Below are 286,397 nucleotides of genomic sequence, written 5' to 3' on the forward strand. Positions count from 1 at the left end.
AAATGTCATCGGGTCCAGGAATCGAACCCGCGACGGCCGCGTCGAGGACTGAAGGCCTCCAAACGTGGGGCGCACTACCCTCTACACCACCGGAGCACGCCCCAAAAACCCACTTATTTAGGATTGTATTTGAAACGTAATCAATTGCAAATTTAATGACGGAACTTGACTTAATGTTGTGTTTTTATTGTTGATTCTATGTTGCATTGTATTTTCGTGTTTGATTTGATGTAAAGCACTTTGAAATGCCTTGCTGCTGAAATGTGCTATACAAATAAAATTTGATTGATTGATTAATTGAACATGTTGACTTTGAAAGTCAGACACCAAGTACTTGAATGTCTTTTGCTGTTTCTTTTTATGACGACGATGAATCCTCTGTTGGACTAATTACAGGGTAAAGGAAGTCATATGCAGTGAAATGTATCAAGTCAACTCAGTGATGGTTCAGTTCATGAACCTTTCACAGCACATTAAGCAGTTTGGTATTTTAACTAACTAAAATCACCAGAATGAGTGAAAACACCAGTCCTACACATTTTTGCAGTTTTTTTACATTCTGCTTTAAAAGAATTATTGAAACACTTAAAAACAATCATAAGAACCCTCAATAACAATGAAAACTATTTTTTTTTTTAAACCAGGGTTAGATGAGAGGAAAGTTCAGGAAGTAACATGTCGATTGTGACACTTTTGTTGCAATTTTAACCTGACTGAAGTCATAAAATCAAGATAACAATGCATGGCATCCATGCCGTCTTACATGGAGCTGTGAATCTTTGATCGGGCTCAAAGTGTTATCACAGCAGGAAAAAATACCGAATTGCTTTCATCCTTGGTCCTCCGCTGTTCTGCTCAGCGCACACACCCAAACACACACTGATGTCAGTCGATAGAGCAGGTCAGTCGCCTGTCATGTTGTAAATGTGTAAATAATTGTCCATTGAACCTTTTGTTGTTTCAAGTAGACCTTTCGTTTGTCTCAGCAAGAAGCAGATCCAGGCAGTAATTTGAGGTTTCCTCGAACTGAAGGCACACTAGGCATCAATTAGCAGACTTCAGAGGCTCCTGCACTTTCGCTATGAAAAGGATGAGCTAGCTGGCTGAGATCAGTAATTAACTGACTCAAACTGAGCATTGAGAAAATGCTACTAACAAAGACGAGACCATTGTACAATCTAAATGGCAAGTTTTGCAAATTGTCTGGCAACACAAGTGCCTCATTGTTTCAAGTAGATGATGAATAGAAGCGATATTCTCTATGACTCCCTCCAGATGTAGCATTTTAAGTTTCTGTCTTTTAACGAAGATTTAAAGTCTTAACAGCCTTTTTACACGGAGATGCGTGACTCATTGTCTCAAGCGTTATCAAGCCTGAGTGATATCTGAGTTCACCAACCGTTACCTTCAGGCAATGAGTAAGAATTGGACGACTTTTTAAATGGCAGACTTTAGAAGAGAAAATGCATGCCATACAGCAAACCAGGCAATTAGATGAAAATCTGACAAAAATGGAAAGGTCATTTTGGAGAAAAAAAAAATAAAGCTGGTGTAGACTGTTGGAAGAACAGATGAGGGGAAAAATGATCTGGGTCACTGCTGCAGGCATCCCAGATCATTTTTTGGTGACGGTCATCCTAAGGGTGACCATCATGGGAAGTCATAAAAATATATCTGCTTAGTGGCAAGAGTGGAGTGGAAGCCCCAGTTTTTGGAAGGAGGTTCTGAAAATGTAAGAACGTCGCAGGATAATCATGAATCAAAGAAGCACTCTGTTACCCTGAAGAGGTGGATAACTGTGATGCTTTTAGCAGGTTGTAAGGCATGTTTTCACAGATTTGCTATAAAGCACTCCGGAGTGCACTGAAAAGCATTGTCATTAAGGACTGCAGCCCGATTTCAGCAGCGTAGAGGCTTAAACACGTTCATATCGTTGGGCTTTAATGCAAAAAATAATAAACCCTTCTTGATGGAGAGGCTTCCGAGCATTTTTCATTGTGTTAAGTGGGCTAAATGTGAGTTAGCACATCAGGGATAATTTTCCTACTTTACTGAAAGCCAAAGAGACCATTAGGTAGCCAACCTGAGCTGCCATTTCCCCTCTGAGATTGCATCATGCGGCTAGTAGCTTCTGGTCAAAGCACTGAAATTTGAACCAGTACCTCAGTCTTACAGCTGCAGTCTATCATTTTTTTTTTTTTTTGTATTCTGGTGATGCTCTGTGTAGACAGGTCAGTGCTCTTTAAATGTATGACTCTTGGCAGATGCACAAAATGAAAAAAAAAAAAAAAGACATTTTGGTGAACCCTGTGGATGCACCTAGCAAGGTGAAGGAAGCAACTGAAGACAAGTCACATTTTAGAAAAACCTGTTGGAACAAGAAAAAAAGAAACAAATTCAAAACAACACTGCAGAAAAAATACGGAATGGGCTGCAGGCTATCAAGGTCGTCTTTGCACAAGTCGTAGAAACTGAACATTTCGATCAAATGCAATCTCTCAGCTCTAAGTGAACCAACAAGTTCATATCTACTTTTTGTGTTTTCTCTCAGCACAGTAGAACTGTAGACATGAGAACCTTTTTGAAATTCCTGTCTGGTCTTCAGTGAAAAGACTTGCACATTTATGTATAGCAGATATATCATGTTTACAATCTTAATTGTAAATTCACAGCATCAGACAGGACCGTGCAATAAATAATGTTTGATTTGGATCTATTAGAAAGCTGGTTATTATCCTGAGGGGGAATTTAGAGATTCTCACAAGCCAAATTCAAGCACATTAAACAAAGTAAATGAAGATTTGCTACTTAAATTTTCCATGTTGGTCCACGGAGTGGGAAACGTGAGTTTTCTGACAGTAATGTAAAGCTGTTTGCAGGCTGCAGAATGACACCATATTTTGAATCATTGTTTCTCCATCCTCTTTCCAGTCCCAAGTTTCCTTTTGCCAATTCTGGCATTTTTCCTCAGAGACTAGTGATCTATAAATGTGGAGCGCTTGAGTGGCACACAACATGCTGAGCCTTATTTAATGGTGCTGGGAGCTGTTATTGAGCTCAACCAGTCAAGTGTTTGTTGCTAAAAACAGAAACTTCAACTGAAATTGCATCATTTTGTAATTTTCTTGACAAAAAGAAATAAATAAAAAACTCCAGGGGGGTGGAATGTAGCTTCAGTTGTTTGAAAAACAAAAACACAAGCACTTTCTTGATAGTGTTATTCTTTTGGATGATAAATGTCTTAACAAATGGTGATCAGTACCTTTTATTAGTAAAAACATCTGCAACACAAAATAAATTCTGCAACTCCGAAGTTTTCCTTGAATATTTAAAGGAGATCTTAAGCAGTTCTTTTAATTTTCCATCATGCTGTTTATTCAATATTTAAAAAAAAATTAAAACATTTTGAAAAAAATATGGTTTCATTTCTCCTCCACCTCCTCCTTATTAATGTCTGAAGAAATGCATGAGCCCGACCAAAAACAACCAATCAGAACCAAGAGGAGGGTCCGAGCATCATTTAGTTAAATGAGCTAATGGCAGAAAAACAACTTACTGTCCAGGAAAACTGTTTATCAGCATCTATGCTAGCTAGCCTTAGCATTCAAAACTTGGTAAAAGCTGAAGTGGCAGCAGAGAGGAAGGAGGAAAAAGGAGGGGTTGGAGGGGTGCCACACATGATTGTGATCGACAAGCATTAAGACCTGCATCCAGGCTCTGATTGGTTGACTCTAGATAGCACTGGGAGCACTGGGAGAAGGCAGAAGAGCTTGATTTCCTGCACAGATTATCTCTCATAACATAATATCACGACATGGTGCCAGCTTCAACAAATATGTAAAAAATAAATAAATAAAAATTCTAGAAAAAGTTACATACAGCTTTAATTGCAGTATATTGACCTTTAAATATTGATCAATGACAATTTGACAAATTGGATTTATGTTTGCAAATGAAATTTTTGCTACATGCCACAGCCAACAAATGGATTTCTGCTAAATGCCAACACTGCAAACAGAAATAAATAAAGGAATATAACCTTCCATATGAAAAGCACTGGTTGTGGTGCTTCATCACACTTCCAGAACAACTGATTGCAGGTTTTTATCAAGTGGCCTTTCGTTCACAACAAAGGGTGGGAATTTTCCTGCAGACAGACTGGACATAAGCAGCCTTGCTTGTTCTCACCATCTCAAGTATCTGGCAATCAGGAGCTCCAGCAGTTAGGAGGTTTTGTACTTTTACCAGACGGCACCACTACTGATTACATCTGTCTTTATAGGTGCGTGCCTAAACCTTAGAAACAGTAGATAAAACTCCTGTTGTGAGCAGAGTCCCCTGAGGATCTGGACCATGTCTGGTCATAGCTTCACACAATGACGGGGGTTGAGGATCGGCCCATTCCTCTGACAGCATGGCTAGTGCAACCTTTTCCTCTGAGGCAAGCTGGCTTGCTTTAGAGCAAGAGAAAAAAAACAACAACAACAACAACAACTGAGATTTCATTTACATAAATCAGCCACTGCTCTGAATGTACAGCTCAAAAAATGCCATTTAATATTCACATTACATCACAGCCTGCCCCTTTGCCCTTTCTACAAATATCTGGAAGGATAAAATTCAGACCCTGCAGTGATTTGAACAATAAATAAAAGGAGACATTTTGCCCATGAAGAAAACTAATTTTTACAACAATCAACCAGTCGTGACTCATATTAGCAATCAGAAAGCAGCTACTTCATGTCTCCTTTCTGCCTTATCACAAACATTTATCACAAGCTGGTCACATTTATTTATTTTTTAACATTCCTCGGAGTGAGGGATTACTATAAGATCACAAATGGAGCTAGAAATCTCTCCAGCATTACATCCTGGTTGAGGACGTTTAGGTTTTTCTGTTGGATTTGAGGGCTTCACCGCCTCATAAACTCCTTCAGTCGGGCGAGCCGTCAATCAGTTTCGAGGTAACTACTAAAGCGATCCGTCTCCGAGAACCGAACTTGTTGAATTTCCTGCAGCACACAAACCCGCGCGCTTATCTGAGTCTGACACAGGAGCAATAAAGGCGCACATCTACTGCAGTCTTCATCTGTGAGAGGAGCGCGCAACGCAATAACTCCCAAGAAGAGGCGCACATAAGCTCGTCTGTGTGTCGAAGTACTAACCTGCCACTAAAATCTGGGAAATTGAGCATAAGGTAAGAGGATTTAATCGTCTTTAAAACAAAATGTGTCGGGTTTTTTTTTTGTTTGTTTGTTTGTTTTGTAACCCAAAGATAATTTAGCCTGAGCACAAGTGAGGACTTGATAAATAGGACAAAAAGAGAAATTACGCGTGTAAACGCTTGTAATTTAAGGGAATAAGTAAAGTTCTTCAAGTATGTTATAATTCCATCGGTCTTTAACCATTTATGTCCAGATGTTTTGCCTGACATTTTTTCTGCATCCAATTGGATCCAGTGGAGATAAACACCTTGAATTTCAGATAAAAGCAATATGAGAAATAATAAATAGCCTATCAAAATGTGCTACTGTCTGCATTTTTGTCTAGAATGTGTAAAATTTATTCCAAACACAAATCGACATTTTTAGGAGAAATGCGTTCCTTTAATCTGAAATCCCTCATGTTGAGCCGTTCATTTCAAGCATCCCATTGTCTAAGCTGAAAATCTTAAGAAACAAGTCATAATTTTTAAATGCTGCCTGCACAATCACTACATCCATACAGCGGTGTCTGCTGAGCGCACTATCTGCTGCAGCCCGCGCTGACTGGCAAGATGCAATTAAATACCGTTTAACAGCTGATTAGAAGAAACAACTACACACATTTATCGATAACTAATGATTTACCTTGTCTTATAATCAAATATTTATTTTCAGTTTGATTTTTTTTATATCCGTGTTTATATGCACTGATTAGAAAACATTTTTTTCACGATTTGAACAACTTTGTTCTCGTTTAACAGATGAGAATCTTGTAATTCATCACCATCCACTTAATTTAAACTCCCTGAATACACATTTTAAAAAATGCAAGTTTTTCCTCATCAATTTGTTTCCCACCTGAGTCAATCCAATATCCCAATCCTACCCTGTGCCCTTGCCAGGCACTGCTGCGCACTTCAGACCGCACGTATATCCTTCAAATATCCTTACATGAGCTAAATATAGTGCACCCAGAGCCACTACCTCTGGGGTTGTGCACATGAAGCTGTGCAGAGCATGGATAGCAGTTTGTCCACAGCAGGTGAGTCACGCAGCAGGATTTGCTTTATTATTCAGTGTTTGAGCTGAAGGTCTGCTGAAGCCATATACATAAGCTGAAGAGAGCTTTTCTACAGTATACTTGATGTCAGAATTACACTGCAGCTGCAACTTTCATTCTTATCTTTCTCTTTAAATATGGCAGTGAAATTATTCCATTTAAGTGTGTCACTTGAATCATTTAGTCAAGGATTTTCATTGCTCACACAAAGTTCTGAGATCCATTAAGAGAAAAACAAAAGTACAGACATCGCCCTGCCTTAACACCACCACTGTTGTTGACATACAACTAAGCCCATTTACAGCAACAAGTTTTCTACTACAACTCTTATAGAAAGATTAAAAGGGGGTATTATTTAAAGAGAACTTCATATCATGTTACATTGTTAGTCCCTCATCCAAAACATATTTGGGGTGTTGCTTTAATCTCCTTTTGCAGCCATTCAGGAGAATCTCTGCCACACAGAACAACCCTAACACAGCTCCCTCAGACTAGCACCAGCAACTATTAGCAAACACCTGGTGAAACTTTGCATCTGTTGAGCTCAACATACGTCCAACGCTCCTAAGAGTATTTATAGACTGCATATTGAAAAGCACGGTTGTGATGATGTGCTGACGCGGGCATGTCGCAAAGGGTAGGAGCTCGTTAAAGAGACAAAGGTCCAATTTCAAGGCGTTCAATTACAAAGTCAAATTTGTTTTAAATTATGTTTTTTATATATACTAATATATTGTATTTCTATAACAACATAATAGAACATTTTATTTGATCTTCTGAAATGTATGTTATTTTTGCAATGAGTGAGAAGCTAGGATCATCTACATAATTAAAAATAAATAATAAAAAAAACATAGTTACTTAATTGTGCCATATAAGCACCACATCTGTGTGGGAAAATACAGAATATCACCACTTTAAAAAGTAAAAAAAAAAAAAAAAAAAAAATTCTGTTTTATCACATACAGTGGAGATTTCACAACTCCCAAACTCTATTCTAATCTATTTTCAGTAATGCCTCAACATATGGTGTCTCAATTAACAAGAAGGTCTTGAAAATGTTTTGTGTGTGGGTGGGTGTGTGTTATCCACAACAAATAAAGGTACCATAAACATTCAATTAAAAGAACCAGTTATCTGTGCAGACTTATTCAGTCAAGATCTAACCACTATAAATACTGCATGGAAGATTTTGAACCGGGAGTGACGGGAGTGACGTCTGAAAAACTGTGAAATATGCTTTTAAGCACTTATTTCAGCCACTTTTGGAGTAAAGCTTTCTTCTTCACCACACCACAGGTTGGCATCCAATCCTGTTGAATAGAAAGACAAATAAGGAATATTTAAAAAACAAAAACAAAACTTGATCAAGCTCTGTGACGGATAACTTTTGTTTTTGCTTCTTTTGATCCTTTTTGGCCAGAGGGCCCTCTTCAATAACTCCACCGTGAATGTTGCCTGACTACACACTGCACATGATAATAAGTATTATTTCCCACCTTCAGGTTCACACCGTCCTCTCTGGATGGAGGGCACAGGCGGCAGCTGGACAGCCGAGCACCGCGCCGCGTACGTGGAGCGCGACGACGGCGGGAACGACACGGCTCCGGTGTTTGAGGTGGTGCTGCAGAACAGCTCCTCCACGCGCATCCCTCAGTTTGCTGGTGTGGAGCTACTTCAGTCATTCAAGCTGCTTATAATACCCTGCTACACCCTGGTGGCCATCGTAGGCATCTTTGGCAATTACCTCCTCCTCTATGTGATATGCCGCACCCGCAAGATGCACAACGTCACCAACTTCTTCATTGGTAATCTGGCTTTCTCTGACATGCTGATGTGCGCCACGTGCGTCCCCTTCACTCTGGCCTACGCTTTCAACCCTCATGGCTGGGTGTTCGGCCGATTCATGTGCTACCTGGTGTACCTCATCCAGCCGGTGACGGTTTACGTGTCGGTGTTCACGCTCACTGCCATCGGCGTGGACAGGTAAGTCTGTCAATTTGTGGAAAGCTCAAACACGGAAATTTTTAGCAGCGACATGTTTATTTCTGGTGAAAGCTGTTCGCTATTTGCTGCTTTGCGATAAGTGACAGTGCGTCAATGTGACAGATTATATGAAATAAGAGGAAAAACATGAAAGAATTTCCAAACTTATTACCAAATAAAAAAAACCCCTGAAAAATATGGTATGGATTTTTGTATTCACTTCTCTTTAGGCTCATATTCCTAAAAAACAAACAAAATAATCCAATTGTCTTCAGAAGTTCTCAAATGTAATTAGAGTCCATCTGTTTGTTCCCCTTTGCTTAAAGCATAATTTAGGAATAAAACAACATCCGACATGGCTTTCCTCCTAAACTGAGAGCAGGCAACTAATAGGGCAACTATTAGATTCTGGTACAGGAATTATGAAAGAGTCACAATATGCAAGCTAATATTTAAATTAAGTCAGAGCTTCACGCTTACCAAAAGTTATTTAGAGGACACAGCATGCCTGTTGAAAAAGATAAAACGTCCTGAGTCTGAAAAATTAGGGTTCCACCACGTAGCCTGGACACAGTACTCCAAAAGTGAAACATGGTGGAGGCAGCATCATGCTGCAGGGATCCTTTTTCTCAGAGTTTACTGAGAAAATTAACCATAGATAAAAGGAAAATCCTGGAAGAAAAATGGACACTTGAGACTGTGGAAAAGGTTCACCCAACAAACCTTCACCGAAAGAACTATGATGGAATGGTTTAGGTCAGAGGAAGTTTGTGTCAGAATGGCCCAGTCAAAGTCCAGACCTAAAGTCATCTGTTTCTACTCAACTTGACTGAACTTGAGCTATTTTTCTAAGGAGAATGGGCAAAACCTTTAGTTGGGTAATAGCTGAGAAAGGCAGCTCTAGGAGAGATCAACTCTGGGAACTGCATAAGAATGTAGTTCCCAGAATGTAGTTTCAGATTTTTGAATATGTAAAGACACATTCATACCTGCGTTTGTCCTGCGGTTATCACATTAAATCCAAATAGCCCACATTGAAGTTTGTGGTTGTTAATGCAACAAATTGTGAAAATGAAGAGTTGTGAGTACTTTAGTTTGCTACACTGATTTAATCAGGTTTAAGGTCCTTCCACATGTCCTGAACTGCAACCTTTTAATAATGGGACATGCATGAGAGGATTAGAAATCTTAAGGCCGTTGTCTATGTGCACAGCAGGGCTTTTGATGAAAATTTCCTGTCATCATAAAAGTGTTTTTTCCAATTCTTTCTCACAGTGTTCTTCGGCTCTGAACACATATTATCCATTAACCTCATCTGTTTGGTTTATTCAGATGTAAATCTGCCTGAATGAAGGACAAACAGGATGAAAGATGATTTGTCATATTGTAATACATTTTCACTGTTGCTGTGTTACATAAAGTCTACCCTATCTGACCCGAATATTTTTGAGACCAGGACAAAGTCGTTTTTTTCTGGTTTAAAAAGTATGCATTTTGCTTCCAGCAAGTCCGTTGGCAATTTCTGAGCAGGTTTAATTTGCAGCCCTTCAAAGCTTACAATAATATGTCATTTCCTAAAGGCAAGCATTGACTGAAGTTGCTCATCTTCCACCCCTGCATCGAGTCATGTCTGATGACATTTTCCCCATCGGTTCCCATCCGTCTTTTGTAACTTTCGTTTTGCTTCCTCTCAGATATTATGCCACCGTTCACCCGCTGAAGAAGCGAATCTCAGTGTTGGCGTGCACCTACCTTCTGTCTGGGATCTGGCTGCTGTCCTGCGGCCTGGTGGCTCCTGCTGTGGCTCACACCTACCACGTGGAGTTCAAAAACGAGGGCTTCACCATCTGCGAGGAATTCTGGATGGGTCAGGAGAGAGAGCGGCTGGCTTACGCCTACAGCACTCTCCTCATTACTTACGTCCTGCCTCTGTCGGCGCTCTGCATCTCCTACCTGTGCATCTCAGTCAAGCTGAGGAACTGCGTCGTGCCGGGCCACCACACCGAGAGCCAGGCGGAGGCTCAGCGCCTGCGCAAGCGCAAGACGTTTCGCCTTGTGAGTCTCGTGGTTGCAGCTTTTGGCATCTGCTGGATGCCCATTAGCGTGTTCAACGTCCTGCGTGACATTGACATTGATCTTATTGATAAGCACTACTTTCTGCTCATTCAGCTGCTCTGCCATCTGTGCGCAATGAGCTCGTCTTGTTGTAACCCTTTCCTGTACGCAAGGCTGCACGACCGCTTTCGCGCCGAGCTCCGCAAAATGTTCACATGCCGCCGCCGGATTGGCATCTCTGCCAACAACTGCGCCACAGCCAGCGTGGTTTTGTGAAGTTCCTCTGCTTTGTGCCACAGTCGAGTGGAGTCATCTCATTCTGATAGCTGTCTGATACCGTCAAGGTAGATCTGTTCAAGTGCAGAGGAGATCCTGTCAACCAGATCTCACTTTGTCTTTAAAAAAAATAAATAAACAGCCCCTTGTTCTACACTTTGCTTTGCACAACAAGGCGATTTTTTTTTTACTACCGAGAAACAAATGATTGCTTCCTGGAGGCGTGGACTGTGTTGAGATTTTAAATTTCACCCAGCCGCTAACATTTGGCCATGACGTATCTGAAGCTTATTGGAAACCGCCTGAAGTGCCGAGCAGGATGAAGCTGCTGTGACCAACATGGACTAAACGGCTGCGTTCAAGTCCTCCGTTGCTAAAACTGCAGGCAGACTACGATTCTAAAACAGGACAGAAAATCTACATCATATTCAACTACTTCTCCTTCCGTTTGCTGATTGGCCAGGATGAATTTCAACCAGAGAAATCAAGATCAATGGAAGAAAGCCCAGACAGAGCACTGAAGGGAGATTAGAATCTAACATAATTGCGTAGAAAGGCAATGGCCAGGCTAACTCCAAACTCAATGTAGCCATGTAGTATAAAAATGTAAAGTCTCCCATTTTGTCAAGTGTTGTTTACTTAACACTGAACTGAAAATAAAATCAATTAAATGTATATTGTTGGGATGTCAAATTTGATTTCTTTCTTTTTTTATTTCTTTATTTTAACATGTGAAACAAATAGGCGTGTATAGTTTAAGCCTCAGTTTCTGTTAACGTTCATAATTATGGCTCACAGCTTTAATCCAAACCTGAACTTCAGTCTCCCCAGACAATTCTTACTGGTATGCTTTGTCCTACATGATCATGGAGGGAAATTGATGACTTACAGATTATCTGGAAGACAGTCTCCACAAGGAGCGTAAGCCACAAAAGGTCATTTCTAAAAATAGTTGGCTGTTCAGCGACTGCTTAATCAAGCAAACTATTGGAAAGTTGATTGGAAGGAAAAAGTACAGTGAAAAACAATGCTTGAGCAAAAGAGTTAACAACAACCTTGAAAGGATTGCAAAGCTGAGTCCATTCAAGAGTTTGGTGGAAATTCACAAGACATGGAATGTGGGTGGAATCAGAGCTTCAATAGCCACCAAACACAGGCGTATCCATCTGTGACATTCCTTGTGTTAGGCCACCTGTAAAACCAGGCACAATGTAAGAAGAGCTGCTCCTGAGCAAAAAGTTTTTCTACATGGTTTAACTGATGTAGATATTTTTATTAAAACATTTTACTGGCCATTTAAAGGTTTGCCGTCTCTTTTTACACTATAACAACTCTAATGTTGCGTTGTGATTCTGTATGGTTGAATAAGCAGCTTGATATTTCATCAGTGGCGTGCATAACAGAGACATCCAATGGTTGATCACAGGCAGCAGCCACTTACTGGCAATAAAAGAAAGGAAGATTAAATGCTAGCACGCCGTGGTGTAATGGTGCGGCGCCGCATCACACCATCACTTCTGGGTCTAAAAGCATGAATGCTGGGTTGATTTTAGACCTGTAATTGTAGGCCTGAGTGTGTTTGCATATGGTTGTTTTCTGATGGATGAGCAATGTGTTCAGAGTTCGTCCCACCGTAAACACAACTATGAGCAAAGTGAGTACAGAAAACGATTGAGTTAAGAATTGTCGGTGCCACAAAACTTGCATTGATTATTACAGGTGATCGTCTTATTTAAAGTTATCATCCAGTGTTGTTTTTTTTATTTCCACTAGATGTATTCTGACTTTAAAAAAACAGTGTAGATTCCACACCCCAAAACACCCCAAATAAATCAATTCTAATTCGTCTGTGTGTATTTTATGACGGCACAAGAGGCATGTGAATTGAGCTGCACTATGGCAGATGAGCAATGTTAGAATATTATAAAAAATATATTTGTACAATGCAGTATTTCCCAGTGTTGCTGGATGTTTCAACATTTACCATGAATTGTGAATATTTTCAGCTTTTTTTTCACCTTCGATGAATTGTGAGTACATCAGCGCTGATGCCTGTCTGACACTTCAGCTGATTGTAACAGTTTCTTGGTTTCTGAGCACCAACGAGTGGGAGTTTTGTCTCCTGTCTTTCCTTTACTGTTGATTCGACTGCTGACATCAAAGGGCTTCTTCCTTTTTGCTTGTCTAAACCATGGCTGAAAGGTTCTTCTTATTTTACAATAATGACCTGCAAGTAAACATGAGAAAATAATGATTAAAGTACAGGCATTCCTTCCTTAAAAAAAAAAAGTGTTTTCAACATGAAAGTTTTGGAAAGTTGTGCGTTGTCTTATAGTTTGAGTATGAGACGGAGGCATGTGCTTTTCTGAAATAACTTGTTTGGTCCAAATAAGAATATTTATCAATCTTTGAAGGCACATTTTAGACTGGTAGCACTGGTGATTTTATTTTTTAAAGAAAAACCTTTATATACATTTCTGGAGTTCTTTTATCTATTTTTCACTATCATGCTCATACGCAGACGAGGAGAGGATTTACAAACAGAAAAAAAATAAAAATAAAATAACTTGGATTGTTTGACTTAGTACAAGCTGTTGCAATAGGCCATGTCATTGCATGTTTCCATGGAAACACCTTGGATCCGTATCTTGTTGGTTATGACAATAGGCAACATTCTTTTCTTCTTTGTGTAATTCAAAATTGCCACAAGTGGGAAAACCCAGCACCTTGCTTTGAAACCAATTAAAGATTGTAGCTGTAAATAGCAGAAATCTTTTGTTTTGGTACCAGATTCCATATTGTAGTTTCTTTAGACGAAATGTAAAATAGATCTTCTTGATACTGTCGAACAGAAAACATGTCAGACAAACAATCTGGTAATACTTAAGTGTCTTTATTCCAAATAAAGCAAAATTACAGATTTTTATGTACCAATATGTTGGATAAATATAATATAAATCAAGCTATGCATTCCAGTGATGAAAAGGAGATTTTGTCCATCAAATCTTTGGAGGAAAAAAAGGCTTGAAGACAGTTGTCTACATACTGTATGTATATATTTCAGCAAAGGCTTTAATTAGTTTGACATAGGTAAGGTTGCATTAGTGTTATCTCTGTTTAACATTAAACACATACAGGAAGACAATCACAGTGATCAATACATTTATCAATTATAAAAAGGCAGGTTTCGGTACTATTGCTTTTTCATATCCTAAACTGTGTATACTCTGCTTAAAAACAAAATCATATAACACACATTATGAAGCAGCTGCTTGCTTTGAGCCACCAGTTTTCTACATAACAGCTCCCTGTAGCAACAAAGGGCACAAAATGCCTGAAAAGATTGAATGGACAGTGTGATGTTGACAGGTTACAAAACAGACGCTTTCAAAAATAATAATAAAAAAAAAATATAGAATATAATAATCAGGACTTCAGTGTTGGGAGGACAGATGAAGTGAGTGAAAAGGGATGGGTATGGGATGAATCATCAGGAAGCAGTAAATTACACAGAGCACCAGAGAAAAGCGATCAAAGAGGTAAAAGATAGTCTCTGCTCTTCGAGTTTACTACATAATGTTCATTAGGTATGGTTTTAAAACAACCCAATCAAACGGCGGTACCTTAGAGTTAAATATCGTCTTTTATGTCAATTATAAAGCTTTGTTGCTTGTTAGTGATGCTAAAATTCTCTGAAAACTTTTCCCCTCTAAAACTAATAAAAGTGCATATATTTAAAAGACGTTGATAGTGCATCTACCTCTTTGAACAACAACAGTACAAACGCATTTCTGAAACATAAATAGTTCATAAGCCAGGCTCGCTCTGATCCCCTCACACTGGCTTGGCAATGTTGAGCGCCTGCAAGATGGTGGGCTTCTCCTCTATGACCCGAACCAGGAGGTTGTCGATGTACTCCTCCAGCTCTGTGATCTTGGCGGCTTTCTTGGACAGGTCAGTCTGCTGCTTGACCACCAGCTTGACCAGCTCCTCAGTTGTCAGCTCGCTGTAAGGGCCGCTCTCCCCCGACTCTTCCAACTGACAGAAACAAAGACAGGGAAGTTGTTTGATTCTATTGCTGGAGAAAAATTGCCTGAATTCATATTACAAGACACAGGTTTACATTTACAACATGTCACAGTGAGAAAAAAAAAAAAAAAGTTTGCTATATCAGTTCTCAACCTTTCAGTGACATACAGTACCTTGCAATAACAAACATTCATTTTTTTCACAATACAATAATTTGTGTAGCTGACTGGGATTTTAAGTGATACAGAAATACAGAGCATAATTGTAAAGCAGAATGATACGTTTTCAAAATGTTTTACAAATACAAATTTGAAAGTGAGGCAGTGGCAGTTTTTGTCTTTTTAGGCAGAAACCTAAAAAGAAGACTTTAATTTTCTGTTTTGTTTTTTTTGTAGAATGAATGACAAACAAGACTAAATGCACCTGTGGAGAGTAAAACTGGACAAACTGACCTCATAGACATGAGCAAATTTCCCTGGTAAGAAAAAAAAATCTGCAATAAACTACTTTAAGTGGATTAAACCAAAATTCTTAGGACAGGATTTTGAGGGGGATAACATTATATAAAGCTCAAAAAGTACATTTTACATGATACTGCCCCTTTTAATAAAATCTGTTGCAATAAATTTCTTTCAGAAATTACTGAATAATTTATTTGTATTTTAATATCAACTCCAAAGACCAACATCATAAGTTGTAGTTGTTAAAATAATGCTCCTCCAAAAAACATAAAAAGCAATAAATCCTGAGTTGTTAATAGACATTTGAAATTGTAAATTAACAGAAAAACCAAACTACATATTTGCACTCAAAGGTGTTTAAATTTTTTGTTTTACATTTCCCCCCCCCCCCCATCAATAACATGTGTAATTATGGTTTACCTTAGTTTTTCCAGGGGTGGTGAACAAAACTCTGTTCTCTTTTACAGCAGAAGAGCTGCTGGATTGGTTCTCGGCTGAATTCAAGGGCTTCACTGGATGTGGCCTGTTGAAGAAATAAATAAGTTTAGGTTACTATAAAGTCCACATAGGAGCTGAAGCGAGTAGTAAACTGGTGTTCAAAACGTTCATAGATTATAAACAGATGTTAAAACCAATTAATGTAAAATTAAAGATCACATGTTATGCTTTGGAGGTTTCTAAATCATTATTGTTGTTAGTCTGTTTTTCCATGCCTTGGACACATTTATACCAAAGCACTGCCTCAGTGCTGGAGCAAGAAGAAGAGATGTTAAAGAGCAGAAGCTAAAAGAGTGTTGTGCAAGTAGAAAACAAAAGTTTAAATGGATCCCTTAGCCATTCCCAAATGAAATTGTAATCTGTAAATAAGCATAATAAGGACTCCTGAAGAATCATCCACCGCAAAGTGATTCCAGACAATTAAGAAAGACAAAAAAATAAATAAATAATCAAAATGAGGGCAGTTTCCAAGAGCCAGGGTCAACATGACACCCAAGATCCATAAGAAAAACCTCGCCTCCTGCCTCTGAATGCACCATGTTGGAAACAGTTTGATCACAAGTGAATCAGAACAAAAAAATCCAGAAATACAAACTCAGAAATCAGCCCGTTCAATCTCACCTGCGTGGACTCAATCCTTGTCCACTACTGACAGACTGAGCTTCAGAGGGGGATACCCACGCTTTCAAGAGTGGTTTTCCCCCCGGCACATTTTCTGCATGTGTTGCTGGTTCCTCCAACAGAACAGAGAGGGGCAGCGAGGAGGGAAAAGCTGAAGTCGCAGTAAAAGGTTCAGCTGGTGATTGATCCTCCTTCCCAGGCATTTCAAACTGCGGTGGGACAGATGCATTGGAGAGACCTCTTGCAGAGACCACCTGATCATCTGTGGGTAAGGTCGTTGCCTCTTTAGGTCCCGGTTCTTGCTTTGACATAAAAATGTTCTCGGAGCGAATTGAGGACGGGAGAATCTTTCTTCTCGATGAATTCCTCCTTTGAAAGGTGGGACTGCCCGGGTTGGATTGCTCATCCTTTTTGCTGCTCTCACCTTGTTTGACTGATTCAAAGTGATTTACATCAGCAGATGGTTTGTCCTGATTTAAGGTGTTATCAGAATTACCTGGCATCCCTCCTGTTTTTTCAGGTTTCTGTTTTCTTTGCACGTTGCCTGAAACAACATCCGCTTCCTGATCATGCTTCAGCTGTGCCTTTGGGTCTTGAGGTAGGCGCTCAGAGCTGGAAAACTGATTAGACTGTGTAAAGTTCTCCTTTTCCATCTTGTTCATGCCACTCATGTTTAAACTGGACAATGATTGGATGTTTGCCTTCGCAGCAGGTTCCTCTTCGTTTGCTGGCTTCGTGCCACTAGCCCTTTGTCTTGGTTTAGCTGTTGGTGCCTCTTTGTTCAAGACGACTATTCTTTGATCATCTGCTGGGGTTGTATCAGCAGCAGCCAATCGACTGGGTGTAGGTGTAGCCACAGCTGAGGAATACGGCACTTTCCTTTCTCCATCTTTTGACTTTCCGGTGCTTGTGGAAGACGCTTTTGCAGATAATGGGACCGCAGGTGAGCTGGACCTTAGGAGAGATTGAGGAGTGATCTTCTGACCGTATCTCTGACCGGAGTCCGCCACTGCAGGAGGGACCTGAGAGGCCGTGTGCTTAGGCGGAGCAGGGGCTGCCACCTTTTTTGATGACACAGGTCTGGTCTCCTGATGTTTCTTAATAGCAGGAGTCTCCTGTGTTACTTGCAACTGAGGACTTGGTTCCTCTACTGGTCCATCCACACTTATCTCGGGACCCATAAGTTCCGGTTCAGGTGTACTGTCTCTATGCTTCAGACTGAACTCAGAGACCAGGTGGTCCCATTGAGTTTGACCTTTCACACCATGTCTCTTCTGGGGAAAGAGCATGTTGTAATCCGGAGGAGGCAGAGAAACCTTCTTTTGCTGTGATCCATCATCCTCTACATACGCAGGGTTCTTGAACTCTCTGACAGGAACCTGATTTTCTTCAGGCTGGGTTCTGTGTGCATAATACAAGGGTGGTTGGGTTGATCTTCTCCTGTGGTCCGCCATGGGGGGTGAAGATCCTTTATATCCGACAAAGGATAAATCTTCTGTGCTGCCGCGAGGAGAACCAGATGGGCTTATGTTAGGTGGAGCCAATGATAGGTGCAAGCTGGAGAAGGTATTGGAGGAATCTGGTGGAACGCTAGGAAGGGTAGACTCAAATTGGGCTGGGGAAGGACATGGCTGACTGGGGCTTTGGCAGTCAGTTGGTTCAGACTCCAAAATCTGAGGCAATCTGCCAGGGAGTGAAAACAAAGGCCTACAAGTCAGTGTGACCAAAGTCGCTTTGAGCAACGTACAACCCGCCACCAGTTAAACCAGGGCATCACATGTCAAATATTGAGAAAGGGCGTCATAACTCTGACAAAGAAAGTATAGAGATGCACCAATCAATTCTCAAGATTGACATGGAATAGTAATAATCAGGTCAAATACTGAAAAAAAAATCTGACATCTCCCCTGTTCACAAGAAAGACATCAACTCAAGATCTGTGGCAGTTTTTGGTCTTTACACCCATCTACAAACAAAATTTACTTTCAGGCGAGATTTTTTTTTTTTGAGGTTACAAAAATCCCATGAAAGTTGGGTATATACATACAAAATCCTAATTCTGGATATCCTCTAATATCCTTTTGAACTCAAACTACTACTTCTGTTAGAGAACCTGCAGCTTAGGCTTTTTTTTGTTTTATATCTTATGTTATATTTCTATTTGAAAAAACTATGATAAGTGTGTCATATTTCAAAGAAAAGTATTTAGTATTGGTTGGGAAATGAGTAATTGGTGCATCCCTAATCAAAACAATGCTTCCCTTCCTAAAATAAAATTTAAAAATAATAATAATTGGCACTCCACTGTAAACCATGAAGGCCAACCACTAGACATTCTTGAGTGTAGTGCATCACGTTTCTATTTTTAGCTGCCGCTCAGTCATGACCGTACAGAGATAATCGCATATAATAAGCAAAACAGCTTGACAAAATGTGAAGAAACCAAATGACATTTAATATGACCTTGAAAGGACACAACCTTGCCCTGTTTATACACTGTAACCACTTAAACCTTTTAGAAATCAAGTTCGAGTGTAAAACAAAAAGGGGAACAACAAAAACAATCTTACCATTTTGACCAAAAAGCCTCCAGATCAGTCCAAAAGACAAGCAAAGAGACAAAAAGAAAAGCTAAAAATCAGCCATAGTCTAGAGTTGCACAAAGAGAGAGATAGGCGCCGCGGCTTAGAGACTGCTTATGAGCTCTGGTCAGTCCACAACCTGTTCAGCAGCATCTTTCCTAGCAGCCACGCCTACATTGAGTGGCGAAACAAACTAGTTTAACAGGTTTGTCAACCACTGGCTGGCAAACCTGGAGATAACGCAATTCGGCTAAAAAGGCAGAGTCACAGTGAATATGAACAGGACTTGTGGAATGCCCCAGTTTCAGTGTTTTGCAGGGATGATGAAGAGAAAAGGTGCAAGAGTTTCTGACTATATGTTTCTGACGTATCTGTGAATATTGCGTCAGGATGTGTGTCCGCTTATGCAGTGCACTGCTTAGGTAAAAAAAATAAAAGTATATGGTAGGGTATTTACATTTCAGTCAAGCAAGACTACAAGGAAAAGGCTCAGGGTCACAACGTTGCAGTGAATGGAATAACATAAGTGGTGCAGTTTGGTGTAAACAGTGTAACACCTACCTGGGTTTGACTGCAGACACTTTGGCAGTACGGTTGAGGAAGAGCGTGGCAGTAGGCGTTTGCTGGTTGTGGCTGAATTTCTGGGGGTCAGACAGACTTTCGTTGGTGACAGATGGAGGATCTGAGTGAAGAGGGATGTTGTCAAATGCATTAGTGGAGTGGTGGGAGACGGGGTGGCCAGGGCTCTTGGTTGCTGCAGGAGGCTGCTCATCTTTGCTTTGCTGCTGGACCTCGTCCTTCTTGTCCTCCTTCTTTCTGATCATCCCGAACAGAGATGACAGCCTTTCACTCATGGAGGCCTCTTCCTGGCGTTTCTGCTCTTCTGCTTTCCGGCGCTCCTCTTCAAGCTTCTGGTTCTCAGCTGCTTCAAGTCTCCTGCGCTCTTCTTCATTCCTCTTTTCCTCCTCTTCCTGTTTTCTCCTCTTTGCTTCATCCTCTAGATAGCGCCTTCTCCTCTCCTGCTCTTCCTGCTGCCTGCGCTGCTCTTCCTCCTGCAGTCTCTTGGCCTCTGCCCTGTATTTCTCCTCTTCCTCCAACCTCTTGGCCTCTGCGATGCGCTTTTCCTCAGCCTGCCTTCTATTCGCCTCCTCTTGATGGCGCCGTTGCTCCAGTAGTTCTTTATCTGCAGAATCGTGACTGTATGAAGGCACATCTACACTTTTACTGACATCTGCAGAGACAGACGTGTGTTTGTGGACGTCCTCCACAGAACCCAGGCCCGAGCTGTTCAGACTGACAGTAGATCCGGTTTTAGCGTCGGCCTCCTCTGCGTAAACGTGGCTGCCGTTGATGCACAGGTTGTTCTGCTCGCTGTTGCTGTGCTTGGAGCGGCTCAGTAAGGAGAACGCACCCACAGAAACCTTGCTGTCAGAGCTTCCTGTTCGCTTGTGCCCCGGGAATTTGAATTTCTTTTTTCCTGCAGGAGGAAGGGAAGGATGATGTCATTGTAGAGATGCAAAACACCACATTTAAATAGCACTGCACAGCAGAAGGAAGCCAGAAATGTCAACACAAACAGAGCACGCAGCATGCAGGGAGGTCAAATTACCTTCAGAGGAATCCACATTGAGGCCAGAGGAGCGGCTGGCAGAGAGCGACGAGTTCTTTTCAGGGAGCGTCCCGAGTGTGGACAACGACTGGGAGATGTTGCGCTGCAAGTTTGATTTGGAGGCAAAGGGATTCCTGATTTTTGACTTCTTCTTTACACCGGGAGACTGATCCAGCGACTGCGCGTCGGCTTCCCCCTCACTGTCTGTGAGCACCTGGCTGACAGGGGGGACGATAGCCGAGACAGAATCTGAGGGACCCTCCTTCTTTTTGCTAGCTGACATGTTGTTTCTCATGAACTGGATATCTAGGAGCACCTCCCCTCGCACCTTGTCCTCCTTTCCAGTCTTGTCCACCAGTTTGTACCAGCTGTAATAAGAGCAGATTGTGACACATGAAATGACACCATTTTGTTTTAGGACAAACATCTTCAAACGAGCTTTAATATGCACAGATTTTCCCCTGCAGCAAACTGTCCCCTTAATGACACCGCAAAGCAAACTGTCTCCCTGAGACATTTATTCAATCAATCAATTAATCAAACTTTATTTGAATAGCACATTTCAGCAGCAAGGCATTTCAAAGTGCTCTACATCAAATCAAACACATTATTTATTAATAAAATCTGCTTTAGATGTTGACATTAAATCAATACATACAGCCTGATTTGTACAGAATACAGGAAGAGTAATACTAGCTGAACATTTTTGGGACTGACTTTTATATGCGACTAAGAAAAAAAACAAAAAACCAAAACATTTCAAGAAAAATGTTTTAAAATAAGTAAAGTGGTCATGAAATCTAAAATTTGACCATTTTTACCAACTTGAACTCTGCTTCTCCATTCAAAAAAAGGCCCTAGGCTGATTTCAGGTCTAATCAAAACAACTCCGTCCAACGCAGGGCGCTCCCACGGTCTGAAAACATAAGAAGCTTATGACCTCATCAGCTGAAACCCTGAGAAAAATGAATCGCTTGAATGCTTGTTGATTAAGAGATCCAGCAAGCTTTGAAATAAGTCGTAATTAGTATTTGCCGACTACCTTAGTTTGTCTTATAATTTATAGGTATAATCTTTGAAGCTTTTAATACAGAAGTTCCACACAAATCTTAATCCTGGTAAAAAAATATAGAAAAAAACTTTCAATTAAATACCAAATTTAAAAAAAAAGCCATTTTGTAAGAACATTTTGTTCTCTAGATGTCTTTTTTACCAAAATTACTCAAACCTAAAGTAACATTCATGGAGAGATAGAGAGTTGTTGTAAAGGTTAAAATTGAATTTATTTTTTTTGTGTGTGTTGTGACTAACAGCAGAAGAACTCAGTGATGGTGTGTTTGCGTAAGCCTGTCACTTTAGCTTTTCAGATTTCTCGAACTGTTTGCACCCTGAAATATTTTGACATATTAATTTGTTGCATTTCTTCAAGGTTCTTGTCGACGTGTCAGTTTGTGCACGACAAACACATTCTAACAAATGTGACAGCTGCACAGTTTTCTTTCTTCATTTTGCCTTGCTTTTACATCTTTTTTTTTTTGTTTTTTGTTTTTTTTTGCAAAACATTTGATACATTAACGCCCTCGTTATCAATATAAATTACTTTTGGAAAAATGAGACCAAATGAGTTCCGGAAACATCGACACGATGGCCATAGCTGGGGGTTGGGTAAGAATTTGGAGCAGCGCCTCGCAGGCATGCAGCTGATTAGAAACCCCAAACTCCAACCATCGGGTTGTGTAGTGAAATGTGGGGCACAAATAATAAAAAGTGATCCCCCACAGATAGAAGCTGAAATAAAAATCAAAGTATAAAAGGGACTATCGAAATTTGATCCTTAGGACACATGAAATGTTTTAGAAAGACACCCAGGAGAGCTTTGCTTGACAAAATACCAGTGAGCACAATCAGCTGCAGGTATGATGTAAAGACAAGAGAACCCAAATTCCTCACTGATGAGAGCAGAAAGGTCACCCCAACCTGAAATACTTAAAGATAACGCTCTTAAACTAGCTTTACAAGCGTTTCAACCCAAGCTTGTTTTTGTTTTTTTGGGGGGGGGGTTTCTCCACACACACACTGCCTCTGTATTTCGACCTATAGTCTGTAAATAATAACACTGTGGGACCAGATAATATGTATATAATCTCATGTCCTGAAATATGAATCTCAAATCAATTAAATGTTTAATTTTAACTGCAAAAAGTGTTTTCAAACAGACTTGAAATGTCAGCAAGAGAAGTTAGGTAATATATGAACAAAACAAAAATGTTTAGTTTTATTTGAGGACACGTTCAAATGGAAACAGTTGTTAATGGCATTAAGATACATTTTGAAGATAGAATCTAACAAGCTTGTTTTTAACCAGAGAAATTAGAACAGTGTGCATCTTATTCATTTGTGTCAAATTTAAACTATTTTTTTTTACTGTGAAGAAAACAGATACCGACAACCCTAGAGGTTGTCTGCTGTATGCAAGCAATGCAGTCAGGTTGTTTTACATACATTGTTGGACAACTGCGGAGTAAATCATTGTTAGTGGGGGGAAAAAAATGTTTAAGATAAGAATTGTGATTTATTATGATGATAAACCCAATCGAAACCTGAAACTGATTCAAATTCAAGTCATTCCCGTGCCCATAAGAGCATCAATAAATGTCAATATATTTGAAAATATGATTAAATGGAATTACTGCACAATGTTTATTTGCAAAACTTTACTCCTCGATGCATTCAATGTACCGATGTACAATGGACGTTTCACCAAAATAATACGTTATCTTATCAAACTTAAGGGAATGTCTCTCACTTTTAAAGTGACTACAGTTTAAATGACTCGTGTTAGTGACAAGGTCAGTATTTTATGCTTTCTGGCAACAATAATGCAAGTAGGGTTGTTGGAAATCTACCATGTTAAATTACAGTTATTGTGAACTAAGAATCACAGAGATGTAAAACGATGCAAGTAAACTCGCAGAGACCAGACATTAAAGGTGATGTGAGCACAATTTGAAAGCAAACTGAAGTTTGATCCAGCTTATCGATTTTTAGTAATGTTTGGCAAAACGACTTCTTCATTTAAAAAAACAAAAACCAAAAAAAAAACCAAACAAGAATGAACATAAATTATTGTTGTGGCTGTGATTCTGGATAAGAACTTTCTCGTGGGGATTTGTGCAGCTTCGTAGGTAATCTGTGTGAACCGACCTTTGAGCTAGCTCTCGTGAAGAGTGAACTTGGGACAATGCATTTGCTGTACAAAAATCTCACAAAGCTGGATTCGTTCTAATAACTTCCACTTCAAACTCTTCATGAGTGAAATTAAACAACTGTCTTAGCAGATTGGCATCATCAAGCTTTGCACGGTTTGTTCCAGGTGCTTTTGCGACGCTAGAATAGGTGCAAACAGAGCCGGACAACTGCAGCATTGTTCAGGCACCCCCAGTCCACACCCCAGTCTTTTTGTTGTGCAGCATCACCACTTATTGTCTGTAAGGGCAGGTAAGAGTGTTCTGGACAGCCCCTTTTTAAAATGCAAAACCAAAAACAAAGTAATGAGAGGCTGGTAATGTCTGCTTCAATCACTCAAATTTGACAGTCACAGATATACTAATACTGTGGCAGAATGGCCAATATTTTCACTTTAATAGCTTTTCACTTTGAAGGGAGAGTCCTACAGCTCTCTGACTTAAAGTACAAATTCACGAATCAATGTTTTCCTTAATCGAATTCCTGAAAGTGCTAATCTCATCCATATATTACTTGAGGAGATTAAGAGGTCTGCTTAAGACATGAATCGGTGCATGAAGGCTTGTCTAGAATCAACAAGTTAGTTATCTGCAGTCCGTGTGGGATTGCTTCTCTGAGTTTTCCTGTCGTAGCACACATCTAGACACCCTCTTGCGGGAAAAACAGCCAGGAAAGAAGTTTGGGAGTGAACCAACATTCCTCTCGCACTTTCAAGCCTGCACAGAGTATCTGCACAGCAATCAGCTGGAATTACAAAGAGTCTAATTCAAATATTTCACATCCTCCCTAAACTGAAAAGGCTGAGTCAAACAATCCCTAATGAACCACAAGGAGAGGCCAATAACACTCTCACAAGTCAGGCAAGAAACGGTTTGTTGCTGTTGTTCATAGCAATTACAGGAGGGCGGGCATCTAAAGTAAAGACGTTGATATGGTTATTAAAGGGATGTCAGGGTGTTTTCAAGTTCTGTTTGTTTGCATATAATAGAGCTTTAGCCCTGACGTTATTGGCTTACTGGTCCTGCTGGACAGGTTTCCTCTGTTAACTGCTAAAAGCACTTCTGTTTTAAATGTAAATGATTACCCTGAGACCGAGGTCAAACTGAGCAGGAACAAGCTAATCAAAGGAGCCTCACAAAAAAAAAAAAAAAAAGATAGAAAATCTCACTAATATTATGTCTTTACTGTCAAAATTCACTAATATTAAATTGTTAGGAGAAACTTCCATAATAAATGGTTAATCAATCAATAATAATAAGTGTTCAGCTTTGATTAAGTTCAGTGCCGGGTGAGTTTGTTAGCTTTTGGTCATACGTCAAGACAAGAAACTTTAAATGTAATTGCTGTGCTCTGTGTTTACAAGAAAACACAGAGGCTCAAGTGTCTGGACACCCGACACTAGGGATCCGCGTCTGCAAGACCTGTAACTTGCCCCATGATGACTTCAGTATACTGGTATCTAGGGAAAAACATCCCAAGGCACTTTGCAGTGAATTACTGGCACAGTAGAATTTGGGTCAATCAAATTCACCCAGTACCTCACTAATGTACCTGCATCTGTCCTATTTTCCATCTTTTGCCTTCTCACTGAGATGTTGAGCTGAACGTTTTAGAAACTACTGATGCTCCATTTTATCAGCCAGTCACTGAAATTACCCATAAGTAAGGCATTGCTCAACGGCACCGTCTTCTGAGTTTAGAAAAGAAATGTTACTCAATTTTTTTTAAATTTACCATTATTATCATCAATAGTCATAGAGGTGCGCAAATCAAGTTTAATCTGAGATTTTGGTTTTCTGCCAGTATTTCATCTGACAGCTCGAGATTTTTTTTTAAATGACTAAAAGGACAAAACAAAGGAAAGACAATTCGTGAGAGTTTCACAAACAAATCCCACAGAAAAAAAAAAAAATCATTTGCATGCATATTTGAGTTTTGGCTTTGAGCCAAATGCTTTGAGTATATGGCTGAAAGCATTTTAAACTCAAAAATACTGATGCATTTGTAAAGAGAAATAGTGGACATTCTTAATTTTTAACGTATGTATTGATAAAGAAAAAAAAAAAAAACTGATTGGTCAGTATTTAAATTATTGCCCTAGTCGATAGGCGCACCTCTACAACATTTAATTGTTTAATTACATTAAAGTTGACAAAAATGTATGTCTGAGTGTTACGAATCTAAAGAAGATTGTAAGAAGATCTGAAACACAACCTGAAATTAGCATCGACAAGTAAAACCCTAATCAGTGAAATCACAAGACAACCAAAGATGTCAACCTATGCTACATAAATATGTTTAGAAGAATGATTATACATTTTTTATATATATTATTTCTACGGAAGTGCATATGGCATCCTAACAGCAAAAAAAGAAAAGTAATTCCTACTTGCAGTAACAAATTGTAAAAAAAAAAAAAAAAAAAAAAAAAAAAGTCTACATCATATCTCAAACAACTTTTGTATAAGAAAGAATAGGAAAAAAAAAGGCTCCCTTTCATTTAGAAAACAAAGACTTCAATGTCACACACTGTCTCAGCACAACAGGGAGGAAGGACAGTAATCTAACACCACACACTTCAAGGAAAACGCAGAGCATCCAATTCCTGTCTGCACACTAAACCTTGTGGGAGTCTGAGTGAGCAATGTGGGTAGGGAGAATGAAGGAGAAGGAAACAGCAAGATCTGAACTTCAACACTAAGCTATAAAAACAACCTGAGCAAACATTAGATATCATAACCAATGAGGTCATTACAGAGCAATATCAAGGGATCTCCTGATTGTGTGGCTACAAAAACTTTCAGTCTCAACTCAGTTTTTCAAAAAGGTCGTTTTAAAAATAAAGGCAAATTATGAAAACACATCAAGAGTGACAAAAATTAGGCTTGCATTATTTGAACATTTTCTAACAAAAGAGGGTGTGAGTCTTCCTATTCAACAATCAGGAAGTGTTATTTTTACCGTTGCTACACTCACACTGTACGTCAAACCACGAATGTCATCCTGCGTTATGTAATGTACATCTGGGTGTGGACACATGCGGTGTACACATCTAAATGCGTATGAGTGAGATTAGCATGGCGTGAGGATGACTCGTAGGAAGGCCTGTGTCATCAAGCCGGATGACTTTGGCTTCAGACCAATTCGACAAGTAAAAGTTCCAGACAAATATTTGAAGCTGGTTTAATGATGACAGACAAAGTAGTGAAATGTTTTCAATTTTTTTGTAAACTAAAACTAATAACAGGGGGACCCGATATAAGACGTCCTATTAAACAACTCTGAGACATGCAAGAAAGAACAGTTAAAACATTTTCATCCCAAATAAACAAAACAAAAAAAAACCATTAATACATTCCTGCTTCTTTTAATTTTAATACACTTCACACTTTCAGACTGCTTAATTATTATACGCCTCCTATACGCAGGCCTAAAACCCATTACCGGCTCAACCATGATGGAGCCGAAAGGTCTCTAAAATATTTATTCAGAAGATAAACCCTTGAGGACTCGAAAAGGACACCGCTGGCCTCAATAAAACTCAGTACCTAAGGTATTATACTAAAGGTGTATGAAAGTTCAACCCAGATCAGGTTCCTCTTAAAAAAAAAAAAAAAAAAAAGAACTGGTTTCAGTGGAGCTGAAAAGGACATTTTAATAAAAAGTACTAAAGTCATCTTTAGAAGAGCTGTTTCACTAAATAAAATGACTTGGAATAAAAGTTTGTTTTAAATGATCATTTCTTTCGTAATTTATTTAAAATTTTAATATTCACATGTTAATTTCATTTGATATTTATTCTATATGTTGTTTACTCTATAGTGCAATTATTTCAGATCTAAAGTTATTTTAACAGGACATTTTCTGAGGTTTTTTTTACTATTTAAATATTAGGTTTAGAATGAAAGTTATTGTTGCTTTTCTGTTTTTGTGAAATTTTACTGTTTTGAAATAAATTTATTCTTATGGGTCTTTTTTGTAAAATGGACTTTTAGTGTACTAAAGTTACTTTGGTTGGCCATTTTTTTTCCCTTTGTAAAGCATATTTGTTAATGTAACAAAGTTTAGTTTTAAAAATGAGAAGGTAAAGCTACTAGCTGTGTATGTACGTGTTTCAGGATGAATCTTATTAATCATAATCAAAACTGGACTTAAGCCAATAATAAAATGTTTGACCCAATTTGAAGAAAACGTCTCTGAAGCCACTTACTCTGTCTTCTTGCGGGACTGATTTGCGTGATGATCCAGCAGGTTGACGACGGCCTGGCCCAGGAACTTGTCCAGTCCCACCTGGGCACGGTGCATGACTATAATGTACAGCGTACAGCGCTCGGCATTTCCCGGGTGGAAGAGCGGGAGGTCAAACGATGCCTCCTCTTTCCACACCGGAGAGACACATTTCTCCGCCACCGAAGTAGAGAACTTGTCTTTGGCCACCTGGATGATGGCGTAGGCGTCGTTGGTGCCATTCTTGCCCTTGGTTCGCAGGTTCTGAGCCTGATGCACCGTTACCACAACACTCGTTGGGAACAACTGCTGGCTCTGGTCGAGCAGAGACATCTCTAAAAGTCCGTCAAGTTTGACTAAAAGTTGACTCGAGTTGTGTGGTAACAATAACTCAAAACGTTTAAGTGCTGGTCAACCTTATAGTGTACTTTAATTCTTCCCCTTCGCCGTCCTCCGTTGTTGTAGGTGTCGATTACCTCAGCGTTTGTTCTGTTCAGGAAGCTCGGTGTCGTAATAGTCCACCTTCCTACTTCACCCTTACAGACCGTTTTATTAACTTCTGGTAAACATTGCGCTGAGTTGACAACATCCGTGCTGAGCTAGCCGAGACAATACATCTTTTCCTGAGTGGCTTTCTGTAGAGCGACTTATAAACATAACTCCCTCTTTTAAGCTACGCCAAGTTTCACGGCTCGCTTCCCTGATGCCATCAGTCCCCGCCCACAGATTTGTATATGGCCCTCTGATTGGCTGAAATAAGTGTCAGTTCTTCAAAGTCTGGCTGATTGGACAGAGAAAATTTACCGTTAATTTGTTTGTCCCACTGCTATGGACAAGATAGGAAATATGACAAACCACAATATATTTATGCAAATTTTCATTTTTCAAACACAAAACAAGTTAAACATATTTGTCTGTTTATACGTAAAAATTTAATGCCACATTTTTGGTAAGTCAGGGAGATATTTATCCCAGTTGTCAACATGGAAGCAAACAACCTTTTATGAAAAGAGTTTTAATGTGTTTTGGGATTATTGCGGTGTTGGAACATCCAAGATTCGGAAATCGGATCCTCACTGTCTGGAGGATTTCAAGGATATTATAATTAGGTGACACAGAAACACCAGGGACAATGTCCACAGTCAAGATAGTTCAAGGTTATCTTGGAGTGAGAGAGTGCTAACTAGAAACTCCACAATTATCATATCAACTTGAATAAAATTTGGAGCAGAACTCTCCTAAGCCAAGTTTCTCTAAATTAACTATAGTTAGATGGTTAAGACATGGACACAATTGTGAGCTCCAGCAGGACAGTAAAACAAACTGGTTAAAAGTCAGATCTGTACCACGAAAAACAGAAACTTAAAGGAGTTCTACCATTTCTGATTAAAAAGAGTAGTAGAATTTTGTCAGGAGCTTGTTGATGGTTACAAAAAGTGTACTCTACGCAACTTGCCAAAGGACATTTGTTCCAAGGCATGTGTGGTTATATGTCTAAAATTCACCCTGAATGTATAATTTTGTAACTCTATGGATTAGAGAAAATCTACAATATATTCAAATGTGCAAACTCAATTTTCGTTTTTAAAATCAATTGAAAAGTGTTCCAATACCAACCTTATCTTTAAATGCATTGTTAAAAGCACATAATGAATGTGATCATAGTGTTGAGCAATGTATTGTATGCAAACTTCTGACTGGAACCTAAACTTGTTTTGAAGACACCCAGCTGTCAATTAAATATTCATAAGGTAGCAGGACAACTTAATTCAAATAGACATGTGAGTAGTACAGATCTATTTAGGAGTTTAAAATAGTTTGCCACGAGAGGTATGACTCACAGTCACATCTTGGTTTGGACTGAAGTCATTTTACCCACAAATTATTCATCACCAGGAGCATGTTGAAACACCCAAGCTCAGCACATTGTAAAACCTTACCCACTGAACAATGGAAAACTATACAGTGTTTTGGGCAGACATGCTTTTTCCTGTTTAGGTTGTTTCCTAAACATACTAAAAATAGAAGTGTGCCTGTGTTTGTTGTGCATGTACTTATATGGACAAGTATTTTGTGAAAACTAATTGAAAAGGACTTCAACATCTGTATAGTAACAACAAATTTATGTATGTGAAATAAAGTTAGATTTTTGTGTTTGGAAAATTTTCGGTCTCAAATATTTTGCTGCTATCAGAACAGTGAATCCAACATAGTTGGGGAAAAAAGTCTTTGTCGAAAGTAAAAGTTCTCAGTACATTTGAGAATAACTCTTTTTCCCTCAGAGTGGCTTGTATATTCTTGAACTTTTCACATTTTCTCATGTCACAAGCACAAACATCAATTTAATTACTATTTTATCTGACAGAACAACACTAAATAAATGGAAGAAACATAGTCTCATTGGACATTAAATCTACAACACTGATCTTTTATCCTATGCTATATATTGCATATATATATATATATAATTTATTTATTCTTCAAATTTTTTTTCATAAATATTACCTGCCAATGTGAAGACTTGCTGAACCAAGCCAAAGTAATCAGCACTAGATGAAATCATGTAGCTTTTAGCTAATCAAATTACACTCCTTTGATCACGTGTCACACAGTAAGCTAGTTATCATGTCTATCACCTACAAAGATGAATAAAATACACCTTTGTATTTTATCCTGTTCATTCCAACAGGAACATCCCTTGTATTTTATTCATTGTGACAAAATCTGAAAATATTTATGACGTGGAATACCTTTGTAAGGCACTGTATGTTGCTTTCTTCTCAAATCATAAATAATTGAATGTTAGAAAACAGGTAACTTCTACTATTGTCAAATATCCCACATTTTTAATTCACTCTGAGATTGTACAACACCCATACACAGCTCTCTTTATATGTGTGGACAAACACACACATACACACGCACACACACCACACACTTACACACAACCACTGCAAACATACAAGTGCATACATGAGCACATACATTAACATAAGTGTCAAAGGTTTCCTTCAGATTAAATGCATATAAATGTGTTTTGGAAACAAGACGGCTTGCGCTCCATTTTATGCTATAGTTCAAATGCATAGAAAATTTACAACTAAAACAATAAAGCTTTCATGAGGCATCCAAATACAACATCAAATGCCAAATTAAAATATCTTCTACACTTTCTTTTGTAAAGTGATTAAAATAAATGTGTACGCTTGAACATGTCAATAACAGAAACTGCCTTAATATTTCACATCAAACTTACAAAGCTACAGAGGCAAACGTACCAGTTAGGGTCCTGGATGCCTTCATGATATTATATCTTAAATTATATAATTGTTAAGTGGACATTAAAACACAACCCAATCATTTCATTAAGGTCATGCAGAGAAGTTCACCCAAAATTTATACTGTGGTTTCACTTTTCCACAAACCAGTTTTCATTCCAACAGAACTCTGGGATTGGTCCGTGCCACTCATGTCCTGCTCGAGCTCGAGCACTGAGGTTTTCAGGGTGCCATTCGGAGCAGCAGCCCCGGACACGGTGTTGGCGACACAGTTCAAAGGATATGAGCAGCGCTTAGTTTCTCGCTCTGCAGACGCTGCCACTTTCAAGTTGTCTCTGCTGGAGCATCGTCTTTGATTGCTGTGCATGGCCACTCTGCTGGCAGCAGAGGGCGGCAGAGGGAAGGGTTTTCGGCTCCCGCTGCTGCCTCCGTCGCTCCCCTCAGAGGGGCTGGTGGCTGCCGACTCCCCCACTCGCTTCCCGTTGGTCAGCAGGGTGGCCTGGTTCTCTGAGAGACTATGATGGATGCTGCCATTCTCACTTGTGGCCTGCTTGTAAAAAGCATGCGAGGAATTGAGGTGCTCTGAACCTGTTGGCCCTAAAGCGCCAAGACTGCCCCCTCCAGCAGTCCTCAGAGCTTTCAGGCGGTAGTGGCCTCTGCCCTCACCTCGATGATAATGTTGACTACTCCCTTGTTTAGTTCTGCTACTCACTTTTTTTCTCTGGGGATGTACTGGGGCCGAAGAGTTTATGGAGGGAAGAACATTGTTTGTCGGCTTTGTGATATTGTCTGTACTGGTGCTCGTGTTGTTGCCAGTAGGGACCCTTGAAGCATTGCTGGGATTGTCCTGTGCCACCTGCAACAGGTTTGTGAGCTTGCACGGTCCAGGTCCGACACTGCTGATCCCACTTGGTGTGGACGATGACCTGGCTGAGGACGAGTTGTGAGAGTCAGCGGGTGGATGGCAGTTGATGAAGAGCTGGGATCCTTGCTCCGATGTCTGCACTCCACTTACAGTGGTGCAAGTGTTTGTGTAAGTGGACATAGGATGGGAGCGACGATAACCTGGGCAGCAGCCCAGCCACGACGTCTGCACGTCACGGCGTCGAAAGCAGTAGTGCACCACTAGAAACACCCCTAAAACTGTGGCGACTATCCCATAGAGACAGCTGAACAGCAAGCTTGTGCGCCCTGTTAGCCACACTGCCATGGCTCCACAACACCAAAGAGTTGCGAACAGGAAGTGGGTGGCTACCAGTATAGAAAACTGTGTCTTCAGCGAGTACTGATCCTCTGGAGGGGCGGCTGGGGTTATAGGTCTCCCCGCTGAGTCTGTGGAGAGCAGGCTGGTGCTTCCTGCCAGAGCAGGATGGCCCTCTGTCCCAGGAGAGGACAGGGTGGTTCCTGTGCATTCTTTGGACACACGGTGCCTCAGGCGAAGCACAGTGCACAGGAAATAAATCCAGGTCACCAACACCACTAAACCAGCAGGGACAAAGAAAGATCCTAGACTTGAGCGCCAGATCAGCCAGCAGCTGAAGAAAAGAGGAAAGGATGGTCAATGCAAAACAAGGATTTCTTTGTGTATTTAACATTTCATAAGTCAAAGCTGCACCAAGCAAAACAAAACAAAGTCAAAAGATCACATTTCTAGAGGATAAAACAGCAATTGACATACTAAGGGCTATTGTCTCCATAGTTGTTGACGTTGACTGCTGCAGTGATTCCACAAATGATGAGAGGAACTCCATCGGCTATTAAGTAGAATCTGAGAATACAAAGAGAAATGTGAGCACAGTTTCTGAACTTTAACAAACCGAGATAATCTATTCCAAAAGAAGCAGTGGAAACTTTGCATCAATGTTGACTCTGAAAGAGCTCTTCCCTTTTGACTCTTCATATAAATGAAGATACACATAAACAGAATCTTGTGAATCTGAAACTGTGATCTAATAAATCCTGTTCAGAAAATAATAAAACCAGTGTAAGTACTTTACATTTTTAATTAGATTACCACATGCAGTCCACAGTCTTTCAAAACATTGAAATAGCATTTCAACTCAGACTTTGTTAATAAAAAATCTTGTCCAGTGTCATTACCTAAATGATAATGCTTTCTTACAATCCTTACACTGTGAGGAAACAGGGGGAGCCTACTTGCCACAGAAAAATGGGAAGGTTGTTTGACACACAACTGCCATGTAATTTTTATTTTTTCTTCATCCACTGATGTAAGGGCGTCCTGAGTGGGCAAAACTAGCACCACTTATAGGGACTATGTGACCTAAAATATTGATAAGGTTCATTTTTGAGCTTTGCAATCCACTACACTATTACCAAACAGACAGTCAAAAGGGAAAAGGGTCAGAGTGCATGCCAGAAGTCATTGATTTATCTCCTCCTGACCCATTTGGTTCTGTGGACAACAAAGGCACTGACTGGAGATCCAATGGGGTCAGGGGCACAGTGCACAACTGCAGTTAAGATCACAGGCAAAGGAAAAAAGGGGTTGGGGAACAGAGGGAAATTGTGATGAAGACACTGCAGTCCTTGAATCACCCAACTTCAATTTATGACAACTCCCACAGTTTCTGTTCTGTTGGTGTCACAAATTCTTCCTGCCCACATCTCTAAAATTATCCGGTTGCATGTCTTTTTCTTGCCTCACAGCTGTACTTGGTCAGTCCCCCTCCTCCCTTTCTAAACCAGCAGGACTATGGTTATCGGGCACAATGACTGCCTTTATGGGATGGCAATTTGGGTGGCCAAGCATGAGAAGTTCTGCAACTGTTTAAAGTAAAAACCATATGGGCGGCTCACAATACTGTCACGGTGCAGAAGGTGAGTATGGGATCATAGTGGCTTGCTCACTGACCTGAGCATAGGTCGCTGAGCAGGTGGAGGGGAAGACTCTCCTTCCATCTGCCGGGGTGTTCTCCACACAGCCTCTTTGTAAATGACCCTGGCGCTGACCCCAATCCACAGCAGTGTTGACAGAGAGGAGTAGTGAAGAGCAATGCCCACCTGTCACATATAGCAGCAGTGTGACTGGATGTGAAGCATAACATATAAGTAGTTAAAAATAGCACCGTAAGGTAGAACGTACTGCCTGACAGACAAGGGGATAGCTGGTTAGGCTTATGCCTCCTGCATAGATAGCTGATGTCATGGCGATGTGGAAACAGGTGTTCAGCAGAGTGTGCCAACTTTTTCTTGATATCTGTATGGAACTGTAGAAAACATGCAGAAGAGAAAATTATTAGAAAGTAGGAGCAAATAGCCAACGCTAGCAGGAAATGTGACCAACACTACCTGTGGTGTAGTATGTGCGTAATGATGATGGTGAAGAGGCAGAGAAGCAGCACTGCAGTGCATGCGTAGACCACAGGGTGGAGCACCCTCACAGAGACTAAGCTGGAGTTTGGGAAGGTGGGAACTTCCTAGAGAGAAATTGAACATGAACTGGATTAAGTTTTCATCAACAATATGCTACTGTCACCCTGAATTAACGGAATACGCTTCTGTTACCTGCAGCACTGCATAGTTGCCGAGCACAGAGCAGCGCATCAATGAAGTGCTGCTGTCAGTGTGAACAAGCTGGCAGCCTTGCTGGCTCCAGCCTCCCTGCTTCCCTGGTTCTGTGTGGCTCCACTGGGCTGCCACTGCGTCTGTGCCCGGGGTCAAGTGCCGCAGGGATACCCAGATGTGTTCAGAATAGTTCCACATCGTGCAGCCATCTGTCACAGAGTGGGAGATATTTGTCAACATAAAACTACACAGATTTATCTTTGTGTTTAAGTATAAAAATTGCCTTTGCCCTTTTTTGTTTTATTACCAAGGCCTACAAAGACGACAGGAGTGTTGACACTTCGTCTGCGAGATTGTTCAACAGCGTTGCTTGAGTTTGGCAGTAGAGGAAAAAAGCTTCCCGTTCGGAAAGCCACAAACTGCAGCTTGCAGTCCGCAGCAGCATCCGGGGGAAACAAAGTGGCTGGAACAGTCACAGAAGCGAGGGCCACAGAATTCTGAAGAATAGAACAAAAAAGCAGGCAGATCATAGTAAATGAAGTCCATGATTATGGCTTCACACAAAGAGATATGTTTGGTTGCTAATGGAGCAGCAGAAGGAAAAGCCTCACCTTCAGGGGGAAGTTGGTGAGGGAGATGTTATGGGAGCCAGTGCTGCAGCGGAAATTAAGGAGTTGTTGAGGTGCAGACTCTGACGTCTCCACTCCTGGCCGTCCTGTTGGCAACTCGCGGCGGTAATATGCGGTGCAGGTTATACCGGTGAAGTGCGCAGGTCGGATCAGGTGAGCTTCCATCACTATGTTTTTAGACACCTTCAAAAATCAATTTGAATATTAGTGAAAAGAAACACTCCACATATGTTACGTACGTTGAAATGAGATGACTTTACAACAACCACTCCATAGCTTTGTTTTATCACACAGGCAAAATAGATTACCAAAAATAATTTCCTATCCTCACGAGCGCCCTACAATGTTGCGATCACAGAAGTACAAGAAATATGTGTGCCACGAAAGCAGATAAAACTTTAGATCAAAATTCTTACGTACCACAGAGAAGTCTTGTGCTCGACTGTGTAACTGAGGCCAGGCTAAAGTTTCCAGAGAGTAGACGATGGAGCTACATGCTCTTTTCTCTCTCTGAGCAAGAGCAAGGATCTGGTCGTCCACCTGCATCAGGTTGCTGCCCATATCAACGATCACCTCCGACAGCTACAACACACACAATTTGTTGTTCGTCATCAATAAGGATGAAGTCATTAACAAAATATTTTATCCATAAAAATCTCACTTTATGGCGCAGCACTTTAAAAGGCTGCCTAGTTTTAAAAGCTGTACATAGGTAATGTGTTTGCATAGATTTGTAATCACTGTTAGTATTGATTTCAATTGGATCTTGTTGAGAAAATTGTATAGCTTGTGATTAAAAAAAGGGAATTAGAGAATTATAACTTTGTTATACTACAATCAGAAATTGTATCTCAAAACAATATGAGTGCATCTCTACAGAGAGTGAACTTTGAAAATGTTCTCACCTCTCGCAGCTGCCTGACATATTCCATGAACTTCTCCATTATCTGGGCAATGTACAGCACATCTACAGAGTCAGTGAAGCCAGCCACTTCAAGCGTGTACGTCCGCACTTGATGGGCCACAGTGACGGCATTGGACGCGTTTATGGGTGTCTAAAATGGAGACGTAAAGCAGGGTGAGTTTTGTTGCCAGGCCTCCAATCAATATACGGTGGCATCAGCAGCGTTACCGACCAAAATGAAGGTATGCAAGACACGAGTGATGCCGTTGGTGTACTGGCAGTTGGAGTAGTCGCCCTCGTGCCACTTTCCGGATCGGTCACAGTATCGGGAGGCTTTTTTCTGCTCCGTTACCCCCTCCACAGACAAGGAGGGGTAACGAAGCTGCAGACAGTACTGGTGGGAGGTGATCCCTGCCAGAGTTCTTGGCCACCTGAGGAATAATAAAACATAAAGCTTCCAGGGAAATGCTGAAACTCAAATCTACTCAAAATAAATCGCTGTCATGACAACTAACCGGAACTCCCCACGGTTGTTTACAACTTTATCTTCTGGGCAGAAGGAGGCGCTGTTCTCCAGCACTACGATTTCAACAGTGCGCGAGGCATTGCCCCGCCCAGTAGTGACCACACACTCCCACTCTCCACTTGCCTCCACGTGAACGTTGGATAATATAAGCTCGCTGAAGGCAAACAGATTGTTTTAAAAGACTGGTGCTTTTTTTTTTTCTTCTACTTGGACATTACATCATCGACAGTTTCTCAAAGAGCAGCAGACACTCCTCCTTGTATCTGTACCTGGTGATGAAGGTGCAATCATGCACCACACTATCCTCCAGCTGGATGCCTCTGTCATGGTCAGATGTCACTACTTGACCATTGTGACGCCAGTGTATGCTGGTGATCTTGTCCATCAAGGCAGCAGTGCAGTGGAAGGGCAGCCGGTCGCCTCTGAAGACCACCTGACGCTGAGACGGCAACAGCGACAGGGTGTGGAGCTCCAGTGGACCGTCTGAGTAGCAAAGTGTTAAAGGACACATCTTTAGCTCTTATAGAGTAAAAAATACAAACAGATTTTTAGCCTTTGGATTTTTCCATATTTTGTGATAAAACAACCAAAGTTCATTGTATCTGTTTGAAATTTTAGGTGATAGAACAATACAATGCAGTGCATAGTTGTGAGGTGGAAAGAAAAGGATCTTAAAAACACTATATCATATGATACTCTGAACTTTGACTAGGCCATTCAAACACAAGAGAATGCCCTGATCTGAATCATTCCTAAACATTTCAATTGTCGCTCTGCCTGTATGTTTAGGATTCAAGTGACAAGTTTCCCATGTGACAAGCTATTCGGCAGATTGCAGAACAGGTGATTGTTGCATAGCAACTAAACTAAATTATAGGTTATTTTTGTGGGCAATAAAGGGGGTGAGGGGCAAAAAAAAAATCCCAGCCATACCTTTCAGATTGTTTTTTTTTAACCCTCCAGCAACTTTATTGTTCAAATTGACATGTATAATTTTTCTTTCATGTCTCAGTTCCAGACTACTTTGTGTAAGTCTATTACTTAAATTAGAATAAATTGCAATTAAGTTTGTGATTGCCATTTGCAAAAGTTCTAGCGGTATGAATACTATTGCAAAGAATTGTACTGTGAATTTGCTTTTCAGCAGGATGCAGACAGCAGCAGAAAGTCAAAGTAACCCACAGGGATGGATGCCAACATAACATTGCTGAAACTTGTGAAAAGATTACAGAGTGACAGTCATTTGCATGGTAATGCTCTCTGAAGTAAAGCGGTAACCCGCCTCATTCCTGCACCTCAGCGAAGCCAGGAACTCACCACAGCTTAGCTGGCTTTCTCTCAGGCCTCGCAGTGGCTTTCCCCTCATGGTTCTCGGGAAGGCGCACAGGGTATCTTCTCCCACACGCACCGAGCTGCTGCGGAGGAAGCTCGGCATCCAACGCAGCCCACAGTCACAGGACAAGTAGTCTGACTCGAAGTTTCTGCGGAGGGAATAACCATTCATTTAAAAAAAAAAAAAAAAAGAGTCACGGGAATTCTACTTCTGGTTCAGAAGTATTTATTTTTACAGATTTTTTCACTTTTTGAAACATTATAACCAAAAGTCTCTGCATTCTTTTTTCCAGGACTTGTTTTATTCTAATTCTAGAAAATGACAATTCTGTGCAACCAACCATGTTCATGTATTAGAATTGCCTAGTCAAAGTCCAGACCAAAGTCCAACCAAATATCTATTTCAAGACTTGAATGTTGCTATTCCTATTTGTTCTCCATTTATATAGTAGCGTATACATGCTACACTGTGAAAAATTTAAAACATGTAAAAAGTGTACACTTTTCCTTCCAATTCACAATTATACACTACTTTATGTGCTCTTTCACATCCACTCCTAAGAAAACATATAAAATTTTGTGGTTGTAACATGCAAAAAGTGGAAAAGTTTGACTGCCCTACTGAGGAATTGAGTTTAATTGAGCCATAGATTTGAGTCACATTTTTTTATTTATTTTTTGCTCACACTAGTTTGAGGGAAGGCAGCTCCTCAAATACTCCTGGATCCAGGGTTGAGATGATGTTGCCAGAGAGGTTTCTGTAAAAGCATAAATTAGGCATGAACAAGTTCTCTCAGTACTTCAACAACAAGCCAGAGTTTAACCCATTTCAATGTAACTGATGGGTCTGTGTCTTACAGCTTGGTGAGGTTGGTCAGTCCTAAGAACATGTCTGCGGTCAGGCAGCCGATGCGGTTGTTGGACAGGTCGCTAAGCGTGTGAAGGAACAAAGGAATGTGTTAGCTATTATCAAATGAATATCTCCTTGGCAACAGATTGTTGTGTCTTGACTCATTCATTGCCCCCAGATGCTATATTACGTGTCCATTTGACATGCAGCTGAACTGGGCAGGCCCTCTTCTGTGTCTGCTCAGACCACAGCAGTATGCAAACTTAATTTCAGAATCACAGACGGTTCACATCTAAACACTCTCCCTTATCAGGACCCTGAAGGACCCGACCAAAGCTTTATCATCAGCAGGGTAAAGCAGGGCCCCTGTTCTACAGTCAACCCCTGAGTGTGATGTATAGCTGAAGCCAGAGATCTGCTCTGCTGCACCTCTGACACTACCCAGCAGAGAGCTGTCCAGAGCATGTGTTTATCTCCCCCTGTTTGTTTTGAGAAGCCCCAGACCTTGCAGGGAAAATACAAGAAGAAGGAGGAGGGACGAGGACTCACGCAGCGTAGCGGAGAGAAACACTTTTGACTCACGCTACAACCAAACATCAGAGTACAGAGATACAAGACGTGAGCAGCAAGCTGCTGCACAAAGTTGGCTTGACACATTCACTGCCTTGTGAGGAGACTTGGAGTAACCCTGATGTTTTCCTCATCATGCCACAGGGATGACATCTGATGGTTTTTACTGATGTCAGATGAAAACTGAACATAGTAGTTGTTTTATAACATACGTAGCTGCCAAAACAATTAATATCTGTTTAACTCAGCTACTGACTTCTGGATAGAAAAGGAGTTTTCATTAATTTAGATTTGCAGGTTTGCTGCTCTGTATATAATCACACTTTGAGGGATGTTACGATGTCTACTCACAGCTTCCGAAGCTCAGACAGGCCTTGGAAGGCTCCAGGCATGATGGTGCTGATTAGGTTGTGCTTCAGATCTCTGGAAACGGAAAAAGAGAAATGTTGGTGTTTGCGAGCAGAGATAATAATCACAAAGATTCTCTGTTTCGCTTTTTATCTGCGTGCAAAATGTTCAGGTTTTTATTGTATGTCTGAGCACCATTTCTAGAGAGCAATCAGGATTTAAATGCTGAACATGCAGGTAAAGGATTACATGAAATCCATTTATGGTACAAATGTTTCCTGATTAAAAAGTTATAGGCTGTTTGTGATCAAAAATGTTCAAATTTGATTTGCATAGCACATTTCAGCAACAAGGCACTTCGTTGTGAGATAACATTCAAGCGTATCCCAAACAACCACAGATTCAACAACAATAAAATACTTAAGGAACAAATGTCATCACGTTTTACAACCAGAAAACTTGAAAGTCTCAAAAGTACAAAAATATTAATAAAATACAATAAGCATTTCTATTGTTTTTTTAAAGCAGATGAGTAATTTTTAAATGCACTCTCTGATATAAAAACACATTTTCAAGTATGAATCATTGCATAATGTACTTAACAGCAAGTCCCAATTCTAGTTGGTATATATACATTTCTATTTATTATGACAAAGGACATTTAAGAGGTTTACTATTAGTGTATTCTTGTCAATTTATTGAGAGAAGTAGAGAGGGAGCACTTGCATTAAATCCTATATGAAGGAAAAGTTAGTAGACTTTTTGGAAGTAAATATTTAATGATGGACACTTTCTGGGTTTACTAGACCTTTTTCCCCAGGATTATTAAACAATTGGAATCAGTTTCAAGGGAAGGAGTGTCAAAAAATGCTAAGGGACAAGAACAAAACCGAGTCCCTACTGCTGGGACAACAGATAGCTTGAGCAGTGAGTGCCAGTCTATCGAAGGAACCACAGATGTTGCGAACATAAAGTTCCTCAGAAAACAATTTGTCAATTTGACATGCTTTTACTTTAAGTGTCCACAGCGAGTACAGAATGTCTGAAGACATCCATGTTGCCAAGGAATGCCAGGTCAAACACATTAAATCAATAAACATCCCTCCAAATGTACTTCTGCATGTTTATCCCCATAGGTTAGTTGCAACATTGTCTTGTTATTTGTTCTGTCTGAGCCAAATGATGATCATCTGCATTTTGACTTCCCTGTCAACATCCTTTTAGGTTCAAAGGATATGAGAAAAACTATATCACATGTAGTGATATAGTAAAGTTTCTACAGATAGAAACTTTACTTCTATCTGTAGAAGTAAAGTTTCAGTGGCATGAAGGACAGCATGTCCAGAAAAGTGTTTTGACTGTTTCATTGCTGTATCGCAGTTCAGCCATAAAGAGCAAAGCACAGACTAATTAGGTGTAGAAAAATTATACTTTCTGCTGCTTCCATACACCGCTGCTTTGATTTACACGACCTCTGCACAGATCACAGAGCTGAGGTGTTTTGGTGCAACAGCTGCACAGAGAAACATGAGAGCCATGGAGAGCTTTTAAATCCCTTAATAGAGTGCTGGTTTGTTTGTCTTCAAGCTACTTCTCTCAGGCCATTTTTTTGTGTTTTTTTTTTTTTTCGTTACGGTCTTTATGCAGCTGTGTTCAAAGTAACAGCAGTCTAGCATCACCAACCAGATCAATCACTGTAGTTTGCATGTTCTCCCTGTGCATGGTGGGTTCTCTCCAGGTTCTCCGGCTTCCTCCCACAGTCCAAAAACATGACTGTCAGGTTAATTGGTCTCTCTAAATTCTCCCTTGGTGTGAGTGTGTGTGTGAATGGTTGTGTGTCCTGTATGTCTCTGAGTTGCCCTGCGACAGACTGGCCACCTGTCCAGGGTGAACCCCGCCTCTCGCCCCGAACGTAGCTGGAGATAAAAACCAGCAACCCTCCTGACACCATTAGGGACAAAGGGTGTAATAAAATGGATGGATGGATGGATAAAAACAGAAAACTAGGGATTGAAGAAGAGCCAAATTGGCAACGATTAGATGATCAACTGAAGAGTGATCAGGTCATTGTGGTGTAAAGTTATCTGTGAGCACTGAAACATTTAACTATGTCAATATGAAGCCAAGTTCTGGACAAAAGCCGACTAGAAAGTCCAAATGTTGAAAACACAAGTTGAACTGAAGAGGTCCCAGTTTACTGGTTTAAAGTGAAATGGAGCAAATGATTGAAGTGATGTTTGTGGACGGTGTGTACACACCGCCGTACACTGTGAAGCATGATGGCTCAGGCATCGTGATGTTGGACCTGATGCATATTAGGCATCAGTGATCAGTTTAATACAGGACATATTGTCTTTTGCTGAACAAAAAAAGGCCATAGAAAGCACTTTTCTGAAACAGTGTCTACACAGCTAAATATTAGTTAAGTAGGGTTACTAGAAAGCTAACTTGTCGAGTAATTTGACTAGTTAGCATTTGTAAATATAGCATTTGTAGCATACAATGTAGCTACAAATGTAGCATTTGTAAATGCTACATTTGTAAATAACTTACAAAATTTGTAAAGAAAAATGCTATATTTTGAACATCCTAATATTTATTTTTCCTCATTTACTATTATAAATAGATTGTTGGAAGAAATTGGGTTTTTTTTTTTGTTCTTTATGTTTCGGCTGAAGCAGCCAGTGCAATGTTCACAATCTTTCATGTGTTTGGGAGTAAATCTATCGTTAGGCTCTGGAGGTTTAGTCACCTTTTTGAACATGTTGCTGTTATTTTGAACACAACTGTAAATACATATAAATGTTTGCTGTATGAATTATTACTACCATCTCTGATTTCCACTGTGTTCTGCATTGAACACAATGGAAACAGCTGAGAAAGAAAGAGAAAATTACAATATCTGTCTTTCAGGGAAATATTATGTTAATATTAAACACCCAGCAGGGTTTTTAGACACATTTTCCCTTTTAAAACGGCTTTTATCACAGCAGCATTAATGATATGGATATATTTATCTATTTCTGGATGTTTCATTTTATGTTATCTACTGCTATTGTCTCCACCCTTCTCTCGTTTCACTTTCCAAACTATTTGTCAATCTACTCAGCTAGATGTTAACAACCAACCTTCATATGTTTGGAACCAAAGTCTTTAATAGCTCAGTTGAAGCAACAGAGCTGAATTATGGAGATGGATATGTATCCACAGGACATGAGAGTTCCTGCTGGAGCTGATATAGAAGTTATTTTTGACAAAAAATAAATAAATAAAAATCTGTAGTGGCGTTGCTGTTTTTTTTTATAACCACAATGGCTCAGTAGTATGGAAGTCCTCATGGGACTTTTAGGGCACTTTTTCACCAATGATTGTCTGTGATTGCTGTTCTTGACCACGCTGCCTCATGCAGTTCAAACCCTCAGGCATCTCTTAACCGCTGCTCGGTCCATTTTCCAGGAGATGAGCTTTTTTTGGGCCAACTAGGGTAGGGGAAATTGTTTTAGAAAATGGCTTCCAGCAAAAAACAAAAAAAAAAAAAAAAAACTACAACATTCAGTGTGGCGGGGCTCCGCTCAACAGATTATTGGTTTTGTCCTGGTCCAAGATCTTTCTAAGCCCTTGCTCATATGATTACAGACAGAGGAGAGGTTCTAATGATGGGGCAGAAGCTTTCTGGACTCAAACCAAGGCATTGTGTTGGAGAGCACAGCCAAGCTCTGTAAGTGTAGGGCACCGTCTCAGACAGGATGTCAGGAAATCATTATTTTCATAAAGGCTGACACATATTCACTTTTTACCCTCAAGTTAAAACATATGTATCCAATAATTTACAAAAAAATTGGTAAAGATAAATATAACTACTTTATATTTCTGCATTTGTCAAGTGTTTATGGGTTTGTGGATCTGTTACAGTTTATGTGCTAATTGTCTTACTCTGAATATACATTTTTTTTTCTTCTGTGTGTCAGTTGGATTTGTTGACCTGGACAGCAGGAGAACAAAGCTCCGGCTTCCTGTTTGAGTGTCGCTGGGCTCATTAGCGTGGCGTTGAAAGATGAGGCACTGCTCGCCTTTTTGCTCCCTGATGTCTCTCTCTCTCTCTCTCTCTCTTTCCCTGTCTGTCCCTTTCACAGACATACAAAAGTAAGCGTTTGCTGTGTTAATGCTGACCTCCGTGCATTTCAGTGCAAGATTCCCATTTGGTGATAACGATGCTACAACTACGCCTGTGTGTGTCGAAAACCCGCTCAGATTTAGTGAGGCAATTGATATTTTGCTTTCAACAAGATAAACAATAAAAATGTTCGTAGTCTTTTAATAAAACCTGTTTGCACTACTGCTGCTGCCACACTGAAACTTTAGTTAGCATGAATTAATTTGCTTTCATCTGGTTATAAGGGGGTTATTTTATTTTGTATTAGTGTAATGCCACTTGATTATTAATTTCATGTAGATTTTTGGTCATTGTTCTAACTAATGAGAAAACTTGGGACTCTGTGCAGAGCAAAAAGGAAAAGAGAATTAGTTTATTTTAAATAATAAGTTAGAATGAATATATTAAAATTTCATCCATCAAGTTTCTACACTTTCTCAGTCCTTCAGCTAACATGTCTGTTTTTGAACAGTGTTAAAATGCTTAGGTCCACAGTGCAAATCCAAAATGTTATTTTAAAAAATAGTTTTTGTTTTCAAACTGGTTTAAATTTAGAAGTTCTATCGTTGTAACACATTTATCATTCTACATTTTAGTGCATAAAAGTCAAAAGACAAAGATGAATGTTTTGCTAAAAATAGTGTGGCCTAACAAGAACACACGGCAAAGAGAGCATGTTTTGCTGTAAATTGGGGATTTACTGACGTAGACCGGTGTATCCATCTAAGCTGCTGGTTTTAGCCTGAGGGCTCTTCCTTCATTTGTCAAAAGATTTTTCTGCTTTCTGAGGAAAATTCAAATCTTTGGTTTACAAGATCACAGCACTGGTTTTCCTTTCATCCCCGCCCATCTGAAGGAACTTGGACAGCTTGTACAAGATGGAGTGAGGGAGCGATAGATTGTGCTGCACCACAATGAAACATCAGAATGTGGTGGAGGTTGAAAGGCAATGCTCAAATTATCCCATCATCACTTAAACATGTACGCACAATGTAGACGTAAACCTGTCCGGTTGTGTTATGTTGAGAGAAATCTTTTTTTAAAATCACAAATCATTTCGCAGGGTCATTGTTGTGCATAGAAGCTCAGCATCTAACAGGTTATCGTAGAGCTGTAGAAATCAGAAATGTACAAAGCAACACTATTTTACCAGCTGTCTGTCAGTCATACAGCAAGTTTTTGAAGGTGAACCGTTTAAGAGTTTAAATAATTAACTGAGTAGAATCAGTCAATTTTCTGCTTGACTGGGAGCTGACCTGTGACCAGTCAGAAACCACAGCAACAAAACTTTTTCTCAATCAATAAATGCATCACACCAAGTGCCGTCTGGTTGCAGTATCAACAACATGCTCGCTGTGAGAGTTCAACTTAAAGTTATTTACTTTTAGCATCAGTGAGCTGTTCAAAATGGCTTCCAACACAAAACGTGTTATGTCTGCATGGGTTTCTTCAGGCTGTGAGAAAGTGAGAGAGAGCAAGACTTTCAGTACATAACAGAAAGACTTAACTGCAGTAGTGCTCTGTTTGATTATTTACAAAGTGTTTATGGAAAGGTTGGTAGACTTTTAAAAAATCACAGAATTAAGGTACACTCTCATACAGGGACTGCCATTTTGGCAATGCTAGCTTTACTTGCTAACATAAGATTGAAAAGCCAGGTTAAAATGTCAGATATTGAATAACCAGCTTTGTCTTAAAATGTTAGTGAAACAACTTCATAGTTATTTCACTAACAACATCATAATGAGTCATGATGTTACCTCTGCTGCTAATGTAGCTCATTATTTACTGGCCAGGCTAGATAGAAAATATTTTAAGAGCTCTTAATTATAGGTCTGTAGGAGAAACCTGCTAAAATTTGTATTGGCAAGACAAGGTTTTACAAAAGTAAAGCTCAGGAAAGTTCTGGTTGGTGTATCTCTCCTTAGGATTCGGGCGAAGACATACAAACACATCCCAGATATGTATTTCCTGTCTGAATAAATGGGTGAAAATTTGTTTGCGCATGGATCTACTGGGTAACAATAGCTAACCAACTCTGATTCCCGCTCTTATCACCACGCTGGGGAATGTGGAGGAGATCCCACCAAGCCAGCAGGATGTGAGGCTCATATGTTGGCCCTTAACACCGTCTCAGTCCACCCAGAGCCTCAGGGACTGAGCCTTAGCACTTAACTGTTCACTTCTGATTTATTTCCAGCCTTATTTTTAACCTACAATAACTTTAGTTCCAGGTTTTACCGCAAACCGAGGCGATGACTTGTGTCAACTCCCTCTAGAGTTGGCTTTCGCTCTTCCTGACAACAACTTCAAAGATCAGCGGCCTTGACACTGATGACAACAGTTGTCACAAAGGGAGAGGACAAATGCAGAGAGAAGAGATACTTTAAAGCCTCATTACTGCTGAAAGTGAACATATCTTTGTCTAAGATCCTAGAAATAAATGCAACTTTATTCCTTTTCTTCTTCTCTGCTCCTCAGAAGCAGCATTTTTCAAAACACCGCATTGCTGTTGTTGAATCACGACTGTGAGCGGTTCGTCTTCTTGAGTTTCAGATTATGGACTCCAAAGTGCAGTGCGCTATCCAATTCTCTAAATGTGGCCTGTATCACTTGACTGCGACAGACTCAAGCTGCCTCCCCGCCAAAAAAGGAGCCATTGTCTGACATCTGAGGCTGCAATTAAGGATGTCCTTTTTTTCTCTCTTCATTCCTCATTAACTCCCCCTGATCAATGGAGCTGTTCCTCCGGCTGTTCTGAAGAGTCACCACTCTGTGGGTGTGCAGGGGATGAGCACCTGGGCCCCATGCAGCCCTACGCAGGAGCCGTGTGCTCGCACGGCAGCGGGAGGGTTTTAATGGAGACGTGGAGTGCTCTATTATCAGAAGACCAGCAGGGCCTGGAGAGCGGACATTGTTTGAGCCTTTTGGCCGGGAGGGAGCTGGGAAAAGCACAGGAACTAAGCAGTGCCCGCTCATTATCGCCAGACTCTCCGAGGTCCACATTGTGAGTGGACCAGTTTTCAGACGTCTCACCTGGTTAAATAAAGATTAAATATTAAACAAGGAGTGGAATCAAGAATCTTCTGCTGATGATTATTCAAGAAAAAGAAATACCAATTAGGAGATCAAATCTTTACTTTAAACGTGCCTTTCCCTTGATTTCAGACCAGTTTGTTGCTAATAAGTACCTGGTATTAACTTGCACCTTGGCTGCTGACAGAGATCACTGGAGACCATTCCTATGCCGCGTGTCATTTCCTGTCTGGTTGCCGTCTCTCGCTGAGGCCCTCGCTCGTTTATTTTTACAGTTTCCTTTTTCTGCTTTTTTTACTAGCTAGCTTTCCCTCAGCGGGAGGGGCAGGTGGGTTAGAGGATTCAGAACTGAGCAAAAATTGCCCCTGCGTTTGGCCCTGTGGAGCCCACCGCCCTACTCAACAACACACTTGCTCACAATGGGGTCTCTGTAACGCAGGGCCCAAACGAGCTCCTGCCTTCCCCCAAAACAGGAAACCAGGATTTGCAGAGCTCTTGTTTTTTATACTAATTTCCTGCTACGCTGCTCCTTCCACAGATTATTTTCTTTCTTTTTTTTTCTGGTTCCTCTCAGATTGGATAAACCTGATTGACTTTAGGGTTGGAAGTAACTGCTGTGCCAGGAAACATCAAGAAACAAAAGGTACAATTATTTTTCATAAATCTGGTGTTATGCCAGCTGGCATGTGCTCGAAATATTTCTCTACTTGCATATAAAATTTTTCATTGATCATTATGTGCAGATTGCATGCATGATAGACGTGGACACAAACTCTGCATGGCAATCAGCAGTCTGAACGGGCATGTTTTTAAAAGCATACTTTTATTTGAATTCTCATATTACCTTAGTTGATTATATGTTTCTATAATCTGTAGCACAAAGAGATGAAGAAGGTCCCTGCCAAGAAAAACACTGTAACCATTACTGACTCCAGCTGAGGCTTTTGTTGAGAGGCCAAACTCGGTGGATTTTAAGAGACCTACAACCAATCAAAGTATCCAAACACAGTCAATTCAGTTATGGGTTTGATGGTGCAGGCACAGTACCTTGCAAACGTTTTAAAACTCCTTGAAGCTATTTTATGACAGTAAAACTTCAATGTGCAGTTTATTTGAAATGTATGCGATCAATCAACGTAAGGTAGTGCGTAATAGTGGAGCATAAAAGGTTTTCAATATATTTTATAAAGAGAAATCTAGAAGGTATGGTGTGCATTTGTGTTCATTCTGCACTGAAGGGCCTTTAACACTTATTAGTCCCAGGTTTGCACATCTGTTAATCCACTCTTATGTGCAAAATAGCTCAAACTCAGACAGATTAGATGGATCATGTCAGGGAACAGAAATGTTCAAGTCTTGCTGTGAATCCTCAGTTTGGACTTTGACTGGACCATTCTACTACATAAATGTGTTTCGATCTGAACAGTTTTAGAGTAGATCAGGCCGTTTGCTTAGCTGCTTAATTTTAACCAGTTTCCCTAACAATGCTCAACATGGTGTTGGTTCATTGAAGTCGCGTTTGACATCAGTTTCTCAGTAAATTTATTCCTCCAACAAAAGCTTTAAAGACAGCTTTTCACTCTTTTTTTTTTCATCAAACTGAAGTCAATATTACTAATTGACTTCTCATTGAACAGGAATGTTTTTTTCCAGTAGGTGGACCACAGCCTGCAGAGAGCCTAAAATGGAAGAAATGACCAGAGAGCCAAAGAGCTGACATGTAGAAAAAGAAGAAAAGAAGCAGAAACGGAAGTGAAGGAAGCAAGTCCAGAGACTGCTTGAGTTCCTAAAGAGGAAAAATGCCAACATGTTTGCAGAAAGAGTATGTGACAAAGCAAGGGGGATATGAAGCATACAATTTAGTAATGGACTTATGAGATGACTTGCTCGCTGTTTGAATAAACCCCCAGAGCCTTGACTGAGCTAGGCTTGCAACACAAACACACCCCTTTCCTACAGTTTATCTGAAAGACACATCTGGAGTCTATCAACTCCAGCAGCACCCCCTTTTCTGTTTCCACTCTCGAGTACGCTTAACCCCTTCCTCACCCACTCCACCCCTTAATGTCATACAGTCTTATTAGGTAACTTCAGCCTAACAAGCAGCGACTCACTGTTGTGTGGGTGAAAACAGACTTACGCAAATGTGCATTTTGTTGTTAAGTGGAAACAAGATTCCTGTCTGTAACCTCCACAGCTGTCCTTTGTTTCCTTTGGAGTGGTGGGTTGCTGCAATCTGACCCTCGTCTTACTGAGCCTATTCAAGACTGAGAGGCTTCTCGCCATTTCTGAAAACGATCCACTGTTTTTAACCCACTACACTGCTTCCCACTTTTGATGTATCATGAATATAATTTCCTAAGCCTAGGCAGATATAAAGTTAATCTCTGTTAATATAAGACAAACTGCAGTCATACTTTTTTGTCTTTCTAGCCCTTCCTCTTCATGATGCTCTCTGTTCAACCACTAGCGTACCATGTTGGCTCCACTTCCCTTGTATCAGATGGTAAAGTTGTTTAGGTTGGACCTCTTCCTAACCCCAGCTGCACAGAATGGCAGAGGTAATTTTGCAGTTCGCTCAACAGAGACCCAGTCACTGTTGAGCGACTGGGTGACCAAAAGCAACCTTCTTGTAAAAGCAGGCAATATTGTTTCCAAAGGTTATGAGCTGGGTTAGACTAAGCATGAGGTAGTAAAGAATGTCAAGGTTTTAAAACGGTTTATGGTTCAAAACCACAAAAATTTTCCATCCAACGGTTGCTCCAGTCAAAGGTCCATTCTATGAGTCATCAGAGAAAGTGTTGGAGAGTGACCCGAGTTTTCTCCAGCTGCATGGGCACAGCACTGACCCTCCCACATCTGTTGCTGCACCCTGCCAGTCAGCTGGCTGAAGGAAATCACTTCCCCTTTTCCTGGTGTGGAATCTTAAGGATCATCATCCATCACATTTATCAAGCTGGCATGTGAGTGAAAGCAAATGTGTGGCAATAACTCTCACACTTCTGACTCTCCGTCTTATGCTGAAGAAGGAGGCTGCCTGTTATTGTAGTGTTATGGTAACAACACAGAAGCTGATGGGTTAATTAATCACCACATTGATTAAAGAAGTAATTCGTAGCATCATCCAGAAAATTGTAAATTAAATGACATACAGGTTGCAATAGCTATTTTGGCTTGAGGCAGTCTGAGATTGAGGCACATTACATGATTAAATAATGATTAATGATAACCTGGAGGGCAGAGAGTCGCTTGTTAAGATCAAATCTAGGAGGTGGGTTGAGAGAAGCAGACACTTCTGACACTGTGTTGGTCACTAATCTTCATTTACAAGGTCTTGTTTGTCATATTAAAAGTACATTTTGATAATAACTTTTAAACAGGTATTAAACTAAATCATCACTTGATCTCATGTAAACACTTACGTCGAATTGATGAAGATTCACTACATCAGCATGCTGAATGCTTGAAATCAAAAGCCAAACTGATAGTGTAACAATATATTCAATTAAATAGGCTAATATTTATCTGACCACTTGGAGGCCTTCATAAGCATTAAATGACATTACTTAATGCTCTATTGATTCTTAAATATTGAAAAAAATATTCATTTAAAATACAGTGTTAATTTCAATAAATATGTACAATTTAAATTGGGAGACATCAAAAGCGACACAGACTCTAAAAACCTGACACAGCTCCACATCATTTCTTCAGTTAGTGTTTTGACTGCAGTAGCAGTAATAGTTGCTTTTGTTTCAAATTAAAATAACTAGATACTGCTATTTTGTTTAAAACTATTGTGTACATAACATAATATCAGGAAACTGTTTTCTAAGCATATCACCTTATTCTCATTCCCTGACAGTCACTTCACAAACCTTCCTATAACTTGTTGCTGTACATGCGTAACTCAAAACTAACCCTAAATTTCCTGCTGTTGAAGAGAGCAAATGTGAAATCCGCCTAATATTTTGTGTGCATTCTTCTCTAAAATGCAGCAGGCACAGCAAAATATTTTTACTGTGTGTTGGTCACTTCAGACTCTTTTGGTGACATATCCCATCATGCAGCCAACACCTCAAACCTTCAAATACTCCCAACCACAAGCCTGATTCCTGCCTCTCAGACCTGTCCACTTCAAACACCCTGCTGATGCCTCATCCATCATCAGTGCTGGCCTCTGCACCCCTCCTCTCTGCACCCTCTCTCCATGTTGGGTGAACAGACCTGGTAATGAGGGCCCCTTGTGCCCTGTCTGCCTGTCCTGTGTCCCATGGTGCAGTGGGGCCTAGTTGGACAGTAGCCAAACTGCCTAGGCCCTCTTTGCTCATTATTCTCATTACCTTACCTCAAATCAGCACAGGACAGGCTGCTGGGATCTGTCCACAACTCATAAAGTTCTTGGCTCGTTAGCGCAGCTGCCAGTGAGAGCTTCTGTCATTAAGGGTTTGCACTGAGGTGGAGAAACTCAAATAAGTGCAGAAGAAGAGGATTCATGGTGGATCTTATAGGGAATTTTGAAGTGAGGTTCTGTTAAGGTTGCAAGCAGGTAATACCTTACCTGCAGATAAATTGTCTTGTATGAGTAATGTTAACTTTGAACACAAGTACCATGGCTTTACAATACCGACACAAATATTTAATATGCATGCATAACACATGAAGCACATATCACCACAGTTGGCTACTGAAAATAGATGAAGTTCATGGGTCCTGACCCATCCCAGAGTTACATTTTGATTTCTCTCTAGGTCAAACTAATGAACTTAAAACCACTTAACCGGACCTCACTTAAAAAATCCAGAACTATCTTGTAAACTTAAATTATTGTGCATGCAAAGAGCATGGACTGCCCCAGGATCCAGATATGATTAATGGTTGTGTTCAGCCTTATAGTGGTGGAACGACACAAGGTATTCCAAGATTCAAATGTAGCTGTTGGATGGAAAGTCAGCTTAAAAGAGTTACAAAAACACAGCAGTCCGGTAAAAGGGCAAAAACAAACAAGCCTAAATTGCTCCTCGGTACTTGGGTGGTTTGGCAGATTTTGAAGGCAACAGTGGCTTTGAGGCGTTTTGTCCCAATGAAAGAGCTAACTGTGTGGACTGCTGCGCTGTCTGGCCCCAGCCTGAAGGAGGGTGGCCTGCCCACAAGCTGGATTCTCCCAACACCAGCAGATCAGACTGCTTTCAGCACTGAATAGGATGGTGAGAGCGGAGTGTAGGCGTGAATGTGTGTGTGTGTGTCTACCAGAAGAATTACCAGACACTTTTAAAAATAACAGCCTATATGTTAAGCTTTCCATATTAGGAAGCAAAGAAGTCGATGTTGGAGTCACACCAGAAATAGGCCAAAAGGTTGTGTGTGTGCGGGCGTGTGTGTGTGTGTGTAGTTAAGGGAGCAGGCTTTGTTTATCCTTGTCACTTTGGGGCAGAAATGCAGTGTAATTCCCTGATGTGTGTTTACTCAGCCCCAGTGGGCTGGCCTTTGATTACAGCAGTGACCACATAATATGAGTAAGTGTTCACAACTACTGCAAATGACAAGCACATGTAGACGCCAAACTGGAAACAATGAGAGGACCTGAGGAGTCACTGTGGGGCGAGGAGACAAAACAAAAACTGTAATCTGGCAGTATGACGAAAACTAACAGTGAAACCTTCGCTGTGAGCTCACATCCCGATCGATCCCATCAAACCCTTCCAAGGCTACAACTGTAAATTTCAATGGGCCGTTTTTATTTTTTCTTTTTATTTTATTTATTTATTTTTTCACAACAGACGGTGATTTTCCTATGAGCTCAGATGTAATTACAAGCTATGTTGAGTACTCAATTAAAGGTTGGAGACGTCAGAGTGAGCGGGAAGACCTCCACTGCTTTGCCTCAGAGATGAGGCCGAGGCTGCGGCGGAGGAGTGAAATGCGGTCCGCATGATTTATGTTATCTCTTCACAGCAAAAGCTTGCATCTCCCACTGTGGACCATAAGCGACTGTTTGTGCCTGTGTTAGTTGAACTCCATGTTGCAGTGAATACAAACACACATATCTGACCTCTCCCCCTGTAGGTCACTTTCAAATCGTATTAATTTAAAGTGACCTACAGGAAGAGGGTCACCATCAAATCTCCTTGTTGGACATTGAGATTTGACGACATTTCTCCCGCAAATGTCGTCAGAAGTTCTGATGTGTGGAAAAAAGTATTACTTGAATTTTTATTAGCACTTTAATGCCTGAATTTATGTAAAAATTATGTATAATACTTTTAATTCAATCTGAATTTTGATATTTGGTATTTTTATCATTTTTATCAATTTTATCATTTTAGAAATATGTAGCCAAACTGAGCTCCATAGTTTCTCATAATGAAATGGAAATCTGAATTCATGCTTTTGCTTCATCTCGTCTGGATTACTGTAATGCGTTCTACGGAAGTCTAACCAGATCTTCCCTACAAGATTTGCAGTCTGTACAAAATGCTGCTGCTGTCAGGCTTCTGACTAAATCTTCTACATTTTCTCATGCAACTCCACTGCTAATGTAGCAAATGCTTTGTGCTTCCAGTGCATGCTGAGGTGCATTTCAACATCCTGGTTTTGACTTGGAGAGCTCTTCATGGGAAGTAACTAGTTTATATCAACGGACTTCTGCATCCCGACACCCCCACCAGGTCCTCGGGGTTCTGTGATCAGGGCCAGCTTACAAAACTAAAGGAGATCATAGAACGCTCTACCTCCGTCACTGAGATCAGCGGACCTTTAAACATAAAACAAACTTTTTAAAATCTGCTTTTATTTAATGTACCTTGTATTTTTACTCTTTGTTTGAAGCATTTTCAGATTTTTTTTTTGTCTTGAAAGATGCCATATTAACAAAGTTTTCATTACTTCCACTGCTATTAAGTTTCTGTGTTGCTTGTCCTTCATATCACTTGCTTCTGTACCCAACGAAAGGACTCACAAAGACAACCAATGAAGTGACCCTGTCTCTGAGCACAGCTGTTGTGTCAAGCAGAATGAAGCTGCTATGGGAGCCGCTCCCTTGGAGTGATCCAGTCAGCTAACACCTCTATTTCCAGGCACTCTTTTTCTGTCCTGTCAACTGGTGTTCTGGTTTGGGAAGCTGGCACATCAAAGGTTGTTTTGAAACTTTGAATTTGTCCTCCCCTTTTCATTTTTCCTCAAAATGAAAGTTTGACGTTTCAGAATTGTAAATTCCCTTTACTTCCATTTCTGAGACTCTGTAAGTTAGATAAACTTTCTGTAAAAGTTATTGTTTAAACAGCTTAGATAATATTTTGAGTATATTATCTCAAGTGTTTATTTTACAACCCAATTGCATGTCACTAGTTTTATCCCAGCATCAGGTATACAGCTCTGCTTGTGAGCAGGCTCAGGTTTCCTAACCTATTGACCCTTCAACACCATAAGGAGCTCTGTTAACAAAAACAAGCAACTTGGGTTCATTTCACATGACCTCCTTCCACCTACCATCCTCTTTTGTTTTTAGTTTGATATCCATGATCATGGAAATTGCATTATCACATTTTTGTCTTGTGATGTCGTTCTTCCCACAGATCGATTGAGCCCATGGTGCAGCACTGTTGAGGCAAAGAACCAACGACTCTGGTTTTCTCAGCGTTCTCTGCATATTTTACTCGCTGTTTGTTCTTGACTAGCACGTCTGATGTGAGCTCCAGTAGGTAGCTCCACTAACAAGTCAACAACTGCGGGCAAATTGCTGTATTTTTCTTTCTTTAACGTTTTTTTAGAAGCTTGTTAGCTTCATGGGTGGCAGCACCGACTGGCATGTGGTAGTAATATTCCGTCAACTTAACCACAAACCTCCCCGGCAAAATAAGCGTTTCTGCCAATCTGCAGGAACCAAACTGGAGCTGCACATGTTTATTGTTCCCATTAAGATTTACTGGGAAATAGACAAGACAAGACAGAGTACATAGAAGCACCAGTTTGCTATAAGCACCAACATACTGACCTTTAAAAACTTGATTACTATGAATTTCCTGTATATTTATTCCTATATATTATATATATACCAAAAGTTGTGTCCAAACATTTGGTACATATATATATATGTATACATGCACCACAACAATATCTGGATAAATGCCTAGCTGCAGAAAAACTGCAAACAGTTTGTGGCCAATAGCAATTTCCTAGTATAAGACTATGTCAGTATTAATGAATTTGTTCTGTGTTAATGTCCAACTGTGTGTAAGATTAAACCTTCTGATTTGAATTGTCATCTTCAGATGAAAGAAAACTTCTAAGGATGTTGAGCAACAACTGGAGGATTAGACATATCATTAAAAAATATCCATGGAAACCATTGTAAAACAAGTATCTGTGTCCTCAGAGGGGTCATTAGACTTAAAGGACCAAGAAAAAAAGAAGCATCAAATCTAAAATCAATTCCTTCCAGCTGCACAAGCAAAGGATTTTTAGAAGATAATTAGAAGACAAGATGAAGATTGAGCTATTTTCCACAAACATGAAGCAAGTTTGGGGGTACAGTGGCACTATATTATTAATATAATATTAATTATAATATTGAATAGCTGTCCACATTGCAATACTGAAATATTGCTGTTGCCATGCAAAAATACTCTGATATCCAAAAATATATTTACCCACTTTAGTGACCAAAATCAAAAGCTCAATAAGAGTTGGGATGGATTGTGAAGATGTAGCAGAAAGAGGTTAAACAGGACAGTGTTGTTTAATGTTTGTCTACCATCCCCAAAAGCCCAAAAAATGATTCAGGACAATCTTTTCTTTTAAACACTTTAACACGTTAAAATCCTTCAGACGTCTTTCCATCTTATCTGTTGTGTGTTTATGGTTGCTGCATTGTCAAAGAAAGCTCCATGACTGTCACCAGAAGCCCCGAGGATTGTGTCAGATTCGTCCCCAAAGTAATCGTGTCCATCCCTGGTCTCACACTCCATTAAGATTAAGAGAGATTATGAGTCTGTGGAGGAGGGCCAGACTGTTTGAAAGCTGCAGGTAGAACTGCCAACACAATCCTCTTGCCAGAGATCTCTCTTATCTTGTCTTCTTGAGTGGAGTTTATCAAATAATGAAGGGCTGAAGTGTAATTATGTGAGGTTTTCAACATAACTCTGCGATAGCCAGTCTGAGTGGATCATCCTCCCTGCTGGAATCAAGCCCGTCTTAGGGGAAATGCACACAAAGCTGCTCAGATTTTCTCTGATGCCAATTCATCCAGAGCCCAGTCCAGAGCCAAGCACAAAAGAGGCATCACATAAATCTATAAGATAGGTTACCACTGATGCAGAAGTAATGCCCACTAAAATCTGGGGGGGCTTTTCTAAAATGCCAAGTGTAGAACGAAGGCTGTCAGTCGTTCAGGGTTTTATCAAAAAATGTAAGCTTAATACTCACAGCTTTTCCAAGGAGTTAAGTCCAATGAAGGATCCATTTTTCAGAACTCGGATTTTGTTGTGGCTCAGTATTCTGCGAATTGGGAAAAAAAAAAAAAACGTTACAGATCATCTATTTTGGCCCATTAGGAATGCAAAACTACCAGTCTATAACATCTATTTCACAGCTCATAGAGATTTAATTACACGTAAAATGAAGAACAAAATCAAACAATGAAAGCAAGAAAAAAAAATGAAATTCACTTGCTGCAGTCACATGAGAGATTAGCCTGACCAAAGACATTAGCTAAAGATGGTTCCTATTAAAGTTAAGACAGCAAAGGACTGGAGAGACGTTGTGATCTTGACACACACAGAACTGTTGGTAGAATTGTCGCATTGCTTTCTGCATGGAGTCTGCATGTTCTCATCATGCTCTCTCAGGGTACTTCTGATTCCTCTTCCAGTCCAAAAACACGAATGTTGGATGAATTGGTCTCTCCAAACTGTACTACAAAACGTACGAGTCCCTGAAGCCCAAAACTCATTTTAACTCCATTCTAGTGCCAGCTGGGAAAACATCAGGATTTATCAGCAGCTTCCCTCATAATAACTATTAGCACATAATGTGATAACAAAGCATGTTTCTAAAATCAAACTTGAAATGGACACTTTGACAAACAGACTGTAGTTACTGCTTGCATGAGTGCATGTGGACATTATTATGACACACAAGATGGCAAAAGTCTAATAAACTGTTAAAATAAACTATTACTGGAGTTTTCAAAGTTTTAAACACACAGTGGACATATGGCATTTTGAGGTCAGGGTTTTATTTTTCCAATTTATAGGCTGGAAGTTTTCCATTCAAGACTGCAGTGCAAACGGAGATTTATTTATTTTTTATTTAGTTTCTTTTGTGTGATAAAATACAACAAACTAAAAAAAGTACAGTCGCATTACTCTTTTCAAAAAGTTCTTCAAAGTATTTGTGGTGGCGCATGTGTAGGATTTAGTGAGGTGGAACTTGCTCTGAAACCACACCATAAATAAGTATTTATAAAATAAATATTACAGCTTACTATGAAACCAGAAAAGTCAGTGCTGGTTTTTTCAATATTACAACTTAACCAACATCTGCAACCTCGCCAGTTTAATTTTAAGGAAGCAGACTTCTGCACGCTTGCCTCAACTCTGTCTGGATCCACAGACCTGCCACGGCCTCGCCCTGGCAACCGGGAGCGATCATTAACACACCCTTCAGTTTCACATCGTCTCTGCTCCTACCACATGGTGCTTAATGGGCTGTTTGTGACATTAAGTGCGTTCTTAATCGAGAGAGGGAAACTGTGTGTGTGTGTCCCTTTAAAAGTGGGAGCTGACTGTGAACAGTCTGTGAGATTTACAGATTCAGCAGCAGCCGTCAGCCCCCACTGCTCCCCCCCCCTCCCCCCCTGTTTCCTGCCACATCAATAAAAACGCTGCCTCTAGCTCCGCGCCTTCCAGCTCAAGTTAATGACCACATTTAATCGTCCAGTCTTGGTAATATGCGGATAAACTGGACTGACTCACCTCTTTACTTTAGTCTTTCACAACCACCCACGACATCAGAACAGTTTGAAAACAAAAGCTGGCGCATGAAGCACATACATTTCTGATCCAGTTACCGTGGAAATGTTGATCGATATTGTCAGGAAGTAACATTTTCCTTAATTACGTTGTTTAAAATCTAAAGTCTGACACCTCCCCACTGATAATCACTGTAAACTTGTTTTACTAAGCTTTTAAGACAAAAATGATTGGAATCTATTTTATACAGTTGCTTAATATGTTCCTTATTAGAGTTATGTTTCTAATAAATGTAAAATAAATAACTAAAAAAAGAGGTGATGTTTATAAACCCACATAGAGCCACTGGTTAGAGAAGAACAGCCTTTTCACAGTATACCCTGAATTTGAACCCAGGACTCCTGAGCCTTAAGGTCTTTCACTCAACTTTGGGCACAGAATCTATTCTATAAATGGATGCAGACTGAAGCTGAAAACTGACTAAGACCCGGAAGTGGCTGAATAATTCAATACAGAAAGGAGAAAGTCACATCTGGGAAAGACACAAAGCATCTAACTCAAAGCAGACAGTTCAGACATAGATAGTTCCTTTTTGGCTGAGCTTATTATGCTGAACAATGATTATTTAACGGGGGTAGGACACTTGTTGGCTTTGGTTGTGCTAGGATGCCCACATGTGTGTCTGTTCACAGGGACAACATATTTCTTTTCACACTGCAACCATTGACAGAGGTGCATATTGATGTGACTTGTAAGGTGTAAGTCACAATTTGTCATTATAATTCTCAAATTAACACCTTAGACCAATCTAAAATATACATTTCTCCAACAGACCATGAAAATCAGATGCCTGCAAGAGCCGAGAGGAGCTGTAAAACCTAGATCTTACTGCATGGACCCCAAAGCCTGAAGTTCGAAGTGTAGCTATAGCAAAACACATTGTTCTTTCATAAACAATGCAGGGAGCACAACTCTGAGAAAGAGGGCCAGGCACAACTCTGTAAACAGACAGAAATAGTCAAGCATTCCCATCAGGCTAAACAGGAAACCCAGCCAATTAGCTGTTTATTCGGAAACCGGTTTCAGAGGTCAGGGGTTGTGGAGAGAGCACTTCCTGGACAGCCATCAGACAGATGGAACAGTGTCCGGAAGCAGGTGACAGCCGAGGCAAAGCGGAGTGCATCTTTTCATCCCCGCAGCGCATAAAGAAAGTGAAGCAGCGACTCCATCCCGCAACTCCAGCACTGGATGGATCACTCCTGAGGTTTTGGTTTACATGGGTTGCTTGTTTCTGCACGCCATGAGACACTGATCAGAGGCCTGATTGGCCCAGTCTGCCTTCAAGACCTATCAGATGCACAACAGCACACGCTGCTAATTTAGTTCAGTCTACACCGTAGATGCTATCTTCAAACCGTTTTTACCATCTCTTATTCACTTAACCCCTTCAGAGCACAAAGGGGTTTTAAGAAACCAGATGAGCTAATTCAATTGATCCAATCATGAAAAAAAAAAAAAAAAAGGGAGGCCGCATGTCACGCTTCAGGATCTTCTTCAGCCATTTTATTTAATTTATTTATGCAGAGATTAAAAAGCTTAAAAGGTCATATGAAGAGGGAAAGGTCAAAAGGAAGAACAGCTGCAACATTGTCTTCTACTTTTCTCTCAATCTGCTCCGTGGTTAAGCTTGTTGCAAGAAGAAAACTAACTTGATCAATAAATCAATCTGCACAAAAAAAAAGAAACAAAGAGGGGATTTTTTTTTAGGTTTCTTGAAATAATAAAATATAAATTTCTCATATAAAAGACATATTTCACAAAGTACTATCCAGTGACTTTCTTAGGTGAAATAAGTTTAAACTGTTATGATGAACCTTAAATATGAAAGTGTGCCCTTAAGGCTTGGCATGACATTGTACCGTATGTTTGACTCTTATTTTGAAGTAAAACGGAAAAACGTCTTCTTCTTCATTTATCCTGTTGTGTCAGACTCAAATGGTTAAGACTTCAGTTAAATTAGCACAGAAGAAGAATCCCAAAAAACCCCCAAACAAAACAAATAATGACAGACAACCAATCACAATGAGAATACTGGGCCTGGCTAATCGTTAGCTGCTAATGATGCTAAAGTTAGCTGTCGCGTCAGAGGCTGATCATGAAAACTAAAAGCTTGTTTCACTGTTAATTATTGATCACTTCTTGTTCAGAATCAAATATAAGCTGAAGGAACAAAAGAGAATTTTCTGAACTTTTTCACCACTTTAGACTGTGATCATCAATTGTTTATATCAAAAATATCACTCTGTAGTGATGGCACAGTTGTTTATGTACAGGCAAGTATGGTTGCAATAATACGTCAGTCACAATTGTTAATCAACAAATTGATTTCAAATGCTGAAAAAAAATGAGGGGTGTTTTCAAATGAACATAAAATCCCTACAGTTTTCTTTCGTATTTGGAAAGAAATAAATCCACGTGAAAGGTGTTAGGCACATTTAAGGTAATTGAAGAAAGTGTCATTGGATGTTTGTTCTTGTAAAGTTATAGTGCAAGTATCCGCTGCTTTTATTTTATATATTATTTCAAGCTTGCTATATGTTTTCTCTTGTCATCTGTCTATTTGTTTCTCTTGTTTATTTTATCTTTTTTACAAAAGGTAAAATAGAAAGTCTGACACTTCAATAAAGAGCTGTGCATTTGGTGGATGTGGAAAAAACTTGGTGTTCAGTGACAACCTGGTGAAGAAAAGCTTAGAGGGAAACAATATTCTTCTGTCTTCTGTGCTGACTGCAGCACAGATGCCGTAAATCCAAACACAACAGGATGTCCTGTGAGTTGGTCCTTAACACTGAGAGTTTGGTGTCTGTAAGCTTTCACTCTTCCTCCTGCTTCTCTGCCAGACACACTTCAAACTTTTTTTTTTTGAAAGCATTTACAGGAAATACTCCAGCGTGGTTTGGCATTTATTGTGGGATATTGATGAGAAACACTTGAGTAAAAACACTGATTTCAAATGGTCTTTGTTGCCCAGTAAATATTTTTAGCTGGACTCTGACGGAAACCATCTACCCCGACGGTTCCACAGCAATCAAACAGGAGTGAGGGTCACAGAAAAGATGTATGTACTAAAGATTCATTAATGGAGTCCACTCTTTCTTCGTTCTCCTTCTAAAATGTGCTGAAACTCCTTCGCATTCCATCATGATCAATGCAAGTGTTAAAGCCACTACTATGTGCACTAGCTTCTCTCCAATATGATATCACTGTTTTTACCCTTATTGGCTAGTTAGTGAGTAGTGTTCTTAAAAATAAATGACATGGAAATAGCCAAACCCAAACCAAAGACAGCCAAAGTCTGAGACAAACAAAACTACTGGCTTCCTTGCAATCAAGGGAGTGAAGAATACAACTATAACACCAAATCTGAATACCAGGAGGATTTATACTCAGAACTGAGGTTATTAGTGCGCTGAAGATTTTGTATAAATACTCAAGAGGAGTCAAGGGTCAAGTGTTCAGAAAGTTTCACACATTTACAAAGATCTGGAGGTTTATTTTCACTACTGTGCACTACCACAGGTTGTTTTTTTGTTTGTTTAAATAGACAGAGTAAACCTTTATGGGCGTCGTCTTGTAATCAGGACGAAGCCTCCTGGTCACCTAATGAAGAGCCAGTCCTCTGACAGAACTACCATGAGGATGACTGAACAGTGAATAAAACAGATCTACCTTTACGGCCTTTCTATACTTACTTTTGTCCCTTGGATTGTGAACAGCTCCAAGTACTTTTGGGCACTTGAAGATTAGTCAAGGTTGTGCTTTTGTTTTTGACTGGCTGTACAGCCGGAGTGAAGAACTACATTTCATGGAAGTTACTATCCCTTCTCCAACTCATCTGAGTTACCTCATCAGCATAATTCAGATCAGCAGAGGCCTCGTAAAGATCAATTCATTCGATTCAGGTGTGTTAGAACGAGAAAACATCTAAAAGTTGTGGGATGATAGCAGTCGAGAACTGGAGTTGGCATCCCCTTTGGTCTCTGGCATTGTGTCTCTTTGTAGATATGGTAGCTGTGAGTGTTTTTGACATCATTGGCTGAGGGAAGCTTGCAAAGAGGCAAACATTGTTTTTATACAGTATCAACACATAGATAATTCTAAATGTTTATATGCTTTTTACGCTTCCATTTCATTTGCGTAGAAAATAAAATTATGAAGGACTGCACCAACAAGCAACCTCTTGGCCACTTAAACACTGATCTAACCCTGTGAGAATAAAAGACTCAAGCAGCACAGGTTTGGTGTGACAGTGGGGAAAAGAGAGCCCGTTGGGCTGGTGTGTAAACATCAATTTAACTCTGAAATGGTCCCTTACCCTCAGGGACCTCACGCAAAGGGAAAGACAAGAGATCTTTAAAAGAGTTGGTAACATGGCAAAAATCCAGTCCTGGTTTGGAGACCAATGGGAGCCACATAATGAGAGTGATTTCAAGTAAGGGTCTCAAAGAGTCATTACTGAGTTAAGCTGGGCTTAATTGGCATGCTGATTTGATAATACACATGCTGGCTTGTGCCATGGCAGTGCTTAAGTTAATGTAAAATATAATAGAGAAAAATTGAGCCCTGAGGGGACAAATTCTGCTGAAAGCAATTTGATTTGGTCCTTGAACACCAACAACTCTGCATTGTTTGTATTACAACAAAAAAAAAAATGTACAGTCAGTTTTTGTCCAATTTTCCTCTTTGGGATTTTCCATTTTAGCAGCGAGGCAGGACTAAGTGGATACGTCACTATTTAAGAATATAAACACATGACTCAAAGAGATGAGGAGAGGAGACAGAATCAGAATTTTCAATGAAACAAAAAGAATGTAATGTTTGTCATCTGTTCACTATCAGCTTAATGGATTTGCTGCTAAGACGTTTCATATCTCACTTTAATTAGGATCAACGAACTGAAACTGGGGAAACTACACAGCAACATATCATCCAATGCATTAGAAATAATTCATGTTGCAGCAAAAGGCAGTATCTCTGTTGGTGGCTTACAAATTTAGATCAGATGAGAATTTATAATTATGTATTTATGAAAAACACAATGATTTAGATTTAGATATCAAGTGATTTTAAAGCTCTAAACGTACAGAAGTTATATTAAAACGTTTGATGCTCATTTTTGTTAAAGCAAGCCTAGATATTTTATTCTCTCGTGTAATAAAGTAAATTAATAAAATAAAATGAATTAGTCTGCATTGTTGTATTGCCATTAATATGGTAGCGTATTGTCATTATGCCACTGGAATAAAATACTCTTTAGAAATAATATTAATACGCCAACTGGCAACTGGATATTATAATCATGGATAATTGATGTGCAAAAGTAACTTGCTCTTCATGCAAAGTGGAAAACACATTGAAAATAGGAAGGAAAATCAAACCTATACTAACAATGATTCTTTTTTTACTAAAAGTCCAATTCCCTGTTTCACCAGAGTCCCTGTTACTACAAACTTGGTTGTTAGAAGTTGTTTTGCTGCAAATTTCCTGTCAAGCTTTTATGTTGTCATCAAATGAAAACAAATGGGATGAAATTACTGGATTTGACTGCTTTCTTGGTCTGAAGCTGTCTGCGTCCTGATTTATGGGGGTTCATTTTTATTTCTGTAGTATTTTTGTCTTTGGCAGCTTCTGCATATCATCTGAAAGGGGAAAAAAAATAATGTCGCTTCATTTAGATGGAAGATAATATGTTATGAATAAAATGTTTCATTTTGTCTCTGATGACTGAGGTTTTGGCTCAACTTGGTGTGGCTTTTGTGTCCTCGTATAGTTTGAGGAAAGTAAATTGAGATTTTATAAAAGTGGCTGTCTGGAGACTTTGGAGGAAAGACTGAGAAAAAAAATGACAGTGGGTCACTTATAGCCAGCCCAGTATAAAAATAATCTGCTGCAGATGCAGAATATTATCTTATTTTGGTTGGGTGAACTATTGTGGAGAGGCTACTGCTTTGGTTACGTATAATGTTTTGTTTGTTTGGGGGGGGGGGGGTTCATTACATTATAAATTATAAAAAAACTGTTTTATGGGCTAAACATCCAGTTCACTCATGTGAAATGAACTTGTAAAATCTATGGCGCCTTGTGAAAAGTGGTTCTCATTTGTATTCAAACCTTCTGAGTGAATGCATTGTGGAACCCATCCATCCATTTTCTGAACACCCTTCGTCCCTAATGGGGTCAGGAGGGTTGCTGGTGCCTATCTCCAGCTGCGTCCCGGGCGAGAGGCGGGGTTCACCCTGGACAGGTCGCCAGTCTGTCGCAGGGCAACACAGAGACATACAAGACAAACAACCATGCACACTCACACTCACACCTAGGGAGAATTTAGAGAGACCAATTAACCTGACAGTCATGTTTTTGGACTGTGGGAGGAAGCCGGAGAACCCGGAGAGAACCCACGCATGCACAGGGAGAACATGCAAACTCCATGCAGAAAGACCCCGGGCTGGAAATCGAACCTATAGGCAACAGCTCTACCAAATGCGCCACTGTGGAACCAATTTTCTATTAACCTATGCCTCCACCAGCTTGGCGTTTCTCAACAATTATCCCCCGCCCGTCTCAAAAATTCATAACAAAGATTTTTCTCAGACACCTACAACAAAAAATGCTGATAATCAAGTACCATACCAAAACTTCACGGTTTTATCACAGTTTATCAAACCACATCCAAATAAAAATCCTTTGAAGTTTGTGATACTGGAGCCACTAGCGTTTGCAACCGTCCATAAAAAACATGCAGCCTTGTCTTTCATTGTTGCTAATGGACACATTTGAAGAGGGAGGCACACAGAAGAGAGATATGGAAGTGCATGAGCTGAGAAATCTCTCAGGCTGGGAGGTGGTTGTGTCATCTTTGCTACAATGAGTACTTTATAAGAGGCCTCCAGACTATGGAGGGCCATTCAGCGCATTGGTGCATCCAGAAAGCTTAACCCTTTTGTTGTTAAAGACAGAGCTCTACCTATAGCCTGTGGTCCTGGGAGCCCTTTGCACCCTGAGCCTTTCCTCTGAGAGTCACGACACCGAACGCAGCAGAGAGACTAAATGCCCTTGAGCACAACAGGCACTTTAGCAGCAAACACATGTCAAGATGTGAATGTGCCCATTGTGCCTGACCCACCAGAGGGCTTGTAGCAGCGATAAGGGAACACTGCCAAGCTGAGAGTCCCATTTACCGCCTGTCATGAAAAGGAGCATCCATGTAATTGCATGCCAAATATTTTTTATGAAATCATTCTGCGTGGCCAAAGTGATTCAGTTATTAAACCAGGTTTCAACATGCATGAAGGAGGAAAATATTAAATGTGCTTAAGACAAAATCTTGATATTCTTGGTTATGTGAACTCCTCATTTAGCAGGAATGCTAAAAGAGTAATGAACGTCTTTTAGCATTCAAGCCTCATAAACCCTTTCACATTCTGCCACCCAATAAAAAGTCAAATTGATTAGCATTTTTGCTAGACAAACCTATACAAAGCGCCATAAAAACCTTCAAAAAGAAAATTGAGACAGTTTTAATTTTTATTCATGAATAATTTGTTATTGTCTATATTCAGCCACCATTACTCTTAAGTTCTCAGGAAAACCTGCTGCTTTCAGAAGAGACGACCTCAGTATAACTCCAGGTGTTCTTGTGAAGGAGTCAAAGGTTTGTTTGAAACCTTAGAGAAGAAACTGCATCACAACACCAAACAAAACAGCAGACAGGACAGAGATAAAGTTGAGGAGACGTTAAAAGCAGGGATGGGTTACAACCAGCTAGAGAGAGTTTTGAACATCTCGCTAAGAATTGTTCAAGAAGCTGCAGAAAACAACAAGTGGAGTGTGATTTTAAAGAGTAATGCACAATTACCATAAGACATAGCTTTCCACCTAACCATTCAAGCTGGGTAAGGAGAGCTGCAGAGAGCCAAAGCTCAGGTGGAACAACCTGGATAACTATTGGTGTTGTGGGATACAACTAAAGCTTGTCCGAGTTTATTTGACTCACTTTCAGGACAAACATGCAGGAGGTAACAGATGACTGGACAACGGGCTGGAGGTTCATTTACCAGCAGGGCAATGACACTAAACAAATATCCAGAACAGAATAGTGTAGGTTAATGGCACAACTAAAGTCTAGACTTAAATCATTGTTGGAATCAGTGGCAAGACTTGAAATCAATCTGCAGCTGTATGTCTCTGCAAGGTCAGGGATGCTGAATCCAAAAGCCTGTCGAGTTTTTAAGAGTTTTATTTTTCAAACATTTGAATACTACGCAAAATATTCTTCCCGCTTTACAGTTGGGCGCTGCTTTGTGTTAGCCTATCCAAGACAATACAGAGAAGTGTATGGCTACAGAAACACAAAAACGTGAAAAAGGTTCAGTGGGTACAAATGGTTTTGCGAGGCGCTGTAGTTCCCTGTCCTGATGCTCAGCATACTGAGCGTGCCTCTGCATCTGATACGTCCAACCACTTATTACAGAGTGCGCTGCATTGTGCCTGGGTTAGCAGGCCGGGCCAGGGAGTTTGGCGTTGTGGTTTCAGGGTGTGTGTGCGGATTTAAGATACACAAGTGTGTGACCTATCAGTTATTTTTATGGAAAGTGTGCGTTTAACTCTGTGTGTATGCGCAAGTGGCCCAAAAGCTGCCAGTCTAAAATTAAAATCCGGGTTTTCAAAATGTCTCTAATTAGAGAGGGGAGGACTGGGGTCTATTTTGAGAGCTGTGGCGGTGTACGCCCTTCCCACATGTGTGTGCACACGCAAACTAACACATCCACATTTCCCCTGCTCGCAGTGAGTCTTATTAGACAATCCATCAAGTTCTGCAAACAGAATGTGTCCATGGAATGTGTTTCTATACACAATTTATTACAACAGTACAACCAGTGGCCTTTAAAGACATAAACAAGTAGCTGCCACACAACATTAACAAAAGTTGAATCACAGCTGCTTTACTGTAAAGCTTCAAAAAGTTACTGCAAAATGTAAAGTCTTAGATTCGTCAAAACAGCCCAAACTGGAAGGTTTATGGCTGCAGAGCAGGAACACAAAGGCCAGTTTAATCACTGTCTAAAGTGTTTTTACAATTTTAATGAGGCAATTTAGTAAATTTAGCTGTTTGAGAGAGAGAAAGAGATAGAGGAAGGAATGTGGCGTATGCCTGGCTAACATTGTCTCATTGTTCTGTCTCATAACAAGGCTCTGTTATGAGCAAAGATGGCTGGGAAATATGGCTGCTAATTTCCATAATTGTATTTTGAAAGGTTGTCTAAACACATTTCTGATCATCGTTCCTTTCCTAAAATGTATCTAATGTGGAACAAAAAGCTCTGTTTGTAGCCGTTTTTCCTAAATCACAATGATGCTACCCGGCAACGAGTTTCAACATCCAGCGCGTACCGCAAACTATTAAACAACCAAGATAGATGTTACAAGAATATGGTAGACCAGCATGCTTTCCAGTGCCTGATGTGATTACGTATCGAGGAATATGGGATTACATTATATCTACAAACAGTGGGTTATTGCATCCGCAGAGATTTTAATAAATGGTCAATGTTTCATTTCACAACTGGCTCTGCCCCTCTGATTGGTGCAATAAACCAAAACAGATAAAAGTGAATGTGGCAATGGACTTTAAAATTTTGCAATCTCTTGCCATCTTCATGAAATCACAACAAAGGACACACATTTACATGCAACACATTATTTATTGCATATCTTGCTGAATTCATCAGTGACATTACTTTAAAAATTCTAACAAGTTCTAAAGTACATTAAATAGTTATTCTTCAGCTATTAAATGGACAAAACTAGCTAATTTCTCACCTTCCTAAAATAATGGCCTAAGACTTTTTTTTAAATCTTTTTTGCCAAAAGTTTTTTTTTCTTTCACTTTTTTTCTCCACTACGGAGCCCCGTAGTACGGAGCCCCCTAGGGGACATGGGGAATTTTTTTTCTTTTGCGTTACCTCGCAAAACTTTTGCGTTCCCTCGCAAAACCTTTTGCGTTACCTCGCAAAACTGTACTGATCAGTTGTGCGGCATAATTGAATACTGTAAGACTTTCTTACGGTGGCCACCGTACTTTCTGATTTAATATAAGGTTATGTAAGGTTTTTCCATGAATGTTAATATCTCGTTGTGAAATATTTGAAGTTTTATATCTTTCTTTAGGATATAAATGCACCACAAACCTATGATATGCAGAAACCTTCCGTAAGTAGGAAAGAAATATAAATACTGTACATCCAAACTATATTTCTGAGTTATTATCGCGGCGTAATAAGTCATCTGACAGTTTTGATTGTGTCGCTGTTGTGTTGGTTAGCTAAATGGTGAGCTGCTTTTATGTTCAGTTTCATCTCAACCTTAACAGACATAAACATGCAGTAAATAAATCGATTTTCAATCAGTTTTTTGCACCTAAGACTTCATAATAATAAACAAGTTTTTTTTATTAAAAACACGACAAACTAATTATGGTAAAGAGCCGTATTGGGTTAACTCGGGGAATCTCATCTCTCTGTGTATCAATTAGCTCCAAACCACTTCTTTGTTCACATTTATCGATTTATTCCATTTTGATTATTATGCTCCAAACTTTGGAAGGACTGACCAACCCGCTCACCGTTTCCCCATACACACAAACCAGCAGGCCAACCTTCCCATTCATACTTGATGACGTCACTCCCACATCGGCACACCCACCACCTAAGTGTCAAAGTCGCGTGCTCCTATCATATCAATAACTTATTTCATTCATATGGCTCTTACAGAGCCATATGAATGAAATGAAAACGTGAAAACGTGTTTATTATTATTAAGTCTTTGGTGCAAAAAAACTGATTGAAAATCGATTCATTTACTGCATGTTTATGTCTGTTAAGGTTGAGATGGAACTGAACATAAAAGCAGCTCTTTAAACCATTTAGCTAACCAACACAACAGCGACACAATCAAAACTGTCAGATGACTTATTACGCCGCGATAATAACTCAGAAATATAGTTTGGATGTACAGTATTTATATTTCTTTCCTACTTACGGAAGGTTTCTGTTTATATCATAGGTTTGTGGTGCATTTATATCCTAAAGAAAGATATAAAACTTCAAATATTTCACAACGTGATATTAACATTCATGGAAAAACCTTACATAAATCAGAAAGTACGGCGGCAACCGTAAGAAAGTCTTACAGTATTCAATTATGCCGCACAACTGATCAGTACAGTTTTGCGAGGGAACGCAAAAGTTTTTGCGAGGGAACGCAAAAGTTTTGCGAGGGAACGCAAAAGTATTGCGAGGGAACGCAAACGTTTTGCGAGGTAACGCAAAAGAAAAAAAATTCCCCATGTCCCCTAGGGGGCTCCGTACTACCCCCCAAAAAATTGTAAACAACATTATTCTCAATGTAAATACTCATATAATGTCGGCAGTGATGACAACAATGTATGTTTGTTTGATTTGTTCCATGTTGGGGACAGTTTTATGTTCATGTTTTAACATGTTTCAGATTTGTATGTGTTTCTCACATACAAATCTTTAGGCACAAAATAACAATGATAATAACATTTATTTGTATTATAAATGTATTGGTATTATTTAGTCTAGATTTTCACCTGCAATCTTTCCAACGTTTTGACTCTTAGTTGTCATAGTGGTACTATTTATGCGTATAAATTGGTATATAATACAGGTTATTATAAGCTTGGATTTAAAACACTGTATTTAGATCATAACGACGCCTTCATAAAATGAAGTTACTGCACTGTAACAATTGCTAAAGAATGCTCATATCAGAAAGAAGCCCACACAATGCAGCCGCAGGCCTCCCCAGAACAGACATTATCTCAGCCTGTATTCCTGTGTTGTTGACCCCGAGCAGGAACTTTAAGGGCCGCTGTGGTCAGACACAGGGAGAGGGAAGTTAGCGCTGGCAAAGAAACGCCGAAGTCAGGCATTTTTGGAGTAAGATAAGAAGAGAGCGGCGAGAAAGGAAAAACTAAAATAACAAAAAGCCACTTGGGGGGATGAGATTACTATGACAACACGCAGCTGTTTTTGCCAAGTTTTGAAATATGTCAGCCGCCCAATCAACAAACACAACAAGGTGATAAGTGAAATATGCGTTCGTCATCCAAATATGCAGGAAGCTCCAGTGTCGGGGAACTGGGGGCGTGCGCTGGTGTCCCACTGTCTGTGGTCTTCCTCCAATGACCTGCATTGGCATAATAAAGTCCAGGGTTTGTGTGGCACTAGCAGGTGCTGCTCCAAGTATCCAGTGTCAGGCCTTTGTTTGCTTTTTGGATTTATTGCTCGCCACTGCTCCGCCTAACATGTGCAGAGGAGAGCCTGCTGCCCCTTCCTCTCAACACCTTTCCTCACAAAAATAAACCTGATCGCTGCAGGAGTTCCAGCTTTCTGCCCACTACTGGAATTCTCCCCGCTGATAAGAAGAAGGCCTGGGACATTTTGTCAACATCCTCCCATCTCAACACGGATGAATCAAGGATAAACCTTGAGAGCAGCTGCAGGCTCCTCAGTGGCACAGCTGAGAGAGAGGCAATGTGACTCAGAAGATGAAATGGTTTTGAAATGCACACAGAGATGTGCTGTAGCTTTTAAATCACACTGTGGCAATAAGGAGGGGGGCTTTGAAGTGACACAAATGCAGAGGAGTCATCAGACGCAGAACCAGAAAATGAAAACATTCGGTCAACCACAGGGAGGAAAAAAAAGAAAACAGACAAATGTGATTAGATTAGATTTATAGTGCTTTGTAAAATTATTCAGGTCCCTTAAACGTTGACGTGCCACAAGAACAAATTTCAAGCTATTTTATGAGGATTTTATGTGGCAGAAAGTACAGTGGAAATGTGTTTAGACAATGTTATTCACAAATTTATCTTTGGATAGTGACTCCATTTTATTGGATGAAAACCTACTTATTCACACATTTTTTTTATATGAGTATATCTAACATGTTACAAAGAAAATGCAGCTGGGAAGCTAAAGTACCTAGATACAATGATGCATGACGTGCTACTAGCAGGCATCTGCAAAGCAGCCAATCCAGAAGCGTCATGTGTTTTCCTTGGCTGACGGTGAGGGGAGATAAGGAAGATTGTAGGTGTCAGATTTTGCATTAATACTATGATAATTTCCACTGTGCACATTACTGCATGTTAAAATATGTTTGGTGTTTGAGCAATTAGTTCCAAGCATTTTTAGAGGGTTCTGGAGTAGGGCTTAATGAAGAAGTCGAAGAAATATAATAAATGGTTTTTAAAATCTTCCACAAATAAAATCTAAAAAGTGTGATTGCTGGGAGGTGAACATCCTCGCTATTCTACAGCGACCTCTAACAAACTTTCTTTCTAGATTGCCCTGTGTTTATCTCCATCCATCTTCCCATCAGGTCTGACCAGTTCTCCTATTCCTAAAACATTTGGGGTTGTAATGTAACAAAATACCGAAGCGTTAAGGTGGTATGAATAGTTTCACAAGGAACCACATAAACAAAGCTCCACACACTGTCATTCATTCTCTGTTGCTTAAACTTTTAGATACTTTCTGCTGTAATAATATGTCATAATAACGTGTTAGCCAAACAATGGCCACATTTTGTTTCAGTATTTCCTTGGGGAATCTGACCGAAAGTTAGTAGTCGTGAAAGCTGCGGCGTTTAGCCGCAACAGAGATAGTGGAGTGTAAAATGTCGACATTCTGGAGACTGAGCTGATGAGATTAATGTCTGTTTAAAAAAAAAAACCAGCATAACCCAAGATTTAAAAGTAACATCCATCCACAAACACCTTCAGGTTTTCACAACTTATAAGAGGTTAAAATCAGCCAGTGAAAACTGAAGAAAGGGCAAACATACTGAACATTTCTACAAGAAAAGAATCCCTTTACGCCCTTGGGTACAATCTGGACAGGTTATCATTAACAATACTGAGACAAATGAAATAAAACACATAAAATTCAAATAACACACACAAAAAAAACATGCAGTGCTGCTGAAGATCAATTTCAAATAATCACTTAACCTTACAGGAAGATCCTGGACTATAAGAGGAAAGCAAGATTAAAAACTAACAAGATGAAAAACAAAAAAGTGGTCATGAAAGTACTATTTAGTACAGGTCAAGTAGGTGGATCAATAATTAGGTCATAATTGAATAATAATTAAGTCATTTTATCTGTGTTCTCTACTGCAAATACAAAAAAGAAAGTATATGTCAAACATTTGGGTTGTCTCCAGCCATTTTTCAGTCAATTCGCAGTCTGGGGAAAACTGCAACTGTTTTTTTGTTTTTGCCACTCTTCCATAAAAGCCAGATTTGTGAAATGCACAACTAGCAGTTGTCCAGTCAACAGGTTCTCAAACCTGACCTCAGGGTCTCTGCAGCTCTTTTAGGGGTCAGAACAACAGAACAAAGGGTATTGAATAAAAACACATGAAACATAATTTTATATTTGTATTTGTAAAAATAAATAAATAAAAATCACAATTTCCCTTCCTCTTTACAGTTCCTGCATTTCATTTCCACCACACAAAATCCCAATATAATTCATTGATTTTGTGGATACGGCATCAGTAAAGGTGAAGAAAGTCAAAGTGCCATCGGTAGTTTTGCAGCGCAGTGTAACAGCCAGAGGTGTGACATGCAACTGTTCTTCTGCAGCCTCAGTGGTTGACAATAGATCTGCGCTGCCAGGATATTTTCATCTCAATCCCACAGAGGCAGACAACACTCATGTTCATTCAGGGCTTCACTGCAGCTGTCTTGAATGAACAGGGCACGGTGTCCCCCCACCCTGAGCATTTGTGCCCACTCATTTGGGTTGGCACCCACCAGGGCCAAAGCTATCAGTCACTGGCGACGATGACAACTGAAATATGCAAGGGGAGGAGTTCAGTTATGACTTTGGTAAAAGCCACAGGAAGAAGCACAAGCCCATTCACACATGAGCTGCCACTGTACATTCTCTCCATTTGTCTGTTATCCATTAAAACATTAAAACAGACACAGCTGCTACCATGGGGCACTGAGAGAGTCTTTTTCCGCTGTGATTTCTAAGTAATGGCTCTAATGCATAAAACCTCTATTTATCTCTAGATAAATATATTTTTATGATTAAATTAGCACAGTGCCTTTGCCTTATAAAGTATTCTTACACCTTGTGGTTTATGTAACATAGCAATACAAGATAGTCCAAAAGTTTCTACTAAAAAGAAAATTGCCCTTGGTTTAAATAGCAAAAGACATTGAGTCTTTGACGGTTTCTATAAACTGAAAGACGAGAGTCGGCTGAGAGACGTTTGGGAACTCTAGGGGAGCTGCAGAGATTTACAGCTCAGGTGAGAGAATCTGTTGAGAGGACAATAATTAGCTGGGCATTCCAGCAAAAAATTTGGCTTTGTGGCAATGAGAAAGGTACTGTTCAAAGCCTCGAGACGTTTGCCACAAGCCATGGTGGACACGCAACAAACGTGTCGCAGTCAGATCAGACCCAAATTTGAACTGTTTGGCCTAAATGTCAATTGCTAAGTATGTCAGAAAGCTAACAGTGCACATCAATCCTAAGAAACCGCAGCGGTGGTGAAACCCGGCGGTTGCTGCATCATCCCTGGGGGACGTTTTTCTCCTCTGGGGTCGGGGAGCTGGTCAGAGTTAATAGGACGATAGATGGAGATAAATACAGGGCAATCCAGGAAGAAAACCACTTCACATTCAGTCCAAAGTCCTACTTTGTGTCGGTTTATCGAGTAAAATTCCAACAAAATACAATGAAATTTGTGGCGGCAATTCGAGAAAATGTGTAGGAGTTCATGGGGTATGGTTACTTTTACAAGTCGCTGTGAATGCTTTTCCTTCACTTTCTTCAAAAGACAAATAATAATTTGGACATGAAGCGGCGCTTTGGAAGCAAAGTTATGTTGCTTCTAGAGGCGCCTTGCCTCCTCCTCTCCTCTTTCACCCCAGTGCTGCAGATCTGTTAGTCGGGGGCCGGGGAGTTTTCAGTCTCCAGGGGCACATCCCTCTGAACCGCCTGCCAAGCTTCTCCCCGCCATCCTTCCATCAAATTTTTTTTTTGTTTTGACTCCCCTCCTTTTTACTTCTTTCCCACTTCTCCAACCCCTCACGTTGAACTTTCTCCTCCTCCTCGACCTCTTATCAACCTCTAGCTTTTTTTCTTTTTTCCACTTTCACCCCAGAACATTTCTCTTCACTCTCACCCTTATATCTGCTTTTTTCCTTTCCTCCTCTCTTCCCTCCCGTTCCCCTTTTCCCGACGTAGCGATCCGGCTCCTTTGCAGCCGTGCATAATTAGGCCTAAAACACAACCCTGCGCAGGCTCACATCTGGAAGAAGTTTGGAGATGGCAGTTTCCTACCAAGTGGACTAAATATTTAGGTTGAGAGTTACTGCATGTGGATGAACTCATGATAGAAGGGGTGGGAAAAGTAGAGAAGCTGGGGAGCTGCAGATAAAGGAAAACTGGGGACAGTAGGAGCTCATGAGGGAAAGTAGAGGTGACGTTCTGTAAAGAGGAATAAGTATTACTTTGCAAAACAACAACAACAACAAGAAACAAGAAGCAGTTTTATTAAACGTGCAGTTCAGGCTCTGTAAAGTTGGAGGTGCTAAAACTGGGTTGCTCCTTTTTGGCTGGCAGGAACAACAAACAGCTAGCTAATAGTTTTAATAAACAAATCCCCTCTGGGATTTCCCATGATGCTGAGGGGCCTCAGCTGGAATGTTCACAGGGGCCAGCTGTTGTGCATTATACGAAGCAGCCGGCCCCGGAAGCCGAGGACCGGGTGTCCTTCGGTCCTCGCCTGCTCCACTTGGAAAGAGAGCGTATCTCCAGGAGAGAGAGGCATTCGTCGAACCGGGGCAGCGGAGAGCGCTCCCCTGCCGCACCTGGGATACTGTCTGCAGGCTCTGAGCAGTCTGAGGAATGTCAGGAAGAACACGAACATCAACAAGAGTTCCCAACATTCCACATCTGGAGCTAATGTCTGAAAGCATCGGGACAAACAAAACTTTCCAGACGCCGCAATTCTCGGGCAAGGTAACAAAAATGGCGCCCCGGATTGTTTGCGCCTGGTAAACGCGCCACAGAACGCCAAGTGGCTGCACACAAACAACCCGAGCAAAATTAGTAGGTGCGGGAACAGAGGATTATCTTCAATCACCTCTACCGCTGCCAACCGAGCCATTTCGGCCTCCACTTCTCAGCAATGTGTTGTACAGATGTTTGTCTTGCCTTTATTAAGCAAAAACACAAGGCCCTATAAATGGCCTGGTGGCTGGCTCATCGTCTTCATTCTTTACCTCATATGCTTGCTGCAGTGAAATGTAATTAACTCTCTCGCGATTTCTTCTGCGTTTTCTTTTTTCTATTTTGTCACAGATGAATGCTTCCGATCATCACAAGAAATGTTCATATCAAAGATGAAACGAATATCAAAACACGCAACATCTCAAACACTGAAATCATAAATTGTCTAACAGCATAAAGTAGGTTAAAAGATCCCAAATAAGTAAAAAAAAAAAACAAAACAAAAAAACAACTTTCTCAGAGAAAAAAAATATCAAATGAATGTGACACAGTTGTTCATATTTATTGGTTTAGAAAGAGTTAAGCAGTTATTTCTAAGGCTTTGGGATGCTAGCGAATCACAGCCAGAGCCATTACATACTGGAAAAAACATGGAACAGGTGGTGAACCTTCCCAGGAGCTAATGGCTCACCAAAATTACTCCAAGAACAACGTCTTAAGGAACAAAGGCATTACTTGCCTCAGTTAAGGAAACTTGTCTGATTCAACAATAAAAAATAAGCAGAAATTTCACACTGAAACTATTGGTGACCAAAAACAACACAAAGGTGCGTCTCACCTTTGCCAAAAAAAAAAAAAAAAGATTTCTGTGGATTGACTGAGCAAAAGATGGGCTTTTCGGGAGGAGTACCTACCGTTCCATCTGCCACAGCGCTGACACAGACTTTCAGAAAAAAACAAAACAAAAACATGTTACCAACATTGAGGTGTGGTGATGGTGAAGGTAGAAAGCGCAAATAATGTGGGAATGAGCCACTTTTGAAGAAACTCTGAGCAGCTGTGAAGAAAGTTCTGCATTGCAACAGACCAAAACACCCCCCCAAAAAAAGTGCCACGAACAGATCAGCAGTCTATCAAGAATGACTGTGTGTTTTGGCCCGTGTTCAGGCGCTTTTAAGTTTGCTCCAAAAAAGACCACACAATGAAGCGCCTCGTAATTAAAAATATCGAACTAGGACCAGCGCCGTTCCCGCTCTCAGAAGGAGACGGAGAGGCAGGGCGTGTTGCTGTCTTGGACGTGAGAGCCGGGTCACCGGGTCAAGCGCAGACTCTGATATAAAACACAGTGAATGTGTTTGTGTTTATTCATGTTTTTTGCAGCGAAGAGTCAACTGGACCGTGTTGTGGACGTGGAGGGCTGAAAGCGGAGGGCCTGGCTGAGGCAAATTTAAAGTGACAGAGTTGTGTCAAAGAGGCTGGACTTGATGACGATCACAGAGCTTCTTAATGCTTCACAGAGACGCATCCCTTCACTTCGGCGTGAGAGTGGATCAAGATGGAAACGTCTGACCTTACAAGTTCAACAACAGCTACAGGTTCTCAGTGCAGAGAAAACTAACAACATGGAGGTGATCCAAGTACAGTGCCTTGCAAAAGTATTCGTGCCTCATGAACGTTTTCTTTTCTTTTCTTTTTTTTTTTTAACGTTACAACCTCAAACGTCAGCATATTTTATTGGCACTGTATGTAGAGGGACACAAAGAAACACTTGATTGTGAAGTAAAATGGAAATATTCTCTAAGAATTTTTACAAAGTCACCATTGGATTTAGGGTTGAGCATTGGATAGATTGTGCTTTGATGTAAATATGTCCATCGTAGCTCTGATTGTATGTTTTCCTGACTTGTTGGAGGTGAATCTCTACACAAGTTTCAGGTTTTTTTTTTTGGATCCACCAAAAGATGTCCTTCCAGGAATGCCCTATATTTATTATTGTTTATATATATATATATATATATATATATATATATATATATATATATATATATATATATATATCTATATATATATATAAAGACAATATAATCTGCCCTGGTTAGCCCTAAAGGCTAGTTTTCATCTGTGGTCCCTAAAGTAGTGTGTAGCTCCATCTAGCTTCAGGTACCTTGCAAAACATTTACACGAGTGGCTTTCATCTCCCTGCTAGCAAAAGCATGATGCTGCCACTACCATGTTTCACAGGGCTGGAGGTTGTGTTCAGGTTGATAAACAGTGCCAGTTTTCTGCTACTCGTAGCGTTCTGCACGCAGGTCAAACAAATTTTATTTGACTCTCATCAGGACCCTCTGCTATGTTTACTGTGTGCCCTACATGGCTTATAGCAAACTGTCTTCCAACAATGGCTTCCTTCTGCTTTCAATGAGGTCCAATTTGTGGAGTGCATGACCTGCAGCCCTCCCAGAGCCACCTTCTCTGATTAATGCTCTCCTTGTCCCGCCTGCCAGTTTTGATGGGCAACCATGTTCTGGTAGTTTTACTGTTTTGACATTTTCTTCACATTAATGAGATGATGGATTGAGTCATATTGCTCTATGAGAGAAATGTACTAGCCTGGCTTCTGAATGTTGCACTGAGTTGCTTTTCGGGGTATCTGAGTAGAGGGGGATTCGTGTAAATGTATGTCCCACTTTTTTGTGGGTTTTCACAAAGTAAGAAATTGATCAATTTTGCAGAGAAATAATCATTTCGAAAGGGAAATGTAAGTCTGCGTATATGTGAACTTTTGAGTCAATAGTGGCAATCCTTGAAAACACAGTTTTCGCGGAGACGTGCTTGACACACTTTGCTCAAGTGAGAGGACGCAGTCTGGAAGGAAGGAACCTGGATGCACATGAGTGTGTTCAGAAGTTAATGTTTCTACTTACAGAGTGACGGTCCTGTTGGGGAACAAACTGAAGTCCGGAAGTTCAACCAGCTCCTCCTTGCTGCAGCTCACCCTCCTGCCCACAGATTGAGCCCCGTGCGCCTTGGGGCGATCCTCCGCGCAGCTGCAGCCGCTGGTGGAGGCGAGTGGCCCAGGGCAAACCTGGACGAGTCCCGCTCCGGAGGCGGACAGCAGGAGCAGCATCAGTACCAGACGCCCCGGCAGCAGAGGGATGCCAGCTGCGGGCGCAACCATTGTCCTTCGCCTGGATCTCACCTCAGCTGCACCCCCGCCTCCAGTCATCCCATGTCTCCACCATGAAGATCTCGGTTGGAGTTTATGAAAAGGAAGAATGAAGAAGCACGCTGAGCTCAGTTAAATAAATGAATGAAGGGTGAAAGTCTTTCTCTCAACAGTGAACTCCCATCTCATCCGGTCATTCTAGAAATATCAGAGGCGTTGATTTCCCAAATGTCCCGTTATGTCATGGCAGCCTGGGCGCACGGCTCCCCTTTGCTCCAAAAGGTTATTAAATCCAAAGGACGAGAGTCCATCCGGTGGTTTACAGCAGTTGCACCAGCGATGGCTTTCTGGGTCCCGGAAAACTTGGTTGTGATTAAGACAAAAAATAGATTTACACTTTTTTCAGGATTCACGGGAGTGTCCAAATTACCGTTATCTCGCCCTCTGAAAGTCAATCCACGCGCTGCTGGGATTTACCGCAGAACTCACGCACATTCATTCCGAGTAGCAACTATTTCTAAAGAAGAGATGAATAAATTAACTTTACTGTCTTGTTCCGATGATTCTTTTCAAAGTTTTCCTCGGCTTTTTCCTCGATTCCCGGGAGGTCCCCGCACTGTCGCACAGTTTAAACTGAATTTAATCGGGAGGGGAAGGAGGGAGTGGGGGGAATGAAGTCGGACAAGAAAGGAGTTTGTTCCTCATCTGCTCCCGTCTGATTCCTCAAAATAAAGCGGGGGTTTTGCCTGTATGCCTCTGTCAGTCTCAAAACTCACTCAGTTGAGGGTATACTACCCAAAGTGCGCCCATTCCTTCCCCGTCTGCGCTCTTTTCCCCGCGGTCCTAGCGCATCCGGATCAGGGCCATCCCACCAGAAATCACTTCACACAGTCCCAGCCACTGAATGAGGCCCTGATTGGATGATTGTTTTAGGGGATAACTTCCTATAAAACTTCAGACAATTATTCTTTTTTTTTTTTTTTTTTTTTTTGCCATTTTGTTCCAGTTTTTAATTATAAATTACAATCACAGTGATTACATAAAGGTGTTCTGTGCTCTGCCTCCCCACAGTTACAGTACAAGATATGGCTGCTTGAAAAACAAATAGTTCAATAATTTGAACTCATATTATAGAAATGCACTACCACAATCTATTACGGTTAATTTACAGAGTTACGGGTAGTAAAAATCCCAGAATGAATTTTCAGAAAATTACAATATTACATAAGAGCAATGAAAATCCTTTCTAACTCATAACTGTTGTGTTTTGATGTTGTAGGCTTCGAATGGTCCTTTCTAATCCCCAAAAAACTACCAGCTGAACAGTCCAGAAGACACTGTCACCCTCACAAAAGTTACTTCCCAAAGGAGCTGACTGTTCACAGAGAGCCACATCCGAGGAGAAAGTTGAGTGGATGGACAAAAATGTGGTAGGAAATGTTGCCAAGCAAACAGCTATAACCACGGCCTTGAAAGGACTTTTAAAGCAAAGATTGTGCAAGTGTTTGAGGAGACACAAAAGTTGGACTGCAGCTGGAGTCAGTTCTTCAAGAGCTGGAGGCACCAACACATCAATGACATGGGCTTCACTTTTTACATTTGTGGTCCTCTGTCATTCCTGAACCAAATGTCTTATCAAGGATGATTGATGAGATGAAAGTGAGTTTCACATTTTACTTCCAATTCAAAGTCGCAGTCTGGAGGAAGACTGGAGAGGAACGGAGTTTACGTTTATTGAGGTACACAAAGTTCCCACAGGCAGCGATGATTTGGGGCGACATGTCATTTACTGCTGCTGGTCCACTGGATCTGATCAAGTCCAAACTCAGTGCAGACAGAACATTTCAGACCATTTCCTCCTTCCTCATGCCAAGAATCTTTTTGGAGATGCTGATTTTGTTTTCCTTCAAGAGTTGGTACCTCTCCATACTGCCAGGAATGCCGAAACCGACTTTAAAACCACAGGCTGATCTCCTGGTGCACAAGCAACCATGGTAACGTCTTGAGCAAATGTGCAGTACAGTACAATCCCAATATGCAATATGCTCTCGGCCAGGTATTTTATTGGTCTTATGAATCTTCAAATCTTCTGAGAAGGTACTAGAAATAATACAATTACCAGAAATAAGAGTAAAATTATATCACCTAGTGTGTAATTAGTTTAAAGTATAGTTAGCATATTTAACTTTTATTGAATTATTGAAAGGTATTGTCTTAAAGATAAGCAAATATATCGAGCCTTTAATAGTTTAAATAACTATATTATAAATAAAATAAACTATCTAATAGGCAGGATGAAGAAAAGTGAGTGTCTCATCAGTTTTTCTTTACTTCAAGATAACTAAAGTACAAATAACTTTACAGTCGAACCTCAAGGAGCTAAACCATGATGTCATGCAGGGAAACTAATATAACAACAAGTAGCCTTTGGAAAAAGCTAAATTTCCTCAATAAAGAACAGGGAATACTATTGTTTTGAATTAGCTGCCTCCATCTACAACACAGGAAGGTCTTGCTTTCAATGTGTGTCTGGGCTGGCGGAGCAAAGTAAAGTTATGAATGAATGCTGAAAGCGTCTGGTGTATTGTGTGCCTGAGCAGATCAAAGACTGTCCGTTCAATCGGCGGGAACGAGAGGAAGCAAAGACTTTTATAGATAGGGTGCACTTCACTAAATCCTATATTGTTCCTGGAAAAGGACATATGATCAAATAGAGCACTGTAAGCGCGAAAATGAACAAAGACGGAGCTGTAATAATGCTGGTGATAAGTGTTTGTTGGCAAGGCTGTTCATTTTACAGTGTTGGAGGACACAAGACAGCAAACTATTTTATTTTCCACAGTGTCTCCAGATCGTCCACTTCTCAGGTCTCTCATGCTCACTTCTCTCCAGTTCACCCTACGAGTTTCTAATGGGATTTGATTTTGATTTGATTTTAAAAAGATTGATTTTAGGTCATTTTTCCTACCACTCATTTAGTAAACACAAAAACAAAAGCCTGACTTTGCATGTTCACCTTGTGCTTGCGTTGGTTCTCCAGCTTCCTCCCACAGTCCAAAAACTTGCATGTTGGGTTAATTGGTTGGAGCCTGTATATGTGCATGCTGTCTGTCCTGTGTATCTGTGATGGACTGATGGTCTGACCACGGTGTACCCCGCCTCTCGCCCAATGACCATTCGAGGTATACTGCAGCCCCTCGTTCAATTGAAGTATTTTGACGAAGTACACAATTTAGTTTAAAACCACCCTATTAAAGATGTCACGCAGCCTAAAAAGGTTCATATCACCTTGGGGGGGAAAAAATACAAAAAACTGTTTCATCGCAAGTCTACTTCAACTAAGTAGAGTTTTATGTTTGCCAAAACTAAGTACAGTGTTAATGTCTGAAAAGCTCAATCTTAATCTCTTCTGATAAAACCTCAATGGAGTTTAACAAACTCAATGTTACAGATTCCCAGTTGTAATGGTCGGACAGAACAGGATTTATTTTGCCATCACTCTAAGACAATCGGTCGGTATGAATATACCCAAACGGTTGCCGATGACACATAATGACCCCAAGATGTTGCACCTGTCCAACTTGCTTTGGAGATGTGTTTCTCCTCATCACTGCGTGCGTTGGCAAAATAAACCTGAGTATTTATTCAGCCTCGTTTGTCTCAGCTCTAGTTGTTTTAAACTTTGGTGTAGTTGATTCTCACCGAAGGCCAGTTTTGGTTCAGTAAATATTTTCTGATTTTTGAAGATCAGACATCTGCCTTACTTAAGTGATATGTTGTCTTCTCTTTCCCATTTTGAAGCGTGGGACCTACAGTGCATTATATTTATACCCAGGTGAAAGAGGAAGACACATATTTTATCTTTTCTTCCACCAAACCCACATAGAATGTTTTCTAGGAAACTTATCTTTATTCCCTTAATGCTTTGCTTCTTACTGGATGTCATAAACAACAGTAAGCTCATCATAATAACAATGCACTTTAATGCCTGCCTGTTTTGTAGCAATCTCCACAGCAACAAAAAGCTAATGCAGTGAAACCCTGCTGGCTCCGAGTACAAATGGGTTTTTGTCCACTTCAAACATGTCAAGCTGTAGCTAAACATAAATGTTTCAAAGTTGACTGAGATTGAGAGTGTTGCTCTTTGCATACCATATGTTGTTTATGTTGTAAGAGTAGTGAAATATATGGGCTTCCAGATCCTCCGAATGTGTTTGCACAAGTGAATACTTTGATTTAATCCCGGGTCTACTCTGAAAGAAAAAATAATATTTCCAAACCTCAATCTTTTTGTTGAAATACCTTTTTTTTTTTTCAAAATTGAGCTCCACTTACTTTATCTTTCACTTTGGTCTGCGGTTCAGTCTTATTTTTTTTATTTCATTTTTTTTAGCTGTGTGCACAAAAAGTTCCAAAAACACAGAAGGTTACTTCTGTTTTAAAAATGCTTTTTGATATACGAGAGGCCTGGGAGGACAGAGGCTGTGGTGATTCAAATCTGGAGAGCGTTTCAAAATACGAGGCGGTGCAGGAGGAAAGCTTTTGAAAAGGTTACTTCTTGCAATTGGGCTTGACATGTGTTCACTGACACATTCAAGCTACAGGTTCCCCAGTCATGCAAGCAGCCTGGCAGTATATAATAGTGCACTGTGCTCTGACCCCTGCAGCAGACCCCCGGTTTGTTATTCCTGTATGTGATACTGTACTCTGGAGCAGGCTCAGACAGCCAGCATGGTTACTAAAAGAAAGCACAAGGAGTAGATGGGCGCCTGTTCTGTAATGAAACAGAGGGGTGTTTATCCAAGCTGTTTAATAAGGCTTCAAGTGCAACACCCCCCCCCCCCAGCCCCACAAGGCCCAAATCTCTCTCATCTGGAGAACACAGTTTCCATTTTAAACATTGCGTCCCAAACTGCACATTACATCAAATTGTACTTAATGGTATCCAGACAAACTTTAATGTCGTTCCAACATTTTCTCTGCAGCCCCCACCCCCCTTTTGCCCTGTATAGCTAAGCAAGCAATCTCTCCTTTCTCTGTTCCACATCTGGACTCCATCCCAGGTGAAGAATGGGGAAAGCAGAGAACACTGGGAGAGAGAGAGAGAGAAAGAGAGAGAGAGAGAGAGAGAGAGAGAGAGAGAGAGAGAGAGAGAGAGAGGTTAAACGTAGCAAATCTTGGAAGTGCAAAAAGACAAACTATGCTAATGTTGGATTTGGATGACAAATATTAAGAGATAGCAGTTCATAAGAGGCATGATCTGTGATTCCTCCAGAGGGACAGGATTTCCCTATTGTCCCCCAGATCAGATGGTTGAGAGGAAATAATCAAAACATAGGAAACTTTCCTCTGCACAATCAGAGCAACAGACCAAGTGACTGTTGAGATGAGGTATAGTACAGTATTGTGTTTCTTCCAGCGAATAAACAAAAGACACTTCCAGCCAGGAAACTGTGTTTGGTAACACAGTGACATCTAGTGGCACTATATAGAAAAACGGCAACAGAGACTCCCAGTAGTTCAGTTCTCGCTACTTTTTAAAAGGGCCGTTCGGGGGCTTATGTAAAATGGACCTTTTGAATCAGTCATGTTTGTGTTTTCTTGCTCGTTAAATATCCACTTCTAGCTTGAATTCGTAAAGCTCAATATAATTTATAGTTTGTTACCATCTGATCCTTATATATATATATATAAATGTTTTACGAATATTTGACTGTTTGGTGTTGATGCATGACAAACGTTGGAATCTATTCTTTCCCATGAGACATTGTATGCAATGTGCTAGTGTTATGGTTTTCATGAACATAAAGTAAACTAGAAAATTCCTGAAGAAATTTAACTGGGACCTGTCAAAGTGTGCCCGTCGGTTTGGACCCAGGGTTCTGATGCTAAAAATTAGCATCAATGCTAACTTAGCTAAATAGTAGTCATTAGCTTCTGGAAAGTCACAAGTATGTTAAGTAAGCTGGACGTGCACCATTCAGTCTGTTAAAATGAGTCTATAAGCTGAAATTAGCCTAAATGCTAATGTAAGCCTAAATACTTTCAGCAGCATGTGGGGTATCATTAGAATGTTCTCTATAATTTACTTACTCCATTCAGTATACTAAACATGGCTATTAAGTCAGAAAAAATAGGTAATAGCTTATTTAAGCTAAAAGGCTAATGCTAATGAACTGCCTTGCTGTGCAAGGCAATTCCCTAACCTGAGAGAAACAGATAATGGAGAATCATATTATTGCACTGCCTGTGGCAGTGCACTAACCTGCAGTGCACTAAGAAAAATAAAATGTTGAACATGGGTCAATACTCATTAAAACCTCAAAGTAATCAAAAGTAATTAGTTACATTACTTTTTAAAAGTAATTACATTTTTTAGTAATGTATATATATATATATATATATATATATATATATATATATATATATATATATATATATATATATATATATATATATATATATATATATATATATATATATATATATATATAATCATTGGGATTAGGATCTGGGGAGTCTCCTGACCGCACGTCAAAAATGTTAATGTTAGGCTCTTGAATAATTTCTCTATCACTTGGCTTGTAAAGCAGTTGACCTGAAAGATGCACTAAAAATCACGCAAGGATTGGATCAAAAATGTTACATTGAAGGACAAACACTAGATATACGACAGCTCCATCCTCTTAAGAAAAAAAGATGGTGGAGAACCATCATTTAAAAACAAGTTGAATTTTCACCATAAAAGCTTGCTGAAAAGTTTGTAAAATGCAATATTTGTTACTGCTACACATTTTGACCAGGAATGTGTAGCATTATTGAGTTTCCCCAAATCCACATGCATAAAAGAATTATTTCAAAAATGTAGCAATACCACCCTCTTGTGGTAGATAGCAGAATTGTGTAACCGTTTATTGAAAGTGCAATATTTTACATAAAAATTCAGTGTTATGAGATTAACTAAGGCCAGTACTAATTGTAACCCATCCTAACCCTCTACTGTAAACTTTACATTAATCACACTAATAAAACCTTAATGCTGCCAGACTTCCTTGAGTTTGAATAAATATTTTGATTTCTCGATGTAAGGGGCCTTCAGTGGAGCTTAACCTATGTGGTTGGCGTAACAAATGGACATAAGGTCAAACGCAATTTTAAACATTTAACTGGTTAGCTGTAACAATAGAAAAAAATATATATATATTGAAATACTATGAGTTGCATTAACACAATTGTTGCAGTTGTCAACTGAAGCAGGCATAAGAAAGATTACCCAAAATAACGCCAATATAAATGACGAGGCAGGAAATTAGTCACACATTAAACAGACTTTCAAAGTCCTCCCAGGAGAGACTTCAGGTTGTGCAACTTTATTATATTCCACAAAAAAAATGTGAAGATTAAAGTCCATCTCTGAGTACTGCTGGAACTGCACATGTGCTGCATTATAACTTTGTATCACATCAACTGTCCCATGCTTACAATATGCATTTTAAATGATCTACATTATAATATCATCATCAAAAGAATATCAAAAATATTTATATATTGAAAAGATATTTTGTCCCTCTAAATTAACAAAAAAGCCAAACTACAAGCAGACCCCTGCGCCCCTTGCTTTACCGATTCTTATCTATTCAGTTTGCAAATAAGTACAGATAAATTCAAGAGGCATTTTGCCCTGAATCTGCCACTCTCCACCAGTCTACAATAAATTGGCAACCATCTTTTTTTTCTTGCCTTTGTCATGTGGAAACACACACAACCATTCACACACACACACACGATATGAAGCCATGCAGAACCCGTGTTTGCATGAGAAAGCATGCAATCACACACACTCACACACAGCACCATCTCAACAACTTTAAGGCAGCATGCAGAGTTGTTTAGTTATTGGTCCCATTTTTTTTTTTTATTCAATCAGAAAATTCTCATCCTCAGTTCTACTCAACTTATTTTTTTTATTTTATAGCATCTGCGTTCTTAAATCTGGCCTGAGTATTATGTGAGCAAAGAATAGCAGAGACCATGAAGAATGAACCATATTGGGGGGAAAAAAAGTTCTCAGAAAACAAAAAGTAAGGCAATAAAGTGTATATTATACATTGCATTATTTGATTAAAGATTAAAGATCAGAAATTAATGTCATGTCAAAATATTTCCAAGGCGAATCAGTGAGTCAGATGAGGTGGTGCTTCAGGGAGGCAAGCAGCACTCTGTGCAGAGTGGAGCAGGAGTGCAGGGGCCGACTCATTGGCGGGGGGACACGGTGGTCTGAATGGAGTTGCCTGGGCCCTGATATCTCTCTTTGGCATGCTTCTCACAATACATTACATCTCCAACCCAAAAGTGGCCTCTCATCTTCAGGTTAAGGCCGCAATCTGTGCAGGTGTAGCACTCCGGATGACGGAAGGAGCTGTCCGTGATGCGCACTGCCTGTGTGCTGTGGAGTTGAATAGAGACGTGAACATGTCAGATATTCGAAAAGCATCTTATTTTCTGTCTTCTCTCATTCACTCTGCTGGATAAATTCAGTCTGTTCCACTTTTTTTTATTCAAAGGTTTGTCCTTTTTCCAGTTCTTACTAAATATCTTTCTGTAAGTATAATATGTTTATCAATTTCAGATGGTGCTGCTGTAAGCACCCCCTTAATGTATATTTAATATTAAATTTACAAAAAAAAACATACAAAAGATAGATGCATAAAGCAAAACCTTTCGTCCATAAATACAAATGTTCCACTGCCTCAGCAATGTGGAAAATCTCTTAAAGCCTAATTGGAAGCACTTACTTATATTTTATTTGGCATAAATGTAATTAATTCTGAGCTTTCAATGATCCATATAAACATATCTTTCCAATTTGGAATGATGCAAATAATGACTGCAAAGAACTTGGAAAGACAAGAATTGGGTGCCCAAGTTTGAGTTTGTGGATTTTCTGTTTCCCACTCATTTATCCCCACACACACACAAACATTATGTTACGATACAAGTTCCTTAGCAAGTTGCTGTGGAATCACGTACTTCATGTAACAAACTTCTGACATAATTCTGAATGGGTATTTGACCATTTTTTGTTTTCTTTTTATACGGGTTTATTTGATCAACCTGTTTTTAAAGTATACTTTGGGGATGAAAGAAATTAACCTAAAACTTTGTCATATTTGTGGTGATTAAGTGTGGTTACTATGATGTTAAAAAATTCTAGCTTTTAGCTAAAAGCCTGCAGATAAAGCCTCACTAGACAAAACATGCACTCAAAATAACCATCATCACAAAAACTACCACTTCATTACCACAGTTCCATTCAGTAGTGACATTTTACTGCAAATTAGTAATGGTTCAATAAAACAATAAAAAGAGTGCTTTTACCATAATATGTTATAAAAAATAAAAACGATACCAGCCCATTTCTAGCATAGCACAAATATTTCTGCAGAGTTGAATAAAAGGCTGTGGAGAGGAAGATAAATGAAAGTTTTTCAAAAACAGCCGCGTGTGTGTGTGCGTGTGTGTGTGTGTCTACATGTGTGTGTGTCTACATGTGTGTGTTTGGGATCATTGACCTTTCCGAACATCCAACTGTATGTAAAGTCCATCAAAGCTCAAACCTGTGTCACTCACAACAGGAAAACAGTTTTCAGATTGTAGATGTAGAAAGAAATCTCTCCTTTAAAATCCGTACATTAAACCTCTTTAAAAACTACAGGTCAGAGATGACAGAAATTTTTAATTTACAGGAACCACCCAGGCTCAGACCTGGCATTGAGTGGAAGCTGCTGGGACATCAGCATCATGGTGACGTGTCTTATGGATCATAAAAATGACAGAGACGTACCTGCACAAAAACTGTGGTGAAAGATTGACTGAAAACTGCAGCTGCCCAGGCTAACATTATGTTCATTGAATCGTCTCGATTCCAATGACAGTTTTTGGAATATGCTAAAAAAGTTGAGCCTGTGCCAGGAAATCCACCAAAATAAATGACCTCTACAATTTATGGATTGATTTATGGTCAAACATGCAGCCAGAATTAAAAATAAAGAATGTCTATATCTCCAAACAGACTGGCCTAGCAACATTTATCCATCCATATCAATGGGGATGTGTGAGAGTTTCTTTAGTGTTGACCTTATCTGGATTAGAGAAAAAAATACAAAACAAACTTAAACTTATGCAACCACATCATGTTTATAAAGTTAGTTGATTTTTTATGTAGTGTACTCCTTTAACCCTTGATAAATAACTGTTCAAATGCATTATTAAAAGTTCAACGCGACATTAAGATTGGTGTGTGTACATTACCTCTGATGGAAACCCTACACTACCTCAGTGGCAATAAAACTACAGGAGGACTTACACAATGCTTGTGCCACACTTCTCACAGGTGTGGTGTTTGCTGACTCCTGCAACAGATGTGCTCTGTTTCGGTGGGTTGGGGGAAAGATTCCCCGGAAACCGCAGGGCTGCCTCTGAAGACAAACAAAGATATAAACAGACCTGCTGATAAAGACATTCTGACAACACGATTTTGCTACTTTTTTTTCTTCCCTTTCGCCACATTCAAATTTAGAAAATAAAACCTCAACAATTCCCTTGACTGATGTCAATCCCCCATAGAGTTGCAAATCCGGATGCTTCTAACCTTTCTCATCAGCCTCCAGCACTTCTTGCAGCATTTTAAAGGTGTTGGACTGACGAGGTGGCGTGCGAGACTCCTTGTTCTCCTGGATCATCTTGTACACCTCCGAGTTCCTGTCAAACCTTTGCATGGCAAAGTCAGAACTGGAACTACTGCAGAGGGAAAGCAGAAAGACATAGATCACAGTTTATTAAACACCAGAAACCAGAAGTCAAACTAGTTTCCACCCAAACATGACATAATCAACATTAACCCTTTGGGCTTATAATCCCGTATAGGATTTTCAAAATAGTGTTCACAGTGGTTTCATGCTTCTGCACAAGCAACTGAACTTTGAACTAAGATACTATTAAAATTAGGACAAAGAAATAAAATAATGTCCGTCCCTCGCACTGGTTCCACATATCAAAAGCTATAGGAACATGTGAGCGTTTGCCGTTGGCAGGAACTGGTTAGGCAGGTAAGGCCAGGTGTTTGGTGCCTTGCGCCTGTTGACAACTCGCCGCTCAGAATCACTCAGCGAAACCCGACAGGCTGTCCAACCTGTTGCCACTCAGCAAAATACTTGGAGAGTTAGCCATCAACGCACACGTGTTGCATAAAGAATCTTCCACAATTCAATGAGCTCACCCTCAAAACAGCAGGTTGCAGCTGGTCGATGTGATATCAGCAAAGGGATAATGAAGGACCTCGTTTTAAAGGCTGATTTTGGTGTTTGATTATTTTTTAGAAGCATATCAGTAACAAACTTAATTTAAAAAAAAAGGATTAGGAGTATATGTTAAAATATTTTTACATTTATTTCTTCACAAATATCCAAATTTCCTTCTCGCAAACAATTTCTATATATACATATATATATATATATATATATATATATATATATATATATATATATATATATATATATATATATATATATATATATATATATATATATATATATATATATATATAAAAAATATTTCATAGATCTGTTCTGAGAGAAAGAAAAATAAAAGTGTGGTTACAATCAGTAATTACAAAACCTGAATATTTCATAAAACTGTTATGGTTTCACCAATAAATGGACACACCACATAAAAAAAGCATAAAACAAGGTAATGCAAAATATTGACTAGATGTTTTATTAATTTTTTGTATGCTTGTTTGTCTGAATTGTATCAACTTTAGCCAGGATTCTGTACCAACATGATTTCAACAGAACACAAAAAAACCCAAACATGCTTTGGGCCTTTCCTCTGCATCAATGAGCAGAGGTCCAGATTGGAAACAGACCTCTGAAGCACGACCTCCAAGTTTTCCACATGCACAGCTCCACCCAAAGCTAAACCATTTCCCCCTTTTCCTCTCACATTATTCTAACACGCAGTCACAAAAAACAGGAACAGACAACAAACAACACACATTAACAAGCAGTCACATACACTGACAGGTGATTAAAAAGGCAGATTTAAAACATACAAATGCACCGATACTTCCTAAACACTGAGTGGAGTTGAATATTATCACATCTGCAACAAGCACTTGCATAGACTGTCTACATCTGACACAAAGCTGCAGCAGGGCAAGAGAAGTAATGATGACAATCTAGTACATAACCAAAACACAGAGTTCAAACTGCTAAATGTCTGGACCTAACTTCCTGCTGGCAGAAAGAAAACAAATCCAACTTTTGTGCTGAATTAAAATCTAAATGACAACTCAATGACTCACCTCAGAAAGAAGAAAAAGTAACAGGAAAAGCACAACTCCGCAAAAAAAAAAAAAAGCCCCCTGTAATTTCCGAGTCTGTGAAACAACTCAGAACATGGAAAAATAAAAACTAATATTATCAGAGGCTTCACTCTGAACCAGACGAGACAGAAAAACAAGATTGTGAGTGAAAGGTGTGCCCCGGGCTGAAATTCATTGGCCACGCGGCATGAAGGAGGCGTCACTGCTCCTCTGATTGGCTGCAGGGAAGCGGGGAGAGGCTTATTGTGCTGGCTGGGGGCTACAGACAGGGGGCCGATCAGGGGGAGAAGTAATTGCTCTTTTTTGGGGAATATCAAGTTCTTGGACAGAACTCACAGCTGCAGACATGACCTGTGGGTAGCCTGAGTTAACCAGCAGGGAACCAGGGCCAAAGCCAACCATCCTGCACTGTCAAAACACAGACACCAGCTTCTGCAGCAGAATGTGTGGATGAAAGGATTAGAAAAGAAACTACAAGAAACTTTTTTTTTTTTTTTACATTAACAAAATACATTCCAAACAGCAAATTGAACACTGGAAAATGAGTCAAATTACAGCGCCATCAACTCCAAGGGCGCGGCTCCGAAACTCTGCAGAGTGAAACTGTACAGAGCTTCCCAAAGGCTGAACATTTTATCAGTATTCATTACTGCAGTTCAGTCAGACGTTTCTACATGCTTGCATGCGAAAACATGGAAGCTGCTAGAATGCTCCAGGATGCTCATAATGAGAACAAAGACAGCTGCATAGCTGAAAAACAAAATCATTAAAAGAAATGATTCACATTGGAAATTAACTCCTGTTTTACACCATTTTTCACACAGGCCTTTCAGAGAAAGATTAGCTAAAAGTAGGAGAAAATCTCTCCAGGAAATATATTTTTAATCAAAGAAAGAAAGAAAAAAGTTAAACACAAAGACTTAAATTGCATTTTTAAAACCATATATATCTGAGCAAACAACATCATAATCATAAAGACTGTTATTCTAAATGGCTTTCATACCAGAATTTTCCATGCATTTTCTTGACAAACACCATGAGAGATAACAAATTATCACCATCAGTTGGCGTAAACTCTCAACCTTATGATAAAAATACAGAAGTAAGATCCTACGATTTCAGTTTTGGCCATTTATATTTTCTCATTGACTGACTATAAATACAAGGAATCAACAATTTCTCTGCTGTTCACATAAAAAGATAAAGAAATCAACAATAATTATATTTTTTATTATTTAGGTTCACTCACATGGGTATATGTGCTTGAAAAATGACACTGTTTTGTTTTTATCAAATATCAAAACATTTATTTGTCATCATTCATTTACTCTGGTGTAAAAAGTATTTTTTTCAATACATTTAAAAAATTGTGCACATTCTTTAGTTTTTTTTAACCTTCTCTAAAGTTACTATCTAGCTAAACTGAGAAACGGAGGTTTCTTCTTTATGCACATAAAATTGGTAATTAAAGTCAATTCTAATTGATTGCTTGACTTAAGATTTGTTGAAAAATTATTTTTGTTTTACCAACAATTTTCTTCAAACTGTTCAAATTTGTACTTCTAATTAAAAACAACTTTTTGAATTAAATATTTATTACACTTCAAACATTTATTCCATGCCAGGCATCTTTTTATTTAGAATCTGATTTATTTCATTTATATTTAAAATCCAATGCTTTTTCCAAAATCGTTATATCAAACTACATACGGCCTTGTTGATCCGAAAAATGACAAGGAGTTAGAGTAATTTTCAATTGTAATTATTTAAATTCTCTTAATATAAAATATAAGAACAAGCATTTGGTCACAAAATGGGGAGTAAATAAAAACTAAGTGACAATAAGAGGAGTGTTAACCTGCGCCTGGGGGACATAGGAACGTCGCGGTCAGTGGGGCTGTGAGGTGAGTAGCGTCCTGGTGGGGTTGGTGTCCTGCTGGACCCAGAAGGGTGTCTGAAGTCAGAAGGAAAAAACTCCTAGAAGAATAACAAAAAAATTAAAATAAAAAGGTGCAATGATACAAAACCAAGTAGCACAGATTAAAGACCGACACACCGACTGTGAAAACATGGAAATCTGTTTTCTCCAACATGGGTGTAAGGGCAAGATGACATCTTTCTTCTCGCAACTTATCAGCGCATTAACTCATTTCTTTTGCGATGGCTGACAAATTTGTGATTTGTCAGAAATTAGAATTGGGTGTAGATACTATACTAACAAATACTGAAGAAAGAGTGGCCTATGAGCACATAAGTGCTGTGCACTTGAGTTTCTTGTAAAGTATGAAACGTCCTGGGAAGAGCAAACTTTGTTCAAGCCAGCTGAAGAAAATTTTTTTTTTCCATCTGTTCTTGTGGAGTATGTAGAAGGGGGAACGGTTCTGTTACACTCATAAAGAAAGCAAAATCCCGATTCTATCAGCCTCTACACCTGAGATGACATCAGTTACAGCCTAAAAACACAATGATAGACAATGATAACCAAAGTACTGCATACAAAACAATAGCGGTCACACATCATCATATGTGAATGAAACACATATTACAGTTTCATCCAGCAAAAACAATACATTGTATGACTTTGTTTTTGATAGCCTGAGTTTCTATTAACAACCAACATCCATCTCTGCATCAACATTTTTAATCCAGATTTCCTTTTATAGCAAGAAACTTGCTTCATTCCATCCTCTAGTTTTAACCACTCCAAATGTCAATAACAGTGTTTGTTTTATAAATATGCTTTTAGGCACTTCAGTAGTTTTCAAATGGAGGTCAGAGATGCAGTGCTGCTGCTGGAAATATTACGAAGCTGCGTTTTACATCACCACCAATCAGGAGAGAATGTTTGATCATTATGTGAATTACGTTCTTCTACCACAAGAGGGCGCCACATACCAAGTGAATACCATCAGCTAATGAACAATGTATCTCAACAGATGCGAATACATGCGTCAGCTACTTGGATAAAAAGACACCTAACTATGAAGTTATACTTGCATTAAGAGCAATGGTGGATTTGTTCAACTTAAATTATATCAGTATAAGAAGGGTATGTTAAAATGACAAGCTACATGTGTGTACACTCTGAACCCCAGGACAAAGGCTCAGTACATCACTCAGGACACTTTTATTGTCAGGATTGTTACTACTATAAGGCCGTCTCCTTTCTAACTATGTCCACCTGTAAAGCTGACCAGCGTTAAAAGCATTTTGACTGTAACAGACCAGGTTAATCAATGCAAAACACATTCAAACTTCAGCTTTGAAATTGTTTGAGTAACAGTCCTCATAGTCCCTAAAAACTAATGAAAACATCTTGCACAATAAAGCTCAGCGAGTTTTCCTCCCTGTACAGTCACCAGCTGGCATCAGTGTTGCACAGGCTCCATCCAAGAGAGAAAATGACTCCACCCAACTTTTCAAGCAGTTCGAGACTAAAGTCAGAGCTGATTGTGGAACCCGACAGAAACACAGTGGCACGGATGAAATGGATGATTTTTGTGGTTGATGCTAGCACCCGCTTCCAATTCAGCATGTCTTTGAACAATAGCTCTGTTCTCAATTGAGTCCAATTTTCCTCCTCTTTTTTCTTTCCAGAGTGGGCAGATTAGTGGTGGATGCCAGGAAGCTTTTACCAGAAACGATCATTGGGACGGCTCCCTTCGAATTTTTCCCCCCTATATAAACCCAGTAATATGACTCAGAACTCAGACAATCCGTCAGACTACAAAACTACTCATCCGATTGCTCTCCTGCTGTGAAGCAATCTAAAGTTCATATACCTGATGGACACACATGCTTTAGAGACTTTTTTGAGATAGACCAACTAAAGTCCAACATCATGTGGATATAAATCCCTCCTAATGCAAACAAGGTGGAGCTTACATAACCGTGGATCTTCAAGATCTACAGTCTAAAAATGTAATCTACAAGAGTTAAGAGAAATGCAATGAACGCAACAATAGAAAAGCTGAAGAGTGAAAAAAAACAGCCACTTTAAAAGGCACATATCTGTTCAATTACTTAACACAAACACTGAAAATTGCTTCCAACTCAATGTATTTAGGCATCTAGATGCGGTACATGAAACTTAAGCCCAACAATGTGGATAAAGAAGGCGATTTAAGTGACTTTGAACACTGAATGGTTGATGATTCCAGACAGATTGGTCTCGGTACTTCAGAGATCGCTGATCTACTGGGATTTTCTCCTCACAACTATTGTTTAGGTTCACAGAAAACAGACTGCCAAATTTCCAGTGAGCAGCAGTTGTGAGGATGAAAATGCCATGCTTATATCATAGTAGAATGGGTAGGCTGGCTTGAGATGAAAAAAGGCAACAGTGCCTTAAATCGTCAATCATAACCAAAGAATGCAGAAAACCCATCTCTGAATGCACAACATGTTGAACCTTGAAGAAGAGATTCAGTGGCAGAAGACCAAAACAGGTGCCAGCTGAACAGGTAGGCTACAATTTGCACAGGCTCACCAACATTTGACGAAAGATTGAGAAAATATTGACTGATCTGAAGGCGATTTAAGTTGCAACTTCAGTTGCAACTGACTTTAGCATAATCGGCATAAAAAACATGGATCCATCTTTGCTTCATTCACACACTGGATAATATTAATTGTATAATTCTTTAGGGGATCTTTTTTTGCATCCTTTGTGTGAATTGACACAAATTAACTCTAGTTAAACAGGCAGTGGCCTATCGGAGTACTGTTGACCTTTTTCTTTGCTTTATCGTCACTTTGTTACCCATTATCTGATGACTTCTCCAAACAAGATAACGCACCATGTCACAAAGGTCAAACCAAACATGAAAATAACTTCACATGTTCACTGTGCTCGAGTGGTGTTCACAGTTAAAAGATCTTAAGTACTATTGAGATGTGTTGGAATGGGAGTTTTGCATCACCAACATGCAGCAGAAAAATCTGCTACCACTACCAGATATGTCAATTTGGACTGAATTCATTGAATGTTTCCAACACGCTGCTAGAAATCTTAAGACGCATCTGAGATCAAAATGGGTGTTTGGGAATACAACGATGGCGGATTCTTGGCTACAAATGTACTGGCCAGATTTTATTTCTCACTTTCTGTCAGAAAAGAACTTGTTGATTGAATAAAACATTTCAATTAAAACCTTCCCTGGGCAAGGATAATTTTGGGCAATATGATGGTACCCCCTTTACAACCAAACATCAGTCTGATGATCATCAAACCTTCTACATTTGAGCTACATTTTTGTAAGGAAAAATTTTCATTGGACTTGATGAAGAAGCTTCAGAATCCATGTCAGTTTCTGTCCGAAGTTGCTCGTCCAGTAAAGCGTTCAGTAAAAATCAATAAATCACACACAATTTTGTTTTTTGCTTTTTTGTGTCTCTCCTACAATCCCGTGTTCCCATTAAGGCCCCTAAATGTTCATGACAGGAAAACAATCAAGAATTTTTGGGCATAATTTTAAAAACAGTTTGTTTTCCCCTGAGGTTTCCTTTTAGCATAATTGTAGTTTCTGGAAAGAAAAATGTATGTTTTTCCACTTACTTTGAACAAAAACTAAATGTTGCACAACCAAAGCAGGAACCTCGTCATCATTAACCATTTTGCAGAAACCATCACTAGAATATGAGCCCAGTAACAGTGGCATAGCTGACATACCCTTAAACTGTAGAATCCTCCATTACAACTACAAACATTATTGCTCCATTCAAATGTATTACTCATGGTTGATTTAAAGCTTCAATGCCTTTTCAAACTCCAACCTTGGCACTGCCTACAATGTCCCTTTGTTTTATCTAACTGCAGACTTGTGAAGGGGTGCTGGCTAAAGTAGGGAAGCCTGTTTGTTTTTCATCTTGGATAGCAACATGGCCATAGATGGGAGAGAACGCAGAGGAATATCAGCCAGTTTTCAGCGGTTCATGTGGCTGCCAAGAGGAGGAAGCGTTGATTAAAGCTGTACAGAACTGTAATCAAAAGTTCATAGTCAACAAACCCAAGATCATTAGGGCAAGTCTCTGGTATGCTACACTGGCTTCAAGTTGCACATCCAATAACACATACCACTTTTCACTTTACAACCCATGAACATTTAGAGGAATGAGAGCACTTATATTAAAAAAACACAAGTATGCTTTTATAAAATGATAAGGTCTTTTACAAACAGCATTACTAAAATTAGAGGTCTCATCAGTCACAGCTTTATTTTGACAGTCAGTTTGTAATGAGAAAAGAAGATGGTGACTTTGGGGAAAGGTGGAATCACATTTTCCAGTTCGTTCTGAATAAACAGATCTCCAAATGAGACAACCATGAATTTCTTTATATTCATGGTTATAAAGAACAGTTTTTTTTGTTTTTTTTTTTTAAATAAATGGATAGTTTTTAATTTCTATGTGTGGAGTTTGGCCAAAAAAAAAAAAAAAACTTGAAGCAACTTTTTGTTTTTCAATCTCCAAAATGTTTCCATAATTGTGGTTGGTGCTACAAAGACAGCTGCAGAAAAGATGTTCCCCCTGTCCAATATTTATTTGAATAATCCCTTTATTTCATTTATACTCTACTCACCCATGAAAAGGGAACATGTTTGAAGAAACCAAACAGTTTCTTTCAGAAAACTATTTCAAGCTGGAATCTTGCAGTCCCCCAAATCCATAACGATGCCAGTTTGTGTGTTGCAGACTACTCAAAAGTTGTATATACAAAATACAAGCACCAAACACAGAGAAAATGATAAACTGTAGTAAAAGGGTGGCTGTCTGAGGCCGATGGGAGACACTGGGGACAGTGCCAGCAGATGAGACTTCAGTCTGGCTCCAAGCAAACCACTTTGCATCATCATTACCACCCTGCAGCTTCAATTACAGGGCATTGGGTGCAGCATAGGAGTGATGCCTAGAGCAGTTTGTATTTTGGGAAGTCTAGCGCTGCTGTGAGAAGGTGCGATAACTGATGATTTTGTATTCACCACAGACATGAGTCCAGCAGGACAGCAGGTTCTGTAGTAAATTGGAGCAGTGCATGCTGTTTCCCCATCAGCCTACTTTTGGTAAAGGTCTTGAAAGAAGATTAAGACCAAATAACCTTTACTTCATCCATTGTTACTGTGAGACTTCATGTGAAAACTGAACCCAGGCAATGGTTGCCATTTTCAAGCCTGGTTGTAAGAAAAACATGAAGGCTATAAAAGGCAAATCCTCACTTCAAACAACTTTAACTTTTGAAATGTTACATCCTACCGCTGTATCTTTACAGGAGCCATAAAGTGTAGTCTCTGTTGCAAATATAAAACTACTAGAGCAGTGAAGTCTTATGTACATAATAACACTATCAGATCCATCTACCCAGAACCTGATGGCAATACCAGATACTTCTGCTGATCTAATAACCAGCAGAATGATCTGGCTGCACCCATCATCATTTCTGTTGGAGTGGAAGAATGAAGCTTAATGTATGCAAACCTTTTTTTTTTAGAAAATATCCGAAGGGCCTCGTTATAACACTAAACAAACCATGACCATTGTTGTTTGTTGGGGACAAGGTGCTAATATTAAAGGGAACCCTGATATACACGGATAGCAGGAAGAAGATAATACTGCATAACATACAGTCGCAGTAGCTTAAACCGGCAATTACCTTCCACTGAGTTAGATTAGGTAGATGCCAAAGACAGCTCAGATAAAAGCTACTTGAAACGAGTCAGCTCAACATACAGGAAAAAATAAATGCTTAAAAATATGAGATTTTCTCATGAACTATTATTTTATTTCCTATCAAAGGTATCCATCATAACCTGACTGCAGTGTCCAACTATCACAGCAATACATTCAGTTTTAAAAGCACAACAAAGTCTTTTCAATCCTCTAAATCCATCTGACTGCTGCAGATATAAAACACGTGTGTAAACTCAGAGGGCATATGAACAGTGGAAGGAAAATAATAGGATCACTTTACACTATGCATAAGACACAATATAAAGTAATACGTGTCATTTCACACCTATCTACAATTAAAATTATACAGCAACAATAATCAACCAGATACCTCCAGGAATACTTAGGTCTGAGGACAAAAACCTGATCTTTTCTCTGCTGAATCCTGCATCATCTCCAACAATATTTTTCTGCAAATATGTTGTGGCACAATAAGAAAATTAGGACTGTGAAGAGGAGGGAACTAAGGACAGCAACTTAAGGTTTTCACCGTTAGTGAGCAAATAAAGATGACGACAACGTCTTTCTAAAAGCATCATTGAAGAATTGACTGTGCAATTTGCAAATCTGCTTTAAAGATGAAGTTTTGTTTAAATAGTTTTTAGCAGTGAGTCTAATACGTTGAATTTTGTTACTCATGTATGCATCATATATGATTCTTGAATCATTGAGCAATAAAGTAAGTAATGTAGGTGGTCTGAGTCAGCCTCTACCACACATTACCATTAAAAATCTGAGGGATAAATACAAGTCTGAACGTTTATTTACACATTTCTGGTGCCATGGGAAACCGTTTCTCCAGACTTCAATGAATTTTCCCCAAACGACTTCAGTGGATATGAAGCTCATTACACATCTGTAGCTCATTATGGACAATAAATGGTCACACAAATCTCATTACTTTTATCAAAGAGAATCAAAACATGTTCACTGTAAAAAATAAAAACAAATCACAATGAAAGAAGTAAAGATGGGGGAGGAACCCATGCCTCGTAATACCCTGCAAAATAAGTAAATAAATAAATAAATAAATAAATAAATAAATCTGAATTTGGGAGAGAAAAATGTGCAAAAATAAATGCTTACAACAGGTTTGATTCAAGCATGCAGCCAGCAGTGGGTTATAAATGGAAATCTTTGTGTGGAACTCGGGATAGGGGAAAGGAATGCATAACATTTTTAAGTAAACAAACATTAAAAAGACAGATTTCAAAGTCACTAAAAACAACTAAATCCCATCTTTGAAACTATAAATTTTAGATTTGCATAGTACCAAAAGAAAAACAAATTAAACCATACACAAAAAAAACATGAGCAATTAAAACTGCTGCAGATCAGTGATTAGTACGACTGACTGTGTATTACACCTTCATAAACATGGGCAGCCTGAAACCACAACCTTCACCCAGTCTCTAAATGAACCATCTATATTTTAACCAGATGCATACGTCCTACAGTTTTATCTGAAGCTAAAGACACACTAAAAGCTTTTCTGCCATAATTTATGCACGATTCCAAGCACGTCAAGTCTGAAGTAGCCGGGAAGAGATGGCAAGGCCAGTTGGCAGAAAAATCTGTGAGAAGAAATAAAAAATAAAAAAAACTCTAAAATGTACATTGAAAATCTCAGTCACAGTTAAACAGGTTTGTATATTTTAAACCAAAACTGGATGCAGACCCATAGAGTGAGCTGATTACAGATGTGAACGCATATTTGAATGATAAAAAGACTATGCGAGACACAGGAAATGGCTTCAAAAAACAACTTTCTAGCTTATTAGAAAGACTTTAAACATGACCAATACTTATTTATTTTTATATTAGCCAAAGAGAAAAAAATAAAGAAGTGATGGCAGATCAGTCATGTTAGTTTACTTCCTTCTCATAAACTCCAATAAAGTGAATTTATCTCAGGTTTCCTCAAGTAACAAACATTTTCTACCACAGCCAATAAGGTTTTGATTGGCCACAGATAAACAAATTGCCTCATTATAGCCATCAGCTGGTATGTTAAATCATATTCTTCATGACAGTTTGGTTTTAATTGGTTTGACCAATCAGATCTGGTGTCCCACATCAGGCGTAGATGTTGAGTATGATGAATAATTTTTAGGTTTCTTGACCAGAAATCTGCAGAAATCAGTCTGTCTGCATTTACTTTAAGTCTCATAAAATCTCTAAGTATGTAAAAGGTGTGTACTGTTCACCACTGTATTTATTTATCTGCATCGAAATGTACCAAGTTATTCTGTTCAAGCTCAAATGCTTCACTAACTTTAATTAAAGACAACTATGTGTAAGTTTCAAATCCAAATCCTTGAATTTTTATGAAAATTTTCATAAATAACTTGACTAAGATACGCATCAAATTTTGTCCAGTTTAAAGTGCAAGTGTCTTCTAACTATAGCAACGATTTATGACCAACAAATGAAAACCATTGTTCTAAAATATAGGTGTGCTCTCTACTATAAAACTACAGGACATAAAGTCTGTTTCTGTTGGAATGAATACATTGAGGATTCCTTATTAATGCTGTTGCCTCGAGAGCAGCTTGTGGAATGATGAATCGCCCCTCAGCCACCTTCGTAAAAGGCACCGACTCACAAAAAGAGCCCTCTCCTTCCCACCAACAGCTCCCAATAAAATGCAAAAGGCCAGCTATTCCTCATGTGCACACCCGGAGGGCTGGAAAGCTCAGGGAACCAAACAGGGATCCAGTTTGCTCTTCCACTCCAGGGGAAAGGAAAACAGACAGGCTCATCAGTCAGTGGGGATGAGGAGAGGCATGCTGCCCATGGAGTGGCCACAATAGACCCAGGCTTAACGGCTTGCAGTCCATGTGAAAAGGCCTCACACTGGCCAGTCACAGAGCTCACTGTGCAGAGGAGAAGAAAACATCCATCCACTAAAACCACAGCCAGTAGCATTCCCTGGACACTGGCTTGGCTTACCCCCTCAACAACATGCCAAACCAAACAGGAAGAGCAGGCATAGCAGACCTGAAATAGTAGATCATTCAAAGCCATCGTTGTCAAGTAAAACATGTGCATTTGTGTACTTTGAGGCAAACGAGAAACTCCAATAAAGTGAATTTATCTCAGGTTTCCTCAAGTAACAGCAAACATTTTCTACCACAGCCAGCAAGGTTTTGATTGGCCACAGATAAACTTTTTTCTATGTCTGAATCTTTTCAAAGATTTGTTTCAAAGCAAAGACCGCACAGCTTTGCACCACCATAACTTTGAAAATGGACCAACACAGAGCCTTATGCTGCTATGCCTGCTAATATCCTCTGGACATGTACGCGACATGATTTATGGAGAGGCTGACCCCTCCATCTTTGGACAAAGTGCTTCGCGGTGACACATTTCAATCCCGAGAAAAATAAGTTGAATTTAGCAGAGAGGAAATGTTGGGTCTACAATTATCTAAAAGCGTGTGTCACCCTGATATATTTGGCCGTGCTGTGCTTGAAGGAATATTTATACAGCAACTGTTGTGTCACAGTGCACCATCAGGCGAGCCACAAAGGCAAGCCTTCCTAACCTCAAAATGGATCCTTAAAAACACAGACTGGGAGCTCAGACATAATGACCGAGTTATGGTTCATGTCTCATGAGAAGTCGTTTTGTTTTGGCCCTGTTCAGTGCAATCAAGATCTCATTGTGGCCACTACTTGATGATATAAACAAATGCTCTGAATCATGACAGTCGCCAAACTGCCTCAGATATAATCTCAGTTTACAGGAATCTAGGAAACGTTTACCTTTTGACTCAGTGATGAGCTAGCAGATATTAAAGTCGGCAAACAAAACAAGTCAAGCACATCCTGGCATGACGAGACAAAACACCACGTATGTCAAAAACCGTTAATATTGGACTGAAATTGAAACTTTTTTTCCCCCCCGCATAGACACTTCCTTTAATATTATGCAACACATCCAAATCTATGAGGTTTGTAAGGGTTTTTGTATTAAGGGTGCAGAGTTTGGTTGATTCAGGACACTTTAGCAGGTTTGATACTTCCAATACAGAAGAACATACCGTGGCTTGCAAAGGTATTTATACACTTTGAACTTCCACATTTTGATTGCAATCTTCGTTTTATATAGGAAGATTGTGTGTGACAGACAAATGCAAACTACTGCATTGAAAACCGGTTGTAGTTCTCCTCAAATTCAAATTTTTTTCATCTAAAATTGGGGTGTGCATTGTAATAAGCCCGTCTGAGTCAATGTGTATACAACATTTTTCTCCAGTCAGAACTGCAAGGCTTTTAGTGTAGTCTGAAAAAGTCTGGCACATCTAGATGCTGTGCTGCCGAGTTGAATGAACAAAAAATGCTTCATGGTTTGTGACAACAGAAAGTCAGAAGTAGCATGGCTATCTTTTTGTGGTTGCACATTGGTAAAAAGAGGAAACGTTGGAACATGAATACATTTGCAAAGCACTAGATAAAATGCAGTACTAGTTTTATGCAAGAAATCTTAAGCTTTTCAGCTATTATGCACATATTCTGTGTAATGCTGCAGGCACAGTTAAATCCAAATTAGGAACATTTCACATTAAGGACATCTTGGGAATTTCAGGAGGCTCCTTGGTGTCCATTCTGCTCCACCTCGACCCCCTCCAGTCGCCTCCCCTTTCTCTGTTCATCACACAACAACAAGCCTTGTGACACGAGGGAAAAGCAGCACCAGGCTTCCACTGCCATCACAGCCACTATTGTCAAAGGGCTTTTTCTCAAGCTATCCAACACCATGGAAAACAGGGGATCTTGTTGCGCATCCTACTCTCTCCGCTCAGGAAGCCAAGTGAAGGGTGGAAAAACCTTTTAGGGGCTTTTTCAGTGAGCTTGATCACCTGATACAGCAGGGCTCTGCACCTTTCACGCAGGACAGAAGGCCTTGTCATGGACTCACCACATCTCCACACTCATTGGGCTGCAGTGTTTCCGCCAGCCTGAGCAGCATAATGCACAATGAAGCCATGGTAGGAATCTTCCCAGCCATTTTCCCCCAAACAAGCTGCAAGAAAGAAATCTACTTGTACGGAGCTGGAGTAGGAGGTTCACCGTCACAACACGGTAGTGATCAATTATACCGCCGAGTCAGGTAAAACAAAATGTAAATGTATATTAAATTGCAATAAATAAAATACTAGGCAGCACATTAATAGATGGAATAAAGTTGGTGGAAAAAATTTACTTTAGGACAAAGGACCATAAGGATTCCGATGTAGGAAAAGCTAAAGACATACAAACATATTAAACAAAAATTCCATTAATATCAAAAACATGTCACAAGATCTTGTGTCAAAAGCAGTTTTCCTCCCAAAAAGTTTCTGATGAGCCCTTCCACCAAAACATAGCTCTTAATGTGGCCTTTAGATGGCTGACTCCCAGTTCTATCCTCCAGGATTTGCAGAAAGCCACATCAAGCTGAACCCCACTGTGGGTTTTTGAATGTGGTTTTTAATGCTAAAAAGCCCTACTCTAATATTTCAGTGGGTTACTTAAGGCTTTAGTTAGAGAAGGCACCATTTCAAGCCTGATGGCAAGTCATGCCACAATTTGCACAATTGTGCTTAAAAGGAACATGTAGCAAACCAGCTGCTGGCAAATACTTTTTCAGCAACTAAACACACCAATGTCCCCTGGCCTAGAGTCAGAATGCTGCATGGAAAATTCCTACAGTTCCCACAATGCACCACAATGTTTTTGTTAGATCATTCCTAGTGAAACAGAGACAGTTCACTGAATTCAATAAATCACTTCTCAAAAAGATGAGTTGTGCTTTTAAGTCGCTAAACTTTCAAATGTAAAGTCTCAATTTAAAAAAAAAATGAGTATCAGAATATTTAATTTAAAAAATATTTAAATAACCACTTTGGTTTCAAAAAACTCTTTTTATAAGATATAAAAAGGGAAATGAGTTTATCAAAACAACTTAATTCAATTGGTGCAACATTCATATAGCAAATTTTATCTCAAACAACAGAGCCCTTTGTCACAGTCCAAGTTATACTGACCTCAAATCACCCAGCTGAGTAAATGGCTGGCTTTTGAATCATGAGCGATAAGGAAAGATTGTGTTTAAATACTCATTTTGAACTCATTTTGACTTCAGGGCTTAAGTATAAAAGTGGTGAAAGCTGGTCTATAGAAGCTCATAATTCCCCAATAACTATTGCTTTCACTGAGAAACATTGCAGCTACTATCAGATAACTGGAAAACACAACAGAGGAGATTAATAATACTCAACTACACTGCGTTTCTTCATGTAAAAAACCCTCCGAAACTAAACTTTCCTTATAAATTGAGCAGAAAAACCTGAAGGCACCAGGTCCATGAAGTGAAATTCCACACTATTAGGAACTATTCATGATATATATAACAAACTATAATGATCACCAGACTTTTCAAATTCTGCATCATTTTCCTTCCACTTTGATGGCCAGCACTGTTGTATGCTTTGCACAAAAAGCATCTGGAAAGAATGCCTGGTAACAGTTTACTCTAGTGCAGAACAATGGTCTCATCTCTTGCTGCAAATGACGTTTTCTGCACTCCTGGCAGGTCTCACATGAGCAGGGAGCCAGTTTTTACACATGCAAAACTTCAGTCCGAAATCATTAACTTCTGTTATTATCGGACACATTTTCAAGAAAACAGAAAACACCTGAATATCCTCAAGATCCACTTGCACCCACTGGACCCAAGTTCTAGCACAGTCTCAGAAAATCATTATAGGATATATCTTTTTTTATTCAACAAGCAAGTAATCCATGCTCTCTTCATGGTCTCATGAACTGGACCTTCTTAGCCAGCTGCCTTCTAAAAAGAACGCTTGATTGTTTTTAAGTTCAAACCTCTGAGTATTTATCTAACTTTATGCCTTATCTCAAGTTATAAAAAAAATGTCTGGAATTTTTTGAGCCACCACAAAAGGTCGTGAATGTTTTCTTTTCCCCCACTGTTGTCATTTCACATGTTTTGTCATCTACTGGGACCAAATGTATGAGATCAACTATGTAAGCATAGCTGAAATAGCTAGTGATGAACTTTCCCACAACATTTTTCTCTTTAATTCAATGAAGTCTTTCCAGATGCCCTGGTCTCCCCCTCTTTTTTTGTAGGAAGAATAAATAGACACAGCATAGATTACAAGAACTCTTAGAACCCCACGTCTGTATTTCACGTCTCGTTTGCCATGCTTGGAGTACAATTTGTCTCCTTTCAGACAGTCAAAGGTTAAAGCATTGTTCTGACACAATGCCATAATTTTTTTGTTGAAATGATCTCTGAATGGCTCCAAACTGCTGCAAAGCATAATGTCAAATATTTTTAAAGGCTGACCTTTGAAGCCCATACACTCCCTGCTATAAAAATGTCAAAGCTCGCCGTTCCCTGCCTTTCCTGTCGCATGCAAGACCGTCCACAAACTCCTTTTAGGGCACCTTCTGTGGCATCGGAGACCAACAACCCAGTAGGAAAGGCAAAGAATTTAATTTTTTTATTCTTGCAAACCGGGCCATTGCAGTTAAAATAAATATGGAAAGGAGGGTGAAAAAGAAAAAAAAAAAAAAAAAAAACATGTTTCTCAGTGAACACGAGTCCAAAACTCCAACTCCATATGCGTGATAGTTTTATTTTCAAGGAGCCAGTACAGGCTGCATGTACCCAGGCAATAATTCTGGTGCTTATATTCAATATAGAAAGAGTGAAAAAACAGAGATTCAACCAAAAACCACAGCAAACTGGAAACAGTTAAGACATAATATTTATATACAGTTTATTCCTCCTAATGCTAATTAAACGCATTTTACAGTGCGAGAACATCTACACTGTTGAAGAATAGACATAAATTAGCAACTGAAATGGTGGACAAGTCATAAACGTAAATCTCAGACAAGTAAAAAAACGTCTCTGATGGCAAAATTTACAAGAAAATCCAAGAAGAGTTTGGCTGAAACCAACCTGAGAGTGTGGCCTGGACAGACGGTTGTTTTTATCCTCTGGTGACCATGAGCGCAGCTGCACACTGTAAAATATGGACAAAAATAAGTCAATGATGCATAATAATTCCTAAATCAGCCAGCATACAGCATCTTGTGACTTTACAAACCCACATTAAACTTTTTCCTCATTTCGCCACATATATATACTTCAGCGTAACACAACCAACATAAAGTAGAGTAAGTGGAGAGAAGAGTACTGTAGACATGACTTTGGTGGCAGCATCATGCCGTGGGGATGCTTTCCTTCAGCAGAGACAAGGAAGCTGGTCAGAGTTCATGGTAAAAATATATAGAGGCCGTAAAAGACTTTGAAACTGGGACGGAGGGTAACTTTCCTGGACACTGAGTTACAGCACAACAGTTTATATCACAGCAAATTGATGTCTTTGAATGTTCTAGTCAAAGTCCATATCTCAATTTGGCAGAGTATTTTGCAAAAGTGATGTTTGCAAATCCAAAGTAAAAGAAATGGAAAAATAAAAACCTGCCTCCAGATGCACAAAGCTGTAAAGAGAGATAGCTTTGTCTTTCTTGCATCTTTTACTGCAGCAAAAGGTTGTTTTTCAGGATACTGACTGGTGCATGGTGAAAAAAAATGGATGTCAGATTTTTTTGTGCAAGATCTTGAAAACCCTTCTAATTTCACTTCATCTTGACAAAATGAGATGTGTTTTTCTATTTAAGAGATAAAAAAGGAACAGTGAACAAGACATTTTCATGTTTTTTTTTTGTTTTGTTTGTCCTGCAGTAGCTTTTGGGAATTTAAGACCATATTATGCCCCAGAAAATGTCCTAGCCATCATGCCTTTGTCTGATTTCACATCCTTACAAAGCAAGAACAATTTAAATCTACTCATGATCTACAGTAGTTCAGCAGCAGATTATTACTTATTATTTTAAAACTGATGACAAAACACTGTTGCGCTGAAGCATTTATGAGTCCAGACAAAAGCAACAAACTGTTTCCAATAAAAATTGTCCAGGGGAGCGAGCAACTGCACCACACAACCAGAAACTATGGTGAACATTCCCCATTCTGCCTTTTGTTGAACTCAATGCAAAAGAAGGAATGTGATATCCTGTGCATATCTTTTGTTACTACAGTACAACCCCATGGCTCCACCTTCTGTGTGTCACTCGCATACCTATTGACTTGCCTGTTGTGGAGTCAAGAGAGCACTTGGTGGTGTCTTTTGTCTAAATACAGCCCTGTTTCTGCTCTGAATACCTGGGCTTCTGAAAGACGCTCAACTCTGTTCATGGTCTTTTTAGGACAGGTTGACGTTCTTTTTATATCCGTTTGTTCACTTATTGCACATACTCTTTTCTGAGCAACATTAGCAGGAGTGTGGAGTTTCTGAAATGTTATACGCTGCTTTATCTGTAACAATAAAAGGATTCCTAAACTAGTTGTTTGTCCCCACCTTCTTGGTTCAGGGTTTCCTCCAGTGTATTAAAAGCATGGCAGTCCTCCAAAGTTTACTTTCCCCACTGCCAGGCTAGCTACACCAGCAACAGTGATGGCAACATACAGTAGGTTTATAGTTGACGCAGCGGAGAGGGTGCTAGGCTGAGGGGTGCTGGGCATCACTCGCACCGTTTGCGTCCTGTGTTCGCATACACAGCTCAGAACTAAAAACCTGGTAATTTTACTCTTCAAAATTTAGTTACTCGGCAGAGACGGCTCACACCACCTCTCACTCAAACTGGTCTATTTGGAAGAGGCTCTTGCAGAGCAGATTTGCCTGCACCAGCATTAATATGATCCCTCCATGAAGGTGCTCAGCAGAATGATGCATTGTATGTGCATTTATATTTCACACATGGTCGCTCAATACGTGTTCTGTCAAGCACTTGGCTCCATGTCTACACCTGCAACTTGATGAAGTTAATGTAGATGAACCACACCATCAGTAAATAACAGACTGATGCTTTTTTTAATCAAAGTATTTATTCGCTTGGATAAATAACTAATCATAACCAGCAAGCCACAGACATTACTAAGAATACTAAACATCTTAATACAAGAAATATATGAATGTTATACCCAAGAATATTTAGTTTATGCATACCTATAATGGACAATAAATATTGGTAATATTTTTTTTAATAGTTGTGGCTGGCCCAAGGTAATATGGGGCCTGAGGCAGGATATAATTCAGGGACTCTCTCTTCCTACTGAGAACATTATCATGACTAACAGTGTTTCAATACAGATTTGGTGGGATCTGAGAGAGAAGGACACGTTTAATAGGCCAAGATTAAAAACAACCAGTGATAATTGGTTCATTTTTGCTGAGCTGTATTTGTGAACAAAAGGAGCTCAAAACAACTTTAGAAAATGTTAACACAAAAACATCACCTACCACCTACCACCAAGCTTGGCAAGTTTTCTGGTGGAAACTATGTGGCTATACCTTTGAGGAACAAAATCTATTTGAATCTGCATGCTTGAAAACTGTGTACACTGATATTTACAGTATTACATAACAATAGCTACCTCTTGTTGATGGTAGGTGTCAGTCTTTCCCCTCTTCTGTCAGGGCTGACAGGAGAATATGATGAATAGGGTCCTGGGGACTGTGACGAAGGACTGGAGATTTTATACTCACTGTAGTTCTGGTTCTCGTCTCGGCTCACTATGACTACCTCCTGCACAAAGAAAAAGTAAAGGAAAGAAAAATGACATAATTTTCTGTCTCTTTAATGTAACTTGATTGGACCCATGCCACACAAAAACATGCAATGTAACCGTAACAAGTTAAGAAAACTGCAAAACGTGGATTGGAATCTCACTGATAAGAATGATCAATGATTAAATCTCTATTGTGTGTTTCACTGTTTTCCTCTTGAGGACAGTAAAGCACAACATGCAATAAACGGGTGTGCAATGTATCCATGAGCATAAGTGAAGCAAAAACTGCTGTAGTTATAATAAGGTATATATTAATATGTACTCGATAGCTTTCCATGGCATTGAAAGCATGGTACACTTGAGGGCTTACAAACTACACCTGATGTTTGCCTTCAAGACATCAGACCAAATAAAACATGAAAAGTCCCTCAGAGCTCCAGCACTGACCTGGAAGTGTCCAGTGAGCTGTTCAGGGGTGCTGATGCCGTTGGTCTGTGTAGAGCTGGGAGTCTTGGGTCTTAAAAAGAAGAAAACCACAGAATTCATATGGATTTTAAAGTCAATACCTTACAACCCAGAGTTTCATTTCGCAGCTGTGCACCTGGGTTGAGGTCTGATACAATTACAGCTGAATTAAAAGGAATGTAAGGCAGACAGAAACTTAAGGCAAGATAAATATTCTGAGTATGCAAATCTGGTCTAAATGGAATTATGAAGATGCTGATGTATTCCTGATTATGCTGAAAAGGGGGAAAGTAACCATTTTCAAAAGAACACCCAAGTATTTGTGAAATATTTATTTTGCACATACAGTACAGACCAAAGGTTTGGACACACCTTCTAATTGAGTTCGATTAGAAGGTGTGTCCAAACCTTTGGTCTGTACTGTATTTTAATCCAATGTGCATCTCAATTTTTTGGACTTCACTTCTACTCTAAACATGAGCATTATAGGCCCTGAAACAAACATGAAAATGACAGTCAGCTGAAGGGCCGTAAATAGTCAGCTTCTTGGTTGATCCAATGTGGGGAGGCACACAGCAAGGCTGGGATGCTTGTGGTAAATTGCCATGAAGGAATCCTTCTAGTGGCCTTATGTCCACACACTGCATTCAGAGGAGAGATTGTAGGAATTTGACTGCTAATGCACCATCTGTTTGCCATTTCTCACTGATGACCTGCTGTAGGTAAGAAAAACTAGATTTGAAGACTTCCACAGCTGCAAATGCCCCCAACTACATGGTTATTTACTGGAATCAAGGGAAATTCAAGAATTAAAAAAAAGAAAAAAAAGAGAGACAAAGAACAATTGGGCATTAATTAAATCCATATGAGGGATCCAAGGCAAAACCCACTGCTAATCAACAAGAACAAGGACACGTCTGCAGAAAAAAAAAAAACACGTTGAGGAAAATATTCAATGGACTGTTGACATAAACGTGGAACTTTTTGGAAGGTGTGTGCCTCATTAAATCTGTCTTAAATTAACAGCATTTGAGAAATAAACAGTCTACCAGTAAAAAAATGGTGGCTGTGTGATGACCTTTGGCTGAGCTGCACACTCAAGCATACTTGCCTGTTGTCCTCTTAAAGAAAAAGAAAAAAAGACTAAAGACTTAAACCTTCTTGTTCTTGATATAAAACAAATCTACAAAGACAAGAAGAGTAGGCCATAATTACCCCCAAAAATAGTTTAAAGTTTTCCAGTGAGTTGGCAGAGTAGGTGCAGAAGTGACCAGAGTTTTCTCATGTCGATCATAAAGTAATCCATCTCCAAATGTGTTTGTGGGTATTTCTGGTCAGCAGGCTACTAAGCTTTTCTTTTGCTTACACAGAAGACAAATTCAAATGTTTGGAAATATTTCTGGTTTGTGAAACTTCATGGCGTTTGAACATGACAAAACATCGTTTGTCATGCATCATTATTATAGATGGCAAGATAAGAGAGTCATGACGGTAAGCAGTTCTGTCTGAGCCGGCAGCCTGACTACTTAACTCGCTGACATCAGGGGTGATGGAGTCCTGGTAATAAAGTGTCATTCTTAATAAACCCATGTGAGAACTGTTGCATCATTTATCAAACTACAACCTCTGAAAACTATCACCTACTCAACCCCACATGAAATTATTTAGAAGTCGAGACTTACAAGGTGAGAAGAAGGTTATATAGATTTTCTGAGTTGGATGTTACTTTCCATTAGATATTCCAAATAAGCTTTTTCCATCAGTACAAAAACAGACAAAACTTGATTATATAATTCCAGCTTCCTATAGAAGCTTCCTATAGAAGCTGGAATTATAATTATAAACTTTAGATGAACTAATAGTTTGTCAAGTAGTTCACAAACTACTTCTCATCGGAAACCATGAAATAAAGAAAACTGAGCCCAAGAAATTAAAAAGTAATTGGTACAAATCTAACTTAAATTCACACCATGGAGTCTGAATATAATTCAAATGGCCGATTGGTTTGAGCAACCAAAGTAAAGAAGGCTGTGAGGTGAGTTTTAGGTGCTGAAAACCCACTGAGGGTTTGTGTGATCAACAACAGGGCGGAGGCTGCACAGTGGCATTGTACCGGGCAGCCAAGGAGTAATGGTGCTTTTGGCTCGACTGTAGATATGAGGTCAGGAGGGAAAAATTCACCCTCATGGACGTAGGACATCCGAGAAGGAAATCTGTGGAAACGTGTGCAAGTGTGTCTCAGTGGATGTTTTCATGCCATAAGAGAACAAGACAAACAGATCAACCCCGACCACTGCAGAATTTAGGGAGGATGTCTAATCAAAATGCCAGCCGACGGAAGCACGGGCTCATAGGAAAAGTTTTCAGTAGCATTCAAACAGGGTTTCTGCAAATCTTACAACAAGGCCTATTAGGAGGGAACAGGGAAAGGAACAGAGTGGCTCTCATACATCCTGGCATTTCCCCTGATTACAATCACTTGTTTTGTTTGTACAGTGTTTGCTTGATGGAGGTGAAAACAGCACAAAGATTGTTGCTTTGGAACAAACAAACCATTTGGGATGTAGAAGATATTTGTGATGATCAAGCATGTCCAAAGCTCTATATTTGTTTTGTTTATATATCCAACATATAAATATCTGCAGAACTAAGTCCACAGTTACTGTAAAAGCAGATCAGTGTTTTTTTGTACCTCTCCACCAAAAGCTGCAGATGGGTCTTTGAGTTCTTGATTTTGTTCTGGGCCTCCACATTCAGCATGTCAGCTGTGTTTTCACCGTTGATTTCCAGGATGATATCACCAGCATGCAGGTCTGCTTTCTCTGCCTTGCTGCCTCCATTGACCTGTTAAGAAAAATAAGGTCCAGTTATTGCCCCACGTCCTAAATATAACCTCCAATTGAAGTCAGTGGGCAAGCCACACAATGAGTGATAAATAGGAAAAATGTGCAGAGGAAATGACGGGCTCGTTAAATTCTTTACACAGAAAAACATGCGCATAAGACTGCCTGTACTGTGCTGATAAACAGTAGAAGTACTTGTGACACTCTTGTGAAGAAATCCTTATTGTGACACTTCTTCATAACTCGACAGGCTCTGACCTCTGCTACAAGCGTCAACACACATCAAACTCAGTACTCCACCACCACAAATGGATTTTCAGATTAACGAGCCAAAACATTGCATCAGCTACTCCCCTTTTACAGTGACTGGGAAGGATATTCATCCATTTGTTTTAACCTTTTGCCACTTTGTTAGGTACCAACAGGGCTGCCTCATCCATCACAAATTCATAATTCTAGCAATATCCCTGAATGCAATAGTATAGAATAGAAATATCCTTTATTGTCCCACCGAGAGGGGAATTCAATATGCACGTTGCTACTGCGTGGACTGTAAAGCCCTAATTATAAATGCAAACAAAAACAATGATGCACAGGATTTTATATACAATCCGCCTTAGAGTTATGAGCAATTTAGCTTTGCTTAATTGATTATGTAAGATCCGAATAAATACATTGAAGTTTGTGGTTCCAATATGGGGTAGCAATACTTTTGTAAGGCACTGTAAAATCTGCAAACATGCATAGGAAAAAATATGGCAATAATGCTGTATCTTTAGACATAAGGATGATATTTGTGTTTTACTGACAAGTTAAAAACAGGCAAAGGAGTAAAGAAAAGTTTAAACATGAGTAAAAAGCAGGAATCAGGAAAATTGGAGCAATGAAAATGAGTCCAAACAGAAGGCCACTCAGCCTCCAGTTCACCATTCAGCTTAGAGAAGTATGAGGCCAGAGGTGCAATGTCAGTAGGCCCACTTGGAGGCAAACAGGAGTTGCTGTGGTGACCCACAACAGTGCATGTCTTCTCTGATCAGAGCAAGCTTGATTTCACAAACACAAAGATCAGCTAGAGCTTCTTCTACAAAGTTTAGACTCCAAGACAAACAGAGGTAAGCCATCTTTCAGGTCAACAGAATAAAGAAGTCAGGCATGTCAACACTGAGCCGTTGCCAAAATCTTAAACTTCTCCAACCATGTCGCTACAAAACCAATCCTGTTAAAAAGCCTCAGTATTTCTGACAACCCAATTTTCTTTTGGCATTTGCCATTAAGTACTACTGAAGAAGGGTGTTGCTGCAAAAGGGAAAAAAAATAAACTGTTGTGAAGGACCAGGATGTGCAGCGAGCAGGTCAGGGTTATGCAGAAGTCAGTCTGAGCAAGGCTTCCGGATTGTGTTTATTTCACTCCGCATGATTACTGCTTCTGATTTTCATGTTGCACCTTTTGTCTGAACTGGAACATATCTTGAGTAAAAAACATGAAAATGGTTCATGTAAGGTGCAATGGATGCACTTATTGATGCACAAGGGGTGAACAGAATCTGATCCCCAAACATTGCCCTGTTCAGACCAGGCATCCTTCACCTCCCACCTCAACTGTAATCAGTGGCTTCCTTCCAATACAGCCCACATCCACTTTATTCCAACAAATCCAGTAGTCAAGGAAATGGGCATGACACAGCAACAGACATAAACAAAGACAAGAAAAGAGTTGAAATGAGGAAGTTTGCTTTCTATGACATACCATTACGACGTATTTTGTGAGAAAACAGAGGATACAGCCTTTTACCTAAGATAAGTTTGAGTAAGATGAATAAGTACCTTTGATACGGTAATGGCCTTCTTGAAGTCCCTTCCTCCATATATTCTGAAGCCCCATGGAGAGGGGCCGATCAAGTTCAGTGTTAGTGCCATTGAATGATCAGATGAACACAGGCTCAAGTCCAACCCTGACAAAAAAAGAAAACAAGGAGACTATAAACATGACAGTAGATGCAAGTGATGTGCCAAACCGCAGCTTATGTACAGCTCAACGCTTTCATCAGCCACACATTTCTTTCAGCCAGACTTAGCGTTAGATAAAATTGTGAAGACAGTCAACATTTCAATAAGTTTCCTTTCGTCTTCACGGTGACTGGCTTAAGTCCCCCTGACATGAATTGTGCAACCACATCAAATAGGAATGGGAAGAATCTCAAACCAAAGGCATATGACTAAAATTGCTCAAGAGCCTGCAGAGCCAAAGACTCATTAAATCTAACTGCTTCTTCTAGACAACGAAAATAAATAAACTAAATCCTCCAGACAGAGTGAACAAGAAGCGAAACATTTTATCAGGGCTCACTGCACCCATTTACACATAATGTGTGTTTATCCAATATACAGCAGTGTATAAGGATCTGGCATGTTTGACATATGGTAGTGCTTTAAGACATGAAACAACCACATTACAGAAACAAAAGTAATTTGTTTAACAATTTCAAAGGTCAGGATTTGCATGATTATTTACAGATTTTGTAATATTCTATTTGTCTATTTCTAAATCTATTGCTTACGGTAATGTTAGAAATTCTAGCGTTTAAAGGGAATACACCATATTTTAAGTCACAAAACCTAAAAATGTAGCATTTATTTCCCTTAGTATTCAAGTCTGCATACTGTATCCTCCAAAGTTCTTTGACGAAGCTTGAAATAAAATACTATTTGGTTAAATTTAAACCACATAGGTTATTTTTTTTCTTAAATTAATACTGAATTTGCATTGTGTCTAAATTTTTCATGTGGCTAAATAAACTTGCTAACAATTAGTCACAGAGGCTGAAAAATAATCCAGAGATTTTTCCAAGCTAGTATTTGGTAAACGAAGGAGAAACCAAGACCCCAAAGTGTGCCAAGTACCAACTTCAGCCCAACATAGTATAGGTACACAAACCTACAGTTTAATTATTCTCTTCCGTTTCAATTTATCCAAATCGCACAAATCATAAAAAAAATTACCTTTATTTTTGTTAAAGGGTCAGCACTACTGTGCTTTGTGAAGTGTCTAGAAATTTTTGTGAAATTGAATCATAATCTGATTCAATTTATAAAGCAGAAATAAGACAAAATAAAAACAGATGGTAAAAAAAAAAGGTTTTTTCAGATGCTGAGTTTTAAATACTGAAAACCGATTTGAACAAAAAAAAGCCCGTTGAAATGCTGATTGGTGAACTGGAAAGAATCATTTTTGGCAGTCATGCTCCCTGTGAGCATCAGAAATCTTTCAACTGGTTGTACAGAACAGGACAATATTAGCAAAATGTTAGGCTTGGTTGTTTCATGGAAATACTTTTTTTACCCCCCATTTATTCCCATGTTCTCTGATCTGACGACATTATAAAGATGATGTCAGCAAGGTACAAAAGGGTAAAGAGATAAGAAACTACTGCATTGATATCCTTTACAGGAAGTCTAAGCGTTTGATGGCTAAGGGGTAAAGGACACATTCCTTACAAGTTGTTAGTTTATGCAAATCAAGCCTTGTTGACACACATTTATATGAAATTGAGATTTTTTTTGTCCCAAATGAGCTCAAACTGCTGCTCTTTGACTTAGCTATAACTTGTCAGCTTAGGGATCAGTTATCAACTAGCACATAATATGGTCGTAAAGTCATTCTCAAACTATTGTGCTTAAAGATATGTCAATTTTATGCTAATTTTATGCTCCTGAAAGTAAATGACCTTAAAAGCAATCAAATTCCCGCCAATTATTTTATGATGCCAAAACAGATCGATAGGAGATCCGAGTCACTGATGGCGTTTCTTCCCTCTCCACATTATAAATCAACAGATGTCACATGCTTACATAAACTGTAAACCTAAGATTTCAAAAATAATTAAAGTTTTATAACGGCAAAATAGTGGAAATGAACTGGGAAATGTGACCAGCACGTCTTCCCAATGCTATTAGCATCCAGAGCTAATATGAAGACTAAAACTGATACAAGTCAACTTATAGCAGAAAGTAAACATAAAATACGGAGATTAGAAAAACATTGCAGGCTTGAGTAGATCTAGGATAGCAGTCACACTCCTCCTCTCCCGCCCCCCACGCCCAGTTCATTGTCTGCACATTCCACAAGTGTTTAGGACAAACGGTGCATACCTAGTTTCTCATTAAAACTCTGGGCCAATTAACAGGGTTACTGGGCTCACCATCATTAGGGTCTCTTCATTACTGTGGCCTGCAAAAATAGGCACAGTAGCGCTAATGACAGGGAGCAACCGCCCCAAACTTTCCCAGCCTCAGGGGGAGTCTTTTAGCTGTAGGAGTGTCTGCAGCCGTTCCTATAAAGTGACCAGAACCACCCCAGCACCCTGCCAATTTTCTGAGTCCTTACTGCTGGCATCACACAAATAAAAGAGGGTGACAGCTGTGGTTGGGCTCAGAGGCTGGAGAAGAGGCTAGAGAAAAATCCAGCAGCAGTAAGAATCAGTAATCAAGTTATGTATGATGTACAACTGGTGAGATTACAAAGTGAAAGCTGTTTGAGAAAGCTTTCCTTTCCCACAGTCGCTGTCTAGCAGTTGCCAGAACACAAAAAATGTTTTGCTCACTTCTTGTTGCCACAAAAAGTAGTAAATGATTCATTCACATAATTAATGTGGAGCATTAATTAATTAGATAACTTTGTCTGGTTCTGCATCGGCTGTAAAGCAGGACACCCTCCTGATGAGAAATAGCTTTAAACTGTAGAAAATCACTTCTGATGACAGACAGGTTTATGACTACAGAGAATCTGCTTACCAACAAATTACATGACATTTGACACATGAGACTCACATACTGAAACGAGTTTGGATCACATTCTTCAATATTGTATTGCTCAAAAAAAAAAAAAACATGATTTTTAGCAAAGAGATTAGTTGGGACATCCTACACCCTAATAGTCTACTACAGTATGTTATTTCATCCAAAAATACCAATGAGTCCAAGTTTGAGGTTTTGACTAGGCCCCTGTTTTACATTTCAGAGTTTTAAGTGAGTCTATGGTAGATTTACTGGTACATTTTGGATCATTGTCATGTTCCCTCTGACACAGAGCAGGTTTCATGGAGGATTCAATGGTGATGAGCTGATCAAGTCCTGCTGCAGCAAAGCATCTAAAATCATGACACCACCACCTCCATGCATCATTGCCGAGGAGGTGGTCTCCACGTGTGTACAATCTCACCTCAACAGAATCTGAAGTCAGATTCCCTGTTTGTTCACCTAATCCTGGCCAATAAAGCTGATTCTCATTCTGTAGAAAATATAATTAAGTTTCAGGATAGGAACTGACATTTTTTACAAGCAAGATTAAAAAAATGAATACAGCTTTATTTTATTCGTCCTTTTTCAGTCTGTTAATTTTCACAGGGAGACTCTTCTTCTTTGGGTATAGTTCAAGCATGTCATGTTCATATGCAACATGTTAAAGACTCTTTGGCACTTCACATGTCTGAGAGCTTTTCCCTACAGGCACAAAAAGAAATACGATATGACAAGACAGCATTGCATTCAACTCAATACTCACCACTATGATATGCAGAAAATCTTGACAATTCAGGCAAAAAAAAAAAAAAAGAAAACTTTTGTGTCCCACATTTAATAAAATAATTTGTAACAGATTTTATAATGTGAAGCAATGTGTACTTTGAAATGGAGAAAATTAAAATCTCCATAGACCGAAGCACATCGACAGTTTTCTGTAGATATCTTTTTTTTGTAACAAAAGGTACATGCAACCATTACCACACAGACGTATAATATCTAGCAGGCAATCATCAACATTTAACCTCTGTACTTATGGGTTATTCAAGCTGAATAATTGATGCCTGTGCACACACGTCTGAAACTGTGCATGTAGCTGACAGGAGTGAGGTAAAATGACTCGCCTTTGATGAGTCAGTAACTTTGTTTAGCATGGCACCAAATCAGCATGGCAACCATTCCTTATGTTTACAGGTAAATTTCTGTGGAAAGAATGAGCTTAAGCAGAGAATTAATGCAAAAAGTCAGACTGTTAATATAATAGTAAACGTCACGGGAAACAATTAGAATCATTGCATTTAACAATGCCAACTTGCTAGATTAGCACCTCATTTTTAAACAGGAATGAAATTTGGAAAAATAAGTTGCTTCCAAATGCGCCTCAACAGGAACTTTTGTACTCTGATAAAATGTTAATTAGATCAGTAAAACTCCTGGCCACCTGACCACCATTTCTTTTGCTTAACTAAAACCTTCCTCGCCTGTCCTTAAAGGGATGTGTTAGGATTTTACTAGATAGGCTCTATAGCAAACGTTTTGGGAAATTAACAGCTTACCTGCAGTGAGGAGCTCAATTTTCTTCCTTAATTAGCCTAAATCCACATTCATTGGTCCTTTTGCCTGAGCCAACAGTCGTCCCATGGGAGGAGGAGACCAAAGCGTCTTATAACAAATCCAGAATCAAACATGTTGGTGGTTTATGCAAGCACTATTTTTATGCCATAGAGTTTTTATGTTTAAATTGGCAAGTTCATGATTATTTACATTTTCACCTTTTATGTCAGACAGTTTCTGACTGGAGCATGTTTACATGTTCAGTTCTCTGGATCACTGGTTGTGCAAAACCTCCCACATTCAGTTGATCCATAAGCAACCATCAACCTCTGAGTAAATAACTGCACAACTAATGTTCAAAGGTTTTCAAAATAGCATTCACATAAATAAGACATTATGGAGTTTGTTGTTGTTGTAAGACAGTAGAAATCTGGTTTAATCCAACTACTAGCTAGCTGTTATCTTCATCTTCTACTTACTTTCACTCTGGGATTTTGAAATTATTTAATTGACCAACTAATCTGGATTTATACAAAACAAAATACCAAGAGAGTCATCCACAGCAGGTAGGACATTAACCAGTCACACATCAAGCTAAAGAGATTGTACATTATAGCAGATGTATGAGATTTTTTTCTTATAAAAATAAAAATCTTATTTTTGTTAGTGGTAAAGTTTAGTGCCAATATCAAGCTCTGGATCAGATGCTCACGTTAGCATCTTGTAAAAGTTATTGTCACAATGCTTGTAAACGGGTATCTTGCATGATGAAAGTAACTAATATAAAAAGGGAAGCAACATTTCATAGCAATTTAAAGGAAGACATCAACTAGCCAGTAGCTTCAGCCTCCAGAACCAGTGAATTTGGACTTATACCAAATGAAGATACCTAAGATGTTATTGACTACATACTTTTAGCTAAGCCTAAAAAATAATCTCGACCTACCCCTTTAAAGCTTGGATGAAAATATTCTTAACTGGCTTCCCAAAACTGAAATCGCATCAGATGAACAGAGGAGACAAATGTAACTTAGAGCTCTTTTGTGGAGTAACATGTAGATGAACCACTGTAGCTTCAGGGGGAATATTCCCAACATGAATCACAGACACTTGTTTAGGCTCTCTCTCTGTTTGCCTTTCACAAAGTGTGAACCTTCCACAACCCACTTTAGCAATGACATCACTTGCAAACTCTAACTTGGGTGTTGTGCACCACACCGACAACTCAACCAACTATACCTGAACTCACACCCTGTGAACAAAAAGGAGAGGAATGCAGCAGCAAAGCCTCTCCCTGGGCAGAGAAGAGGGGGAAAAAAAACTTCCCGTATATTCGCCAAATCACACCCATTTGGTCAGATATAGCTGCAGTCCCCAAGGAGATGAGAAAACGTCAAACAACAACAAGGTTTGTGATGTCAAAAAGGGGTGTATGTTCATTATCCTTTGTGTTTAATGTCGCCATATTTAATTGCTTATGTGTCAGCACATTAATAATAAGCTGAAACATACCTGCAATTTTTGTGGGTTACTCCCTTTTCGAGGGAGAAGGTTTCAAGGGTGGAGGCTCATCTGTGGCAGTCTGGTCTATAAAAGCATTTCATGAAGCACCGCAACAGTGGACTGGCGTGAGACTTTGTAGCAGTACTTGATAAAGACAAAAAGATGATTTTTGCTCAAAACTCCTTGCATCGCATTTGAAGATCTTGATACCACTGTTCTTGCTAACGAAATCAGACAACAGACTTGACTGTTTCATAACTGGAGCAGCTCACCACATCCTCAACACGCACTGTTGCCTTTTTAGTAAGAAGAACTTTGTTCATTTCACTGCACCCTCAAAATACACAGCTGCAACTTTATGTTTCCAGATTCATTGCCAATGTTCGCTGAGCTTTCCTTTTTCATTTTTTGTGCCAAGTTTGACTCTGAAACTTTGCACAAAACTTGAAATGAAAGCAAGAGTCAAAACCCACCTGCTGAAACTAAAACACAGACTTCCTGCTGACAAGAAACATGCAGACCTTACTTTTGCTGCATAAGTGTCACGGAACACAGCACAAGAAAATGCTCATCTAAAAACGTCTTCAAATATTTACTTCGCTTTAGGGGACCACAGCTGAAAAACAAAAAGACATCTTTTCATCAACTTCTACTTGTTTTCTTGAAAAGCCTCCGTTTGTTTCTACCCAAAATTATAGTGCGACTGCCTTTGGTTTTGGATGAACTTGACCAGTTTTCATCCAGCAAGCGTAGCACCAAATTGTCAGAAAAACCAACACAAAGAGCAAGAGGAGGGTAGGTAAAACATGGAGATTAAAGACTGCCAGACACAATGGAAAACGTATTCAATTTGCAATCACAGGAGTATTGAGAACAAGGCTGAATTACTGTGACTGTTCGGGGCTGTGCTCTGAAACCCCTCAAGTAGTTTTCCATCTGCTGAGCTCGCAGTCAGGTCCAGTTATTTCTAAAGACCTTCTGTGAAGTGCAGCAGGAGAGGAGCATGCCTATCCAGACATTTAACAAAAAAACAGGGAAGAAATGCAGCATTGAAAGGCTGACTTTTCAAATATGAAGCATGAAAGCACATCATTACTGTTCAACAGGCAACTTTAAAGGTTAGGAGGGTAACAGAAACAGCTGCTGGACTGATGTAATGTGTCTGAGATCTTCAGAGGCTTGCACCTGGTTCAGTTCCATCAGGAATCAAACTGAATACCTAATGAAAAAAACCTTCTCAACAGAAACAGGAAAGGCATCAACACATGTCAGTTTCTTAAAATCTCACCACTGACGACCTTTCTTTTCTTTTTTTTTTTTTTACAAGTTCAATTGTGGACTTTTAAAGTTTTAAAACATCTGGCCACATCATATTTGCATGACCTTTGAGAGCACTTTGCTCAATCAGCTGTTTTCCTTTTGATGCCATGCTTAGTGCAACATGAAAGCATCAATTTAATGTTAAAATTTACCTGCCCTTTGACCCGAGTATGCACAATACCTTAAGTAATTATGAGTAGTCTAATGAAACTTGCTCATGGGTGGCCAGGCATTATGTCAGACTAAACACAATGATAAATGGTCAGACAGGACAGAGTTGGGAGCTACCATATGTCAGCACAAGAGATCAAGAGTATGGTGACAAAAGTGAGTGGAGGAGTGAACATTTTGGGTAAAGCCTCTTGAGTTCAAGATCATATGCTGAGGCTATTAGAGACATTTCAAGGACTATGAGACTTTTCAAGGTAAATGTTTAGCTCGTTAGAGGAAGATGCACTAAAAATGACAGACTTCAAAAGACTATCCTCATATACCCATCAAAGAATGTGAATAGTTTTTATAAAGTGATTTTTATTTCAAAATATTGTTGTTGAGAACTTAGTTTTATTTTTTGTTTTAATTCTATTGTTTGTTTAACCACATTGTATAGCTCTTTTCTCAACCTTCAATGTTTTAAATCAGATGTTGAAATAATTTTGTAAAATTAAAAGAAATTTTGTGTGTCATTTATTACTTCATTACAAATGATCGTCTCACTTATTGTGAAGCCACAGTTGTGAATTCTAACTTTTATAAGCCCCGAAGGCTTCAAACCGACTATAAATCTTAGTATCCTGCTTATCATTAAATTAAACCCACGCTACTTGTTATACAAAGCTGTACGCTGTAATGGAACTCCCACAAGTGAGCTGTGTCAAACAAAATATATGTAGATGGGAATAGCGGAGCTACTTACCAGGTTAAGTGCGGTGCAATTAAATCTGTCTTCTCCTCCACCTGCGAAATGTTATTTCTGAACTACAAAAAAAACCTTCTCCAGCCAGGAGTCAGCACGGTTGCTGCAGTCTGGCGGACACTGTCACCAAAATAGTTTTTTTTTTTTTTTTTTTTTTTTTTTAAAGAGAATAAGGGCAGCTTTTAAAACACCGGAAAGCCGCTGCTGCTTCTCAGCCAGTCGTGTGGAAGGTTTAGAAGGCACGCGAGAATGCCAGCTGTGGGCGCGCGCTCTGTGGTATAACCAGGATAAGCTCGCGATGCCATGTGCCGTTACCAAAAATAAAAAAATAAAAAAGGTTGACACGAGCTGAAAGTAAGGGGGGCGTGTCTTACCGCAGAGCAGAGCGGGGAGCAGCAGATAATTGAGCTATTGATCCAAAACCAACTGCACTTTGTGTCCATGCGCCTCCTACTGACACAAAGTGGGACGTGCAACAGGAGACAGGTTAAAGTTTAAGCAGCTCCATGAGGGACATTAGAAAGCTGAGTTTAAAATGTGAAATAAGAAGATTTGAAACACCAAGACGCTCCCATGTTGGTGATTTAAAGGTCATTGCAAATAAAAGCACTGATGACACTTTGATCAAAGGTCCCTTAATGTTGATTCATGTTTGGGTTGTGTGATCACTCCACATCCAAACCTATTCAAACCTGTGACCTTAAATTGCACAATATTGTTGTAATGTTCCTATAATCTACATGAACCATGTTATGTAATCTTAGAGAGAATCACAGAGGAAAACTAAAAATCCCACAGCTGAATGATTTTTCATAAAACAACAGCATTATCTTGAAAAGTATTTCATCAACTAAGTATGCTTCATGCTTTTCTGAGTAAATGTGTTGCTTCATGAACTTCTGATGCAATTTTATTTTGATTTAAATCAAAATTTTTATTGTCCAAGAATAAAGAATAAGAACTTCCACTGATCTTCTGTCTATAATAAATGATCAATATTACTGAAACATACAACAAAATGAATAACTGAACACCAGTCGCTTTTTATCACTGTGATATTTAATCAACTTTAATATAAATTGCGTACCATAGATATGCAATACACTGTTCTTTTAAAGCAAATATATATATTATCCTTTCAGTTTTACAAACTGTTACAATCTGTACAATCATCTCATGTGGCTAGTAAATGAAAATCATTTTTTACAGTGAAACTTTCACTTAAAGATGAATCTATTTCTTAAGATAAAGTCTTATTAACTTATCAAGTTACACTTGAACCAAAAACAGATGATTTTCTTGAATACTGCTTTCAAATGACAATGTAAAAACATCAAAGAAAAATATCATAAAAGCAGCTGTTGCAAACATATATCAGACAGTGAGCTGGGAATGTTTCATGGACATTTGAACAGACGCATGTCGTCCTCAGCTACTTTTGGCACATCACATACAGCATTAAATTTAGCACTTCTAAGGATAATTTAACCATCAGAGTATTCTTGATCCAACCTTTTAAACACAGCTACAGCTGTAGCATACATGAAAATTTATTTGAAAGCAGAGAATATGATGGAGGTCTTTACTTTTCACTATCAGACAGGAAACAACAGCCTAGCACTTTGCTGTAATCAAATAAACTAGTGCATGAATCACACCATAGACTTGGTGTGATTTATTCACGGGCGGTAAACAGATGACGGTATGTCAAAGCCCTTACTGTCCTAAAGTTGATTGTGATGTTTCTTCAAAAACTGCTGCAGTTATTTCAGACATCTGAAAGAAAATCTGGGGGAAAATATGTGACAGAAATATTAATAACTCAGAAGAATGCTACAAAACTCTCTATCTTTGCTTTTGCATCCCAGTTGTGGTTTGTGTAGGCACTGTGGTGACAAAAGGCTGAGTGCAGCAGTGTGCTGTTTAAGGACCTCGGAGGGAGTAGTGCTGCTCAGTGGGAAGGAATGCAAATCTTCTGCAGCTGCAAAAAAATTGTGGAATAAGGAAGCTAAAATGTTCGTTTTGTGCATAAGAATCAGTCACATCAGTGTTGCTCTAAAGTGTATTAAAAAAAAACGCTCCTGAAATCACTGTGCAACACACTCTCGCATTCAATATGTGCTCACACATGCAGGACAGTGAGGAGAGAAACCACACGGTGTCCCTCCCTTCTCTTCTGGAAAACAGAGTGCACATGCAAACTCCACAAAACATTAGCAGTAAATGGGACAAGGAAATGTTCATTAGCTATGCTCATCAGTCCCACTGAATATTGGCAAGCAGCGAGTGAGGAAGTCAGACTGGTGTCACGTAATTCCCAGGAAAAGTCCCAAAAGTATGAGTCCGTTCTGACGTACCTGCAGACAGCACAGCGCATACACAAGGTCACAACACAGAATCAAAGAAGGATTGTTGATACATTAGAAATTTGTAACAAAGAAACATGTAATGTCTTGTTATGTCCAGGAGAGGGGGCTCTCACATAAAAGCACTTCACTTTTGTTGTTTAATGTTCTGTCATTTGTGTTTTAAAGTTACTTCTTGCAAATTGACACTGGTAAAAAATGTGAAATGTAAATATAGCAATGATTCTGCAGACAAGTGCTTACTGACTAGTAAATAATGTTGCCATAAGGATGCATGAACACGGACATCCCTGCTCTTCTAAAGATAGCTCTCCACTGTCTGTAGGTAATGGTTCATCTAGATGATATATATCTGAGTTCATTAAAAATTCTTATAATATTTTTCAGGAAAAAAAAATATTACCAAGAAAGAAATGTTAAGTCAAGAAAGATAATTGCTCTCCTGTTTTTAGTCAGACTATTCACTAACTCTGCTTCTATATCTTTAATAAGCTGGAGTATTTCGGATGAAGTTTATCTTGTCTACAATATATAAAATGTCTTTTTTTGGTAATAAAATTTCTCTTTTTAGCATTTCCACATATGAATGAATGTACAAATCTTATATTGTGCTTCAAAAGGCTGTGTTCAGGGTAGAATAAACGAGTTCAGCTATGATTCATATTCTAGATTATAAACTGGAACTGATCAAATGCCGTCTGGAATCATAAAACAGCCCTTGAATTCAGTCCTAAATCAGAACCTTTGATCAAATAGCAACTTCATCATCATTAGGCTCCATAGAAGAAAATTGTCATATTATAGAGCTTAATCCATTCAGCACTAATTGAACATGTCAACCAGGCAATCAAAACTATTACAGGTATAAGAGACAATTAAATAATAACCCCCTGGCTGCCCTGGGTAAAGAGCCAGATGACACATTTGAAGATGAGGATCCACAGAGATATGTTATGTAACATGCAATTTCAGTGCTCTGGAAATGTTCTCTAGATTCCCGCAGCATTGCGTAAACTCATGATTTTATGACACAAAATGTACAGCAGCTTAGTCAGCAACTGTGACTTTTTTTATTTTTTAAGCAAGGTGTGAAATAAGTACAACTTGTTGAAGATTAGACTATTTAGTGCACAATTTATAAAAATGTGTACAAGGAAAAGTTTCCGCAATCTTTATTCTGGAATTTAGCCTTTTAAAACACAGAGCAAAAGAATCTAAGAGGTTCTCAATGTAACAAATGTTTCACATTATAGAACTCGGACAGTAGGTGGCGCTATTTGAGATCCTTTTCTTCATTTGGTCTGAGCTATGTACATTATATCCTACATATTTTCAAAGACAAGTGTGCCTGGGTCCTCATGGGTTAGTTAGCTCGCAGTCAGACTTGCCTCATTTAAAGTGATGATGAAAACAGAAAGTCCGTTACCTACAAACCAGCCGTCATCACATTTTTCCATCACTTGCACAATGTCCCCTTCTCTGAGCTCCAGCTCATCTGCATTCTGGGGTTTGTAGTTGTAAACAGCTTTATACCTACAGTTCAAAACACAGACAAATTAATGCAAATGGTTTCACATAATCCATCTGTTCTACAGCAAAGCTAAAAAAAAAATAAAAAAAACAGACGTACGGTTGACGTTGCCCCACTACTGAACCAGGATTGCTCTGTGAGTTGACATGTGCATTCAAGGGAGCGTACAGGCCTGGTTTTGCACCCTGGAGGGCAGAACAATTTTCACATCAGTTAAAGTGACATCATAAATATTGCTGTATCGACACAAACAAGGAAAACACAGGTGTGGGCATGCTGTGATGTTTGAGGGCGGTGGTGAGAGCAGACCTGTGAGGGACCAGTGTATCTGGGACTGCTCACTGAAGGAGCTGCCGCTCTGTGCATGGACGCTGAAGACTGAGAAGAAGGTGAAACTGCTCTAAATGTGGAGTGTGCTGCAATCAGGTTGCTGTTCTGGTTGGTGGGAGAAGCCGCACTGGGGGTGCCGTGGGGAAGTCGATGGTGTGACAGTGTCTGGTTGGGGGAGCGTGACTGTGAGCCGCCATACGGGACAGGAGACGATGGCTTCAAAGGGGAGTGCTCAAGTGTGGGGCTGAGGGAAGGCGGCGTGAAAGGAATCAGTGGTGACCGCGGGGACGGGGAGTGGAGTGGACGCCCCGGACTCTGCGGTCCAGGAGACATGGGCCCCGCTGAGAAGTCATCCGTGGAGTATTTGGTGCGGGGCATCTTGTTGACCTGGACGTAAGTGGCCGGGAAGATGCCGCTACGGTTCGTTCCAGAGATCCTGCCCTCCAACCACTTATCGTCAACTTGCCTGGTTATGCAGATCACTTCGCCCTGCCGGGGAAAAGAAACAAAATTAGGAAATGTTGCTTCATGTGTAATGTTTTGGTCATTCTGAGATGCAGAACTTAAAGTGTTGTTTTCTGCTTAATGAGTTCTCTGCTGTAAACCCGTCCAAACAAACGAGGATACGCTGCTTTTTAAAAATTGTTTTGCACTGAGATTTTATCTTTAACAAAGCAAAATAACATAAGTTTATTTAGTAAAATCTAAAAGTACATAGGAGAAAAAAATCAATTAAAATTAAGTGACTTAATGCCAAAAAAGGTCAAATAATACAATAAAAATAAATAGGCAGTTAAAATATGAGTAAAAGTATTATTAATATTTTTGAAGCATGTAGAGTTCCTCATTATTGTGTTTTTTGGTTTTGGTATTTATGTACTGTGTTTACTTTGATTGAATTTACATTGGCATTCTGTCCTGGGAGAACTGGCAACTGGATTAAATATTTTCCCTTGTAAGCAACTTGTCTCACTCTAGAATTGACTTAAAATTATTTGACAATTTCTTGATTAACTTTCCCAAATTTATTGGCAGCAACAACTGCTTCTACAAAAACAAACCATTACTCTTCACAACTTGATCATGTATTTTACATATTTGATCAAATACAGGCACATATTTTTTATGGAATTTCCAGCAGAATATTTGATCTGCTATCAAACACAGAATTTTATTTTTAAAAACCTATTTACTTCATTTCCCATCAAATCTACTCAATATTTACTGCAATATTTTCACTGTAAGCCCCACAGGCCTTTATGCTCAAATTTCATCTCAGTATTTTCTCCTCTGTGAGTACAGTTTACTGTATAAGGCAGAAAGAACAACTTATTCTGTTATTAAGATACGTTTTGATGGGATTGTAAGATTCAAGAATGCTTTTAAGAATAATTTCAAGAACACTGAAATATCTTATGAGCATAAAAAAGGAGCTTGTCTGGGAGTCATTTAGCTCAAGTCCAAATTGCTTCTGGGTCCAGTTCAATCACAACAAGTAGTTACGATCCCCCCCCACTTTGTCATGGATTAAACAAACACCTGACTAGATAATGAGTTTGAGCAGAGCTGATGGGTGGATCGTATTGCAAAGTCAGATTAGCTGATTATTCTTTTTTTGGGATACAAAGCTAACAAAAAACTCTTCCAAAGTCTTTAAAAAGTGTTTTATATATATATATATATATATATATATATATATATATATAAATTCCAAATATTTGTTCAAATATTTGAACAGCAAAACTGTCAGTCTGCTTAGTCCTACTTTAAAGTCTTTTGTTTTGACTTTTTTTTCTACAGTAATGAAAATTGTCAAGGTGAACCACTCACTTTACGAAAGGAAAGCTCAACAGGAAGGTCAGCATTGAAGTTATATAGAGCTAGAGCTTCTCCATACTCCAACACCTGGAGAGTAGGAGACTTGATTGGTGTCGGCTTCTCTGTGGGAGGTAGAATCTGAAATAAAAGACAGAGTTAAATATAAAATTTACAATTACATTACTTTACAAAAGCATTCATATATCCCTTAAAGGTTTGTTCATATTTTGTTAAACTTCAGAGTGCCTCATTGGTATTTTTTGTGATGGATCAATACAATAGAATGTGTATTCGTAAAGTTGAGGGAATAATATGCAGAGTTTTATTTATTTATGTGCTTTAAATATTGTAATCTGAAAGATTTGGCATGCATATGTGTTCAGCCCCTTTACCCAGAAACTGCTACATAGATTCCAAGGTAATAAATTACCTTTAGGATTGGTGTAATCCAAAAAGTTTCCACCAACCCACCAGTTGGTTTGCAGTAAGTCCAGTAAGATTAAAATACTGGACCATAATTTAATCTTATGGCCCAGTCAAAGACCAGACCTCAATCCAGATGTGAATTTGTGGCAAAAATTGAAAAATAACACGCCTCCAGTCAGATTAAGCTTCCGCTATATTACCAGTAAGAAAGGCTACACCTTTCAGCCTCAAGATGTGTAAAACTAGCGATGTGGTCAGAAGGACTTTGATTTACCTGTAGCAAAAGGCTGTGGACACAAGAAAACTTCCTTCACGTCACATAAATTACATGTGCAACACCCTTTGAGTTTATCAGAGAAGTAAAAGACAGTAGGCAGAAATTCACCTCCACATAAGAAGTTGGGAAAATGCCAGCTCTCCCATGATGCTCCCCTTCAAACCAATTGGCATCTACCTGCCTGTGGATGTAAACAATGTCGCCTTTCTGCAGTGTGAGCTCCCTGAGCACAGCACAACACAAGAAGAAGGTCATTTTATGAAAAGCAACACAAAAGGTTGAACAGTAATTACAAATTGGTATTGTGACAATTATTTAGACTGCAAATTTCACCCTAAGCTTACATGTAAAATTTAAGAGATCACATTGAAAGGAGAAGTTTACTCTGATTTATCTAGGTACATATTTTACCTGGGTGACTGAGCCTGGAAATCAAACTTGACTCTTGCAGCTTTCATCTGCAAATGCAAAAAGAAATCCGTTAAAAGACTTGCATTTACCACATTAGCATTTAAAATTTTGCAATGGCTTTGACAATTCAGACTTTTTAGATCAACAGAGAATAATAAAAACACACCTTTTTCTCCTCTTTTTTTGATGTAGGCTCCATACTTTCATTTGCAGTGGAGAGACGTCCTACTGGGAAACACAAACCGGCATAAAGGTATCAGAGAATATGAATGCTGGTTTGTTAGGCTTGCTTATTTTTAAATGCTCTGCTATTTTAAGGCCACTGCAGCTTTAATAAAGGCTAAAGTTCAAAAGGATACTTGAACTTCCCAGGAAAAAAATAAATCCTTGATAATGCTAATCTTTAATCAGGTCTTCTGAGTTTCACTTCCTATTTTTGTGAGCTTCCTCCCCACCCATTAACAGCTGTTTCTAAAGGGAAAAACAAAAAAAAATGCTGAGACTTTCCACAACCTCACTATCGTCTTCTCATGGAAGCGATGGTAAGAACAGAACAGAACATGAGTAACAAAGTAAAACCATGAGACCATTAGGATATATTAGATTACTTGAAGCTTTCATCAAATTTACTGGATGAATGGTCGGTTTCTAAATATGTCAATAAGAGGCCAGTCATTCAACAAGAGGGAAAAGCCCGACAACTTGTTAACAATGCATTATTGTTCTTGAAATCCACCTCTTTTCTCATGTATGTCTCTGAGGAAAAATAGGTTTGAATACATGTTTTTATTTATTTATTTTTTTTTACCATGTGCAGGAACAGAAGTTGATGGTAAGAAACCAGAGCGCTGGATGGGTTGCTTAGATGCTACCAGGTTGCTGGAAAGGAGAAGAAAGTCTGAGTCTTTACTGATAAATCTTAACAAACAGTAACAACTAAAAACAGAAACATAATTATTCTCTATGAATGGGACAGATAACATCAATGAGCTTTATAAGAGTTAAAATATGAAAACCAAAATAATTTTCTGCCACACCATTCCTTCCAACAAGAGTTCACAGAAACTCTTGTTGCCCTTTCCCCACATGTTGCTTTCCACTGATGGTCAGCTGGCTGAAAGAAGATTACTACGCTTTTCTCTCAGTTTCAAATAAGAAAAATGTGTTCTTTGAAAGTTTTTCTGGTATCAACAAACACAAAGTCCATCCATCCATTTTCTGTTCACCCTTGTCCCTAATGGGATCGGGAGGGTTGCTGGTGCCAATCCCCAGCTCAAACACAAAGTCATGTAAACTAAAGGTTCACAGCATTGTGAACAAGAAATGTAGTGCATTGTTTTTCCAAACTTACGATGAACAATCGTTTGAAATAATCACGACTTATTAGTGGTTACTGACCTAAATAACCACTAATATAATTTCTACATAAACAAACAGCTCTAAGTCGATCTACCAAACCCTTTTATTAGTCTGTTATTTAAATGTATAAATACTCCATGCATTATGATTTTGCCTATTTCCATTTTGTGTTTGGGTCTTTCTCCACAAAAAATCAAGACAACTTCAGAATTTAGTGGGTATCTGTTCTATGTTTCTGCTTAAGTGTTTGTGTCAAAATCTGAATAACAGTGAGTAAATGTTTAAGATCACAAAACGATCTTAGAACCAGTAGGAATAACTGTTTTGTTTCATTTTAAATAAATACAATTAGATAATTATACACATTTGTCTTTTAATTCTTTATTATATACGTGCTTTGATGGCATAATAAGAGTATTTTTACTAAAGGATTGTCATAGAAATGACCAATAATTTAAATAAGCTTTGAAAATTCTGACACTGAGAACTGTCAAAGATTGAGTCAGAATCATTTGGATCAAATACTTCCCTGTGCTGCTCATCTGTCTGCAGCTGGATGTAATACCGTAAATAAGGGGGGAAAAAAACATACTAAAAACATTTAGAGAGCCATAATCGGACCTGAAGTTGAAAAAGATGCATAAAGACAATTACAAAGCTGGCCTTCTAACACTTGAAGAACCTTCACAGGATTAAAGGACTAATGTCCCAACAAGATCTTGAGAAACTCATCCATGCGTTTATCCTTATTAAATTGATTTCTGCAACAGAGTTTTCCCAGCTCTGCCTAAAAAGTCAGTCAAGACAGCTGAAGCTGATCTAGAATGCTGCTGCTGGCATTCTGACTAAAACCAGAAAAATGGAGCACATCACCCCAGTTCTAAAGTCCCTACACTGGCCCCTTGTAGCTCAGAGAATAGACTCGTAACAAACTTTCAATTTTCTTGTTGCTGAAAATGTGCTATACATATAAAATTGCCTTGCAGTTCTAATGATAGCCATGATCATAATAATGACTCAGTGTATTTCTGGGATAGGAAATGACTTATAACCTCAAAAATGTCCACCTTGCTTGACTCTTTTTCTCTTTTTAACTCATTTGCTTTGTTTGAGGCACTGCATCATTGTGTTGTGTTTGCAGCTGGGCACCAATAGCTGAGAAAAATCCAAGACGCTGTATGTTTTACATTTACACATCCAAAGAAAAATCCCTTGAGGACTGGAAGAAGTCCACAGTGCATGAGCTCAATTTAGCAAACAACAGCCAAGAATCCAGGAATGCGTCGCACGCAAGGTAGGAAATGTGGAATGTTGTCCTGTTCTGTCAAAGAACCGACAGAATACTGAAATGAAGCCTGGCTAACATGACAGCTTTACAACACTTACTTGGAAAGCATAAATATTTATCTAGCAGATGCCCAGCTAGTTGTTACCGTGTTGTTCTCTAGAGATGCAGTTCTGGGATTCCTGAAACAGCAGGAGGACTTCAGGAAGGCAATGACGTAATATCTAAGATTAGGAGGAGGGGAGTTACGTACAGAGGCAAACATTTATTTTCTACGAGATGTTCCTATCTTATGCCTAAATGATTTAATCCAAATAATGTCAAGGATAGGCAGGTTTATTTATGTTGTACCTTTATTGCACAAGGCAATCCAAGGTGGTTTAGAGAACTTTAGCATAATTTTAAAATGTATTCTTTAACAGAGAGCCAGAGGAATGATTTGAGATATGATCCATGTTCCTGTTGTTGATGAGGACGCTACAGGGACCAGAAAAGACAATCTTGCAATAACGTAAACTCCTGAAAATAAAGACATGCACCAGCTTTTCTGTGTCCTGTTTCAACAGAAGTATCTTTATTTTATTCTGTGAAAGTCTTCCAAATGCTCATTTATATGGTTGTAGAAAATAATAATAACAACAGCTCATGAAGTGACTCGAAGATATGAAGTTGTGTGTTGTCAGATGCTTGAGTATTATCTATTCTGCATTAGGGAGTTTGTATAGAGGCTCAATAAAAGAGGTCAAACACTAACCCTGTAAGGAGCCGCACAATTCATTTCCTTACCCAGCTTTATAATTTCCACATGACACAAAGTGTTCCTTGTTTGCCAGATAAGATCCGAACCAGCTTAGTACAGTACCCGACAATCCCACTCATTCTTCTGGCCTGTTAAGATTAACTCTTTTAAATGCACCACTTAGAATAAGTAACACCAAGGCAGAAGGTCTAGATCCATCACTTTCAATATGTATGTCATTCAAAACTTTTACCAATGCAGTCCTAGTGGTGTAGTGTAATCCAAGGCCTGACCAGAAAACAACAAAAATAATTTCACTTCTCAAACTACTCCTTATCAAGCTTCTACTCAGTTTCTCAAGCTGCCTTATTTCATAAAAATGTTGTTTCGTTTTCCACTAACTGGTGAGAGGAATGCATTATTGTAACATCAACATGGACAAAACGGGACACATTTGTTACCCTTTATGTGCTTCAACCCCTTAATGCAAAGCATTGTTGGTGGTTAATGTCTATGAATCGTTTACGATGCGAAGAAAATTTGTAATAAATCAGGTGATGCCACTTTGTAAAAGTCAGAATATGTGTCTCTGACTTTAATATAGTATTTTAAGGAGACTTTTAAAGTTGCACATTAGTCAAATCTAAGTTTGTTTACATATCTCATGAGAGAATGAAACTACAGCATATCACATCTATACAACAGAACATAAGCATCTAAACTCACACAAACATACCAAAAAACTTTTAAAGCTGCCACCGAACAAACTCAGATGTGACATTTCTTGTATTATTCACCTGTTTTTTTTTATCAAATGACTATATTTCTGTGCTGTCTTTGGACTAACCTGTGGTTGGTGGTGCCAGCCTTTGGAGCCAGTGGATCCCTGCCTGTGGCCTCCTGCAAGCACAGGGAACAGTGTGTGAACACGCAGTTTGTTCTCTGCAGAGGCTCTCAGCCTTCTGTATGTTCTCACAGCTCAGAGGAAATCTCACAACAACTCAGACAAAGTAGAGGTGCTGACCACTCCCAGCTGAGCGCAGGAATCCCCTGGGTCCTATCCTCCTCTGCTACAAACAACAGCCCTGCTCTCGGTTTGTCTGGGCTGTCTGTGAGTTCTCCTTTGACTCAATTGCACAAAAAGCAAAGAAAGCACTCGGCTGGGAATTTTTTCTACAAGTTGCTGTGAAACTGAAAAGAGAAAATGCCAAATAACTTGATCAAAAAGATTTACTTTGGTTTTGTCTTATTCTGAAAGGTCTTCATTTGCTTTGGAGAAGTGGCAAGCAAGTGAATCAGAAAGCAAATCAGTCTGAGTGCAGTTCAGGCAGGCAGTTCTCAGGCAGTCATCCAGATCAGAGGGAAAAAGAACGTTCATATTCACAGTTTGCAAGCAAAGGGTTCACACAGCTTTCATTGGGGGTGTGGGGAGGGAAGGTGTGCTGGGATTTTTGCTAAATCACAGAGAAGCAGGATGGGGGAGTGGTTCAAAGATATTCAGTAGGGGGGCTCAGTACCTCACCCCGGCCTCGACGCTGCTTCTTCTGAGAAAGTGTCCTCTCCAGACCCTGAATCTCCGAGTCCAGCTCAGCTTCGAACTGGCTCAGCTCAGACTGCAGACTGGCCTGAGCCCCAGCAATTATAGTGTTGGAATGCAAGAATAAAATACTACCACAGAGTCTGATATTTGTAGCTTGTAATTTCCTCTCTAAGCTTAAAAAAAAAAGTGAAATATTTTTAGCAGAAGTTAGGAAAGGCTACATGTAGTTTATGTTGTAGATGCTCACCTCAATGGAAGGGGATGCTGGTTTCTCAGGCTGTCTCTTCTGGGACAAATGAACCTAGAGAGGGTATAAAACCACACTGCAGTTGATTTTTTTTGCCTCAGATTGGAGTTGAACTTGCTCATAATAACCTACCACAATATGGTGTACCATAAGTACTTTTAACAGGAATTTATCCCTAAATAACAGCTTTGTAAAATTCTAATTAAACTAGAATAAATTATCCATAAGGCATGAACCTTATAAAGCTGTATTTAATTTAAAATTAGCATTAAAATGTTACAGTAAGAAAATTACATCCCATCATTATGCATCATGACATGATTGTGATGATCATTTGGAGTGTCTTTTGGGACAGGTTTTTAAATTTATCATGCATTTTATACCTGCCTGCATATCACTATGTTTGGTAGAATTGGCAGAGTTTATTTAAATTGGTTGTTTCTTAATTAGTTTTTAAGCAAAGAGCAGGGTTACCTTTTTTTTGTTTTATCTTCATCTAAAATCAGCTGAATCTTAGACTCTGTTTGGTGTTCCAGCAGTACAGTGATCTCAAAGACACAACTAGACTTGTTTAGAAATGTATAAATCAGGCTAGCATTAAGGTTTTTGAGAGACATCATTATGAATGCTACTAAAAATTGGTGTGTATGATCAAAAGCAGAATCCATGCAAGGGAAATTCAACCAAGTAACATATACTCCACCATTAGAGACAATAGCAGCAGTTAAATATCTTACCAGAGTCAGAAAACTATTATCTTCAGCTAAAAAACCTAGCTTACAGACATAATGAAAAGCCTCAAATGCATATATCCCAACTGTGAGTGTGTGTGAACTTTTAAAGTGTCAGAGTATTTAAAGTAAAATATACTTTACAGAAGCTGAGTGCATGTCTTACTACCCTGGTCCTTTATGTAAACTTTGGTTAGTAAAACGCTGCTTTATCTGATTTGGCACAAATTTGTGGACATCTAATAAATTCAATAAATCAACAAAATCATTTTAACCCAATAATGAAAAGGTCAAATTCCACAACGCAGACATCAAAGTAATACATTTAGAACTTGCCAGAGCATATTTTGGGCTCCAAATTACAAACCAACACATTTTGTTACATTTACTAGCTGAACAATATTTCTTTTATTCTTGCTGCCGGTTCTGTCAAACATGACTATAAAAGGCACTGAAACTGAGAACCGCAAACCACTTGTCCCATTTTTTTAAAAACCTTGGCTGAATTCATCTCTCTGAATGCCAGACATACTGTAGTCAACCCGTCTACAATGTCGCACGGAAGCAGCGCAGCACCTGATATGGTCCATGAGCTGCTTTTCTAAGCACCGTCCAGGGGATACAATATTGTTCATACAGACAAAATGAAATAAGTCCCCATGCTGCGAGCCATTATGCACCAGAAGAGGTTAACACCATAATACAGATCACAAGACCCATCAGGTCCCAGGGGGGAGTAGAAGCAAAGATTTATTTTCTTCACAAGACCTAACTTACAATGTGTTCACCAGAACACAGTGTTTCAGTGTAAAAAACAAAACAAAACAAAACAACAAAAACAACAACTTCGAAGCGCCACACCTCTACAGGGAGAGAGGGTTTACAATAAAAGAGACGGTGCAGAATAAGCAGCACTAAATTACAGCAATCTGACACTATGAGATTAGTAGATTAAAACGTTTAAAAAATGTTTACAAGACTCCACTCTGCAGAAAATCTGATAACTACCAGAGATCATGCCTTTTCTTGACTGAAGTTATCTTTAAAATCTGTTGAACTCACTAACTAAAATAACTGAGCTCATCTTGTAGGACTGAACACTGGAAAAGGGGAGTATTTACAGGTTGCATTGCATGAGAAGATGTAATCTGAGGAGTTAGACAATAATCCTTCAAGAAAAGGTGACCAATCTGCTTATGAGCTCCTCACTGGGAAAACGGCAAACAAATACAGCCATTAGAGCCAACAACAACTTTAGATCCATTTAAAGACTGGAGAATTAGATGTGGGCTTTGAGTTGGAATCAGAGCTTTAGGGAGTCTATATTTAAAAAGTGACGGCATGGGGGGTCCATACCTGGCTGTTACTCACTGAAGCGGAGCTCCTGTCAGGCTCAAAGTCGAATATGCTCTTGGGTTGAGGTTGTTGCTTTCCAGGGTCAGACAGCTTGTCTACATCTTCGCTCCTAAAACGTAACACCCCAACACAAACGCAAACACACAACTTAAACACGGCGTCATTGTAAGTGCCTGTGGCAACAAATCCAAACTCGCCTCTGCAGCACGTTTTGTCTGAAAAGGAACTGGCGCGATGTTTTGGGTTGGTAATCACAAAAGCAGTCAGCTGCCGTCTGTGTGATGTAAAAATAACTAATCACTGATGAGTTACGATCTTGGGTTCTAGGTGCTGAAAAAATGTCAACACATGAACTTTAGCACAAGCATCAATTTATTTTCAACAGGCCTGACTGACTAACAGTGTAACATTTCTTGATTCGGATGAGGAAATTTATTTTTTCTACAATTTCTTTTATTTGTAAATCCTTCACTTTTCCTTCTGTTGGTTGCAATACGTTCTGACTCAGTCACCTGTGGACCTCCACGTTACACTTGCACTTGGCTCAGCATAGTGCAATATCGTCACTTTACGGCATAAGCAATACAAATAAATTGATTTCAGAGCTCAGCATAGTTTTCATACATCGTGACCAAAGGTGAGGTGATAGACACACCTTCTTTCTGGGTAAGACCATAAAGTAAAACTGGAGGAAATTTCAAAAATAAACAGAACTTTAACCAGATCTAGGCAATGTGGTCTGAACCACAGTGGCATTCCACTTGATCAGGTTGCATGATGCATACAACAACACTTCAAGTTTGTGTTTTATCTCTAAAGATGTTTCACAGATTTGTAGCTGGGAGAAGTAAGTCAGGCGCTATCCGTGCTTTCAACAGGAGGAGAAAGATAACAAATTTAGCAGTTTTTTGTTGTCCACATCAAAGAGTACAAGTGGTTTGAATCATTTCATTTTCAATACAAAGCTCGAGTTTGGCTGCACTGAAAAAACAACACATTGTGCTTACACATCATAAGGTACACTCTGTAATTTATGATCGAAGATAGCTATGACTTCTTTTGACCAAAAATCATATCACACAGGTGCTGAACAAAAATAGCTCAAAATGCAACAAAATTATCAGGAAAAACATACAATGCATTGAGCCGAGCATCTAATCGTCACATCAGTCTCCTGCAGTGACCGATGACTGGAGATTAAGAGAAACATCTTCCTTCTGCAGCCATGAAAGAGCAACGTGCATAAAATCTATATGAAATGTTTAATTAGATCTAGCTCTGCAATCTGCACATCAAAATGACACTATATGTTACAGAATGAAAGAATTAATTTCAATTTTAAGTAAAATTCTGTGTTTCCAAAAATGTAAAGCTCACTGCAGAATAGGTGAGTTTGACCTATTTTCATTTGTTTGATTTGACTGCAGGGCACTGGCTTCTATTTTCCAACCACAGTGAAAACACCAAACATTTAAGCTGTAATGAAAATGCATAAAGATGTGAAGTGAGTGACAGCCTATCTCAGATTGTTATTTTTTGAGCTTGTCTTCTTGAATGGAGAATAATTAAAAACTATCCAGCAAACTGGAAAAAGTCTCATCAGATCCAATAAACTCACCAATCTGGCAGGGATCCATACGGCGTCAGTCTAAAGAGATTCTTGTCTTCTTCTAAGATTTTTTCTCTCTCTGCAGATGACTGGAGCCCTGTGGATTAGTGAATCATGAAAGAAGAGTCCAAAGAAAAAATGCAATGAGGATAAGCAGTACGTTGGGTCCACTCACGTTCCGGTGACCACCGCTCTGAGTCCTCTAGTTCTGGTTGAAGTAAACAAAGAGACTCATTTGAAACTTTTCGCAACTATAAAACGCAGCAGTAAAAGTCAGATATGATTTTCAGCACATCCACAGGAAAAGTAAAGCAAAAAAAAAGGTCAAACGGAAAATTCTCTCTATTTGCACAATCTTGAATCTTTGCAGTACTCTGGGTAGTAATCATTTTCATAAGCACTAATGTGTTAAATTATAAAAAATAGAACTGGTTAGAGGTACTTTGTTCAGTACTTCTAAGAAATTCAGAATGTTAAAAGTTGTCAACAATTTTTGAGGGGGGTAAATTATACCAATACTTCTTTTATAGTGTTTCATATTGCACTATAATTTGTTTTCATTTTTAGTCACTGATAAAATGAGTCAGAAAGGTGAGAGTTGTCTCAAGGCACCAGTTCATAAGATAAGACAAACATTCAAAAAATCTCTTTAAAACAACAACACCCAAATTCCTGATAAAATAGTAGTAAAAAAAAAATTGTTTTTCACGGCACATGAAAGAGATGAATGATTAACGCTTAGGAGGGGCTGAGAAAAGAGCCTGGATTACTGTCAGACCTCATGAACAGAAATGCCAGAAGACGTTTATGCTCTTTTTTTTTTTTGCATCAGTAATAAATTGTTTGCCCGATGATCTCATTAGAGGCTGACATACTGACACGGTGGGATTTATTCCATGTTTGCATTTGTTAAAAAAAAAAAGTCGAGGAAGAGTTTCTCACCCTCAGGCTTCTTGTGAATCTGTCTGAACATGCTCCTGTACCAGTCTCTGGGCTTGTTCACGCTCTGGTGCGTGCAGGGAGGAGAACAGACAAGAGAAATCAACCTGACCATGTTGTTGGATCGCGCAGGTTTTAGCGAGAAGTTCTGGTTATTTGTATTTTACCGATCTGGACGCGATGGGCATCCCCGTCTCATCCACTGGACCGATTCCTGAGTACTTAATAAGCCTCCCCTCGTTATTTGGTGCCCAGCTGTGTGGCAAAGTGGAAGAGCCCTGGACTCCATTGGGCAGTTCACCTGATACCCACAGCCATGAAAAAAAAAAATCACATTATTTTTCTGATTTATTACTGAGTGACAGGGCCCAACGAAAACATACAAAATCAGATTTTAAAGGTTCAATTGATTTTTCTGATTGGGAAATCAGAACTTCACTGTTCCAATTACAAATGGAAAGTAAAAAATGCTTTCCAGTTGTGAAAATTTGAAACTTTTTAAATTTGAAACATTATAAATTTACCTTGCGACTGTGAAGGTCCATAGTACGATCCGAAGCTCGGAGTCACTGGACCTCCTCCATTAAGCTCTGGCTCCTTGAGTAAACAGAAATATCTAAATAAGTCCTGCAGTTCATATAGAAAGCATATTTCTGGTTGTAAATGGTGACTTTGTTTAAAAATAATTTATTGATTTGAAATTGTTCTCCAAATTGAATTTAATTTAGATTAAAAGTCGAATGAAAAACAAATTAAACATGGAGATGTTTTAAGTCTTTTTTTACACAGTTGGTAAATGTGACTGGCACATGCATGCCTGTGTGTACAAAGCATGTAGTGCAGTCGTTTTCCACAGGGAGGAGCACTTGTTTACTATTACAACAGGCATCACATTAATACAGCCTGCAGGGAATGTCATACCTTCACAGCGCCAGATGTCAGTCCTGTGGAGCGAAACGGACTCAGCGGAGGAGTAGGGAGTCCAGGGGAGATGACCACCACATGCTCTGGAGACGTCAGGATGTGCTGGCTTGAAGAAATGTCAGGCTTCCCAGAAAGATAACTCTGGGAGCCATTTGGATGGCTCGCTACTTCCGCACTTTGCTGCACACAGAGGAAATTATAAAAATATGGATGAACCAAAACAATGCCTGAACTCTGCAGCATTGTGTCTTCCTGTGGACCCTGGATAAATAACGCTCTGAGGAAAGGTCATGTGAACTTGTTAGCAGTCCTGCTATTCTCCAGGGAATAACTGTCCTCTCTGAGGGAAGCCTGTGATGAAAAGATGCTCCAATTTATTTAAAGCACATGCAGTGGGAAGTGGTGTTTGACCATTTTCATCATTTTTCTCACAAGAACTGCAGAAAGGCTTCATTGAAGAATTAAAGTTGATGGGAAGGCCTAAAAGAGCATTGGAGTGTTTAATGAGCTCATTAAGTGTTCACAAGTCAGAGGGTGGAGCAAGACGTCAGGATGAGGATAAAAATGTCAACCGCGAAGTCCAGTGGTCTCCTTGGTGATTCTTGTCCTTTTCAGCCACCTCATGATTGAGAGTTTAAGCCCACCATTGAAACACTCTGTGTTTGAATCAAGTGCTTTGGTCCTTTCTGTGTGGTTGTCAGGGGACAGGGGGACATACCTGTCTCTTAGTAACAGCAAACGAAAGATATGTTGTTGTGACGCAAACAGTACTGACTTGATCAATAGCAGGGCTGTTTATCACTTTTACTACTACATGATTTAATTCAAACTTGCTTTTTCTAGTTTCCATATGTCTCAAATGTTTGTCAGACAGTGAATAATGCTATCAGGGGTTTCCTGATCTGGTCACACCATTTAAAAAAAATTCCTGTCAGTTCTAATACCTGGAGTTAGCCTACGGTCTGTGATTTTATGCTAGCTGCACTAACATTAGCCTAGCATTTTAGCTTACTGGTCCACATAAAACCATGGTAAACTGGGGAAGGCTAAGAGTTTATTGAAGGCTGTAGTTGCATGCAGATTCACTTTTATCTTTATAAACAAATGATAAAGCTTTGTGGGGTTCTGGTGACACATTCTGCGTAGTAATTGTTTTAACCAAGTGAACCCATATTGGAGCATATTATTGATGCCAACCTTGTGGAAACTCTTGATTGGGGAAAATCAGCTGATGCCAAGAAAAAAAGAAAAAAAAACAACCAACCAAAGAAAGAACAGATTCTGCAGAGTCCTTAATGCTGTTGGTGAGTGAGACACAATAACAATACTCAGTGGTGGTTTCTTAAATTGGCCACAAATGCATTTGGTGAAGGCTTCATTAGAAAGGAAGTTGCATGAGCGCCAGTTAAAAACAAACAGCTGCAATTTATTTGCTGCTTGTGGCCAAAGCAAAATTTTCTATTGGTTTTATGTCTGAGCTGAACTGGTAATCCTTTGTTTACTGCTGAGAATAGCATTATACACTTTGTTCAATCCCAAAATCTCAGATAATTTCTAATATTTTAATTGGTTGGGGTGGAGAGCAGAAGAAGGGCACCATACAGGGGAGGGCCACAAGTTACAATACTATTGTAGACTATGTAGTGAAATGTAGTGTGTTATTTTACTCCAGTTCACAGCTTCTACTTTTTTGAGCATTGATTTGAATGTAGGATTACACTGGAACATGGAAAAAAAACACATTCCCACTGACAAATAATCCTGACTCCTAACTGAGGCAGAAGATTCTGATCAGGACATTTAATAAAGAAAATGCTTTACCTGAGTCTGCATATGATCAGTTATGGTTCCTCTGTGGCAGAGATCAATATTTTGCTGTCAGCATGAAGGATCTGCAAAGACACATAGTGAATATATCAGGTTTGTTTGTGGTTGTAATTCCATATGAAACGCATCCCATGCAGTTTGTATTTATTTACTTATGTTTAGTTCATTTCTTGTGTGTGTGTGTGCGTGTGTGTGTGTGTGTGAATATTACTCTTTATTAGAGCAAGTCATATGTTTTCCTTCTGCAAATATTACTAAGTTGGGGTGAAGAAATGCATTCAAATCCCAAGTCTTATTTATTGTAAACTCTTTATGTAACTTCCGAAATTCCAGCTCAAAGCACTTGAACAAGACATAATCTTATCAAAATAGTGTGAAACCATTTAACAAAGTTTGCAAAGAAAAACAACCTTTGTGCTCTCAGCTGAAACTGAAAAATTTGCATAAGCTATAAACTGAATGACAGAGATTTGCTCACTGTCTTTTATTCAAACTATCTAATATTAATAGATGCCTCTATTAATATGGAGGAACGCTTTAAGACTTTATCTTATATATTTTTTATTCATATGTGTTTTTAAACCCAAGTAGTTAATATTCATGAGTGATTCCCACAGGCCTCTCTGTCATCAATATGCTTTTTTCTCCCAGACGGACTCGACAACTGTTCCATTATTCCATCCAAGCCGTATCCCAGTGAGGGAAACTCAACGTCACCCACATTTTCCTGCAGACCCATCCAAAACCATGAGAGTGACTCACATGCCCCCATCGTTTTTCCCAGTAATACAATTCTGTAATGAGCCTGATTTTTGACGGAGAAGGACAACTACTGAAACTTATACATCAGTTATACCTGCTGTTTCAACATCAAAGACATGGCGGATGGCGAGGAGGGTGGGGGGAGCTCTTTCCCACTCTGAATGAGGCGGGAGTCTGTAGGAACTAAATAGTCCACAATGACTTTGCAGGGATGAAAACCACAGCTTCTACACTGCTTCAAAACCCTAAAGCCCTACCGAAGAGCGGCAGCGTTTTTTGCGTTCTTATGTTGCCATCAAAACTGTGTTCCCATAATAACGGTAACTGAGATGGATAAAGTTGGAGAGTTAGTATAAGGTTTAGACTCTGCTCTCCACTGTAAGCTACAGCTTTGCAGCTTGACGTTGAAGTGGGGAGTAAGTGTTGGCCAGACTTCTACAGCCTGGAAGCTGCCTGACACAGTTTGCACTAATGTGTTTTCCATGTGGCATTTGCAGCTGACTATCAGAGTCCATAATCACTGCTGTCAAGAGAAAAGCATGAAGACTAGAAACTCTCAGTCTCGCTGTTCGGCTCACTCAATGACTGAGTCTATGTTGCAGTTGACTGACAACAGCGTCGCTCATTTGAATCATCATCTTCCAATGAATTGCGTTACATAACAGGAAGAAAACAGATTGGGACATTGTGACAATAACAACGGCGTTAATGCACAGGCATGCCAACTTATTCATCATCCATGGTGATAGTCGTTGGATTATTCAACCAACTGTGCAAACAGCAACATTACAAACAACGGCTTCAGCTTACTGCCTGTGTGTTTTTACAAGCTGCTCTCTGTTCATACCTGATCACTAGAAGAGGTCTATTGAATTTATGAACAAACGGCAGAATGAATCATTTTCAAGTTCTTTTCACGAGGAGTATGAACACATGTTTTCTCATTCAGTCTCAACACACAGGTCCAAACAGAAACTAGTGTCTTACATAAAAGTGTTCACATTCAACCATGTTATAAGACAAACTGCAGTGTGTTTCTTTTTGTGTGATAGAGTGACATACAGTAGTTTATAAATGTAAAAATTATGTAAAAGGATACATGGTTTTCATTATTTCTTCAAAATTAAGATCTCTATAGATCTTAATTTGTCATTTATAGGTCCCCTACTAACACATGTTAAACTGTAAATATGACTTCTTATGACTGTCTTTAAAAATTTATTTTTTTTGCTTGCATGAATCAAAACCTCAACCGATTTTTCAACCTCTGCTGTGAATCTCTGCAGCTCCTCCAGAGTCGCCTCCAGAGTTCAGCTTGCAGCTTGATATTGAATGATCTTTTCATGATTGATTGAATACAAAGGTGCAATTTCCATGTATTTGACTGTAAAATATTTAAAAACCTTGTTCTGTTTATTCCATTTAATAATTATGCAACATCTGTCTTGATAAAATCCCAATAAATCACAGTTCACAGAGAACCTTTGCTGCACTCAAAGAAACATTTACACCAGAAAGTAAAAAAGAGACATTTTTGCAATTTACTTAAGTTAAATTTACTTAATACTGTGCTCAATGATCAAATATCAGGTGAAATATCTCTTTCATATTTAACATAGATTATGTGCAGCACAAGTTATTTGAAGTCTAAGTTCCAGCACTTGACTCATCGCTTGTTTTTGTTTTTTTTATTCCTTTTCAAAGAAGTAGCAGATCTGTTTTATCTCACATGGTAATGTAAAAACTTGTGTCATAACAGTGGCTTTGTCTGGGTTTTCTTGGAGGCACAAAAAAGAAAATCCATCCCAGGACTGCTTCAGTCCCTCACGCATTCCCCGGCTTTGAAAGCGCCAAACACGACCCTACCTAATAAGGAAAATTCAGAGATGATATCAAGCGAGAAAAACCTGATTCAGAAGTCTGACTTCTTGAGTTTCTTTCCAAATGCTCGGAGCATTCTTACGTAATTACAGAAACTCAAGACACAGTTTCGAGCTAAAGCATGAAGACCAGCTTTTAGGACCTTGATGCAATCCTTGTGAAACGTGAACGTCATAGTTCACATATTTACAAGGCTAGACCCCCCGCTAGGTGAGAGGTCCATTATCACCCCCCGATCAGAATAAGAGGGTTAGAAAAACAGAACCATAAAAGGCCCCATGTCTTCCTTGGAGAAGGAGATGATGTTCTGTTTCAGACATGCTTTCACTCTAGCTGGATTTTATGTTTCCAGCTCATTTCATATCTGCTAAGGTTTCACATGCAGCTCAGCTCAGCGCAGCCGAGAACGTGGGAAATGAGAATCAGAAGACTTTGACTTGAAGATCTCCGCATCTGTTCCCAGGAAATTTAAACAGATTGTTCGCGAACCGAACCAGATGTTTCTCTGAATCTGAAGCAAACAAAACTGCACAGAATAAATAAAATGTACTCAAGTTACTTTGGTCAGGCATAAGTTGCTTTTTTTCTTTCCCTTTTTGCTTTTTTTATTCTTTTACAATAAACTGTTATCTGAAGTTCTTGAGCCAAAGCTGAGCAACTCAGCAGCTCCAAGGTCAGTGAACTTAACCACACCCATGCAGTTCCTGTGAGCCACAATAGGAGATTATCACACACCTCTGATATTAACAGTAGCACAACAGTAGTGCAACAGGAACGCATTTTCCTAATTCCTCATAGAAAAACATACAAACAGGAATAAATCACACATCAAAGAGCTCTTATCTGAAAAGAGTATCACTGAACATGCAAAAATCAGCAAATCTTTCTCTTTTCCAGCAGAAAAGAGAAAGATTGGGCCCCAGTGAGAAGAACCAGATGGATTATCTCCTCTGTTTCACTCCCTGTGGAAGGAACTGTTGTTTTTCTACGCACCAACGCAGTTGTCAGGTTGACAGGCCCGCTTAACAAAATCAGTGGCGAGGCTGACCCCTGGGGCCGCTCTGATCAATACCAGTAAAGACATGATTTGTGGTCAGAGGCTGAATCGTCCTGTCATTAAGTCAGGGACAAAGAGCTCTAATGAAACTGACCTGCATTCATTAACACATGCTTAGTCGTCTGTAAACAGGGCGGTGAACAGAGTTAATCATTGACTTCAATGGGTGGGGGCGGTTCAAGTTGTGCTTACTTCCACGACATCATAGTCCATGTTCAGCCGAACACTGATGGCCTTGTAAAGTAACTACAGCCTTTGAACTTTTCCACGTTTTATTATGTTACAACCATGAACCTGAATGTGTTTTATCAAGATATTAAGTGACAGACTAAGACAAAGTAGATAATTGACAGGAAATAGCACGCGGTTTTCACATTTAAAAATAAAATAAAAATCTGAGAAGTGTGTTGTGCATTAAGCATTCTTTACTCCAGTACATGTGGATGAAATTAACATCACCTAATCAACGAATAGGGCATAAATTCAGCTGTTCTGTGAAGGTCACAGATGTTGTTTAGGGAACATTAGAGAGTTAGCATCATGAAGACCCGGGAACACAGCAGGGAGAAAGCTGTAGAAAAATTGAAAGCAGGTCTGGGTTAGGAAAGGTTGAACTTCACAAAGCACTAGTTATGAGATAAAAAAAAAAAAAAAAAGAATATGCTACAACCGCGAACATACCACGGTGTGGCTGTCCATTTAAACTGACAGGAGAACAGCGCTAATCAAAGAAGCAGCTGAGAGGAGCTGCAGAAATCAGCACATCAAATTAGACAATTTGTTGATGGGACAGCCGTTCATCATTCACACCACGATTGTGGCCCTCATGGCACAGTGCTACGAAAATATTGGGAACACAACATGTCAAAGGCTGGTCTCTGGTAAGAAGAAACAAAAATTTTAGTTTTCGGCAAACATTGAAAATGACGTGTGGTTGCAAGTGGTTCGAAGCGTGTTCAGGATGAGACCATTTCAAAGTCAAATTAAGAATCTGATTTTAAGTTGGTTAACTATCTCATCTCTGTCTAAGTTCGATCTGTTTTAGGGAGAAGAAAGGGCAAACCTACGCAAAATTTGTAAAGAAATACCCGTAAAGAATTGCAGCTATAATTACAGCAAAAGGTACAATTGCAACTGCATCCCACACTTTTCAGATTTATATTTATGTGCACTTTCAAAACCATTTACCACTTTCCTTCCAGGTCACAACAAAGAGGTTTTGTAGAAAGCTACAACAGACAATCGCATTTTAGACAATATTAAATTTGTGAGTATTATCTGATAAAATGTGAAAAGGTTTGATGGGTTTGTATGCTGCTGTCACTTAAAACATGCAAAAAATAAATAAAAAAAATGATAAGAAAAGCCAAATCTTATCACACTCACAAGAACATAGATTTGCTTCTCTTCAACAAGTTATATATGTGGGTCATAAAACCCATTAGCCCTGGTCCTGGAAAGTGACGAGAGTGCTAATTACAAGCACATCACTGGATAAATAAATGGACGTTTTATAGACACAATAAATGAGTCACGGTTCAGCTACGCGAGAGGTCAGAGCCGTGAGGCTGATCATACAGCCGCGCTGCCCTTTTGCAGCTCTGCAGATGTTCAGACGGAGCCCATACAAGGTCCTGCAGCTGTGAGTTTATTATATGTAGTTGTAGTTGCAGATACACAAATTCATCAGGGAGGGAAGTGTTTCACCTCCATGTATGGTGCTCCTCTGGCCGGAGCAACAGGAGGGGTCTGCGTGCTTCTTGTCAATAGAGAGGCAATGCGCTCCCAGAAGAAGCTGCAGGCTCATAAATCAGAACCTCTCCCAACAAGAGGAGCCCTTTCCAAGTAGATGCAGTCCTGTGAAAAAGTATCCCCGCCCCCACCTTACATATCATACATATTTTGTTTGCTTTTTGTTGTCAGATTTGAGAGTTTCAGGTCGTCAAACAAAAGGTTAATACCAGGCAGAGGCCAACCTGAGTGATTACAGTTTGACGAGTCAGTTATATTGAATGCATTTCTTACTGAAAAAAGTCATTTTCACCAAAACCATTCGAGGCTTTACAGCTTTGACTCTTTCACACCACTGTCAGGAATTTTACAGCAAAGATGTTTTTGTGCAGAAATGTCTTCACTCAGTCACAACGGAGAGTTATTATGGTTTATTTAAGGTAATTCCAACATTCAAACATGAGCATTGAATAGACCAATCCAATATATATATATATATATATTTTATTTATTGTCAATCAGAGGTGGACTTGTGAGTGCTTTTTTTGGATCACTGTCCTGCTATATGACACAAGTGGGCTTTAGCGTTCTCATTTTTTCTGCTACAGAGCTCTAATTGATGGCAGCATCAATTACAGTAAGTCCTTCAGGTCCTGGAGGGTGCAAATGCGTTTTCAAAGCACTGTAAACCCATTCTGATTTGGTTCTGTAAAAATAATAGAATTTGAGAGCATTCCTCAGTGAAGTCTCAAAGTCAGGGCATGAGAAAGTACGCTCACAATGCAGAAAAAAAAGTCCCAAATCCTCATGCCTGTCACTTTGCATCCTCAAAGCTTAGTGCAGTCTGTGGATATGAACCTCAGCAGCTGGACAAAATGTAATGTGACAACAAAAAAAAGAGTCACAAAGAGAGTCAGCTGTTAAATTCACCCCGACAATCTGGGGGCCATTAGGCTTAAAATCTCCAGCAGGATGGGAAAAGGAGGGAATATATTTCCGTTCTCGAAAGCTTCCCTGCTCTATCCAGTTCCACTGCGGCCACTGTAAATACCTATGATGGATGGCATATTTGCAGACAATATCCACCAATTCTTTGCATGTGCGTCCTCTCTCCTTACCTAAAGGTGCCTTTGTTTGTATACGCAGTGGCAAAAGACACCAGACACCACGGAACCTGCCTTTAATCCCTGAACAGTCAAACAGGTTACTCCGCACTCTCCAGAAACCACCAGACACATCTCTCTATTCACCCACGCAGTTACTACCTGTTGTTTTCAAATTCAGCACTTGAACTCACCGCCCCTGTTGGCGTCGACCTGTGAACTCACGCGTCTTTCTCTCCGCCTCAGCAGTGCACCAACGCCTCGACGCAGGACCCCTCTGCACTTTCTCTCACTCTCTCTGACTCCTGAAACTGGCCAGGACACACAATCTCTCTCACACTCCTAGCCCTTGTTCCGCCTGCCTCAGCGCGGAGGACTTCCCGGTTGACAGGCATCGTCATGGCAACCCACATTTCAGCACTACGTTCAAAAAGGCACCCCCCCAGCTCCTCCTGGCCTGTCAGTTTCTGCGGACGCCTCCTCCTCACATTGTTGTGATGAGGTGATATATTTGCAGGCGGGGGGGTTTAGCCGAAGGGAAAGGCAAATAGTTCATCACCTTCACCTCCCCAAACGCTGCTCCGTGACTCCCTGATGTCCTGTCCTAACTTTATCTCCCTCATGCCTCGCTCTCTTTTTGTAGACATGGCTTTGTGTGTGTGCATGTGTTCGTGTGTGTGTCTGTGTGTGGGCAATGACCAGATCCCTGCCTGGCCAAAGGCTTGATAGGAGGGAAAAGGGCCTCTTCTGTTCCTGATGCAGCTCTGGGAGTGCTTCAAGGTGATTACTCTATCCCACATAGTCAAGCACTGACAGCACAAGTCCTACAGAGTGGTTTCCCATGATCACACACGCATGCACGCACGCACACAGCTGTAATTTTGTATGCCAATGTTGAGAAAATAGCTCGGAGCCTGATAGATGTTTGCCCTGGTGAAGGCAAATTATTCAAATCAAGAGATGTGTTCTCTTCACAGATAAGTCAGTCAAATTTCAGGGTTGATCACCGATTGTCACAGCCAACAACAGCCCAAAAGGAGCACAAGTTGCTGCTTTTGCACGGAGTTCCTGTAAAATTAAAAGGCTAGGATTTCCAGTTTGCCCACGGTTCTTGCCAGCGAAGACAAAGCTCAAAATTTAACTTTTTGGCTTGCCTTGGCCCTGTCTCTGCAGCCAGCTGTGCAATACACCCTCACCCTTCATCAGCAAAGATTGTGAGCATTTGAAAAGGGAGCAGAACCTTCAACAATTAGTGGTGTCAATGTATTTACTACATGAGAATGTTGAAAACTACCACCCAGCCACAATTCTTCTTTTCTTTTAGTTACAAATGCAAAAAATTATTTCACTGTGAATTTTTAGCTGTGAACTATCCATGGTGTGTTTTACTGAAAATATTCAGATTTTGTTGAAAAACCTTCTAAGTTTTTGGTCAACCCAAATCATGAGGGGAGGGGTTTAGATTCTCATTCCACAAAAAGAAATACATGCCCTGATTTGTTTTAGTGGGGGTCAATTGGTTTCTATTTTCTTGGTCTAGAAATACCTTTATATTTGTCTATTCTAAGCAACAAGAATGAGATTTGGGTCAGTCTTCCTTGGAAAACTGTTACTGTTTTTCAAGAAAGTGCTATTAATCAGATTTCATCAATGTGTCCCTGAGTTTGTTATTGAGTTAAGGTTACTGGATCTTTGTGCTCCTTCTTGCTATGAAATAAAAATGAAAGAAAATAATGTGGCTATGAAATCATGCTTTGGTTTGTGCCTAAAATTTTGCACTTGACAAAAATCTTCCCTGAAAAATGATTAAGAAGCCATCTGCAACAACTGTCTGTGCTGTCAGGCCGAAATCCTTCGGAAAATCTACTGTAGCGTAGACATCCCCGGTTTAACGCCACCTGCTGAGCTTGAGATCACTTCATGGACTTCCAGACATTTTGGTGGTAATAAAACAGGTGATGACTATTTGGGAAGAGTACGTGATTTGAATAAAATGACCAGACGTCATCATTGGAGATCTTCGGTAATAACTTTGAGCCCCATTCTTTTTACAGCCTATACACCATCAGGCTGTCTTTTTCACTTTGCACTGAAAAAGACAGAAGTTGTTTGAGCTAAACTTGCATGAGCTCAGACTGAAGTCAGAGGCACAGAAAAAGAAAAACAAGCGCCGTATTATGTGACATCCTGCTGAGGGAATTTGTGCTTTACTCCCAAAGTGTGTTTATATTGTCAGTGGAACACAATACACCTGAAGATAACATCTTTAATGAGTAATCTATTTGTTTTGCCATCATTATGCTGCCTGGCTTTATGCTGAAACCAAAGCACTCAGCCCTTTCAATAATTTAGTGCTGTGGCTCGGCTGAGCGAAGCCTGGGGGCAGATATCCATTTACCGGGCCCGTCGCCTCATGGGGTTGTTTTTGCCAAACACTTTAGCTTGGGAACATGATGGGCATGCTGGGTAATGAAGGCTCCCAGGAGGGGAGCTCACTTCATAATGTGCGTCCTGCGTGGAGCAGACTTTCACCCCGCAGTCCTCACATGTGACAACCTGTCACTCCACAGCTAAATGAGGCAATCACGCAGGAGGACACTGGGAGATTTGGCTCGTTCACACATTCGGTTCGCAAAAACAAATACAAGAACGAGATCCTCTTTTCCAGCTCTGTTTTTTTTTTTTTTACTCTGAAAACACAACAACAACTGAGACGGGAAGGAACTCGGCGCTGAATCTGGCGCTTCATGGTGAAGGATGGATTCCTGCAGACCATCGCTGCACCGTAAAGACCAACTGCAGCTCCCATAACACACGGTGCCAGCAGCGCAGTCCTGCCGAGCCTCATTAAAAGGATAACAGCCAGATTCCAGTGAGCAAACAAACCATGACATAAACTGGTTATGTAATCAAAACCTCCATCACTTGCTGATTACGTCCCGGGGCGTTTTTGTTTTGTTTTGTTTCTTTGTTTCTTATTATTTGTATACCACCAGGTTCCCTGAGACGAGAGACAGCAAGTCTGCAGAAATCCCTGGATGACAATATCACCAAATGCAGATATGTCTACATAGAAACGTGTACAGGCAGATTTAAATCAAAATGTAAAGAAAAGATAGAAACCTGTTGCTATCATGCAAACCTTTAAACGCTGATGGTTTGTTTTTGGCAGCAGGCAGCAGTTTTGGATCATAACCATAAAAAAGAGATAAATTCCTCTGTGTTGATGCCTGTTGTTTTGTTGTTTTCCAGATTGCATGAAACTGTAACTTGGACACATTTGTAACAAGTACAACCTAAAACAGGAGGCAGTTTCCAGATAAAGATCTGGTGATAACCCGTTTCTGAACTGAAGGTGTTAATGTGGCACTATCTACCTCATGTTACACATGGTTGCTAAAAAGTTGCCCGGCCACATTGTGAGGATAACTGAGAAAACATCTCAACAACAACCCAACAGTACTACTGAACTACTTTTTCAATCAGAAATGACATCAGCGAAAAGGATTTCAAATCAGGTTTCGGTGATCAAATAAAAAGGTATGAAAATCAGAACCTCCATGTGATTTTCTATTTCCCTCCCTGTCAGCCTGAACCTGTTAGGAGTTGTACAGTACTTACAGACGAGTGCCGGCTGCACAGCGATGTCTCCACAGCTCTGCAGACGAGAGGAAGTGAATGAAAAGGAAGGAGTGAACCTCACAACCACCACTCCTCTCTCCCTTTTTTCCCCCTCCCTCTTGTTTTTTTTTTTTCTCTTTTTGAGGACAACAGGGTGGCTTTTATCTCTGCTGAATGATTCAGCCCCGGCTCTGAATGTCGTCTGAATGTTTGACTGGCTGTCCGTGGGCATGCACATATGTACATTGAACACGGGTCTGTTTATCGTGTGTGAGCTTGTACTTTAAAGCTCATCAGGGAGAAGCTGCTCAGTAATAGTTTCCATCCACAGCTGGAAATAATAGAGATTCCCATCCAGGCACAGGCTGCACTGGAGCCACCCTCCGGTGCTTCACATGCTGCTGAGAGAGGGAGTCCATTTCGATAGCCATCCCAATAAATGGGACTAAATGACACATACGTTATACGTCATCGTGAAGGGGAGCGTTCCCTGCAAAAACACAAAATCTTACCAAGAATTGCTGGTTTAGTTTCCAGTACAAATAACTCGGCACACTTAAAATAAGATAAAGTTAACTTGCAAGCAACTTTTCAACTAGAAATAGGAGCTGAATGTTAGTCAGTGACTCTTTTACATCGAAGGCAAAGTACACAAAATAATCTGCCAGTGAAACAGAACATTTTCCAATATTGTAAGTTGTATTATGGGAAAGTTATAATATGGAAATATGACTTGTTCCACTGGAAGACTATTTCATTTATAACTCATACTTTGCCATCAATGTAAAGGAATCATTGACTTAAAAGAAACTCCCACACCAAGTTACTTGCTAGTTAATTTTGTCTTATTTCAAGTTTAGTAAGATATTTGTAGCGATGTCTAGCACTGAAAACTAGTCCGAAAATAATTGGTAGGATTTTGTGTTTTTGTTGTTTTTTTTTTGCAGTGTGGAACAAATTGCTATGGCTATTTCTTTCAGGAAGACCAGCGGACTGCATCCAGATGAAGAATGTGGAGAGTGGAGTCAATCAATCAATCAATCAATCAATTAATCAATCAATCAATCAATCAATCAGTCAAATTTTATTTGTAAGGTACCTTTCAGCAACAAGTCATTTCAAAGTGCTTCACATCATTTAAGCACAAAATTACAAAGTCATTGAACACACAGTCAACAACATTACATTTTGCACATCCGATTATTGATTAATGTTTCATGATTAGGTTTCAAAAGCAACTCTAGACAGCTGGGGTTTTTAGTCGAGATTCAAAGGAACTCAGTGTTTCAGCTGTTTTGCAGTTTTCTGAAAGTTTGTTTCAGATCTGTGGTGCATAGAAGCCGAATGCTGCATCTCCACGTTTGGTTCTGGTTCTGGGGATGCAGAGCAGAACCAGAACCAGAAGACCTCAGGGGTCTGGAAGGTTGAGACAACAACAGCAGATCTTTAATGTTTTGCGGTGCTCAACTGTTCAGTGATTTATAAACCAGCAACAGTATTTTAAAGTCTAGGAACCCTTTTAACAGAAGAAGACTCCAACAGAACGAGGTCCAGTATGATGGGATATTCCCCGGGCATCGGGAGGAAGCACTGGTCCAAGAGTACTTTCCGTGTGATAGAAAATCTTAGGACATGGCTGGACTAGAGACAGCACAAACGCCACTGCTGTTTCACAAGCCACATTTTGAGAATCCTGATTCTAGAAGAAATCTGATGGTAAATTCACTTATGTTTTGTTCCTCTGCAGGTCTGTTAAACTATTCCTGACTAAGCTCTGAAATGTAGATGTTAGGAAGCCCAAATATTCATAAAATCACATGCACATCCTGTTTCAGTGCAAGTCACTACTTACCCTCTCAGTGAGAAGAACAGTTAAGTCACAAAGGAAGTGTGAGAAATGTCTTTTTAAATGTTATCAAGTGAGTTGGCTGTTTATCTGTGGAAATGTGAAGTCTCTGTTCAGTGTCTGAGTAGTTTATCTGGTAATTCCCACTCCAAGGATTCCTTCACAAGGAGATCAGAGGCAGCTCCACGCCGCAGTCCAAGATAAATATTTAACAGGTAGACTGTGTGATCAGAGACCAAAGGTCGCGCCTCTGTCCATTCCTCTGGAGCTTATCCACACGTCCAACTACTCCACTCTGAACATGACCTGTTCTGACTGGACCATTTGAATAAGTAAAAAACTCTCATGGAGAAAAAATAAAGTCAATTTTCTAGATATTACATTCTAATAAAGATGCACAAAACTTACATTAAAATCCTCGATTCTGGGGAAAAAATTACAGAATGCCTTCTCTGCAACAGGCAGCAGTTTCTAAATAAAAAAAAAAAACTAAAATTATGAAAACACAATGCATTTTGCCAAAAATATCACAACTGCCGAGTCTTGTAAGGAGATGCTCACACTGCCTCTCAGTGGCTTCAAAATGAATTGCAGGGCCCAGAGGCTTTTCCTGAGAAAACATCTCAACAACAACCCAACGGTAAGCCATGCAATGAACTACTTTTTCAATCAGAAATGACATCAGCGAAAAGGATTTCAAATCAGGTTTCGGTGATCAAATAAAAAGGTCATAGATGAATGACTGAATATAGTATGAAGCACTTTGCGGTCCTCTGGGCTTAATGAAACTCTACTTAAGTACTGGCCTTTTATCATTTTGCCATAGATAAAAACGATTCACATATACAGCACACCAGCAGCCAAGACAAACTAAAATTTTTTGTTTCTGGGAACTGATCCATCGATATGTTACCATGGTTCCTGTAGTTTCACTCAACTTTTGCCAGATTTGGGCTGGAAGGATTGGCTCTTTTCATTTGAAAATAAAACAAAAAATTAATTAACACTGTTTGTTAATGTTGACTTGAGCAATGTAGGGTTTTTTAAAAATACATGATGAAAAAAAAAATCTGTACATTTTTTATAAATTTAATAAAATTAATACATAATAATAATAATAATAATAATAATAATAATAATAATAATAATAATAATAATAATAATAATAATAATAATAATAATAATAATAATAATAATAATAAAAACCAATCAGCATCTCAGAATTTTTCATCTAGTGTAATGTCCATGTTTAGATATTATTTATAAAAAAGATTCTGGACTTTATTTTATTTTTTTTGCATCTTTGTACGTTCTCTTGAACTTGGCTGCTCTGCAGTCAAAAGGTGCAGCTCGTGATGTTTTCTTGGTTGCAGTCAAAATACAGTCTTAGTCGTTTCAGTTTGAGGCTAGCTGTGTCCAGTTTTGGAGATCATGCTGCCTTCAAACGTCACTCCAGTGTCGATCTTCACTCGACACAGTGGACAGGTGCCAAACTGCACCAGGACTCTGGAGGTGCAGCCGAGGCAGAGACAGCGGTGGCCACAGGGCAGCGTGGTGTCAGCCTCTCGCGTCATACACACCACACAGCGGTCGTCTGCCAACAGAGGAGAGACGTTAAAGTTGAAACATTTCAGAATTTCTCCATCCTTACCTTTCATGAGTAAAACTAAATTCAAAACCTGCTGGGATTTCCATGCTTCGGAAGGAGATACAGTCATCCGATTTTCCGCTCTGTGTCGTAGAATCAGGTTTGAGACTGGAGGGCCGTCTGATGAGAGGACAAGATGTTCTCTTGAAAAGCAAATCCTTTTTCTCTGAGCCTGCCGCAGGGAATCATTCAGATATTTTTAACATATGCTGAAGGCTTTGTCAGCAAAGAACAAGAACATCAGGCTGTTAGTCAAACAAAACGTGGGTGTGTTACAGTTACCTAGAAGGAAGACAGAGCACGTCTGACCGTAGACGTCAATCATGGCCCAGAGAGGCTTTCTGACGTCCACTTCCTTTGGTAGCTTTTGCTTATTGCCATTGTTGTTCTTATAATATATGGAGCCATCATCAGAGACCCAGAATTCCAGCACTGAACCTTCCTGACAGTAGGAGTCGTGCAGAGGGATGGCCCAGTGGCCCGAGGTTTGGGTGAGGTCAGGCATAGAAAACGGGGGCAGAGGCAAAGATCTGGCTGATGGAGGGACGTTGGTGAAGCACACGCGTATGGCTCCTTGCCAGTGTGGCACGCGCTTCTCCACCAGCACCCGGATCCTCTCGTGGGTCTTCACAGGCCGGCTGGTGAAAACAACGCCACCTTTGAAAGTGTCTTCAGCTCTCTGGGCACGTCGACCGCCCTCGCTCAGACAGATCATGTCTCCCACGGTGTTAGGATGGAAGGTCAGGGAGCCGAGGCACTGCAGGTCGCAGCTGTGGGTCATGTTTGGATCTGCAGGGGAAGTAAAGCACCTTTACACCTTCAAGGCAGTTACATCATGAGATAATCTCCACCACAAAGATATCGGGATTTTTATGAAAAATGTTGGGCGATTACATTTCTTTTATTGAGATCTTCATCCAGTTTGATACTTCAGTGAAGAGATTAATGATGTCTGATGTTATTTTCGTTCACTTCGGAATAATTTCTTCCCATGCTTTCATCAACTTTAATTCCCTTTTTATGACCTTCCAGTTTTATTGTCGTTATTTAAGTCCTGATTGTATGAAAATCTTTTTCATAAAACATTTAATAGGAGCTGAATTCATAAATATTTCTTAATAAGTTGCCAATATATATTTAAAGAACTAGGTTTTTTGTCTGTGAAAAAAGAATACCTTGGCAAAATGTAGCATAATTTGCATATTAATGAAGCATTATATTAGCAAATAAATCAAAAAGATATGCTACTTTGCTGCTTTAAAAAACCAACAAACAAATAAGGCATTTTTATTGCAAAAATAATTTTTAAAATAAAAATGCTCTAAAATCTACATTTGATATTTGTTTTTGTTTTTAGTTTCAGGTTTTTCTCTCATTGTACTGAACTTGACATCCGTACCAGATTTCCCATCAAGATAAGTTGTAGTTATCGTACCCAGTCTCTTATTCTTATCGTCTTCCGTCATCTTCAGGTTGTGCGATCATCCGTCTCTCCTGTCTAGCTTTAAGACAGGACACACAAAACAGGAGCATGTTTTTGTAAATATCCATCTTAGCAATAATTTTTTTGTACCACCTTTCACTGCAGTTACAGCTGCAAGCCTCTTGGGTGGACTATAAGAGTCTGCTTCTTTTGATTTTCAAAATTGTGTCTGTGAATGTTAGTTTTCAACAGATTCCCAGTTGGCTTCAGGTCAGGACATTGTCAGGTCCTGGAGCTTCTTTCGATACTGAAACAGCCTGTTTACTTCCAACGTTTCCATTTTGTTGTGTTTCATTATATATATATATTTATATAAAAAAGAACAAAATACATGTTTCTTTTCACCACATTTTGAAATGTTGTCAAAAATCTGAACTCTGAAAAATATTTCCTTTTCTCCAACTCAGATCTCAAAGTTTAATACAGTATAGCAGCAACATGTTTAACTAACATATCCATGATGAAACAGTTTCTTTTAGTTATGGGTAAAAAAATGGAACATTGGACAACATTAACAACGACTATCAATTAGCACTAATTAATTAATTAATTAACATTAATTACCTAACAACATTAACCTGGAGGTTTTTTTTTACTTGAGAGTTTTTGGGGGGGATATAGATTCCTAAACAAGGTTTCTAAAGTGGGGAGTTTTAAAATCTGCTCAGCATGCTCTCTGCACCCTCTCAGGATGCTATCTTTGACCAGAACATGACATTTAATTCCCATATCAAAAAGGTTTATAGGACCTCCGTCTTTTGCACTTTCAATATCACAATAATTAGAAATATCCTGTCCAGAGAAATACATTACTACACTCATTCACAGTTCACACTATGCAGTATTATCTCTCAGAATAAAGTCATCATTTCCAGATCCAAATTCTTGTTTCAGAAGTAAACTGAAAGCAGTGTGACTATCACTCCCAGTGATTAAAATGTTTTACTCTGCACTTGCACCGTTCCAAAGGTCAGGATGCCTGAGAACTGAATCTTTTTGCTTATTAGCATTTACGTCATGGATTCAGCTTACAGAGGAAAATGTATTCTGTTTACATCGTAAATGCCATCCATCCATCCATCCATCCATCCATCCATTTTCTAACATCCTTGTCCCTAATGGGGTCGGGAGGGTTGCTGGTTCATCTCCAGCTACGTTCTGGGCGAGAGGCGGGTTCACCCTGGACAGGTTGCCAGTCTGTCGCAGACATCGTAAATGGTAACAGCAAAATTTCTCCTCAGTACCTCTCAAGGCTGCCAAAGTGAAAGTAGTCACACTCGTACCCGAGTTTGGGATCCATGGTTCTAGAAGAGTCATGGATCTTCTAGATCTTCTGAGTCAGATGGCTCAGTTTGACCGATAATCTGTCATCCTGTACCTTCCCTTAGAAGCCCTTTAAAAGCCGTTTCTGTATTTCCAGAGCTTGCTCTGGTACAGGTTCTCACTTACACTGTCTATGAAAGGAAACCACGACAGCTGAGTCAACGTAGTAGAAGAAGGGCTTCTTCAAAATTGTGTAATCCAGTAAAATTTTTATATTACAGTAAAATGTCTACATAGATTTTCTGTGAATTCCCGCTTAGAGGATTCCTTCTTGTTTCACCTCAACTCTGCAATCCAATGTAAATCTTTAATGGGCAGACTTTGTGATCAGAGACCAAAGGTCACATCTGCTCCCACGCATCCACACCTCTCATAACTCTACTAGTGTGAGTAGGCTACTAGATGTTTCACAAATTCAATGATTGCTTACAGAGAATTTTTTAAATAAATGTTGGTTAGATGTTAGACCAAAAATTACAGACAGCAGGGGAGTTTCTATAAATGGTCATGAATTACACAACCCCGTGTTTTGATAGAGTTTTCAAACACCAGAAAGAAATCTCTGCATCAGTTACTAAAAAACATGGAAACTAAATGCATTCTACCCAAAATATCAGAATTAATTTAGCTTCTCAGCGTTGTGATGGACATTCAAATCTTACGTGGCGCCACACTGCCCCTCAGTGGTTTCTAAGTTTAATTGCATAAATCACAGTTCTTTTTTTTCAGTACGACAGATGTCGCTAGAGGTGTGGCTTCATGACAAATCTGTGACAAAAATGTGTCGGAATAAATTAAGTGCAGGAAGGAGACGGGTTTTCTGAACGTGTTTTGGTCCAAAATGTGCAGATTGAAACCAGAACAAAAGCCAAAGACCGTGTAAAGATGCTGGCTGACGTTGATAAGACAGTTTCCCTTATCCACAGTGAAACGTTTCCTATAACGACTCGGGCTGGAAGCCTTTCAGCGAGGAAGAAGCTTTTACTTCAAAAGAAACATAAAAATCCAAAATTCAGCTTGCAATTGCACGCAGGCACAAAGACCTCCAAACTTTCTTCCAAATTGACAACAGTGCTAAGCACACGGCCAAAGTGGTTATAAAGTGGCTTAAGGACAACAAAGTCAATATTTTGGCGTGACCGTCACAAAGCTTTGATCTCAATCATGTTGAAAAGTTGTGGGTAGATCTGAAAAGGCGAGAGCAACTGAGGCGGCCAGCAAACCTGACTCAGTCAGCTCCAGCAGTTCTGTCAGGAGGAAGGAGTCAGAAGGCCACAAAACTATCGTGAGAAACTTGAGGAACAAAACCTGGGAAGTTTCACCCAAATCACACGGTTTAAAAGACAATTATCCCTAAAACTGAATAAATGTGTGTAAACTTCTGAATAAAAAAAAAAAATAAATTAAAATATCTAAAAACGTTCTCTCTAATTTTTCTGGCATTTAGCAAATAGAAATATTGTTGGTATTTATAGGTGATCTAATACAAGTGAAACTTGGTCTGACTTAACTTCAGGCAGTGAGATAAAAAACTGCACCTATATTTTTTACTCAATGTTCAACTATATATAACTTCACATAAAATGAAAGAGAATATACTTGTTCAATTGAAAGAAAGGAAAAGCTTTTGTAAGGATTTGGTTTTTCTGTGTCAACTTAGCTCCTGTTGTGTCTCGTGTTCCCTTTTTCTTCTTCTATGGCGTTTTCTGGCAGTTTACAAACTTTGTGTATTACCGACATCAGCTGGACGGAGATGTAATTCAGAAATTCATTTTTCTTATAGCCTATATCTTCAAATCTTAAAATAACTAAATTATATACATACTTATACACTCAATCACACACACATACATACTAAATCCTCTCAGGTCATTTTGTATCTTTTACAAATTTAATAAGTGCTTGAATTATATCAGGTGATTGAGGCTTCTCGTGTTCCCTGATTATCCTTGTGTGTTTAATCCCACCTGTGTCCCCTGCTCCTTGTTGTACATCATTTGTCTACACCTTGTCTCAGTTCTAGTTGGATTATTTCAGTGCCAGTCGCTACCTGTGTTAGAGTATGTTGCCTTCAACGCTCGCCTGGACTTTCTGCAAACCTTCCTCATCATTAAATCTTAATTTTCTCACTACAACCTGGGTCCACCACATCTACCTCACCATCTACAACCACAAAAAATGTGACAGCTTTTACCCTTCATCATTTATGAGTGATCAGACAGAGGGATTTATGACGGGAATGTTTTTGTGGAAGGGGCTCTTATCTTGACACTTTACGAAAAATACTCAGTAAACCGTTGCCGCGCTCATCCAGTCACAGATTGCTTTCAATGATATAATTTCCGTGACCGTGATCATATTTTTAAAATGATCTAAGACAGTTTATAGCCTCGGCTGAGAATTATCTATGGAAGAAAGCCCCGCTAATAGTACTTACAGTGATTCAAAATTGGATGATTGCTTCTTTCAGTGACGACACTCTTCCCTCAGGTGGATCTCGTTTCCCACAGCCTTAGGATTGAAGGTTAAGGCAAATTTTACACTTTTCATCAATAACATAAATCTATATCTTGGCAGTCAACTGTAAGCACATTGCAGGAATGTGATTAATTTATGGTTTTTATACATGTCAGGACAATAAACATCTTTGCCTAGTTTGATAACGGTAAATATAAATAGATGCATAAATTGTAGAAATGAATCCTGAGGGTTTGGCCTTTAATTTTCTGTCACATAATGGATTCATGACTAATTTCCTTTTGTGTGTAGTGGACTTTGTCTTGGTTGTTTTTGAAGATCCCTACCAAAATAAACCATTCAGCGGCACTCAGTAGAAAATGTCTAAAGATGTGAAGGATCAGATGGAGGTGATGGGAGCATGTAAAAAGAAACGACAAAAATATTTATTCACTACTCTGAACAGTTTAGAAAATGTCAGATATGAGGCCAGAAATATTCTTTTTAAGATTTTTGGGAAAACTGTGAAATTGTTTGCCACATACACATTTGAAAGACTAAAAACTTTCTCTTCTTGAGCGGACAATAAAACTTTTTTTGTAAATCTTCAGTATGTTCTTTGTAAAATTGAAAAAAAAAAAAAAGCAGAAAGAAGTAAACAAAGAATTGGCCAAAAATGTTACCACAACTAATGGTGTGAAAGGTGGTCACACTAACAATCTTCTTCTCATATTTCAATAACAGTGCTCTGTTGCTAACCTTTCTGGTGTTTTTTTGTTTTTTTTTTTTTTTTGGGGGGGGGTTGCCTCATTCAGCTCTCAGAGCTCCTGCTGACTCACTTCATTGTAGGAAATATCCATGCAAAGCAATTATGCACGATTGTTTATTTTTGTGAAACCTTCATTTAAAATGAGAAGATGGAAAGAAGCAGCAAACCATAATGAAATAAACATTTAAATACCCACCAGTGAAAGAACCACAAACACTTCCTTACAGCTCCCTGTGTAATAGACACCAAATTTGTCAACACGGAGCGTCAAACAGAAAGTGAATTCAGCTTCTTTCTTAGAATGGTGAATCTGTAACCAGTCAATCTTTAATGAATTATTAAGCTCTGGGTTAATATGATTCTTGCTGACACCTTTAGATGCTGATGCAGATAATTTCCCGTACCATCAGCAGCATCTCTGCTTCAAGCTCCAACGCCTCGTCTGCGTTTTAGGTTCATTTAAACCCATCCTGTTAATCGTTGACTTTTCAGGAATGATAACACAAGTTTTACAATGCATCAAATATCAAAAGCAAGACCGTAAATAAGTCAGAATGAAACTGGCTGATGGATGCGGCCTGCTTTCAAACCCGACAACAGAATCAGGACAGACAGAGGAGAAGAACATTGACAGGGACTTTGCTAAACCCGTATGTTTGGTCCAAGACAGCAAAACCTCAACCTCAATTTTTTTAAACTAGTCTTTTCAATACAATAAATAAATAAATTAAAATACTGCAATCTATATTCTTATTTTCCGATCTGTCTTAAGAATGAAATCTAATCTGCACTAACTTCATAGTGCATAATTCTTGAGTCTTTCAAAACCAACTTTTGAGGAGCTTTTCTATTAGTAGGCTTTCATGGAGGAGGATTTTGTGTTACGTGATGAGGAAAGAGGCTTGAGAGAGTTTTAAAAAAGAAGAAGAAGAAACAGAAAAGCCTCAAAAGACCTTCGCTGTGATTACAATATTATAAGACCGTCTAACACATAATCCTCATTTTTCTTTAATTATCTTTTCTGCATTTAGCTGATTTTCTGTTAAGATTTTCTTGTCGTTTTTCCATATCTATTCATCTTGTCATACTTATTGCAGCTGCTGAAATAAATTTGGGTTTAATTGATTTATTTGCGTTTTATCATTTTAATTCTTTATTTTGTTATGTGGTTTACTGTGTGCTATCTCTGTTTTAATGCTCTTATCACAAATTTTCTCATTATTCTTGTTGGATATTTTAGGTCAAAGTTCAGTCTCGCCATTATAGTCATTAATAAGTTTGTCGGACAAACATCAACTCTGTTAAAAGAGTCTAACATTTCTACTACGTTTTTCTAGTTTCTATGCTTAATCTTCTTAAGCTCTTTCTTGTTCTCTGCTGTTGTGTGTTGAGTGTCGACACATTTTTTATTTTCCCAGTCTTTTATCTCTTGATTTTTCTGTGTTTCTTATGTTGCTTTCATGTTTTGGATGGTTTTAAGGTTGATTTCTATTGTATAGTGCTTTGTGATTGTATGTCTGTGAGAAGAGCTTTATAAATAAACTTCACTTATCAGTTTCGGCTCCTTCAGCCCGTGTTATGTCACATGGCAATCATTTCTGCCACGAGTTTCTGTGTTAAAATCTGCTGTCACTGTCAGAGTGCTTCAACTCCATTTTGATGCATTTAAAGGACTTTATGGGAATAAAATAGGTTTAAATCTTTACTGTTGCCAGACATTTAATTGAAACAAGAATCCCGTCATATAAATTTGTGAAATCTATTGTGGTTTATTTTCATGTCCACAGTTTGCAATAATGACAATACAAAAAAAAAACATCCTGCATTATATACATCTTGTCCTTGACAAATACTTTCAAAGTAAATATTATATTTACCTTATAAATAACACCCTGAGTCCCAAATAAGACTTTACAAATAACAAAAGAAAGTGCTTTAGGAAAATAACAAATCCACATTTTCTTTTTCAAAAAAAACAATCATTAGCAACAATAAACAAGTGTCTTCACACTAGTAGCATCTCAGAACTTCTACTCTTGTATGAGTTTCAAGTTTATTCATTTTGAAATCCTGGTTTTACTTCACTCTAGGGACACATTCAGTGGTTGCTGTCTGTAGTGTTGCAGTCTGTCAGTAGTTCGCATTTGATGCTTTCTGCAGCAGTTTTAGCGATCAGCCAGCTCCAAAGGGTCACCTCCACATCACCGGTGGAGTGCTGATCACCAGTCGACACAGCGGACAGGTACCAAACTGCACCAGGACTCTGGGGGTGCAGCGATTGCAGAGGCAGCGGTGACCACAGGGCAGCGAGATGTCCGTCTGCCGCACCATGCACACCACGCAGTGGTTGTCTGTGAGCGGAAGAGAGAGAAAAAATATGTAACTATGAGACATCCGGGTGACTCCATCGTTCACTTTTAATGGGTAAAACAAAAAGATCAAATGACACTGGCAGAAAACATACCTGCTGGGATTTCCATGTTCAGGCAGGACATCCCGTCATCAGAGTTTTCACTCAGCGCTGTATTTACAAGACTGAAAGTGGAGGGCCGTCTGATGGGAGGCTCAGGTACAGGGCAAGATGTTTTCTTGGAAAGAAAACCCTTTGTCTTTGAGCCTGCAGGAGGGAATAATTCAGAGAATTAATGATATTTTTAGTGCATGCAGCCTTTATTAAGAACAAGAAGCTCAGGTTGTTAGACAAACAAAATGTGGGTGTGTTAAAATTACCTAGAAGGAAGACGGAGCACGTCTGACCATAGACATCAATCATGGCCCAGAGAGGCATTCTAACGTCCACATTCACGACTAGCCTTTGCTTCCCAGAGTTTTGAAATTTCACATATATGTTGCCGCCATATGTGACCCAGAATTCCAGCACTGAACCTTCCTGACAGTAGGAGTCGGGCACAGCGATGGCCCAGTGGCCCGAGGTTTGGGTGAGGTCGGGCATAGACAACGGGGGCAGAGGCAAAGATCTGGCTAATGGAGGGACGTTGGTGAAGCCCACGCGTATGGCTCCTTGCCAGTGTGGCACGCACTTCTCCACCAGCACCCGGATCCTCTCGTGGGTCTTCACAGGGCGGCTGGTGAAAACAACGCCACCTTTGAAAGTGTCTTCAACTCTCTCGGCACGTCGACCGCCCTCGCTCAGACAGATCATGTCTCCCACGGCCCCAGGATGGAAGGCCAGGGGGCCGAGGCAAGAGGAGCCGCATTTGCGGGTCATCTTCGGATCTGCAGGGGAAGAAAATCACCATTAAAACTTTGTGACGACATCAACAGATTATGTTTATGACATTTACACAAAAACATGAGCTGCACTATAAGACCAGGACATGTAGTTTAACACAACATCCTGACGGGTAGACAGTAAAAGCATCAGCATAAATGTCTTGAGCTGCTGATGAATTGCAAGGTTGCAGCAAGTATAGTAAACAGAACTTTACTGCAGTTAATTTTGTAAATGTGTTATACAATAGGAGCCATGCGTGGTTACATTTTGAGAAGTTTGTCAGTCTTCCCATTTAATAATTGCTATTAGTTTACAGTAAGTGCAAGAAAATTACTTGATTTACAGGGACAACTGATCTTCATAAACCAGAAGTTCAATTCAGAACAATCCCTTTTACTTCATATTCCTGTTTTCTATTTCTGTTGCTGTTGCAGGCCTGACTGTTGCTTCAAACTTTGTCAGCAAAGAACAAGAAATCGTGAGTAAATCTACGTAGAAGTGATCTGCAAACTAAATAAAATGGGTTAATCTGCGTTTCCACTCGTTTCTCTCTGACAGGATTCTCGGAACATCCCGACATAATCTTGACCTCAAGCGCTTTTATTTACTTTCATTTTCTTATCACATTACCACCAGAGGAAACAGCGGTCAGATTGCACACTTTCGCTTCGAAAACATGGACAGTGCTGGTCTGCAGAGCAACCTGCTGGAGTCCATGCATGTCAGGACATGTCTTATAGCTGAAGTCAGGTCAGGCTCTCCCTTCTGTCCTCAGAAACATTTGCCGTTTTACAACGCTTCAAGGTCTTACATTGAGTCATCCACAAATCCCCCGGCATAGATTCCAACTCACTGTTTACTGGTCCAAAAACGTTCCTATCTAACATCATGTTTCCGATTTCCCACTGTACATGGTTTATTACTCCAGGAGTTGCATTATGAATGGACATAGTTGTTTGAAGTCTTCATAATTACTCTCTTATCACCTGTTTTACAACCAACTTATGTTGCTTCTGCTTAGTTTCCCTGTCATTCTTATTTTTCTGAAACTTTAAGAGTTTAAGTTACAGGATTTATATATATATATATATATATATATATATATATATATATATATATATATATATATATATATATATATATATATATTTACATACATACATACATACATATAAATATGTATATAAAGCATATTTTTCTGACTTGTAATTTGAGCTTTTTTTCCTGCATCTTACATCCTTAAATATCTTTTTTAAAACCTGAAAGAGGCATTTTCAATTCAAATACAGAATGAAGACAAGTTGTAGAAATCTTACCACTCTTCTTATTGTGGTCCTCTCTCCTCATCTTGGAGCAGAAGTGATCTTTCGCACGTCGACACGGGAGCTGTGCTCTCTCGCCTGTGTTGGGGTTGGGTTATGATCAAGTGTGAGTGATCGGACCTGCTATAAAGGGAAGCGCATGTGCGGTTCGGAAAACAAAAACATCCACTCAGTGAATGAGTGAATGAAAAGAGGAAGGGGGCGGGACAGAGGGAGGGCAGAATCAAACTGGAATTTTACCTGACACTTTCTCCTGTGACTTCTTTCAGGACTTTTTGAAAAACAAACCAAATAAAACGTTTTCCAATTCACGTTTTAGTCATTACTTCTTTTATTATTGGCAATTCCTATTATGTTTGACTATTGTTTTCCATTTGCTTCTAACTTATGTTGAAGACAATTTTAAATTTGTTCACAGATGCAAAAATCCCCTTTCAGCTGAAACAATGACCTCTGACTAGGCTGGCAATTCCCCTCATAATATAATATATTAGAATAGAACAGAATAGAATAGAATAGAATATACAATGTTTTGCTTTTTTCAGCCCCTTTTCAACCTACTTCGTATCACTAAACAGGTTTTATTAAGAAGATTTTTTTAGAGCCTTTTATAGGACAATCACGTCTCAGTGAAATTAAAGTAATAATCCCACCCAAAAAAGATTTTAAGTTACATTTAAAACCACCTTCCTTTCATTTTTTTCAGGTAACTTATGACTCATTCAGATGTTTCAGATGTGACGTATTTTGGTGAGAAAAAGAAAAGATAAAAACATATTCTGCACAGTTGTGTCATAATTTTAGCTTTCAACTGTGTATGTAACTTATAGTTCCTCAGAAAGCGGTTGACTCAGATCTATTAGCCAAGATAGAATTATGTAGGACTGCTTCTGATTGGCCATGTGCGGTTTATCCTGTACAGGAAATGCTGCGTGAGAGAACCACTGGAAATTTACCGTATGCATGTGCCTCTGGTTAAGAGCCATAATTATCTGACTTGTCTCATCTGACTGGACAAACTGCAGACTGCTTCGTGCATCGCAGCTGTTTGCTGTCAGAACTTGCATTACAGGTAACGGTGAATTACAAGAAATAAGATCACATGAGCTTTATGGCCATCAGTCATTGTGAAACTGAAAACTACTGGAAAGCTCCTGGAATGTGTGGCCCATAAAGCAATAGAATAATTTCCTAGCAAAAATGAATCATAAACAAACTATACAATCTATTCGGGACTCACTTACATTTTGTAATTAGCACGGGGAGTTACTAAATCTTTATCAGTAAAATGAAACAAATGCTTGTTCTGTGTAGCTTTTTCCTTTTATCCCCTGCGTGAACATTAACCATTCATACCGTTGCAAGAAAGACAAATAGTACTTATTGTTAATGTTTAAGCTGCTCTACAAATAGCCTACATATTTTTTTTTTTATTTTTTTTTTTTGATAGAGTGGCCTCTTAAAACAGTTATTTGCTTATCTTTTGGACTCAAACTTTAAAGTCATCGCCTCCAAATCAATTCTATCAAATCTTTATCTCTGTTTCTCTGCGAATTTGGACATTTTTGTGTATGTTTGTTTAGGTTGACAATATTTTACCTAAACCGTGCTGGACTCCTTCGGTCGAACGGTGCCTAAGCAGTGCCTATGGACTGCTGTGGTACAGCCACTTCCTAATAGTCCGGGGTCCGGGTATGAAACCAGCTCACTCAGACCCGGGCCCCACCCGGCTGCGATTCAGGATTTGGAATAGCAAGCTGAGCATGACCGTCTTTGTAATTGTGTGATTCACTTGCGACGTGGACACGCGTGGAAAGGGTCTCGGCGAGAAAATGCTACAGGACAGAGGGCAGTGTTTGGGAGGTGGGAGAGGTTCACGGCAGCCTTCGCTGTCTGCAACAACAGAAAAACGTCGCTAAATGTATCACTACTTGCTGTTTGAGAGAGAGAAAAAAGTCACTAGACGGGTCTGAAAAGTTGATGAATATGGCGACAAAGTACATAAGTTGACAACAGTGCTTCTTCCATCCCCTCTCATCACCTCCACTCATCCCCACGCTCAGTCGTGTCTCTGGGCTCCGCCCACTTTGGTGGGCTTTTTCCAAAAATTCCAACTTTGAAAAATTGGAAATCTGGTGTGGTTTCGCTTTCAGAGGAGAGCCTTCCACAGCTTTTAATGTAACATTAAGAACATGCTACATGTTAATTTTCCGATACGGGCCCAGTGGGGGCGTTTTTATAAAAGATGTTACAAGTTATTCTGGGCACTCAACTGGCTTCTCAAAAAAAAAAAAAGAAAAAAAAAAGACATTTATTGTTCTTTTTTTTATGCACATGAGGCCAATATACAACAACTGACTCCATCTAAGATTTTCCAGTCCATTTTACAACCCATATGGAGTCCGTATGGAAAAATATAGGTCGAATAGTAGGTTGATGCACCACAAGCCTCTGGAGGATCCTCCACCTTGAGGTTCCAGAGGCACCAGCAGCTTCAAATTACTGTTTGCTGCCTTGTAAGGACATTTTAACAGCTGCTCTCTTAATCTGATGAATTTGTCTAACAGAAACCTTCCTCATTACGCCTTTATCTGTACAAACCCATCTTTGTTCTGAATCAGCCACAAATCTCTTCACAGTATGAAAACATTTCAGGTTTTGTTAAATATCTAAGGTTTTCATACCTTGTCTTACGGCACTACACTATCTGATGATTTTCATCAGCAAAGATCCTTTCTCTTGAAACCTGTGGCTTACTTAATAATGTGGAACATCCTTCCTAAGTAGTTTTCCTTTAATTGAGCTCATCAGACAAATTAATCAACCAGCTCTCTGAAATTAATTACAGTGATTCAAAGAGCCCTGACACACAATACCATCTATAAATTTAATAGCACAACAAAATAATTACATTTTTATGACACTTAAATTCAATTTGCATAATAATTTGGAACATGTAATATAAACTGCTAGAAAACCAGCGTCAACATCCACAGTAATGCCAGTTTTACATCTACATGGACTGAGAATGAGCCAACCGAGAAGATACCATACTAACATTAGCACCTGCAATGGCTTGTCAGTAGTAAAGCCATTACTTAATGCCAGCATTCAGCATTTTAGATCTGCTGAAAATATATGGACCAAGCCAATAATCAGGTCTGCCAGGAAATCATGCTTGAGTTGACATGCTATAGTTTAAACCTGTATGGATTGGAGAAAATCCACAATAAATTCAAACTCCAGGAGTTACATTATGAATGGACATAGTTAACTCAATTCTTGTTTTTCAAACCATTTGAAGTTGTTTTCTAACCATTTCCCCCCTCAAAAAACATAAGTTCAAACTCACCGTTAAAAGCCCAACTTAATATGACATTCATATTGAATGTATGTAAACTACTGGAAAGGGTTGTACATCTATCATTATTTTTTTTTTTATGTATTTGATTAAATTTTTTCATTCAAACCAGGAGAGGACCCTTCCTCCTTCTCCTCCCCCTCCTCTGCTTGCTCTCGCAGCAACACACTTGATCAGACATGGCAGGCCATCAAAAAATCTACTTGTTCCCACTCCATCTGTTCAAAAAACTATTAATCTGCTGCCGTCCAATAAAATGTTCGGCCCTCACTGTGGAGCCAATGGATGCTGTGATGCTGTGAGACCCAGGCCAATCCCCGGCTGCATTCTAATGCGGGCCATCTTTATCAAGGAACCACTCCATTTCCACATTCTGCGTATTTATGATTTCTGAAGAGAGGGGCAGCAGGAGGCATGTATCTGTAGGACATAGCTGAGGTCTGTTTCCAGAGGGCTCAGATATGGAGCTATCCCATGCAAAACTGAGGATGGGCACTGCATGGTGCATTCTCAGGCGACTTTGAAAGAGTTCATGCTAAGACTGCTGCTTTTGGGCTAAATCTTCAAGAAGCTAGCTGTCCTCCAGAATCTCGACTCCGCTTGCAGCTCTCAACGTTTTCCTCGGGGGGCCACCAGAGGCCTCTCCCCAGCTTGGATCTTACTGGATGTTTTCCTGACAGTGGGGGGTGGCGGAAAAAAGATTTGGAGAACTTCCCATGGATCCGAACGTCCAGGGGTCTTTCCTCTTCAACAACAGCCTGAACCAGTTCCCCTCAGACCTTAAGGCACCGGTGTGCCAGTACTCAGTCCCCAACTCTTTCTACAAACTCAACCCGGGCCTTAACACCCAGTTGCAGCCGGGGACTCCCCACGGCATCAGCGACATCCTGAGCCGATCCATGGTGGGGGTTGGCTCCTCCGGCACCACCACGCTGCTGTCTGGGTACTCCCCCATGGGGGGGTTCGGTCCCTCTGTAACCACTGCGTCCATGTACTACAACCGAGACTACAACCCCTCGCTGGGCTTCTCCAAAAGCACCGCGGAGTGCCCCATGAAGGGCCGTAGTGTGAGCTGCTGGGCAGAGAGCAGCTGTGACTGGAGAGGAGGGAGACAACAGTGCACTGGCGGTGAGTCTGCAGAGGGTTTCAGAATCGACCTAATCAGCGCACAGAAACTTACTGCAGCTTGCCAAGGAGCAGGCTCTTGTTGAGACAAGGATCAGGCAGATTCAAGAGAAACGCGATAACGCTTCACTTGAATTTCATTTTAAAGGCGACGTTTAGTTGTAACGTCTGTTTTAACAAAACATCTGGAGAGAAAGAAAACTATGTTGCACTTTTACATTATGTTAGAACTTTTATTCAGCATTTTTCTGTCACATCAGGGAATAAATTGTGATGTGGATTATAACATTAGAAATCCCCAATATGTAATCATGGCAAAAATGATTAAATTATTTTTTTTATTCAAAATTGGGTACAAAAAAACAAACAAATTTCATCCAAATTATTAAAACAATAACCCAAACCTGCACTGTTATTTTGTTTTCCTTTCTTTTCTTTTTTTTTTTGCTTTATACTTTTGTAGGCAGTGATCCACTTGGGGAAATGCCCAACAGGAAGAAACACACCAGACCAACATTTAGCGGACACCAGATATTTGCTCTGGAGAAGACCTTCGAGCAAACTAAGTACTTGGCCGGGCCAGAAAGAGCAAGACTGGCTTATTCTCTGGGAATGACTGAGTCACAAGTTAAGGTGAGTTTCACCACGTTACAATTACAGCCAGCTTTTGACTGAGATTCTAATTTTTGCTCCTTTTAAAAATGTCCTGTATTTTTTTGTATTGGCTGATCAGTGATGGGTTTGGATATGGGCGCTATGGCTCACTGCCCAGGGGGCTATTCTATCAAGGGGACTACAGTAGAGAAAAAAAAAAAAAGTTGTGGCTGTTGTGCCTCAAACAAGTTTTCTCCAGCTTGGTGTCATGTCGGCTGGTCAGCAGAGCGTTTATAGAGGACTGAATCTCTAATAGAAATTGTGATTGCGAAGTGTTTATTTCGTGGGAACTTATTAGTGAAAATCACAAAAAAAAAGCTCTGGAAACTCACAAATTTTTCATATATTATTTGCAGTTTATGTCTAGTTAAGTTCCAAGTTATTAATATCCCCAGGCAGACTTAGATTAAATGTATTTCTTCCGTCTAAGTCTGTTTAAATGAGAGAGCTATAAGTTGCATTTTAGATTTGAATAAAATGCCACTATTAATTAAACATTCCCCACAAAAATCAGTGGAAAACTCAGTTTTAGAATTACAGCATCCAAACCCTTCTTTTTCCAATGAACTACAAGACTTTAGGCTGAAACGCCTTTTATGTCATCACCATACTGTTTAGAGTAGCTATTTAATTATAAATCTCGCGGGAATGAGTTTTGCAACACGGAAGTAATGAGAAACAATTTAAGGCCTCATAAGTGAATTCCGTTGCGTTGCAGCGCTCTAATTCCTGTGAACAGGAGGCGCATGTTGAGCAACTCTTCGGTCGTGATTCGTTTCGACTCGCACCCGTGGAGCTCTCGGTAAAACAAGTTGAGACCGAAGTGGCAGACCGTTGCTCCTTACCGTGGCAGGTATTGAGGCTCGGAAGTGCCTCAATACCTGCCACTGCCACAATTTGAGCTCGGTGTTGTTCTGCTGAAAACAAGGCTGTGTATGCGTGTGCGTGTGGGTGTGTGGGCGTGCGCGCGCGCGCCAGGTGTGGTTCCAGAACCGACGCACTAAGTGGAGGAAGAAGAGCGCCTCGGAGCCCAGCTCCACGCAGGCCACGCACGCCGGACAGGGCGGGGAGGCCTCGGAGAACGAGGTGGAGGACGAGGAGTACAATAAGCCGCTGGACCCCGACTCAGACGACGATAAGATCCGACTGCTGCTGCGCAAACACCGCAGGGCTTTTTCTGTGCTAAGACTGGGGCCGCACCCTGTCTGAAACACACACACACACACGCACACACACGCCCAGGCACACACACACACACACACACTTCACTCAACAGACCTGCATGCTGTGATGAATAAAGTAACGTCTGTTTAAAGTTGGGGGATAGGGGTACGGAGTGAGCATGTGCAGATGATGTCCCACAGAGGAGAATTGAAAAGTCAGAGATTAGAATTCAAATGACGTGAGACTTCCGGCCTGCTGTTATTGCCATAATTCCTTACATATAATTGTTCACAAACAAATAAAAAAATTCTACATTAAAAAAAACCCAAACAATTGAAATCTACTTGTAAAAATAGCCAGTCTTTTATCTCTCCAGGTCTTTCAGCAGTGTCTAAGGAATATATTATTTAAGTTAAAAAGTGTGAAAGAATAAAAACGTGAAACAATCAGGATCTAGAGAATTGAATCAGAATTACAAATTTTAATATCTCGATCGATTTTCTGCGCATACATGTCTGATGTTTTTAAGTTGCTCAACACCCTGTAAAAATGTCCAGCTAAACAATGTAAAATGAACGCACTTGAAAAAATGTGCAATAAAAGATTATGGGTTTGTTACCCGACTTTGTGATTCTGATCTTTTCCTCCATGAAGAATTAAGCAGAGATCTGATGCAGTCTTTTCATTTCTTTGTATTTGCTGCCAGGTGGCAGTTAAAAAAGCAAAGCGCAAGGTCGCAGATGCTTAGAAGAAGGTCATAGGTCAAATCTTATGTGATTTACTCTATTGGGGGTGGGGAGGGTTTTAATTGAAGCCAATGGTGCCTGCAACCCAAGCTCAAGTGAAAATCAATGCCAGCAATAAATGTTTGTTCACCACTTTGCGTATTTGTCCTCCGTATGCAACGTGCAGCAGACTGTAGATGATCCCACCCTTGATAAAAGGCTGAGGAATGCTGCAGGGACAGTTCTGAAGAACATTGTCCACGATTAAAGCAAAAACAAAGTACGCCAAACTAGGAATAGGACAGCATATTCTTATAGAATTTGTTTCTATAAGAATATGCTGACAAGTATTTTAATAGACGTTGCATTCATTTTCATAATCTCATCCAAAGCTTATGTTTTAATTTGTGTATAGATATATATATATACATAGCAGTAAATGAGCAGCAAAGTTTGGATTTAGACATGAAGTTACCAGATTTTCTAACGTTCCACCTGAAAGTTTACCGATCTGAATAGTAGCCTGTCCTCAACAGTAATCTCTACCCACTTTCAGAGAACTATTTTAATCTCTTGAGGAGTATATTAAGGAACACAATGCGTGCAGCCAAAGGCTTTGAATGAAAATATGAAAACTGGACTGACAACATATCACCACACATCAACTCATATGGAAACCTACAGTAGGGTCAGTTTTTAGCTCACTTTTGCTTTACATGTCTTAAATTTTACCCATTGAGGTTTTGACATCATTGGATAGATAAATTATATGGAACTACAAGAGTGCCATTGAATAAGTAAAATAAGAACAATAATGTTTTTCTATAAGTGATTTTGTATATCACTGGAATACTTTATCCTCACAATTAGCATTTGGCTTTCTTTTAAAATTACCAATAATTTAACATTCCAAAAAATAAATAGATAAGTAAATAGTAATGCACATGGATGATTAAGATACCAGTTTGAATTTTGATTTTAAATAAGTTAAATTTAGTCATTTACAGTGCACGTTATCACTAAAGGGTGATGATAAAATTCAAACAGTTCTTCCAGACTTTATATAACCCTCTTATTACCATGAATCCAGTGCAATCAGTGTGTGTCATGCACAGTGATGTAATTAGAAAATAAAAACAATCCATAAATCATGACAAAGTAATTTTGTAAATTGATTAGGCATTTCACAGCAAATACCTTTGGGTACTACGCTGTTTATTCAGACATAGAAGTACTCATTCCTAAATAATTCATGAAAAACATTCAAATACAAATACGATATATCTTCACATATATTTTCTTGTACTCAAGTCTCTACATTTTCGCCACAGAAGCTTTTGGAGGCGTTTTCTCATTAACGGGAATCCTGCCATTACCCAGGAAACGAAGAGACTCTTGGTGTGAATCTTTCACAATCAAAGATCCAAACACAGTATGAGGAGACGACTCGGATAACAGAACCACTTTGCATTGCATGCTTTATTTCCAAAAGTCAAAGTAAAACATGTAGTGTCTGACTAGAGTTAACTAAAGGTAATACTGGTCCTTCCAACCAACTCCACTCCTGTCACAACATTACATTATATCACACACTGGTTCAGACAATGGAGACTTGATCATCACTGTGTCTTCCCATGGTGAAGCAACAGGCCAACTGTACAAACAAGACATCCAAAACTTCACTTCCGCTAATATTTGGAATAAATAGAGAGTGTACAGGTCCCTCATCACTTACCACAAAAATAAGCAAAACACAGTAAGAAGCAGTTACTATCATTAAAACCTAGTTAAAACATGAACTGTTATCATACACATTAAAAAGATATATTACTGCACTGGAGTTACAGTTTAACAACGTGCATCATAAAAATCACTCATGAAGAAAGAAAACTTAAACAGTGCCTCACGCTTTATAAATGTGTGAACGTGTTGTGTCCGAGTGCGTGTGTGTGTGTGTTGCACATACGCAGCATCTTGTGAGGTTTCAATTGAGTCAGGGAATAAAACAGAAACCACATTCCGTAGTTGGTACGAAAAGAGGACAGCATGATGACTTTTGTTTTTGGCAGTGAAAGAAGATCCATTTGAAAAAGAGTGAGAAGAGACGTTCCAGTGGAGGAATGCTGCGTGGCACAGAAGGAACGATGAACGGACAGATAGGGAACAGCTGAGATATTTCGGGAGATAAAGCACTTGGTATTATATACAGTAAGTACATAGAAAGCCCGTCATCGTCACACAGTGCAGAATAGTACTCAGTTCTTTACATATCATTTTCCCCCCCTGTTTTTGTCCCGTTGAAATGTTTCAGATCATTGAACAAACCTTAAGATAGCCCAGGGACGTACAAAAGGATATTTCTAACTTCACTTAAAACCAACCTGTTGTTGTTGAATCAACAACATTTTTGTGAAATCTTAGTTACGTCAGTCAACTTAAAAAAAAAACAAAAAAAAAAAACAGAAATCTCAAAAGGGGCAAATATTTTTTTATGACAATCTAATTTCTTTTATAGCAGATAAAGACTGCTAGATACTTTTGCTGCTGCTCTAAAATTTCAGAGCCTTCAGCCCGTCAAGTGTTATGTTTCAGTAATGTCAAACAAACAATTCAAAAGCCTTTTTTACAGGTAGATTTGAGGAGAACATCGGTTGAAACATGACAATAGGAAGGTGAATAAGAAGCAACACTCCCGTTTTTAAAATGCCATAGTGGCAGAAAATAACAAATGCCTAAAGTATACAGAGCGCGGCAGCCGACGCATCTAATCTACAGGGCTGACGCTCAGTTCTTAATAAAATATAATCTGTTTGGAAGTCGACAGATTCCCGTGCATGAGGGTTAGGAGAGCTCTGAATGTTGAAACAACAACCACAAAAAATGAGTCTTGCTCATAGCTTTACAGTATATATATATACACACAATGTTTAGAAACTGTTTTAACAACAATAATGAGGGTTTACATTAAAATGCTGAGAACTAGTGAGGATTAAAGGATCTGCCCACATGGCTGCAAGCAGGAACTCCATGTTGAGTAAAACCAGCATGGAGAAAGCTGCAGCTCAGAGATCAGACAACGTATGAAAGCAGACGGTTTCATGAGTCCTGCATGTGGAAGAGAATAATGCTGGCATCCAGGGTGGCTGAGTAGAGGGGGGTGAGGGGCAGCTGAACACCTGGAACAGACAGAGTGAGACATGGTTTTAAACTTCCTGTCTCCTCTGGAAGGATAGCACAGTAGCTTTTGATTCAAAATATTAACCCCAAAGGTATTCAAACCCCATTAATCTTTCTACAAACCCCAGGGTTTCATTAGGATGTTTTTGCGACAGACCAACGTAAAACAGCACAGAACTGTGACGTGGAAAGTAACTGATACATGGTTTTAAATGTATTTTTAAAAAATCTGAAGTGTAAAGTATCCAGTCCCTGTTGAAGAAAAGTGTCTCCACAACCTATCCCTTGAAAGAAAGAGGTTTTTAATCTCAATGTGATCTTCCTGGTTAAATAAAACAAAAAACAGGGCCAATATATTTTTCCTCCCACTCACAAAATAAGAGGGGTACAGCCATTCTTATACACAAGAATCTTCCTTTTATTCTGGAGCATGAGGAGAAGGAGTCAGCGGGGAGATTTATTTTAATTAAAGGCTCAATCCATGGACAACATTTAACTATTCTCAATGTATACGCTCCTAATGATGATTCGCCTCAATTTATGTCACAAATGATCTTATTGTTTAAGGAAATCGGTTTTTTAGCTGGTGACTTTAATTGCACAATGAACGCATCTTTGGACAGGTCCTCCTCTGCAAAACTGCCGAACCCGAAAGCTTCAGCTGTCTTAAAAAAACCTATGCACCGATATTGGTTTGATAGATATTTGGCGACATTTAAATCGTAAAGCAAGGGACTATACATTTTATTCACATCCCCATGACACTTACTCCAGATTGGATTATTTTTTTTATCCCGAAGTCATTTTTATATTTGGTTCGAAGCTGTAACATAGACCCCATACTTTTGTCGGACCATGCACCAGTATTTTTAGGTGTCAAACTATTATTTCATATCCCTAGAACATTCACTTGGAAATTCAATACATCCTTGTTAGATAATAAATCCTTTTCCAACTTTGTTTGGAGCAACCTATTGCAGTTCTGGCTCGACAACAAAAACTCTCCCGTATCTTCGGCTATAATCTGGGATGCAGCAAAAGCCACTTTACGCGCTCATCTTATATCTTATTGCTCTCACCAAAAAGCGGTTCTAGCAGGGAGGAGAAACAACCTCGAAAAAGAGGTGATCCGACTGGAGCAAATACACAAACAATCACCAACACTGTCAAATTTAAAGGCACTATTGGCTGTTAAATCTGAGCTTAATATAGACTACACCTGTCAAGTTCAGAAAATACTACTTTATACTAAACAGAAATACTATGAATTTGGAAATAAGTCCAGTCGCATGCTTTCCCATTTATTGAAAAATCAAGATAATAGTCGCTCGATTGACATGATCAGAAGGCAGAACAAGGACGTCACATACGACCCAATACTTATTAACAGCACTTTCCGGGATTTTTATATATCTTTATACAATACGGACGTGGCTGAAGACATCTCCTCCTATCTGAGCAGCATATTAAACCTTCTTTTAAAGGTTAAACCTTGCGTCACGGGAGAAGATCGTGGCTTCTTAGAGGCTGCCATCACTCTGGGGGAAGTTTGGGCTGCAGTTAAATCAATGCCAAACAGAAAATGTCCTGGACCCGATGGGTTTCCATTGGAATTTTTTTAAGCTATTTTGGCCAGAGATTCAACCAATGTTCATGCCTGCTGTTAATGACATTTTGAGAAATGGCATCCTCCTTTAGGCCCATTAGTTTGCTTAACGTTGATTATAAAATTGTGGCAAAAGTATTGGCCCGGAGATTGGAAAACATCCTTCCTAAAATTATAAATCCAGATCAGGCAGGGTTTATAAAATTGAGATACGGCAGACAATATACGACGCGTTCTTAATGTTGTTCAGTACCTTAATGTTCACAAAGAGCCAGCAGTAATTGTTTCCCTCGATGCCGAGAAGGCTTTTGACCGAGTTGAATGGCAGTTTCTTTTTCAGGTGTTGCATAAATTCGGTCTGGGGCCAAATTTGATCAATCTGGTTAAAAGCTTTTATTCAGACCCAACAGCCTCAGTTAACACAAATGGTTTGATGTCTGAGCCCTTCAAGATTCATAGGGGTAGCAGGCAGGGGTGCCCCCTTTCCCCCTTATTGTTTACATTGTTTATTGAACCCCTGGCTGAGATTATCAGGACTAATCCGGATGCATCTGGAATCAATAGAAACCATGTAATTTCATTATTCGCAGATTATGTACTTTTGTATATGTGCAATCCTGAGAAATCAATTCCAGCTGTCCTGGAATCTGTGGCTACATTCAGTGCTTTATCAGGATATAAAATCAATTTAGGAAAATCTGTCGCCACCCCTTTCAGCATCCCCTCCCCCTCCCGAAAGGTTTATGCAATCTCCTTTTCAAATGTCTATGAGAGGCTTCAAGTGTCTGGGTATTTTTGTTACACCTGATCTGAATAATCTTTTTGAAACTAATTACTCACCTTTAATTCAGAAGATAAAAATAATTTAATAAAATGGGCTCCCCTGCCAACCTCCTTCTGAGGGAGAATCAATATTATAAAAATGAACATTCTTCCGCGACTGAACTATTTATATCAAAATCTTCCCTGCTATTTATCCCCTGCACACTTCAAATTACTAAATTCTCATTCATCTCGCTTTGTCTGGAACAACAAACACCCAAGAGTCAAGTTTTCTATATTAACTAAGCCAAAACGTCTTGGAGGTTTGTCGTTACCATCCCTGCAGCTTTATTATTGGTCAGCACAACTTAAAATCATATCAAATTGGTTTATGAATAGAAAGAACGTTTTATGGTTAGATCTGGAGTCACAATCTTGTCTCCCCAACAAACTTAATTCTCTTTTCTTTATAAGTGGCATAGACCAAATAGTTCATCTCAGAAGTAACTTCATTGTTTATAATACTTTGCTGGCCTGGCGAGACGTGAGGAAATATCTAAATATCCCTCCCACCCTCTCTTCTTGGTCATCGTTAACTTTGAACCCAGATTTACAGGCAGAGATTAGAAGCATTGGCTTGTCTGAATGGTCATCTAAGGGACTGTCCAGTATTATGGACATGCTGGACTCTGACTCTGTTAAATGCTTTGAACAAATTAAAGCCAATTTCAATATTTCCAATAGAGATTTCTATAAATACCTACAGATCCGTCATTTTGTGAGCTCTCTCTGGAGTACAGGAAATGTACGCACAAAATTGTCAGAGTTAGAGAACATGATTGTCATGACCAAATCTCCCAAAGGACTTATCTCTAAGATATATCATTTACTATCTGGCTCTGACTCCTCAGGTTATGATGCTACGAAGCTGGTGTGGGAGCGTGACCTAGGACTGACGTTCGATCTAGCAGTCTGTGATGGGGTCTTCCCCAACTCCACCTCAGTTTCTTTACATGAGCAGAACTTTAAATTCTTCTACCGAACTTATTATACACTTGTTCGCCTTCGGAGGATGTTTTCTGATGCTTCAGATCTGTGTCATAAATGTAAAAATACATAGGGGCACATTTATTCACTCATTTTGGTCTTGCAATTGTATTCAAATTTTCTGGAAAAGAGTTCACCTCATCATACAAGAGATCATTGGTAAACAGTTCTCGCTCACTCCCTCCTTCTGTCTCTTTAACCATCCTTCAGACATTCTACTTAATGCAGACACTAAACATCTGCTCGCAATCCTCTTATTTCTGGCCAAGAAATGTACATTACTGAGATGGTCAGCACCACAGGCCCCTACAGTTGATATGTGGATATCACGAATTTCTGCCATTGTCTCAGTCGAAAAACTTACTCATGACCTTCATCAAAAGTCGGACAAATTTTGGAGGATCTGGGCCCCACTGCAATCCTTTTTACAGAGGCTGTAATTTTTATTTTTATCTTTATTTTTTTCTCTCTCTCTTACATTCAATATATCACTCATTTGGCTGTCTGACAGTTTTGACTACTTTGAATCATGACTACTGTATTTTGTGTATGTGGGTGGTATGTATGTATGTTTTTTTATGTGGACATTGAAGTGCTCCTTGTTGTTTTGGGGTGGGTTGTTTTTGTTTAATTTTGTTGATGTTTACATAAAGTTATGAAAATCAATAAAAAGAAAAAAAAAAACAAGTCTTGAGCATTGGAACTATATTGACCCCTCAAAATGTAAAAAAACCCCAAAATGAAACAACGGATCATTGTACGATGTTCGTCCCTGAGAGGAATTCATTATTTCACCCCGCCTCGCAGAAAGACCATCATGATAAAGCAGTCCATCCTTAGACAAATAAATTTAAACAGCAGCAAAACAAAATCATGGCCGTAAAAATGCCAATATCCTGCCGGGGCGGGATGAATGCCTCTCCAGCCGGCCATCCAGATCGTAATTAATGAAAAGAAGTCGTGCAATGCACTTAATGTGTAGCCACAGCGAGAGACCAGAGGATTCAATAGACATAGATCAGTGGAAGGTGCTGATCGCCTGTGCTTCAACTACACCGGACACAAAAGGAGCACTCGTGTCCCGCAGGTGCTTCATCTTAGTTCATATTCTGACTCCACTGGGCTGGCTTGGTTATGGCTCTCCAGGGAGAAGAACGAGATTACCACAATCTCTTTCTAAATCTGCCCTCTGGAAGCACTGCATTCTCACATATGGCGCTTTACTTATAGATATTCTTACCATTGAGAAGGATCGGAGTCAATGGTTATTCGTCTTCAGCGAGAAGGACAGGAATACGGGCTGCAGGGCACCGAAAAACACCAAAGAGTCACTCTGCGGCTGATTTATTGCCCGACCAGAATAGATGGTTTGTTAAAGGCTTACCTTATGGTCTCCCATGCAGACATTAGGACCAATTGTGTTGTAAACAACACCCTCCCCATCATAATCTCTCTGAGACAAACAGAAAATGAACACAATCTAATATTTATCAATTAAGTGTCTCCTGGGTAAAAATGAAACATGCAGACAGTTCAATCTGACCCTGTTGATGAAATCGTTGGCATTGGGAGACATGAGGATGCGGTCACACCAGGCGGGACAGCGCGTGTTCATGTACTGCCTTGGCTTATGGTGGTCCTCACTGTAGGGGTAGCTACAAGAGACGACAAAATCATATTTCGATTGTCAGGTAGATCAGTAGAGGCTTTTATAGATCATCGTTTACTGTTACAGTAACTTTATTCTCACCTGGGTGGAAATGTGATGTCCTCTTCCCTGACAGCATCAAGAAAGGGTGTGACCTCTTTGTCGTACTTTAAAAGCTGAGCGGCAAATAAAAACAGGAAATGTGCCTACTTTTAAAATTCCAGGTAAATCCTAGTGAACCGTCTTAAAGTTTTGGTTTTTGTGTGTATGGGTTTATGTGTTTCGCAATCTGAACTCTTTGAGAACAGAGCCGACTGGTTCGCAACAACCCGAGTTTCAAAAGTCTGGAATGTGACCCTACCGCACTGCCATTGTCCTCTCGGAAAACCGCCTGGTGCACGTACTCAAACAGCTTCTCCTCGATCTGCAGCAGCATCTGAAGGGAAGGGCGGGGCGGGCAACATGACCGCCAGTCTGGGTCAAATGTGCTGATGGCTTTTTTGCTTTCTCGCTGCTGCTGTAATTACCTGGTGGTCGTTGTCTCTTTCTTCAAATGTGATTCTCTCCACTTCGTAGTTGCTGTCCTTCACATCTTTTACAACATCTGCTTCGATGGTCAGGCACTGGCCACAGCAACACAAGCAGAAATAAGAGGGAGTGGGCGGGGGTCCGTGTTCAAATATGAAGCTGGTGTGCGCGCACACACACACACACACATATATATATATAAATATATATATATGAAATGACAACATACCTGGACTAATGTACGTGTGTCCAAACGGAAGTTAAAATCTCCAAACAAGAAGAAGGGCATAGCAACGTAGCGGCTGTCTAACAACCTAGAAAAGACAAACGATGTTTTCATTTGTTTAACACAAAAGGTTAAGGTTCATTTTATATATTCTTTAAATATTCTGGTTTTTAAATTGGAACAAATTAATACAGTTGCCTGGAAAAATTCTATGCTGTTTTCATCTTGCAAGGACATATGATAAAGTATTTTATTTGGATTAGATCAACACAAAGTATTGCGTGACAATGCTGCTTTATTCTCTACATTTATTACAACTAAACATTTTAAAGTCCCCTTTAATCTTATATCCCTAAATAAAATCCAGTGTCACCAAGTACTTTAGGAAACTGCCTAGTTAGTAAATACAATCTATGAATCTGTAATAATCCAGGTGTTCTGCATATTAATGTGTTCGGGTGGCCCATTCAAATTGTACAGCTGCTGATCCCACCTGTTGATGACGTATTTCAAAGCGTTCTTGCGGTTGGCTGAATAAATGGAGGGACTGGAGTTGAGGGCAATAAGGTTTGAGGCATCGTGGAACAGGTGGATGTTGACCAGGTCGAGACCCCTGCAGGCAACACAGACGTCGGCAAAATGCGACAAGATGCAGCGGATAAAAAAAAACAAAGGAGAAGAAAATAGTTTGACATCAGATAAGACGACACAACAATGACAGTGTGAATGTATGATAGCGCACGTGTCCCATCATTGTGCTGACTGCTGATAACTCAGAAGTTTGTCCCTCTTGTGCCAGGAATTATGCTTCAAAGTAATAACTATTGCCTCACAACGTAATACCATAACTGAAACTTTTTGTTTTTATCTAGCAGATGAAAGTCCATGAGTAATGGCAGATGATGAACCTGGCTCAATAAAAGGACCAGGTTTATACAGTCTTCAGTTAATAATTGTAATTGCAGGAAATGTTCAAGGTCTAAATTTGAAGATGGCAAATTTATGGAAATGTGCCATGTTTCACAACCTCATGAAAACAACACAAACACTAAAAAGGAGAGATGAAAATATGATTTTGTTGGTAAGTTGTTACTGAGCTACGATTAATAAGAAAAATGATTAATGACAAAGAATTCCGTTTGAATTTCCAAACCGCAACAACTAATAAGTGCTTGATAATGAGACATTAACAAGCATTAACATTATTTTTGTCTTCACCAAGTACCAACACTGTTCAACAGTTGAAGTCAACTTCATTTGCTATGTGGTGAAAAAAAAATAAAAGTAGTAGATTGCAGAGTGCTAAAAACTACATGGAACCAAGTTGAATTCCAGGTAAAGGGGAATAATTCTATTTACAAATGAATCATTTTATATGTACAAGTACATCTCGAAATGTGAAAAAATATTCTTTATCACTCATTTAAAAAATGGAGACTCAGATTTATTACATACAAGTGGAATATTTCAATACTTTTCTTCAGGATGGCTGGCCATTCAGCGTAGAACAAATTGACTAAGTTGTGCGGAAAACAAGCCGTATGACTTGGCTGACAAAATGTCTATAGATTAAGAGCAGTAAACTTGAACTTTTGCCATGATACTGAAGAAACAGGTACAAGAACTCCTTTGCGCCTTAATTCATCAAACTCCAAAACCAGAGGAAACGTAAATACACTATTGCAGATTATATTTCAGTTTCATTTTTACAATTATCGTGATAAATTTTTATGATGTAGTTACGAGAGGCATCTGACGGATCATTAAAAAAAAAAATTATATTTTTATGAGCAATAAAGATTTTATCTTATCCTAATTTAGATTATCTGCTTTTCAATCTGTAACTCATAAGTCTTTCAAAACTAGTTTACTGAAAGCTTTGATTATCTGGCATTTAACAAGACCCAGTTGAAGAGCTCGATCCAAGAGGCCAACAAGCTCTGAATTTGCCCCATTTCACATTTTAAAGTTGTTGATCTTTGTGTGCTTCCTATTTTATCTGTGGGTTTCCCGTCAGTGACTACAATAAATCTTACTGATCAGCGCTTTGGTCAAAATCTTAAGCTATATGGTGACAAATCCAAGACTGTAGAAGTCAATTAAATATAACCTCAATGAAAAAAAACTCTTTAAGTTTCAGAATTTCCCAATTGTGTCTTTTGAATTCTAGGCTGTATAGTAAATTACTTTTACATAGTGAATTCAACAGCTGAATTTTATTTTTTTTTCTTTTCCCAAACTTGAAAAGTAAAAAATATCAAATAAAACGCAACAGTTTTGCAGACTTCTAAAGACTGTGTGGAAACTCACGTAGCAACAACACTCTTCAGTCTTAAGTTGTTACTGATGGAAAAAGATTATTTTATCAGTTAGAATAAGTGATTTTTTATTTTTTTTACACAAGGCCATATTGTGTAAAAGCTCTTTAACTCTATTGTAGTTTTAAGAAAAAAAATAAAAAATTATTTTGCTCCCTAAATGTTTCTTTGTGAAGACAATTACATGTTCTGTTCAACCCAAAAGCTAAAACAGGGTTACATAAACGCTGATCATTGAATCTTTGCTTTCAATCCCGTTTCTTCTATGAGTGTATCAAACACTGGCCTACATATTAATCCACAAAGATCACAAAAAGGTCAGTTTTACTCTAAATACAAGTGTTATTAAAACTCTCTTAACAACATGACAATATGATTTATCAAAAAATAAAGTGTTTCACTGTTTCTCAGGGTTACGTACTGGTTGTGTATGAGCCAGCGGGTCCTCATGTAGCCCTTTCTGGACCACTTGAACTGCAACAGAGACAAATGAGAGAGAGTCGCTAAACACCAGGGAGCCATGTCTTTAAAGCGCCAAACTGATAATTATTGATTCTTGCAGATAATTTGTCTCATCTCTGTGTCAGCAGCCCCAGCGGACTCATTTTTCCCAGCATCTCCCTTCGTCCCATTAGCTTCCCCCTTGCCGTCGCGCTCCCCACACTCTTGCATACAGACTTACATCGGGCCAGAAATTCTTTGGGAATTTTTCTTTCTCCACGGTGGCGACGCCGTCCAGCGAGCCCACGTACTTGGTCTGTCCCACCACGGCTTTAAAATCCTTAACTGGGAGAGCGAGGGCGGTGACATGGAAAAGAGTGAGAAAACATGCAAACAGCGATCAATAAACTGGTGTTAACCTCATCAGAGCGGCATACGTGATCAGGGAATCTATAAGCGAGAGACATTAAGACTCCGTTTGGCCAACGACGATCGGTTTGGGCCACACAGCAAGTGGCAGCTCCGGGATGTTTATGGCTCTTCCATAAGCTTTTCTGCCAAGCTTTTTCACACCTAACGTGACTGGACTACACAGCAGTCGAAATAACAGCTCCACTTTAAATTTGAGTACTTTGCAACTACCTGCCTAGGCAGGAGAGCCATCAAACTCTCATTACACAGAAACATCTTAAAATATCCCATGAAAAATGACAGGAATTTTGCCAATCATATGCAACAGCAATCCGGTCCCTCACGGGGTGGGAGCAATTGATCAAAGCAGAGGGCTACACTGCTTTCAGTTGGATTTTAATCATTTATAAAAAAAATAATAATAATAATAATAAAAAAACGTATTGTGAAAAAGCAAAAACATAGAAATATTCATCACAACCTGATTTATTATAAACCAATAAAAATGAATGCAACTTTCACACTTTAAGGATTTCTTACCATTAAAGTCGTAATGATAGATATTTTTCAGTGTCTTGTGGATGAAGTACATGCTGCCCAAAGCCTGTGGAGGAAAGAAAACAGATGGAGTTCAACACCAGATAAAGTAATCCCAAACTGATTAAGTAAAAAAAAAAAGAAGAAAAAAAGAAATTAATTTAGTTGCAAAATAATTTGTTAGTTACCTATTTTAGCATTTAAGGCAAGCATGTGTAAAGTAATGATTTTTTTTAAAAAGTCATTTAACATTTTTGCAACTCACCTCTGCAATGGCTAATTCAAAATGTAGCAATACATCACGTTTGACACTAATTATTGCTAGATGTGATTAAAAAACATGATCAAACATTTGTTCATATTAAACATTTACCATACCAATAACTATTGCAGTGTGTAGTTAAATTCATGACATTGGTTTTCATCTCAAAAAGCTGAAAAGAGATCAGAGCAGAGTAGTATCTCTTTAAAATAAGCATCATAAGAACAAAAACAGGAACTACACTCTTGGAGAACAGTGCAGTGTATTCTAATTTGTATTACCACAGTGAAAAGAACATCATTTAGACACATTTCAGTATATCTGCAGTCAGACTAGTTATTGGTGTACTATAAATATATTTTTGTGTACTTTTGAAGTTGGATATTTTGGGGCAAATTTGTTAGTCTTTCTTAGCATACTAGCAACAAAATATCAAAAAAATTGAATTTATTAAAATGGTTTTAATGTTTCAGTAGAGATCGTTAGGTCTGACATTTCTTGGTCTTACTTACAAGCAGCATGGATAACTTCTAACAACACGCCAGGAAAAATTTGTTTCCAAAATAATAATAATTGAAAAAACAAAACAAAAACAGTACTAACTGAAAAAAGTTTTTTAGGGGAAAATTTCAACTACTTGCTAACATAAGTGTTGGAAAGGGTGGCAGGATGGGCTGGGTGGATGTAAACATGAAAAAGAGTCATCGCTAGCTCCATCAGCAGGAACCAAAACATTACCATCCAAGTCCCCAGACTGGGGGTGCCCAAGTCCAGTCCTCGACAGCTACCATCCTGCAACTTTTAGACGTATGCCTGCTCCAGCACACCTGAATAAAATGGCTCATCAGCACCCGTTATCTCTGCAGAGGTCTGGTTTCATTTAAAGCAGGTGTGTAGAAGCACTGACTTGGGAACCCCTGGCCCAGACCAAGTTACTAAATCAAAACCTTACAGAAAACCAATAGGGTAAAACGAAGAGAGTATAAAAGTTGACACATGGTTTTGGATGATTGGAGAGATTGTTCAATGGTCAAGGATGGCTCTAACTATGGTTCAACATCGTGAAGCGTTATAGCAGACAAACTTTTGCACCAAATGAAGGTTGTCCAAGTATTGACAGTTCGGGTGTTAACAATTGTACACCTTGTGATTTTGTTAAAAAAAAAAAAAAATCTTATTGGGATATATTTTATGTCCGTTGAAAAGGTTAACTAAATTAACAGTTGGAATTTTCTTTGAGTTTCAGTGTCAGATTATGCTACTGCAACCGAAGACGCAACTCTTTGACAAATTTATCCACACCAATGCATTTTAGTTTTATATATCTAATCGCAGTCTGCAAATCATTACACGAACAAGTGTCTAACCCTTTATTTTCAGGTCTGCATTTCAAAGAAATCATAAGCCGTTTCTCAAAACAAAACTGAAACTAAATGTAGACACAAACACCTGGCTAGTCTCCAGGACCGACTGTTTATTTCAGATAGTAAAAGCCTTATCTTCCAGTTATCCACTTAGTTTTTCTACTGTGCAAATCAAAAACCACGTGAAACTTTTAGCGATAAAAACGTTCAGCAGAGCCACTTTCGGTGTGCACACTTCAGCGCCTAATCATCCCTGACATGGAGCTGACAATTTTTAATGTACTAACTGCCTGCTCCACTGATCTGATTAATCGTTGCCTGTGAGATCAATAAAGACAGAAAATTAAAACCATTTAAAAGGTATTAAGCAGCAGGCTCGCTGTCTGCCAACGCTGGCGCTCTAAGAGGGGGCCGAGATAAAAAATAAGTGATAACACGGAGGGGGTGAGGTCGTGACGGAGAGCTGGGCTACGCACACATGCACACAGACGATCAGTCAGAGCATGAGAGATCTCTCCCTGAAGACATCGTTTATCTTCGGTGCCACAGTCATCCTCGTTTATTAAAATAGAGGTGTCTCCATTGACGGCTTCAGTGAACAACAGTTAGTGACTGACTTGTCTGACATAGAGCAACGAAGGAAATTACTGGAACAGATCTGCAGGAATTGAAATGTTTCTACGAAGGAAAAAAAAAAAAAAAAAAAACTTCGACTGTCAGGTAAAGTTCCTCTCCAGAGATTCCTGAAGGGAAGCCTAATTCATGTGCGATTAGTAGCAGTGTTACGCACAGTTAGGCACACACACACCTTCACATAGTTGGCCAAACACCCATCTTCATCAATCAGGTTTGTGCACAGTTTAATAAAAAAATATTGACTTTCAAGTGATTTTTTATCAAAACACCATTTGTACTGGGGATGCATGCCCCTCTACGTCTGCAGCCCCTGAGAAAAGAGCACCCCCCCCACCCCCACTGAGCTCTCTCTCTTGGCTTTATAACTGATGATCCGTAGCCAGGGGGAAACAAATTGAAAATCAATGCGTGTGGCACCGCCGAAATGAGAATGAGGCATTAGGTGGGGCGGTGGTCGGGGAGAGGGGCTGCAACCCTCTCAGGGCAAACAGAGAAGGGTGCAAACACTCGAGTCCAGAGGAAAAACTTAGTCCCAGCTGTCCACCGCCACCCCACCGACTCTTAATTTATCGTGTACAGATAGCCTGGGATCAATAGTTTTAATCTAGAGTTAAATGTATTGACTTTGGCCCGTCTCTCTTTCGCACCTGGTCATTGACTTTCCCCCCTTTTGGCTTCACGCATCTTCAGTCTACAGATGCAGACATTGACCCCTACTGTCAGGCGCGCTGTGTGAGGGTTTCACCTGGGAGGAGGAAGGGTTAATAGTTGAAGAAACACGCAGACACTTTTCTGTAAAGGAGAAGTGTTTCTCCCTACCAGGACCGAAACTTTGACAGACCCCCTTACAGCCAACTGCAAGCCCAGTTTAAACCACTGGAAGCTGATTAGTGAAACATGAGGTTAAGAAAAAGGGTGGATGCAAGAAACGACCTGCATGACCAGTGTGGAGACTAAGGCTGATGTTCTATGACCTGAACATCAACCGCACAGCAAGGAGTGATGTTCGCATGGTATAACAATCTGGAGAAAATAATAGTACAGTAATATGGTATCCCTGAATTTACAGAAATATTTTTTAGCAAAAATGTATAACAGGAATTATTTTACGTGCTGTTAAAATAAAATGAACCATAAGAGTTCTTATAATGTAATCTACAACATCTATTTGTGGACATTTGAACTCTAATACACAGACTCAGGCAAAATACTCAATAAAACAGTGGTAAACTTAGTACTCTTGATAATTTAGTTCTTTATATATTGACACAAGTATAGAAAACTAATATAAGCTCATTCGTTAGTCTGGCCAATTGTTGCATTGTTTTAATGTTATCGGAAAGGAAAAAAAGATTACAGATCATTTTCTCTAATTACAAGGATAATTTCTGATGAATGAGGTTTGCAAACCCCGAAAACTAACAGGAGAACAGGACTTTTTACTTTTACTTTTCAAAGAATCATCATTAGTGCCGTAAATATCCCAAATTATTACAAAATAACTTCACGTTCATGCCATCCATTCGGAGCAGATAGTCTGCAGTACACTGCTGGCTAGTCATGTTGCACATACCTTGCCAGCACAGATTTAAAATTGACCAACTTGATTAACGTATTTAAAACTGGTGATATGTATTTGGGTGATTAGATCCTTAATGCTCACCCCTGGTGTATATCTTTAGTAATTGAGATGCTAAAGCTCACAGAGAGCAGTGGGAGCTCTGTAATGCTGAAATACAGAAGTGTTGGGGAAAGGAGCGTTAATCATAACCAGAACGGTCATTGCAATTTTCATCGATAGGATTACTGTTAAGTATTTTCCGGATATTGCACAGCTCTGTTTAAAACCGTGGCGTAAACTGATACAGGTGTCTGGCCCATCACTAGAACTGAATGATATTTGGAGCTGTTCAAAGTTTCATTCACCATGGCAAACACTCCAGTTATACCGTAAGAAAAGCAACATCAGATTACATTCTGCAGTCACCACCATGTTTTGTGGTGGTCGTGTGTAATCAACAAGAATATTGCAGCTAAAGATTTTTGGAGTTTTGAAAGTATAACTTTGTATGAACTATGGGTTGATTGCACTAACCGGCTCATACCTGCTCACAGCTCCATAACAGCACTGTAGACAGCAGCTATGGATAGAAATTCTCGGCCCAGTAACTGAAAGCATCACGGCTGACCAAACAAATCTGTCTTTGAGGGCCTCTCATCTCTCTGTGCCTGCACCGCGTTACAGCTCCAACATTGTTTTATACTATATCTAGAAGATCCATGTCCCGTACAAAAGGCTGGGATTTTGAACGCTGCTCATATTGCACGGAAGCTTTGATGTATGAAGTCCTGCTGAAGGAAAAAAGGTGAGCAAACAGAAAGAACGTATAAGAAATAGGATTTCCTAAAGAGGGCGCACCTGCAATATGTCATTAAAGGTTGTGAACCGCAGAAGTTCATTATTGCGCTTGATGAATTCATACCGTTAGGCAATCTATATTTATTAAAATAACTAAAAAGCAACAAACAAAGCATGCTTTCAAGGTTTTTTAAAAAAGATCCTCCTAACATTGTCTGACATGACCTTATTACACAGTCAAATGGTTGCATTTACATCCATATCAGCAAACATCTGCTGCAGATTCCTATCAAGCATCAGAGTGCCTCACATCTGTTGCTGAGGCCACCTTTATGTGGATGAGAGCGCCATCTTGTGGAAGTATATTGCAATATCTTCATAGGTTTCCTACCGTAAAGCTGTCTTCAGCTTGGAACTGGGTGTCCACATAAATGCAAGTCCTGTCAAACTCCTTCATTTCCTCACTGGACTCTATGTTGCTAGGAAGAGGAAGGGAAATTCATTTGCTCAGATGTAATGCAGTGTGACGTCATGGTCGCTGTGGTTACTTTTTAGCAGTGTTTTTATTTACCAAAAGAAGCTTTCTGCCTTGTCCATGTTGACCATGTAGTCCTTTCCTCCCACCTCCTGGAAGTGCAGGGCGATGAACTGCGGCTTGTTCTTCCGGATTGTCTGTTTCAAAACCATTAAAGCCTAATGTTCAAGCTCACATTACAGAGTGCTGACGTGTGAAGATGGTCACCGTTGCTTTAAGGCTCATCAGAGGTCTTACAGTTTTTTTTTTCCATATTTAGAAGAGCGACAAAAGTGGGACAGAATTAGCAAAGACTGTATTTCTTTCAGCTGCATGAGATCACCCACATAAAAATGTTATATGTTAGAACAGAGAGATCACTACTAATGCGAATATAAAATGTTCAAACTTACTTTATACAGTTCTTCTAACCATCCATTTTGGATTTCATCCACCTTCAAAATGATAAAAACAAGAAAAAAAGTAAAATCATTCAACTAATAATCAGTCACTTATTCAACAGTTTCAATCAATGTCAAATAGAAACTACATACCTCATATTCTGACCACATTCCATTAAAAAGCTAATTAAAACGATTACACTTTAGCCTTTCATACTTGATCCTAGAAATCCAAATCTTCTGTTTGTGTTACAGAAGGAAATCACAACATAGCTAACTTAAAGAAGCAAAGGAAACAAAAAACAAAAACTGAATTAAATAAAATATTCTTTTATTTTCTTTTTGGATACATCATCAAATAATTGATCAAAATCAACATTTGCATCCCATCGTAAAACACATAGCATACATAGTTTGTGCTGTATGACTTGAATTGTGCCCAATAATCATAACCATAATCTCATATGCATAACAAGCAGTGAATCCAGACTTTGTGCGGTTTTTTTATCTGTGGTTAATTTTTATTTTTTTTAAACGAAACCAAAATGCAGCATCACAACCTATGACTCAACGGATTGTAAAAGCAGCTCCATCAACAACAACTAGCAGTTTCTGTCTTCTTCATGGCCGTTTCAGGGGAAACTCTTGCTAATGTGCTGCTTCAGTTTTACTGACCCAAGAATACTTTGATATAGAGGAGCCGATGGTGTACTTAGTAAGGATAAATGCCCAAATCATTGAGTTTCCACCACCGTGCTTGATAGTTTCAATAGTAACTGGTTACGATTTTCACCAAAATATCCTCTGTGCATTAGAGATAAATGTCTCTACTTTGCTCAAAAAACTATATTCTGGACGTGCTAAACATTTTTCATGTGCAGCTTTCCAGATTTAAAGTTTTTATTTGGCAATTGTGTCGATGGATGGCCATTTCATGTAAAGATGCTCCTAAAAAACCCAGTGAAATCATTTGACTATTGTTTATAAATTGAATTCTGTGAATACACAATTTTAAATTGAGCACTTTAATCGTTAAAATCTTCAGATGTCCAGTTTGTTATGCAGTGCACTCAGCGGGGTTTTTTTGTGCGCTTTCCACAATTAAGTATTTTACATTTGAGATGTATGGTCGTTCTGCACAGCCTAATCTGATTCACGGAAACCAGCTGGGGAATCTATTCCAGGAAATATTAGCAGCTGTTTTGAATGCTTTTCAGTTGTGAACGAATCTTTGTTTGTGTCACGGCAGGTTGTTTGGCAATAGCTGCCATTGCGTGAGCGTCTGCCTAAAATGCGCTGTTTAAGGATCTGTTTTCTCAAAAATATTGTATCGAAACACACTTTCATTGCAACGGAGCAATAAACTGACAAAACTGCTCATTTAATACAGGCCGCATCACGTCAGTGATGAATGGTAGCTAAACATTTTTTTTGGAAAAAAAGGTTTTGTGTTACAAATAATGTTTTGTGTTAAACTTTTCTTGGTCAGGTCCAGGTGATATGGCTGCCTGTGAAAAACAAAATCTTTTGTTCCTAAAACTAATAAATGCATTTGTAGCCAAAGAAAAGCACAGGTTATATGCTGACCAACGCAAAGGGAATGTTTTCAGTGTCAATAAATTTCTGGCAAAAATCATTTGTTAGTCAAAACTCTATTATTAATTTTTTTTAAACGCTCCTTATATATCCACTTGTGGATTGTTATACTGTGGCCTTAAAAAGAGCACAGACCCCTGGTCAAACTGTAGGTCAATATGTAATTTGACTCGGCAAAAATAATTTCACTCTTCCAAATTTATTTGAGGTTGTCCTGTTCAAGTAAAACATGAATAAAACAAAACAAAACATTGTGTTACAAAAAAAAGGTAACACAATTCTTTCTTTTCTTTACAGAATGAAGAAAATCAAAGTGATATGAAGACTGGGTGATTGACACGGATTATAGAACTGTGAAACCACTTTGTGTGTGTTAACTGCACATCTACAGATAACATCGGCAGCTGTAATAAGTTTGCAGCCTGCTTTGTACTCTGCTCAGCAGGTTCATCTCTAACTAAGGCAACATTATGAGTTGAAATTACTGCAATGTTAAACAAATTTGTAAAGTTCTGTTCCATTTCTGTTTTTCTTAGATGCGATTGAACCATTACGCATTTTTTTGTTGAAAAATGATGGCAGATGTTTACCCAAGACAAAAAAAAAAAGGTTACAGTTGAGTCATAAGGTGTTTCAATAGTGAGGTGTTCATTTTTTACATTTTTTTTTCCCCCATCATTCATTTGTGAAGATCTGATCGATATCTCTAGAAATTAAAGAGGGCTCAGCGAAACAAAACGTAAAGACGTAGGTGGAAAAATTACCTTTAGATTCTGCTAAAGAAAGACTTTCCATCAACGGCTGCAAAAATGCTGGAGGGATTCTCCCTTCAAAGTAGTTTTGTTTGGTTTTTTTTAGGCTAGTAAAATTCTGTTTAAACTTTTGTCATAAAAACAAAACGGCATTTTTTTTTAAAACAGTGTATTTCAGTAAAAATATCTCTGAGGAAAAAAACTTTCACTTGGAGCTTGGCTTATCTTACACAGATGCTGCAAAATGTATATTTTGATGTGTCAGAGGTCAGTTAAATAAATATATCTAAATGTCATGACTGCAGAAATGGCTTTGCATAGTGCATTTGCATGACAGGAGTGACTGAGGCCCAGTGCAGGCGAAAGGTAGGAGACCTCACAGCACTCTGCCTGCAACCACAGCCGTGTTTGCACACTAGATGAAGATAAACACTTGACGACTCGATTCGTCTCCAAATCTTTATTATTAAAAACAAGTAAAGTCCGTGAGCAGATGAACACTGCAGTCCAGAATTAGACCCACTAGTTCTGTTTCAACAGGAGCAGCAAAGTCTGATCCGACAGTCCATTTCTGTGGAGCATTAGGATTTAATCTGTGGTCTGCTTAACATCCTTCTCTCACCCTGAGTCAACGTTTCAGAGTGTTTGTTTATAAGAATAGAAGGGGCCCTGCGTTAAGTAGATAGGCTCGACTCCCCCAGGGAGAGTAGATATTCATCTGTTTATGCATTTCCCACTGTGGGATCTCACACAGAATCGTTGGACCCAAGTTTGCTCAACGGAAATATGGTCCTGAGCCAAATTTCCATGACTGCTAGATCCCTCCTTCCTGCTAAGTCTGAACGTTTCACCCAGCCGGCCCAGGCTGGAACAAGGGAGAGTAATGGATATTTACATACGTTTTATAAACAGACTGGAGCCTCAAAGTTGATCTAAATGTGGCAACTTGCACAACTATTTAGAAACATAAATAGTATTGTGTGAGAGACCAAGTACAAAATGACCAGGTTTTCTAAGATCTGGGTTTTGCGCTGGTCACTGCCTCGTGTTAATCATGTCTGTCTGGCACCCTGATGTTTCTGACTTATTGGAGTTTCTATCTTGTTCAGTAGCATTTCATCTTCAGCATAAGGCAACATGACCTCTACAAGCTGACCCATGATCCCTGGCATGAGATAAATGTGCCCAAAAACACAGTGTAATACATATTCCCAAAACATGATGCTCAAGCGGCCACAAAATACTGTTGCTCGAACTCACAGGATCAGTGTTGACCTCCACTGATCTCTATGACTTAAAACTACTGAAGACACATGCGTCATTAAATAATAAACTGTTCTTTTAAGTAGCTGCAATCACAAAGGACTGCTAGGATGTAGTTTTTGGTGTGGATTTTTTTTATTTTTTTTATTTCAAGCATATAAATTGCATTAAATTGTCAATAATTTGCATATTTGGCTAGCTGGATGGTCTTTCACTGATTTTTATGCTCACACCTGATATATGCCAAAACAGTAAAGTTCAGGGAGGGTGCTTGGGATTATAGTAATGATGGAAAAGAATGAGAAAAGTGGTCATTTGAGATCAAAATTTTCAGTGTTTTCAGTGTCACAATGGCAAAAATATTTTGTCTTACAAATATTGTGCAGCCCTATTCCATGCACACAAACCTCTTAGCATAGTCCAATATTAAAATAAAGCAAACTTTGTGTATTTAAAGTATGCCCTGACCTTTACTGCTTCTGGTTGAGCTACATTTCCATCTCAATAAATTAGAATATCCTCGAATAAGAATGCATTCCAGGAATTCAATTCAAAAAGTAAAACTCATACAATATAGAGGTTCAAACAGTGATATATTTCAAGTGTTTACTTATGTTAACGCAGATGAATATGCCTTACACCCACCACAAGCAAGGCAAGCCACAAAAGGTAATGCTTGACGAAGCTGCCTGCTGCTTTATCCAACCATGCTAATGGAAAGTTGAGTGGAAGGAAACAGCTGCATGAGCAACAGGGATGAACTGTGAAGCCATACAAGACATTTTAAGAGCCACAAACATATCACGGACACGGGCTATAGCTGTTGCTTTATTTTTATGTACGCTTGAACTAGATACAACAAAAGTTGCGTCATACTTACATTGGAGAAAAAGAACTGAACTCACTGGACTGTTGCTAAGTGGTTCAAAGTCCTCTCTTTAGAAGAACATGAATTTTGTGTCACATTTAGAAATCAAGTTAAAGTGAAGAGGAAGAGAATCCCCAAATATTTGAGGTGCAGTGTGAAGTTTCTACATTCGGTGCCGACTTGGGGAGCTGGCCCCAAAGCTCCAGACTAACATTTTACACTGTAAGTCAAGTCTGATGTTGTTTGTGTCTGTGTGAAGAGAACAGCAGAGCTGAGCCAAGCCCCTTCTTAACCTGCTAAAACATGTACGAAAGTTGCAGCGGCTGAAAGTCTACAGAAACTACTGTATCAACATCCCTGCTCACTGCGAGAATGAAATGGAAATGTTTTTCCATTTTGCTTGTTGAATTCCAAGATTCCTGTTGCTGTGTTTTCTGCATTGTGGAAATCATAGGGTTCTGCCTTTTCTTTTTCCTGGAGCAAGTGGTCACACTGGTGCAAACTCAGATTTTTTTTTTTTTTTTTTTTTGGTGAACCACTCCCAAATTAGGTCTCATGTGCAACAAGTTTGAGTGCACTCTGCAACCTTGAGACGAATTACTAGTGTTGGTCTCTCAAGTCCAAAGCCAACATAGCTGGAACCTTGCTGCTTTTATTGTACTGTGGGACTTTGAACTTCCTACAGAAGGTAGGAATACTGATACTTTTTACAAGTATTGGTACATGCAAAAAGTACCAATACCAATTTAATGACAATGGTATTACTCTGCTTGATAGGGCATCAAATTGGCCTGCAGAGACTGTACTATGTGTCAGGAAGAAGCTCTGAACACATTGATAAACTTTTATTTATCAGAATCAGAGATTATAAAAGGGCAGCCCTCCTTCAGTCAAAACGTGGACCTGCTGTAACCTGAATGGAGGGCTAAACAACATATTACCTCTCCAATGATGATCACAGCCAAGCGGGAGTCTCCTCTCCTCATACAGCAGTAATCACCTCAGCAAACCTTAGAGCACTTTTAAACAAACTGAAGTTGACTAACTTACAAAGACCTCAGTAATGGTGTTATTTCCAAAGGTTCCACATAGCAAAGCTGCCATAGCAATTGGAGCTCTACTGCTCCAAGTAAACTCATCCATTGTACACATTCTCTGCTCTGTCAAGAGGAAGATGAGAGATACCAGATCCAAAACTACAGGCCAGCGGAAGGCTGTTAGGAAAGCATCCTGGACTTAGACATACTTTTCAGTATAAAATGTCCTGTTTTTGGCTTGTTTGTCTGTTTTTGCTCATGCGTAATATTTAAAGTTTCAGAACAGAGGCTGGCTATAAGATTTTTATTAGCTCTAAGACATAATAATTAACACTAATAGAAAGAGAAGGTTGAAACTCAGTTACTCAAATTTCATTTTTGAACTGAATCACTGAAATTAACTCTTCTATTGCATTCTAATGTGTTGAGATGCACCTTTAAGTGTGGACAGTAACAACACAAACAGCTTCAACATTAGTTCATGAGTTTGATTTCAATAAATCTTTTTACATTTATCCAAATTTATAAGGTATATTAAGGTTTTACTTGGATCCTGGCAGTATTTTTGAAGCCTCTCATATTTGATGATACCCCATTTGATCAAAACGTTGTCAGTTTGTCAAGGATCGGGTCACGTGACTCGTCGACAGGTAACCATAGCTTATCCGCTACTCAAGATAGCGGAAGAACACCGCTGAGCGCGGCTGTGATAAACACGATTCACCGTCTGGGTTCAGCCGCATCATACACGTGAAATAAACAACGTAACTACAAGATAAAACAACGCCTCACCTGTTGGAACCTTACCCAACATATATGTCAGCATTAGAGACCTTTCAGAGCCCTTACAGTAGCCTGCCTGTAACTTGTTGTAACGCGTTTCACTGTGAGCCCTAATCTAATCCTCCGCTGTTGCTACCATTGTGGTGTTGTGTGCCTGTTACGGCAGTTTTACCTTTCTGTGGGATACTTACATTGTTGAACAGCGAGCCTACGTTTGCGGTGACGAGCAGCACGTTGGTGAACGTCTCCATGTTTAGCCGACCACTTTCACAAACCGTCCCGGTGGTGGAAAAAACTTCCGACCAGTTGGTAGCGCCTCTGTTGGAGCTTAAACAGGCTTACCGTGCGAGACAAAAAACCCTAAGTTTATATCAGCTGTGGTTGGAAGTACGCCACCATCATCTCAGTATGTGAGCGCCGCTCGCGGTCCAACTCTGTTGCTGCTGATGGCGGGCAGTCGGTTCAGGTCGTCATCATACACCTCGGTAGGGCTCATACTCATCGCCGAGTCTCAGGGAGCGGAGAGTTTAACTGCGTGGATTCCCTCCCCCCTCCGAGCTATTAGGACTAGTAGCTTCTTAAGGGACTAAAAGAGTCAGGACGGAACAGTGCCGCTGCCTTCAAACAACCAAGGAAGCCTACAGGTTGTTTTGACAGCCGCTCCGCCCTCGCGCAAGTAGGACGTACTAGTTTGAAATTTAAAAAATACCTGACGTGACAAAAATGCTCGTGCCATATTCTGCAGCCACGCACACGTCAGTGTATTTCAGCCAGCCCCGCTCACATTACTCAAACCAAATGCCAAAAGGCACGAAATACTGTTTGTGTTAAAAGTATTTTTCATTTGTGTGTCACCATGATTTTTAACATCTCAAAAATATATAATTTCATTGAGACTGAAACCATTCTGTAGCATCATAATACTAACTTTAACGTCTCCCACCTGGATTTGTTGAGAGAACAAACATTCATGGTGCACTCCACAAATATGAAGTGTCAGGTTGAAAAGTTTTCCACAAAACGTGTGGAAGACAGAGCAAACATTTGAAAGAAGGTGCTCTGGTAAGACATATCCATATATATATATATTTTTTTTTTTCCTGCATGTAAAATCCTTTGTATGACTGAAAACTGACTCTCTGAACATGTTCTCCTCATTTGGAGCTGGTCAAAGCTGATTTGAAGATGGACGAAGCTAAACGTAGCCACTGCTCTGATGGAATGATTTAACTCAAAAAATATTTATGTACCTGTATTTGCATTTCCTACACTTAATCCGTGAAAATATATATTCAGCCACTCTCTGTGGATAGTGATAGACCTATTTTTGCAAAGAAGAATGTGTAACACTTGAGATATAGGTCAAAACACTTCTGCAAAAATATTGACTCCTAAGATTTAGTTAGGCAAAACATTGCTTCATTTTATCTGGATGGTTCTTATGGAAAATTCTGTTACTGCAAGAAGCATATGAATTTACTGCAAAAACTAAAATCATGATCCTTTTACCACATTGCATTTTGTTAAAACATTCTACTCTGATTATGGAATGCGCTGTGTGGCCATTTGCATGTAAAGGATGTGGAAGTCTTATGGTTTGACATGAAACTTGAATGTTTTTTTTTTCTTGTAAATGCTCTAAACCACATAGTACTAAGAAAGGGTAACAGTTTTTTCTACTGCCATTGAAAACCTCCATAAATTGCCTTCTTGACCGAACAAGAAGTAATTTTACTTTGCTAGCTTTTGAGCCACTTACATAAATCATTACAACAAAGAGGATCTAAAAACACTTGAATGCATTCTAAACTGGTTTCTCTACATATCACACACTCATTATGTGACTGCCAGTGAACTGGAAACCATTTTTGAGCTCTGTTGTCTCTGTACCACAAAAAAACATTTCAAATAACTCACATAACAAGAAGTTTATATTTGAATGGGCCATGGGAAGATGTATGTTTCTCAAGAAACTGCCTTAGATAGTCGCATCTTTTTCCACAGTAGTAGAGCTATAAAACCCTGTGAAGTAAATGGATCTGTTCCATCCAGTGGTTCAGAGTAAAAGGCCATAAAGCAAAGGCTGCTGGGTGGCCGACTCTCTCTCCATAGTGCTGCTACTGAGCCGTAAACCACGGCAGGAGTTACACAGTCAACCTTTTGAGCGCCTTTTCCTGCTTCCGCTCAGTCCTCCTCCAAGCACAGTGTGCTTTAATTCATCAACATCAACAGATCTAATTGAAACTGTCGCAAACAAAGACAGCAGAACAATGCTGCTGTGTGTAGAGTACCGGTTTGGGACGTCCAGCTAAAGGTGGACAGGCCTGGATGCCGGATGTACTACATGCCCGTATAAGGAGATTTTATTCAGAAAAATGTCCAACAGAATCGCAACCAACCTGTCGGTGTGTGACGAATCGTATTGCGATGCCCCTAGACAACGGCAAAAGGTAGAAAGGCTTAAAAGGGCGGCGAGAAAAAGAGATAGAACATAAGAAAGTTATACAAATATTGCGTTAAGTAATAATAAATGCAGTTCTGGTAACTTTAAGCCATTTTTTTCTGGTGGATTTTTATTCATTTATTTCTTTTACTTTAATGCTTAATAAGTGCAGATTTTGATGCATTAATTCAAATAACTTCTCTACTTTAAAATGTCTAGAATTTCTGGATACTGTAATATATTAATCATGAAATGATTGGTTACAGCTGGTGAAAACCAAAAAAATTATGTAACATAATTTCCAGGGGAACTGAATTTTGAGTTTCAATTACCTGTAAGCCATGACCGCATAATAAATACTTGAAAAATATCGTTGTGTGAGGAAGTGATGCAAAATACGAGCCTCACTTTTTGAAATTAGTAAAAGTAAATGACCTGTTCAGTTATATTCAAAGTTTGGATGCATGTCAGTGCAAGTCACATAACGGTCTTAAAAGGAAATTATTTATCTGCCAAAACTCTGGGCTAATGACTGACTTTCTGTTTCCTTTGTGGTAGTGAGACTGCTCCAGACTGTCACTCTCCTATCAGTTTTGATATGGAGTTCTTTCTGTCTGAGGACGCAAACAAAAATAAGTGTTGAAAGAAGGGCATGAATTGTATTTTGACTTTACTTTTGATGACATGTCCTGAAAACGTGGGGCCAAACAATCCACCCCGGTCCACGCCCGATGACACAGCGATGGCGCAACGTCTGTGTACTCTTTGTGCCGAGTCAGTGTAAAAATGTAAAACATGGGAACTGAAACACACAACCAGGAAACTGTGCCCAATCAGAGCTTGGATCAACTTTGTTTAAATTGGATTTTCTTGTTTTAGTCTCTGTAAAGTTCTTTTACTGTGTTGCTTTAGTTCTTAACTCTAAAGAGAGGAACGACCCGACCTCCAGCAGCTTTTACAGGCTCAGGGTGTCGCCTCTGGCTGGATGGCAGCCAAGAGTAAAAGAGAAGACTTGTTGGTTTTTAGACAGTGAAGAGTATGTTACCCGCCTAGATGTGCTCCCTGTCATGACGGAATATCAGTCCATTTTCTGGAATTAGAAGCTGCTGGGTATCATCAGCTGCAAAAAAATCTGAATACTAACTTTAAATTCCCCTCCGAATTTCTTTTTAATTTTACGTTTGTCTTTTTTTTTCCATTAAATCAGTAAAATACAAATTCAATTACTAATAGGTTGAATCTTTAATTATTTGAGACTGATCCGTATATATAAAACTCGTGTTAATGTGATCTGAGAAGAAATATGTTCTCAAAACCTTCTTTGAATCTTACACTACATGTCCAATTTAGACTAAGAATTTGTGTTTCCAGGAAGAAAGATTTCTGAAACTTGAGATTGTTGAAAAAAAATGATTTTAATACGTAACTTTTAAGTAGCTTAATGGTTAATGGTCCATCTCTTACGACACATTAGAACAGTGACGACACTCACGTCATCCCTTACATCAGTGCCTCAGCTAATAGTAAACTTTACTTTTCCAAGTCTTCATGGTTTAGAGGTTTATTTTTTATGATGTATTTATGATCATAAAAAAAATACAACACATTTTATGACGTTTAGCAGCCCTTTGTGGCAAGATCAGATGTAACAAACCACAAGTCAAGAGCCGACTCCCGTTCTTAAATATTTAGTTCAATGAACTGATTTGACAGGATGTAAATGACTGTCCCTGTTAACACCAAACTGAGCAGCTCAATGTTTCAGGGAGAAACCTGTAGAAAACGTCTGTTCCCACAATGCTACCTCCCAGCCTAATGCAACGCCTCAACTACAGCTACAGTCCCCTCTAGAGACCTCATTGAGATTGCAAAGTACGGGGAAGAAAAAACAAAACAAAACAAAACACCTTCATTTAAAGGAAAAATATAGACAAAAGCTTCTAGCTTTTTATTGAAATGAGGAGCAAAACCAAGCCTGGTTGGACGTAACTTAAATATGAACCAGCTGATTGTTACTTACAGCTATTGTTTCTGTCATTGGTATTTATTCTATGCAGTTACCTTGGTGCCGTGAGCCTTTTAAGGCACAACTAGAGAAACAAATGGTTTATGAAAAGACTGTGCGCTCCTTTACTCTGCGTTGCTGCATTGACTTGAAGAGGAGTAACTGCTTAAAAATCAATATGCCTGCATAATCGTAGCTGTAGGTGGACAGTTTCCACTTCATATTGTGAGCTCGCTCACATTCCATGGGAAACACACAAACGGGAAGCTTTCCTGCGCCGACACGAAAGCACATGTTGATGCATGTCATAATGTAAAATAAAAATCTTCTCGTACAAGATTTGTTTTGCTTTCCTCCTGGAGAAAAAGCACATAAAAATATCTAGAATGTAACAAAGTTTTTGCCCTGTAGTGTAGGCGCCGACCATTTAACAAGTCACCCTCAGGTTTTCAGATTAAAACACGCTAGATTCAATCTACATTATCGCTTTTCTACATTCCAGGCACAACACCGCCTGAAACTTCAACGCAAGGTGACACAAAGAAGCTTTTTAAAAGCAAGTTGTAACAAAAACAAAAACAGAAGTCAAATATAGATGACTATTTGTTTCCTCCTCGAAAGAAAAAAAGACACAAGAGGAAGTCTTCCTCTTCACGCCACGCCTTCCTCTTCTACAGCTAGCAAGGCTTTTATCGAGCTATTCCAACGTGGCGGTGAAGGGGTGGGCTGGGCGAATATCCCACAACGGTGATGCAACTTGACGTGCCAGGCTGAGGCAGTGACTGGAGAAGCCAGATGGAGTCTTGTTGACATCAAGGAGAGGACAATCCGGTGGAGCGGCGCCAGCTGACGGGTCACCACTCGTCTGCCTGCTCAGCCAGCGGCGTCCAGGGCGGTCTCTGACTCAGTCCACCTCCAGGGAGAACCCTCAGGAGCGGCTGCGGTCCTCTTGGGTGCCTACCAGCATTTTGCTGTACAGCTTTTGCTGCTCTTCTTTAAAGGTATCTTTTACCTTCTCGCGCTTTAAACCTCCGTCCCTGCACAAACAATCAAGAGTGCAACTTCAGAGAGAAAAAACATTCTGCAGGTAGGATCAGACGTATTCGAATGACATGAAAGAGGAGCTAAAACCGATCATTATGTCCTTTTCTAGGGCCTGAACCTGTAAACTTTAATTTGTCGTGGAGTGAAATAATCTCACTGAGGAACAAAATATTGTTAAGCTGTTCAGTTTGATGACGTTTTCTAAAAGGTAGAGCAGCAATCTCAGCGCATGTCCATTTTTAGCTCTCATTTCAAAAAAAGGAAAGTGATGACATAACCATAACTAAAAACTTGTTTTTCCACCATTTCCTTTTGGCTTAAAAGCCTCTTCAACTTCCAGGATTATCACATTTGTGCCCCTTATAAAAATTGAAGACAAAAAATGCCTGAAAAACCAAACATTTTTAAATACAAAATTTAATTTCTTCAGTTTTTGTCTGGGTTGTATGCAGTGTGAAGTAGCACTGTCCTGCCCCTCTCCTGCCTGTTGCTGTGCATTGCCAGTAAGCTGGCAGAAAAAAAAAGCCTTCTATACAGACGAGACAGACAAGCTTGACTAGAAATATTTTTGATTAGTTCCCATCACTCCTTTTTAATAAGGTTTGAAACTACCGCTGGGCTACTCGAGATGTAGCCCGGCTAATTAGCCAGCTGATGTCAACGTGTTACTTTTTAAAGAGTAGAATTTTCTTTTTAAAATGCTTTTTTGCAATAAACACATGTAATAGTATGAAAATACTATGCATCAAGGTACAAATAAAAAATGTAACAGATATTATTTACCGTAGAAACTCAATATTCATCAATACTTGAGGAGACTACACTTTTTGGTTTAAAATGTAAGCACTAAGTTGGCATTTTACATGTATATTTTTTCATTTTTGCTCAAAATGATCATTCTGCTACACATATACTGGCCCATGCCTACATGTGACTGTGGAGTTATATCAAAGAGATGCTTTAAATACGCTGCAAATAGTTGGACTCTGTTGGTATTTCCATGTTAAACATCTTATTAACTTGTATTAAATGATGCTTTATTAAGTCAGACAACAGTCTTCAAAGCAAAATGGTTCTCATATCATTAACGATTATTTTCCTCTTAAGAACTGACTTCTCTAGGTGTGTGTGTGAAAATGGCGTCTTACCACAGGAGGTCAACCAGTCCACCCTTCCTGGCTATGGCTGATTTTACACGATTGGCAAACTGAACGGCATCTTCTCCTTCCTGTGGAAAAGCGCAAATATAAATAGAGTAACGCTAAACTGTAGAGGCCATTAATCTGTTCAAACACAAAGCTACTTCAGTGAAGCTCAATAAAAAAAAACAACATTTGAATTCAACAAAATCATAGGAGTTATTTGTGGTACACAGTCCCTGTGATAATTAGGATAAATAGAAGTAGTAGTAACATAAGAAGTAGAAAATAAATATTCTTTATTGTCCCGCACTAGGGACATCAATATGCAGGTTCACAAACAAGATCAAAAAGTAACATAAATATTGTGCAGTTATGAGAAATAGAAATATGGCTCTCGCAATGCAACAGAGTCATCCTACTTTTTAAAGAGTAGGATGACTCTTTAAAAAAAAAATTTGCATAATGTGCATTGAACATTAAAAAGACAAAAATTAACAGACGTTCGACCACATCATAGTCCTGCTCACTGTTCTAATAAATGATCCCCAGGCAATTTTTTAAGAATTTAGGTCTTATCCTTTTAAACAAACAAAAACAAAAAAAATAGAACAATCCCAGTCCAGATTAATTAAATAATGTATGTTTAATGCAATGAGAACTACATTTGTTGAAAACCGGTAGGTAAACTGTTGAGTCTAACCTCTCTTGACATGGGAGGAAGGTACCACACGCTGCAGACGATGGCCCAGCTGCTCATCATACGTAAAAGGTAGCTGACCATTCCAAACTTGCTGCTATTCCAGAAGGCATCTCCAAACCGAGGATCATACTGCGAGGAACACATCAGGTTATTCAACATTTTCCTTTAAAATACAGACAGAAAAGCTTGCTCAAAATGATCATTCTGCTACACATATACTGGCCCATGCCTACATGTGACTGTGGAGTTATATCAAAGAGATGCTTTATGCTTTTATTAAAGCATAAAAAAAGAAAAGAAAAAAAAACCAAGAAGAAAAAGTGATACCTTAATAGCCACGGGATAGACTGTGGCACCGATATCAAAACTTCCCTTCTTAAACATCATGACTGATGTATTGTTGATGCAGGTCCCTGTGAATTTAAGATGAAGTCCGATCAAGAGACTACAGATGAAACCTACAACTGTTGCACAGCTCATTCACTGAAAAGCTCACCTTCTGGGAAAATGAGGATCGGCAGTTTAGATTTATCTTGTATGTGATTGCTCAGCCTGCAACACAAAAGCAACGAAGCTTATTGCCAGGCTGACTGAAATCAATTATCGTTTCTCACGTCTGGAAAACAGAAACAGTGGAGACACAGGCTGAAGTACTACCGTTCGGCCACTAGGTGTCTGTCTTTGACTTCTGAGCGCTCAAACCAAACGTGAGGGCAGGCCTTGACCATGGCTCGCTGAATAATCCCCATCAGTCCACCGTGAATCTGGCCAACCTGACAACACAAACAAACAGTAGCATCTATTTCTGGCAGGGCTGTGACTTTCTGCTATCAACCACAGTTAAAACAGAGATAATCAAGGTATTTTCTTTCCTTGCAGACTTCCTGTAATTACCATGGCGTAGCAGCCGTCGCTGGCCAGGATGATAACATCAATGGGTGAAGTGTGGTTAGCGACACAGATGCCTCCATTTTTGGGTTTATTCTCACTAGAGAAGTACAAAAAAACGTCTTAAAAAAACCGCCACTGCGTTAAGACAGATCGTCACAGTTAAGCATCACAGAGAATGTGAAACTACTCCATAAAGGAAAAAGTAGGACAGAACAAGAGTAGGGTTCGTCTTGCGTGACACAAAGAAGCCCATGTCGTCCACACAGAACTTGAACATACCGAGTCAACATTCCGGAGATAAAGTTACGATCTTAAATAGAGCGACACCTCCAATGTCAGCTGATTATTTTTAGCACCCCCCCCTTCCCTGTGGAGGAACCAAATTCAAACTGAGGCTGAAGGAACTTGGAAGAGTCACGAGAAACTGAACAGATTCGCATAATGCATCACAAAAGCTCAGTTTCAGTAGCTCAATTTAATTAATGAGGGAGATTATTATTAAAGTCTTGACTTTGACAGTGAAATCTCTAAAACCTTCAGTCAAGCCTGAAACACCCTTACAAACAAAAACAGACCAGATGTTGTCAGCTTCATCAGCCAGCACACAAACCACCAGCTTCCTCCTCCACATCCTGTTACATGTGCCATCATGTAAACAAACTTCTTCCTTTTTGCTTCATATTTCCCTCCGATGATCACACTTGCAGTTTAAATACAATGTGTCCCTCAATAACCCCTGCACATAATCTCAGTAAAGCAGGATTGCAGCTGCCCCTGTGTCTGAATTAACTTTTCATTTGCCTTAGAGAACTCTGCTGTGTTTTTTGTGCTTTGTCTGGACCCTAAAATGGCTCTCGCTGTGAAGAAGACTGTCGACAGCTTGAGCAGAGCTTCAGGCACCTCTGCATTCCTTCTTATACGTGAGGGGATCACATTTCTCTGGGCACGGCACGTCGGAAATTACGTAATGGCAGAGGTCTGCTGTAGCTCAAATTTGAGGGGAGGGGAAGAAAAAAAAAAAGGTCACTTGACAGGTGAATTTGAACCAACGACATTGTATTTTATTTTGGTTAAATCTAGCACTATTTGGAAATAATGCCATTAAAGAGTATTTGCCTGCTTACAGATTTCTTCTGTTTTAGCTTTCTTACACAATGTGCCTTTTCTTTTAAATGATAATTTCATTCTGGCCAACTCTCTTTCGACAATTTATGCCATTTAATTTTGAGCATGAAGAGCCTGTGTGAGGTCACAGTCCAGACTTTGACTGAGCCACTCCAACTGGAGGTGGGTGTGCTATGGATTGCATCTTGCAGAAAGTCTCATTGTCGATTGTTGTTTGCGTTTTTTGTACAGCAGTCGTATTTATTTTGGAACTCCAAAGCGGATGCCATTTGATTGTATTATTATTGAATTATAAACACTGCCATTGATTAAAACAAATGAGACTTGAAAAGCGCTTTAAAAGGATCCTCTGGGTTCTTTTGCGACGTTTTTGAATGTGTTGCTGAGTCACGTGGAGTGATGTGAAAAACAGTGGTAAATTACAACAAAAGTTAAATAAAAAAAGGGCGTGCTGTGGTGGCTTAGGGGATAGCGCGACCCACATTCGGAGGCCTTAAGTCCTCGACGCGGCAGTCGCGGGTTCGATTCCCGGACCCGGCCGACGTTTGCCGCATGTCTTCCCACCTCTCCTTCCCCCTTTCCTGTCAGCCTACTTTCGAATAAGGGACACTAGAGCCCACAAAAGACCCCCTGGTGGGGGGAAAAAAAAAAAAAAGTAAAAAAAAAAGAAATACAGAGCTACTACTGTTTCACAGGGCCGCGTAGCTAGGTAGGAAGCTGCTTATTAGAAAAAGAGAAGAGGAGGAACCTGGCTTGAGCATTAAGCAGTAAATCTATTAAATCTGGTCAGGATACAAGTAGAGCAGTAAAGGAGTGCCAATTAGGCTGCTCTGATAGCATTTGGTAGCCTGGTTCCAGTCATGGCACCACAGATTACAGCTCTGGACTGAGATCACCTTATGCACAAGGTTAGTAGTACAAGGGAAGTTTAGAGCTGCTGCTTCAGGCTTGCTGAGTTAAGACAGATGTATTCTGCTTCTAGCTCTGTTTTGTTTTTTCTTACATGGGACTTGCTCATCATTGAGATTTCAATAAATAACAGGAGGAAATGTCATTTTTGACTAACTGTGCTATGTAACTACGCTGTGGAAGAATCAATGACTATGAAGAAGTGCGTAAGAGAAAAAGAAAAGCATAAATTGACGCTGCTTTTAAAATGTGTAAATGACCAAAAAGTAAAGCCAGATGTAGTTTCTTATCAAGTAAATGCAGATTTCAAAGTCTTTGATGTAATCTCAAATACATTCATGCATTCAGACAATAAGTCTAAACTAAGCAAGTTGCTACAAAACACTCAATCGGCAGAAACTAAACATGCAGAGCAGGTTAAATTTTCCTAAAACCACCCCAATGAATGTGCTTGAATGTGTTATGGTCCAATGAAACAATCACCTTAAAAGCCTACAGTGAAGTAAGAAAAAAAACATCTGTGGGAAGTCTGTACAATCTATGGAATACTAATAGATTCCTACCAAAAATAAAGACTAAATTATTTAATTCAATCAATAGGTGCTTAAGCCATAATTTACACATTCTCTCGTTTTCCTCCTATCAGATTCTCTTTTTTTTTCAGTGGAACTGACAATATATAATTTCCAAAGTCTATGAGAAAAGGGTTTGAAATGATTTCTCTCATTTGCTACATCACACCAAACTGGCATTTTAACAATGTGAAGTGCTGCTCACACTTTTGAGAACCAGTGTGTTTGAAAAAAAACAAAACAACAACAAAAAAAACCCACGCTACCTGTCATGGTAGGTTATAATGGCAGTGAGAGCTCTGACACATATTCTGTAGCACATCAGATGGACTTTCTCACTAAGGACGCTTTTCAATCTGTAGAGAAAACACACACACACACACACACACACACAGCATGACGATACCCAGAGCTAATCAATTCATGAATTCAAAGAGAAGAGATGTGATCCATCTCACCTTCCATTTTGCAGGAGTCCAATTAGAGTGGTGAGGAACACCAGCAGGCTTACACCAGTGAAGGCAAGCGTTACCCTGGAGACAGACACATGAACATCAGTCTTTAAAAAAAATTAAAAAATTTTTAAAAATCACAGGACTAAGTTGCTGATTTTATATTCTATACATTCAATTAGGACGTCTAGTGTTAGTCTCCTGAGAATCGGCTACAGGTGTTGAGCCCTCATGCCGTCTCTACCACCGTAATTAACCACGGAGCCACCAGGAATGATTCTAATGATAAAAGGTCAACTAAGTCTGGATGAATCAATCATCCAGAGTTAGCGGGAATTAAACACATTCAGAAATGTAAGGTTTCAAACACTTGACAGCACAGCCAAGATTTCACTGGACAAGACCTGAAAGAGAGAATCTATTATAGCCAGGGAGAAAACTGGAATGACGTTCGTCTGTGCAGCAGTGGCCTGATTCGTCTCCCCACTGACAGCTGGAAGCGAGCCAGCCACGCCGAGTCCTGAGTGGCTGTCACTGTGAATCTCTAACACAACCCCGATATCTTTAACTCGCACGGGGGAAGTGTTTACAGCCACTTCGGAGTCTCCAAGCACTGTCAGCACAGATGATATGTCATTACTAAATCGTTTATTTCATCAATGGAAAACGATGCCTTCCCCAATGAAATAGCGTCTTTGACCTAACTTAGGAATCAGAGTTAGCAAAAATAACTCTAAATGTAAGCTTCACATAGACAACAAAAAATTATCCAGAGGGCTGAGTCACAAGGATAAATTGTCCTTTGAATAACATCTCAAATACTGGAAATCATTATTTATTAATCCTGCAAATTAGATGAATCAGAACAATTTTTGTTCCACGAATGGATCAACCGACAACATAAACATAAACATTGATGCACCTTTCAAATAAAAAGCTGTAAAAGGTTACAACATATCCTATGATAGATCAATAGGAATTCCTTCAGAACTCTAGCAGAGAAGTATATTTTCTTATATATACACACAAATCTTATCCTCTGAAAACCGGAATAGGCAGGTTAGACCTCAAAGGAAACCAGAAATTGGTGCTGGCCTAACGAAGCCTGACAAGTGCATCAGTAACGTTTATGTGCCTCATGTTGTTTCCAGTCTTTTTAGAAAGAATTTTTCGGTTTTTGCGGTGAATTAAAAGTTTCTGAACACCGAATTTCAAGAAAAAGGCTCTTTTCAAACGAAGCAGCTATGCTCGCTGATCATGGTTTTACTAGGGTCACTACTGTGAAAGTTTGGGCTGTCAGTGGCTAAACTTCCGCTCACACCTGTGATTCTGTTAGTGATACAGTCAAATATTAATTTCTTGCTTACTTTCAGTTTTACACAGGAATATTAAGGGCATTTTAGGTGTATTAAATATTTGATAAAAAGGACATCACTGGATCTGGGCTTAATGTATATACGTATATATTAGAATTGAGACCTGTACCTGAGAGGCAGCAGGATCCCGTAGCGGATCAGGAGGCCCAGCCCCCACAGGACGGTGAGCCTCAGGCTGATGTAGTGAAAGTTGTTGTTGCTGCGAGTCAGCAGGTTCCAGGACTCCAGCTCCTCAGCAGAAAACCGCTTGGTCACCTCGTCGTCCATGATGCTCTCCACGCCTCGCCGTGTGAAGTAGAAGATGTCGGACATCTCGAACTCCGAAGCGGCGTCCAGGTCTTTGTTGCTGCCGCTCCGCCGGATCTCCTTGATCTCCTCCTCCAAGGAGGTGGGCTCCTTAGCGATTATAGCTGCAGCGAGACAGGCAGGCAGGCAGGCCACACGTCAACATTTACCTCTGGAGCAGACACGGCCGCTGAAAACGTGTCTGCCGAAAACGTTTCCGAAACAAACCAAATTAAAACAAGACAGCCATAATCATATCTTACCATTGGAGTAAGGTTTGTACAGGTGATGGTTTTTCTCTTTGGCTCCCCTCTCTATCCTAAGTGTGGCCCACTAGAAATGTAGAGCACAGGTTACGTCAAAGTTTAGATGACACAAGAACATTTGCATTTAGATCAAAAGGCAGTACAGGCACAGAGAATTTAAAGTCAATACAAAAAGTTCTGAAACGGTGTTTGTTTTGCTGTGCTGAAGTTATTCATTTCTCTGTTCAGTTCACTCTAGATGAATATATGAGGTTAGCTGGACCGGAAGGCAGGCAATATTTTACTTTTACTTGATCTTTATTTAACCAGGGAATATCTCAGTGAAATGTCTTGAGGTCGGCTGACCTGAAATTTCTATAATGTATCTCTGCTTCAGCACGCCCGATTTAAATAATTAGGTCATCAGCAGAACTCTGTAGAACTTTGATTGCATGCTGAGGGAACCTGATTCAGGTGTGCTGCACCACAGTGATATCATCTCTATTTCAACAGTCTTCAGTCAGAGGCCTCTTCAGATTCGTTGCAAGACTGACTGCTACCAGAGATTCTTCCTGCCCACATCAACACCATCCATAACGACTATTTGAAGATACTTGATATGAGTTATGACCTTTCATTTCCCTTTGGCGTGAATATTTTTTTTTCATTTAACTTCATGCCTGAATTTTAGAGAAATGAAAAAACAAATACTGCTTTTATTTTGAAAATTTGGATTTTAATTTGTAGACTGACTTTTACAGAAGGACTGCTCAATGTAATTGCTAAGTGAGTGTGCCAATTAATTAACCTCCAAATGAATGAGTGTTTGAAATTCAATATTTGTTGGTCACGAAAACACATCTTGCATGCAATGAAGACATCAAGTACATAAACATTTAATTTTTTGACGCTTTGCTCTCTGGAAAATAAATGTTTTCAGTAAAGTAAAGTTGCAGTAGTTAGTACGACAAGTTGCATTTTATGGTTTCTTGATGTATTACAAAACAGATGATGAAAAAGTCCTTTTGAGGTTGTTTTTGTGTGGGTGTGTGTGTGCATGTGTGTGAGTAATTATAAAGATTTCAGCCAGTAATCTGGCCAACAGAAAAAAAATAGTTTAATTATATTAAACGGCGTATGAAAAACTGTAAAAATTATTGTTATGGCAATAAGTTACAGAAAACTTGATTTAAAATGTTAGGTGCTGATTTCATTCCCAATTCTAACCACAAGATAATGAATAAACACCAAAGTACTGGGGAAAAAACCGGCCGTTCCAACACACGTCAAATCAAACAAAAATGCATGACGAGAAGAGAACAGGGTGTTCCCAAAAGCCAGCAGGGAAGTAGGAAAGGATCAGGAAGTATGGAGCAGGATACGCTGTCTGAGTGTTATTTAGCCAACAATCCAACACGACACTAACATGGCACATGATAAGTTTAAAGCATGTCGGCTGGAGTCAAAAATAGTCAAAAACATGGTACTGCATGGAAGCTGTCTGTGTCCAAACAGTTTAACGTACTAGTGCTGGGATCTTAATCAAACACAGGAAATTCAAACAAAGTTGACCTTCTTTTGTCTCTTTATGTAAAATAATAGTAAACAACATTTACTGACATTTTGAAATCATTTAGGGAAAAAAACAACAACTTAAGTTTGAGGTTTTCCATGTGCAAGAACCTTTTATCCATAGTTGCCACACAGCATTGGCCAATGAAGAGAACCCATTGCTTTCTGTCAGAGCAACCTTTAAAATGTGTTGTAACAAGCTGTGGTACTGATTCATCCTTAAAAAATGCAGCTTCAGGGATTCTTAAGAGTGAGCAGAAACAGAAATGTCTATCTAGTAACAGTGGAAGCAGATTAATGAATCCACTGTGACCTGTGGCAGCAAAAACTGCATGTGAACAAAGGAAACGCTGAGCTCTTTAAAACCTGCTAAAAACATCAGGTTTGTCCTCACACGTTGAATCTTAAAATTGATAACTGATGTCATTTTTCAAAAATGGATCATTTTTTTTAAGCACAAACATCCAAACCTTTTACAAGGCATTTGTTTTTTGACCATTTTTTCCATGAAGGTATTTCAATACTTGTGGAGCCATTTCTTTCTGCTCTGCAGGTGATGCTACAGCAGAGTAGAGAATAAATGAAACATTGTTTTTGCCAAATCGTACAATAAACTGGGAAAAATAAGAAAGCACTGGAGCCACATCAGTTAATGATCTAGGTCTGCAGCACAATTTCCCGCTGGTTACATAACAGCGGAAGGACACTTAGTAGGCTGCTGTTAATCTGCATCAGCCAGTTAATGCAACACCCACTGGTTGGACACTAAACGCAACTTTAACACTTGAGCTGAACACACGTTAGATCGGATTCCCTGAAAAATGCTTCCTAAAATGTACAACGATGGGACTAAATGTATAGGTTTCAAAGAAACCAGCTTGATTGTTTTTTTTTTTGACAGTCAGTGAACGCATCATAGCTACTTGTTAATGGGTTGTGCTGACTCTATTTGAGTGTGGAGGTTTATTTTATTTTTTCACATTCTTGTCCAGACATGGATTATGATCAAATGAAATGTCAACGTTTTTCACACTGCAAAGTAATCCTTAACACAAGGTGCTAAGTTTAAAACTTGTAATCATTTTATATTTCTTTTGAAATGACAGTGGAGGTGTGTCACTGCAGAGCTGTGTAACATCCACTGCTCTCTCACGTCTTAACGCTCCTGCAGCGTTTCAATAAATGCCCTACTGATTTAACACAGATCTCTCCGATATTGGAGGGAACGTTTCTCTCCAATATTGATATACAAAAAGAAAATATGAAGCAATGAAATTTAATATTTTCAGATATGGTTTGATAATTGGTCTCGTAAAGGAGTGATCTGGAAATGTTTTTCTGTATTTCTTGAAATAAAGGAAATGTACTTAGCTCTTAAAGAAAAAACCATGTTCAAAGTAAGAACTCAAATCTATATTCAGACAAAAAATAAATAAAAATTGGCAAATGGAACAAACTCAGCATAACTCCAGGTTACAAAGTCTCAATGTCCATGAGTTTTGTGTGTGCTGTGGTCAGCTTATCTTTATTTATGACTGCTGCATCATGTTCGACTAAACACTTCATTCATTGACAAGCAAAAAAAGTAGATCGAAAGGCAGCGAGCTCTTACCTCAAAGATCTTCAACAAAGTCTTCATATAAAGCCGCCTGATGCCAAATGACACCCCGAAAATGGCCGGAACAATAATGAATACCAGAAGCAGGGTGATCCATACAGTGAAGGAGATGCCCAGCAGAATGCACAGCAAATTATCAAAAGGGTTGAAGAAGAGCTCCATCCTGACGTAAGAAGGGGCTATTATTTATATTTATTTATTCTTTTTCTGAAGTTGGAGATTAGAGTTCCTGTAAGTACAGGTCTCCACAGTCTGGACCCAAGTGGCCCCGGTGGGGATTTGTCACGAAAATGCCCTCATTGATATCACCAGAGAGTAGGGCTTCTCCAGACATTTACTGAAAGATCAATCCAAAAGCAACCAGACGTCTTCATGCCTTAGGGCATTTTCCTTAGATTTCATTGGTCTACTGAAAACTGGGATGAGTTCAAAGCCTAATAAAAAGAAGAAAACGAGAAAAAGAGAGAGGGAGGGGAAAAAATATCCGTGTCCTGTCCTTGCTGCAGATGCCCTTTTGGTATTTCAGAGAATGAATTCCCGCTGACGACAGAGATGCAAACAATGTAACAAAAACAACTGGGCTCTGCAGGTGTTTCTCTCGTCGATTGAAGATCCGGGATCTTCGCTGCTGGGTGTCAACCTGCAAAGATGTGCAAACAAACCATCAGGTCTATCTGTGCAACAGTGTAACGTCCCTTTCAGTCTGAATGCTGACAAGTAATGTAATAATGCAACACAGACAACGTGTCCTTGTGTACACTTCAGTAACACCGGTGTTCAGCCCTCATGCTAGCTTCCGGTTTTTCTTAAAAGACACTTACTGCGGTGCTTTCGCGTCATGTTTACAACCATGTATGTCTTTTCTGTAATGGAGCCGATAACATAATCAGATGTTCGCTGTGTGACGTTGGCTGCGGTGAGGAGATAACGTTAGCAGTAGGGAGCCCCCCATCGTCATGAATTCATGATAAAGCAGGACGGCTAACAGGAGGGTACATACCGACCCACAACCGCTGTCTCTTTAAATTCACTCTGGAGCTGTACACATATATCCATATCCTTTCGTTTGATAAGGATATACATCTGTATTGATGCGTTAATATAACCTCCGGAAGCCAGTCAAAAATGGTCCCCGATGCTGAAGTAAGCTGTTTGCCAGAGCGCTAACAGTTAGCCCGCTCTCATCCCTCAGCAGAGAGGTTTGAGAGGACTAAACAACATGCTGAGCCAACCTTTCACGGGATTTAATACGACAACTACATGGCGCTCCGTGTATTAATAACTCAGCTGTGAAATACATGGGTGAGGCTGAAAGGTGCTTATATCTGACCAACCTTCAGTCACCGTGCATCCAGGGCCGACGCAGCACGGCTTCACCCGTCCATCCCTCTGTGCCTTTGTTTCGCTGACTGCGGCCAAACTCCACCCGCCGGACACCACGAGCGACCAGCGGGCGACCAGAACAGAGGCAACAGCCTACACAGAGCAGAAGAACTTCGAACAAATAATCCCTAACAGGAAAATCTACATTGACACCTGGTGGCCGAAGTGAGCAATTGCAGCAAACTTTTAGACAAAGTAAAAACTCGTAAAATTAGGGCAGTGTTTCTGGAAATCCAAAAGTGGCACGATTAAAAAAAATAATTACGCCAAATTGGATAAAAATCTATAAACCGTGGTAATAAATTAGAGTGTAATTGAAAAATAAATGTATGCCACTAGATTAATGCAAAATGTAAACTTGTGTCAAAATCTTAACTCTAAATTTAAATTCGTTTCATATCAAGTACAGTGATTCCATGGTCACTAAAATAGGTTTGGAAATTTTTGGCAGTGTTGGTAAACGCCAAGTTCTAGGAAATTAAAATGGCTTCTCCATAATGCTTGTCAGCAGAAGTTAGCATGAAGGCAGAAAAATAAAATATACTGCTCAACTGACTTCTGACTTGATAAAAAAAAAATAAAAAAAAAAGCAATGGGCCAACAACACCAGCATCTAAAATGGTTCTCCAAATCACGGTGGGAATTTCTCACGAGATACATTTGTTTGGTCTATCTTGAAGCATCCACTCCAGCTGGAGTCCACACTGAAACTCTTCAATGTGGTTTGCTCCAATCCTCTCAAAGGATATGGTTATCCCTGTGCTGTACGTTTTTTTTAACCAAACTTTCTCTCCTCACTCAACTTCACAATAATATGCTTGGATGTGACAGAAAAGACAGAAGGCCGTTTGTTGCTTATCCCCATTGTTTAGTCTAGACAACAGTCAATGCCATGACATTTCCGTAGTAAGACACTGTATTTAAATCTTTTTTCATTGGCGTTATGCAAGACATATGAAGACATTTTCTACTCATAAAAGCAAACAGGAAAAAAAAAATGCAGAAAATAGTGTAATTGACCTAAATATGTATTTCACTTTATTATGGAATTACCAAACACATTTTGCAGCAGAGGACATTCTCTACACAATGTAAACATTTTTTCTACTGATCTTTTACGTCTTTAGAGAGAATGAATCTATATTGCATAATTGGCAACTTGAAATAATTCATATTAAATAGGTGAAGAAATTTTTTTTATGAAAAACAAATATACTGCGAGTAATTCTGTAATCTGAGTGAACCAGTCTTAAAAAAAATATTTACTGGAGTAGAGATAGCTACTCTGTTTTTATTCACACATTTATATCCATGTACAATTTTATCAACTAATTTTACACAAACGGCAACAAAACTTGGCACTCAAGCCTCAAACCACCACCCATTATATTCATAATGGAAAAAAAAACTAGAATATGCATAATTGATATATATATATATATATATATATCAAAGCAATTTTAGCAGCTCTGAAAACACAAAAGGCAATCAGTCATCAGCACAGTTTATTTAGAGATGGGGATTGTAGTTTTTGTTTTGTTAAATACCAGTGCGTCTAACGCATCAGAGGTAACTGGGAGCCCCTCTGCCTGGGCGAGCATCATGTCTTGCTCTCCAGCAGAGACTCAAAGTCTGGAGAGCAGACCATTTTGTGTCTGACATTCCCCAACACTGTCAGATTTCCCGTTTTTTCTGCTGCTTGAACAGAAACCAACTCCTGAGAAGAGAAGCAGCGGAGAAGACAGTATTTAGGATTGATTTTTATAAACATATGTTAAAATAGCAGAACTCTCAAATTAGATTAATGACAACAAAGTATCACACCTGGAGGAAAGAGCACGACGTCCCTAGAGACACGTCAAGGGTGACTTGTCCCAGTATGAGCTGCACCCGGCCGGACTTCCGGACCAGCATCTTCCCAACAACGCCCTCCCTCAGATCCTTCAGATTACAGCTGTTGTCTTCAGCTTCCTCGTCCTGTAACAAAAAAAAAAAATTAAGTTATCACATGCCTCCTCACTGATTGAAATGCCACCACCTGCTTCGTCTACCTGTGGCTCCGTCTTCAGAAGCACGGACTGCCCGTCCTCTGACTGCACCTCGGTTTTTACCGTCTTGTGCTCCTTGGTGGGAGGCTGGCCGGGCAGCGAGTCGGGCAGCTGGATGAAGAACAGCTCCTCTGCTTTGCTCAGGCTCCATCTGTGCAGCAGGTCAGGGAGAACTTCAGGCTCAGGGAGAGGAGGAGGTTTGAAAGTGGCTTCAACCTTTTTTATCTCCACTTCCTCAGGCTCTTGTTTCACTGTAGACGTGTTAAGACAGAATCTTTATGGCGTATAGAAAAGAGGCTTACATGTGATTTATCGCGTCGAGGAGTTAGAAAAGCTACCGGACATGGATGCTGGCACATCATTTGGAGCATATGTTTTCATCCCCATTTAGTCAATAATATATCGAACCACCTTTCAGTGAAATTACAACTCTAAGATGTTTCCAGAGACTGACATTTTTTGTTCAATTGTCTTTTAAAAATAGCTCAAGCTTCTGGGGATGTTGTGTTCAGGATGAAATGCAGCGTTACTTGTACAATGGTTTGTGAGGAGGTTCAAAATCTTTTGGGCTCGTCTCCACACGGTAGGTGGGGGAAAATAATACATATACTTTAAGAATATTTTATATTATTTTACTCTTGACTTCACAATTATGCACTACCTTTGTCGGTCTGTCAATGGTGTGAATGCTTTTTCAAGGCAATGTTATTCGGAAACTACCTTCCACTGAAGACTCCATGGGCTCATCTGGGTCCGTCTTTTCTACTTTAACGGCTGCACTGTTAAGCTCCTCCTTGAATCCCCACCCTGACACAGCCAGGGGAAGCTGGACGGGGCAGCTCCTCTGCTCGCTCCTCAGGAATGGGTCATCTATAAACTAAATTAAAGAAAATACATCAGTAAGCAAACATGCACACAGTATGTAAACCAAAAACGCACAAAGAGGTGCCTGACGGCCAAAGGACGCACGTTTTCTCGCTCCAATTTGCGCAGAATCTCTTTGGTTTCCTCTTCGGTCTCCCTCTTCTCCTTTTTGATATTGATGATGGGCGAGGGTGCCATGCTCGGAGCGTCTCTTTCACTCTCATAGCCCCCTGTGTGTGTGATAGGGGTTTATATGCATGGATGTGAAACACTGAAGCGTGAATTCATGAGCAGCCGCTTCTCTAGCTGCAGGCCCACCTCTTCTTTTTATCATCGTCTCTCCAGGCCCCTGCTCAAAGATGGAGTGAGACTGGATGACCTCGCCGCGACCTCTGCCCCTGCCTCTTTCCCCGCGGCCCCTGCCGCGACCTCGATCTCCATCCCTCCTCTCTCGCCTCGGCACACCTTCGACCTTTTGTCTGTCGCATTAGAAACAGAGATTATCACCAAGCAGTCCCGGAAAAATAAATAAAGAAATAAATACATCATAAATGTGTTCAAATTTTTTTTTCCCCCCTGTTTTAAAAGCTCCCATCAACTCACTCTTCTTTAACTTTTCGGCCAATGATGTTGGGAGTGAAGGTTTTCTAAAGAAGGAGGAAAACAAAGAAATGTGTTATAGATCTGACACTCATAACGGTGTAATTGACGAATACAAGAAAAAGAATGTAGACCTGTTTTCTTTTTTTTAACTCATGTAATGCCTCTACTAAATAAGATGTTGTAAATTGCTACAGCGTCTTCACTGGACTAGTTAAATTTTCAGCTACCTCCATCCACTATCATGTCACTGATATGTGAATGGAGACCCTGCATGCTCACAGCCCACTACCTTTCCTTATGATACAAAGGTTGTAACAAGGGTAAAAAACATCTTTTCACTCGTTTGACAGGTAGAAAGAACAAATACTGAGCCAATTAAAATATTACTGCATCTTTTTTTTTATATATTCCAATATAAGGCAAAACTTATTTTGCTCACATTATAATAAAAATAAAAATGTACAGAAAAATCATTGGGTTAACAGAATCTGCAATATTTTCAGTTTGATCGTCTCCAACTGCTAATCAGCTAGTTTAGAAACTCAAAAATCTGATCCTTTGTGATCACTGAATGCCTCAAGTCTAAGTGCTACCAGGTTGGGTGACTGGAGCAGTCTTCAGTGTGCCAGTTGTTGTTAAGTTAAGCAAACTCAAAGTTTGATTTTTTTTTAGTAGCAGTGAGAAGTGATTTAAAAGATAACAGTGTTTTCTGACACAGGTCAAGACATGTCAGGCTGCAAGAGAAATCGAGATTTTCAGCAGCTTACATTAAGGCAGAGACAAGTTGCTCAGTTCTATCTCTGTACCATAAAAATGTTTCCTCCCATTTTTCCAATTAGAAATAAAAAAAACTACCTTCTTTACTCCTCCTAGCGTTAGGTCTCTGGATCGCACCGATGGCAGGCGTCCAGAAGAGATGCCAGCTGCTGGTCGGCGACCCATCAGAGGTCCTATGCTCCCCCTGCCTCCAGGGGCTGGAGCCTGCTGACCGCTATGGTCACCTGAGTCTGCCATCCAGATCTGCAGAGAGATCTAACAGATAAACACCCTCTATGTGTGGAACTAACAAGTATAAAATACAAACATGTGACATTTATTTACGATTTGTACTTGTAATTGTTGTTGGAATCTGAAGAGTAACATGAGCTGGAACCCACAAAATGCTGCCCTGAAAACGTGCAGCTTCCTAAATACTTCATGCTAGGCTATGCTAAGGACCATGTTGAAAAATGAAACAGGGAGCCAACACCCAGTTCAGTTTAGTTTTCTTTGCAGTGTTTCACCTTTAACTCCACATAGCTTGTTTTAAATACCATGGGATTAACTTTTAATTCTGAAAGGTGTACTTCTCCCAAACTGATTTTAGGTGACTATTTTAAACATTTATCTTTCATGTAATTTTAGGGTCGAATAAATTATAGATGTAAACTTTATCCACGGATATTATAAGTTAGGCACTTTTATGAGAGCTTGGATGAAAGCTCAAACCATAATTATCTATAAAGATGTTTGAAAAGTAAATAGTAGATCATACTAGATTCAAGTAACCATGAATCTTGAATGTTAAGTCATAATTATTTACACTGAATAAAATACAATAGATAATTATATATTTTTGACTGTTTTTTTCTTTAACCAAAGACGTTACACATTTCACTACAAATAATTAAATGCAATAAAAATCACAATAAAAATCTCTAACACGTGGCCACATTACAACACAGGCAGACACATGAGCTCAGCACTATAGTTTACTAGGAGTCCCAAATCAGAATAACAACACTTGTTCCGGTTGTGTTCGGGTACTTGCTTTGTTATCCCTCCAAGGTTCTTACTGGGTATTTATTCACACCCAGAAATCCATCCCAGATTGTTGAATAGCAGCTAGATCTGTTTGTTACCGAGCTCTGACATCACGCACGGCGCCATGACACCACTGCGTTGTTGTTCCGGTCTGACATGACGGGGCTCAGAGCTGCGCATAAAAACCCGCATGCCGACTTAATTCTTGCGTAAACTTTAGCGCAGACAGGATCTTAATGATGAACCCGTGAGGCAATTCTGCAACACATTTTCTAATGAAAACAGATTGACTGAGAATATTTTTTTTTTTCAATTTATAACATTTTCCAGTTTTAAAATACGCCTAAAAAATAAGTTAAATTGGTTGAAATTTAACTTGTTTAAAGTATAGGATCAAACTTACCACATGTTTATTAAGCCTTAAGGACCCTTGCAGAGTGACGTCACGCGCGTAAGGTCCCGCCCCCATCTCCCTGCTGTTATCCCTGCAGGGCAAACAGATGATGACGGTAACTACCATTGTTTTTTTTTAGTTGTTAAATAAACAATATAAAGCGCTAAATCATATATGTACGCCTGCTATATTGAGGGCGTACATAATTAGTGTTGACTAATTGTCAACACTACAAAAACTTGTTAATAAGGTCAGGAAAACGTTTTAATTAAGGAAAAAATGGTGAGGAAAAGGAAAGTAGCTTTGTTATTCCTGCGTGACTTTGACAGCCTTAACATAAAAATATGATGTTGAATTTGCTGTGTTTCAGTTCCATTAAAAAAAATGAAAAAAGGCCAACCACACACCAAATCTGACAGATTATCAGTAGAGCAGGTGTTTAAATTAGCTAATCACCCTCAGCTGTGTTAGATTAACTAATAGCAGTGATGGTTAATCTATCACAGCTATCGCTTATGAGTTATTGCAAAATAAACATCCAACCTGAATACATAATACTGTAAGGGACTAAAGGTTTTGTTCTCTGTGTGGGAAATGTGTGAATGTTTTTTGGTGTTTGATCCTGAAACATAGTCGCGTTGTTGTCAGTTGCTATTTCAACGGGTCTGTAGCATAGCCGATATAAAGAGCTAGAAAATAGTGGTTTTGAGTTATTCTTCAAAGGTGTTTCTGTGTTATTTTTTACCTTTGCTGTGGCACATTGCACTAAATTAATACTATATCTCCAGGTTTTATTTAGTTAACGGAATTGTTCTACCGGTGCAGCAGAGCTATGGCTGGCAAGTAAAAGAATCAGTCTTGCCTTCCAGCGTTGTGCGCATGCACGAAATGTAGTATAAACGTCTGACATTTTAGTTTAAGCAAAAAAAGATTGTAGATACTGCAAATACTTTACATGTCTTCCTGGGATTTTCTGTATTATAAGATTTATACCACTTGAAACATGTCCACAGATGCAGATAAATTGTATGCAACTTTTTACATCTTAAAAAAAGGATCCTTTAAATGTGTACAAAGCATTAAAATAAATAATCTTTTTTGCAATAGCCGTATGAACATAAATAAAACCTCCAATATTAAACTACATTTATGAAGAAAATCCCAGGATAAGAATCAGATTTATATAATCATACCACAATATTTTAGCTCCCCTGTTTGTACAGTCCCATTTGCAAACAACACTAATTGTTGGTTGGGGGGATATCATGATTCCTCTTTGCACAAAGAGTTTGTGGTTTGTCTCTTAGGCTCTCTTTGTGCATTTTTGCTATGTGCATTCTTTAATCAGTTAACTTATAAATGGCCTTGATTACCTTTCAATCACAAAGAAACAAGCACATATACTGAGCTCTAATAAATTCACATTGACGTTTATGTTCCTTTTCCTATACATTAAAGCAGAATTTAAGCTTTCTTTTTTTTTCTTTTTTTTCGTGTCTCAAACAAAACATTTCAACAGACCTCAACCAAGGTCACCACCTCTTTCAAAATACAAATGTAGTTCAACCATTTCACATTCTAAAAGATAATGTGGATGGATATTTTCATTTAGGATAATTAATAACTTAGATGATCCATCAATGTGGATTCATGTATTGCTACAACCCTATTTGTTAAATCTAAAAATTATGTGTGCTTCCTAAAACTAATGCTAATTATCCCATATGAAATCAGAATGGAAAACTAAGCAAATGGCAATATACTATTCTGTAGCACATTCTGAAAAATGGAGTAGCCAAAGTGCTGTACATTAAAACAGAAATATGCATAAGAAAAAAATCATACAAACATACAAAACATGAACATATAACGTAAACGGCTGGTGCATTTTAAGATGCCGTACAAGACAAAATCACAGTGTGTTGAAAACCAATGAATAAAAGTGTACTTGTAAAAGAGATTTAAAAACAGGAAGAAGAAAAAACACATAAATACAGTATTTTTAAATTATGGTCACTGATATTTTCAGTTTAAAAATAAGTTTCAAACATTTGAAAATCATCTCGTGAATAGTTGCTTGGAACACAAACGTGAAATTCTGTTCTTCCCCCCCCCCGCTTTTTTTGTGGTTTTGGTGTCCCACCTTGAAACCCCATGCAGCCAAACCTAAACTACATGAATATCACCAATAATAACAATTAACTAAACACTAAACAACACAGAGACAAAACCAGTAAGGACAGTAAGCACCGTCCCACATTGATCACTGTAAATTCATCCATCCATCCATCCATCCATGTTCTGTAGACCCTTGTCCCTAGTGGGGTCAGCAGGGGTGCTGGTGCTTATCTCCAGCTAACGTTCTGGGTGAGAGGCAGGGTTCACCCTGCACAGGTCACCAGTCTTTCACAACACTGTAAATTGTTTTTGTGAAATAGCAAAATATCAATAGGCGTTGAGAAAATGTCAATGACAAAAGGATGGCTCTAACATCCCTATAAAGGAGATAAACCGTTTGCTCGTGCACCACAAACGGGTTTTTTGGGACAGCATTGTCATGCCGTGACTAATGATGGATGACTGCTGCTTAATTACACTGTGAGCCTATCCGTTATCTCTGCTTGCCTGATAATAAATGAAGCTTCTCAATACTGCTCATAGTGTGTGAAATAACAATAATACATCATGGTCACTTTGAAAATTACATCTATGATGTGACTTTGGGAGGATTGCTCCCTCACTGTGAGTCTGGCCTATATTGTCATATTGTCTTTATCCTGTGTTTGTGTCCATTGTTTCCACAGCAGCTTATCATATTAATCTGAGGAAGATTTCTTTAATCTCTAATGGCATCCAAAATGAAGGAAACATAATAACTTTGTTTTCTCTGAAAAATAATGCCGGAGGAAATCTGCTTACTTTGGATTTATACGGTGGCATCCCTCGCCCCAGGATAGTTTTGGACGGGATGTGGGGGTAGAAGCCCTGTGGAGTTCGTCCATATGGCATAACAGTTGGCACATGTATATTTTTTAGGTCTAGTTGGCGCTTTGTGTAATCTACTGGGACGGAAATCAGAGCTTAATCTCTTCTGATTTTGCTAACAGAGCATGTCAAACACGACTTCTTCTCGTTTACACTTCCAGTGCCCATAATGTCACCATATTTGAGAGTTGACATTTAGTCAAGGAGCCAAGTTTGCAGCCTACGCTGAAAGGAGTGTGTGTGGCTTCTGCACCTCCAGATAGATTTACTCCCGACTGACATGCTGTGTACGGTTGGCTGGTGAAGCCGTGAAGCTGACGAGGTCGACGCCGCACGTCCCCCCCCCGCCGCCTCCTGCTGTGGTCGCATTTCAGTTTACAGATTTCTGCCTTTATACGGGAGCTTGAGGGAAACGGTGTGTGTTTGTGTTGGGGGGGGGGGGTATTCTTTTATGCATCCTGTATTTGTGCAACTGCACGGGAGTCAAAGTAAACACCACGCAGAGATCAGAGGAGAAATGAGACTGGGAGGAGGGGATGGAGGGAAGGACGGAGGGAGGGAGAGAAGGTGATGGTGGGGGTTAGGCTGTTTTGTGTGACACTGTGAGAGAAACAGTCGGAAGGAGAAGGAGGAAAAAGAAAAAGAAGAAAGGATCCTGTGTGTGCGTTTGTTTCACCTCCTAATCAGTTTTCCTTGAGGACCCATCAGCAGCAGCATCAGTGGAGGAAAGTAAGGAGGAAAAGAAACGTCTCCCATCATAAATCCAAACCTCAGACGAGTAAGGAAATGCTCTAAAACTATTCTGCTTATTGATTATTGTAAATGCCGAGAAATTATATCTGCAGAATTGTTCTATTTACGTTATTATGAACTTGATTATTCCATCTCTACTTCCTGTCTGTGTGCCTCTAAATAAATATTTGACATGAAATGGCTAGTGGATAGTGTTTCATATCAGTAACACACTTAGTGAAATCAGTAATGCTGTTACAGGACAGGAAATGGGTTTTATGGAGTTGCATTGATGGATTTATTGGAATAGGGCTATTATCATTCTCATATATCGTTTAAATTGTGCAGATGAACCATATGCGTTATGTTTTTGTCTCATAAGATATCATTCAATGGCTTTAATCTACTACAAAGACTGGATTTCAAACTCAGCGATGCTATATTTGGTTCTGATGAAAAAATACTACACTTGTTTTTTTTCTTCTCTTTTACATCAAAATCTGATTCAGTTCTACCTCAAAGTCCTGGAAAGCATTAAGTTCAACTCAGAAAATTGCTTAATGCACCTTTCAGTTTCAATGTGCAGGATTGCGGCATCTCGACATCTGTGTGTAGCGTGATAGGAACACGGATGAGCAACCCAACGTATGCATGTGTGGACAAATCAGGATTTATGATGTGAAAACTCATTGTAATTATCAACTAGAGGCAGCTGTCTTGTTTGAAGCAGCTGTCTATTAAAGTAGAGATAACTGACTCTGATTTCTCATCGAAACACCGGTTTACAAATGAGGTCATGCAGTGAAAGCCTGTGAATGATATTAAGACCTTTGTCTGAACTGCGCTCACACATTTTTGGTCTGAAAGTAGCGCACGAGGAGAGGCGTAGGGCTTTTTGATGAACCGTCCTGTGAGAATCTCTCTCTCCCTGCCCCAGATTCTGTCTCTGAAAAGGCTCCATGGCTAGAAAAGAGAGCAGGCAGCTGGAAAGCAGACGCATGGAGACACACGTGATGCATCCCCTCTCTCTGCACGGTCGCCGCGTGAACGAGCTACCTTACAAATTTCACAGTCCAAAGGGTTTAATGAGCTGCTGCAGCCTGTCCATCATCCTGGACTGGGAGAGCACCTTAGCGGTCGAGAATGTCGGCTCTTCTACACGCTTGGCTTTCATCGCATCACACAGACAACAAAAGGAGAATGTTATTTTTAGCAGCATCTTTGAATTAGCATATGTTCAGTGCGAGCGTGCGCTTAATAAGAAAAAACAAAAAAAACAAAGTTACACTGGAATTTTACAATGCTTTGCAAAAGCAGTCAGCCATAAGATTCTGTGAATTTTATGGCTGACTGGTGTGATTTTATCTAACAGACCAATTCAAAGCAGTGCTTAATTATGAAGAAGAAAAAGGATGCTTGGTTTCAGTTTTTTTCTTTTACAAATAAAAATTTGACATTTATATTCAGTTAATCTAATATCCCTAAGGAAAACACAGAAGTCACAGAATATAAAGTCATCAATTTAATCTCAGTATAAATCCAGCTGTTCTGTGACAGCCTCAGGCCTTTATCAGAGAATATTAACGAACAGGCAAACATCAAGACCAACGAGCACAGCACACAAAGACGTTTAAAGCAGCGTTAAGTTATGAAATAACATCAGAAAAGCTTTAAACATCTCAAAGAGCTCTGGTAAATCCATAAAGACGACGGCACACCTGCTGCCCTACAAAAACATGACCCTCCACCTGAAGAGGTTCACTTAGCAATGAGAGAGAAGCAGCCTAGAGATGCTTGGTAACACCTGAGCTGCTTCATTAGTCTGTAGTCCACATATCCGGCCTTTATGCAAGAAGAGTCATGAAAGCCGCCACTGTTATAAGAACCCAGCATCTCAGGGTCAAAGTAAAGGTCATGGCCAACATTTACAGAAGGTGCTCTGATCAGACAAAAGCAAAGCTGTTTCTTTTCATTTACGTCAGAATTTTATTTACACTGTATGACCCAGGTCTCACCTTCTTGGTGAAACATTGTGGCGGCTGCATCACTGTGTGCGGATGGTCACCTTCAGGTCAAACAAGTTGATGGAAATATGGGTGGAGTTAAACACACATCAATCCTGGACTTAAAAAAACCCCCAAAAGAAACAAACTTTAGATTTAGACTGGGTGTTAGATTTACCCTCTGAGGAAAATACCAATGTGGGTCTCTCTTTTTTTTAAAACTCGAGTGAATCAGAAATATTTGCCTTCCACTTGACATTTTTATACTATCTGTTTTGGGATACGTCACGGCTTAAGATACATAATGTAAGGTACTGCGGTCAGCTATATTGTAAAAGAAGATTGCAAAGTTCCAGATGGATGGTTATTATTATAAAACTACAGAGGAGTGGATGCCTCAGAGGGGAAACTCAGCCAAAGTGCATCCACTGAGGAGCCTTCCCATCAGTTAAGAGGCGAGAAGGCGGGAGGTAATGAAACAAACACAGACTGACCAGCAGCTTGCGCCCGGTTTAATGCTCTGGGCTGTGTGCAGCCGCCTGAATCAAGCTGGCAGCGACGACGATATGACCATACATCACTTGCTGCTGATGGGGTGTAAACCTCCCCAATTTTGGCAATACGAAGCCACTTTTCTTTCACTTGTTCAGCCGTTTTGTGAAAATCCCAGCAGGGAGGGGAGGTAGAAATGTTTAAGAAGTTTCCTATAGTTTTAACTCCTGCTGACACGTGCAGAAAAGGGGCTTGTTTGTGACCCTCTTCCCTGAGAATCACAGGAGAAGACTGAGGGAGGCTGCTGATGAGTGGTTGCTTGGAGACTGCTGTAGGTGGATTATGAAATGCACAGGCAAAACAGAAGCTACTCACTCCGCTGGGAGCGTATTGAGTTGTGTAATAACTGGAAATGTCAGTTGAGGGCAAGAAGAGGGAGGTGGAGTAGAAAAACGTTCGGAGAGTGAATAAAAAAAGCAGCCGCACAAATCCCTAAATGAGAGTCTAATTAGATTCTGTCTAGAAATGTCTTCATCCGTGATGTTTTCCGCTGCTGCTCAGACCCGACTCCAGTGACACTGTCTAAGGAGATTCTGCACAGATCAAAGCATTGCTATCACAGCCTGTGTTTAGACCAGCCTAACCGTGCATGTTTTATCTCCTAATCTAACGACAGATGACAGAAATGGACGCCCCTCTCGCCACTCCGTGCAACATCCAGATCTGTGAGGTGACCTGCGACTCTTTCCGCATCATGTGGGATATGCCTCCAGAGGACACAGCCAGAGCGACGCATTTCTTCATCGACCTGAGCCGCAAAGAGAACAGGGATCCGAACCGCTTCAAACACAGGGTCTGAAACTGCTGCGTTACTTCATCCTCTACCTGCAGGGCAGCTGCTCTGTCTCCATTAACATATTTTCCCCATATTCAAATCGGCCGAAATCAAAATTTTCCACAAACATTAAGCCCAGTTTGGTTAGAATAATGGTTCTGATTTCATCTTGGTATTCTGCATTTGTTGGGATATTAGATTTAACACAGAGTGGTTGTGCCCTTTCAGTCACTTCCAATACAGGCAAAAAGGAAAAGGGATGCAGTCAACAGCTGCAGGCTTGTGACTCAGTTGTGAATTGTTTCCCTTTAAAGTGAACCAAAGCTGACAAATTCAGCTGCAGCAGTGAGCCGTTTTAGACCTAATTGCATCTAGTGCAATTTAAAACTACATCATAATAAAAATAAGAAGAACAATTTCAGTTTTTGTCAGGGTATATAAATATCAAGTGTATAATGTGGTATGTCTTACTAAGCTAATAGCACCTACCAGCTTCAGTCTCTGGAGCTGCGCATCTGTCTGCACGCCTTTCACAACAGATTTATTTCAAATATTTTACTAATAAACACAGATGTGTTCATATTAAGCAGAACCTCAGGCTGATTTAGACTTGTTCACGTTGGCTGTTTTTTGGGCTCCCTGTAATTAATGAGTGCTAGCATGCTAACAAGTTAACCTGAATGGAGGGGTTTTGGTAAACTAGCCTCAAACATGTGAGGATTTTTGTTTTTTATTATGCAAGTTTCCGCTCCCTCTTGACTTCACAGTCATGTTTAAGAACTGTTGAGTGGCATTATTTTGGTAGTGGCAAACTGTTGGGGAAAGGAACATCTGCAACTTGAGCGAGTGTTATAGCAGATTCAATCAATTCCCATGTATGATGCATTGTACAGGCACTGTAACAAATATAGGCTCATAGATACAGTGACTAATGATGAGATTTTTTTATGTTCTGGTTGCCAGTTCACAATTTGGTGCTAGATTAAAGGACTACTTTGGCATTCTGTTTGAAATCTGGACAGCTTTTGGTCATGTCTTTAATTCATAAAATACTAAGTCGTCACACACTGGAGAGGGATTCATAAAAACACTCCTTGAGACAAAAAAAAAATACAGTTCTATTTGTGAAAAAATAAAAAAAGGAGCTGAGGAGAAGTGGAGATGGAGAAGCAAAGACCTTTCAATCAACTGCCTTTCTGACACTCTGCTATGCTTTTCTTGCATTTCTACACTCAGTTTCATTTTGATGTCAACACATTCACTCAAATGATATGCACGTGCACAAAAAAAAATCCCAGTCTCTCTTCCTTGCAGCTGTAAATCCCTGATAGTAATTATGGCTTATTGCTTCAACCTACATCCTGTCACTGAAAAAAAAAAAGAGGAATCAAAGCAAGGATGGGAATTAGAGAGACGTTGCGGGATCAAGGTTATTTTCCCTCTCAGGCAGCAATCAACAAAACGGCATAAACAAACTTTTGCATCAGAGATGTTTCCATGGATATGTGAGTCGCTCAGCCGGTAATTAGCTGTGCTGCTTAGCGGCCTTGGCCTAAACAAAGCTGCTGATTTGATTAGATGTGTCCTAGCTGCAGCAGCTCTGGCTTGAGAAGGAACATAATGCTAATAATGGAGCGTTCATGCTGAAAAAAAATAATGATTTCACAATTTTAAGTATAATTTACTTCCTTCAAAGTCCATTAAACAATCATCTCCTCTCTGGTCTTCAGGATGTCCCAACCAAGCTGGTGGCCAAGGCTGTCCCACTGCCCATGGCGGTGAGAGGACACTGGTTCCTCAGCCCGCGGACGGAGTACTGCGTCGCCGTCCAAACAGCCGTCAGGCAGTCTGACGGTGACTACCTAGTGTCAGAGTGGAGCCCGGTGGTGGAGTTCTGCACTGGAGGTAAAACTCATCAACTCATACAACAAGATAAATACGCTTTAGAACTCTGAAGAGAAACGTATTCACACCCCTTGAATGTTTTCACAATCCATCCAGAAGGGTGAGGGAAATTTATTTGGATTATATTGGATCGACCAACACAAAGGCTTTTTTTTCCTTTGTTTTGAACAAAGATACATCTGAAAATTGTGTTATGCATTTGTTATTCAGTGTGATTTTATCAATAGTTTTACTGTTTATTCTTTTGGAATCTAAAAACTACGTTTAACTCTGCCGAATAGATTAGGAGCACGTGTGAAAATCACTTTTCAAGCTTTGCCACATAATCCCAGTTCTTTTGCAACATTGTGTGTAGCCTTGCAGAATAGTAAACCTTAGCGACTATTTGTAAGTCTTTTGTGGCCTCTGATTGGTCTTTTCCCAAGATCACTGCATTTAGCTCAATCTATCTTTCTGTCTGATCGGTCTGATCGGTTTACCTAACCTTACTGAAATGAACATCCCAAGGGTATGATGCTTCCACACTAGATTTCAGCACCAATTTTATTCAGGACACCAACATTCACATCTAGGTGTAATGAGGACTGAATGCAAAAGAACATGACAACGGTTTATGTGAAAAATCTTAAAAACTATGCCTCATTAATTTTTCGTTAACAGATTGGGTTGTTTAGCGCATGAAATGCATTGAAGTTTGTAGATGCAACCTGACAATACAGTATGTGAAAAGGTTCAAAGGGTGTGAATACTTTTGGGGGACCATATATTCTAAGCATCTGTCAAGGAGACATGATTTTTTAATAAAATTTTTTGCAGACTATGCAATGGAACACCTTCAGCAGCTCCTTGACAAGGCCAGCGGTTCTGCAGGACGATTGCTGAGATTCTCTGTGTTCTATCGCAACCAGCACCCAGAATACTTTGACTATGTCAGGTTGGAGCTGTTATCCTTCTCTTTGATCTGATTGGTCACACCAATCAAAAGAAATCCTCATTTTCTTTCTGTGTCTTACATTAGGAGGGAATGTGGGGGACTGATGCGTCCGGCCCTGAAAGACACCAGCGGGAGTCATGGCTCTCCAATAAACGGCAAACTCCAAGGAGTCTTCTTCAGCTGCAACACAGAGTTTGACACGGGGCTCCCTCCCAAAGACTCTCCGTACGGCCCCCTCAGATTCCAGATTCCAGCTGGCGTCCTGCTGAACCCAAACATCTGCCTGTACTTCGCAGACTTTTACTGCATGTACACGGCGTATCACTACGTGGTGCTGGTGCTTGCGCCTGTTGGCACAGAGGGAGACAACTTCTGTCGCACCCGCCTGCCGAGGCTGGACTTGGCCTCCAACCCCTTTCTGACCTACTCCGCCCCCCAGAGGCAGGGGGAGGAGCCTGTGTACTGCCACGCCAGTGACGTGATCCTGGAGGTGCTTTTCACGGAGCCGGTTCACGTGGACCAGGGCAGTGTGGAGCAGATCAGTGGGCACCACCAGCTTATGAGTCTGACCACAGCAAATGCCAAGAAAGATCCAAGCTGCAAAGTGTGCAACATCAGCGTGGGGCGCTGAGGGAACCCCTGATAAATTGATTTTGAGTCGACAGTCCGAAAAGAGCCAGAATTGGACAAAACAGCTGAGGAAATTATGGACTAGTCAGAGCATGGTAGAGAAATACATCTCTTGTACTGTGTTAAAGCTGCTTTCCACCCCACCTCCACCCTGAAGTGGAGTTTTTTTTTTTATATTGACCCCTTGGATAATATATATTATAGAGCTCTATACCTACTCTTCAGGTGTCTTCATGTGTTCTCCTGCATCCACAATGTTTCTGTTTCGTCATTTGTTCCACCGTGAATTTGATGCTACTTCCTTTGAGAAATGTGCGTTTCAGAAAAAAAGAACATGGCACAGATTTCTTTTGTTGACTTCTCGGGATTCCCTCTATGCCAGGATTTCTACCGCCTATAATCTAAAGATACAGACTACTAATGTGCTGCCCCCTTGCTAAAGATGCGCAAAAAGCCTTAAAATCAATTCTTCTGCTCATTGACGTTTTTTTATTTCCCTTTGAGAAAAATCCTATGACTTTTAATTTGTGGACATTTATTCAGTGGGGGAAAACACAATGTGAAAATAGAATTGCTTTTATCATATTCATCGGTGGCACAATCACTGGTAACCCTGCTGTCAAATACTTTGTACAACCTTCTTTTGCAAAAAGGACAGTACTCAGTCTCTCCTAGAACATTTCTGACAGTGGGATACCATACACACAGTGAGAGAGACACTTGACCACTGCATTTTGCATAATGTCCATGGAGGAAGGTTGGTTTTGTTTGTGATAACACTTTTTTATTCCCAGTGACAGCCGATTTTAGTTGGATTTCCTGCTGTTTCAAATTGTTGATGATGCCATGTACTCTCACGAGGTTTCATAGCGAATGCACATGCATGCATGCACATGCACATTGCACATAGTGAATGGATCTGGATAATGTGTCAGTAAGCTTACAAAGTACAGGCAGTAACAGCATGTGAAACGTTGTAGGCCTCATAAACAGTGGATTGACTATGCAGTTATATTTATATATTAAAAATCATATCAGTCTCATTAAATTATATTTATATCAATTGCATATATGTCAAAAACCTGTCTGTCTGGAGGGTAAACTCTCTCTGTATGCTGCACACTTCAAGAAATGAATGAAAGGAAAATGTTACAAAAATACACTGTAGTCATTCTTGGATCACAATACAAACATTTTAATTTCAAATTAAAACGTTAATTTTAATTTCTAGTCACAAAAAAACCATCATTAAACTATTACGTTATTATTACTAATACTAAAATAATCCAGCTATTTATTTACAAAGAAACAAATCTTAAAGGGAAATTCCGAGGTTAATATAGAACGAGTGTATATTTTGCTGATTCGTGATTTGATTTGTTTAACTCTTGAATTTTGGTTTTATAAATACCTGCTTTATCTTTAAGGAGACTTTTGGGGAAAGAAATAGAGGAATGAACTGTTAGTGTGCCACGTTTGGTCCTTCATCTCTGGTCACCCTTCAGTAAAAAGAAACATCCCAGTTCTGTCCAATGTCGGACTGAGCTGTCACCTCTCTCTGAGAGTGGAGCTAGAGGAAGTAGCAGAAGAAGCAGTTCCCATACTGTCATCTTTCTGAAGCTGTCAGTAACATTGTAACACATGGCTGTACGGTAGAGAGGGTCACGCTGGGACTGGCTTGGGGGGTCTCTCCTCTGGTGCTCACCTCAGAGTATCTGGTCTCTTGACTTCTGGACTGAATTGTAACCAATTAGAAAAAAGTGTCTTGCTGGAATATTGAAGAATATTAATACCAATAAAAATAAAGATATCAAAATTTGACCAAGTTGATCCACGCTTGGTTGATACAACTGAATAGAATTTCTCAACTTTGGGTTTCTCTTAGTTCATCGTTGTGTGTTTCAATGACTGTCTCCACATATTTCTAGCACTTGTTAAAAACCAAATGATACAAATTCTTTTTTCAAACCGTTTTTTTATTAGTTTTATAACATTTCAGTGTTTTTGTCTGTTTTTCCAAATGTTTCTGTTTACGTCTTTCAAAGGGAGAGTAGATAGTTCTTCATGGTAATGTGACAAAAAGCATGAATTATTAGAAAGACTAGACAACTTAGAATAAATAAAAATATACTTTAAAGGTAGGTGTCACATCACTGTTTACGTTAAAAACTATGATTCCTTGTGAAATGTTTCTCCCCTCACTGAATAAATGTGCGCAAAATAACTTCGACTTGACTTCGCCGAGAATTATATTGTGCGATGATTCTACATTGTTTATAATGAATTTTAAGGCTTTTCCACGACTTTACTAACATCTGTACTTGTTGAAACTCTCTTTGAATACCTTCATGTTGTCGTTTCCCCCCTTTGTGATATTGCTGTTTTTGTCATTTGCTGCAATTTAATGTTTGATGATGTTGGAAACTTAAGTTTCAGTCGAAACAGTAAAGAAAGACATACATAAATTGTCTTTACATGACGTCTAGAGATTCCTTCTCTATAAACGTGCTGCCAAAGCTTCTGCTTCGAAACCATCAATAACATTTCCAAATGTCAAATCATCTTTCACACTTTTGATGCTAAATCCAGTTTTCTGACAGGATAAGAGTTAGAACTGGGCTGTTGCTCATAAAGTAAAGGAAGGAGACAGGATTCTTGTCAGACTATAAACAGAGTTTAGGCTTCTGGGTGTGTGTGACAGCCCAGTCATCTTTGACCTATGTGGGAATGCTGGTGATGCCTGCAGTGTAAGGGATCTCTCTGCCATTGTGCAACAGTATGAGGTGAGAGGCCAAAGAGTGGGTCAGGACACAAGCATGTGGAGTGAAAGAAAATGGCACGTGAGAGATGGAAGAACGGAGATTTATTTGAACAAAGCACAAAAACAAACACTTTCAAGCTAGAAAAGTACGTTATTATATGAAGAAGAAGCTAAATAGCGACGGCATATTCAGCTACTTCTCATTCCCTTTCGCTTTTCCCCTGGCAGAGATGTGAATTCACACACACCAAGATGCTGTAGTTCTGCCCGTCGTTGTTGTCCCAAAATGGCTCTCTGTGCCCTGCGGGCAGATACATTAGGCAAAACTCTATCTTCCTCTTGGCGTCCAACACTTTAGGAATCGCTATATCAAATTCAAAGATGTCTGTCTGGGGTCCTCCGAAGCGTTTCTGCAGGTACGTGCAGGGGACGTCCCTGTAGCTGTACCAGGAGTCAAAGGTGATGCGCACGCGCACGTCCTTCTGGAAGCTGAGGTTTCTGACTCGCGCGCTGCCTTGCAGGGCCTGTTCGGTGACGGCGCAGTTTTCCAGGGTGACCATGCTCTCGGCGAGCTTGGCTCGGAAGGACTGGAAGTCCAGCGAGGGCTGCGGGAAGCCCAGCTTGAGCTGCGTCCCCGGGCAGCAGGTGCTGACGGTGCAGCTGTATCCGTCCCCCGTCATGCTCCCCAAACCCTGCAGGGAGGGCAGTGGGCCCAGGTCACGCTGATCCTCCTCGTGGGAAAACACACGCACGGCCGTCAGGGAGAAACCCAGCTTGTCCGCAAATACCACACGTCTGTTCTTGACCGGTATCAAAATGTCGCCATCATCATAATCATCTTCCAGGTCACTCAAGAAAGGTGAGAAGGGGTGACTCAGATGGTTGGCGACGTAGACGGGGAGCTGATCTGTTGCCGGGGGTCGGATGCAGGGCCGCTGAGGCTTCAAGATGGGAACCCACACGTGGGGACACAAGTGTTCACGCTGGTTCAAGCACAGTCGCACTGCGATCTCCACAAGACCCGCTGAGTGAGCCATGGAGCCCAGGCCAACCATTGGCAGAACACTTGCAAGGAGTAAACAAGGAAGTTTAATAAAGACTGCTGCACTAGAGGTGGGATTAAATTTGCAGTACGGTTTGGTCATAAAATGAATGAAAGAGCACATCTCAAGATCAAAAGGGAATGTAAACATTTTGTTTCATCCTCATTTTGAAGGAGTAAAGCCAGACATAAGATCCCGCAGCTGCAGGACAACATACTTACGCTGGACTTGACATCTCCATGCTGGCAGAGTGATGGTGATGTTTAACCTCAGTGGGTAAGCCTGTGTTTGAGACAAATGATGAAGCATGTCAGCATTACTACAAACCGTCTGTTTAGTTTTTGTTTGCCTAGATAAAGAAGAAAATGCAAAAATGTGTTTCAAAGCTCCCACTTACTAACTCTCAAGCTCAGGAGGCTGGCCGATAGTCTGAGTTATCCCTCTCTCCCCAGTACCAGCTGAGACCGACTCCTATTTTTACCAGCTCATTCAATACAGTAGAGAAGGCTCTGCCCAGTTCAGTATCCTGACCAATCAGGTCCAACAAAGAGATGTTTGTGTTTTTTTTTGCTCTTACAATATTTACACGTAACATTATGACCAGCCAACTAATAATAGTGCGTTGGTCCTGGACACCACTACACTCCTGAAGGTTTATTGTGGTATCTGACACCAAGATGTTTGCAGTAGATCCTATAAATGCTGTAAGCTGTGAGGTGGTAGGACCTGTGTGATCCATGGAGTTCAAAAGTTGGGGTTATATGGATCACCAACAAATTCCTGCGTTTTGGTCTGAAATGTGCAAACCGACATCTGAACAAAAGCCAAAAACGTTACAAAGACGTCGGCTGAAGCTGGTCGGACAGTGTCATTGTCCGCAGTGATGGGCTGGAAGGCCACTCGGAGTAGGAAGCCATTACTCTTAAAGAAACATAAGACGTTTGCTAATATCTTCATCTAATGGTGAACTTGTTTTTTTTTGGATGCTTTCAACAAAACAAAACAAAAAAAAGGATTTTGTTTTTTATGATGAAACAAACTATGACAAAATGTGATTTAGCTGATCTCCACATGATCTCTCCAGCAGCATCTGTTTGGCACTTGTTAAGCTCTGCTGTACGTGATTTTATTCTGCTTTATGGAAACTATCCCAGTCATGCTGCGCTCTATTCTCAGACACGTCAGTCGACACCACTCTCCACTGAGGTCTGAGCTTTGAGTCAACCCTCTCCTAGTTGGCACCTGGCTTGTCTCACAAAAGCATGTGTGACACGGAGGAAGGCCAAGTTACCAGCGAGCAACACTTTTATGATCCACGTCCTACACGTAGAGCAACAGAGATGTACCTGGCAGTGGCAACCAGATTTGATGCCACTTTGAGCATTTGATATGATCTCAAACATGTTGTACGACGCACATTTAAACCTGTTTTAGTTCAGATTACATTAGCAAAACAAAAATCACTCTTAAAACCAGCCAGTTGTTGCAACAGTTTAGGATTTATTAAAAACAAAATTGCAAAATTTTACTCCAGATCATCAAGATTCTAGATTGGATTTACGGTTGGACTTTGTGCCACACCAACATTTGGATGTGCTTTAGTCAGAACCAGTGGGACCCAAAGTTCTTTCTCTGGTTCAGCTCATCAAGCAAATGGTGATACTTGATTCTGGTATGTTAGTGAAGGGAGGCACCAAAATATGTAGGACTTGTGTCCTTGAGGACTGGATTTAGACACCTCTAATTCTAAACCATTGCACCACTGCTCTTGGCATCATTTCTTAGTTATTGTTTTGTGATAATGTTCTACATAGCAAAGACAAAGAAAAGTAGGATATATTGAAAACATTTCCTAAACAATCAATTGGAGCAAAACAAAAATTTAACAAAAAGAATCCGCAATTTTAATAACTTTAAGAAAATATAATACCACTTTTATTTTAGTTAACTGATTGAGCAATTAGAAACTATATTCATTCATTAATTTGGTAAATAGCCATCCTGCTCAAAGAAAATGCTTAAATGCAATTTAATTGCATAAGGAGTCATCGCCTGAAATTACAATTTTGTTACAAAACTGTGCAGATTGAATATCAAGCCCTTCCAAGGACATTGCACAGGTATCAAGTACTTTAGAAACCTTGAAAACACCTTATTGAAATTCAAGCATTTTCAAGCACCGGTACAAACCCTCTAAACGGTTTAATTTAAGGTAATCAGTTGTGCTGGATTGTACTTGGAGACTTTACCATAAGGAAGGGTTGATAACAAAACCATCCCACACTGTTCACTTTTATTCGTAAAAAGCTTTAAAAACAAGAGTTTAGAGCTGCAGCAGTCGCATGAGAAGAGTGCGGGTCAACGTGACGGCACTTCTAAACGCGGTCGCTCGCTCTGTCTGTTCTTTATCACTTCCAACTGCTGAGCAATTACAGTGAGGCCAAACAATAAGCACTGATTGCACCCTCAGGCACGCTTACATAACAATGCTGCTTCACTAACTACAGCTCACAGTAGACAATGTTTATTCGGCTGAAGATGAAATGCGTCGAATGTACAAATGTATATTTACAAGATGAAGTTGGAACGCGGCGCACGGACGTTTGCTGAATTTCAATTAACTTAGGAACACACAGACGCACAAGTTCACGTCGATCGAACGTCGCCTCTTGCAAAACAACCGTTTTCCCACACAAACGAGTGCACAGGAAGGCAGGAACTGAAAATGACTTCCCCTTCAGGTCATAAAAGGCATCCTGTTATTGACCGGCGGAGAAAAGGTCCAATAACGATGATGATGATGAGTCATACTGATTCAGTGATGCAGAAAGAATCTGGGAACATGGCAGGTCGTATTCTGGTGCGCGTAAGGCAACAATCTGAGGACACTTCAGTTCTGATGATTATAACAATCCAAAAATAACAGCACAGCCCTGAAGAAGAGGGATTCTTCTACGCCGTTTGTCAAGGCGGTGGTGTCACAAACACATCTGGATCTGTGTGACAGGACATTCTCCTGATGTGATAAATGTTGATGCAGTTGTCCTTTGTGGTTCACAGGGCGAAGAGCTAAAACGTAAAATTGTGTCTGAATTAGCATTTTAAAAGAAACTGTGATTCAGGAAAAGGTTCAGATGCAGTGCCTTGCAAGAAATCTAGTCCCTAAAACTTTTCATACTTAATCACGTTGCAGTAATTTAACTTCAATGTATTTTATTGACTTTGTCATAAATTAACACAAAGTAGAGAAATTGTAGTAATTGGAAAATAGGTTATATGAATACTTTTGTAAGTGATACATTGATTAATTGATCCTTTAAAAAAAAAACAACCAACATCTTAATAAATCCAAATTTCACTGAGAATATAAAAGCTACAGAAAATTAATTAACACAAGAAGGCTTACGGCTCATTATTGATTGCCCTCATGCATCCTTACTTACCCAGACGTGTTCAAATTAGCTCCACAGCTCCGCTTGAGACCAGAGGCGCTACAATGCGATACCGCATCAGGTGCTGGGAGCCCTCTTCAAGATCCACAACAAAGTCTCTGATATAAACAAAAGAAAGCTTTTCCAGGAAATGCCAGGAAAATATTACATCACAACAGAGGGGAGGTGGCTACACTCCCAGCCCATGCTCGACAACACATGAAGAGAACCTTAAAGATAAAACGAGCACCTCTGTTCATCCGTTTCAGGTTCGATCAGAATATTTTCTTGCCTCTCCTTCACCCGCAGAAACACAAAAGAATCCAGGCAGGGCTCCGGCACTGGGGTTACAGTAACACAAAGGGTTAAGGATGCTGGTCAGAGATCATTGAAGGCACAGAAAAAAAAGACGGATATCGTCATTTTACCTGCTTTGAGCATGTCCACAGCCTGCAGGTTTGGAGGCATGCGTTTCAGCGCCACAGCCTTCAGGTAGGTTTCTGTGTTGGCATAATACCTGGACGCAAAGTTGTTTTGTTTTTTTTATTTATGAATTTTGTAACACAATGCGGGCCACATTTGCTGCACTCACTCTTTGGCAAAGGCAAACTCCTCCGGAGAAAGCAGAGACGGCTGACCCTCGACTAGAGACTTCTCTCTCTCCAGGACGTGGGGGAAGTACTTCTCAATCTGGGTGCGGAAAGCCCAAACGTCAAGACACCGGCAGAGATGGCGGCGGCGTTTTCATAAGCGTTTAACGGACCTTCTGAAGGCGGGACCGCAGGTAGCTGCTGAGGACGAAGCGGATCCTGTCTATCTCCATCCGATGGAAGCCGGCCTTGGCGTCGCCCTTCTTCACTCGCTGCAGGTTAGCTTCCTGTTGGAGGAAAAGTCAGTTGACGGATAAGGGAAGAAAAAAAATTGTTGTAGTTCAATTCTAAAATACTTTATCCCAAAAGTAAACTAAATTTTGTTGCAACTCATATTGTCCTAGTGTCTTCAAAGAGTAGAAAGATGCGAGAGTCGTCGACATGGCTCGCCAATTACGACTGACGGGAGAAATGGTTTGAACTTACTCCTTCTTCTCCCTGCATCCACGAATCCTCCTTTTCAACTGCTCTGAGATTTGGGGTCGTAGTTCAAGTATTATTTGAGAATTTGAAATGCTAATCATCTGCTCCGGGTAGTAAAACAACAACCTTCTACCACAGTTACACATTATCACTACTGTCCGTAAGTGAAAAGATAAGAGCTAAAAACCCTTCCAGCTGCACAGCATCAGAAACCAGCAGGAGCGGAGAAAAAAAAGGAACAAAACTCGACAAAAAGAACAAATCAAAATGTAACAAAGATACTCCAACGTGCTGCAATCATTAGTGTAATTCTAGAGGCTAAACAAATAATGCTGCGTGAGTAAGACAGATAAGAATCTAAACATCTATTTAGAGCTGATCATATCACAGCATGTGGTTCAGCAGTGAACAGTATTTGTAGACGGGTCATGAACCTGAAGCATAAAGACACATGACATACACAAACATGTTTATGAAGTGTCTGCGGTTTAGATCACACCTCAAAAATGCTAGTAGAAACTTCTAGCGCTCACTGGTTTTATCCATAATATGCTACCAGACTCAATGTTGTGTATTCTGCTTATTTTAGTTATAAAGGATGTTATTAGAGCTTCCCTCTAAATGCAACTCAAAGGATGAAGCAGTATTTCTGCTTGTTTGGTGTCAACAACGGTGAAATCTGTCACCACTTTCATTTGATTTAAAAACTAGCTTAGAAACTGTCCTGAAAGAAAATCGTATTACTGAGCAAATGAATGATGATTATTCCATATACGGACAATGTTGTGAGTCCTGCGTGTGGTAGCAAGACAATGTAGGAAGTTCAGCCATAGTTCAATTGGATGGAAATGTGAATTTGTTTGTATATATTGCCCAACTCTGATCATCTTACATGCAACTTAGCATGTACGAGCGTGAAAGTAGCAAACAATAGTTTTGGTTTCCTACGACACCCAGTATCTCTCCTACTTTAGCCTGTAGAGTAGCAACAGTTGTAACTCAGAGGTATTCCCCTGGTACTTACCATATGAGTCAGCTGCTCCATCACACACTCCACCACCTCTGACTTGTTCTCCAGCAGCTCGGGGGAAAACTTCTCATTCAGCCAGGCCTGAGAGGCAGACACGAGTAGCAACACTGTGAGTGTAGAGCTAGTTGTGTCTGCAGCAGCGTGAAGAAGGCCTTAAGAGTGCCGTTTTTGACTGCAATCGGTATCATTTTCCGAGTCAGTGGCTCACCTGTTCTAGCTTAGCGATCAGCTCCGCCGGAGTCATAACGTCCTCCTGGCTGTCATCTTGGTTGATGTCGCTGCCGTCCTCAGACAACGCGTCCGACATTGTTCTGCTGTAAAAAGCCCGCTGCCTAAAAGTTAATCACTTAAAAATATGTCGTGTAGATTCTTGCACTATTTTTTTTAAGGATATTTGGAAAACCCCTTGGACAAATAAGTCTGAAGTGAGGACGGCTAGTTACAACTGCATGAAAAAGATTCTTGTTTATTCGCGCCACTGAGACTCTTCTCGCGGGAGTTAGGTTTGTTTTTAAACCCCGAATTATGTCTGTCAGGCAAGCCTTCTCGCAAACCGAGTTTAATATGTACACCTGCCAAACTGGATACTTTTCTAAAATCTTTTAGTTTCTTAACACAGTGTCAAGATTTTGTCATTTTTTGCACCACCTATGTGAATTTATGCTGCTACAGAATTCGCATTAAAATAAAATTAGAAACAAGTTCACCTGAAGTACATAACTCGGGGATTATAATTACTCTACTAACACGCTTCTTCATGCTCCTTAAACTTTAAAAAAAATGTTTTATTAGGATGCACGTATTTCACGAGACAGACCAACACAAACTCGAGCACATATATAAAGCGGAAGGTAAGGATAGTAATAAAAATCTACAAAACCTGGTATTTGGCTTCTTCTAATTTGATGATACCCTTTTAAAATAATCCAGTACAATCAAAGAGATTAGGGTTAGGTTATCAAATTTTTTTTTAATGTTTTATGCATCATTCAAAATAGTAAAGAGTGTGACACAATTGCAAATTAATAAAGATGCTGGGAAAGCAGAGAATTAGAGAGAAAAACATAAACAGCTAAAATGGCTGTGGTAAGTAGAGCAGAGTGTCAAACTCATTTTCATCTTGGGCCAAAATTCTGAATGTTCTTTAAGGGCCGGTTGTGCCAGGATATGTCAATAAAATCACTTAAACTGTTAAAATAGCAACAAATAGCTGTTCCTCCAGAATTTTGTGATATTTTTGCAGTCAAAATGACAGATTTTGTGCCAATTTAGAAATGTTTGTAAGGATTTTTTAAATATTTATTTAATGCATGTGACTTTTTATTATGGACTATAACTTGACATCAAGTAAAGCTGAGGCAGCAGTCATTTAAGCTCAATGTTTTTGACTAGTTTTGAAAAAAAAAATTGCAATAAAATTAGAAAAAGATTTGGAGATTTGTTGACTTTGTATACATTTTTCAGATTTGTGAAAAACTGGAAGTACTTATTGATGTAATTTGGAGTTTAAATGGCCACCAAAAAAAGCTACGGCCTTGAGTTTGACACTGCTCTAAAGGAACTCCATAGATCTAAAGCTTAGATGACAGGAGGGCAACTACCTGTCAAAACACCTGCGTGGGAAAAGTGGCAAGGGAAAGGCTATTATTGAAAGAAATAAGTTGTCCAATTTAGAGTTTGCAACAAGAAATGTGAGGCACACTGCAAATACGTGACAGAGATGAGACTGAAATGAACAGAAAACTAATACTGCACATCACTTTGAACTCATCAGCCACATTGTGGTGGCAACATTATGGCGTGGGAATGGCTTTCTTCAGCAGGGACAAGGAAGCTGGGTTGCGTTCAAGTGGTGAAGTTAAGCTAAAATGCTGAATAGTGAAGACAATCTGTCATAGATCGCCATAAAATCATGTATTAGAAGGACTTGATCCAATTGATAATCTGCAGCAACACTTGAAAACTGATTTTCACAGCTTTGCATTCAGTGTTGACTCTGCTTGAGAAATTTATCACTTAAAATATACTGAGGTTTACATATCAGGCTATATACTACTACAACTACTATACTCTGAATGTCAGCCTTGTCATTGGAAAATCATTTGGACTCCGAAAGCTACTGCCCTTGATTATCACACCCAAATTAGATCGTAAACGCAGAAATAAATAGACAAGCGTCTTAAAGATAGAAAGGAAAGACAAAACTATGGTATTTTTCTCCCTATTGGTCATATTTCATGACAATATTTAACTATGACATCACATTTCACTAATTTTCTAACATTCTGAACTCCTGCAACGCAGTCACACGAACTGAAAATTAATTTGAATCCTCAGCGCAAAAATATTAAATTTCCGCAAACACTTCCTGGGCCTAAACGTGACGTAGTTTTTTGTTTTCGTAGTTTTACTTTACATTTACAAGAATTTCTGTTCTCCGCTCCACTACTTCCAGCTGTTTTAGACCACATTGTGGCTTGCAACATAATCTCATTTATGTGATTTCCTCTTTCTATTTCCTCCTCGTTGCTCTTGCCTAAGAATTCTTTGTTATTTTCACCACCGACGAACTTACTTCCACCCTGCCCATGCCACAGCAGTGACGCTCAGCATGACAGACCACAGCGGCGTCTCGTAAGCTCTGCGCTGCAGAGTGTCTTTGTTCAACAGAGTTCAAAACTCAGTGAAAAAAATGTGTTAGCAGAAACAAAATCTATGACAGCAACAACAAATAAATTGGCCCTGTTAAAAAATTTAACCATAAATCAACAGATAATTTTCCAAAAAAAAGGAGAAGAAAACAGTTTTTAAAGATTTTTGTTTATTTCTTTCTTTTCACTGTCTTTTTAAATACATCTTAACGACAAATTCTGGCAAAGACCTTTTTTTTTAACAAAATATTTAATACTGATAAAAGGTAAAAAAACAACAAAAAAAAACAAGGAGAGCGACCAGATTGTTTACTGTTCTGACTTTACAATACAGTACTAAAAACAACAGCTGAGTTGCTTTTTAAAAAGTTTAAGATCAAGAACTGAAACAATGCAGTCAAACGTTAATGAGGCAAGGCTGATGTGGAAAAACTAACTCCTTTACATTCTAAACCTTTCCGGATGTGTGAATCAGCTGGAAAATATGACTTTTTTTTTAATGTATAATAAAGTAGAACTATGTGAACACAAAGACAGGATGAAAATAACGCAGTTTCAACACTTACAAGATACAAATTCAACTGGCCTCTCAGTCTTAGCAGCTGTGGAGAATTGTTGCATTTCTAGTGGTTTTGTTTGACTAATAATACTGCCCTGATTTTCTCTCCTCTAGTTTGAAAGCTATTCTAACATGTTCAATTGTCCTCCTCAGAGCTTGTGATGGTAAACTGAACTCATGGCAGGTAGCGGGTATCCGACTTGTGGACTTAGCAGAGGAATGGAGTAAGGGTACGGGTAAACGGCTGGACCAATGAGAGCGGAGTGACTTGGACTGACTGGCATAGAATGGTACATTAGCTGGGAGTGAGGGAGTCTCATTCTGTGGGGAAGGAGCGCCGGGTGTAGTGGCTGATGGTGCCGGGAGTCTCTCGCCGATTTCTCGTAATTGGACAGAACGCACGACGCCGGCAGGGGGTTGGCAGACTGAGACAATCCCTGCTGACTAGGAGGAACTTTCTGCTGCATCGTCCTTGACCTGTCCCTCTTCTCTGTCGGGTAAGACCACGGGGTCACACCGCCCAGCTTCTTGGTGAAAGGCAGAGGGTTGTCCATCTGGAGCAGCCTGCTGTGAAGGAGTTTGTAACCTGGCCGAACGGGAGAAGGCCGGAGCAGCTGCACGGATTTGGGAGTGACTTTGGTGAAGCTAGAGGTAGAATGCGAGAAGGAAGGCGATGAGTGGAAAGGGTTTGTGAAATATTTTCCGGGTACTTTGTGGTAAAGGTTCCAGGCTGAGTCTTTTCTTTGGCTTTTTATAGAGTCAGTAGTCAGCATTTGGGAGCTGACAAGAGGCGTGTCTTTCTTCTGCGCTGACGTGCTTGTAGGCGTCTGACCACAGCTCACGGGTTTGATGTCCTCTTGCAATTTGGCCGCCATCGAACAGTTCTCGGCCGACGTTGAACTGGGCCTGGGTTTGTCCCCACTCCCTGCTGGAGATTCTTCTGAAGAAACTGAAAGGGGGGAAGAACTGCGCGAAGAGGAGGAGGATAAGGGCAACGGAGAGCCTTCAGAGGAATTGCAGTTCCTGCTGGAAGAAGCCCTGGCTGGAGACTGGGAGCATTGGATGACCGAAGGCCTCTCCTTATCCTCTCTCTGGGAGCTCACCGGCACACTGAGGCTGGCCTGTGCCATTCGCTTCTTCTTCTCCAGAGGAGAGATGACCTCTCCAGTTACAGAGGGAAGATGAGGAATCCAGTTGTTAGGAGCCTGCAGGATGTGGCCGTTAACAGGGGGGCAGAAATCTCCAGCGGTTCTGCTCGGTTGAGATCGCTCTGGGTGGCGTCTGTCAGAGCTGGAAGGCCAGAGGGCGAAGTGAGGACTCATCATTGATTCACCTTGGCGCACCACATCTTGGCTTCTTTGGGGTAACTTCAAAATAAGGTAGGGGACATTTTGTTACTCACATGTAGATATGAACTTTTTTAATTTTAGATTTTAAACAACGCCATCCGCTGTTACCTCAGAATCCATTTCTCTCTCAGAATGACTCCTCTTCCTCTTTCCGTCAATCTTGTTCACTTTACCCTCCTGGTTCCTCTTGTATGGCTTCCGTGGTTTGCTCGGAGGTAGAGGTTTGTCGTCCTCCCCTTTTATGTGTCTCTCAAACGGCAGCACCAACCTGTCGTACGGACATCAGATGTCAGGTTTACAAATGTCTTTTTTGTATTATTACTTTTGTAATTTATTGACCGCCTATATGAATCCTCCTCACCTCTCGTAGTGTCTCCGAGTGCAAGTAGCAGCACTGGTGCTACCTGGGCTTCCTCCAAGCTCATCATAGACTTTCTTCCAAAGGCGTCCAGTTGTCACCTGTTGATCAGCACAACGGTTAAGATGAAGTCTTTGATCATAAACATCATTGTGAGTTTTTATGAACATAAACACATTCTTAAGTTATGCATGTGGTCTCAAAAGTCTAACAGTTTTTGATGCTAGCTCTATTTTAGGGTCTTTTAAAGCATCACCGTAGTTCATGTTCCCATCTGAAACATTTATGGGAGCGGTGCAGCTAAAGGTTCTGGTCAACTTAATGAAAAGTAAGGTAGTATATGAAAAAAAAAATGTTAACCTGAAGTGAAAAAATATACACCATTCTACTTTTATATCAGACAATTACTCTTAACACCATATATAAACCTGTTCTGTACAACCTTCTTCTATTATTTCTTGTGTTATAACCATAACACCAAAGAAGTACCTTTTTATGAAGAGAGCTGTTTTAAAATGGCAGAAACTTGCTTTCATCTCATTTACTCTTGGACCGGCTTTAAGCTTCAACCTGCTGGGACAATCTAATCTGGATTTCTGTCCATGAATACGCCAGGGGACTTATATAGTCCAGATAAGATGATAACTTCTTTCTAACTCATCTATCAGAATCCTGAACTATCATTTAAAGAGATGCATTCATTTAGAGCAAATGATAGCCTTGCCATCAAATTTACGTTTGCGATCATTTCCAACTGTACCGGCATTTAGTAATGTAGTAATTCAATCGTGCATCCTGTGTTTGGGCGTTGGTATACGTGCTTGCTTTCGCAGCTATTTTAAAAACGTCTCACAGGAAGGTGGTGGCTGGCCATTCTTCAAAAGCCACGTCAGTTGGCTCACTTTCCTGAACGAACGCTTTTGTTTTTTTCAGATTGAGCAAATGTGAGTGGCCTCCGTTGTTGTGTTTACACCCCAGGAGCAAAGCGTCGGTGGTCAACCTTAGCCCAGTTTGGTTCCACGTACCTGCAAGTTTCACTCTCGGTATTCACCCGAATGCAGCGACACCAAAAAGAACATAATATTCTGAGAGCTTAGACAGATATATTGTCGCATTGTGGCACCTTCGTGACAATGTTTTAGCATCATAGCTTAACCAGTTAGGTGTTTTCCAACACAAACCAGTGAACACTGAGCCCCTACAAAACAAATAAGTAACATATTACTCACTGATTCATATCCCCCGAGTTTCTCAACAGCTTTGTAGATCATCCAGAGATCAACTAGAAATGAAAAAAAAATATTTTTTTTTTTAAAGAAAAGAACCAGGACCAACATATTTTAATGCAAACTTCATGGATCTTGATAATTAAGATTACTTACTCTGTTTAAAGCCAAGATGGGGAATCCTTTCTATGGGTGTGCCCTTATCTTTCATAAAACAGTGCAAACTTGCTACAAACGCTTTCTCCTCCGTCGGCACCTTACTGGGCCCCGTTTCTTCCTCGCATTCAGTCATAGAATCGTGAATTTCAATAATGCAGGGAGAAGCCTGTTGGGCGGACGGGGGGAAAACAAAACTCATAAGTTTATAGAGCATGGCACGCAAGACTGAGCTGTGCTTTGTGTAGGACCTTAATTTACAGTTGAATGCATCATATTATAGATGAGAAAGAGTAGTCATCTCAAAACACACAAATGTTGAAATGAAACATCAAAATCAGAGAGTAGGGTTTTACCGCTACTTTCAATAGATAACCGCTACACATCCTGTCTGGAGAGAAAGCTGCAGACTTGTGGGGTTTTTGGTCTAGAGTTGTCAGTCAACGGTAACACAGATGGCACTTTGAAAAACAAGCAGTTGCCAAAAGACTATAAGTGGTGGAAAAATAAACTTTACTTCTTGTAGGCCAGATGTTAAACAAAGACTGAACGAGGTTTTGTCACATCAATTACATTTGGGCTTGTTGTTGTGTTTAGTTATGCTTTCTTTTTTATATAGAAAACTAGTTGGGGTATTGATATGACAACTGCAAGCCACCAAACATGTTTTCTTAAAATATACAACATTGACGAACACAAAATTTTAAATATATATATATATATATATATATATATATATATATATATATATATATATATATATATATATATATATATATATATATATATATATATACCTTCATGGTATTTTAACGATTACCTGTAGAAACAGATTTTGTTAGTTTAAAAATTTGAGGACGTACAAGAAGTTCATTGCTCTGCAGCCTTTTTACAGAAAGTTGAATCTTTTTTTTTTAAATACAAAAAACATGCTCTTTGTGTTTCTTAGCATGATAAAGATATCACACCATGATATAGAAGATCAAAACACTTTTTTTTTTTTTTTTAAATTCCAACCAAGTATGACTAACATTTGGCTTACGTGTCTAATCACATACACGCCGTCCCTGATGTCAGAGGAGCACCAGGGCGAGCAGCCGCTGACATGAAAGAAGAATTAGAGCAAACTCGATTGCAAAAAATTCCAACGGACTCTCTAAATTCTGCTCCTGCATACGGTAAAGTCAGCTTGATTGGTTTGGCTCTTCTCCTTTTGAGGTTTAGTTTCTTGTCAGCAACCACCAAACCACCCACTCTTGAGCGATTTCTCCACACAGCCTTGCATGTTTTTCTCTAAGCTTCTTTAAATGAAGCTGCATGATTTGCCTCATTGGTGACATTTTGAAAGACAATCACTTTTTAAAATTAGATATTGGAGAGCATCTAACGAAGAACATCACTATGCGAAACGTGATTAAAAGAGCTTTAGCACTACGGGTGGAACCACTTAATAATCAGTTTGTGTTTTTTCTTTTTTTTTTCTCTTTTTGGTTACTACCTAGTTAAAAAAAAAGAAAGAAAGAAAAACAGCAGTTTTGTAGTATTGTTTCAGTTTACAACAAAAATATGTGACATGATCTCTTTGCTTTGCATTAAACAATAATAATAAATAAATAAAAACAGCAGCTGTTTCTACTGCTGGAAAAATAACATCCTCCAGTGTTCTGCTGCAACAGGACCACATGTGTGCTGTGAGAGCGCAAACAAGACTTTTTCCACATCTACAAATGGACAGTTTAGTTAGTGTTGGATGAGATTAGGCTTTCTTAAGCTCAATCTCGTGGGCTATATGCGACATTTTAGTAGCGGTTGGGGGAAATTGCTGTAACATTGGCGGACATGCTGCAGGATGCTTCGACGTGCCCAAAAGCGTAAGTGACAACTTGGAGTGGCTGGCCAAATGTTGTGTGCTTCGGCGATAAGAGCACAGGAAGGCAGCGTGTCTTCCTACAACACCGAAACTCGAGGCAAATATGCAGCAGGAAGACTGAGGTTTTTTTGGTTTCATGCCATCACCGTCTGTCGTTTTCTCAACCCAAGATATTTCTAAAAGGAAGAATTTGTGGTGAGTTGTAAGTTTGGGAAATAATGTTTCTGTTTTGTTTTGGTCAGGTAGTAACAAACGGGTCATGGGAGACGCCATCATGCTCCAGTTCTGGTGTCCTCCTGAGACGCCTGACTCAAACCATCAGCAGGACTCCGGAGAGCTGTTATTATTTTATTTTATTTATTTATTTTTAATTTTTTTATTTTGAAATTATAACCCCACACCAGAATCCCCAGCTACAAATAAACCCGCTGAGTTATTTTCACCGTCTTCTCACTCTCACCGCGCCGAACAGATTGGACGACTTCTGCCCGCCTCGCATCCACAAAATACTGTCCCTGAAGTGAAATCAAAAGATTTGAAAAATTCACGCTTCATATTCAAATGTAAACTCTCACATCGCCGCCTCCCCGATCGAATTTCGCCAGATTGGATTGTCAATATTTTACTTTTGACTCATCAGGCCCAGAAGCTGCTATTTCTGCGGCGCTCATTGTACAACAAAACAGTGAGAGGCGGTTTCATATTGAATCAAGTTCCTCTATGTGGTTCCTCGTTCCGAGAAGCAAACCTCTAGAGTGAGTAATAGTGAAGGTGCAGAGCTCTGACTTAGACAGCCCCGGCTGAGTTACAGCCCCGTGGCCGACGTCGGTGTTCCCAGCCAAACGGGGAGCAGCTCTTGACTTTTCCACTGTTGCTGTGAAAAGGTTTGTGATAGGATTTCACTCCGTACCGTTTGTGAAAACAGAAAACAGAGACTTTACAAACCACCTTAGGGTTTAGCTAAACCTTTCAGGACGCTGATTCCTGAGAATTACAAAAAAAAAAAGAGGATACTTTTTTCCGGCACAGACAAAAAAATCTGATTTAGAAACCTGCATGAAATTCACCTATACTCACAAAGGGGCCTTGCTTTACTTTCAACCATTGTTTTCTCGATCTGATTCACAAAAGTTTCAGGTTTATGCATCGACGGTTGCCTACAGGAAATGTCTGCACTAGGAGCCACATACTGTAGCCCCCCCAGCTTTTTTTTGTTTTTTCTTCTTCTTCTGTTCTTGCAGCTCTCTGTCCACACCGCAGAGAAAGAATATCATTGTGAAATGCTCGTTTGATTTTCACTGCTGAAATTTTTTGGAAAACTGTGTGGGTGATGATGTCAGTGAGTTGTGTTTGCGATTCTCACAATGACTGTGATCGGCGCTCTGGATCGATGCTATCTGGAGGGCAGAAGTCACCGCAGAAACCGCCGGGCTTTCAACTCGACTTGGGCTTGGAAATTTGATGAGCTAATTTATGCTTCTCATATTGTACCTCTCACTTCAGTTACCAGAACAGCGGCGTTGAGTTTCTTTATGCGCAATAAAATATTGCAAGTGTGTTGTTTTTTTGGGGTTTTTTTTTCTCCCTTTCTCTCTCACTCTTTCTGTCTTTCTTTTTTGTTGATTCTTCTTAGAATACAAAGCAGAAGCATGTTCCTTGTACTCATTTCACAATCAGTCAAAAGAAAACATTAAACAACTGTACACACACACACACACAATCAGTCCATCAAACTGCTACTTAAATCGAGCAAAAAGGGGAAATGAAAACACAACAGATAACAGATTCTGAGCAGTCATGTCTGTAGTGACAAATTAACTGTAACTGCAGGAAACTGCCCAGAGGACCAACTGACAGGGGCTTTTTTTTTTTGTTTTTGAGTTTTATTTCTGGTACCTGTTTCGCTCTCGCCTTGTCTTCATCGCTCCCAGCTGTTTGTTGTGATGCCTCGCTCTGGTCCTCTTCAGCTACACACACACACACACAAACACAAAGGAAGGAGAAGTCATCTAACTGTGAAGCTGAATTCAAAGAAGCGAGCACTTCTTCATTTCGAGAAGGCTTCTAATTAAGAAAAGATTCTAAATTAACCTGAGTATCAGTGGTCAGGTGACTGATCCACACGTACACAAGAACTAATCTGTAGCGCATATTGTTGACAGAGTGTGATATAAAACCACAGGTTGCAAAACCACTTCCTGCTCAAGAACACCGCCACTTCAATGCTGCACTGTATGGTATTGTAACTAAGAACAACAGCAATCTGGAAATAGAGAAATCCAAAAATACATTAATGTTTGGTCATTATCTTCACTCTGGTCACAAGAGAAGAGACTTGTACAACGCGGCACGTTATCTGTGAAATAAAACTGTTTTATTGCCCTGAAGTCAGATCCTTGTCTTTGAGAATGCGCTCGCTCCCGTCGGAAGAATCCAGCGCCGCTAACATTTTAGGGGAAACTGAAACACAAACTCTTAAAGAGGAGAAATCAAAAGCCTGGGAGCGAGACACAGTTCTGAGAAAGAGATGCCATTCTTCACCAGCCATCACCTCAACACCCTGTGAGCCCTCCACCCACGGTGATATTGTTTTTTTGTTTTTTTTGTTTTTTTCTCTTCTTCTTCAAGGCAAAACCAATATGCTTCTCTTTTGAGATCTCTTGTTTCCTGTGCTTGTGGCTTAAACCTTTAATTCTGCTTTCAGTGGCCTCTTACTTCTCCATTTTAGGTGATGAAGAAATATTCTCAATACAACATTTCACAACTCGCCGAATTCAATGATTACCTTTAAGTCTGACTTGTTACTGGGCCGTTTGAACTTAAACATTTTATATTCACGTTATAATAAATAGGGAATTTCTAATTTTTTTTTTGTAAAGTCAACATTATAGATAATGAGTGAAGTGTGAAAGTATAAAATCAGCTCTATGTATGTCTTTTTAAATATATTGTTCAGTTTGCATACACACACACACACACACACATATATATATATATATATATATATATATATATATATATATATATATTTATACACAATACTTGTAGTTATCAAATTTGCCATCACACACTACTGAACTAATCTACCTCTATCTAACACTTCAAGTTATTTACACATACAAATAACGTGTGTGCTGTAAAGTAAATAATAATAAAGTCACTACTCACCCATTTCCAGAAGCCGTCCTCCACTCTTTGACTCGCTGTGTTTTGTGACAGTAATTCATGCGACAGCCTCTTCAACTTCACACCACCAAATAGGAAGATGTCTCTGCGGGACAGTTTCATTGGTTGACTGATGATGCCATGACAGCGAATGAATGAGGCTGGGAAACCGAGTTTTTTTTTTTTTTTTCAAGCCAAGCCTCACAGTGTAAGTTCTCACCATGTGTCATTGTCTGATATTTACATAGAAAAAAAAAAAAGCTGCTGTGTTAAATTATTAAACAGCACATTAGTGTCAGATTTGAACTATTAATGGAGTGAAATGCTATGAAAGCAATGTTTGAAGGGATGTCAAACTAGTAATTTGTGTCTTTGGGGGGGTGATCATGAGGCTGCACAGTGGCGCAGTTGGTAGCGCTGTTGCCTTGCAGCAAGAAGGTCCTGGGTTCGATTCCTGTCCTGGGTTCGATTCCCGTCCTGGGTTCGATTCCCGGGCTGGGGTCTTTCTGCATGAATTCTCTAAATTCTCCCTAGGTGTGTGTGCATGGTTGTTTGTCCTGGCGACCTGTCCAGGGTGAACCCCACCTGTCGCCTGGAACGTTAGACCTCCCGACCCCACTAGGGATCTTACACTAAGGGTGTAAGACAATGCATGGGGTGATCATGACACGCACATTATTGTACATTACCGTTTTAACAAATGTAAACATCTAATTTATTTCACAAAGACTGATTTTCACATTAAAAAAAAAAAACCCAGAAGTTTGCAAACCTGTAATAAAAAGTCAAACAACCGCACGGTTATCTTGAAACTGATTCTTCTCAATTGGAACAAAACCAGACCTATTATTATAAGCACACACAGCCCTGACTCAAATTCAGCAAAATTGTCTGAATTTGAGGAAGTGAAAGCGCCACTCAACCGATGTCCAAATAAAGGTCTGCAGACTTCTGAATGTCAGTGTTACATTTCCTGGATATCTATTAAAACAAGTATCTATTTCTACATTTATTCTGCAAGTAAAGGAAGCCGGGGCGTAAAGCAGTTTCTGTCGCAGTAAATAATCACACATGGGCTGAGCTTAATGTTAAATAAAGTGCAGGAAGGCAAAGGTTCATGTCGAATTTGAGGAATACAACAGGGCGAAATGTACATCCTGCTTCCTTGGTAGCCAACAAAACGGTCAAATTCTGTTTGAACTTAGATCACCTTTTTCTGATGACATAGGAAATGCAAGCGTTTGCATCTCATGCTTTAGGCGCAAGCATGGAGTGTCTCAGTAATTACACCCAACCTGCAGGATAATAAAAGTTGTGAGACTTGCTGAGCAGAGGCTGCATGCGTTGAAGTCTTCACATTTTTAAGGAAGAGAGATGTTTCTACTTCTTCAAAACACTTTCTACTGATTGTTGCCTGTTGATATTGGTTAAAAATAAAATGCCAAGATAATGCAGAAGCAGCTTTTTTTTTTTTCCACATGAGATGAGCAGAACATGTTTTAAGTGTTTATATATGTATATATATAAACAGGGTGTTGTCTTCAGAGTTTAAGCTGATGGAAAGCATAACGTTAAAATGCAAAGATGATGCTTCCAAGCAGAGGACAGGCGTTGGACAATATTTTAAGAAGCATTTTATTTTATTTTATTTTATACAGATATATAGTATAGTTGTATTTTCCCTCTGGCCGCCTCCAACTCTACAGATCTTTCGATTGAGAAGAGTCGACAGACAACACCCGGGTCCATCCACGTTTCCTCCGCATGTTTTTGATCTCTTCGAAAAGGGGGATGCCCTGCTCTTCCATCTGCTGCGGATAGAGATTGACATTTCGAAAAAAAAAAAAAAAATGAACATCTAAAATGTCAAAATAAGCAAAAATAATCTGCAAATGTTCTAATGCTCAGAGCAGAGGGGGGGAAAAAATGTTTTCACGCAAGAAAAAAAATTGGTTTGATTGCAAATTGTACTTCTACTGACAGAAGCTCTACCAGATCAGCTTAAAACCACATGAGATCAGTTGATAGATAAAAAAAAAAGAAGCATAATCTAAATGCACTCAAGTTCAAAACAACTTGGAGTCATTGAGTAGGCTGTTACCTAAAAATACAACGTATGATTTCAGCTGTGATTATTATTTTTTTCTCTTAACTCACATGCGAGCCGTTCAAAAACTTAATTCCTCGTAATTGTGTCAATGTTTTTGAAGAACTCGTGAGAAATTCTCTCTCTCTCTCTCTTTCTCTCTGTTCTTCAGCCGACAACAAATGTGAAGCTGATGAGCAAAACAGAGGCTGTAAGAGCGAGAAAATCCCCAGGCCATTCATTTCAGACTTTCAGTAGCATAAAGCATATGAGGTTGAGGTGAGGAAAGAGAGCTCTAAATGAGAGCATGAGGACTGAATATTGTGATTTTAAAGATGCACAGCATGTTTCCAACCTGAAGTTGACTCAGTTTACTGGGAACGACCTGCAAAACAAAAAAAACAAAAAAAGAAAGAAGAGGGTTTTAACTAGGACATGAGTCTTCCAGTCTTGGGTCGTGAACAGCGTTATAAGATTACATCTTCAGAATTTGGTGGGATAATTTAACGCAGACAAGAACACGGCAGTGGGAGGTGATGTTTCTGTTCGTTTCTAAATCGTGTAGGTGCGCTCTTGAGTGGAATTTTATTCTGAAGCTACACCAAGCCGATTTATTTCGGGCTAACAGTTCACGCCGGCGGAAAAGATTCGAGCTGGAAGCTCGAGATCAACGACGACCTCCGAGGGTCACGGAAGGAAAACGGAAAGAGGAGAAGCTGGACGCACGCCGCAGGGCGGGAGCCGCCCTGGTGGACATAACATGGCTAATCGCTACTCCTTAGCTGAATATTTGATTTCCTTATCTGCACTATTTAACTGGCAGATGCAAAAGCAGATAGGTAGAATCTTATTTTCACGTGAAATTGAAACCTAGGCGTTTAGAGGTGAATTCCCCAAGTGTTACCTCATTCCAGGAAACGGACGGTAGAGAAAATACTCAGACTGTGCATACATCTGAGTTCCTGTTAAACCTCTGAAAATCCCTTTAGCTTTCTATATATTTTTTTTTTACCTGATCTAGATTTTGTAAATACAAACAAACAAAAGAAGCACAATTTGGTTACGTCTTTTATTATCAAGAATCTCTGCATTACAGTAGACAGTGGGAAGGGAAAAAACAAAAACAAAACATGAATAAAGCATCAACAAAATGCCCTTTTCTATGTAGGATCAGTTGATTATTTTTTTTTTTGCATGATTAATAACAAAATGAATTTGCATAAAGTCTGCTGTAAAGCCCGATGAAATGATTAAAAGGACGCCAACCATTGCACTTTCAACCCTTTATTACGGCACACTACTATCTGTTGTGCACTCAAATTCAACTTCAGCCCGTTGAGGATCCACTAAAATAAAAATAAAGGCCGACTTTTATGTTCTTCTCCAGCTTTTCCCTGAAAAGTTACACGTGCTGAAATCATGCGGCCAAACAAATGAGGAAGGACTTGAAATGAAAACTGCCGTTTACTCACAGTTTAAAGTCAGGAACTGGACCGTTTTCTGCACAGCCCCAAACGAAAACAACCCAAAGCACAGCAAGCGTCACCTGTTGGTTTAAATATTCACTTCCACCACTGTCAGAATAACAATTAACCCGAAAACCAAAAAAAAAAAAGAAGAAAAAAAAACACAGGATAGAGGTTCAATCATTTAAAAAAAGAAAAAAAAATAGAAAAGGATAATTCAGTCTGCCGGTATAAGAAGGCAAAACACAAGGCGAAAAATAATTAGGCCATTTGTGGTACCGTCATCTTTTCTCCTGAAATGGGAAGGAACATTTGCTACAAATACTTCAAATATACCTGAAATCAAAACGAAGCCACTTTTTAAGGAATGTGAACTGGAAGTGGTGTTATTAATGCTCACAGCTGAACTTAAGACTCATGTACTGCATCACACTGACAAATAAATACACTTCTTTTCTCAGGGGGGGTGGGGGGGGCAGAGAAGGGGACGAGGAAGCTTCGGGTCGGGTCTATGGGTCTTCACAAATCCATAAACTACGCCATCAGCTGCTTACAGCATCAACAATTTAAATGGAGCTGCGCTTTAAGATTTTAAAAAAAAAAAAAAAAAACTGGCCCACAGTTACCATGCTGATTGGTCCGGGGATGCGGAGACTCGCTTTGTTCGTTTTCAGCCTGATCTAGAGTGCATGAGGACTGACTTTACCCTATGACATGTTGTTTTTGTTTTGTTTTGTTCTGTCCTTTTTAAACTGCAAAAGTCCTCAGAAGAGACCGACGCCGACGATCCGCCGGGCTACATGAGCTCCACGTAGTTGGCCGGGAACATCCCGAAGTGACCGTCCGGACCGTATCCCCGCCACCAGCCCTCGTCGATCATTTCGATGCCGGTGATGATGTCGTCCGGGTCGAACGAGATCTCGGTGTCGTCGGCTGAAAGAGCAGAGGAACGGCGCGTCAGCATGAGCAGCCCGTGAAGCTGTGGCTTTACGGGCCTCATGTGCTGCGTGTAATCAGCAGAGATCAGACAGCGGCGTCTCTGACGACATGGGGGACATTAGTAAGCACACGGCATGAGTCCCCAGCACCCGCAGTACAAGCTGCATTCGTGCCGGACAATAACTTGGTGCAAAATATGCTGCTCAACAACATTACAAACTAAAAGATAAAAAAAATAAATAAATAAATAAATCTACTGGTTTTTAGCCCTCTAATAACATGCAGCTATCGTCTCTTCACCTCCCAAGACACCTAGAACATGCAACTGAAAGAAGAAGTGATGAAACGGCGTGGTCACCCAGTGTTTGAGAAAATAAATGTGCCCTTCACTTCTCAGAAATGTGTTTACATTAAAAGCAGCTAAATGTGTTTGTAATAAAAGCTGTTGTCCTTCCCAGCAGTTTCCGCACATCAGCCTCTGTTTGCAAAAGATGAAGCAGTGAAACATAAAGGAGTCACTGGTAAATATGGTACTCTAAAAATCTTTTAAGGTAATATTGGGAAGTACAGTAGAGACCAGAGTTTTTCCTGACTGTGTTAAGCATCCTATACAGTAACAGTCCATTAATTACAAGCAAATATATGTATATATACATATATATATATATATATAAATATACATATATATATATATATATATATATATATATATATACTTTTTTTTTTTTTTTTTTTTCTGGAATTAAAAGTTTAGCAGCACTGAGGATGATTTCTTCCTTAACGTTAAAGCGATTAGATAATCTTCTACCTTTTTTTTTTTTTTTTTTAAACTGAACCCGTTGTTTTCCCCCTCAAGGTTATCCTCAGATTGAGAATCACACACACTAATGCAGAGGCTGAATGGAAACCTTAGGAGGACGCTCAAGATAAAATTGTGAAATGAATCAGAGAAATTCATACCAAAAACTTGGTCTGTAATATATGTTCTCCGTTCCTAACAAAATGTCAACCACAAAATGCAATTAAAAAAAAAAAATAAAGAAAGAAATTGGTACAGAAATTGTTGATTTCTTTAGCTGTGGTGAGAGAATGAAGCTCTGGTTAAATAGTCGGAGAGCCTGTTAGTCACCATGCACTCAATAACCACTTGTGACACACATTCATTTTCTAACATCTAGTCATCAGTTCTCCTCTGGTTTAAAAGCTGCATCACTGATAACCAGCCACAAATAACTCACATTTATTTATTCTAAATGGTAACACATAATTGGCCAGGCCACAGCTTTCTCCTTTAAGCCATGCTACTGTGCGCTAACATTAATGGTTTTCAATCACATTTTGAAGCCTAAAGGTAGCACGTAGTGAAGACCTCAAAGACTAGTTGAAACGATGCTTCAAACAGCAAAAGCAACAATCTCCGTCACACTATGTGGAGGTTTGCAAATGTAAGCATTTTCATGTTATCGTTAATCATTGTCACGATCATTCAGTTCTTTCTACGTACAGTAAAACGCTGCCAGGTTTCTCTTTTTGAGAACGGACGTCGCTCAGCATTCAGCAACATTTATCAACAAACGGCACAACGTCAAGCTGAGCACGGCGGTTTTTATCAAAACCCAGGAGGTGGCTGTCTGAATTTGATCCAAATGTGTTTCACTCATTAGGGTTCAGTGAAGTTGAGAGAAACGCGATTCAAAGAGGCAGCCCTGCTTAAAACGGCCTGACTATTGATCGTCTTCTGTACCACATTGTGTGTGTGTGGAGGGGGGGGGACATGCCACAGAAAATAATCATGTACAACATAAGATTATTAGAAAACATTATCCCTCATACTTTAAAATATTTGATTTTAAATGTTGGGTTCTAAGACAGTTTATATTTTGTTAGCAATATCTCTTTTAATTTGGAAAGAATTTGAAAGGGGGTCTTAGCCATCGGTCCCCCGACTATTAAGTTATAGACTTGGATCCATTTATTAAACTTGACAGAATAAAAAAACATTTTCCTCATCCCAATCCAATCGATAAGAACTGACAGAAAAAAAAAATACAAAAAAAAAAACATGTACACCATCAAAACGGTTTACAGAAAATATATTGTAAACTGTTTTGATGGTGAAAATGTTTTTTGGTTTTTTTTTTGGTCAGATCTGATCCTTTCTTTTTGTGGAGAAATTCGAGTTCTTTGTCAATTGGCAACAAGAAAAAATAAATAAAACAAAAACAATTATAATTTTGCATTTTTTTGGGGGAAAACTAATCATTAAATTGTATCCTGCAAGTGTGTAAACTTTGGGATTTGAGCTCGAACACAACTGTAGTTTACATGAAGTATATATTGCACAACTTAATAATATCACACAACTAATTACCTAGCTTTTTTCAGAGCCATTAGTTGGCAACAGTCTTAAAATAGAGCAGCAGAGTGTGGTAAAGATTTGAGACAAAGAGCTTCATATAAAGTCAGCGGAAACATCCTTTTTGGGAAAGGGTCTGACGTTTTAGAACTGAACTTCTGTGGTTAAACCACTATGAGTGTCATTTCTTTCTTTTCTTTTTTTTAAGTTTAGTTCTGCATATTCCTTTTATATGCAAATGCAAAAGATCTACAATTATTGTTATGAGTGTCACAGTTCTTTAAAGATTGGCTGTAACCATAATTTCGAAATATTTTTAAGCCATTTTAAAATCGCAGGCCTTAGATATATGAATAAACACATTAGTTGGCAGGAAAAAAAAACGTTCATGTCTGAGTTTGTTGCACGACTTCTGCAGCTTGCCCTGAGAGAGAGTGGAGATCAGAGTAATAGTTCCCCGCCCTAAATAACCACCAGCTCATAAACAACACTGTAGCTGCTAAAAGGAGAACATTAATAGGCAAATTAGAAGTGACTAAGTCTTTCTCCATGTATGCCGAGCACCCCAGCAGTACTTGTTTTAACTTGGAGAACTTATCTTTGCATCTTGTCTGCTTGTATTGAATTACATTTGAGTTTGGTGCAAACGGTAACAAACTGATGCAACCGTCGGCTTGTGGCTAAAAATCTTTGAATGCGGTTCGCTAGAAACTGCTGACAAATTTAGCTTGAGAGAGAAAATTAAAGATTATTTTATGTTTAACGAAACTAAAGAGGCATCGTTAAACTTCACTAAGGCAACGCCGTTTTAAATGTCAACTGAGTAAACTACAACCATTGTTTGTAATGATGTGAAGACGATAAGCTGAACTGGGCAGCTAGCTAGCTAGCTAATGTCAGCCTGTTTTACTTCGGTGACTCTACAAAACAGAAGAATGAAAAAATAGCATATTTTACTTGAAAACTACAATTATATTTAGCAAATTTATTTCATATTCTTGCACATAATATGCATCGATATTAGAGATAACATTATTATGACTGTAATAATCAATGTTATATTACTTTAGTAGAAGGAGGAATAAATGTTGCTTCTCTGTTTTAAATGAGAGCATTTACCTTTACATTTTTTGTAAATATCTTAGACCATGGTACTTAAAACAAGTTGTGAAAGTTGCTCTTTTATTTCCACCCTAACAGGCTGTTTAAATGACAGCCCACAGTCAGTAGTGACCCAGCACAGACAATAATCCATCCTTTTATATTGCATTGCGACAACTCACCAGCCTGATAGTCATACAATGCTCTGGCACAGATTCCTCTGTCTGACGTTTCCTCTACAGTCATTTCATAAGAGTTACTCTCATCCACCTGCAAGAGAAACGACATTAACTCATGGAGCAGATTCAGGCATGTCTTATGGTAGAAGTGTCTTTCTCCAGAGACGAGAACGCCAACCTGGGCAGGCTCTTCAGAAGGTGTTTCTTCAACGTACGAGTTAGCAGCTGGTGCCTCCTCTGGAAAAAAAAAAAAACATATAAATGAGGTACTGTGAGTATGACTGTGCGAGTAGGGACTATCACCTGCCAGCAGGTGGCAGCACAAACAACCAAACAGAAAAAAAAGCTGCTCAAAGTAAACAAAGATAGCTTTTTTTTTTTTGGCAGGGTTGGTAAAACTGATCAATGATGGCTTAAGGTGATGGGAAATGAAATGAACCCCACCTTTCCTCTGTTCCTGGGGAGGAGTCTCCTGCTCCTGCTCATCTTTCTCAAATGTGGCTTGCTCATCACTCAAATCCGGTTCTTTAGCACCCAAAACACAAGCACAGACATGCATGTAGACAATGGAGCACATTCACAAGTCCACACAGGTTCAACGCCGCCACCGGACCCACTTAGAGCGTTCTTCACGTTTTTTGGTTGTGAAAAGACAATTAGTTAACAACAACAACAACAACAACAAATAAAAAAAAGACATAGGTAGTCCACAAGATGAGCTGAGCATAAAGCGTGACGAAGAATGAAAATTAACATCATGAGAAATGTGGAGAAGATGACAAATATGACGAATGACACACAGAGCGTTTTGTCTATAAAAGCCAGAACATGTGTAACACCAGTCATTTGCCACTTTAAGCTGCAACACTGTCTTATTTCCAACACTGACGTGTCACAGCAGCACATCCTCATATCTGAAAAGTGTGGTGTGCTGCTGTATTCAGCCCATCTGACTCAATACTTTGCAGAATCGCATTTCACTGTAATAACAGCTTTCAGAGTGCGTCTAATAGATTTGCACATCTGGTGGAAATATGTCTCCCCATTCTTTGCAGAAATCTCAGGTTCCGACAGACTGAACGGACAGCAGTCTTGCTGCAGATTGGGCCCGAGCCTTTTACACCACAGTCGCCATGGAAATCCCGGGTGCTTCTCTGAATAATGTCGTCCTTGCCTCACCTGTCAGCTCAGGTTGAGAGCCACGTCTGGCTGCATTTTCAGAAGATGGACTGAACAAAGCTCTGACATGAATTTAAATTTCCCCACATCTCTGGACTGCAACTGTCTTCACTAATATGGCGACTCATGAATTTACTGGTTGCCCAGGATGTTATTTTGCGTCATCGGAATAAAGGGGGCTGAATACAAATCCCACACTTTCACACTTTAATGTGCGAATCAGCCAAGTGTTTATTTTCGATGAAAGATAAATATTTTACTCAGGAAGTCGATTCTAAGTAACAAAACAATCAGAAGTAGTGGGGTGTGAGTAACATCTCAGACTTCCTATAACTTTTTGTTTTGCCACAATTATTTTTGATATGACTTGGGTTTTGATACTGGTGTGTTTCAGTCTTCCTGTCAATATGTGTATGTTTGCGTGAGTGGGTGTGTGTGTGTGTGTGTTAAGCTCAGACCTGTGGCACGGACAACAGCAGCTGGCACAGGAGAAGGAGAAGGTTGGCGCGGAGGTGAGCCGGCTCGCTCAGATTCGTACGCTTGCTTAGACAGAAAAGGGCTTCGAAGTCGCCCTGAGCAGACGAAACAAACACGGGTCCACAAATGGATGAGAGAGAAGACAAGGAGGAGGCAGACTCAGCGGAGGAAGAGACACGGTTAAGGAGACAGAGTTAAGTATGATCATGAGGCAACTAGACAGTCTGATGAAACGCTTTGAGTGTGTATAGAGGCGGCGTTTACAGTCGCGCCTACCACTCCCCGACAGCAAGTCAAGAAAGTGTTACGCTGTTGCAAGGTTGGCTGGGGCAAATAAAGCAAGCCGTTACTGCTTCTGCTGGGGGGCAATACCTGGCTGAGGGCTGTCAGGGGCAGCAGAGGGAGCGTCTGAGTCGCTGGGAGTCATTCCTCGCTCCCGCTGCTTGAACATTTCCCTGGGGTTCACGGAGCGCTGAGAGATCAGAGAAGCCGCCTCCTACAGAGGAAAAAAAAAAAAGAGAAATAAAAAAAAAACAGAAGCATACGACAAAACACCTAAAAAACAAAGGTTCATTTATAGGCGATAAAGATTATTAGTAAAGATTTTATTTTTTAGAAATTTGTGCTGCAGATGTGAACAGGGAAAAGGAAACACGAGCTTTAAAGATGTGAAGCTTAAAGAGAGTAGGATCGGAGGAAAAAGGTGCTTCAGGAGAGAAGTGGTTTGTTTTTGTTTTTTTTGGGAAGGAAAACTCACATTGGCTTTCTCCACAGAGTCACCTCTCCTGACTGCTTTCCTTTGAGCTGCATCGTTCTGCTGCTGCTCCTCCTCCTGATGGTGTCGATATTAAATTTGACACGACTTTCACAAGATGTGCGCGCTACATCTCTGGGTCATTCCGCCCCTTCGCCAAATCACACCACCACATTTTGCCCACAGTTACCTTTTCGCATCCATTGATTATTTAGCAATCCACACGTTTAAAATGGCATCAGTTTTCCTTTTTTTGTAGAAATAAATTAATGTAATAATTGGTGAAGCATCAGGACCAGAAATTTCTTGGGCGATGCAGATGTTCGGAAGAAAGAATATTCCTGTCTTTGGATCAAAGTTTTCACTGGATTTTTTATTAAGCTAAAAAAAAATAAATAAATAAAATGCTTTAATGCATTTAACAAATTGTATTTTTAAAAGATTAACCTGAAAATCAACAGAGTATGTCAAATGGTTCAAACCGGTTCTAATTTCTAATAAATAATAAAATAAAAAAAAAGGTAAAAAAAATAAAAAAATTAAGATATTTTCAGAAAACTTGGTATCACACGACTTCTCCACTGGTTTTGGCTTTGATCCCTATTTATTTGGAGTCACACCAACAGATGTTTGATAGCAGATTGCCAGTAAAACATCATAAATTGTTTTAATCGTAAACTGCTCAGCTATGTAAACCATTAACTAAAAGTGTGTGCCAGTGATCAAGTCTGTGTGTGTGTGTGTGTGTGCAGTATGACTAGAAGTCACTTGTGGTGTTATGTTTTCTTTTCTTTTATTGTATTATATATCCATTTTGTGTAACCTGCCAAGAGACTGTAGATGACAATTAGCTTATGACATAATCCATCAAATGGTGACATTTATGTTTGTGCCTTTTGAAAGAAGGTTTACGGTCATTACTAAATGATTTATTGTCGAATCAAGGGCAAATATTTCCACTGTCAATGTCCAAAACATCCTGCAGGAGGCGGTGCTACTTTGTTTTACTGAACAACCCAAACCAACACAACACAGGTATGAAATGGCGAAGCAGGAAAATGCCCAGCGCTCTTCAGCTACCAAAACAGTGTTTTATAGTAAACAAACTCCACTTAAATAAGAATCTGTTGTTCATCCCAGTCAGCAGACTGAAGAGCTGAAAAGCATTTGGTTGGCTGTCAGAGTCAGACACTCACCCAGCGTTGCTTTTCCTGGTCTTTGCTCTCAGCTTCCAGCTGCTGCTGATACTTCCTGCCATAAAAAAAAAGAAAAAAAAAAAGAGGAGGATCCTGTTAAAAGATGCTGTTGTGAACAAGTCAGAACCAGAGCACGCGCTGCCTACTTTTGTTGATCGATTTGAGAAGATCTCTCCTTGTCCCTTTTGTCCCTCTGCGCTGCCTCTTTGGTCTCTCGGTCTTTCCTCTCCCTCTCCAGCTTTTGACGCTCCTCCTCTGCCTTGCGACGGTCCTCCTGCCGACGTTTCTCCTCTTCTTTCTAAAAAGCCAACAGATCAGAATTCGTTTGAAATTTTACATCATTAAAAACAGAAGGAGAGAGTCTTATCACTACCATAAACAACTTCAGCCTCAAGAAGCTATTGGAGTTTCCATATAGTTCATAAATATTTCACACAATATAGGAACGCAGACTTTTTTTTTTCTCTATACAAAATGCTTTCATGGTGCCAACCAAGCAGAATCAGTATGCAAATCTGCAGAATCTGCACAAGACTCATGTTCAGTTGCTCATCACCATCAGAGGTCAGAGTGAACCTCCACAGATCTCCATGGAAACGACAACTGTTGTACCTCTGCCTGTGCCCAGAAGTTGTCTTTATTGGTCTTCCTTATTTCTGACATGGCGTTGGTTTTCTGGTACACTGAACCCTGAGGGGAGACAAAAGCATGCACAAAAACTGTGTAAGCATAAAACAGAAACATAAAATCCATAGTGATGCAAAATGTTAGTTAAACCAGACACCAAAGCACCCTGCCTGCCTCTATGTTTTAGCACTTTTAGATTAATTAAAGCTGCGGTACGTAACTTCTATAAAAGCATGTTGAGTTGTTTTTTTTTTACATATTTGTTAAAACTGTCACTATTTTATGACAGTATGAGGAAGATAATATGTTAAAAAAGTAATTAAAAATATCAAGCTCCTCCAAATCCTCTTAGTGCCAAAGACAACCAATCAGAGCCAGGAGGAACACATTAGTCGCTGCTAAATGTGCACAGTTTACCGTTCCAGAAGAACTGCTCATCTGCCGTCATCGGTGGCTATGCTAACTAGCCTGAGCATTCGAGACGGGCTCCGTTAAGGGCAGAGAGCAAGAATAGGGTGTGAGCAGTGCGTACACAAGCATGACTGACAGTCCTGAGACCCTCCTGGCTCTGATTGGTTGTTTCTGACCGATCTGCATTTCTGCTGATTTTTTTCACAGATTATCTGTCTCATCGTGTACTTTCACGACACAGTGACAGTTTTATTAGATATGCAAAATAAAAACAAACGGGGAAAAAAACCCATCTTTTATAAAAGTTACATACTGCAACTTTAAAGTAAAATATACAGATATATTTTACCATAAGAACTGGTTCTATGTCTACAGTGTGTAATGATAAAAACGTCCAAGTGTTAAGATCTCTGTAAGACAGAGACTGCTGGAGAGGGAGCATACCACGGGCCCCTGAGGGCCGCTGTCCTGAAAGCGGTTGGAGGCTTCTTTGTGGAAGCTGTAGTTGGCTCCTGAAGCTTTGGCCACCTTCTGCATGATCGCCTCAGGCTCCACATCCTCATCTGCTCTGGCATTGATGGTGACATGGGCCCCCTGAAACCCCGGGAAAGAAAGAGATAAGGCTCCTTCAGCGCACAACCACATTTTAAATGTACCATCCAGTGAAAATGTTGCTACAAACAGCAGCCAGGTGAATCAAACAGAGAGTAGTCACTTTCAGAAAGACCAAGGCTAACCAGTTCAATCCAGCTGAGAATCAGTGGCAAGACATGACGATGAGACTGAGGTATTAGGTTGGGGTGCACCGATGGCAGTTTTCTGGCCGATCACTGATCATTTAAAAAGCCTGACCAATTTCAATTTTGACCAATACCGACTGATCGGTACAGCTCTAGCATTTTGCATAGAAAAACAGGCAAACATTTCTGTCTCCAGAAGGCAAATTGGTCAAGATGTACCTCAAAAGATTTGTAAAAATATTTTGAAAACCATGAATCGTATCCTTGAACTTCAAAAAGTGAGTGTTTCCCAACCCTGGTCCTCAAGGCACGCTGCCCTGCATGTTTTAGGTATTTCCTTGCTTCGGTTGAGCTGGTGTCAATTGATGACTTATTAACAGCCGTCTGTTGAACTGCAATCAGTTGAATCAGGCACTTTAAAGCAGGGAAACCTCTACAACCTGTAGGACAGTGTGCCTTGGGGACCAGGGTTGGGAAACACTGGCTTAAAGTATATTAAGGTTTATAGTTAAGTTACTGTGAAAACGTTCTAGGGCTTTTCCAAAAGCCCCAAATTGTTTACTACCATCATCTTTTCAGAAACTGCAACTTCCAGCAGCAGAACTACAAATTAAATAGCGCTAATATTGCATAATCTGGAGGCTAACTCACTTCTACCATAAGAACTGGCTGCAGCGATAAAAAGGAGGACAACGTTGCACCTCTTGTTTAGTGTCATTAGGTGGAATCATAATCATAATTTCAGGTCAACTACAGTTTCACAGACATGTGATTACTAAATTCCCAGATGTTAAGAAGTGCAAACTTCCAATAAACAATTAAGATTCAAAAGAGTTTTTGCCAATCCTGTGATGGCAATTTTCTCATCAACTGTGCTGACAGAAAATGACTTAGGATAAAACTAGATGCCTTCGCTGACATTTTGCAGTAAAAAAACAAAAAACAAAAAAAAACAGGAAAAGAAATTTCACGTAGCCTCAAACATTCACGATTACCTTAAGGAAATTGGCCACGGAGCTGACGTGGTTTGCACATATTCCCTTCCTGGCGTCTTTTACGCCCTCTCCAGTCTGAAACGTAAACCAGTATTGAAGCGTTTTTAACAAGCGGTGACTACGTCGCGCCTCATTAAATGCAGGACAGAACCGTGCAGCACTGACCCAGTTGATGAGGACATATTTAGGCAGACCGGAATTCGGATCCTGGACCCGGCAGAAAGCGTACATCACTTTTCCACTGTTGAGCTCCTCAACCAGCTCCTCCAGGCCTCCATCTGATACACAAACATTGTGGAAGAATTCAATGGCTTCTTGTGGTTTGTTGTGCAACTGTGGACATATTTTCCTCCCTCTTGGAAATGTTGGGCTTTAGAAAGCAAAGACCAGCAGTTCTTTTGTGCTCAGATTCAAGCACCACGACTGCATGCTGACAGAGACATTCCTACATGCATTTGATAACAACAACAACAACAACTGGGTAATTTACCTCCTTTTTCCACCAGGCGAATGTCGTTGCTGTTTCCCTCGTACGTGAACAAGGCCCTGTGGAAAACACAAGGATGTACAGTGTTTTATCACTCATTAACTCATTTTAAGTGTTCATGACACTTAAGCCCCTCTTCACACAAGATCTTTTAGGGAAGCAGAGTTGTGTAAATACGACTGCTGCAGTTTTAATCCTCTTTAGAAACAGACATGTTAGTAATCTGTCTAGGCTGCTGGCCTTTGTCTTAATTAAAGATTTCATAGAATTTTATTTGCTTGGCGAATCAAACTACTCTTTAGGTCTTTGTGTGTTTCACATGTTGCAGAAAAATGAAAAGCCGATGATGGAAGTAACTGCCAGGTTTTCACTAGAGATGCACCAATGACACAGTCTGGGTCACTGAAAGTATTCAAACAATATCAGTTTAACTACTTTTCATAAATATGAATCAACATTAAAATTTCCCACTAAACGTATGTGTGCATCAACCAACAGTTTGGTGCTATATTAAGGTATATACTAAGTAACTATTCCAATGTGATAATCTTATAAATTGATTATTTTCTGTTGGATTTAAAATTTGTATCAAAGCAAATGGGTCACACTTTTCTTTTTTAAGTGACATAGTTCATAAGGGTGGAAAAAAAGTGGAAGGGTAAAAAAAAAATCAAAAAATTAAAAAAAATAAATCAGAAACTGGTATGGACAGGGGAAGCCAGATCAGAGAAGTTTCTATTTTTAACCAAAGACAAGCACTGAAAATGCACTTCCTTCCTATTTGCAAAGTGCAAGATACTTCTTCTTAGAGTCAGAAACCAGCTCTCTCCGAAAGTAGTCAAAGCAAAGTCAGTCAGATCCCTTTTCTCCTTTTATTTTACCCGGTCTGCAAAACATCACGGGAAGAAAAAAAAAACTAGTTACTGAACAAGTGGAAGAGGGCTGTAAAAAAAAAAAAATCAAAAAATGAACACAGGGAAACATTCAGAACATATATTTAGAGGGAGGACCGAGCTATAAAGGATTCCTTGAGCAATTTCCCCTTTGGATTAAGTAATTCAGGTCAGTGTTAAACACTGCAGCGGTCATCAACAGGTTTCTATCTAGAGGCAGAGTCAGCCCTGTGAGGTTTGTTATCTGAAAGAGGAAGTCTCTGAATTTGCCTCTCACATATTCAGTCATGTTGAGCCTCTATCTCGCCAGGAAGTCGGGGAAATAGGTGAAAGTCTTACCTCATCTAATTCATTAGATCATTTAACAAGTGCTATAAATATTACATGAAATAACATCTCACTAAAATTACATACATTCCTGATTACCAGGTTTTAGGTCAGCATATTCCAAACCTTAAACATTACTGCCAATCAGTTACCAACATGATAATTCTTCCCATGAGAAGAACTCTAATTTATATTGAGGTTATTATTATCATAAATTCCAGCAGACAAATACTAATAGAAATCAAGTAACCATGCAAGTTAATCAAATTCAATCGAACTTATTTGACGACACACTCAAAGCTAGCAAACATTGTAAGCTAACCCGCCCTCTTGTGAGGCCCTAGCGCCGCTTTAAAGGTGGTGCCCCTTACCAGTTCGTGTCGGATTTTTCATCCACTACTTCTTTATAGGCAGCTGTTAAGGCAGGGCCATTTTTACTGAGGTTAACAGCCATCGTTTTTGCCGAGTACAGCTAGGCAGCTAGCTCTCTGCGGGCTGCGCCCTTCCTACAGGAGGAGTGGCAGCGATGCTGACTTTCAACTACATTCGCCCAGGGTGTGCTCCATATTAGGTGCCGCGACTCCCGGACAACGGGGCTTTTCATCATGTTTACGCTTGATAATATATGACTGCAATTGTATGTCCTGTCCAAATAATTTCTAAGAAGTACTGCTTTGTTTCTCAAGAGAATTGGTTTATAGACGAATATTTCCCTTTTTTAAATAATGTGTAGTTCTGCCCCCGTAAAAGCCCCGCATACGAATTTGTTAATCAAATGTACCCCAGTGTGCGTCGATAACGTAATCAGCGGCCCTCTAGAAACAGACACGCCCTGGGCAAAAAACGTTTTAAAAGCTCCTCGAGTTACAAGAACTAAAGACACTTCAAATAAAGGTTCGTGCGGGATCTGCACGAACCTTTCTTTTTCCAGCTACAAACTTCAATGCATTTTATGTGTTTAAACAACACAAACAGCATAACTGCACAAATAAAAACATAAAAAATATAGTCAGCTCCGTAAGTCAATATGTGTAAAAGGACTTATACTGTAATTAGGATTTTTACCAATTTTCCTTGGAGAAATTTGTGTTTCAAAATGTAGCTCCGACTGGCTGAGGTCTCGTTTTGAGGTCTCGCCATCGGTTCTCAATTGGATTTCAGTCAGGACTTTGATTAGGCCGTTCTGACATACGAATGTGCCTTGATCGGGCCAGGGGATGATAATCTTTAATAAACGATATAGTTTAAGAACCACAACAGCATTTCTTTTATTAGGTAGCAAAGCAAACATTTGAAACGAGAAGTACACTTTTGTTGAGCAAAAAGAATAAAAAAAAGAAGAAAGAAACAAAACATTTAAATAATTTCAGTTCCATATTAGCCAAAGCTATCGGGAACTTCGGTGGAGAACCTTGAGTTGAAGGTTTTATTTAGACATCATCACCGAAGTGCACAAGGAAATTATTGCATGTTTAGTGTCATCCTCCCACTGAGAGGTGAAATTCTGCACCAGTCCCAAATATTTTGCAGGCGCTAACAGGTATTCCTTCCAGGACTGACCTTCATTTATCTTGCATTATGTTGCCACCACTGTGTCACCAAGAAGGTGTTGATGTTCTGCCACCCAAAGTGTTTTGCATGTAGGTCAAACAAAACAACTTGGGTCTTCGTTCACATGTCTGACGTTCCCTCTCTGGGTTTTAGCAAAATGCACACAGGACTTTTTCATCTTGACAGTTTCATACAGGCCACATTAACAGCTTGCAAGTTTCCTTAGCTCCTTCAACTTATGTGAAATGTTTTTAATGTGAAATATTTATGCCGCTTTTGACAACATCAATGGCCCGGTAAAGCTCATCATATAAACACACAAACACCAAAACAGACAGTAGTAAACCAAGATGAACTTTATTTTCATGTTATAACAATGTCATTAGTTATCTTGTTTCTATCTGTGAAGACATGTAAGTTCACGGTGGCAGTTGAAGTTAAATTTACTCCAAATTTTCAGATGCGTGAAGGCAGGTTCTGCATTCCGACAAAGCCATGACATTAGTACTGTTCAAGCAGGTTCCCGTGTCTTTTAACGGGACGCGCAACCCAATTTGGGGCTTGAGTCTTGACAGCTAGTTTACAGTTAACGACACATCCTCCCAATATATAAAAATGAGGGTTAAGGCTAAAAAATGTTTTAGTTTGAGGTGTTAGGCAGATGAAATGTAACAAAATCCCTGATATCTGGCAAATGGCTGCGAGAAGGTTCTCCAGAGTGCAAAGCATGCCAAAGCTGCCTATAAAAACTCTACGGAGCATGCTGGACAGAGAAATTAAATGTGGCATCGCTCGTATTTATACTTGAGGGCGAATTGAGCGGCACAGCTGGAACATGTAAATAGATGACTGCACTTGAACTGAATTTATAGAGCAACTGGACCATGCAGCTAAGCCTCTCACTGCATATAGAGAATATACGTTTAACACTTCAGAATGCATTGTTTTTCTAGGACTTGTTTTTAACTGGCTTCTATAACAATAGCTAATAAAAATCTATGTTATGTGCCTAATTCAGTGTTAATTCTACAAAGCTTCTACAATCAGTCATGCTTAACTATGCACCTGCCTTGTGTTAAACCTGTTCAATAATGCCTCAATAGCAGAAAAAAAACCCATTTCCCTTTATATTGGCAGCACCGGCATAATGAGACACAATCACAACTTTTCTTATCTGCCTTGTCCAGCAGTGGAGTATATTAAAAATATGACATCATGACACTTCACAATCACGTTCAGTTTATGTGACATAAAGAAAAAAAAAAAAAAAAAAAGCCTAAAACTAAAAGCTTTCAAAAGTACAGTCACATATGTATAACCCAGACAAAATGTGTTACTGTCAGTTAATTCCAAAATAAAACTTTGCAGACCCCTCATGAACATGACTAAGAAAAAAAAAGAAGAAAAAGCTTCATATTATCTGTTTAAAGCAATTTATAGTGTCATCATATTTAACGTGTCAACTAAATGCTCACGACTTCCAATGGCAAAGTTTTGCACAGACTCCTCTCCAACAAGGGACGCCACCATAAACTAGAGGGCCCTTTTGTTACAGTAAAACAGTAGCGTGCAAGTCTCATTATGACATCTGAAAGCTCATGAAATCCTGGTGTTCTTTGATAATATCAAAAGTCCTGCAGAGGGATAGCGAAGATGACAGTACGTCTTACACGGCATTTATTTGTGCGCAACACATTGCCTCTTCGTGAAAAATTGGCTTCTTTTTTTTTTTTTCTAAGATGAACAGAGATGAGCACTGTACATAAAGGGAAGATAATATAATGGGTCGATGCTCGTCAAGTCTGATAACTTGGTTAGATACCTGAGTAACTGTACCAACGGGGTGGAGCACAGCGAAGCATTAGGTGGAGGACTAGCCGTGTTTGTAGCTACATAACACAAAATTACAGTAGTATTGTTTTTGCACAATGAAAAGATCAGTGACCGGTGGTTATTTCTATAGTATACAAGTGCAATGACAATGTGTGTGAAAGGTGGGGAATGGAAATCTAGCCCATTGGGGTCCCAGAACACTGACTGTAAAACAGTAGCTCTCCAGTGTCTTAAAAATCTGTGAAATTATTTTTGAGTTTCAATTACTGAGGACAACTGAGGACATTTTTTTTTTTTCTTTTTTGGAGTTTCACATTATTTTGGGGGTAGAGACAGTTACTGCCAACAGATAATCAATCTGCTGTGCCCTTTTGTGTTCACCAAGAAACATTCTGTCTCAATTGCACATCTACTAAACAGTCTAACAAAGAAAGGCCACTAAATACATGAAAGTACAGAAAAAAGAAGAAATCCAGAAGGGTGCATGAAGTACCTCTGAAATGAAGGAAAAGCCACTCGCCTAGATCGAGGAGTTTGCATCTCTGCAGAACAATAGCATGACAATGAGAATGAAGCGTTTGAATAGCAACGGTGATAATCATAACAGAATGACTACCAGTTTACAGTCAGAGTGTGGCATCAGGGACTGTAAAGAAATTCCAGTATTCCATATGGGAGTGCTTTAAGTAGGCCGCCGGGTCCTGCTGTGCAGATCTATACCAGTAATGAAGGACAGCACATTGTAGCAGCTCAGCACACCAAAAAAGCCAAGAGGCACCGTACCGCATTGGATCACTTCCTTCTCAAAATGTGGGCTGTTTTGTTTTTAACTTTTCGTTTCCCTCATCTCCGTTGTTCATTTGTGTCAAGTAACAAATCCTTTGTGGGTTCTTTTGTTCTCATTTGTATTTCGATCTCCCTGGTGTTCTCACATAGCATACTTCTGTGTCCATTCTCTTGCTAGTTTGTTGTATCTGGAAAAGCAAACAACAGTTTCGATTGGCTTCAAGTTGGATACTGTACTCTTTAAACCAGTGGTGTCCAAAAACATCAAGTTAAAAGCACTCGCAGGCCCCATTAATGTCATTAAATTGATTTTTTAAATCGGGAAATGATTTTACCGTGACATTTTTAAGTGTTCCAACAATAAACTGGAAATGCCATATTTTGTTGAAATGTCCAAAGTAGACTATTGAAAGAAATGGATATATTGTGGAGGCAAAGCATAAAATAGGTATCTTATATTTGCCTAAATATATATTTTTTTCTTTAGAAAAATTCCTAGATGAATAGATTTGATCTAGAATTTATTTCTAAACAGTTCTCAGCAACAAGAACAAAAAGCAGGTCACACTCTTTGCAAACACTTGCTGCATTTAGCCAAGTCTAATCCCTGGATGCACCCAAGGCATCATTTGAGTAAAACCAGCTAATTAGTTATTGAACATATTAAATGAGAATTTGTCTAAGTGCTCAAAAGCCTCGCAAAATTATTTCAAGGGCAGTAAATGACCCTCAGGACACACTTTGGACACATCTGATTTAAAGTTTATTTCTGTAAAAACAACAACAACAACAACAAAAATCAATAAATCAGAATGCACTCACTTTTCCCTGTCAGCTTTGTATGTATGAGCAATCTCTGGAACCAGAGGGTCGTCTGGATTTGGATCACAAAGAAGGGAGCAGATAGACAATAATACTGTGGAGAAATAAATGAAAAGTTTAAAAGTTAGACAATGAATTTAATGACTGTCAACTGGAGTAAAAAAAGTCAATATTTGAAAAAAACAGCTATTCCAAAAAAAACGTACAGAAGTCTAATCAGATTTTAGGTGTTAGCAATCTACATGCAGACATGATGTTGAGGCTAGCTTTCTTCCAGCCTCTCCATTTGCTGCTTTAGCTGAAATTGCTAGAAATGTTTCGATAAGCATGCAGATGACCAGAGTCGACCTCCCTGGGTTGATCTTCTGAGATGATAACCTGCTTCCTAGTACTACTTAAGCGCAACCTTTAATGTAAATTCCAACCTCGAAATTACTTTCCGATAATCTTCTCCTTTACGCCATTAGCCAGCTGTTTTCACTGTGAAGTCCAGAAACGAGGTTTTTGCATAAATTACATTCACTGACATCAAAAGGTTCCTCCTCTGCCAGGACTGTAGCTGCTTTAGCTTCTGTGATAAACTACAGAATACAATTAAAAACTGTGAATTCAGAACAATGCAGCAATAACGCCAGACTGTTCATGGCAGTTCTGACAACAGCCATAACTTTCACAGCCATTACTTGTGATTATTTCACATCGGCTGCATTCTAAAAATAATTTAAAACCACCGGAGGAGCTTTGTAATCACCGATTTTACAAAGACTAAAGGCTGAGTGGAGTCTCTGAGTCTCAGAGGAGCATTAACCAGCCAGAAGTGCAGCAGCAAATTCAGCTAACAATACATAATCCTTGGGGGTCGTGATAGTTTTACTATGTTAATATACAGTACTTTAGGTGTATCGTAAAATTAAAATATAACATAAACAGTTCAAACTGTTGAAAATATGGCTTCGATGAGAGCATTCATTTGTCCTGCTCCAGAAATACTTCTAGTGGACTTTGCACTTCATTAATAACCATTTCTGTTTTGACAGCTGACTGCATTAACGTTTTAAATGTCAGTAAGGGCTACATGACCTCGCACAAAGATAATACACAAGATCATTTTGGTGAATATTGTGATAATTTGGAATAGTTTGGTCCTGGTTCCTGCACTTTACAGAGATTAAAATATGGGGTTTAGAAAAACTCCGCTGCTTCCTGAAAATGGTTTCTCCAATGGAAAAGCATCTCCGAAAGAAAACTCGTGTGTTGAAGCTGTTCGACGGTAATAGCATGAGGCCCTGACTGCTACTATCCTCTCACACATCACTGCACATTACAGTAAGTAAAGAGACCCATAGACCTCCAGTCCCAATTTAATGGAATTTCATTTAGCAAAAGGAAGATGTCAGAAATATCTACAAAGTTAAATGCATTTGGAATCCTACGTTTGAAGAAATAATTTGACCAAAAAAAATCCATTATCTGTACACTTCAGCAATTTAAAATTTCTATTTTGTAGAAAAAAAAGGTGGTCAAACTTTTCTGAATCAAATATCCTCTTCATCGATATATTGTCAAATATAGGAGTGACTTTGTGACATTCTGCATCCTCAATAGAACAAGTTAGAAATTTTGAAATTTGACTTGTGAAAAGCAGAAATACAAAAACCTATGCAATCACATTCTGTGACTGTCAAAAGTCAAAGTTACATTTGCGGCGAGAAAATAAAAAAATGTATAATTTTTTTATTAGCTTGCTACATATAATACTTAGTGGCATTTGTTGGTTTAAATATCCTATTTGCTACAAAACATCTGAGAAAATGCACCAATCTCATCAATATTTTCAATTACTATATCACCCACTGCTACTGTTATCAGTGCTAGTCATTCCTTTAGCAATTAACCAGTATTTACCTTTAGAGACTGTGAGTGCAGGTGACCACTGTGACCTCAGGATGTCCAGACAAATACTTCCATTGCTGTTGATATTAGGGTGGTATATTTTTGTTGTGAACGCGACCTGTGTCAAAACATGAAATATGAAAGCAGTCAATAACCATCTGCGTTCTACTAGTATTAATGAGTTAATCGTGCCAAACTGGAAAACTACTGAAATGTAAGACGTATGAAACAACAACTCTTACTTTTGGTGGTTTGAAGGGATAATCTGTTGGAAAGTGAATGGTGAGGAAAAAGACTCCACTCTGGTATGGACTGTCACTCTGGTGGCATAGAAACAGAAACAAAGTTACAATACTTAAAGATAATAGCACTTCATAATTTAGCTGAAAGTTGGAAACAGATGTACTTACTGGACCCATTATTGTTGCCTGCCAATGAAACACTATTAAGAAAAAAATATATATATAAATTACATATAGTGATGTAACATTCAAAATACAAAACAGAAAATATTTATTTTGTGCAACAAAGACTATGTAATTGAGACAATATCTTTTTAGCCAGGAAGTTCTGGTATTGGTATTATTATTATCATCACGTTTAGCCATACGTCCATAACACAATACCTACAGTCATCACCGACTGGTCCAGCAGAACACTGGGCAGGAGGGTCCCTCTGCAGATCGGACAGTTCCTTGAAGAAAGACAGTCACACATCTATTTAGCCTTGAATGTGTGAAAACATTTAAATCCATTTTATATAGGCGTAACAAACAAACTTGCAGTTTTATTAAACAACCTTTTACAGCTAATGATTCAACTATTATTAACGTAACATAAATGTACGAAAAAAAAACAACCCAACAGTATTTTCTTTTTTTCTTTTTTTTTTAAACCAGTGCATGTTTTAAGCTCACACTACATAGGAACAGTTTTTACTATGAGTGCAAACTTGCAGATATCCCCAACTAATCTCCATGACTGAAGGTTCAAACTGAAGTACTTTTTAAGTAATTTGACTAACTGAGGTTAGTCAGAACTTCTCTGTAGCATACGTGGCAAAAGAAGTTGCAGCTGGACGATCTCAATATGAATGCAGCACAAAAATATTTGTAAAAATGTTTAATACTGAAATATTATGTAAGACATAATATGTCTTTCAACACCAACACTGAATTAGACATCTAATGTCTAATTAATACATTAAAATTTATTAATTTTAAAACAACTACAACAGAGACCAAGAGTTTTAGAGTTGTTCAAATTTGTTTCCTAATGCAGCTTAAAACTGTAGTTATTTTTTTTTTTAAATCTAAGCTGCAGAACCTGGAAGGAATTTGTTAATAAGCACATTAGTATATTTAACAGTAAAAAAATGTGACCTTCTGGCTAAGGTTTTTACAAGTCAATTCCCAAATACTTATTCCAATTGTATTTTTAAAAAAAGGCAAAACCCATTTTTTTGGTTTTGATATAGAAGTCCAACTTATGCAACATCTTCCTTATGAAACATGGCAATAAGTTTAACACCTAAAAGTGTTGTTTGTAAGTAGTTCAAATTATCCAATGTGTCTCAAATATAAGCAATACAAAACTTAATCAAAAGCGTTTTATATTATTATTTTTAAAAACATGATCTCCTATCAGTAGCGAAATAAAACTATTCACCTTCTCTGCTATTAACCACAAATCCAACCCTACAAATAAACATATTAACACAATCAATACAGACAGCAAAACACTAGACTCTTCAGTAGAAATCAATCCTGTTATTTAACGTCACTTGAAAGGAAGCCTATTACAAAAATACACACCATAGCCTGCTCCAGTGGCCCATTTGCCATTCCATATATGGCAACACTGACTGTAGGGTTCAAATTTGGCAACCACCGTGCAGCTGTCATTCAGCGAGTAAATACATCGTCCGCTACAGCGTTAGAGAGAAACTAATAGGATTCTGACGACTGAAAAGCTAGGATATTATCCGGAAATCTTTGCCATGGCAACCAGTCCCCACTTTATAAACGTACCGATAAAAGCTAGCCAAACGTTAATCTGTGAACTGACTTCTGAACTACTTTTATTCCAACAGAAGGACAGGACACAATACAAAGTTTTTTTTTTTAAAAAAGAAGAAGAAGAAAACATTTCACCCAAATAAGCAACAATATTTAAAAAGCGGTTCGCGGATTATTGTGGGCCAACATCACTGTAGCAATGCACCAACTGGGCCGGTGGTGGTCAACTCGCCTTTGTCTTTGAATTATTTTGAAAAACAGCCCAAAGAAACACAGCATTGAGACCAAATTTAACCGTAGAAATGTAAGACCAAGATACCATCTTTAAACAGCGAGCCATTTTAAAAGAGAAAGATCCACGACAATGTTTGGCCGGTTATGAAAGCAAAAAAATATACACTCACCTTCTGAATTCTTTTCAACGCCATTGCTCCAGTGGCTGGCTATGCTAGGTAGCCTGTCAGCTAACAGTTAGCACCTCAGACATACAATTAGGATTCTGTGGCCGCGTACTGATGAATTCAGATCTGCCTTCAGTCAACAAATCACGTCTGAGATGCGGGAACTATGGGAGTTTGGGCTAGAGCACAACTAGTGCGATAAACCGTGTGTCTTTTTTGTCGCTCTTACTTCAGACAGCAACAAAACATCCGGAGATATTTTAGCTGTGTGTGTCTGACTCCTCTTCGTGCTAAGCGAACAGTTGATATCGCGAGACCTATGTAACAAGGGTTCAAAGCAGTATAGTATAGTATAGTATAGTATAGTATAGTATAGTATAGTATAGTATAGTATAGTATAGTATAGTATAGTATAGTATTAGTTTATATATATATATATAAACTAATACTATACGATACTATACTATACTATACTGTATACTATAATATTAATATTATAGTATACAGTATATAAGTATAGTATATATATATATATATATATATATATATATATATATATATATATATATATATATATATATATATATATATATATATATATATATATATATTATATATACTGTATACTATAATATTAATACTTAAATACTATATATTATTTTCTTTTATACATAAACTGTGTGGCTCTCACATTGTTTCATGTAAGCACATGAATAATTTAAAAATAATCCTACAGTTCTTTCAGACAATACTTTTCATGGGAGAGCTTTTCGTTTGCTGAAGACATAATGTATTCGGTGACTCCAGGTGTCCACAAGATGTCAGTATTTGAAAAGAACCAAAGTACAGAAATCACTCAAGAAGCTTGAAATATCATGAAGCTTTCACTTAAAAATATTTTTTGCAAAGTTTAAACTGAAAACTCCTTGAATCATTAATGGAAAAAATGTTGTTTTCAGGTAATCTTTTTTTTTTTTTTTAAGTGGAGATGTGCATAACAATGGATCAGAGGCAATGAAAGTCAAACGGGTATATTATTTTCATGTATATAAAGAAAACGGGGGGAGGAGTCTTTGGAATTGTTCATTCAACACCCAATCACTGTAAAGGCATATTCATCTGAGTCAGCTGCATGCTCCGGTTTCTGCACGGCCTTGTCTCGCAGAACCGCATGAGCTCCCCTTTATATGTCTTAAACAAGGGTGAAAAAAGACCTCTCATTATTTTAGAGAGTGTGCATGAATGGGACGTAGTGTTCATTCTTCTTAAATGGCTGATTCAGTGTCAGGTTGACGATCCTATCGTCAATGTAACACTGAGAGGGACCATTTTCCTTTGGAAAACTGAAGATTCCTTCAGATAATATCTTATTGTTTGCTCATCTCAGTGCTCTCAATGACCTGCCTGTCCTCAGGGCCTGCCAGTAATCAGATTCAGTGAGCAGCAGAGGTAGCAGTTTGCGTCCTGTGCAGCAGGGGCCTTGTGTTCTCAGTTTGTCTACTTGGAGAGGCCATTTATCAGCATGCGGTTTTCAGACAAAGTCAAGCCCACGCGTTGTTGTCTTTAAGCCTCAGTTCACAAAGCCTCCCAGGGTCGCCCTACTGTAGCTCCTTCTGCAATCCCAAATTATGACTCTTTGCTTTCCATTGCTTGTTTTAAACCAGGAGGGCTTGTAGCTGCCAGAAACAGCAGGGATTTCAGCAGAGGAGATTAAAATGCTGCCTTGTAACATTTCAAGGAAATGTGTATTATTGTTTGTGTCTTTATGACTAAACATCTCTGAAATAGAGCGGAATTTCCCACTGGTGCCTAGTTGGTTTTAGTTTTAGTCGCAAAATCTCATATTATCCGAGGTTTAAATGTGTCAGAAAGAGCAACTATGTGAGGTTGTATGTTTTCTAAGGATTATAGTGGTGTAGTACAATCTGAAAGCACAGACTCAGCAGACTCCCGTGATCTGTCTTTTTGGTCACATGAAAGTTCAACTGTAAACGTTCCACTCACTGTGGAAATCATGCTAACGCTGTGTCTGCGCCTCTGCACATTCACTTCAATGGCACTTCTTTTTTCCCTTTTTTTTTCCATAGTTGCCATGACAAAGCACATATGCTTGCTGTCATTTTCAAAATTAACTTAAATGGCTCCTGCTAATGTCTAAATTATCCAATAAAAGCCCTACCAATTAATGGCATGCACAAGCCTGGGCTCACAGTCCCCCCGAGGTGTCCTACCTTCGGTCAGTCTATTAGCTTTCTGAGGGCTCTCTTATGGAACAAAGATCCATTGTTCCTGCGTACTAAGAGATATTTGTTCACTTCTTGTATCAGTGGTCTTGATTTGATTATGCACACAGGCAATATGTGCAAGCAGTGCTCAAGTTTGCAGTGAAGTCAGCACTCTGCACAATCAAATAATTCTTGAGCTGAGCAACTGGAAAAAAGGGTCATTATGTATGGAGCAATCAGAAGTTCATGGCTCATTTCCTTAGCTGTGATTTGATTTTGCTTGTCAGTGTTAAGGTGGCCTCTGACCTGGAACGTTTCTGAGTTTTCGTTTTCCCTCAAGTGTTTATCTGTGCTTTCGTAACTTTCGTTGCAGGTACGTTTAAAAGTCAAATCAAATATGAAGAGCAAATACTAGCGAGCTTTTCCATACGTCTGTGGCTTTCTCTAAGGCATCAAGACAAGTCAGCACACGAGTGAGAGCTTTTCTTATTCTGTTATAGTTTTTTTGGCTTGCAGGGCCAGTGTGATGTAATCATATAAACATTTATAGATTCAAGGATGTGCTTATTAAACGGTTTTAACAAGCATGCAAGGGATTTAGTTTTAATTACCAGAGAAGGTTCTCACACTAAGACAAGCCTTTAAGCAACATTTTGCAAAATCGTAGCTTGATGGATGGATGGATGGATGGATAGATAGATAGATAGATAGATAGATAGATAGATAGATAGATAGATAGATAGATAGATAGATAGATAGATAGATAGATAGACAGATAGACAGATAGACAGATAGATAGATAGATAGATAGATAGATAGATAGATAGATAGATAGATAGATAGATAGATAGATAGATAGATAGATAGATAGATAGATAGATAGATAGATAGATAGATAGATAGATAGATAGATAGATATTTTCACAATTTGCCACTTAACAAACATAAAGTAGATTTTTAAAAATCTTTTGGGTGATACAAAGAGAAGTGTGTTTTTTTACTGAATGTTTTACAAAATGCAAAAAATATGATGTACATGCAAATTCTATGCGGGTTGGGAAAATGCGCATCGGTCTAAAAACAAAACACCTACTATGAAACATGGAGGCAACAAAAACAAAAATAATTTATACATTTCGTGTTATGCAGGAAATTAAGGTAGCAAGGAGTTAAACACGCATCCGTAGCTACAGTGGAGCCATTTGAATCTAACCACATTGATGTTAGAATGGCCCAAAGTTCAGAGATAAAACCGGTTCAGAATTTTTGTCAAGACTTAAGCAAATTAGTTTTACAGACTCTCTCCATCCAATCTGACTTCTGAGTTTGTGTGCAAAGAGATAAGAGAAAAAAAATCTAATAAAAATTTTAACATAATGTATTTTTCTGCAATTCTCTAACTGTGAGCCTGGTTTGTTTCATTTTTATTTTTTATTTTTTACTTCCCTTACTGTTCTCCTCCTCATTGCCCATGCATGGCTCCATGTTGTCCAGCCTAGGTTCTCACTGCTCCGGTTGATTTAAACTTCAAATTATTGTCTAAAGACATTTACGAGTTTGGTTAGTGGCTATTTTCTAGAGTAGATATTTTCTTACGAGAGTGGCTAAGACAAACGGACTCTTCAAATTTGAATCCCAGAGTATCAGGAAGCCGTAGATTGCTACGTGTCATGATATTCTCATATTCTGTTATTTGAATTTATTTGATGGTTAGAAGAACCAGTATTTTGTTTAGTAATAATTTTTTTAAACATGCATTTTTTTTTATTAACTAAATACATGTTATTTTAAAATCTTGAGTCAAAAAGTTTTTGGTAAAAGCTGCGGAGTTGTATCCTTGTACATAAACTGCTGAGTGTAACTAATGTACTTGCTTTTTCCATAAGAACGTCGTTTTCCTGTCACTCTTGAGAGTCAGTAAGTCTCGGTTGTGGATTCTTTCTCTTAATTACATTTTCTTTTATTAATGATTGATTATTTTATTTCATGAAGGTTGAATTAATTATAAAAAAAAAGAGTCTGAAATCAGATCCAGCCCCCTTGCTCCAATCCCATCAGATCCACCCTCATCAGATGCACATCATGTGGAGCACAGGCATAACCACACATCGAGTCAGAAAGCAGCAGTAATCCATCTGGGGTTAAGCACTTATAGAGAAATCCCTGGGGCCCTCTGTGTCTCTGAGTTGCACCACACTTCTGGCAAGGTGATTGACAGCTCTGGAAACTGTTTTACTGTGCTGTTCTTGCACTGAGCAATCTCCAGAGCGTAGGTAATAACTAGTGTGAAATGTTGACTAATACATTTTGTGGTGACTCTCCCTAATCAAATGTTTTCCAGCTGTTTGTGCTCTGATGATAAATTCAGGTTTTCCTAGTTTGCCGAGCTTCCTTGGGAGACAAAGGAGGGATTTCCTCTGAAACAGACAGGCAGTGGCAGCACCAACAAATGACTGGGTAAAGCCTTTTTTTTTTTCTTTTTTTTTAAATCAAGGTTTTTACTAAATTTCAGTTCATGATTTACTCCAAACAAAACTAAAAAAAAAAAAAAAAGGGAAGAAGCGTGTGATAGCTGGGACAGCTTGTACGCAGCGATAGAAAGAGTACAACTCAAAGCTAAATGATGCAAAAAAGTGTCAGTGTGGGTGTTAGGTGAAAGCAGAATATCCTTGTTATCTTTCTGCAAGTACTTGTGTTACAGCCAGAAACGAGCCCTCACACATGCACTCACTTCCATAAGAAAATATGAGACATTTGAGCACATCTGCTGCAACAGAGTTCAGGTTTAAGAGCTGCCACCTGTCGTTTGACAGGATTTTACTGTGGAGAGGTGTGTGGTTAGTGTCTGATTGTGTGAGAAAGTAAGTGACTGGGGCATGGGGGGCAGGAGGGGCTGTCCATCCTGCTGCACAATAAACAGTTTGTTTCCCAGGAGCACCCCTCATGTTCCTGTTGTTGGCTCCATCAGCGCTCACTGGGAAACGTCCTGGCCTCTATTGTCCAAGAGGTCAGAGGTCACAGGATGCTCCTAAAGGCCCAAAAGGGGAGGTAAGAGGTTGGATAGTGAGGTCTGATAAAGAATGACACAGTCACACACACACAAACACACACACACACACGCACGCACGCACACACACACACACACACACACACACACACACACACACATTTGCGCATATATGCACACTCACAAGCACCAATTAAATTTAAAAATAAAATCAAAACGCTGAAGCAGCATCTTGTCACATCGCCTTTCATTACAAGTCCAAGTCATTATCAAGATTTTCAGGAAATGAATGAGAACAAAGCTCCGACTGAATGTTTCATACTAAACATCCTGACATTCCTCGGTTCATGTTTGGAGCTCTGCTCCTTATTTGCGTTCTCCGAATATCTTCGCAGGATGGCCTGCATGCTTTCCTGCAGAAAGCATGCAAATCTTATCTAAGAGCCGAAGTGGTGAAATTGCACACATACTGTAATGTGCTTTAACCACAGGTGGATCTGAAAATGTATTATTTATATGGCATGGAAAGGTTATTGAGGAGCTTTAGTAGAAGGTTTAAATTGTCCCATGTCTTGTGCAGAAAGAACAGGATGAGTAGATTCCTGTATTCCCTGGATAATGAAAGACATTTATCTGTTTAACAGAGCAAAGCGGAGCTTTCAGTAGAAATCCAGATGAGTCCTGCATTGCAGTTGTGGTGCTTATTTTTGACATATCTTACAAAATACATCATCTCAGCAACAATGAAGCTCTTCTTGGTCATGTTTGTACTTTTTTTGTCTCATTTTATGTATTTTACACAAGGTAAAGTTATTTCTTTTCTCTTTTTTTGTATACCACATTCTTAAAAGTGCCAATTAAAACTGCAGCTCCAGAAAACGCGTAAGTGAAACTTAAGTTGGCCTTTTAGAGAAAGCGCATGAACAACATCATTTAAACGTATAATAAATCTTTATTTGCATTTGTAAAAAGAATCAAATATATGTTTGCACCAAACTAGACCATCAATCAGACATGTTTATTTCATTGGCCCGTAATATTGATTTGAACCCATTAAGCAACCCTTTGTTCTTTCAAAGTAACATTAATTCAAGTTCTGGAGGCGTTTTAAAGCGTATTATTAATTCTTTTGCAATTCTTTGCAATTTTGTCCTCTACCCGACAATCAACAGATTTAAGATTTATAACCAGCATTAAGCACTGTAGCAGCCTTCCCAGAATGTGGTGAAACTCTTTGACACATCACCCAGCTAGGATTTTAGAAAGCAGAAATTAAGTTATGAAGTTGAAAATATGTTGCAAGGATCTTAGTGACACAGAAAAAAATAGTGTTAGTTAGTTAATTAGTTAGTTAGTTGGCCAGGTAACCAAGTAGGTTAGCACAAAGTAAGTTTGAAACAAGTTAGTCAGTTAGAGAAAAATTGGCTAGTATAAAACAGAAAATGAAAGTACAAATAAACTTAATGAGTCATAAAATTTGTTAGTCAAAAAAAGAGGACGTTTGTGATTTACTGACTTGTTAATTAAGGTAGTAAGTAAGTGAATGAATATAGGAAACCAAGGCGGCAAGTAAGGGAGCAGGTTGTTCAAAGATATGTCAGCCAATTTACTAGTGACTCTCTGAATATATTAGCTAGTAAGTTATTTTGTCAGTTGATTAGCTATTTTAGATAGCTACATAAAAAGTGAGAAAGTATGCAAGTTACCAGCTTAGTGGTTTTGTTAGTAATTTGGATTGGTTGGAAAGGAAAGAAAGAAAGTGATAAAGTACAAGCATACAAGTCATTAAAAAACTTACTAAGTGAATAAGGAGGCAATTACTAATGTAATTGCAACGTAGTACAAACAAGTATGTAAGTTAGTTAGTTAGTATCTTAGTAAGCTAGTAATAAAGATTAAAAATGAAACATTAGCAAGTTGTTAAGTGAATGAATTGATAAATGAATAAGAAAGTAAGCTTATGAAATAATTATATGGAAGATTAAGTAGCTAAATAGAAAATAAAGTAAGTAAGAAAGTTAGTATACTCATAGGTTTGTAAGTTACTTTGTTTTTAACTTTGCAGGTGAAGAAAAAATAAGTTTGTAAGTGAGACAGTATATAAGCCTGCAATTTAGTAATTCAGCCACCAGCTTAATTGGTAAGCAATACAATACATGAGTAATACAGTTATAAAGTAAACGTCAGGTTTTTCAGTAAGTCATGAAGTCTGTGAGTAAATAAGTAAGTAACAAAGTTAGTTAGTTTTTAGTTAGGTATTTCCCAAAGGTCAATATTACAGAGATTCTTGTGCAGCCAGCTGATATCCAGATGAAGCATAACTGAGACCGACGTTTCTTGTCTTGTGTGTAGGTAATTGTTTGAACAACACATATGAAAAATGGTTTCTAAATATTAAATTACAGTCAGAAAAAAAAATTCCTTTTGTTATTAACAAAGTCTAGATGTTTTCCTTGGCTTTTCCTGCAAACACAAACCAGGAAGCTTTCAGTGTCAAAAGCCCTTGTCCCTTTTGCAGCCGACTGTGCATATTCACCACAGAATTTGTTTTTTGGGCATTACGTTTGACAACAGGAGCACTCTGAGAGGACGTGTTGCACATCAGAGAGGTTTGCCTTCAGGGCATCCTGCCAGGAAGTTCCTCCAGCATGACGTTTGCATTTTGAAAGCACCTATTTAGCTAGAAGTTTCGTCCAAAAAAAAACAAAAAAAAAAAAACACTTGTAGTTTTATTACCTAAGTGTAAGCAAGTACTGAAATAAAACAGGTTTACAGCAGAACTAAATCCAGATGGTACACTAATGTCACTGATATGCATTATCTTGACCCATCGCTGACTGGAGCCTATTTGCCAGGCGGACTGTGTCACTAAATATCCTGCCTCGCCTGACTCAAAAGCTCTTTCGGGGGGTTAAATTAGCAAAACAGAGAAAAGGCTCTGTCACTTTATGTTCCTATAGAACTAGGGAGAACCAACGAGGCATAGATGCTGTTCTGGGGCTTATGCTTATACCAAAATAAGTTGCAAATGTGC

At 39.4% G+C, this 286,397-nt stretch overlaps 17 protein-coding genes across 50 annotated transcripts; 3 read left to right on the plus strand and 14 right to left on the minus strand.

The window, feature by feature from the left end:
• The first annotated feature begins 5,085 nt into the window (after positions 1-5,085).
• On the plus strand, positions 5,086-11,882 carry prlhr2a (prolactin releasing hormone receptor 2a). The gene is made up of 3 exons (XM_044111235.1): positions 5,086-5,197; positions 7,770-8,250; positions 9,945-11,882. Exons 2-3 carry the CDS (start codon positions 7,790-7,792, stop codon positions 10,579-10,581), a joined length of 1,098 nt encoding a protein of 365 aa, XP_043967170.1. The 5' UTR covers positions 5,086-5,197; positions 7,770-7,789; the 3' UTR covers positions 10,582-11,882.
• Positions 11,883-13,458: 1,576 nt separating this feature from the next.
• On the minus strand, positions 13,459-28,582 carry rab11fip1a (RAB11 family interacting protein 1 (class I) a). 2 transcript variants are annotated; one of them, XM_044111236.1, is made up of 6 exons: positions 27,838-28,582; positions 20,382-20,749; positions 19,334-20,249; positions 16,191-17,873; positions 15,492-15,594; positions 13,459-14,619 (listed from the first exon to the last, which is right to left on the minus strand). In XM_044111236.1, the coding sequence occupies exons 1-6, from the start codon at positions 28,185-28,187 to the stop codon at positions 14,416-14,418; spliced, it is 3,624 nt and encodes a 1,207-aa protein (XP_043967171.1). In that variant the 5' UTR covers positions 28,188-28,582; the 3' UTR covers positions 13,459-14,415. The 2 variants fall into 2 exon arrangements, with proteins under 2 accessions (XP_043967171.1, XP_043967172.1); XM_044111237.1 differs by lacking the exon at positions 16,191-17,873 and having other exon boundaries at positions 27,838-28,573.
• A 1,936-nt stretch (positions 28,583-30,518) lies between these two features.
• Positions 30,519-79,142, minus strand: adgra2 (adhesion G protein-coupled receptor A2). The gene is made up of 19 exons (XM_044111238.1): positions 78,029-79,142; positions 56,432-56,503; positions 39,823-39,894; positions 38,910-38,981; positions 38,738-38,809; positions 38,037-38,200; positions 36,989-37,202; positions 36,709-36,873; positions 36,426-36,624; positions 36,195-36,344; positions 35,710-35,871; positions 35,272-35,472; positions 34,968-35,157; positions 34,661-34,869; positions 34,445-34,572; positions 34,239-34,362; positions 34,008-34,156; positions 32,811-32,900; positions 30,519-32,667 (listed from the first exon to the last, which is right to left on the minus strand). The coding sequence occupies exons 1-19, from the start codon at positions 78,328-78,330 to the stop codon at positions 31,251-31,253; spliced, it is 4,152 nt and encodes a 1,383-aa protein (XP_043967173.1). The 5' UTR covers positions 78,331-79,142; the 3' UTR covers positions 30,519-31,250.
• A 6,458-nt stretch (positions 79,143-85,600) lies between these two features.
• pdlim2 (PDZ and LIM domain 2 (mystique)) lies at positions 85,601-122,765 on the minus strand. The gene is made up of 10 exons (XM_044111239.1): positions 122,435-122,765; positions 114,169-114,296; positions 112,194-112,345; positions 109,484-109,553; positions 108,902-109,053; positions 106,361-106,424; positions 92,514-92,632; positions 88,922-89,070; positions 88,637-88,748; positions 85,601-86,716 (listed from the first exon to the last, which is right to left on the minus strand). The coding sequence occupies exons 2-10, from the start codon at positions 114,259-114,261 to the stop codon at positions 86,524-86,526; spliced, it is 1,104 nt and encodes a 367-aa protein (XP_043967174.1). The 5' UTR covers positions 114,262-114,296; positions 122,435-122,765; the 3' UTR covers positions 85,601-86,523.
• Positions 122,766-123,475: 710 nt separating this feature from the next.
• On the minus strand, positions 123,476-154,179 carry sorbs3 (sorbin and SH3 domain containing 3). Of its 7 annotated transcripts, none has more exons than XM_044111243.1 (21): positions 154,157-154,179; positions 142,144-142,214; positions 140,320-140,502; positions 139,923-139,995; positions 139,566-139,699; positions 139,402-139,465; positions 138,635-138,667; positions 138,469-138,556; positions 136,851-136,959; positions 134,764-134,817; positions 134,494-134,601; positions 133,824-133,876; positions 130,402-130,472; positions 129,760-129,821; positions 129,594-129,640; positions 129,291-129,405; positions 128,492-128,617; positions 126,641-127,150; positions 126,431-126,516; positions 126,227-126,333; positions 123,476-124,791 (listed from the first exon to the last, which is right to left on the minus strand). In XM_044111243.1, the coding sequence occupies exons 2-21, from the start codon at positions 142,153-142,155 to the stop codon at positions 124,730-124,732; spliced, it is 2,097 nt and encodes a 698-aa protein (XP_043967178.1). In that variant the 5' UTR covers positions 142,156-142,214; positions 154,157-154,179; the 3' UTR covers positions 123,476-124,729. The 7 variants fall into 7 exon arrangements, with proteins under 7 accessions (XP_043967178.1, XP_043967176.1, XP_043967179.1 ...); XM_044111241.1 differs by lacking the exon at positions 154,157-154,179 and adding an exon at positions 152,305-152,347; XM_044111244.1 differs by lacking the exon at positions 154,157-154,179 and adding an exon at positions 148,878-149,083 and having other exon boundaries at positions 129,760-129,818.
• Positions 154,180-155,371: 1,192 nt separating this feature from the next.
• LOC122828048 (E3 ubiquitin-protein ligase NEURL3-like) lies at positions 155,372-161,095 on the minus strand. 7 transcript variants are annotated; one of them, XM_044111250.1, is made up of 5 exons: positions 161,042-161,095; positions 157,234-157,300; positions 156,081-156,587; positions 155,830-155,970; positions 155,372-155,744 (listed from the first exon to the last, which is right to left on the minus strand). In XM_044111250.1, the coding sequence occupies exons 2-5, from the start codon at positions 157,262-157,264 to the stop codon at positions 155,557-155,559; spliced, it is 867 nt and encodes a 288-aa protein (XP_043967185.1). In that variant the 5' UTR covers positions 157,265-157,300; positions 161,042-161,095; the 3' UTR covers positions 155,372-155,556. The 7 variants fall into 7 exon arrangements, with proteins under 7 accessions (XP_043967185.1, XP_043967190.1, XP_043967184.1 ...); XM_044111255.1 differs by having other exon boundaries at positions 157,234-157,296; positions 161,042-161,089; XM_044111249.1 differs by lacking the exon at positions 161,042-161,095 and adding an exon at positions 160,204-160,297.
• Positions 161,096-163,800: 2,705 nt separating this feature from the next.
• Positions 163,801-167,221, minus strand: LOC122828049 (E3 ubiquitin-protein ligase NEURL3-like). Its single transcript, XM_044111256.1, has 4 exons — positions 166,382-167,221; positions 164,561-165,067; positions 164,295-164,447; positions 163,801-164,181 (listed from the first exon to the last, which is right to left on the minus strand). Exons 1-4 carry the CDS (start codon positions 166,410-166,412, stop codon positions 164,021-164,023), a joined length of 852 nt encoding a protein of 283 aa, XP_043967191.1. The 5' UTR covers positions 166,413-167,221; the 3' UTR covers positions 163,801-164,020.
• A 2,913-nt stretch (positions 167,222-170,134) lies between these two features.
• Positions 170,135-173,258, plus strand: nkx6.3 (NK6 homeobox 3). Its single transcript, XM_044111257.1, has 3 exons — positions 170,135-170,876; positions 171,337-171,506; positions 172,506-173,258. Exons 1-3 carry the CDS (start codon positions 170,465-170,467, stop codon positions 172,734-172,736), a joined length of 813 nt encoding a protein of 270 aa, XP_043967192.1. The 5' UTR covers positions 170,135-170,464; the 3' UTR covers positions 172,737-173,258.
• Positions 173,259-174,876: 1,618 nt separating this feature from the next.
• Positions 174,877-198,624, minus strand: inpp5l (inositol polyphosphate-5-phosphatase L). The gene is made up of 16 exons (XM_044111258.1): positions 198,144-198,624; positions 191,666-191,707; positions 191,310-191,410; positions 191,130-191,217; positions 186,121-186,184; positions 185,411-185,514; positions 185,150-185,202; positions 182,904-183,023; positions 182,414-182,498; positions 182,184-182,279; positions 182,018-182,092; positions 181,759-181,832; positions 181,552-181,663; positions 181,393-181,461; positions 181,249-181,308; positions 174,877-176,592 (listed from the first exon to the last, which is right to left on the minus strand). Exons 1-15 carry the CDS (start codon positions 198,201-198,203, stop codon positions 181,267-181,269), a joined length of 1,185 nt encoding a protein of 394 aa, XP_043967193.1. The 5' UTR covers positions 198,204-198,624; the 3' UTR covers positions 174,877-176,592; positions 181,249-181,266.
• A 3,167-nt stretch (positions 198,625-201,791) lies between these two features.
• LOC122828052 (glycerol-3-phosphate acyltransferase 4-like) lies at positions 201,792-215,860 on the minus strand. The gene is made up of 13 exons (XM_044111259.1): positions 215,666-215,860; positions 214,326-214,971; positions 211,160-211,229; positions 210,721-211,021; positions 209,242-209,316; positions 209,050-209,139; positions 206,181-206,274; positions 205,944-206,059; positions 205,783-205,838; positions 205,614-205,699; positions 205,287-205,415; positions 204,593-204,672; positions 201,792-203,437 (listed from the first exon to the last, which is right to left on the minus strand). The coding sequence occupies exons 2-13, from the start codon at positions 214,491-214,493 to the stop codon at positions 203,329-203,331; spliced, it is 1,374 nt and encodes a 457-aa protein (XP_043967194.1). The 5' UTR covers positions 214,494-214,971; positions 215,666-215,860; the 3' UTR covers positions 201,792-203,328.
• A 779-nt stretch (positions 215,861-216,639) lies between these two features.
• On the minus strand, positions 216,640-221,772 carry polr3d (polymerase (RNA) III (DNA directed) polypeptide D). Of its 8 annotated transcripts, none has more exons than XM_044111262.1 (10): positions 221,629-221,645; positions 221,436-221,517; positions 220,085-220,249; positions 219,230-219,273; positions 218,945-219,105; positions 218,732-218,856; positions 218,483-218,639; positions 217,766-218,013; positions 217,539-217,691; positions 216,640-217,431 (listed from the first exon to the last, which is right to left on the minus strand). In XM_044111262.1, coding segments are annotated over exons 1-10 (1,254 nt in total). In that variant the 5' UTR covers positions 221,631-221,645; the 3' UTR covers positions 216,640-217,314. The 8 variants fall into 8 exon arrangements, with proteins under 8 accessions (XP_043967197.1, XP_043967195.1, XP_043967199.1 ...); XM_044111260.1 differs by having other exon boundaries at positions 220,085-220,261; XM_044111264.1 differs by having other exon boundaries at positions 221,436-221,772.
• LOC122828054 (phytanoyl-CoA hydroxylase-interacting protein) lies at positions 221,455-234,416 on the plus strand. 2 transcript variants are annotated; one of them, XM_044111269.1, is made up of 5 exons: positions 221,455-221,541; positions 228,315-228,491; positions 230,204-230,378; positions 231,195-231,312; positions 231,397-234,416. In XM_044111269.1, exons 1-5 carry the CDS (start codon positions 221,533-221,535, stop codon positions 231,941-231,943), a joined length of 1,026 nt encoding a protein of 341 aa, XP_043967204.1. In that variant the 5' UTR covers positions 221,455-221,532; the 3' UTR covers positions 231,944-234,416. The 2 variants fall into 2 exon arrangements, with proteins under 2 accessions (XP_043967204.1, XP_043967205.1); XM_044111270.1 differs by lacking the exon at positions 221,455-221,541 and adding an exon at positions 225,026-225,189.
• A 374-nt stretch (positions 234,417-234,790) lies between these two features.
• On the minus strand, positions 234,791-236,617 carry ppp1r3c2b (protein phosphatase 1 regulatory subunit 3C2, duplicate b). Of its 2 annotated transcripts, none has more exons than XM_044111273.1 (3): positions 236,144-236,617; positions 235,964-236,028; positions 234,791-235,768 (listed from the first exon to the last, which is right to left on the minus strand). In XM_044111273.1, exon 3 carries the CDS (start codon positions 235,756-235,758, stop codon positions 234,904-234,906), a length of 855 nt encoding a protein of 284 aa, XP_043967208.1. In that variant the 5' UTR covers positions 235,759-235,768; positions 235,964-236,028; positions 236,144-236,617; the 3' UTR covers positions 234,791-234,903. The 2 variants fall into 2 exon arrangements, with proteins under 2 accessions (XP_043967208.1, XP_043967207.1); XM_044111272.1 differs by having other exon boundaries at positions 235,968-236,028; positions 236,144-236,615.
• A 609-nt stretch (positions 236,618-237,226) lies between these two features.
• On the minus strand, positions 237,227-241,773 carry gins4 (GINS complex subunit 4 (Sld5 homolog)). The gene is made up of 8 exons (XM_044111274.1): positions 241,489-241,773; positions 241,275-241,361; positions 239,941-240,054; positions 239,770-239,867; positions 239,606-239,694; positions 239,428-239,518; positions 239,190-239,296; positions 237,227-238,815 (listed from the first exon to the last, which is right to left on the minus strand). Exons 1-7 carry the CDS (start codon positions 241,585-241,587, stop codon positions 239,200-239,202), a joined length of 675 nt encoding a protein of 224 aa, XP_043967209.1. The 5' UTR covers positions 241,588-241,773; the 3' UTR covers positions 237,227-238,815; positions 239,190-239,199.
• A 2,321-nt stretch (positions 241,774-244,094) lies between these two features.
• arid5a (AT rich interactive domain 5A (MRF1-like)) lies at positions 244,095-252,721 on the minus strand. Its single transcript, XM_044111275.1, has 7 exons — positions 252,618-252,721; positions 251,346-251,416; positions 247,580-247,748; positions 247,427-247,479; positions 246,201-246,298; positions 245,948-246,107; positions 244,095-245,857 (listed from the first exon to the last, which is right to left on the minus strand). The coding sequence occupies exons 1-7, from the start codon at positions 252,619-252,621 to the stop codon at positions 244,640-244,642; spliced, it is 1,773 nt and encodes a 590-aa protein (XP_043967210.1). The 5' UTR covers positions 252,622-252,721; the 3' UTR covers positions 244,095-244,639.
• Positions 252,722-255,755: 3,034 nt separating this feature from the next.
• Positions 255,756-269,386, minus strand: dbnlb (drebrin-like b). 11 transcript variants are annotated; one of them, XM_044111276.1, is made up of 16 exons: positions 269,199-269,386; positions 267,611-267,666; positions 267,286-267,398; positions 267,121-267,195; positions 265,830-265,979; positions 264,960-265,037; positions 264,494-264,645; positions 264,348-264,402; positions 263,155-263,229; positions 262,770-262,893; positions 262,379-262,492; positions 261,186-261,266; positions 260,920-260,978; positions 260,745-260,832; positions 258,066-258,099; positions 255,756-257,099 (listed from the first exon to the last, which is right to left on the minus strand). In XM_044111276.1, the coding sequence occupies exons 1-16, from the start codon at positions 269,279-269,281 to the stop codon at positions 256,931-256,933; spliced, it is 1,506 nt and encodes a 501-aa protein (XP_043967211.1). In that variant the 5' UTR covers positions 269,282-269,386; the 3' UTR covers positions 255,756-256,930. The 11 variants fall into 11 exon arrangements, with proteins under 11 accessions (XP_043967211.1, XP_043967213.1, XP_043967215.1 ...); XM_044111278.1 differs by lacking the exon at positions 263,155-263,229; XM_044111280.1 differs by lacking the exon at positions 262,379-262,492.
• A 1,333-nt stretch (positions 269,387-270,719) lies between these two features.
• Positions 270,720-278,457, minus strand: ube2d4 (ubiquitin-conjugating enzyme E2D 4 (putative)). Of its 2 annotated transcripts, none has more exons than XM_044111289.1 (7): positions 278,135-278,457; positions 276,343-276,406; positions 276,123-276,154; positions 275,955-276,032; positions 275,725-275,830; positions 273,820-273,913; positions 270,720-273,185 (listed from the first exon to the last, which is right to left on the minus strand). In XM_044111289.1, the coding sequence occupies exons 1-7, from the start codon at positions 278,156-278,158 to the stop codon at positions 273,140-273,142; spliced, it is 444 nt and encodes a 147-aa protein (XP_043967224.1). In that variant the 5' UTR covers positions 278,159-278,457; the 3' UTR covers positions 270,720-273,139. The 2 variants fall into 2 exon arrangements, with proteins under 2 accessions (XP_043967224.1, XP_043967223.1); XM_044111288.1 differs by lacking the exon at positions 278,135-278,457 and adding an exon at positions 277,527-277,680.
• Between the last annotated feature and the right edge of the window lie 7,940 nt (positions 278,458-286,397).

Source organism: Gambusia affinis, linkage group LG03, assembly GCF_019740435.1.
Source record: "Gambusia affinis linkage group LG03, SWU_Gaff_1.0, whole genome shotgun sequence".
Taxonomy (NCBI): domain Eukaryota; kingdom Metazoa; phylum Chordata; class Actinopteri; order Cyprinodontiformes; family Poeciliidae; genus Gambusia; species Gambusia affinis.

Excerpts from the sequence above, each read along its gene's own strand:
- LOC122828054 (XM_044111269.1), top strand. Across the intron at positions 228,492-230,203 it reads CGAACCGCTTCAAACACAGG|GATGTCCCAACCAAGCTGGT; the intron begins GTCTGAAACTGC and ends TCTGGTCTTCAG. Across the intron at positions 231,313-231,396 it reads GAATACTTTGACTATGTCAG|GAGGGAATGTGGGGGACTGA; the intron begins GTTGGAGCTGTT and ends GTCTTACATTAG.
- dbnlb (XM_044111276.1), bottom strand. The coding sequence starts at position 269,281 with ATGGCTGTTAACCTCAGTAAAAATGGCCCTGCCTTAACAGCTGCCTAT. Across the intron at positions 267,667-269,198 it reads GAAAAATCCGACACGAACTG|GGCCTTGTTCACGTACGAGG; the intron begins GTAAGGGGCACC and ends TGTTTTCCACAG. Across the intron at positions 267,399-267,610 it reads TCGCCTGGTGGAAAAAGGAG|ATGGAGGCCTGGAGGAGCTG; the intron begins GTAAATTACCCA and ends TTTGTGTATCAG.
- rab11fip1a (XM_044111236.1), bottom strand. The coding sequence starts at position 28,187 with ATGTCTCTGCTCGACCAGAGCCAGCAGTTGTTCCCAACGAGTGTTGTG. Across the intron at positions 20,250-20,381 it reads CAATGTGGATTCCTCTGAAG|GAAAAAAGAAATTCAAATTC; the intron begins GTAATTTGACCT and ends TTCCTCCTGCAG. Across the intron at positions 17,874-19,333 it reads GTGTCTGCAGTCAAACCCAG|ATTGCCTCAGATTTTGGAGT; the intron begins GTAGGTGTTACA and ends ACTCCCTGGCAG.
- inpp5l (XM_044111258.1), bottom strand. The coding sequence starts at position 198,203 with ATGGAGACGTTCACCAACGTGCTGCTCGTCACCGCAAACGTAGGCTCG. Across the intron at positions 183,024-185,149 it reads CGCTGGCTCATACACAACCA|GGGTCTCGACCTGGTCAACA; the intron begins GTACGTAACCCT and ends TGTTGCCTGCAG. Across the intron at positions 181,309-181,392 it reads TCTGCATGGGAGACCATAAG|CCCGTATTCCTGTCCTTCTC; the intron begins GTAAGCCTTTAA and ends GGTGCCCTGCAG.
- LOC122828052 (XM_044111259.1), bottom strand. The coding sequence starts at position 214,493 with ATGGAGCTCTTCTTCAACCCTTTTGATAATTTGCTGTGCATTCTGCTG. Across the intron at positions 211,022-211,159 it reads GTACAAACCTTACTCCAATG|CTATAATCGCTAAGGAGCCC; the intron begins GTAAGATATGAT and ends GTCTCGCTGCAG. Across the intron at positions 205,700-205,782 it reads GATCCTCATTTTCCCAGAAG|GGACCTGCATCAACAATACA; the intron begins GTGAGCTTTTCA and ends TTAAATTCACAG.
- gins4 (XM_044111274.1), bottom strand. The coding sequence starts at position 241,587 with ATGTCGGACGCGTTGTCTGAGGACGGCAGCGACATCAACCAAGATGAC. Across the intron at positions 241,362-241,488 it reads TGATCGCTAAGCTAGAACAG|GCCTGGCTGAATGAGAAGTT; the intron begins GTGAGCCACTGA and ends TCTGCCTCTCAG. Across the intron at positions 239,519-239,605 it reads TGTGGACATGCTCAAAGCAG|TGCCGGAGCCCTGCCTGGAT; the intron begins GTAAAATGACGA and ends CTGTAACCCCAG.
- LOC122828048 (XM_044111250.1), bottom strand. The coding sequence starts at position 157,264 with ATGACGGAAGACGATAAGAATAAGAGACTGG. Across the intron at positions 156,588-157,233 it reads CGATAAGAATAAGAGACTGG|ATCCAAACATGACCCACAGC; the intron begins GTACGATAACTA and ends CTTCCCCTGCAG. Across the intron at positions 155,971-156,080 it reads GTGCTCTGTCTTCCTTCTAG|GCTCAGAGAAAAAGGATTTG; the intron begins GTAACTGTAACA and ends TCCCTGCGGCAG.
- arid5a (XM_044111275.1), bottom strand. Across the intron at positions 247,749-251,345 it reads ACAAGGCGAGAGCGAAACAG|GCTTCTCCCTGCATTATTGA; the intron begins GTACCAGAAATA and ends TCCGCCCAACAG. Across the intron at positions 246,299-247,426 it reads AACTCGGGGGATATGAATCA|GTGACAACTGGACGCCTTTG; the intron begins GTGAGTAATATG and ends GCTGATCAACAG.
- ube2d4 (XM_044111288.1), bottom strand. The coding sequence starts at position 277,616 with ATGACAGCTGCACGGTGGTTGCCAAATTTGAACCCTACAGTCAGTGTT. Across the intron at positions 276,155-276,342 it reads TGGACCAGTCGGTGATGACT|TGTTTCATTGGCAGGCAACA; the intron begins GTAGGTATTGTG and ends TTTTCTTAATAG. Across the intron at positions 275,831-275,954 it reads ATCCCTTCAAACCACCAAAA|GTCGCGTTCACAACAAAAAT; the intron begins GTAAGAGTTGTT and ends GTTTTGACACAG.
- ppp1r3c2b (XM_044111272.1), bottom strand. The coding sequence starts at position 235,987 with ATGGAGATGTCAAGTCCAGC. Across the intron at positions 235,769-235,967 it reads ATGGAGATGTCAAGTCCAGC|TGTTCTGCCAATGGTTGGCC; the intron begins GTAAGTATGTTG and ends ACTCCTTGCAAG.
- LOC122828049 (XM_044111256.1), bottom strand. The coding sequence starts at position 166,412 with ATGAGGAGAGAGGACCACAATAAGAAGAGTG. Across the intron at positions 165,068-166,381 it reads GGACCACAATAAGAAGAGTG|ATCCGAAGATGACCCGCAAA; the intron begins GTAAGATTTCTA and ends CTTCCCCTGCAG. Across the intron at positions 164,448-164,560 it reads GTGCTCCGTCTTCCTTCTAG|GCTCAAAGACAAAGGGTTTT; the intron begins GTAATTTTAACA and ends TCCCTCCTGCAG.
- nkx6.3 (XM_044111257.1), top strand. The coding sequence starts at position 170,465 with ATGGATCCGAACGTCCAGGGGTCTTTCCTCTTCAACAACAGCCTGAAC. Across the intron at positions 170,877-171,336 it reads GAGACAACAGTGCACTGGCG|GCAGTGATCCACTTGGGGAA; the intron begins GTGAGTCTGCAG and ends ATACTTTTGTAG. Across the intron at positions 171,507-172,505 it reads TGACTGAGTCACAAGTTAAG|GTGTGGTTCCAGAACCGACG; the intron begins GTGAGTTTCACC and ends CGCGCGCGCCAG.
- polr3d (XM_044111263.1), bottom strand. The coding sequence starts at position 221,552 with ATGGTAGTTACCGTCATCATCTGTTTGCCCTGCAGGGATAACAGCAGG. Across the intron at positions 220,262-221,435 it reads TAAGGCTTAATAAACATGTG|ATCTCTCTGCAGATCTGGAT; the intron begins GTAAGTTTGATC and ends TTTATCTGTTAG. Across the intron at positions 218,857-218,944 it reads GACGATGATAAAAAGAAGAG|GGGGCTATGAGAGTGAAAGA; the intron begins GTGGGCCTGCAG and ends TCACACACACAG.
- prlhr2a (XM_044111235.1), top strand. The coding sequence starts at position 7,790 with ATGGAGGGCACAGGCGGCAGCTGGACAGCCGAGCACCGCGCCGCGTAC. Across the intron at positions 8,251-9,944 it reads ACTGCCATCGGCGTGGACAG|ATATTATGCCACCGTTCACC; the intron begins GTAAGTCTGTCA and ends GCTTCCTCTCAG.
- sorbs3 (XM_044111243.1), bottom strand. Across the intron at positions 139,466-139,565 it reads TGCCCATCGCGTCCAGATCG|AGCGTGAACAAGCCCAGAGA; the intron begins GTAAAATACAAA and ends TGCACGCACCAG. Across the intron at positions 134,818-136,850 it reads CTTCAGTGAGTAACAGCCAG|GTTCATTTGTCCCAGAAGAG; the intron begins GTATGGACCCCC and ends TACCCTCTCTAG.
- pdlim2 (XM_044111239.1), bottom strand. The coding sequence starts at position 114,261 with ATGGCACTAACACTGAACTTGATCGGCCCCTCTCCATGGGGCTTCAGA. Across the intron at positions 109,054-109,483 it reads AGCTCACTGGACACTTCCAG|GAGGTAGTCATAGTGAGCCG; the intron begins GTCAGTGCTGGA and ends TTCTTTGTGCAG. Across the intron at positions 92,633-106,360 it reads TGTCCAGGCCACACTCTCAG|GAGTTTTTTCCTTCTGACTT; the intron begins GTTGGTTTCAGC and ends TTATTCTTCTAG.
- adgra2 (XM_044111238.1), bottom strand. The coding sequence starts at position 78,330 with ATGACTGGAGGCGGGGGTGCAGCTGAGGTGAGATCCAGGCGAAGGACA. Across the intron at positions 36,345-36,425 it reads TCTTGCATACCTTCATTTTG|ACACCCATAAACGCGTCCAA; the intron begins GTCGGTAACGCT and ends TCTCCATTTTAG. Across the intron at positions 35,473-35,709 it reads GAGCACAAGACTTCTCTGTG|GTGTCTAAAAACATAGTGAT; the intron begins GTACGTAAGAAT and ends TGATTTTTGAAG.